The 261,360-nt window shown below is 44.7% G+C and overlaps 2 protein-coding genes across 12 annotated transcripts in view; both read left to right on the top strand.

The window, feature by feature from the left end:
• SYNCRIP (synaptotagmin binding cytoplasmic RNA interacting protein) overlaps positions 1-1,827 on the top strand; it is a 232,325-nt gene extending 230,498 nt beyond the window's left edge. For all 9 annotated transcript variants that reach the window (XM_033937368.1, XM_033937366.1, XM_033937364.1 and 6 more), the window contains one exon: positions 1-1,827. This exon is cut by the window's left edge. The gene's annotated coding sequence lies outside the window, so the exon portion shown is untranslated.
• Positions 1,828-38,251: 36,424 nt separating this feature from the next.
• SNX14 (sorting nexin 14) lies at positions 38,252-250,590 on the top strand. 3 transcript variants are annotated; one of them, XM_033937245.1, is made up of 28 exons: positions 38,252-38,498; positions 41,983-42,103; positions 53,069-53,142; positions 53,310-53,388; positions 63,054-63,097; positions 67,004-67,091; positions 76,423-76,507; positions 79,620-79,776; positions 82,917-82,992; positions 92,497-92,541; positions 97,049-97,129; positions 97,675-97,789; positions 102,087-102,242; positions 110,624-110,748; positions 132,160-132,218; positions 143,996-144,128; positions 145,991-146,195; positions 172,379-172,462; positions 186,717-186,817; positions 189,925-190,036; positions 211,636-211,676; positions 211,792-211,911; positions 225,280-225,403; positions 232,548-232,712; positions 235,690-235,785; positions 238,209-238,300; positions 238,394-238,450; positions 250,414-250,590. In XM_033937245.1, the coding sequence occupies exons 1-28, from the start codon at positions 38,362-38,364 to the stop codon at positions 250,450-250,452; spliced, it is 2,811 nt and encodes a 936-aa protein (XP_033793136.1). In that variant the 5' UTR covers positions 38,252-38,361; the 3' UTR covers positions 250,453-250,590. The 3 variants fall into 3 exon arrangements, with proteins under 3 accessions (XP_033793136.1, XP_033793137.1, XP_033793135.1); XM_033937246.1 differs by having other exon boundaries at positions 53,066-53,142; positions 102,090-102,242; XM_033937244.1 differs by having other exon boundaries at positions 53,066-53,142.
• The last annotated feature ends 10,770 nt before the right edge of the window (positions 250,591-261,360 follow it).

Raw genomic sequence — 261,360 nt, 5'->3', positions numbered from 1 at the left:
GTATAGGAGTATATTCTATGGCAGAAGACCTTCCTGCGAAGATCATGGATTCAAATATGGGACATTTGAGCTAACTATATGGACTTGGATATGAATTTCTTTTACAGTTTTCTGTACAGTACAAGTTGATAAACATAAAGCTATCCTATTTTCCCAGTACATTTGAGGAAATCTTTATAAATTTTAGCATGATAAAATCAAGTTATTCTCTTCAAACAAAAATCTGCTCTGAGTAGATTAATTTTCCCAGTATTTTTCACTCTGGGGTTCCAGTAGCGGTATTCTGATATGTTCTCAATATTTTTAAACATTTGAAATGTTTTGGGAGTTATATGGAGAAATACCATCATTGGTACCCTTCCCTTTAGTTTCTGCTCATGAAGGTTAATCATGATTGTCTATCTTTATAGTAATCACTTGAATTGTGTTCAGATACAGCAGTTTCAGGTGTGATCATCAGAGCTGGTTAGTCAGGCATTCCAGATAGTGGTTCTTTTCAGAACCTTTTTAAAGGGTTGGTTATCTACCTCAGTAGCAGAGGAATGAACTATACCCTGTCTGTACTGTACATAGAAAATCTTTGTAGATAAAAGCAAGGCTTGTTTTAATGTGCCATGAGGATATCTAAAAATATACCAATGTTTCATTCTTAGTTGCCTTTAGTTTTAAAGGCTTGACAGATTTCTTCATGGCTACTATAACAGGCCTTGTTTTTGTCGTAATTTGTGGCTGAAAAAGCAGCCTTGCTTCTTCAGATATTGTAGTTATTTGGATGTATAATAGTTTAGCAAGATGTTACTTTTGTAAGACATCAGATGTTCAAAAAAGTACATCAGCAACTTGTACTAAATACTGCAGTGTCCCTTTTATAAAGGTCAGATTAAAACTGACACTTGTACAGTAGAGCCTGACATTTGGATATTTGAAGTTTTTCATAAATCATAGAAAATAACATGGCTGTAGTTTAGCTTTTTAGACAAAAAGTTATTTCATTTTATGTAAAATGTTTTCATTAGTGCATTTTTTAATGCTGATCATTGTAAAGACATGGATCAGCTTTCCATTTCTCATGCAGATCATGACAACTTGTAGAATAGAGTACAATCATTTGTGATATATTTTTAATTTTCTAAAGCACCTTGATAACAGTGAGTGTTGTGAAACATCCTCTGTTGCGCCCCTCCCCCAAAGGAAAACAAGAAAGGAAAAAAACACAGAAAAATAAACTTGCCTTCTCTCTCCTTCCCAAAGGGATACTGCAGTTAAACTACATCCCAAATAGGCATCACCAAGAAAACCAGATGTAGTATGCCTATGAAGAGGTTTTATATACACTAGTTTCCCCAGTAAATACGTTTTAACCAGAAATATTGTCATATGTTCAAAATGCTCATGACAAACAATCATTTTGCATTCCTGCAAATAAAATTGTTTTATACTGTAAGCTGGAGGCAAGTGTAACTTATTTTTGTAATAAAGTTTTTATTTTTTTTATGTGTCATTAATATAAATGTGTGTTAGCGTAGAAATTGTTTGGTTTAAAAGTATAGAATTAAATACATTTCAGTATGTTTACTTGTACTTGCATAACTCAGAGAATAGTGGTTGCCAATGGCCTGTATGTTTCATATGAATTTTATTTTATTTTATTTTTTTGTTATCCCAATAAATCATTTTAGTATGTTGGATGTTAGTTATTGGGATAGTGAGATATAAAGTGTCACTTAACTACAAAAGTATGTTTTATATGTTCTTGTTTGTTCATTTAGGATCATCAAGAATTATTTGCCAATTAAATTCCTGGTCAAGTTGATCAGTTTTAGGTGATGGTAATTTTCATGTTTTTATGTATTTTACTTTGTCTCGCTGAATACATATGCTGATTAGGCATATTATCCGCTGTTACTGCTCAGTATTATAAACATAAATAATTGGACTCTGAGCACAACTTCCTGTGACTAACAAGAAATTCTGCATTAGTGGTTCATACATGTAACTCATTTCCCCTTATTTGCTTGCTGTATTTTCTCAAGGTAAATGTGAATTCTCAGGTGATATAGTTGGTTATAAATGAGAATTATCTTGATGACCCATGAGTATCCTCTTTTGCCTAACATAGTTGGAAATATTGCCAACTATGTAATTAAGGTTCATAGTTTCAACAGCTACTCTTGCAGGGTTTTTCACCTAAGAGGACTGTAACGCAACCACAAAACAGAAGAGAAAATTCAAATGAACCAGACCCAGGATTGTTATAGTTTACTCTTAGTTAATAGAGGTGATCAACTACTGTATATGAACCTTGAATTTTGATTTCTGATGAATTTTTATTTCAAATAAATATAAGCTCTCCTTTTGATATGAGAGGTGATAAAATTTTAACTCAAGCCTTCTAAAGTGCTTCTTCTACAGCCCCAATAATGATGGAATTTTTTTTAAAGGGAGTGGGGGTTGGAGGGATGTTGACTTGGATTTCCTCTCGCTTATTGTATTTTTATCCATAAAATATGCCCTCTAGGGATTTAAGACAAAGTTAGACAAGTACCTGCTGAACCAGAATGTACGCAGGTAAGGCTAGTCTCAGTTAGGGCACTGGTCTTTGAGCTAAGGGCCGCCGCGGGTGTGGACTGCTGGGTACGATGGACCACTGTTTTGATCCAGCAGCGGCAATTCTTATGTTCTTATGTGAATACGCATATAATGCTAATTGCAAAGTTAATGGATTTCTTTTTAGGAGCTTTATCTTTTAGGTTTTTGGGGAAAAAAAAACCAACCCCCCCCCCCCCAAATCCTAAAAAGAAAAGGCCTTAAGAACTGACATACTATAATAATTTTGCAATTAGTGTATCTTTGTAAAAAAACTCTAAATTTGGCAACCAAAAAAAAAAAAAAAAAAATCACTGAACGGTATTCTATAATGGGCTTTCTGTGATGGGCACCCTTTATAGATTAGCATGTAGCATTGGGGATCCACGTTCAACTTTGGGAATTAGAAGTTATACCAAATAAAACAGGTGTAAATCCCAGTGCGCAAGTTGGGTGCAAATTCACACTATTTGATAACACTGTGCATATCTTAAGGGAAAAGGCCCGACCCACCTTTGTCCCTCCCATCATTACAGCCTTTTTGCAGATCCGTGCGGAAACAAGCATATTTTATATATCACATTCAAATCTATGCTATGAGTGTATCTCAAATCAACAAAATAAGGAATAAAAAATCAATTTGTTCAATAAATTAATATGTCCAATAGTAGAGAACAAACTTATATCAAGTGTATTTAATTACCAGACCTCAAACACCCAAGGCACTTCTTTTTTACTTTTTTGTGCCCTTGCTGGGGTGATGTATTCATCATTGGTCTTGGTAAAGTGACAAATGCTCAATCTTTTTTCATTTTAAATTAATTTCTTCTTTAATCACAGGCTCTCTAGAAAATAAATATACGGTGCTTAAAGTGCTCTAAAAGGAAGGCACTTATCTTTCATGCCTGGCGGCTGCCCAACCATTTCACACTTGGTTTCGTCAGGGGCTATTTTATATATCACATTCATACCTATGCTATGAGTGTATCTTAGACAGGGGAAGGATAAACAACCTTCTAAAGCAATGTGTCTAGTGGTCCTGAACTGTAGGGTCTTACATTTGAACCCGCAAGTTGCTTACAGAAAACTGTCAATCATGTTTTCAACTCCACCTCATTCCCAGGGAGCTGCTCCTGCCCCTCGGTTTGTTTTCTGCAAGCAAATTGCTCAGATGTTTCTGCTCTGTGGTTTTATAATTTATGGGTTTTTTTTCCAGTGTTTGTTTGGAGGCTCAGTGTCCAGAGGTTTCCACTTGTTGGGACCACTTCCTGGGAGAAGACATAGACTTGTGCCACAGAAGTCCACTGCTAGCAGGATAAGCCCCTCGGGGGCATCTAGCTAGCCAGCCTACTGGTATTTTTTTAATAGCTCAGGGACCATCCCCTGCATAGCTGCTCGCATCTTTGATTTAGTTTGGTGCTTGAGTGCAGGCCATTAGGGCTTGTTCTCGGCTCGGCCAAGATTAATGTAGGCTGGCTGTGTGGTCCAACCCCTCCTTTAAGACAAGGTTTTCCAGGGGGAGTGAGGCTTAGTAAAACCTCGGTTCAGTTGGCAGCCAGAAAGCCAGGTTTGTTCAGCAAATCTGTAAGGCAGATCTCTTCTCCATTTGTTCCAGCTGAGTTCCTATACTGAAGCAGGCAGGCACCACAAAGCACAGTGAGTAAGGCTATTATAGCCTATGGGGAAAATTGGGGGTTCTTCTCGATTCTGAGGTTTCTGCAACCAGAGCCCAGGTCTCCCTCCTCTAAAATCCATCAGGGAGGTCTCCACAGACCATTATTGACATGATTGTTCTAGCAGTGGGCATCTTGGATTTTAAATTATATTTTTTTCTAAAACCTCTATTTACCTTAAAATCTTTAATTTTTGCTTAAATTAACAGGGGTGGACCCCGCAGGCCTTTTTACCCCATAACATGCCAGATTTGCAAAAGATGGCCAGCTGAGAAGCATCCACATCCCTTGTGCATCGGAACGAGGGAGGAGCAGGAGCCTCAGGCTTAGCCTCCTTCGAGTCCTCCAAGGCTGAGGATCCACAGGAGGTGCATTCTCAGGGGTGTGTGACTTTTCCTAGAGCTCTCCAAAGGTGCATTGCCCATACACAGAGGAGGACTGGCGGTGGTCCCTACCAGGGTCCTTGAGACACCCCCCACCCCAGTAAAGGCTTCACCCCAGATTTTGTGAACCTCATGTGGAATGCCTATTTAAATGTCCTCAACATCTGCTTACAGTGCACCAGAGGCATTGATTGGTGGGGGGGGGGGGGCTCTCTTCAGCAAGCATCCCAGCCAGTCGAGGAAACAGACTTGGACCTAGGAGGTTCAGTCTGATATAGACTGAGAGGATGGAAAGTCTGATTCTATGCCACTATTGTCCCAGGATGCAATTTCACTGGCAGAGTCTGGCTCAGTGTAGGAGAGCAACTGTCCAGAAGTCCAGAGGGATATTCCCACAGTGCACTGGATTTTCAAACCCTCTGCACTTTCCAGCATTTTGTTCGCCTCACTGAGTGAACTGAAGCTGGAAGTTCTGCAAGTTCATTCGTCTTTCAGGGGTGTCAAATGTCGGTCCTCAAGGGTCGCAATCTAGTCAGGTTTTCCCCAATGAATATGCATGAGATCTATTTGCATGCACTGCTTTCATTGTATGCTAATAGATTTCATGCATATTCATTGGGGAAATCCTGAAAATCCGACTGGTTTAAGTGCTCAATTATGAGCAACTCTGTTAGTGTTTTTCCTTCGCATCCAGACATCACTATGTTGGTCATGGACTTCTTGGAGTCTCCAGAGGGTTCCCTGCGGGTGGCCAACCTTTACCAGATAGCTTTGGATTTTCAGCAGTTATTTTTCAGCCAAAGGTGGAAGGTCACCAAATGCACCTCACTGCCTAGTGAGGGTGTTGTGATGTTAAAGGAATTGATGGAAGCCTATCTCCACCTTCCCATTTTCCCAACCCACAGGAGATGCTTGCAGTTCCATGTACTGGACCAACATTTTCAGTTCTCGGCAACCCTCTTTAGTCTAGTAACAGCACCTCATACCTTTACCAAGGTGATGGTGGTGGTGGAAGCGCACCTCCCTAAGGCTTCGATCTTAGTGCATCCATAATTGGACAATTGGCTCATCAGAGCTTCATCCATGGAGGAAGGTAAACAAGCAATTTCAAGAGTGGTATAAGTCTTCCGAGACTTGGGGTGAATCATCAACTTCAAGAGCCAGCTGGAGTATCTAGGAATCTTATTCAACAAGGCTTTGGGCCAGCTTTTTCTTCCAGAACCATGCAGAATGAAGCTCCAGAAGCAGATTTCAGATATGCTTCAGAGGCTGTCTCCCAGAGCGTAGCATTACCCTCAAGTCGTGGGGTCAGTGGAGCAGCCAAAGAGGTGGTCCATTGGGCAAGAGCACACATGAGACCTCGCCAAGACTCCTCTCTTGCTGGTCTGTCGGACTTGCTTCAGCATCTACTATGGTATTATTTTGTAGTCATGATTTCTGAGGATTGTTTGTATGTTTATTTTATCATGGTTTTATTTTAAAATTATGTAAACCGTTTAGTTTTAAACGGTATAGAAATTTTTAAAATAAATACTTCATGATCTCCCGGGCGGATAAAGGAGGGGCCGTTGTGGTGTGGTCCAAAGAACAATATTTGAAGGAAGCCCATCGTCAGTTGGATGAAGGGAGGTTTTATCAATTGGTACCCGAAGATCCAGCGATGGAATTAAAATGTATTATATCGGCATTGATCTGTAAAGCTTATAAACTGAAAATGATAACCTCCAGAGAAGCTGCCTTCCTCAATCCTAAGTATCATGTGACGCCTGTTATATATTTTCTTCCGAAAGTACATAAAAGCTTATTAAACCCCCCTGGACGTCCTATAGTGTCCATGCGGAACTCTCCTCTTGAACCCTTGTCAAAATTTTTGGATATTTTCTTGAAGCAGAAGGTCTCCTTTATAAGATCGTATATTAAAGACACTACCCACATGCTTCGAATCATTGCGGAGTTGGAAGTTTGCGAACCCCATTGGATATTAGTCACATTGGATGTGACTGCCCTGTACACGATGATACCAGTGGACAGGGCTTTAGCATTGATAGAACGTATTTGTAAGGACCAAACCATAAGACCCCAACTGTCTGTGGAGATTTTGATGGAAATGGCGACTTTAATACTAACTCGAAGTTATTTTTGGTTCCATAACAAATTCTATCTACAGAAACATGGAATAGCCATGGGGGCTTCTCTTGCTCCTTCTCTAGCAGCCCTATATATAGCGGATTTGGAGGAGGACCAGATCTACCATCTGTCTGGCTTCAAACATGTGAAAATTTGGAGAAGATTTCTCGATGATATTTTCTGCATTTGGACCTCTACTGAAAAAGAATTGACTGAGTTTATTGAGGTGTTGAACACCTTGGATAATAATATCAAATTTACTGCTATTATTAAACATCATGAGATTCTGTTTTTGGACATTTTAATACAGAAAGTGGGAGGTACTCGTCTATCCACGTCTTTATATAGAAAAAACACTGACCGTAATAGTCTTTTGCGGTTCCACAGCTTCCACCCGGAGAATTTGAAGAAAAGTTTACTGATCAGCCAATTTTTGAGGCTGAGAAGAATTTGCCATAATATAGATGACTTCCGGGTACAAGCTAGAGCAATGAAAGGAAGATTCTATCAACGCGGATATCCCTATGATATTGTGCGTAATGCATATAAAAGTGCTAAATATGCTCATAGAGAGTGGCTGCTACAGGACACCATTAGGAATGAAGATCCCTTAGACATAGTGACCTTTGTTCAGGAGTTTTCCACTTTGGCTCACCAAATTTCCCAGATAGTTAAAAAACATTGGCATATCCCTAGGTTGGCAATTCCTACCTTGGATGATCACCCGATTTGTTCATACAGAAGGAGAAGAAACCTGGGTGAATATGTTAATCATACCAAATTTCAGGAGAGAAGTTTTGCCCACGGTGGGAATCACCTCCCCTGTGGTCAATGCCAATGGTGTGAATTCACCATATCTGGTGAAACTTGGACTCACCCAAGTACGGGGGAGATATTTAAAACTAAACATAACACCACCTGTAATACTGGGAATGTAATATATGTTATTCAATGTCCCTGCCCCAAGTTATACGTAGGGAGAACGACCCGTTCTATACGGGTCCGTTTAACAGAACATAAATCTAGAGTATATACCCGTAATGAATCTTCCCCACTTGTCCGACATTGGATAAGTTGTAAACACACATTAATGGATTTGAAATGGCGGGTTCTAGATCATATCAATGTAGGGTGGGAGGGTGGGAACACCGCTCGGAAGTTAAACCGATGTGAACTCCGCTGGATGTTTATTTTAGACACAATGTCTCCTAAGGGGCTTAACGAGTCTTCCGATTGGCTAGCCCAATCGGAACTTTAAGTGTGGCAGTCCCTTTAAATTTTGGGTCAGTATGATGTGAGTAGCTCCTCCCCTAAATATGTCGTCATCTCTGGTGGGGGGTTTTTAAGTCCAGAGGGTGAACGCGGCGGCTTGTCTGTTGATAAGCTGAGTAGCGGTATGCAGAGTATATTATCCTTAGTAGGTAAGCTATGATATTGAAACCTTAGTAGGGCTGTTTTTTAAGTAGTGATAACTTTTTAGCGGTTTGCTAATTACGTTATGTTTTGAATTTCAGCTTTCCCCATGTCGCCTTGACAAAGAACTCGAAACGCGTTGGCGTTCAGGGGATTGGTAACAAGGCTGAAAGCTAAGTATTTATTAAATCCAGCTCCAGCAGTTACAATGTTTGTAGAAAAATAAATTATAATGAAAAATAAATTATAATATAAAAAGTATAATAAGAAATTTACTAGAAAAAGCATAAATACGGAGGAGGAGGAACCGCGGGGTATATGAGGAACTTTTCCCTTCAAACTGTATCAGTTTGTAGGGCTGTCTGATACCCCTTGCGAACCTCTAAATAAATTTATTACTCTGGGTTGAGTACTCTGGTGACTCTGTGACATTTGTTGCAAGATTCTTCTAACGAGTAGCAAGAGGAATTGGTGTGTTTATAGTAACCAAGATGGCCAGCTGAGCATGGAGCTCCTCGTGCCCTGATTGATAATCACGCCTCAGCAGCATATACATTTTTCTTACTGTGACCAAGAAAAATATCTAAGAGTGAGTAATGTCCTGGGGGCATTGCATGAGTTTGGATGGCATCAGGGAGCCAGAGATCCTTGAAAGATTTTGCTTATAAACCTGGCGGTCCGGCCTCCTCAAAAATAACGGTGCATGGAATACTGTGATCAACCTCCCAAGGATCAGAAGTTGCCCCTCCTTGGATAACGTGGCTCCACCCGAGGTGGAGCGCATGTTAGACATGAAAGAATTATTACAAAAAATAAGCGCAGATATTAAAATGGTACGTGCAGAACTTTCCACACTAGCGGCAGATTTGTGGAGTGAAATCGAAGAGTTGGGGTACCGGGGTCCGAGGCTGAAGAATGTTTGGAGGAACACCAGGAGCTGTTAATGGATGTGGATGGTAGCGCAAAAGATCTGCTTGCCCAATATACCTATGTCTTAGACAAATTGGAAGACTTAGAAAATTGAGGACGCCGTTCGAATCTGAGGGTGTGTAGTATACCGGAAATGGCAGATTATATCAACTGTGAGTGAGTGGCCCAACAGGTGGCAAGTATGTTGTTATCAACTGAGGTATCATCGGTGTCCCCGGACTCGATCGGAATTGAGCACACACATAGAGTGTTACAGGCTGTCTGTGGCAATCTGCCGAGAGACATTATAGCTTTGTTTTAAAGATTTTCAGATTCAAGTTTTATTAGGATTTTATATACCGCCTATCAAGGTTATCTAAGTGGTTTTACAATCAAGTACTCAAGCATTTTCCCTATCTGTCCTGGTGGGCTCACAATGTATCTAACGTACCTGGGGCTATGGAGGATTAAGTGACTTGCCCAGGATCACAAGGAGCAGCGCGGGGTTTGAACCCACAACCCCAGAGTGCTAAGGCTGTAGCTTCAACCATTGCACCACACACTCCTCTAGATAAAGGAAGCAGTTGAAAGCGGCCAAATCTCAGTCAAATATTATTTGGGACACTTATGAAATAGAAATCTATCAAGATCTGGATGCGGTAATGCTACACAGGTGGGCAGAGTTGAAGCCCCTGCTGATGTACCTAAGGGACAAAAACATCAAATTGCAAATACCGTTGGAGTTATCTCATTGCTTTATTATTTTACTTGGAGGGGAAACTGTGGACTATCTGGTCATTGGATGAGGCAGCTCAGTTATTTAAGCGGGGGATTGTTTCAGCTAAAGTTAACCCGCCACGTACTTCCTCATCTGCCCCACGCCCTTCTGGATCACGTTGGCAAAGAGATGCTCGATCAGGAGGTCTTCTGACAAGGCACTCGCCTCAAAAAACATCCAATGTAAGTCAAAAACTTGTATAGAACAAGTAGATGGTAATAGATGTAAGATGGTAATACAATTAAATCACAATATAAATAACTTATTTATGAGCCCCCAAAATAGTAAGGGTCAATGCTCTTCACTCAAAACTCATAAAACTGTTGGTTTTCAGTTTGATTTGATATTATTAGTTATGTAGTAATCACAGCTTCCCTTTTAAACACTTTGTTTCTACTTAGGAATGAACATATAAAATACTGGATAACAGATCATGGAACCTCTTGTGATTTATATATCATCCTGTATTGTGTTTTTCATAATCATTTATGTTCATTCCTCCTTCCCAAAGGGTGTTTGTTGATGTGGATGTGTATTCTTAAGAGGCAATTAATGTTGGGAATCCCCCGAAGAAGACCTGATATAGATTGAAACGCCCAAATGTAGGAAGGCATCGGGAATTTAAAATTCAAACCAGCGCTGAGAGTGGGAGGATCCACTTAAGATTTAAGTGTTGCCTTACTTCATAGCAATATTGGAACGTGAAGGGAAATAGTTGAGGCATTATTACACACACACAAAGATAAAAAGGAAAATATATATATATTTTTTTTATTGATTTATTGATTTTCATTTAAGTACAAAAATGTGCTTAACAGGAAATTAACAGAAATTAATACATCCAATTTACTGATGGATTTAGAAATTAAATTAAGCCAAAATGGCTGTGAAATAATATACCTTAATACATAGTCCTCAAATTTGGAGAGAGAAGGCAAGAAAGAAATTCTTCCAGGAAAGAAAACAACTTATTAATATTACTAAGGAAATTAGAGTATTAACTTCAGCTTTAATTACAAACTTGAATTACTTTATCCTTCACTGGGGTGCAAAAGAAATCCCTTTCCCTTCTAAAAAGAAACGCAACTGGTCGGGATCATAAAATATATACTTATTATCCTGATACAATAGGAAACATTTGCATGGAAATCTTAACTGAAAAGAAGCACCCAATGAAGTCACTTTATCACGATAACCTAAAAATTCTTTTCTTCTTAATTGTGTCCATTTGGAAACATCAGGATATACAAATATTCTTTCTCCTAAATAGGAAACTTGTTTTAAATTATAATAAAGCCTCAAAGTTGAGTCTTTATCCTGGTGAAAAACCAAAGAAACTATTAATGTAGCCCGTCCTGTTAATTCAATATCTGATGATTCCAATATTGATGAAATTTCTTTATCTGTAGTTACGTGTAGCTCTCTTAGTGCTCTTTTCAAAAAATAAATCTTCTGCAAAGGGGGCAAATGCCCGTCCGGTATTTTCAATGTTGAGGTTAGAAAATCATTAAAAATCTCCCTAGGTGTTTTAAATTTAGGTATAGGAAAATTTAAAATCCTTAGATTCAAACTCCTATTTTGATTTTCCAGATTTTCTATTTTACGCAGAAGAAAAGTTTTATCCAATACTTGCTGTTTGGTTGAAGATTTTATATCCGCCATAGTCTTCTGGATCTCCCCCATCTTCTCTTTTTGATCCTGAATATCAGTCTCGAGTTGTTTAACTTTAGTTGAAACATTAGCCATAAGGGAAATGAAACCGGAACATTCCTATTGTAAATTTTCTATGGCTCCCCACAGTGAGTCCAGAGTAACCACTGCCAGCTTGACAAGAGGCTTGAGCTCTGGCAACTGAGGAAGTTCTTGCTCGGGTGTCCTCCTAACTTCCCGAATCTCTCCTCCCCTGAACTCACCACCAGTTGTCTGCAGTGCTGTCTCCTCCAAAGATGCTCCCCCCCGGAGTTACCGGCAATGGTATCGCCTCCACTCTCAGTTGCTCCTGAGATCCCTCTTCACGGGGGTCAATCACTGATGCCATTACCGGGGGTGGAGGAGGGTCAGGTCCCAAGGGGCTCAGCGATATCTCGCTGTCCATGCTGAGTCGCTCCTGGGGCTCAGCTAAGGAAACGCCCGACGCCGAAGATAATGAGACTGCATAGGATGTAATGGCAGTCTGTCGCGGTGTTGAAGATGCTGACAGAGAAAGAGGGATACTTCTCTGCCTTCCCCTTCTCTTAGGCATGTGTATTATTATTTTTAGCAAAAAGTTTGCTGCCGAAGCGGGAGCTTAAACACGCACGTCTGCTCTGGTCGCCATCTTGTCCCCTAACCAAAGGAAAATATTTTTAATAAAATGAATATTTATGTTAAGGGATGGGAAGGAGGAATGAACATAAATGATTATGAAAAACAATACAGGATTCGGACCTGAAATGATATATAGATCATAAGAGGTCCTATGATCTGTTATCCAGTATTTTATGATATGTTCATTCCTAAGTAGAAACAAAGTGTTTAAAAGGGAAGCTGTGATTACTACATAACTAATAATATCAAATCAAACTGAAAACTAACAGTTTTATGAGTTTTGAGTGAAGAGCATTGACCCTTACTGTTTTGGGGGCTGATAAATAAGTATATTGTGATTTAATTGTATTACCATCTTGTACATTTCCAAGTTGGGGCATTCCAAGGGAAGACGAGAGTTCAGTTGTTGTATTTATTGAGTTGTTGCTGTGGGGCAGAGGGGTATGGTTATTGGTTACTGTTTTCCAGTAAGAGTGTGTGTGATAGGCTGGGGGCCCCCCCGTGTAGCTTTAATTATAGCCCCCCATGTAGCTTTTTAATCATAGCCCCCCTTTGTACCTTTTTAATCATACCCCCCTTGTACCTTTTTTTTTAAACTTACCTTTTTTAATTCTTCCCTCCCTCAACGGACTATTTCCGGGCAGCAAGTACGAGTCAGGAACGCAGAGGTCAGGTGTGAGCTTTCTGTGTTCCCACTTGGCCCCGTGCCATTTTTTTGAAGCTGCCAGCAGTTTTTGCAAGCCATTCAGAAAGTGGTGCGGGCCCAAGCTGGAGCGTGTAAAGCTTGGTCCTGACCGCCGCGCTCCTGACTCGTGCACCTGCTGCCGGGAAATAATACAGAGCCGTCGAGGGAGGGATATATGCTGGACCACCAGGTTTGGAAAAGGGGCGGCGGGGATTTGTTTTAAAAAGGTGGTGGGACTGAAAGGTGGTGCAGGGGAGGTGTTTTCTAATTGTACGGGGGTGGGGGTGGGCGGTATTTAAAAGGTGGTGCGGCTGGTACATGGGGGAGGGTGTTTTGCAGCTGTATGGGGGATTTAAATTTTGCACCTTCGCTTCATAAGACGCACCGAGATTTCCATCCACTTTTGGGTAGAAAAAAGTGTCTTATGAAGCAAAAAATACGGTAATAGATAAAACAAAATTACATATAAAGAGGTCATAAATTTAAATTGATAAAATTAAGGTGTGCAAAGTAGGTGTACAACAAAATGAGTCCTACCATGGAAGGTATAGAGAGGGATCTAATGACAGATTTTACAAATCGTTCAAAGAAAATAAGTATAAAAGAAAGCAAACAATTCACACTGCAACAATATGTATTTATACATAAACTGAACATCCTACACTCCAGGATGACACACCTATCTACTAGAAAAGATATTAGCAAAGTACGAACCTAATCTCTTTTTCTTGCAAATCTGCTGTTTCTGCCCTATTTTGGCACTTTGCATCTGTTAGTATATTTGCAGTATTTTTCGTTCCATAAGATGCACTTTTTCCCCCCAAAAAAGTGAGTGGAAATAAGGGTGCATCTTGTGGAGCGAATACCACAACCTCCCCTCCCGTACCTTTTTGTGCTCCCTCCCCGACAGCCATTCACGCAGCGGCGCGAAAAGCTCACACCTGCCTTGTTCGCCATTCTGTGTCTTGCTGCCACAGCTGTCCAGCAGGGGAAGCGCCGGGAGTACAAAAAGGTCACTGCCGCAGCCGTCCAGAGAGGGAAGCACTTGGAGTACAAAAAGGTACAGGGGGCCCTGCCGGGATTTTAAAAAAGTAAAAATGGTAAAGGGGGAGTATGGGGGAATACAAAAAGGCATGGGAGGGCCCCTGCTGGGATTTTAAAAAAGTAAAAATAGTACATGGGTGGGGGGAGTATGAAGGGGAGTACAAAAAGGTACTGAGGGCCCTGCCGGGATTTTAAAAAGTATAAAAAAGATACGGGGGGCCGCCCCTGCCTGCTTGCCACTAGGCCTGCCTGCATGCCAGCCTGCCTTGTCGAAGCCTACCCTGTCCCTACTTGCCTGCCAGCCACTAGCCCTGCCTGCCCTGTGCCCTGTCCGCTCTGTCTCTTACCTGCCTGCCAGCCACTAGGCCTTTTAGTAGAGCCAAATCAAATTCCAAAGTACATCCAGAAGTGCAACTACTGTCAACTGGATCTTCAGAATACTAGCACCTCATCCACCCTATTGTGAAGGAGTTAAGTTATGGAACTCGGTGGGTCAGATTTGAAATTGCTGTGAAAAGGGCAGGTTTAGAAAACCACTTAAGACCCAGTTATTTGTAGATGCCCTTTTTTTAGCTATTTCTGGTAAAGTTGATGAATTATCCATGATTTTTATTATCTAAACTATGGTATTTTTCTGAGGATTGTTTACATGTTTATTTTATCATATGTCTATTTTATTACGTATTTGTTTTATCATGTGTCTATTTGAAATACTATGTATGTAAGTTATGTAAACCGCTTAGTTTTAAACGGTATATAAATTTTTTAAATAAATATAAATGAAGAAAATGTAATTAATAACAGCAGCAGAATCAATGATGAGCCCAGCCAGCTTGAGCTACTCTGCTTGTATTCTGAAGATCCGGTTAATAGTAGTTGCACTTCTGGATGTACTTTGGAATTAGATTATTTGGTATTGGCAGTATATACAATATTGATGTGGTAAAAAGGCAATGACTAGTAGTAGAGCTGCAGCCTCTGAACCCAGAGGTTGTAAGATCAAATCCCAAGTAACTTTAATTCTCCATTGCCCCAGGTATAAAATAAGTACTTTTATATATGTAAACCGCTTTGAATGTATAATCACAAAAAGGCAGTTTACAAGTCCCATTCCCATTAATGTGTATTCTAATGCAGTAAATGTGTCATTCTGGACAGATGGGTAATATATCAGTGCTTGCAAGCCATATAGAAGGAATCCATTCCAGCTTTTTAATATCTCCTGTTTCACTAGAGGACTCTTTTGCTCTTTTCAATTTTCCCTTCGGCAGATGAGCTAGTAGCAGCCTTTCTAATCTGCTGTTTATTTTTTTGGTCTTTTTCATATTTTGACTGCTTATGGTGATAAGAGCTCCCCTAGTCAAGGGCCCAGTTCTGCCTGCATGGAGGAGGAGCAAACTGAGCTCTGTGGCTGACAGGCCAATCCCTCAGTGGTTCCTGTTGACCAGTTTGCAGGAACCTTTTAGAACTTTAGGTCTGTTCCCCTTGTAGCATTCCCATATTTCCGGACCACAGAAAGTTCCTGAGATTTCATGTCCTGGAAAACCATTATTATCCCAGGATGAGCAGGCAGATATTCTCTACATGTGGGTGACGTCACCGACGGAGCCCCCTAGCGGCCAGAGGAAGACCAGAAACCCGGTCGAAAATATACGAACTGAAAAAAATGAAAATAAAGGAAACTAAAGACGCGAGCACAGTGACTCAATAGAAACTAACCAAACAAGCCGCGGTGCAAGAGGGACGAGATTGCGCGAAGCAAGGGAGCAGTGCTTCTTGCTCCACAGAGTGCTGAGGAGACGCATGCCCTAGGCAGGGCGGGAGGGGCATGCGCGGGCCAATCGCAAGCCTGAAGGTCTTCGAGCAAGACTGCTTGTGAAAATGTCCGCTAGGGGGCTCCGTCAGTGATGTCACCCACATGTAGAGAATATCTGCCTGCTGTCCCTGGATAACACCTGTTACAGTAAGTAATTGTGCTCTAGTTCTCAGACCTTCAGTTGGTGATAGCACTTTGCATGTTCACCAATGTGATGGTTGTGGTAGCTGCCCATCTGCTCAAGATAGGCTTGCAGGTTCATCCATACCTCAACAACTGGCTGATCAGAGATCCATCTTTTACAAAAGGAAACCAAGTAGTAGCTCACATGGTCCAAGTCCTGGGTTGGATAGTGATTTTCCAAAAGAACCAGCTGGTTTCTTCCCAATCCCTGGAATAACTGGGTGTCTTCAACATGGCAGAAGATCGTGTCCAACATTGGAATACTGCGTCCAACATTGGTCTCCCTACCTAAAGAAGGATATAAAACTGCTGGAGAGGGTGCAGAGACGAGCAACAAAACTGGTGAAGGGTATGGAGAAACTGGAATACGAGGACAGACTTATAACACTAGGATTGTTTTCCCTTGAGAAAAGGAGACTGCGTGGGGATATGATCGAGACCTTCAAAATACTGAAAGGAATCGACAAAATAGAGCAGAGAAGATTATTTACATTGTCCAATTTGACACGGACTAGAGGACATGAAATGAAGCTAAGGGGGGACAGGTTCAGGACTAATGTCAGGAAGTTCTGCTTCACTCAGAGAGTGGTTGACACCTGGAATGCCCTCCCAGATGAGATTATTGCGGAATCGACCGTCCTAGGCTTCAAGAGCAAACTAGATGCATATCTCCTTAAGAGAGGCATGTAAGGATATGGTGGACTATAAATTACGACAGGTGTACACCTGCCAGGGCCTCCGCGTGTGCGGATCGCCGGACTTGATGGACCGAAGGTCTGATCCGGAGATGGCATTTCTTATGTTCTTATGTTCTTATGTGTCTGTCTACCAGAGGCGTGCAGACAGAATAGCTTTGCACTGAGATAACGAGCTTGCTGGCCAAAGCCAGCTGTCTACATTACAGTATCTACAAGTGCTAGGCTCCATGGCAGCCATGATAACCGTCCCCTGGACGAGGGCTCGCATGTCCTCTCTAGAACGCGTTACTATTGCGTTGTTCATCTCAATTGGACTCCCTGCAGATGTCTACTGTGGACACCAGAAGCCCAGATCAGTATGGACTGGTTGCTCCACCCACAGGTGTTGTCATGGGGCATGCCCCTCCAAATAGCCCTGTGGATAATTGTGACAATGGATACCAATCTGTTTGGCTGGGGGGCTCACTTCAATGTACACTTGATCCAGGGGTGTTGGTTGGCCTCCCAAAGGAAGTGGTTGATCTACAGATTAGAACTTTGAGTCATTTGTCTGGCTTTCAACTGGCATTGCAGAGAATGCTGAAGAGTCTGTAGGGACAAGCAGTTCAAGACTTCTTGGACAATGTTACAGTGGTATGTGTCAATCGCCAGGGAGACACCAAGAGTGTATAGCTGAGTCTGGAAGTATGCTTACTTTTCAGATGGGCAGAGCTTCATCCATGTGAGCCACTGCTCTCTCAGTGGCACGTGTAGTGGAGTGGGCAATGTACAAGCGGATTTCCTCAAGAGATAGATGTTGGATCCAGGTGAATGTTCTGAAGCAGCCTTCCAAGCCATTGTTCATCGCTGGGGTCACCCAACATTTTGATCTAATGGTGACAAGAAGCAAGAAGGCGGACAGATTCTTCAGTCAAAAGATCTGAGCCCAGAAGCATGAGTCTGGATGCTCTGTTCAGCTGTGGCTGAACTACGAGCTTTTGTGTATATTTCTTCTGGCCCATGATAGGCTGGATTCTCCACAGGAGTGCAAGCCAACGGGGAGCAGTCATTCTCATGACTCCAGGTTGGTCACGCAGACCATAGTATGCAGACCCAGTGCGTCTTCAGACAGGTACAAGTCTGACTGTGAGTACAGCTGGACCTTTCTCAGGACCAGTGATCATAGAAGATCTGGATGGCATGGCTCTTGAGCATGCAGCATTAGTGCACAGGGAGTACTCGGAGGTAATCATTGCTACTCTGCTCAGATCCAAAAAACCTATGACAGTCTCTGCTTATAACTAAGGAATGGGAAACTTTCCAGCACTGGTTCATTAAGGGACATGAGCCTTTCTCTGCGCCGATCTCCATGACAGCCTTCCTCCAGGCTGGCTTTGATAAGGGGCTTAAAGTAGCATCCCTCAGAGTTCAGGTAGTAAGACAGTCTTCTTTCAGGGCTTAAGACCGAAAGACTTCATTGGCTTCTCATCTGGACATAGCTAAAACTCCTTTTCCCTTCATGGAACCTTAATGTGGGTTTGCAGGGCCTCAACTGGGAGTCATATGAGATCCTAAAAGAAGCATCCTTGATGGATCTGTCGTTCAAGATGGTCTTTCTCAGTCAGAAGAGTCTTGGAGCTACAGGCTCTTTCTTGGAGATAGCTTTTCTTCAAATTTACAGAGGCCCAGAGTTTCTTTGCACATACACTGTTCCATCCTTTTTGACGAAGGTTATTTTGGCTTTCTATGTCAATCAAGAAGTCAGATTGCTGGCATTTCTGTCCACAGGTTCTAAGAAGAATGGCAGGATTTGGAAAAAGTTGGATGTGAGAAGAGCACTTCTCCAATATATTGAGATTACCAATAAATTCAGGCTATCTATCCATCTTTTTGTGCTCACTAGTCAGGCTACTCATAGCACACCAGCCTACAATCTCCAGAGGGATATATTTCCTGTTTCCAATCACCAGTCTCCGTAAAGGTGCATTCAAGTAGAAATATAGCTTCATGGACAGAAGCTCTGGTGATCTTCCCCTCCCCCCTTAGAATATTTGTAGGGCAGTGACTTGGTCCACTCTACATACATTTTCCAAGTTTTACAAAGTGGATGTAGCGGCAAGGGAGGATGCCACATTTGGGTGCTCAGTATTATGAGCCGGCACAGTGATCCTGTCCTAGATTTCTGGTACTGCTTTTTACATCCTGTCCATCAAGAATGACACACCTATGGCACTAGAAAAAGAGATTAGGTTCTTACTTGCTAATATTTTATCCCAGGACAAGCAGGCAGCATGTTCAGCTGCTAAAGCGCTTACACTTTAAGAATGTTAGAAAGTTTGTAACTGCGCATGCACGAGTGCCTTCCCGTCCGACATAGGTGCACCGGCTCCTCAGTTTTCTGCGGAGCTACGAAGTCGTGTGTGAAACATAGTAGATGACAGCAGATAAAGACCCAAATGGTCCATCCAGCCTACCCAACCTGATTCAATTTAAATTTTTAAATTTTTTTCTTAGCTATTTCTGGGCAAGAATCCAAAGCTCTACCCGGTACTGTGCTTGGGTTCCAACTGCTGAAATCTCTGTTAAAACCTACTCCAGCCCATCTACACCCTCCCAGCCACTGAATCCCTCCCCAGCCCATCCCCCACCAAACGGCCATACACAGACCATGCAAGTCTGCCCATTACTGGCCTTAGTTCAATATTTAATATTATTTTCTGATTCTATATCCTCTGTTTTCATCCCATCCTTTTTGAACTCAGTCACAGTTTTACTCTCCACCACCTCTCTCGGGAGCACATTCCAGGCATCCACCACCCTCTCTGTAAAGTAGAATTTCTTAACATTGCCTTTGAATCTACCACCCCTCAACCTCAAATTATGTCCTCTGGTTTTACCATTTTCCTTTCTCTGAAAAAGATTTTGTTCTACGTTAATACCCTTCAAGTATTTGAACGTCTGAATCATATCTCCCCTGTCCCTCCTTTCCTCTAGGGTATACATATTCAGGGCTGCCAGTCTCTCCTCATACGTCTTCTGGCGCAAGCCTCCTATCATTTTCGACGCCCTCCTCTGGACCGCTTCAAGTCTTCTTATGTCCTTCGCCAGATACGGTCTCCAAATCTGAACACAATACTCCAAGTGGGGCCTTACCAATGACCTGTACAGGGGCATCAACACCTTCTACTGACTACGCCTCTCTTTATACAGCCCAGCATCCTTCTGGCAGCAGCCACTGCCTTGTCACACTGTGTTTTCTCCGTTTTATTTTGCCTTCCCGCTTGCACATTTACTAATCTTTTTCTTTTTGTATTATTATATATATATATATATATATATATATATATATATATATATATATATATATATATACACTATATAATAAAACCTTACCCGCGCATGAGCTTTTAAAACTGCGTGATTCCTGCCACTGTGATTTCTGATCCGTGGCCGTGTTCCATTTTAGAATGCAACGGCAGGGATCACTCTAGCCACTCCCCTCCTCCCGCCCTCACCAACCGCTGGAGGAAGCGCAGGCAAACTCTCTCCCTGCCGGGATGAGCCAGACCCCTGAGACATTGCCTGCAGGAGGAGGCCCCTGCCGACGCCCACCAACACCTTCCCAGTCTCCTGAGCCGCGTCCTCGCCCCCCCCCCCCCCAATTGCCGACCGCGGTGGCTGCTGAAAAGTGCTGTGTCCCCCGTGCCAAATTCCTTTTTCGAATTCGAACATGGAGAGAGACAGCACAGCTGGCGACTCCCCCCTCCCGCCCTCACTCACCGCCAAAACAGCTACTTTTAAACCTCCACTTCGTCGGCTCACCCGTGTTTAAATTCAGAGGAAAAGCGCTGCACGGCGCTACCGCTGGCCTCGCCGTCTTCTGTCCACTGCGGCCTGCCCTCTGACTACTTCCTGTTTCCGCTAGGGTTGGCCGCAATGGATAGAAGATGTCGAAGCCAGCGGTAGCTCGATGCAGCGCTTTTCTCTGAATTTAAACGCGGCGGCTGGGAAGGGGGCAGCGGGAAATGCTGCTTCTGCACAGGGAAGGCCGGGAAATGCTACTGCTGCACAGGGAAGTGGAGGGGACGGAGAGGGAAAGGGGGCCTGGGAGCAATCTTGGTTTGCTTTGGGGGAGGGGAGACAGAAGGGGGCCATGGAGACACAGAAAGACAGGCAGGCAGGCAGCTTATTAGAACGCAAGACAGACACACAGAAAGACAGCGGGCAGGGAGAGAGACAGAAAGAAAGAAGGACAGACAGTGGGAGGGAAAAAGACAGAAAGAAAGGAAGAGATAGACAGGGGCAAGGAGAGAACAGAAAGAAAGACAGACGGACATATATTCTAGCACCCGTTAATGTATATATACATACACACACACACAAAAAGAATTTACTTTTTTTCTTTATTCACATTCCAGACATTCATCTTCATCTAAGTCTGGCAAACATTCTTTGAAGTCCAGGCATATTTCTCCCAAGCGTTCAGACAAACATAAAAAGTCTGTCTCACTTACTTCATCGGACCGATACCGAGCCAAACGCCAGTACCATTCTCCCTCAATTCCAGTAGATTCAGATCTTCGTCTGGATTTTAACCAGAGTGCATCTCCATCTTCTACAGAAGCTTATGATTTGCAGGCAGAGTATTCTCGCACCACTTCTCATAGAGAGCTGGTCACATTTACTCGATTTATCAGGCAGATGAGTAGAGACATGACGGTGAAATTGGAAGCAGACTCCCAAGTATTCAGCAATTTCTTGAAACTATGGACTACAAACATCCTCCTAAGGAGCTTCTCAAACTTCCTTTACATGGTATCCTGAAAGAAACTCTTCATAAGAATTGGGAGTCCCCTTATTCTGTTCGGGCTGCTCCCAGGAAGCTGGATTCTCAATACAAAATCATTCCCATTCCTGATTTTGATAAGCCTCAACTTTCACATCAATCTCGTGGTTGAATCCACTCTCAAAAAATCTGTTCCTTCTAAAGTCTACACCACAGTGCCTCCAGGCTCATAAGGTTGAACGGTGGACTGATTTAGGAGGTGTCTTTACTAGAATTCCATGCTGGCTAATAGAGTTATCAATTACAATATTTATTTTATTTTACCTTTTATCTTAAATATTTGGTAAAACAAATGCCAAACTATTGCAAGTATCTTCCATCTCACAGGAAGTCACAATTCCAGCACATGTTTAATACTTTCACTCAATTCAAGCAGCATATGGTACAATCTGCATACAATGCTTTTGAGCTGTCTTGATTTTCTGCAATGTCTGTGGCCATGAGGAGGCTTGCATGGCTGAGGATAGCGGATATGGATGCTAACCTCCAGGATTGCTTAGCTAATATTCCCTGTCTTAGAGATTAGCTTTTTGGGGACACTATTGAAAATGCAACTAAAAAACTTTTGGAGCATGAAAAGTGCTTTAATTCACTACTCAGGTCTAAATCCTCTGCCTCCAAATCTTTCAAACCATCAGCTTCATATCAGAGGTGTTATGAACCAAAGTCTACTCTTCCAGGCAGCAGCAGAAAAAACCGCATCAACAGCATCCTCAAAAGCCTTTTTGACTGACTTGAGAGCATAATTTCAATCAAGATAATGCTGCCTCTCCCTCTCCCCATTGGAGGTCATCTAACACATTATCATCGTTGGCAGCTAATCACCTCTGATCTCTGGGTTCTCAATATCATTTGAGAAGGTTATTCTCTTTATCCCAGGACAAGCAGGCAGCATATTCTTAACACATGGGTGACGTCACCGACGGAGCCCTCGGTACGGACCTTTTTAACTAGAAGTTTCTAGTTGGCCGCACCGCGCGTGCGCGAGTGCCTTCCCGCCCGACGGAGGAGTGCGTGGTCCCCAGTTTCTTCGTTTCCGCGGAGCGAAGAAGACGCGTGTGTTTTTTTCAACGGCCGTTGAAACCACTTTTTGCCTTCCCGCTCGCGCTTTTTTCCATATTTTTTCTTCTTTTGCCTTCGGGTTTCTTTTTTCTTTGCTTTGTAAAAAAACAAAAAAAAAAACTTTGCTTTTTTTTCCCTTTTTTCGATTTTGCCCCGGCGGGGCCTGTTGCCATTATACAGGCCTCGGGGTTCGATTTTGCGGAGGCCGTTTTCCCCTTCATGCCCCCGCAGGTCGGTTTTAAAAAGTGCCAGCGGTGTGCACGCCCGATCTCCCTCACTGACCCACACAATTGGTGTTTGCAGTGTTTGGGTCCGGAGCATCGGGCGGACTCCTGCACCCGCTGTGCCACTCTTCAAAAGAGAACCCTTAAAAACCGAAGAATTCAACAAACTCTCCTCTTCGGCACCGGGTCGGCGATGGACTCCTCGACATCGACAGCGGTACCACAGAAATCGGCACCGTCTACTTCGACACCGCCCGACCCCACATCAGCGTCTCTGGCGCCAGGTAAGCCGGCTAAGAAGCCTTCCTCTTCCCTCGAGCGCCCTCCAACTACGGTGGCGACGCCGACCTTACCGGCATCGCACCGGTCCCGCAAGCGCTCCGCCCCGATCTCGGTGAGTGCCTCGTCATCGGCCTCCTCATCGCCGGGGCGTGGAGCGGCATCTAAGGAACCGAAGAAAAAGAAAGCGGTTCCGATGCCACCCCTAGATGACCGTATCTCGGCCATCTTAAAGGTTCAACTCCAGGAACAGTTACAGCAACAACTCGAGCACCTGTTGCCCACTATCCTGGCACCGCTCCTTCCGGTACCAGACCGGCCCGAGCCCCGTACCGAACCCCCGGTATCCACCCCTTCGGTACCTATCAACACCTCCATGCCGATTCTTTCGGCTGAGCAGCTTCATACCCATCCAATGGTTCACTCCCATACCACATCGGATCCTCCTCGGCACCAAGCAGTGCATCATTCTTCCCGGGACCGGGATCGACGCCGGTCTTCCTCTCCTGGTACCGTTTCGGTGCGTTCTGGGAAATCTTTATCCAAGACCCGCCATACCGCACCTTCCACCCCGGTGTCTCGACATGCACCAGAGGTCCGGGACCCTGACTTATGGGAAGAATCCCCTCTCGGTACCGAGGAGGATCCCTCCTCATCTGATGAGGACCCGTCGGCACCCGATGCCACCTCCAAACCGGAGCAGTCCTCATTTTCTAAATTTCTGAGGGAGATGTCTGCAGCCCTGTCCCTTCCTTTAGAATCTGACTCAAAGAAGTCTCAAGCCTTCCTGGAGGCTTTAGATTTCGAACAACCTCCTAAAGAGTTCCTCAAGCTTCCCATGCATGACATCCTACGGGAGACTTTTTACAAAAACTGGGAGAATCCCCTTACGGTACCGGGGGCCCCCCGTAAACTGGACAACCTCTATCGAGTCATCCCTATCCCAGGGTTCAACAAGTCTCAATTGCCCCATGAGTCCCTTCTGGTTGAATCCACCTTGAAAAAGACTCAGGGCTCCAGTGTCTATGCCTCTACCCCTCCTGGCAGAGAGGGTAAGACCATGGACAAGTTTGGCAAGAGGCTCTACCAGAATGCCATGCTGGCCAACAGGGCGAACAACTATTCTTTCCATTTTTCTTTCTATATGAAACATTTGGTCCAACAGCTGTCTGCCCTCCAAAAGTACCTGCCGGAGCGCAAGGTCCCACTGTTCCAGCAGCGCATCTCTGGCCTTCTTCAGTTGCGCAAGTTTATGGTCCGCTCGATATACGACTCATTCGAGCTCACCTCCCGTGCCTCTGCCATGGCCGTAGCCATGCGCCGCTTGGCCTGGCTGAGAGTCTCCGACCTGGACATCAACCACCAGGACCGTCTAGCCAATGCCCCCTGTCTCGGGGATGAACTTTTTGGAGAGTCACTGGATTCCACCACCCAGAAACTCTCCGCCCATGAAACAAGGTGGGACACCCTGATCAAACCAAAAAAGAAGGCTCCGCCTGCCCGACCTTATCGACCTCAGTCATCTTATCAGCGCAGGTTCTCAGCCAGGCCACTCAATCCGCCTCCTCAACAACCTCGGCGGCCCCGTCAACAGCAGCACCATGCCCAGGCTCGTTCTCAGGCCACTCAACCCTCCAAGCCTCTTCAGCCTGCTAAGCAATCCCAGCCCTTTTGACTCTTCTCTCCAGGGCATAGCCAGTCATCCACCCTCGCTACCTCTTCCACAACCAATCGGAGGTCGTCTCACCATATTCTCCAGCCGTTGGGAGGTCATCACATCGGACCAGTGGGTCCTCAACATCATCCGCCACGGCTACTCTCTCAACTTCCAGACTCTTCCACCGGACAACCTTCCCGTAGAGTCTGCTTCACACTCATCTCAAACCCCCCTCCTCCTGAGGGAGGTTCAATCCCTCCTCCTTCTCAATGCCATCGAAGAAGTACCTCCAGATCAAAGGGGTCAGGGATTCTACTCCCGCTACTTCCTGGTACCCAAAAAGACGGGAGACCTCCGTCCCATTCTCGATCTCAGGGACCTCAACAAGTGTCTGGTCAAGGAGAAGTTCAGAATGCTCTCCCTTGCCACGCTCTACCCTCTTCTTTCTCAACACGACTGGCTATGTTCCCTGGACCTCAAAGAGGCCTACACTCACATCTCCATCAATCAGAATTCTCGCCGCTACCTGCGGTTCCAGGTGCTGCACCACCACTATCAGTACAAGGTGCTACCGTTCGGCCTCGCTTCCTCACCCAGGGTCTTCACCAAGTGCCTTATAGTGGTAGCGGCCTTCCTCAGGTCTCACAACCTCCAGGTGTTCCCCTATTTGGACGATTGGTTGGTGAAAGCACCTACGTCTCAACTTGTGCTACAGGCTACTCATCACACCATCTCTCTCCTCCACCTCCTGGGGTTCGAGATCAACTACCCCAAGTCGCATCTGCTTCCCACCCAGCGACTTCAATTCATTGGAGCAGTTCTGGACACCACACTAATGAGGGCTTTTCTCCCCTCCGATCGTCAGCGGACCCTGCTCCACCTCTGTCGTCAGGTGCTCATGCATCCCTCCATTCCTGCCCGACAGATGATGGTCCTCCTGGGTCACATGGCCTCGACGGTGCATGTCCTTCCTCTGGCACGTCTCCACCTTCGCACGCCTCAGTGGACTCTCGCCAACCAATGGTCACAGACTACGGATCTTCTTTCTCATCCCATCTCTGTGACATCATCTCTTCAGCAATCTCTCCAATGGTGGTTGAACTCCTCAAATCTTTCCAGGGGTCTACTTTTTCATCTACCCCCTCACTCTATGATCATCACCACGGATGCGTCCCCCTATGCGTGGGGAGCTCACCTAGGAGATCTACGCACCCAGGGACTTTGGACCCCACAGGAGCGTCGTCATCACATCAATTTCCTGGAACTCAGGGCCATGTTCTACGCCCTCAAGGCTTTCCAACATCTCCTCTGTCCTCAAGTCCTCCTCCTGTGCACAGACAATCAAGTCGCCATGTACTACATAAACAAGCAAGGCGGCACCGGATCTCGCCCCCTTTGTTTGGAGGCTCTGCGCATCTGGACCTGGGCCACGGACTGCAATCTCTTTCTCAGGGCGGTCTATATCCAGGGCGAACAAAACTCCCTGGCCGACAATCTCAGCCGCATCCTTCAACCTCACGAGTGGACGTTGGACCCTCCGACTCTGCTCTCCATCTTTGCTCGATGGGGCACTCCGCAGGTGGACCTCTTTGCAGCACCTCACAATCATCAACTGCCCCTCTTCTGTTCCAGACTCTTCTCTCCTCACCGTCTGGCCCCGGATGCATTCCTGCTCGATTGGAGGGATCGGTTCCTGTATGCCTTCCCTCCACTTCCTCTGATGTTGCGGACCTTGTCCAAACTCCGCAAGGACAACGCCACCATGATTCTCATCGCCCCTCGGTGGCCTCGCCAACACTGGTTCTCCCTCCTGCTCCAACTCAGCTCCAGGGAGCCCATTCCTCTTCCTGTGTTTCCTACTCTACTTACGCAGCAGCATCAGTCTCTACTGCATCCCAATCTGTCTTCGCTCCACCTGACAGCTTGGTTTCTCTCGGGCTGACCTCTCCAGAGAATCTATCTCAGCCGGTCCGCCTCATCTTAGACGCCTCCAGGAAACCGGCCACCCTCCAATGTTACCATCAGAAATGGACCAGATTCTCCTCGTGGTGTCTCCGGCATCATCAGGAACCCACCTCCTTAGCGGTGGAAACTGTATTGGAATATTTGCTCTCGCTGTCCAATGCTGGCCTCAAAACTACCTCCATCCAGAGTCCACCTCAGTGCCATCACTGCGTTTCATGAGCCTATTCTCGGAAAACCCCTCACGGCTCATCCTCTGGTTTCCAGATTTATGAGAGGGCTCTTCAATATCAAGCCGCCTCTCAAGCCTCCTCCTGTCGTCTGGGACCTGAATGTGGTTCTCTCAGCACTCATGAAACCTCCTTTTGAGCCTCTTGCCACAACTTCGCTCAGGCTCCTTACCTGGAAGGTGCTTTTCCTAATTGCCATCACCTCTGCCAGGAGGGTTAGCGAACTGCATGCACTGGTTGCCGACCCTCCGTTCACTGTTTTTCACCATGACAAGGTTGTTCTGCGTACCCACCCTAAATTCCTTCCCAAGGTGGTCTCGGCTTTTCACCTCAACCAGTCCATTGTGCTGCCCGTCTTCTTCCCTAAGCCTCACTCGCACCCTGGGGAACAGGCGTTGCACACGCTGGACTGTAAGCGTGCCCTTGCTTACTACCTTGATCGTACCAGAGCTCACCGTACATCCCCTCAGCTATTTTTGTCTTTCGATCCCAACCGTTTGGGTCGTCCTGTCTCCAAACGGACACTTTCAAATTGGCTTGCTGCCTGTATTGCATTCTGCTATGCTCGGGCCGGTCTCTCACTGGAAGGTGCTGTCACGGCCCACAGAGTCCAAGCTATGGCTGCTTCTGTAGCTTTCCTCCGTTCCACGCCCATCGAGGAAATCTGCAAGGCTGCCACTTGGTCCTCAGTTCACACGTTCACTACTCACTACTGTCTGGATGCCTTTTCCAGACGGGATGGTCACTTCGGCCAATCGGTGTTACAGAATTTATTTTCATGATGGCCAACCATCCCCCCTCCCTCTTTGTTAGCTTGGAGGTCACCCATGTGTTAAGAATATGCTGCCTGCTTGTCCTGGGATAAAGCATAGTTACTTACCGTAACAGGTGTTATCCAGGGACAGCAGGCAGATATTCTTACGTCCCACCCACCTCCCCGGGTTGGCTTCTTAGCTGGCTTATCCTAACTGGGGACCACGCACTCCTCCGTCGGGCGGGAAGGCACTCGCGCACGCGCGGTGCGGCCAACTAGAAACTTCTAGTTAAAAAGGTCCGTACCGAGGGCTCCGTCGGTGACGTCACCCATGTGTTAAGAATATCTGCCTGCTGTCCCTGGATAACACCTGTTACGGTAAGTAACTGTGCTTTATTTCCTTGACATTCCTCCAGATCATCCTCCAAGAGAGTTTCTTTCCAACCCTCTTCTTCTCCAGGAAGTCGAATCTCTGCTCATTTTCAATGCCATTGAGAAGATTCCTTTGGACCAGCAGAGCATGAGGTTTTATTCCCAGTATTTCCTCGTCCTGAAGAACATGGGAGATCTTCACCCGATATTGGACCTCTGAGCTCTCAACAAATTTCTTGTGAAAGAGAAATTTCAGATGTTGTCTCTGGTGTCCCTGTACCACCTACTGGATCAAAACGATCTCAAAGAGGCTTACACTCACATTCCCGTTCACCCAGCCTCTCGCAAGTTTTTCAGATTTCAGGTGGGAAATCATTACCAATAAAAGGTTCTGCCCTTCGTTCTCACATCATCTCCCAGAGTTTTCACCAAGTGCCTGGTGGTGGCAGCAGTCTTGAAAACTCATGGTTTGCAAGTCTTTCCCTATCTAGATGATTGGCTCATCAAAGATCCTTTATCTCAAGGTGTTACTATAGTGACACAACAGACTATATTCTGCAAAATTTGGCATTCAAAATCAGCTTCCCCAAATCTCAATTGCAGCCTTTTCAGACCCTTCAGTACATTGGAGCCCTCCTAGATACTGTTCAACTCAGAGCGGTTTCTTCCTCAACAACATCAAGATGCTTTGATACAGCTTTGCTATCAAGTGACTCTCCTTCCTTCACTCTGTGAGGCACATAATGGTCCTCCTAAGGCACATGGCCTCTACAGTTCACGTGACTCCTTTTGCCATACTGCACCTACGGATCTCTCAGTGTGTTTGCTGGCTTCTCAGTGGTTGCAGGCTCTCAATCCGCTTTCCCAGCACATTACAGTAAACATCTTCTCTACAGCAATCTCTTCAGTGGTGGATGCTCTCTTCCAATCTTTCCAGAGGTTTGCTGTTTCAAAACGCCCCCTCACCAGAGGGTTTTCACAACAGATTTGTCAACCTACGCTTGGAGAGCTCACCTGGATGGTATCTGTACTCAAGGTCTTTGGTCTGCCATAGATCATCGCCTTCACATAAATCTGTTGGAACTCAGCGATTTTCAATACTCTCAAGTCTTTTCAACATCTTCAAGATCAAGTAATTCTCATTTGTACATATAATCAAATAGCGATATACTACGTAAACAAGCAGGGAGGAACAGGGTCTCATTTGCCAGGAAGCTCAGAAGATTTGGGAGTGGGTAATTCTTCACATTTTTCTGAAAGCTGTTTACATTTAAGGATAGAGAAATTCACTGGCGGACAAACTAAACTGCATCCTACGAATGGATGCTGAACTCAGCAGCTCTCCGTCAAATTTATTCTCAGTAGGGAACCCCTCAGATAGTCCTTTTTGCGTCTCCCCACAACATACTGCCTCAGTTCTATTCCAGACTGTACTCTCCTCATCGCCTGGAGGCAGATGCTTTTCTCCTGGACTAGACAAGTTCTTCTATGCGTTCCCTCCATTTCCAATTATTCTCAGGACGCTTGTCAAACTCAAACACGAATCTGCCATCATGATTCTGATAGCTCCTCGGTGGCCCAGATAACCATGGTTCTCCTTTCTACTTCAACTCAGCATCAGGGAGCCTCTTCTGCCAAAGTTTCCTTCTCTTCTTAAACAGAGTCAAGGTTTTCTTTTTCATCTCAACCTGCAGTCTTTACACCTGACAGCTTGGTATCTCGGGCTGACTTCACCTGATCTTCAGTTTTCTCAACCTATCAGATATCTTGAATGCTTCCAGAAAACCTGTCAAAAGACAATGTTATACTCAAAAATAGACTTGGTTTTCTGCTTGGTGCAATTTTCATCAGGAGCCTCAATCCACCTCCTTGTCTTCGATTCTGGATTGTCTTTTCCATTTATCCCAGTCTGGCTTCAAATCCACTTCTATTAGAGTTCATCTTAGTACAATTGCTGCTTTTCATCAACCATTAGATGGAAAACCTCTCTCTGCTCATCCTGTGGTTTCCAAATTTATGAAAGGACTATTCAATGTTAAACGATCTCCAGTGGTTTGAGATCTTAATGTTGTACTTGCTAAAGTAATGAAGCCTCCATTTGAACCAATATCTACAGCTCATCTTAAATATCTCACTTGGAAAGTAGTTTTAACTTCTCTAACGTCTGCTCACAGTCAGTGAAGTTCAAGCCTTGGTAACGGATCCACCATATACACTATTCCATCATGATAAAGTAGCGCACCCATCCGAAGTTCTTACCCAAGTTGTTACTGAGTTTCATCTCAATCAATTGATTGTTCTTCCAGTATTTTTTCCTAAGCCTCATTCTTATCCTGGAGAAACAGCTCTTCATACTCTGGACTGCAAACGAGCATTGGCCAACTATTTGCAAAGGACTAAATCGCATAGATCTTCTCCTCAACTTTTTGTTTCCTTTGATACAAACAAGTTGAGGCATCCTGTTTCCAAGAGGACAATTTCCAACTGGTTGGCTGCTTGCATCTCGGTTTGTTATGCTCGGGCTGGGCTGCAACTGGAGGGTCGTGTCACAGCCCATAAAGTTCGATCCATAGCAGCTTTGGTAGCTTTCCTACGTTCTGTTCTTCTATAGATGAAATATGCAAAGCTGCTACTTGGTCCTCGGTTCACACATAAGAACATAAGAACTGCCATCTCCGGATCAGACCTTCGGTCCATCAAGTCCGGCGATCCGCACACGCGGAGGCCCTGCCAGGTGTACACCTGGCGTAATTTATAGTCCACCATATCTTTATATGCCTCTCTTAAGGAGATATGCATCTAGTTTGCTCTTGAAGCCTAGGACGGTCGATTCCTCAATAATCTCCTCTGGGAGGGCATTCCAGGCGTCAACCACCCTCTGAGTGAAGCAGAACTTCCTGATATTAGTCCTGAACTTGCCCCCCCTTAGCTTCATTACATGTCCTCTAGTCCGTGTCAAATTGGACAGTGTAAATAATCTTCTCTGCTCTATTTTGTCGATTCCTTTCAGTATTTTGAAGGTCTCGATCATATCCCCACGCAGTCTCCTTTTCTCAAGGGAGAACAATCCTAGTGTTATAAGTCTATCCTCATATTCCAGTCTCTCCATACCCTTCACCAGTTTTGTCGCTCGTCTCTGCACCCTCTCCAGCAGTTTTATATCCTTCTTTAGGTAGGGAGACCAATGTTGGACGCAGTATTCCAAGTGTGGTCTGACCATTGCCCTATAAAGCGGCATTATAACTTTCTCCGATCTACTCGAGATTCCTTTCTTTATCATGCCCAACATTCTATTTGCCTTCTTTGCCGCTGCCGCGCATTGTGCCGACGGCTTCAGGGTCCTATCTATCAGTACACCCAGGTCCTTTTCTTGTTCACTCTTCCCCAGAGTTGCACCTGACATTGTATACTCGTATTCCTGACATTGTATACTCGTATACACACTTTCACTTCTCATTACTGTCTGAAATCCTATTCTAGATGGGATGGCCATTTTGGCCAATCAGTATTACAAAATTTATTTTCTTAATGGCCAACTCTCCCACCATCCCATTTTTGATTAGCTTGGAGGTCACCCATATATGAGAATATGTTGCCTGCTTGTCCTGGGATAAAACATAGTTACTTACCTTAACAGGTATTATCCAAGGACATTAGGCAGATATTCTCACAACCCCACCCACCTCCCCTGGTTGGCATCTTAGCTGGCTATCTGAACTGAGGAGCCATGCGCCTACGTCGGGCGTAAAGACACTCACGCGGTGTGGTCAGTCGCAAACTTTCTAAAGTTCTTAAAGTGCAAGAGTGCTTTAGCAGCTGTCCGTACCTGGTCTCTGTTGATGACGTCACCCATATGTGAGAATATCTGCTTGCTGTCCCTGGATAATACCTGTTACATTAAGTAACTGCTTTATAATAGATAGGTGTGTCATTCTGGAGCCTGGCCCTGTCAGTTATTTTCTGTTTCTACCTACTGTCTCATCAGAAAGTTTGAGTCCAAGCTGAAATCTGCATATCAAAAGACCTTAAGGATATGAAGAATCATTTATTGCTATAACAAATTGGATTATTTGAGTTCCATAAATGTTTCTCTTTGGCATGATTGCTTTGATTGTTCAGTGGCAATGTTTAACATGTTTGTTATATTTTCAGAGCAGAACAGAGTTGTAGTTTGGGGTGTTTCCCCGTACCCCTCCTTCACATGTATTTCTCTATGGGGCTATCGCCTGCTTTGGTACAAATTGAAGGGGGCAGCAGAGCCCTTTGGTGAAGAGGGATTCAGAAGCTGGAGTAAATTCCTTCACAGCTCGCAAGCACTGGGATATTACCTGTTCATCCAGATTGACACACCTATGTACTAGAAAAGATATTTGCAAGGTAAGAACCTAATCTTTTTCTTTTGTCTCCTGTCTGTCTTATATCTGTATTGCTGAGGTGCAATTTAGCTTTAACTGGAGTGGCTGGGTATTTCTGCTTTAAAGCCAACAAAAAAGGAAAAAATAAGGCTTGTTTTCTCTAATACAGATACTGATAACTTTTTGGTTTGCTGTTTTCATGCTAGCCAATCATTCTATAGTCTCAATATATTGTGCATGTATAATGGTTCATAGTTTTAGAAATTCAGATTGCTACACTTATATGCCCTTCCTCCTCTACACCCACTTATCCACCCCTAGGTTTGCACTTCTTGTATATATAACCTGCCAATTAGCAATATTTTTCCATCATACCTATTGATTTTGCTAATTCCTAACAATCATAGGACACCTGGTAATACTTCAGCTAATCTCCATGGCTTTCATATAGTGTAATAATTGTGGCTCATTTGTCCTAAAGACAGTCATTTGGTCATTTAACACTTGCTCCATTTGTCTCCATCTCTCTTCTGTGAAAGGGATCAGCAGGTTCAGATAAGAATTGGCTGCAATTAAAAGATCTTTCAGAACTGCATTTCCTGTAGCTAACTTACCACCACTGCTACAAAGAATACAACAGCCCAGGAATACATGGATAACTAGGCTGTGATAGATTACAACCAGTAACCCAGAAGCATTCTCCCTGCCAATTAATGCCTCTACATGATTCTTATGTTATACTAGTCTTTAAGCCCGTTACATTAACGGGTGCTAGAACATATGTGTGTGTGTCTGTCTTTTTTTTCTCTCTCTCTCTCCTTAGCCGCTTTCTTTCTTTCTGCCTTTATTTTTCCTTGGCTGTCCATCACCACCCCTTGCCTGCTCCCCCTGCATTCTGATGCACAGAAAATAGACTGAAGTGAGTTTACAAACAATATAAATTAAAAGATGCCCATAAAGCACTAACAATACTGCAGAATGTAACAAAAAAAAACAAACCCCCATAAAAACCTTGTCCTCTTAGTCTTCTTCAGCTGGAGTCAGGCTTGTTACAGTTTTCTGGGTCTTACCATGTCTTTGTAGGCAGAAGTGACAATTTAGCTAGGGCTTGAGATGAATGAAGCAGGATAGTCCTTTGGCCAACAATTTAAATTTTAGAAGGAAAATCTGTCTGTATCTTTTTCCCAAAGAATGGAAAATTCTCTGGTGCATTTAAAGATGTTCTCTCCAAGCACTGCCAGCTGAGGACCTCCTCCAAAGATGGTCAGAACTCCCTTCTACTAAGTGTAGCAGTTACTGGCAGCATCCTTGAGCCACTGAGGTGGCAGCATCTGTGATTTAGAAATGTTGCAGCTGACTGCCAAGTTTGAAAAAAGAGTATTGACAACCATCAGAGGAAGTCATCAGCAGAAAGCTTTGAGGATCCTCATCAGCTAAAGTTTTTATATTTACATTGAGTGAAATGGTGTGGTGGCTGTTAATAATAATAATAATTTATTTCTTATATACTGCTATACCGTGAAGTTTGAAGCGGTTTACAATAAAGATACATTTGACAGTACATGGGATAGAAACGGTTTGCAATAAAGATACGTTTAGTCAGTACATGGGATGCAAGTGGTTTACATTAAAGATTCATTTTGTCAGTACATGGGATACAAGTGGGTTACAGTAAAGGTATATTTTGTCAGTACATAGGATGCAAGTGGGTTACAATACAAGTGGTTTACTATCAAGGTGCATTTTGTCAGTGTATGGGATACAGGTGGGTTACCATAAAGATACATTTAGTCAGTACATGGGTTACAATAAAGATACGTTTTGTCAGTACATGGGGTGCAGATGGGTTACAATAAAGATACATTATGTCAGTACTTGAGATTCAAGGTGGAAAGTATAATTAGTTTCGGGCCTTGGAATTAGGGGGCGAGGTGGAAGGGTCATGGCGAGGAAGAGTTGGGTATGGGAATTTAGAATTTGTTAAACAGTCGAATTTTCAGGGATTTTCTAAAGTCTGCGTATGTAGTGGCCACTTTTAGTGTTAGTCCACTTTTCAACTTAATAAATAGAAATAATATGGGGAATACAGTAATACCTTTTTATTGGACTAACTTGGTGCATTTTATGATGAGCTTTCAAAGGTAATCCTTTTTCAGATCGGAAATATTTACATTATGGCTGGCAGAGATTCATTTACAAAGTATGTATTCTTCCCAATTAATATTTTCAAATTAGTAGTGTGATTGCTTACTTGTAAAGGGGAAGCAGAAGAGAGGGGGGCAGATGTTGGACTTGGGGGTGTATAGAGGGAGTGCAGAGAGGTGGAAAGATTTTGGACCAGGGAGGGAGGAAGGAAGGAGAGAAGCAGAGACAGATCTGGAAGAAAGAAGAACAAATGCTGGACATGGGGGATTGGGTGGTTGTAAACAGAAGAGAGAGGCCTGGATCAAAGGGGAAAGACAGGAGGCAGATGCTGGATATGGGAGGTGCAGACAAGAGACAGTGGAGGAAAGACCTTGAGGAAGAACAGAGAGATGCAATATCATAACAGAGGAAGGAGAGAGAAGAAGACATGTTGCCAATAGGGGTGGAAGAGAGAGGAAGAAAAGTTGGACTTATGGAGAGACAGAGACATGTTGTTTGGGGAAGGGAATGAGGTCTGGTAGAGAGGAAGCATGCAGAGGCAGAAAAAAAAATTGCTGGATACACAGTCAGAAGGAAGTCCAACCAGAAACTAATTAAATCACCAGACAACAAAGGTAGGAAAAATGATTTTATTTTCAATTTAGTGATTGAAATGAGTCAGTTTTGAGAATTAGCAATCGGCTCTCTAAATTTTGCACTGTATTTGTCTATTTTTCTGTAGTTGTTACTGAGGTGACATTGCATATTTTAAAGTCATCTGCCTTGACCTCTTTGAAAAATAAAACAAATATAAATGATTAACAGTTTCTCTGCATACAGTGTGCTTTGTGTTTTTTTTTAATTTTGTGGTTGCCATTATGAATTCATAAGATTATATTGTGTGTAAATGAATGAAAGAAATTGCATTACAATTAGTACTATTATAATGGGGGTGTGGTCAGGGGCGGAGCTTGGGCTGGGGTACTCGGTTGGTATTTGTTAGACTTAGGGGGGTACTTGGCTTGAAGAAGTTAAACATTGGTCTAGGTGACTATGGAGTTCATTCAGTAAGGGTCCATTTTACAGAGCCACAATAGTGATTCTCCCGTGGCAAATTCACCAAAAGTCCATTTAATTCCTAGGAGCATCAGTGCATTTGCTGTGGCAGAATTTCTATTGCAGTTTTGTCTTTAAAAACAGATGGCCAATGATGCAAAGCATTAACTGATTCAACATGAGTTTGAGGTTGGTTGAATACCACTCTCTCAAGTATGGTAGTTTTGAAAGAAATGGAAGGTTTGATACTGGCCAGTATGAGGATCTGCATTATTTTTTTTCAAGGGTGGCTGAAATGCTACTGGCACACTGCCTAAGTGTCAAATCTTAAAAAAGAAAGTCATATTGAGCATTGTAAAGTAATAATAACTAATAAAAATAGTGCACATTTAATTTTCCCCACCACCAAATTTCCTCATCCTGCCCGGCTGGAAAAAATTTATAGAAAGAACACTAGATTCTGGAAGAGATCAAACTGGCTATGTCACTCAAAACCCAAATGATGAAGTTATAACTGTCATATGGTCATATCAGAAGAGAGAGATCAATGGAAGAAGACATCATATTTGGGAGGATTGAAGGAACCTGGGAAGAGGGCAATGTGCAAATTAGATGTCTGCACATGTTGAAAACAATCATGAGAATAATGCTGGAGGACCTTTCCGGAGTAGCATACAACAGATTTAGTAGATCGCAATTCACCATCAAGTTGCTAGGGCTCGAATATGAGTTGATGGCACCTTACAACATGAATAGGGTCATGTGACCTGTGGTCCAGAATCTCCTTTTTGTTTGGGTTGTTTACTTTGCATTGGGGGGAGGGAGTCAGACCATCTTAATATAAGCCCTAACCCAAAAATAAGCCCTAGTTGAAGCGCTGGCTTCACTGGCAGCAGCGCTTCCCCCTGCTGCACCTCCCCCCCACGGCCACGCAGCCGAATCCCCACTGACCCTTCCAGCTCTCCTTCCCATCTGAACCCTGCCGACTGTGAGACTGACATACCTTCTTCCAAATGGCAGGTCAGTAGCAATCTAAACAGGCTGCTTTGTGGCCTCATGCTGAGGCGTTCCATGTGCTGTGTTGCTGATGATATCAGTGATGCGGCAGAGGAAGGCTGTTTAGATTGCTGCCGATGCTGCCATTTGGAGGAAGATACATTAGTCTCATGGTTGGGGGGTCGGGGGGTCGGATGGGATGGAGAACTAAAAGGGTCAGCGGGGTGGGAGAGAAAATTCAAATGTGTGCAGGGCTGGAGGTAGACTATTTGCACTGTTTCCTGTTCTGTATTATATTGTTCATGACTTGGACCTGCCCTTCTGTAGTTTATTGTGCTTTCTGCTGGCAGTTCGGATGTCTTGTATTATTTGATTATTTTCTTATGAGCTGTTTTGCGTTTTCATTTGTAGTATGCATTTGCACTTTATATTGTACTTGAGTTTGCGATTGGGCATTTGTCCATTATGGTCTCCTTGTTGCTTTGTACCCCGAAAATAAGAACCACTGTTTTTTGTGCTCAAAATTAATATGGCAAGTGTCCTTGCTGACTTTTGAGCATCAACTGGGAACACATTCCTATTTTTGACTCTAGTTCTCATAAGTGTCTTCTGCTTGAAAGGAGCAGCGACTAGCTTACAAGGACGGATTACTTTTTAGGCGTGCGCATGAAGAAGTTTGAAGTAGAGGTCTGCATGGGAATGAGAATCATGGAAATCTCACGGGACCTGCGGTAATCCCCCCAACCCACAGGACTCCCATGGGGATCCCCCTCTGGCCCACGGGACTCCCACAGGGACCCCCCCCTTTAGCCAACGGGACTCCCACGGGGATGGAAGGCTTTGGAAGGAGGGTTCGTCCATATAATATAATGGACACGTCAGCATTCGTAAAAGAGGGGGGTTTATAAGTTAATTACCTTAACAGAAAACAAAAAAGGGTTCCACCAAAGAGATTCCACAAGGAAAACAGCAACGCAAACACAAAAGAAACGGTGGAACTGATGATCCTGTCAGAAGTAATTGCTGCTTTTAATGGGGATGGAGATGATTCCTTGTGGGAATGGAAAGGATCCTGACAGGGATGGGTGGGGACGGAGAGGATCCTGGTGGGGATGGGTGGGATTTCTGTCCCTGTGCAACTCCCTAGGGGTAGGGAACTCCGGTCCTCGAGAACCATATTCCAGTCGGGTTTTCAGGATTTCCCCAATGAATATGCATTGAAAGCAGTGCATGCAAATAGATCTCGTGCATATTCATTGGGGAAATCCTGAAAACCCAAATGGAATACGGCTCTCGAGGACCGGAGTTCCCTACCCCTGCTCTAGTTTGAAGTCTGCCAGTATTCAAATCCAAGCGGAGTCCACTTTCTCGATGCTGCCTTCAACTCCTAACGGGCACACCATCAAATTACCTCTTGTCTATCCAAACCCCCTATGTCCTGACTGTCTAGTATAAGCTCTTCCGAGTACCTTTTCAAAGCTATAAGACACAGGTGTCGAAGTCGGTCCTTGAGGGCCGCAATCCAGTCGGGTTTTCAGAATTTCCCCAATGAATATGCATTGAAAGCAGTGCATGCAAATAGATCTCATTCATATTCATTGGGGAAATCTTGAAAACCCGACTGGATTACGGCCCTCGAGGACCGGAGTTCCCCCACTCCTGCCCTAAGAGGACTAAACCGTCCGCGTCCGCATTCAAAACCTGGCCGGAGGTGACGTCCTAGGGGGGCGGGGCGCTGGTGGTGACGTAGAACGACACTTCCTGTCGGGTGCTGAGGGGCGGGGAGGACTGGAGGCCGCAAGAAGTCGTGGTAAGGGGGGGAGAGGGAAGTGGCGGCCCGCGAGGGTCCCTCTCCTTCCGGCTATGGCGAGGTTCCGGGCGGCCACCGAGAGTCTGAAGCAGAGCCTGCGCGTGGAGTCGGCGCGTGAGGCCTGCCGCCAGTACCCGCTCTTCTGCTGCCTCCTGCTGGTGCTTTTGCTCTGCACGCTGCTGCTCTACAGGTGACAGGCTGGGCGCGGGGGGGTCGCGCCTTCATGCTTACGCCTTCTTTCGTGTGAGGGGATAGTTTGCACTCGCGCCTTCATGCAAGAGAGATGCGCCGGGACAACCCGTACCTGCAGTATTTACTTGCTCAGAGCCATCTGTTTTCTCCCAACCCCCAAAGCCACCTGTTTGGTATTAGCTCTTCAACTAATGAATCATTCTAAGCCTAAAAGTTTGGTGTGCAAGTTGCCTCTCTCAGTGTATTCCAAGCCTCATGCTGGAGTTGTCACACATTTTGACTATAGTCCTAGGGCTAGCCCATTTTAAGTTCTTCCACCCTCCATTGGAATACCATGAAACTATAGAATGACACGGTGACAAAATTCATCACCGTCCCCGTCCCCGCAGATAACCGCAGGAAATAATCCCGTGTCATTTTTTAGTGTCTATTTCAGCCTCAGTCCTTCTACACCAGCATTATTCAAAGCAAAGCTTGCGGGTCAGTGGTTGTGGCCATTCATACTCTGATTCTTATGTGAGCCAAGGATAATGAAGCCATTGTGACATCACTGATGTGATTGGCTCTTAGGCACTGGTGGAATGAGGCATTATGACATCACAATATCTGCTCTGGATACCAGAGACTGTCATTCTGTAGTGTCTGTTTCAACCTCATTCTTCAGAGCAAAGCTTGAGGGTCAGTGGTTGTGGCCATTCATACTCTTATTCTTCCCTCTCTCTTTAAAGAATGACATGAAGATGGTTTCCCATGGTTATCTGCGGGGACGGTGATGAATTTTGTCACCGTGTCATTCTCTACATGAAACAACGTCTGTGGCTGCGGCATTCCCACCATCTCCATTCCCATGCAGCTCTCTAAAACAAACACAAAAATTAAAGGAGGCAGCTTGTGAAGAGTAGCAGAACTGATGGAAGCTGATGGCATCTTCGATACCAGAGATGTCCAACCTGCGGCCCCAGTCAAGGGCGATGCAGTGTTTTTCTCCGCTACTGTTTCCCTCCTCTGTCTTGCTGCAGCGTTTGTGCGACCCCAGAAAAATTTTTTTCAGCCAATGCGGCCCAGGGAAGCCAAAAGGTTGGACACCCCTATTCTACACTAAAGGGCTCATAATTCAAACTTAAATATTTCTAAAAACCTGCTCTAGTCAGCCCTTGGATGATCTAAAACATAGGTCATCCAAGTACTGAAAATCGAAATGGCGTTTTGGACTTATCTAGTGGCATTTTAGGCCTCTGAAGCCCGCTGTGTACCCAGAGCTGTAAGGGGCATTTTTGGAGGAGTGGTTAGGGTGGGATGTGGGCCAACCTAGACAGTTATCCTTCAGGGATACTTGAATGTTTGACGAGACTGCCTAGGCAAAACTTATACGTTGTGAGTTAGACGATGTAAAGATTGGTATAAGTGCCCCAAAGGTATCAAAAGCAGAGACAAAGTAAAGACTCCATTGCACCCACCCCCCTCCCCCCCTGGCATAGGAAAGCCAAGTAGAGCTACACAGAGGTGGCTTAAGTAGTCTGGGGTGGAGGGTGAACCATAGAGAGGAGGACCCAGGTCCATAAGCCACTCTAACCACTACATTCATTTTGAAAAATGTGAGCCCACCCAAAAAAAAAACCCAAACCCTACTGTACTGCCATATAGATGGCACCTGCAACCATAAAGGCTTTTGCAAACTCCAAAAATGAAATTCCTATCTGATGAGAAACTGAAACCTACAGTAATTGCCAGGAAAGTTAAAAAAAATATAGAGGAGTGAAGTTCAATGAATTGATCCCACCCAAAAAAAACTACTTCACTATAAATTGTGTTCACCACCACCTAAAATGTGATGTGAAGCTTCTATTGATGTACAAGTAATATCTGGGAGAATGGGCTATAAAAACCAATGAACCAAATAAATCAATAATTACCCCCGTAGGTCTATGGACCATTCTTTCCCCAGGTTTTTTTCCCGTGCTTTCATGTATGAAGTTTCGATTGCTTTATCTTCATTTATAATTTTATATAGCCAAGAAATACACCCTTTTGCTACTGGTTCCCCTAATCCTTTTTCAAATTCAGATTTCTTTAAAACTCCATTACTCTTCGCCTTGTATATCGATATATAATTTTTTATCTGTAAATAAGGGAAAAGATCTCTCCCCTCTAATTGGTATTGCCCCTGTATATCTGTAAAAGCTTTTACCTCCCCTTCTTCAATTAGTTGAATTAATTGATCTTAGCCCTTTTACCTCCCACTTCTTAAAAATTCCCCCCTCCCTACCTGGTATAAAATCTCGTACAAATAATATGGGGCGCATTTCAATAATTTTAATCGTAAATAAAAAAAACAAAAACATCCAAAAACCATCGTAAGTCAACACTTGGATGTCCAAGTGCTGATTTTTAAAGACATTTTTCTGGACCTCTAGCAAGGCATTTTGCCCACTGTGTGTCCAGAGTTCCAGGGGGCGAGTTAGGAGGTGTGCTCTGGCCGTGCTTAACTTGGACATCTTGTGGCGATAATCGAACCTTTCACAAAACATCCTGGATGGAACTTAGATGTTCTGAGCTAGACTTGTTTTAGAAGAAAGAGATAATGGTTTCTGTGGATGGGCAGACTAGATGGGCCTTTTGGCCTTTATCTGCCATCATATGGACCATTCGGGTCCTTATCTGCTGTCATTTACTGTGTTACAGGCATTCATTGCATTAAGGTGTTTTGCTATAAATGTGATAAAACCAAAAAATGAAGTTCAGACCTGGCTACTGAAAAACTGACTAAACTACAATTCCCTAGTGGAGAATACCTAAACGAAATAACACTAAATAAACCAATTCCCACTTATATGTGGGCAGTTAAGTTTCTTAACTGCGGGCAGTTAAGAAATCTTTCAGTAATGTTTCGGTGAAATGAAATAGTGCAGATGAATCTGAAGAATGCGAATAGCTGTAAACTAGAAGATAAGTCGGAAATTAATAGTAATAAGAAAAGAAAAAAGATTTATAGATTAAAGAAAATATATTAGGAAGTCAAAAAATGATCTAGCTTTTTACAGAAAAGAAATAATGGAGTGAATTTAACCTATTAAGAACTTTTAGAATATTTATTACTCAATAAAATGGGTAGAAATAATTTGCTAAAGTAAGGGGATACAGGTGTGCGGCCGATGATTGGAGCAAGGAGCAGAGTAACTACGCCAATAAATCCAGTCAGTGAATATCACTGTGCCTAGGCTCCATTACTGAGGCCTCACCTTGTATATAAGTAGACTTAAATAGGTAGTATACTGCACTTTTGCATATAAGTGGGAATTGGTTTATTTAGTGTTATACTGAAAAACTGAACCAGAAGTTTCCATCAAAAGGAATATGAATTTTATCAGTAAATCAAGCTGCAGCTCTTGAAGTTTTAAAAAGTTATTATTTTGGTTAAAGCTATTAGTACTGTTGGTAAAATAATAAACTTTGGTAAATATTGCTTTACGTCTTTCCACTAGGTATCTTCACATTCTTATGATCTTCTGGTCATTTGTGGCTGGGGTTGTTACGTTCTATAGTTTGTTGGGACCAGAGTCTCTCTTACCAAATATCTTTTTCAAACGTAAATATAAACCAAAGGTATGTTCATTTCTTTATTTTAGCATGTGTCCTGTGTTTAAATGTCACTCATGCAAAGTTTTTCATGTTCTCAACAGTGTCGAAACTATTGCTACTCGGACAAATTAATTCAAGGTGTGCTGTGCTGAGTCAGGCCATATGTTAGAAAACATGAAGGCAGATAAAGGCCAAATGGCCCATCTAGTCTGCCCGTCCGCAGTAACCATTATCTCTTTCTGTTTCAGATAGCCAATCTATGGCACATATGAATGGGGCTGGGACTTGATATACAGGCAGTCCCCAAATTACAGGCGCCCAGCTTAAGTACAACACATAAGAATAGCCTTGCTGGGTCAGACCAATGGTCCATCAAGCCCAGTAGCCCATTTTCATGGTGGCCAATTCAGGTCCCTAGTACCTGGCCAAAATCCAAGGAGTAGCAACATTCCATGCTACCGATCCAGGGCAAGTAGTGGCTTCCCCATGTCTTTCTCAATAACAGACTGTGGACTTTTCCAAACCTTTCTTAAAACCAGCTACATTATCCGCTCTTACCACAACCTCTGGCAATGCGTTCCAGACCTTAACTATTCTCTGAGTGAAAAAATATTTCCTCTTATTAGTTTTAAAAGTATTTCCCTGTAGCTTCATCGAGTATCCCATAGTCTTTGTAATTTTTGGCTCATTGATGGGTAATAGCTCACCATGACCAGTAGGTAGAGCCTGATACATAAACTTTTGGCTGTAGTATAAATGGGCCGTGCAGTCCTAAGTACACTCAGTCTGCTCTCAATCTCCAGCAGGTGGAGGTGATAAGCCTTGCAGTCTTCCCTGGTTTAGTGTAGGACTGTTGGAATTTATTTAGTGGCCTTCTGGTCCCTGTCTCTGGTGCCGGACTCAGCTTGGAGGGACCTTTCAGGGGTCCGTCCGACCTCATGGGTGTCAAACTCGATGGGTCGAGTCACTTCCCCCATTTCCCCCACCTCTCCAAAATTTTTCTGTAGAGGTACCTCAGCTGTAAACCTCGCCACTGATACCGGCAAGACATATGGCTTAGAGAGCCTACCTTTCACATTTCTGATCTTCCTATTCCCTTTTATATGCTTCCCATTACCACAATTCTACCCTCGTATACTCATTCTACTCGCACAGCTCCTTGACAACTCTCTCACATGGATCCATCATTTCTAGAATTTCCTCTTCTTTTCGCTTAACCCAGCTTTTCGCTTAACCCAGCATTTCTTTCCTTGCTTTCTTTCCTATTTTCTCTCTCCCTCAAAATCCAACATCTCTCCTTCCTGCTCTTCCACTCCTTCCCAAGTCTGCCATCTCTCCCAGCCCCCAGTCCATATCTCCTCTGCCTTTCCCTGTCTATCTCTCCTCTTCCTCCTCTCCCTAAGTCGTCCATCTCTCCCTCCCCCTTCTGCCCCTCCCCTGAATCTCTTGCCCTCTCCACCAAATCTCCCCGTTTTGCCCCTTCCACATCCATTTCTCTCTTTTAGCCCCTTCTGCCATCTCTCCCTGACCCCTCTGTATTCCCTCATGTTCATCTCTCCCTCTGTCCTCCAAATCCATCTCTCATTGTCCCCCTTCTGCTCCCCTCTGCCACTTCTCCCTGTCCTCCTTCTACCCCCTCTGCCATTCCCAAGTCCATCTCTGTGTCCCTCACAAATCTGACATCTTTCCCTCCCTCCCTTTCGCCATTCCTCACATCTCTCCCTCCTACCCGTATTTGAATCCAAAATCTCTTCCTTACCTCGCTCCCCCAGGTTCTATATGCCCCCTCTCCATCTTCTACTCCTCCCCCAAATCTGAAATGTCTCAGGTGGGGCCTTATTTCTAGGGCACTCCAGAGGAAGAGGCATCTTGCTACCGGCCAGAGTACCTGCTGGTTGTCTCTCTCTGTTGCATCCCTTCACTGAAATCTACTCCTTTTCCCCCTCCCCCACCGTTGTCTACCTTTAATATCTTGTAAAAGTACAGTGCTACCCTGCCACCATCCCAGTGTCTTCTCTCCACCGCGACCAGCCCAAGCGGAAACAGACAGTTGTCAGAGGGCGGGCCACAGTGGAGAGAAGACACCGGGGCCAGCAGCAGGGCAGCGCTGTACTTTTACAAGACATTAAAGGTAGACACACGGTGGGGGAGGGAGCAAGGGAAAATGAGTAGATGTCAGTGAAGGGACATGACAGAGAGAGCTGACCAGAGGCATACTGGCAGGTAGCAAGATACCGCACCCAGCCTCGCAAGAAGTGCTTCTTTCCTTGCAGGATCCCCGTCGGGCCCTGTTTCAATACTACTGGCAATTTTTCAGGAGGCCATGGCCCCTGTGCCTCCCTGCCCCACCCCAGTTCTGATGCCTATGTCCAGTGAGTCTCTTTCATTTGAAAGGAAGCTCGGGAATGAGAGGGCATAGGATGAAGTTAAGAAGTGATCGGCTCCGGAATAACCTAAGGAAATACTTTTTTACCGAAAGGGTGGTAGATGTGTGGAACAGTCTCCCGGAAGAGGTGGTAGAAACAGAGACTGTGTCTGATTTCAAGAAAGTCTGGGATAGGCACGTGGGATCTCTTAGAGAGAGGATGAGATAATGGTTACTGCGCATGGGCAGACTGGTTGTGCCATTTGACCTTTATTTGCCATCATGTGTCTGTCCCCAGTGCAGGTCTTTCCTGTGTGCTGAGGCAACTTTTAGCATTACAATAAAATGGTCCCATTTTCCTTTATTCCTATTAATGGCCATGAGCTAATGTCCCCTCTAGTTCAAGGCTGAGCACTTTTCAGACATCTGTTTTCTAGGTGATAAGGGTTCATGCATGAATCGGTTAACATGCAACTTAGCTGTGCTAACCGATTTGTGCAGGACACACCTTTTCTCTGACGAACCCCCCCCCCCCCCCACAAGATATGCCCCAGTGATAAAAAAAAAAAAAGCTCAGGCCAATGATAAAACTACCAGGGGATGCCTAGGCAATCCTCGTGGTAGTGCTTGTGTTCAGGGAAAGGGAGAAGGGATGGGACTTGATATACCGCCTTTCTGTGGTTACAGTCAAAGCAGCGCACATAATATATACTGGTACTTATTTTGTACCTGGGGCAAGGGAGGTTAAGTGACTTGGCCAGAGTCAAAAGAAGCTGTAGTGGGAATCAAACCCAATTCCCCAGTCGCTGCACTAAGCACTAGGCTTCTCCACATGTTGGTGTTTTCTGCAGCTTAGTAAAAGGGCTGATGTACCGTATATACTCGAATATAGGACAAGATTTTTGGGCCCAAAAATGGGGTTCTCGTCCTATATTCGGGTCATCACTCGACCCCCCCCCCCTCCCCGCCAGCCTTTCTTTTTTTTTTATTTTTTAATATCTATTAGCAATTGCAAAGGGAACATACAACCAGTAGGGGGAAGAACAGAGAAAAGCTGAACAGCCAGGGAAATCAACAAGTGAAAAATCATGGCAACAAATAAGGCATATTACAAAAACCCTTTAGTTGGATGTCCAACACAATTGACATTTTGAAGTACCAGAAAATCCCCAGACAAACACACGCAGACCCCAAATACCCAGCCACAAATCACAACAAGCATACACCAAGCACCCCACAATCATACCCCCCAACCAACCAAACACACACACCAGTGCAACCGTTCAAGAGAGCCAAGAAGAAGGAAGCGGCCACCATTCCCAGAGTAATCAGAGGAGTGGGTACTCAGCCTCCGGCCCTGAACCGGAACATAGAGTTAAGGCCCGCCGCCAGAGAGATAGGTAACACCTATGATTGAGGTTCCCAGACTGGGGGGTGCACTGTATTTCATAACGCCCCACCTCAGCTAAACAAGCAATCCACTGCGGAAAAGAGGCCACTGAGTCAGCCACCCAGTGTTGCAACAAGAGCTTTTTTGCCACCAAGACAGCCATGTAAAGAACCCTGCGCTGGGGTGTTGTAAGCCCTCCTTCTAGCAAATCGTGTTGATCACCCAATAGCAGGAAACCATAGTTCCAGGGCACAGCGCGTTGGACAAGGCGCTCCAAAAACGGGAGAACTCGCAGCCATAAAGTGGTGGCGGGACATTCTAAGAAATGGTGAGTGATGGTACCCAAGGATCGACTATATTTAGTGCAGACCCCTCCCTCCCAGAGGCCCATACGAGCCCCCTGCGCCCTAGAAATGTAAGCATGGTACAGAATTTTAAATTGGCATTTCCCGAAAATCCATGGAGCCCCCCAAGGCATGCACGTTGGCAAAAAGATCAAGAAATGTCCTACGGTCAAGTGTAATGTCAAGGTCTAATTGCCACTGTGAGGCCAATAGATCAATAGATCCCAGATCCGAAGCGTTCTTCAAAATATGATACCAGGTGGCTAATTTGTTAAATGCGGGAGGTACCTGAAAAAATTGAACATCCAAGGGACCACAAAGCCAAACAGCCCCCCATTTGCGACCAAGGGACAAGTAGTAATGTCAAGCTTGAATGTAGGCCCAGAAATGAGTCTGGGGTAAATGCCAATGGGATTGCAGTTGGGTAAATGTAGGAAACTAACCACCCCCCATGGTGAGGAGATCCTGAAGTGATCTACACCCCCTCCGCTCCTACTGCTGAAACCAAGTGTGTTCCACACCCGGGGGAAAATCGACATTCCCATACAGCTACAATAAGAGGGAAGCTACCGGAGTTTTCCCCTGCCGACGCCTCCACCACCGCCACAGATTTAATGCAGGCCGGGACAGGAGGGATCCAGCTGGCCGATACTACTAATTTATTTTTACTCTCTCTCCCCCATGTACTAATTTATTTTTACCCCCACATACCTTTTCTATTATCCCATGAGAACTGGCGCCAGCCATTCTACGACCGGCACAGGGCCGGGCGGGAGCTCAAGAAGCTCGCTCCTAAATGCCTGTGTGCTGCGAGCCCCGAACCTGGAAGGAGGTGCACCACTGGACCACCAGGGATAATAGAAAAGGTACGCAGCGGGAGGGTGTAAAAATAAATTTGTAGTATCGGCTGGGCTGGGTGACAGGCGGGATCTCCTGCCCTGACCTACCAATAGACCACCAGAGGTGGAAGAGGAGATGGGACAGGGTGCAGAGCCTGGCAGGGAGGGGGGCTGGGTGCATAGCCTGGTAGGGCAGGGAGTGAAGGGGGCTGGGTGCAGAGAGCCTGGCAGGAGAGGGCATGAGGAATAGGACACTGGGTGCAGATCCTGGCAGGGCATGGTACTTGAATATAAGCCCCCGTCTTATATTTGAGTCAACCATTTTTCCTCCTTTTGGAGGTCTTGACATATATTCGGGTATATACGGTACTAAGAGAGAGAGTGTGGCGCAGTGGTTAAAGCTACAGCCTCAGCACCCTGAGGTTGTGGGTTCAAACCCATGCTGCTCCTTGTGACTCTGGGCAAGTCACTTAATCTCCCCATTGCCCCAGGTATGATAGATAGATTGTGAGTCCATCAGGACAGAGAGGGAAAACTGCTTGAGTACCTGAATAAATGCATGTAAACCATTCTGAGCTCCCCTGGGAGAACGGTATAGAAAATTGAATAAATAAATAAAAAATTTCAATAAATGATAACACTGGATTTCCAGATGTTTGTTAAGAAATACACATTCTGTGCCACCTTTCTTTTGATGTATGCTCAGTGTACAAAATTAACAATTAAGACCTAGTGATCTTAGTATCTGAAGTAGTAATAATAAAATTTGGATGGGTTAGGGAATATTTCCAAACTTCATATGGGAACAGTTTGTGCTAATTTTCTCAAAATGTATTCTGTACTGAGGCCACAGAGGTTAAGATAAACTTTAAAAATAATTTTCCATCTTTTATTTAATCTTTAGGTGATACTTCTTTTATTTTTGATATTTGAATCTTGAGATTCTGTTTTGTCTTGATTTTCTTCTTATCTCTCCCATCACACTTTTTTTTCTCCTATTTACTCTAGTGTAGGGGTAGACAACATTTTTATATGGAGGCCCAAATGAACGATGGCACTACCTTTACAGGGGTGCATACTTAAAATCCACACTAGAAAATGACACGGGGACTGTTTACCGCGGTAAACCGTGGTCACCGCAGTAATTCTACAGGAATGGAGACATTTGCAAATGATTTACCGTGGGAATGGGGACAAGACCTTTCACCATCCCGTGGGAGTGGTGAAAAGTCTTGCTCCTGTGGTAAAAAAATTGTGCCCGTGTCAGACTCGGCATCGCCTATTTTACCTTCAGGAACCAGCCATGCCATGATGAAGACAGAAGGAACTCCAAACCAAAGCCTGAGACCAATGTGATTTGAAGAATAAAATTACCAAACAACAAAAGTTAGAAAAAAATAAATTTGTTTTATATTTTGTGATTAGAATATTTCGTTATGTCATATTTTTAAGATGGAAAGAGCAATAGCGTTACAAAAAGGGAACTATAATAACTTTGCAAAGATTTGGGGGCCATTGGAAAAGTATTGTGATGAATAGATATTAACTCTGATATTTTCCTTTTCTTTTCTTTTTTATAATTATCTAGCACACTCAAGGAGAAGGGTGGATTTGGGGTGAAATTTAAAATGCTATGTTTATAATATATTACATAATATAATATAATATGTTTTCTGGTTGATAATTTGATGAAGGGTGGGTGGGTGGGGTTTTTTTATACTATTAGATTTTATGTGTTAGATATTGCAGTGCTATATTGGAATTAATTTTTTATACTTTTTTGTGCACTTGTTTGATTTAAAAATGAATAAAGATATTATGAAAAAAAAAAAAAGAATATTTCAGATTTGAAATATGTATCCTGCTAAAGCTGGTATTAGACATAACTGGGGACCGCAAAGCCCAGGCTGTGCTTCTTTAGCTTCCAGCTGGCTTAGGGCTCTCTTTCGGACCAGGGGGCAGTTGCCCTAGTTGCTCTCTCCTAACACTACTCCTGCCATGTGTGACTGAAGTATTCTGTTAGTTTGATTTTTCTATGTAGCATTCTGTAGTAATTTGGTTTGTTCAGTTTTCACAATAGTGGGGTTTAAGAAAGGATTGGACAATTTCCTGCTGGAAAAGGGGATAGAAGGGTATAAATAGAGAATTACTGCACAGGTCCTGGACCTGTTGGGCCGCCGCGTGAGCGGACTGCTGGGCATGATGGACCTCAGGTCTGACCCAGCAGAGGCATTGCTTATGTTTTTATGTTCTTATTTGTGAAGGGGGAGGGGGAGACGGGGGTTTTGTTGATCCTTGCTCTGTATTATTTGTGTTTATAAAATTACAGTTGTACAAAATATTGTCTCTTTTTATACTTTAATAAAATAAGTTCAGTATAAAATCATAACTATACGAGGCTTGTGCGAATGGGATATGACAGCTTGCAGAGCAGGGACAGGGAATGAGCTTGCAGGGATGGGGACGAGCTCACGGAGACGGGGTGGGAACGGTGATAAATTTTTTCCCCATGCCATTCTCTAATCCACACACACAATTTTCCCCCAAAGTGGTCTCCTGCATTTCTCTTTTCCTTTCTCTACCCCCATGGTCTCTCTCCTTCATGTCCTCCTCCTCCCCACCTCTTGCAACATGCTGCATATATTTTCCCTCTGCATGGACTTGACTTCCAGGACTAATTTTACATAAACTTTGGGGAAGCCGCTGCTTGCCCAGGATCAGTAGCATGGAATGTTGCTACTGTTTGGGTGTTTGCCAGGTACTGTTGACCTGAATTGGCCACCGTGGAGATGGGCTACTGGGCTGGATGGACTAGTGGTCTGATCCAGTAGGACTAGTCTTATGTTTTTATGTCACAATTTTCTTTGAAAGTAAAAACCGCACTCCTGAGAATTCCCATTCTTTATCCAGTTTTCCTCTCTTCCTTCTCCCTTCCAGTATCCCCCCTTTCTCTGTCTCTCCCCTGCACCTTGCTTTACTGCAAGCTGATCTCCCATTTCTCTTCTTGTCCCACGGGAACAAAGCACCTGGCCCAGCACTGGTGATTAACTTCAGTACTGAGGAGCCTTGTTGTCCACATGCGCAACAGGCTTCTGGTCTCTCTTCCATATGTACTTCAGTTTCTGGTGAGGCCCCATTTAGAGGCCTGTGTACAATTGTGGACACTGCACTTTCAAAAAGGATGGAGTTGGTCCAGAGGGTGGCTACTAAAATGGTCAATTGTCTTCATCAAAAAAATACATAGACCTCAATGTGTATACTTTTAGAAGAAAGATATGAGAGAGGAGATATGATTGAGATATTTAAATAAAAGCTCTTCGTTATTTGCTGTCAATGCCGTGATTAACGTCAATTAATTGCAATTTAAAAAAAATTAAATTGTGATTAATAATGCATGTAGCCCACTTTCTGCCAGCCTTCCTGCCCCCCCCAATATAATAATAATAATAACAGCTTACATACCGCAATACCGTGAAGTTCTATGCGGTTTACAAAGATTAAGCAAAGGTACAAATTGATTGACTTTAAGAGGGGAGGAAGAAAGAGGGTTAATAGGACAGGAAATCCATTTTTGAGGAGAGAGTGGTCAATAGAACAAGTTAATCGCTATAGAGGGGAGAGAGAAGAGAGGATCAGTTGTCTAGATACTTTAGGAACAGGTGTGTTTTTTCAGACGTTTCCTAAATTCCTCATAAGTAGTGGGTGAAAGGAATTGTTCTAGGTCTTTACCCCATGATGCTGCTTGGTGCGAGAGAAGATGTTCATGGTGTTTTTTCAGTTTACAATCTCTCACTGGGGGGGAAACGAAGTTGGAATGTGAGCTTCTCTTGTGTCTGTTGACTGAGAAGATGAAAAGGTCCCACCATGGCTTGACGAACTCCCTCCCTGCACCTGGCTTACCCTTATACCAGGTCTTCTGTTCTGCAGCAAGCCACAGTTACTGAAAGGGCTGCCTGCGGCCTGCACTGGATCGTTCCCTCTGACATGGCCACCTCCCTTCTGAAAACAGGAAGTTATGTTGGAAGGGGGTAGACCACAGGTATCCTTTCAGTAGGCATACCCAATGCATGCATAAACTGAGCATTTTCAGGGAATGCCAGCATCAGTGGCTGGAGACACCCCACTGACTTCCTTTGTCTTTCAATTAACCACGGACAGCAGCAGACGCTGTTCATTCGAGCTGCAGTCAGCAGTACATGTTAGTTCACCAAGGAGCGGTTTACTATAGCATGTGTTGAAAAGTTTGTGGAAATTGCACGAATTGATTTACAAGATGACTCCTGAGGCAGGCCCTTACGGGCCGAAACACGATTGTGTCGAGTCCTTCATAATAAAAGAGACTGAACCCCAATAGGTCACCTTTGTTGTTGTGTTGGCTGTTTCCTGGTCTTAAAGCAGCACAAGGAGGTAGCTTTGGTAAAGGTATGATGCCTAATGTGGGGAGGAGGGAGAGGAAATGTGTAGCCCCCAGCCCCACCTATGCTCCTCCTCCTTGGATTAAATTAGGGCTGCATTTCTATTAAATTTTTTTTTCCACTTCTTTATTATTTTCAATACTTACAATAAGTGTAACCGTAAATATAACATTTTATACTCAAATATCACACTTAATATTCTTATAATATCCATTTCAGAATTAATCCTCCCTCCCCCCCTAAACAGTCACAATGCCCATACATAAAATATCTATAATCATCCATATCAATTATTCAAAATTACATCCCCCTACCTCCCCCCTCCCGGATGTGCATATTTAAAGGAGAAAACACTATTTAAATGTCATAATATTTTGTTAATGGCTCCCAAATCTCCTGAAACCTCTTAAAATTCCCTTTCTGAGAGCAAACTAGAACAACTTATACTGCCTTTTGTAACCTTCAAATATTCAATAAAGAAATTGAACTAAAAAAAAAAAAATTCCCTTTCTGAATGGCCAATGTCTTTTCCATTTTATACATATGACACAGTGAATTCCACCAAAAACTATAATTAAGCCTAGTCCAATTCTTCCAATTGCTCGTAATTTGTTGTATGGCGACTCCTGTCATTATTAACAAAAGCCTGTTGTTCTTAGATGATATTTGGCTTTTAGCCCTCATTGACATACCAAATAATACAGTATCATAAGTCAATGCCACTGGATTTTCCAACAAACAATTAATTTGGCCCCATATTGATTTCCAAAATGCTAAAATAAAAGGACAATAGAACAATAAGTGATCTAAAGTCCCTGCTTCGAGATGACAATGCCAACATCTATTTGACTTAGAGCTATCCAACTTTTGTAAACGAACCGGGGTCCAGAATGCTCTATGTAACAAAAAAAACACGTTTGTCTCATAGATGCTGACATTGTACATTTCATCCTCCGAGTCCAAATTCGTGACCATTGAGACGCAGAAATTTGGTGCTTAATCTCAATACTCCGAATGTCCCTAAGACCAGTTTTTGATTTCTTATTTGCAAATTCAGGTAACAATTTATACCACTGTTGCATAAACGCACAGGAGGCCTGTCTCTTTCAACTGAAAGGAAGCTCTAGAACAGCGGTGTTCAACCTTTTGGCTTCCCTGGGCCGCATTGGCCAAAAAAAAAATGTTTCTGGGGCTGCGCAAACGCTGCAGCAAGACAGAGGAGGAAGACGGAAAACACCTGAGGGCAGCAGAGGAAAACATTGCATCGCCCTTGACCGGGACTGCACAAAATACTTCACGGGGCCACAGGTTGGACACCCCTGGTCTAGAACGAGAGGGCATAAGAAGTTAAAAGGGGATTGGCTCAGAAGTATTCTAAGTAAAGACATCTGTATGGAAAGGGTGGTGGATGTGTGGAACAATCTCCTAATGGAGGTGGGAGAAATGAGGATTGTATTTGAATTCATGGGACAGGCAAGTGGGATCTCGGGGAGAGGAAAAGATGCATGGGCAGAAAAGATGGGCCAGATGGCCTTTTTCTTCCATCATTTTCTGTGTTTGTGTTTTAAAATGCAGTTATTTAATAAAACTGTTAGTCAAGCTTTTCATAGTCCTTATTTTTTTTTTTTCTCAGCAGCTGGAACTGCAAGAATCATTTCCACATAGACAGAGCTGTGCCGTCTGTGGTAAAGTCAAATGCAAAAGGCATAGGCAAGTGGCATATGATACTTTTAGAAACCATCAATACCCGATTCAGACAAGCTTTGGTTCTTACCAGATTATTAATAGGAAACCAAATTTATGTGGATTACATCTGACTTCATTTTCATAGTCTATTGTTACAAAACAAACCATTTTTTTCTTTTTTTGTTTGGCAGGCCTACGTTGCTTCTTGAGAAATATCAGCCATGGTTAGGTCTAAAAGTATCTTCTAAGGTTGATGCATCCCTCTCTGAGGTAATTATTACATACATATTTCCTTATAGTTTTATTTAAAACATTTTTTGTTCCCTGTCCTCCTTCAATCCAATACAGTCCAAGGTAGGTTATGATATTTAAATAAACCTTAAATTAACAAATACAGGCATAAAATAAAAATCAGGGCACAAATAATGAAACCAGAATAACAAATCCTTAAGCTACCAAACCAAGAGCTAGATTTACTAAAGTGCACTACTGTATCAGCAGGTGCTAACAGTTATCACTATTATTAGGAAATTAAACCCACTCTATAGCCTTTTAGAAATCTTAGCCCTAGATGCTGGGCAAATAAGTCTTCAGCTGCTTTTTTGAAGAACAGGTATTGGTAATGGACCTGATAGCTGAGGGCAAATATTTTGAAATGGGATGGGGTTGAGAAAAGAAACGGGGGGGAAAATACTGAGACCCACTAAATCTCCGTTAAGGTGCGCAAAATCAAGGGAATTCTGGTGAGACATCCAGAAATATAAGAACATAAGAATAGCCATACCGGGTCAGACTAATGGTCCATCTAGCCCATATCCTGTTTCCACAGTGATCAATCCAGGTCACAAGTATCTGGCAGAAACCCAAATAGTCGCAAGGAGTAGAATGAGGGAACACATGTAATAGACACAGATAGATAATAGAACCAGAAAATAATCTAATATAATAAAATGATAGGCCGCGCACGCGCACTAAAAAAACGTGTTCCCTGATCCGTCGCGGAAAAACGAGTGCGCATGCGCGCCCCTGGCTCTCGCTGTGCACTATGCTCAAGCTGCCGCCATGGCTCCTCTCTCGAACTCGAACAGGATCGAGAGAGGAGCTGCGGCGGGGGCTTTCAGGACAGAATATGATTACCACGTTTCTTTAGGCAGCCCTGGTTGTTTACTTGGATTCAATGTCAGCATTAGGGTTCGCCGGCCGCCAGCCGTGAGAGCCGGGTGAGGAAGGCCGCCGCAGCCTCGCGGCTAGGTAGGGGGACAACAATCGCGCTTATGCTCAAACCGCCGCCACGACTCCTCTCTCGAACCGCACCAGGATCGAGAGAGGAGCTGCGGCAGGGGCTTGAGCATAAGCACCATTGTTGTCCCCCTACCTAGCCGCGAGGCTGCAGCGGCCTTCCTCACCCGGCTCACATTGAATCCAAGTAAACAACCGGGGCTGCCTAAAGAAACAAACTTTCACAGTGCTTGGCCCACCAAACAATTCCTGCCGTTGCCGAAATTTGCCCCACCGTTCCTTCCCTTCCTCCATCAGGTACAGTTCAGCTCCGCCTATGTTAAAAGGAGCTGCTTTGAAATTGGAGCCCTGCTGCCACCGTAACACGTTCCCTCTGCCGCGGTCCCATATGTCAGAGAAGGGGCGGGACCAAGGCAGAGGGGAAAGTTCTACGGCAGTGGCAGGCCTCCGATTTCGACGCGGCTCCTTTTAACATTGGTGGAGCTGCACTGCACCTGATGGAGGGAGGGAAGGAAAGGTGGTTGTGCGCTGTTGAGCCCCTCTTTGCCCTCAGACCCTCTCCTAACTGCTCCCTCCTGTCTCAGACCACTGGGGGCAGGTGCCTGTCTTCAGCTGCAGGGATGGAGGGAGGGAAGAAGAAAGAAGGGGCCCTGGCAAGCGAGTTATCAAAAGCCAACCATAGCCTGGGACCCCTACATGGTATGAATAATGACCAGACAACAAAAGGTAAGAAAAATAATTTTATTTTCTGTTTTGTGATTACAATATGTCAGATTTGAAATGTGTCTTGAGGGAGGCTGCCGCCGCGGCTTTGGACAGAGGGGTACCATTTTCGTGGGAGCCGGCCTTCGGAGAGGCTTGGGACGCGGGGACGGATGCGGGAGGGGCTGCCGCTGTGAAGGGCTTTGGTGGGGGAGCCAGCCAGACCGTGAGTGTGGGGACGTTGTAAGCGCGGATTGGTCAAGGAGCCGCCGCTGCCAAGGCTTTGAAATTGCTCTCCCACCGTCACTCCCTCCCGCCCCGGCTCTGCCTCTGCCCCTGCCCAGGTTCAAAAGTAGGAGAGGCGGTCATCTAGCACCCGTTAATCTAACGGGCTTAAATATTGAACTAAGGCCAGTACTGGGCAGACTTGCACGGTCTGTGTCTGTATATGGCCGTTTGGTGGAGGATGGGCTGGAGAGGGCTTCAGTGGCTGGGAGGGTTTAGATGGGATGGAGTAGGTTTTAACGGAGATTTCGGCAGTTGGAACCCAAGCACAGTACCAGGTAGAGCTTTGGATTCTTGTCCAGAAATAGCTAAGAAGAAAAAATTTAAATTGAATCAGGTTGGACAGACTGGATGGACCATTCAGGTCTTTATCTGCCGTCATCTACAATGTTATAATAGAAAAAGAGCCATGTGCAATCCAAGATTTACTACAGACCCTACTCTCCTATATTTATTTGCTGAGAGTGTTCTGACAAGATACAACCAGATAAGGACAGTTGAAATAATTCCTTCAGCAGGAAGCTGCCTGACTAAGATGATATTTAACCAGCCATTGACACTACAGAAGACACCTTGAGGTAAACCATGTTCTTTAGCACTCTCCAGACCAGTAGAGGTTAACTTTACGATTGGGTATATATCTAATCATGACCAGCAGGTGGAGACTGAAAACAAAACTTTGGGACAGTATATCCTAGCCCCTCCTCTCTATTTCCCTCAGTCTTCTTTCAGTCTCCAGCAGGTGTTGAGTGATCTGTACCCATCTCCCTTGGTAGGGCTGTTGGAATTTGTTTAGAGGCTTATTGTCCCTGTTTTTAGCCGGACGGAGCTTGGACGGACTCTGTTTGGGGGTTCGTCCGACCTCGGGGGTGTCAAACCCGGCGGGTCACGAGCGGGGTCCCTCCCCCCACTTCCTCCACCTCCCCATATTTTTTTAGAGGAGCCTCAGCAGTAAGCCTTGCCCCCTAAATCAAGCAAGGCATATTGCTTCGAGAGCCTGTGGAGTCTGTTCTGTGTAAAAAAAAAAAAAAAAAAAAAAAAAATCCTGAGGTAGTGCTGGTCTGGAGGGTTGTATCCCTTTAAGAAAACTGTATTTTACTGTATTTTTTCAACTAACCGGCACTTTTTTACAGCTAGGTCGCGTATGGAGCAATGAGCACTTCTAAAGGGAAAAAGTGCTCATTGTGCTCCAGACGCGAGGCACTCGCGGCCGGCCTGTGCAAGCGGTGTTCAGGCCGGTGCGGTGGAGGAGCTCCGTCGGCAGCGGCTGCAGGCGCCCAGAGCTCCCCGCCGATGGTGCCTCGCGAGTCGGCAGGGAACGGTGGAGAAGCCCGGTCTTCTCCGTCCGCCCACGGAGGGATTCCCCGAGCCGCCGACGGTCGGGTTTTAGAGGATTCCCTCTCAGCTGATATTTTGACAGCTGATGCCGGCTTGCCTGTTTTAGCGGCTGAGACTATTCAGGTCTCTCAGCCGCTGCAGGCTATGGAGGGAGCTGTTTTGGCGGGAAAGACGCCATCTTCTCTGTCTGGCCCCTCCATTTTGTCTTCCACCTCAGGTGACCTTCCCCCTGTTTTGGCTAAGCAGGGGCAGGTTTCTGCTGGGTCCCCTGCTGTGGCAGGGAGTCCCTTGGGACCCTCGGGGGGGTTTTCCCCTGATTTTTTCTTTTCATTATGCAAAGCCTATTTTCAGGCGGCTGGGGGTCCCGGTTGCGCCCAGGGGGTCTCGGGGGGTGGGGTTTCCTCCGCGCTCCCTGCGGCTTTGCCTCTCTCGTCTGACGTGACGTCCCCTCCGCCGCCTCTCTTGTCCAAGCGTCCGCGGGTGTCGTGGGACGAGGATTTGTGGTCGGAGGAACGTGTCGGTCTGGAGGAGGACCTGGACCCTTCTGAGGAATTCCAGGACCCTCTGGAGGGGACGGAAGCTGGCGGCGGGTTGTCGGGTTTCCCGTTCTCCAGTGACGAGGCGTCCGTGGTGCGCCTTTTTCAGAGAGATGAGCTGCCTGACCTTATTCAACAGGTTTCTTCGGCTTTGCGTTTTGAGGACGCGCCGCCGGAGACTCCGCGTGTGGGGGACCCTCTGTTACGAGGGATCCGTTCCGTTTCCCGCTCTTTTCCTATGCATCAGGATATTCGGGATATTATTCTTGAGCAGTGGAAAACGCCGGAGACGCCGTTTCGGCTGGCGCGCAGCATGGCTCGCCTGTATCCCATTCCTGAAGGGGATCGGGCTACGTTAGCTTCGCCAGTCGTGGATGCGGTGGTCTCGGCTATTTCCAAGCGGCATACCGTGCCTGTTGAGGGCGGTTCTGCCTTGCGGGACTCTGAGGAGCGCAAATTGGAGACCATCCTTAAGCAAAATTTTCAAGTCTCTGCCTTTGGGGTCCAGGCGGCTATTTGTGGGGGACTGGTCGCTCGCGCCGTGTTTCGGTGGGCGGAGCGGGTCTTGGATCGCGAGTCTGACGACTGGTCTCTGGTGGATCAGGAGGTAGCGAAGATTGAGATGGCTGCCTCATTCCTCTCGGATGCTCTGTATGACTTGGTGCGGATCTCGGCTAAGTCCATGGCTTTTGGCGTGGCCGCAAGGCGTGTGTTGTGGCTGCGCGCTTGGGCGGCGGATGCTGCGTCCAAAGCTAAGCTTACTAAATTTCCCTTTCGGGGGTCGTTTTTATTTGGAGAGGACTTGGATAAGTTGATTCAGACTCTGTCGGACTCGAAAGTTCCCCGTTTGCCGGAGGACCGTGCCCGCCCGGCGTCTCGGGGTGGTGCGGCCCGGGGGCGTTTGCGGGAATTTCGCAAGTATCGCCCTGGGCGTGGGGCTGCTTCTTTCCAGTCTCCGGGGTTTTCCCGGGGTCGGTTCTTCCAGCGCATGCAGCCCTTTCGGGGGGCCCGTCGGGGGGCAGGGAACCCCTCCGCCGGTTCCCCCGCTTCCCGTCCTGCACAATGACGCCTTGCCGGCGCCCCCCTTGGTTCCGGTGGGGGCCCGGCTGCGCGACTTTTTTCCCAAATGGGCCGAGATCACGTCCGATCAGTGGGTCCTGGAGGTGGTGCGGGACGGTTATGCCCTGGAGTTCGCCCGCTCTCTGCCGGATTTTTTCCTCGCTTCTCCGTGTCAGACTCCGGGGAAGACGCAGGCTTTTCGCCAGACCCTTCAGCGCTTGCTAGATCTCAGGGCAGTAGTTCCAGTGCCCCCCCCGGAGTGGGGCACGGGCAGGTACTCCATTTACTTTGTGGTGCCCAAGAAGGAGGGGACTTTTCGGCCCATCCTCGATTTGAAAGGGGTCAACAGGGCTCTCAAGGTTCCCTCTTTCCGTATGGAAACGCTGCGGTCGGTCATTCTGGCGGTTCAGCAGGGGGAGTTTCTCACTTCTCTCGATCTGACGGAGGCCTACTTGCATGTTCCTATTCGGGCCTCTCATCAGCGTTTCCTGCGCTTTGCGATCTTGGGTCGGCACTATCAGTTCTGTGCGCTTCCCTTTGGGCTGGCCACGGCTCCCCGGACGTTCACCAAGGTGATGGTGGTCGTCGCGGCAGCCTTGCGGTCGGAGGGCATCCTGGTACACCCCTACCTGGACGACTGGTTAATTCGGGCCAAGTCGTTGCAGGAAAGCTCCCGGGTTACGGCTCGGGTGGTGGAGTTTCTCCGGTCGCTGGGCTGGGTGGTCAACCTTTCCAAGAGTCGGTTGGTTCCGGCTCAGCGTCTGGAGTACCTCGGGGTGCTGTTCGACACCTCCTTGGGGAAGGTCTTCCTCCCAGAGGCCCGGGTGAGCAAATTGCAGTCTCAGATTCGCCTGCTTTTGGCGTCCCGGTGTCCTCGGGCGCGAGATTTCCTCCAGGTCCTGGGGTCGATGGCGGCGTCCCTGGACGTGGTGAGGTGGGCGCGGGCCCACATGCGTCCTCTCCAGTATGCTCTGCTCCGGAGGTGGTCTCCCCAGAGGCACGGGATGGATGTTCCGGTTCCCCTACGAGGCTTGGCGCGCTGCAGTCTGCGTTGGTGGCTCCGGACCCCTCACCTAGTTCAGGGGGTGGGTCTGGATCTTCCGCAGTGGACGGTGCTCCTTACGGATGCGAGTCTCCTGGGTTGGGGGGCCCAGTGTCTGGGTCACTCAGCTCAGGGAACCTGGTCCACGGAGGAGGCCTCCTGGTCGATCAACGTGTTGGAGACCAGGGCGGTCCGGCTGGCGCTGTTGGCTTTCCACTCCCTTTTGTTGGGCAAGTCGGTCAGAGTCCTGTCGGACAATGCCACGGCGGTGGCTTATGTCAATCGTCAGGGGGGCACCAAGAGCACTCTGGTGGCGCAGGAGGCGGCTCGGCTCATGGTTTGGGCGGAGTCGCATCTTCTGGACCTCTCGGCCTCTCACATTGCCGGGGTAGAAAACGTTCAGGCGGACTTCCTCAGTCGTCACTTCTTGGATCCGGGAGAGTGGTGTCTCGGCGCCGAGGCGTTTCAGTTGCTAGTGCGTGCTTGGGGGCAGCCCCTGATGGATCTGATGGCTACAAGTGGCAACGCCAAAGTACCCCGCTTCTTCAGTCGTCGCAGGGACGGTCTGGCCGAGGGTCTGGATGCTCTGGTCCAACCGTGGCCAACGGAGGGGCTGTTGTATGTGTTCCCTCCTTGGCCATTAGTGGGCAGAGTACTGCTTCGCATTGTTCGCCATCCGGGGCTGGTGGTCTTGGTGGCTCCGGATTGGCCTCGTCGTCCGTGGTATGCGGATCTGGTGAGGCATCTGGTGGCGGATCCTCTTCCTCTGCCTCTCGAGTGCGATCTTCTGACGCAGGGTCCCATTCCCATGTTCGACCCGTCTCCCTTTTGTCTTACGGCTTGGCTCTTGAAAGGGGCCGCCTGAGTAAGAAGGGATATTCCGACAAGGTGATCTCTACACTTTTGGGGTCCCGGAGGCTTTCTACCTCTCGGGCTTATGTACGGGTTTGGCGTCTTTTTGAGGAATGGGGCCGAGCGCGGGGAGTGGTCTCCTTTCGCGCTTCTCTGCCTAACATTCTAGAGTTTTTGCAGGATGGCCTGGATAGGGGCCTGGCCTGGTCTTCTCTTCGGGTTCATCTGGCGGCCCTGTCGGCTTTTCGGGGGCTGGTGACAGGTCAGCGGTTGTCAGCCATTCCTGATGTGATTCGCTTTCTTAGGGCGGCCAAGTTGATCAGGCCTCCCATAAGGCCCTCGATTCCCTCTTGGGATCTCAATCTGGTTCTTTCTGTTCTAGTGCGCCCTCCTTTCGAGCCGTTGGATGGCTGTTCGTTGAAGGACCTTACGCTGAAGTCGGTCTTTTTGGTGGCCATTACTTCCGCTAGACGGGTGTCTGAGCTACAGGCTTTCTCTTGTAGGGCTCCCTTCCTGGAGTTTTCGAAGGAGCGGGTTGTTTTGCGGCCTGTTCCTTCCTTTCTGCCGAAGGTAGTTTCTCCTTTTCATGTCAATCAATCGGTGGTCCTCCCGGTCTTGGGTAGTCGGGAGGGTTTTTCTGAGCAACGACAGCTGCGCAAGTTGGATGTCGGTCGGGTCCTCCATGCTTATGTGCAGCGGACCCGGGATTTTCGGAGCTCCGATCATCTCTTTGTGCTTCTGGCGGGTCCTCGTCGGGGGGCTGGCGCTTCTAAGGCTACTATTGCGCGTTGGATCAAGGAGATGATTGCTTCCGCTTATCTTCTGAGTCAGAAGCCGGTTCCGGAGTTTCTCAAGGCTCATTCCACTAGGGGTCAGGCGGCTTCTTGGGCTGAGTCGTCGCTCGTGCCTCCGGTGGATATTTGTAAGGCTGCGGTTTGGTCCTCCTTGCATTCATTTGTTCGGCATTATCGGGTAGATGTTCAGGCGCGTCGGGACGCGGTGTTCGGTGAGCGTGTTCTGGTATCGGCCCTTCGGGGGTCCCGCCCGTGAGAGGGACTGCTTTGGTACGTCCCAATCGTAAAGTTAACCTCTACTGGTCTGGAGAGTGCTAAAGAAGGAGAAATTAGGTTCTTACCTGCTAATTTACTTTCTTTTAGCTTCTCCAGACCAGTAGAGGTCCCCACCCTGTCTGTTGTTGTTGTTGTTGGGGCTGTTGCGCGGGCAGTTTTTGGTTTTTGCTGCGGGTTCTAGTATTTTTCTAGGGCCGGGGAGAATTGAAGAGCAGCGGCTGTGGCTCGGCTGGCTTAGCTGGCGAGCTGTGGGGACCTTATTCCTTCGGGAATTTCTCCTCTGCATTTTCCAACAGCATTTTTGGGTATGTTATTTGTTACTCCTTTCGGAGTATTGTTTTTTCTCTCTGTTGTTTTCCAGTTCTTGGTTCTGCTTGGCTATTCGGCAGACTGAGGGAAATAGAGAGGAGGGGCTAGGATATACTGTCCCAAAGTTTTGTTTTCAGTCTCCACCTGCTGGTCATGATTAGATATATACCCAATCGTAAAGTTAACCTCTACTGGTCTGGAGAAGCTAAAAGAAAGTAAATTAGCAGGTAAGAACCTAATTTCTCCTTGGTGTTTAAACCCCACAACAACTGATCAACCATAGATTGCACAGGAGCCTTAACCCCAAGGCCCACACACAAACCGTGCTGGTGCTGATCCTGCAAACCAAACCCATCAATGAATTCCTGAAGCTGGGTCAGTATCAATTGCTTAATTTTAGCCAAAAGGGAGGAATTTGAAACTGTGATTTGGTGGACAATAGCCACAGGATCTAAAGTAGGGTTCCCTCCCCCCAAACACTGATCAAACACTAGCTTGCTTTAACAAAAATGAAGAATGTAACATATCCATAAAAGGTCTCTTCAACTGTCTGGCAAAGCCCTAAGAAGGCCTAGCAGTCAAGAAATTAACAACTGTAATGGAGGAACACAACATAAGCACGCTCACGAGAGAAGTTCCCCAGAAGTCAACTGGGGCATATAAACCTTTAATGGAAGCAATATCCAGTAAAGTCTAATGCACTCATGATCTAGTTCCTTGGTCAGAAATACACAAAGACATAACTAGATATCCTGCTTCCTAATAAAATGAATTCTATATCAAGGATAAAATAACTTGCAATATGTTTAAAAGCCAGTTTTCTCAGGGTTTCTGCAGCTGGCATTGTGCTTGTTGCAGGTTTCCAGGACGCACTGCGTTTTGTCACGTAGAAAGACGCAGTGAAACCCAGAAACCTGCAACAAACATATTTAAAAGCCAGTTCCCTTGTAGCTAAATTAATACTCTTCCCCTTCGACCAATCAGACGTGATTAGTGAAATACCTGATTAGTGGTTAGTACTATTGCACCAGTACTAAATCACTCAAAAGAAGCCATGAGAGTGGTAGAAAAGAAACCCAGAGAGTGGTAGAAAAATGGAACGCTCTTCCGGAGTCTGTCATAGGGGAAAACGCCCTCCAGGGATTCAAGGCAAAGTTAGATAAGTTCCTGCTGAACAAGGACGCACGCTGATAGGGCTAGTCTCAGTTAGGGCACTGGTCTTTGACTAGACTGCTGGGCGTGATGGACCACTGATCTGACCCAGCAGCGGCAATTCTTATGTTCCATGATCTCTTAGAATTAGATGGGTAGGCTAAAAGTGCAATAAATAATAACATGAAGGATATTGGTCCAAAGCTCCTACACATCACCAGATGGGTGGGCTTCAGAGAAAAGGTCAGTACTGGAATGGCAGGAGAGTGTTGGGGGAAAAACAAGCACCAGAATGAGGTACAGTCAGACTTCTGACTAGCTGATTTCAATTGTATATTTTGTCTCCTACAGGTCCTTGAATTAGTGTTGGAAAACTTTGTTTATCCATGGTACAGGTAAGTGTGTGTTCAGATTCTAATGACCTATAAAATATATTAAATATAAAAGAGGGTGAAAGTGGGTAAATAAATAACAATAAATAAATTGTTTGGCTGAGAGTATTATCTCAATGGAAGAAAAAGCCTCAGGTTTGTTCTGGCAGAGCATAAATGCTCAAACCTCCTCCACCCACATCATCGGCAGAAAAAACTTCCGTAGAGAATATACAATTGCCACTATGCTAATCTTTAATGTGGGACTGAGATGTTAAATAGCAACATTGACGACTGCGTGGTAGAACTTTACCAAGCTATAGCTGTGTCCTGTGTAGAGAATGACATGGAAGTTGCCTTTTCTCCCTTGCCCCTCACCCAGTTACTAAGGATGAAAACAGGAAAAAAAGAAAGGAAAATGGATCATCATTCAGCTACACTGAGATGAAAAAGGATAGGCTTTCCAGGTCAGCAGTTGAGTGGTTCGAACACACTTAGTGAATTCCTAAAGTAGGACATAAAACCATTCAGCTTTGCAAATAGTTGGTTGCAGAAGAGTGGTTGGGCTGTTACACTCACTCTCCTGTAGATTTCAACCTCTTATCCTACCTCAGTCTTGCTGCGTCTCCTCCTTTGAAGTCCACTCCACCCTTCTATTTGCTTCCCTACCTCTCCGAATGGAGGTCATTCATCCACCCCCTGACAAATCCCTATTTTCCTTTCTCACTGACCTTGACTTCTGGCTCGCTGTCTTTCTTGAACCTTCATCTCCGTCCCTCATTCTTGGTGATTTTAACATTCATGCTAATGACCGCTTTGACTCCTACTTTAAAGCAGAGGTGTCCAACCTGTGGCTCTCGTGAAGTATTTTGTGAAGCCCCGGTCGAGGGCAATGCAGTGTTTTCCTCTGCTGACCCTGGGTGTTTACCATCTTGCCGGCTTCCTCCTCTGTCTTGCTGCAGCGTTTGCGCGGCCCCAGAAATATTTTTTTTGGCCAATGCGGCCCAGGGAAGCCAAAAGGTTGGACACCCCTGCTATAAAGTATCGTGCTCTAATATCCTCATTCAGTCTTCAGCTGTGCTCCACTACCTCCATGTACCATGTGCCTCGATCTCATCCTCTTCTCCAACTACTCAACTGCTCCACCTCAATTCTTCCCCTCTCTGACCATCACCCTTCCCCCCCCAGATATGACCAATCTTCATCAATTCATTCAGGAATTTTTAAGCTATTGACTCTTGCATTCTCTCCAACACTGTCTCCCCCCTCCTCTCAAATACTACTACATTATGTAAATCTTATCAATGAAGCAGTCTGTTCCTATAATACTATTCTCTCCTCTACTCTTGATACCCTTGTTCCTCCCATTTCACATTCTGTAAGGCATGCCAAACCCCAGCCCTGGTCGACCTCTACGATCTGCTACTTGCATTCCAATGCCCAATCTGCGAAGCATCTTTGGCTGAAATCCCACACTCATGGTGACTTTGTGCATTTCAAATTCCTGCTAACCTCTTTCCAATCTGCCCTTTTGCTTTTGATCTAACCCTCTTAGATCTAACCCTCATTGTCTCTGCCACATTCAGCTCTCTACTCAGTGTCCTCACCTCCACCCCCTCCTTTGCTTTCTTCACAGGCTAAGGCTGAGTACTTCTACGACAAGATTCACAAGATTAACTTTGAGTTGTCAAACAAATTGCCTCACCTCTCCCTCCTGCAGTCCTCTCTGCCAACCCCTGCTGCCTTTTTTTCCTTCTCTGAAATAACTGAAGAGGAAACTGCATATTTTCTTTCTTCTTCTAAACTCACTACTTGTTCCTCTGATCCTATCCCCACCCATCTACTGATCACCTTCTCTCCTACTGTCATCCCCTCTATCTACCATGTGCTCAACCTATGGCTCTCCACTTCAACTGTGCCCGACACCCAAGAGGGGACATGATCGAAACATTCAAGATAATGAAGGGAATAGACTTAGTAGATAAAGACAGGTTGTTCACCCTCTCCAAGATAGGAAGAACGAGAGGGCATTCTCTAAAGTTAAAAGGGGACAGATTCTGTACAAATGTAAGGAAGTTCTTCACCCAGAGAGTGGTAAAAAATTGGAACACTCTTCCGGAGGCTGTTATAGGGGAAAACACCCTCCAGGGATTCAAGACAAAGTTAAACAAGTTCCTGCTGACCCAGAACGTACGCAGGTAAGGCTAGACTCGGTTAGGGCACTTTGACCTAAGGGCCGCCGCGGGAGTGGACTGCTGGGCACGATGGACCACTGGTCTGACCCAGCAGCTGCAATTCTTACCTTATGTTCTTATATGCCATAGTTACACCACTCCTCAAAAAACCCTCACTGGACCCTACCTGCCCCTCCAACTATCACCAGCCTTCCCTTCTCCTCTTCTTATCCAAGCTACTTGAATGTGCTATTCACAGCTGTAGTCTTGACTTTTTTTCTTTTCAAATCTCTTCAGTTTGGCTTTTACCCTCTTAATTCTACAGAAACTGTCCTTGCTAGAGTCTCCAGTGACCTGTTCTGGCCAAATCTAAAGGCCTCTACTCTGTCCTTGTCTTCCTTAATCTGTCTGGGTGTTTTGACACTGTAGATCACTCCTAATCATCAATGCGCTGTCCTCGCTTGGGTTTCAGGGCTCTGTTATCTCATGGTTTTCTTCTTACCTTTCTCATCACACTTTAAGCTTTGGAGGATCCTCCTCTTCTGCCATTCCACTACCTGTCACTGTCCTGGGACCTCTTATTTTCTCCATCTATACTTCTTCCCTTGGTACTCTAATCTCCTCGCATGGCTTCCAGTATCACCTCTATGCTGACAACTCGCAAATCTACCTTTCTACACCTGAAAATTCTACAGGAATCCAGGACTGCCTGCCTGACTTTGCTACCTGGATGTCTCACCGCCATCTAAAATTAAACAAGACTGAACTCCTTATTTTTCCTCCTAAACCCACCTCTCTTTGTTTTCTGTTTCTGTGGATAATGCTCTCATCCTTCCTGTCTCATCAGCTCGCAATCTCGGGGGTCATCTTTTTTTTTTTTTTTCTTTTCTTACATCCAACAGACTGCCAGTACCTGTCGGTTCTATTTCTACAATATCGCTAAAATCCGGCTTTCCTTTCCCAGTACACTGCTAAGCCCCTCTCGCCTAGACTACTGCAACTTGCTTCTCGTAGATTTTCCCTTCAATCTGTTCAAAATTCTGCTCCACGCCTCATATTCCACCAGTGTTGTCATGCTCGCATTACCCCTCTCCTCAAGTCACTTCATTGGCTCCCTGTCCATTTCTGCATACAGTTCAAACTCCTCTTATTGACTTAAAAATATGTTCACTCTGCAGCTCTTCAGTATCTCTACTCTCTTATCTCTCCCTGTACTCCACCCCGGAATCTCCATTCATTGGGTAAGTCACTCTTGTCTGCACTCTTCTCCTACAGACAATACCCAGTTCCATCCCTTCTATGATGCACTGTATGCCAGTAACAAACTGCCTGCCTTGGTACATCAGGCTCCGTCTCTGACAATATTCAAATCCATGCTAAAAGCTCATTTTTTTTGAACAGCTTTCAAGTCCTAATGCCAACCCACTTGTAAAGCACCCATATCTGTTTGCCATTCCTTCCTTAGTCTCCTACCCTACCAACCTTATCATTCACTTTGTAATTCTCTACCTCAGCAACATGTATAGATTCACCCTTTGTCCTTTTTGTCTGTCATAATTAGATTGTAAGCTCTATCAAGCAGGAACTTGCGTCTCTTGCGTGTTTAATGTACAGCACTGCATGCGTCTGGTAGTGCTATTGAAATGATATATAATAGTAATAGTAAGATGTCCAGATTTAATTGTGCTTGACGTTCTAAAATTATATATATATGCAAGATCTATTCATGTTTTTTTTTTTTTTTTTCATATTACAGGGTTGTGACCGATGATGAATCGTTTGTGGATGAGCTAAGAATAGCTTTACGTTTTTTTGCATCTGTATTAGTGCACAGGATTCATAAGGTAGGCCTGTATTTAAAAAACACAACAACAAAAAAAAAGCCTTGTCTACTAACATTACATTACATTGGTATCTTCTATCCCGCCAATACCTTTCAGTTCTAGGTGGCTTACAACAAGAGTTGGCCTAGGCATTTCCAGGGAGAATACATGGGTAATAGATGTAGTATGCATCTGGGTCTGTGAAGGGTCAATCAGGTTTAGTTAGATCATTTGATAAATTTCTTGAATAGAAATGTTTTGTAGTTGGGCGTTATAGTCAGCAGATTGGAGAGTGGCAGTCTAGTTTCGCTGCTCTGGTGGCTAATAGTCCATCGTATATCTTTTTGTTTTGTATACCTTTAATTGGGGGGTGCGTAAAGTGTGCATGAGTTCTCCTTGGTCTGGATGTGTTTTTCCTGTTTAGGCGGTTCTCAGATAACTTGGTCCATTTCCATTTAGGGCTTTGAATAGGGTGCAGTAGAATTTGTATTGTATGCGTGCTTGTACTGGGAACCAGTGTGACTCTCGGAAGGTGGACAAGTCGATTTTCACTGTTGGAGTTCAAAAGAAGAGAAGTGAAAAACACTCCCTTGCCAACATTGGTAGTATGGTAAATGGGACTATGGGGAAAAACCCACACAAACAATAAGCAGTGGCACAGCTTAGCAGGGCTATAGGAGCTTACTTGTTGACAGGAATTAGTGCAGTGTATTGGGACATGGGAACATCCTTGTATAGTGTAACAAGGCTGTAAGGAGCACCTTCAAAGATAGGAAGTAGAGAGCTGGAGAGAGGCGTTGAGGAAGACCCAGTCTCGGAAGAGAAGAAGGAGTGCCATGGAACCAGACTGTTGTATTTGCCTGCATTCCTCCTTGTCGAAGAACAGGAGCTACCTCTCAGAAGAGCAGCATGGAATAAGACATGAGCTGTCAATAATCTTGCAGTCCCTGTGTGATCATACAGCTTTGGAATCATAGATTGGCCCCTTAAAAATCTTGGGAATTAGATATAAAAGAGAAGAAAACTCCTTCATGCCCTCTAAATCTGTAAGAACCAGTGTATGCTCTGATTATATACCCTAAGAGCTGAGGGTGATAATCCGGGTACTGCCTATATTTCTATAAAGCAAAGAACATCCTATTTAAGTTGTACTCGTACTTATGAACCAGGATCCTGCCTCTCTCTTCCTGTGCCAATGCTCCCCCTCTTCCTCCCTTCCTATCCAAACATGACCTCTTTCCCCTTCCCTCGCTCTGATCTGTGCCTCAAATTTGTGCCTTCTTCCCTCGTTCCTGCACGTGTTTACCTCCACTGGCTGGCTGCCTCCTCCAAACTGCACTTTGCAAGGTCATGAGCAGCAGCCACTGTACATGGCCTATGGCTGACCCGGAAGCCTTCCCTCCAATGTCAAAGGGAAGGCTTCCAAGTCAACTGAGGGTTGCTGTAGGAACCATGACTGCAGCCTTGTAAAGAGAAGTGCGGCTGGGACGAGGCAGCTGGCCAGTGGAGGTAAACCCTCCCAGGAGGGGAGCACAAATTTGTGACGCAGAACAGAGGGAGGAAAGGGAGGAAGAGGGTCGTGGGACAGGAAGGGAGAAGCAGGGTTGTGTTGGGACACGGAAGGGAGGGAGCACAAACTTGGACAAAGGATGGAAGGAAGAAAGGAGGGAGGGAGCATGAACTTAAAGACACAGAATGGAGAGAGGGAGGAAGGGGAGCATGAACTTGGGACATAGGATGGAAAAATGGAGGGAGGGAAGGAAAGAGGTGGGAAGGGAAACTGTTGGGCATGGGTGTCTGTGGGAAAGAGATGGTTCACATGGGGACATGAAGAAAGAAGTGAATTGTTGGGCATAGGGAGGGAGAGAGAAATACTGGATGTGGTGGAAGAGGCGTGAGGTACAGATGCACGGGGAAGAGAGATGAGAGGGAAAAATGTTGGATGTGGTGGTGGAGAGGGAACAGTGGGACAGATGAAGAACAAAAGTAAATTTAAAAAAAAAAAGATAGGTTTCTGCTTAAACTACAGTACTTTATTTTGAGGACTGTTTCTCTAAATACTCAAAAAATGTTGAACTGTAAAATCAAATAGCCAGACCCTTTAGACTTGGACAAGAGTTCTGGTGCATAGAAGGCTTAATAGTCTGCCAGCGTGTGGTAGGAAAGAATCGATAACATTCACAAAATAGATGAGCAAATTAGGAAAACCGGCTGAAGAACAAATTCTGTTAATCAAAGCAGGGGACAGGAATACCTAAGATGTGATTTTTAACCTAAAGACAATAAATTGATGGTTGTGGCACAGATTGCAGGCAAGACTGTTCATAGCCAGTATAGAAAAAAAACCTGGTAAAACAGACAAGTGCACATGAAATTGCTGACCTGCTGTTGCTAAAATCGTCTGTAGTATTGAAGGTTATGCCAATTTTTAAAAAAGGGCCCGGGAAATTATATGCTGGTAAGTCTCACTTCAGTGCTGGGCAAAATGGTGGAAACAATTATAAAAAATAAAATTGTGGAACATGTAGACAAACATGATTTAATGAGACAGAGTCAGCATAGGGAGATCTTGTCTCACCAATTTGTTTGACTTCTTTGAAGGTGTGAATAAACATGTGGATAAAGGTGAGCCAGTTGATAAAGTGTATCTAGATTTTCAGAAAGCTTTTGACAAAGTTCCTCACGAGAGGCTCCTGAGAAAATTAAAGAGTCATACGATAGGTGACAAAGTTCAGTTGTGGATTAGGAATTGGTTATCGGATAGAAAACAGAGGGGAGGGTTAAATGGTCATTTTTCTCCCCTCCTCCTCTATCAAGTTCGGTCAAAAATTTGTTATATAGATGATAAATTGTTGTAAATCTGCCGTCAACGCGGATCCTAATCTAACTGATGTAAACCGCCTAGAACTCGTCGGGTATGGCGGTATATAAGAATAAAATTATTATTATTATAAAAATTATTATAAATAGTGGAGTACCGCAGGGATCTGTACTGGGACCGCTGCTATGTAACTTATTTATAAATGATGTAATGTAATGTAATTTATTTCTTATATACCGCTAATCCGTTAGGTTCTAAGCGGTTCACAGAAAATATACATTAGGGTGCATTAAAATTATAAGTTAAATAGGTACTTAGAAATTCCCTTACTGTCCCGAAGGCTCACAATCTAACTAAAGCACCTTGAGAGTAATAAAGAAGAGAAAAATAGAGATAGAGGAAAAGATAAGAAAATAAACATTCTGACAGGTTGAAGAGAGGAAAGACAGGAAAAGATGCAGAAGGGAGGAACCGTTGAACAATAGAATTCTGGGGAAATTCAAATGATAAAAATAAAACAAAACAATAAATGAGATTAAAATAATTCATAAACTGGAAAGAAAAATAAAAATAAAATCAAAACATAGTCTTCAATCAATAAATGATCTGGAAATTGGAATGGCGAGTGAAGTGATAAAATTTGCAGATGACACTAAACTGTTCAAAGTTATTAAAACACATGCGGATTGTGAAAAATTGCAGGCAGACCTTAGGAAATTGGAAGACCGGGCGTCCAAGTGGCAGATGAAATTTAGTGTGGACAAATGCAAAGTGATACACATTGGAAAGAATAACCCGAATCAAAGTTACCGGATGCTAGGGTCCACCTTGGGGAGTTAGTGCCCAAGAAAAGGATCTGGGTGTCATCGTAGACAATACAATGAAACCTTCCGCCCAATGTGCAGCGGCGGTGGCCAAAAAATCAAAAAGGATGCTAGGAATTAAGGGATGGTCAACATGACTAAGAATGTTATAGAGCTTTTTGGACCCCTGTTCGTTTACAAAAATTAGATAGCTCTAAGTCTAATAGATGTTGGCACTGTCATCTTGTGGCTGGGACATTAGATCATCTTTTATTCTATTGTCCATTCATATTATTATTTTGGAAATCAATTTGGCCGCAAATAAATAGGATGTTGGATAATCCAGTAGCCTTGACTTATGATACTATTTTATTTGGTACAGCAATGAGGGCAAAGAGTCAAATTTCTTCAAACAATAACAAACTTTTATTTATATTGAATGGGATAGCAGTACAACAAATTACATATAATTGGAAAAATTATGATAGGTTAAATTATAACTTCTGGTGGAATTCCGTATGCCATATATATAAAATGGAGCGTGCATTAGCAACACAGAGAGGTTACTTTGGTAAGTTTCAGAAGATCTGGGGACCATTAGCAGATTTCTGTAATAAATGATATCATTTTCCCATAATAAATTATTTGTTAGGAGGGGAGGTGGGTGGGTATTATTTTATTTTATTTATCCCATAAAATATACAGTGGTGCCTCACACAACGAACTTAATTCGTTCCAGGAGCAAGTTTGTTATGCGAAAAGTTCGTTATGTGAAACGCGTTTTCCCATAACAATACATGTTAAAAAAAATAATTTGTTCTGTAGCATAAAATATGCTAAGATGACATAAAAAAAGATAAATTTTTGGTTATTATTTTTATTTAGATACATCTAAAAACATAATTGTTTTTTAAAACAACACACATTTTTTAAATTTAAAGACAGACTAAGTAGAGTCTAATTTTACAGTGAGAGAGGGCAGAGTCTCAGCGGCAAAAACTGGGACTTAACTGTTCATTTTTTTTTTTTTTCTACCGTGTTTCCCCGATGATAAGGCAGGGCCATCAAATAAGACAGCCCCCCCCTTTTTAGAAAAAAATGTAAAATAAGGCACCCCCCCGCAAATAAGCCACCCACAGATACCTGCGCTTACCCGAATCGGGTGGTACGGTGGGTGACTCCGTGTGGTCCCTGGCACCCCCGACACGATCGGGGCAAGAGGGAGCTCAAGCCCTCTTGCCCCCCTGACACGATCGGGGCAAGAGGGAGCTCAAGCCCTCTTGCCCCCCCGACTCCCCTACACGATCGGGGCAAGAGGGAGCTCAAGCCCTCTTGCCCCCCCGACTCCCCGACACGATCGGGGCAAGAGGGAGCTCAAGCCCTCTTGCCCCCCCCGACACGATCGGGGCAAAAGGGAGCTCAAGCCCTCTTGCCCCCCCGACTCCCCGACACGATCGGGGCAAAAGGGAGCCCAAGCCCTCTTGCCCCGCCGATTCCCCAACTCCCCGACAATATCGGGCCAGGAGGGAGCCCAAGTCCTCCTGGCCACGGCGACCCCCTAACCCCACCCTGCACTACATTACGGGCAGGAGGGATCCCAGGCCCTCCTGCCCTCGACGCAAACCCCCCTTCCCCCCAAGGACCGCCCCCCCCAAGAACCTCCGACCGCCCCCCCAGCCGACCCGCGACCCCCCTGGCCGACCCCCACGACACCCCCAACCCCCTTCCCCGTACCTTTCTGTAGTTGGCCGGACAGACGGGAGCCAAACCCGCCTGTCCGGCAGGCAGCCAACGACGGAATGAGGCCGGATTGGCCCATCCGTCCCAAAGCTCCGCCTACTGGTGGGGCCTAAGGCGCCTGGGCCAATCAGAATAGGCCCGGGAGCCTTAGGTCCCTCCTGGGGGCAGGGCCTGAGGCACATGGTCGGGTTGGGCCCACCAGTAGGCGGAGCTTTGGGACGGATGGGCCAATCCGGCCTCATTCCGTCGTTGGCTGCCTGCCGGACAGGCGGGTTTGGCTCCCGTCTGTCCGGCCAACTACAGAAAGGTACGGGGAAGGGGGTTGGGGGTATGGTGGGGGTCGGCCAGGGGGGTCGCGGGTCGGCTGGGGGGGCGGTCGGAGGTTCTTGGGGGGGGCGGTCGTTGGGGGGAGGGGGGGTTTGCGTCGAGGGCAGGAGGGCCTGGGATCCCTCCTGCCCGTAATGTAGTGCAGGGTGGGGTTAGGGGGTCGCCGTGGCCAGGAGGACTTGGGCTCCCTCCTGGCCCGATATTGTCGGGGAGTTGGGGAATCGGCGGGGCAAGAGGGCTTGGGCTCCCTTTTGCCCCGATCGTGTCGGGGAGTCGGGGGGGCAAGAGGGCTTGAGCTCCCTTTTGCCCCGATCGTGTCGGGGAGTCGGGGGGGCAAGAGGGCTTGAGCTCCCTCTTGCCCCGATCGTGTCGGGGAGTCGGGGGGGCAAGAGGGAGCCAGGCGGAGAGAGGGCAGTTAAGCGCAGTGCCTGCGCGGAAGGATGCAGCTCGGGCGACTTCGTTGTGTGAAACGAAGTTCGTTGTACGAATCAAGACATAAAGTTCGTTGTGCGCAGCGTGCGCTGTGCGAGGCGTCCGTTGTGTGAGGCACCACTGTATGTATTTGTCAATATTTTTATTAAAAGTGTTATTTTATTGATTATGACAGGAGTTGCCATTCAACATATTACTAACAATTGAAAAGATCATAGCAGACTTAACTTTAATTTTTGGTGGAATTCACTATGTCATTTATATAAAAAGGAACGTTCAATAGCGGTACAAAATGGAAATGATAAAAGTTTTATTAGAATATGGGAGCCATTGTTTTGTAATGAATAAACACCATTTTTCTTTTGAAGATAAATTATTAAGGAGGGGTGGGGGAGGGATTGTACAATTGAAGAGAGGGTAAAATGAATAAAGAAGAATAGTGTTGGGAGGGAGGGTGGGTTATGGGTTTATATATATAGATACAATTGTTATTATCTTGATGGATTTATCAAGTGTTGTTTTTGAGCCTATGTATGATTTTTATTGTACACTTGTTGAATTAAAAAGGAATAAAGAATTAAAAAAAAAAAAAAATTAAAAAAAAGTGTTATTTGTATTGGGAAGGGAGGGTTTTAAGTTCTAGTAACAATTGTTATATATATTATGTAATACAAACATTTTTAGTTATTATTGTACATGAATTTAGAATGATATATTGTATTTACAGTGATACATGAAAGAAAATCAAGTGTATATTTTTTGAGTTAGTTTAAATTTCTGTGTTACACTTCTTGTAGTATGAAAAATGAATACAAAATTTAAAACAAAGAATGTTATAATGCCGATGTAACGCTTCATGGTGCGACCTCATCAGTTCTGGTCTCCTTATCTCAAGAAAGATATAGGGCTCCTTTTACGAGGCCGTGTTAGGGCCTGAACGCGCGGAATAGCGTGTGCTAGCCGCTACCGCCTCCTCTTGAGCAGGTGGTAGTTTTTTAGCTAGTGCGCGTGCCAAAAACGCTAGTGCACCTTCGTAAAAGGAGCCCATAGTGGCTCTAGAAAAGGTTCAAAGAAGAGTGACCACGATGATAGAAGGGCTCTTCAGCCTCGAAAAGAGACGGCTGAGGGGGGAGATCTGATTGAAGTCTACAAAATCCTGGGTGGAGTAGAACAGGTACAAGTGGATCAATTTATTTTTTTTTTACTCCGTCAAAAATCACAAAGACTAGCGGACACTCGATGAAATTACAGGGTAATACTTTTAAAACCAGTAGGAAGAAAAAAAATTTTCACTTGGAGAATAGTTAAACTCTTGAACGCATTGCGGAGGTTTTGGTAAGAGCGGATAGCGTAGCTGTTTTTAGGAAAGGTTTGGACAAGTTCCTGGAGGAAAAGTCCATAGTCTGTTATTGAGAAAGACATGGGGGAAGCCACTGCTTGCCCTGGAATATTGCTACTCCTTGGGTTTTGGCCAGATACTAGTGACCTGGATTGGCTGCAGTGAAAACGGGCTACTGGGCTTAATGGACCATTGGTCTGACCCAGTAAGGCTATTCTTATGTTCTTGTGCATTTTGGGCCTGGTTCTTTAAATGGCGTCTAACTGTGGCTAACTTGTAGACACCAGTCAGCACAGTTGTTAATCAACCACTAGGTACCTCTTACAGAATCACGTCTAGCAGTCCTTAGACGTGCTTAGGTGTTGCTAGGTGTCCTTGTGGCAGGCACTGGTATATAAGGCCAGGGTTTTCTTGGCCTAATTTACCACCACCTAACACAGACGACTAGCAGTGCCTAAGTCTCCCACACTTAGTCTTCGCCCCCTAACCATGCCTCTTTTTCAGGTAGGTGGTATTAGGCGCAGTTTGGCATCTCGACAGTGTTCCACGTGCAACCCTAAATAAGGGCTCCTTTTACAAAGCTGCGGGCCGGTGAGGTAAATGCTCTGACGCTCGTAGGCATTCTGTGAGCGTCGGCCCACAGTAGAAACCTCTACCGTGACTTTGTAAAAGACAGCGTAAGTAATTTTAAATTGTATTTTTAATTAGATTTTAATGGCGTATTCAGTTACCGCGCCAATTTAAAATATTTGCATGCAAATTTTAGTTGGGGGTCGCTAAGCATCCGTGATTACGGCGCCATTTATAAAATTTTCCCCTTTGTACGTAACTAGTGACCAAAGGAGAAATGCAATCCGTCAGACTTCATCTAATAATCAGTATTTTGTACATATTTAAGGGAAGACTAAGAAAGAATTGCAGTAATCCCTTCATGAGAAAACCAAAGATTGTGCTATGCTTACTGAACAAATATTATATAAAGTTTTCTATTAAAGCTGTATGTTGCACATTGGCTCTGCAATTGATGATGGCAGAGCTCCTTGAACATGAATGAAAAATGAAGCATAGCAGCGTATGAAGGCTACATTTATTTTGTTCTAAATATTGATAGGGAGATACTAAGTATTCCTCTGTGATGTAACTAAAATGAACTACCAATTACCACAGCTCTTCAATTAATTATAAAATACTATACCATCTTACACTGTAGATAATCAACCACAGAATTTTTTTGTGAAATGCTCAGACCCTACACCCCGTGTTTAGTGATAACTCCAAACTGGGGTTCAAAAGGGGACCATCATGGCATGACGGGGATATCAGCATCATTTTTTATGAATAAAGAAAAGAAGAAGAGAAAAAAGAAAGACAGTGAAGATTTTGAACGGAGAAGTCTTTTTAAAGTGGTCTGGGGTTCATTATCATCATTTACACCACCGTTTCCAGATAAGTCATTGAAAATTTATTCTCACCAGTATTATTGTAAAGTGTTAAGTAATTAGCACCGAACTAAATCTGTTTGGAATGGTAGGTGTAAGGGGACGTTGAATGCCATGATGGTCCCCTTTTGAACCCCAGTTTGGAGTTATCACTAAACACGGGGTGTAGGGTCTGAGCATTTCACAAAAAAATTCTGTGGTTGATTAGATTCTACAGTGTAAGATGGTATAGTATTTTATAATTAATTGAAGAGCTGTGGTAATTGGTAGTACATTTATTTTGTTTCCATATTTATATCCCGCTTAACCACAGATCACAATAAGATCATACAACATCTAGATAATTCAGAAACAGTATGCATCTTAAAATATACATGTTGCTGACTAATCATCTGTAAATTGCTGATTAGGATGGCTGCTTCAATTTTCTTCAATTTTGTGTCTTGTCTAGGTGGATATCTCAACTATTATAACAGGAAAAATGTTAAAAGCTGCCATGAAGCATATTGAAATAATAGCTAAAGCAAGGCAAAAAGGTACGGTATTGAAATGGCAACTCTGAAGAGTCTAAATAAACAGAACGTTGTATTTTGTGAAAAATGGCTCCAAAACCTTTCCTGCTGAAATAAATAATGGCTAACTTTTTTTATCGAGTTTTATTTTTCCATACTTGTGCAACTAAGGATAGTCTGTCCATGTTTTCGATTCCTGTGTATTTTTTGCTTCTACCATCCCCCACCGAATACTGTTTTATTTATCCCCCTTTCATCTTGTGAAGTCAAAAGTACACTTAAGAACATAAGAATTGCCGCTGCTGGGTCAGACCAGTGGTCCATCGTGCCCAGCAGTCCGCTCTCGCGGCGGCCCTTAGGTCAAAGACCAGCGCCCTAACTGAGACTAGCCTTACCTGCGTACGTTCTGGTTCAGCAGGAACTTGTCTAACTTTGTCTTGAATCCCTGGAGGGTGTTTTACCTTATGACTCCGGAAGAGCGTTCCAGTTTTCCACCATTCTCTGGGTGAAGAACTTCCTTACGTTTGTACGGAATCTATCCCCTTTCAATTTGAGAGAGTTCCCTCTCGTTCTCCCTACCTTGGAGAGGGTGAACAACCTGTCTTTATCTACTAAATCTTTTCCCTTCATTATCTTGAACGTTTCGATCATGTCCCCTCTCAGTCTCCTCTTTTCAAGGGAGAAGAGGCCCAGTTTCTCCAATCTCTCACTGTACGGCAACTCCTCCAGCCCCTTAACCAATTTAGCTGCTCTTCTCTGGACCCTTTCGAGTAGTACCGTGTCCTTCTTCATGTACAGCGACCAGTGCTGGATGCAGTACTCCAGGTGAGGGCGCACCATGGCCCAGTACAGCGGCATGATAACCTTTTCAGTTCAGCTTCCAGTAGAAACATTTTTGTAGTGTTTACTAATGTTGAGCTATTTAAATAGATTCAACTGGGTAGATCTTTCATGGTGTCGAATAAGAGTAATGGCTGCAGAGGTAGTAACTTGAAACACTTTGAATAAATGTTTAATAATGTGAAAATACTTTTAAATCAACCTGTGAGGCTAGATTCTGTGGGCAAGCTTGGGTATCTAAGATCATCCGATGCCAATTGCCTTGCCTATTAGATAAGTTATAAATTGCTAATCAGAATAATGCCGCTCTAAATTCAGTTTACAAAGAAAAATCTCACTTCTCTATATTTAATGGGTAAACTAGACTGTGAGCTCTACCATACCAGTATTATTTGTTATATTACATTTAAGGCATTCGTTTTTAGGAGCAGAAGAATTGGGCTTTCACTGCACCAAAAGCCTATCACGGGACTTACTAATCTGTTTTTCACTGCTGTAGGTTAGTGACTGCATGGTACATGAATGAATTAAAATGTTTTTCTTTGTTATTTCCAGGCCATAGACCAGGGCAGCTGTGTCTCTTGTCTTCATTTGATTCCCCCCAAATTTTATTTTTTAAACTTTTTATATTGTAATCTTGTACACCGCTTAGACAGCTATTATACGCGGTATATCAAATTCTAATAAACTTGGAAACTTACCCCCCCTCCTTTACTAACACGTAGCTCGGGTTTTAGCGCCGGCAGCAGCGGTAACTGCTCCGATGCTCGTAGAATTCCTATGAGCGTCGGAACAGTTACCGGCGCTAAAACCCGCACCACGCATTAGTAAAGGAGGGAATTAGAGAGAGACTGGACCATGGGGTGGGTCATTAGTGTGGGCTATGGGATATCTAAGAGGGCAAAATTAGGGGGGTGGGTCATTAGTGTGGGCAGACTTGATGGGCTATGGCCCTTTTCTGCCGTCATTTTTCTATGTTTCTATGGGGGAAGGACCAGGGCTGTGGAGTCAGTAGATAAATGTTCCGACTCCAACTCCTCAGTTTTTTGTACTTCAGACTCCGACTCCAGGTACCCGAAATTTCCTCCGACTCGACTCCGACTCCACAGCCCTGGGAAGGACAGGGGAGATAGGGAGAATGCTTTAGTTCCTGATTGTAAACCACTTAGATAACCTTGATAGGCAGTATATAAACATCAACTAAAAATATAAACCCTGATGCTGTGCGCCTTCCTAGATGGTGTAGGCTGTATATCGCTCTTAGCGAGCCTTCATTTGGTGCATGGTTTGCCATCTACACAAGTCAAGGTAGAGCAGGACATCGGGATTTGTGTAGCTGCATCTCGCTACCAGGCTGAGTTTCCTGGGGTCACTCTCTTCCCATTTAGTCATTGCCTTGCTTACTATTGAAGCTGCACTTTTTATTTGTGGGGGAGGGGGGAGGCAGGGGAAGAGGACATGATTTTGCATCCCTGAAAACAAGTGCAGCTGAAGGGCAGGAAGGACTGTTGAGGTAACTGGGATTCCCGGCTGACCTGGAATGCTTCCCTCCAAAGTCAGCTCTGACATCGGAGGGACGCCTTCCAGGTTGGCTTTGCCGATGAAGTTGGAGGGCAGGAAGGAGGGCATGGGATCCCTGGAGGCAGCAGTGATTGAGGAGAACCGGGGGGGTAGACCTGCGCAGTGCTGCGTACCCCTGGGGGTACATGTACTGCGCATTGAGAAACACTGGGCTAGAGGAAACAGTTTAGAAGATATTTCTGCCAAAAGGTATTAGGAAGTACTGACAAAGATTGTACAAACTTTAGCACCTGCCATATTCAAAATGTTCTTATTTTCAACCTATTAAAAACAGCATTTGAATAGATGTTATATTTCCAGAACAGTAGGGTTATTCTGTTTCAGCTCCTTTCTTCCGGGTCAGTCTGCAGGGAAGTGGAAGGGAAGGATGAGCATGGAGAGGAGTAGAAAAATCACTATGCTCCCTAATCCAGCCCTTTTTTTTTCTTCTGACCTGCCAACACTGCCTTTCCCCCAGCTCTAGTTTTTTTTTATTTTTTTTTTTTAAATCTACAATAAAAATCTGGATAATAGCATTCCCAATTAAAGTGACTTTTTTTAACCTATTACTATGGACCTGCCTTCCATTGGAAAAAAAGATACACCAATTTAAAGATACTATCCTGTTTATCCTGTTATTCAAAGTGGGTTAACTGCGAATATAGAAAACATAAATTTGTTTATCTTCAACTTTGATGCCAATAATGGCATTGTCACATTTTTGTTTTATTTAAAGTTAAAAATTCCGAATATCTACAGCAAGCTTCTATAGAAGAATATGGGCCAGATCTTCACATGGCATTGAGAAGTCGTCGTGATGAGCTCAATTACCTCAGGAAACTTACCGAACTACTTTTCCCTTACATTCTTCCCCCTAAAGCAACAGACTGTAGGTATGATGTTTATCATGTTTTGATGCTCTTATCAAGAATAGGTTGGTTAGATATGTGGTACCAATTTAGACCTCTAGGTGTCTAAAGATAGGTGCCTTTTATAGAATTGGGGCCCTAGTGTGCAGAAAAATTGGGAGTGAAAACAGGACTATATAAAAATAGCCAACAATGGCCAATCCAGATCATAAGTACTTGGCAGAAACTCATATAGTAGTAACATTCCAATGCTATCAGTCCCAGGGAAAGTAGTGGCTTACCCCCTATCTATCTCAATAGCAAACTATAGACATTTTTCTTCCAGGAACTTGTCCAAACTTTTTTTTAAAAAAATTCAGATATACTGACTGCTGTTACCACGTCCTCTTGGCAACAAGCTCCAGAGCCAACTATTTGTTGAGTGAAATGTATTTCCATGTGCAGGCAGTCCCCCAGATTAAAAACGGGTTGCATTTTTTTAAACCGTTCTTAAGTTGAATTTGTATGTAACTTGGATCCTAGTATTCTTCCCACCTTCTCCACCTCTTTGAGGCCCCTCTTGCATCCCTTTCCATCCATCCCACTCTTCCCTTTCCACCACTACATCCAACATTACTCTCTCTTCCCCATTCATCTCTACTTCACTCCTCTCCCACCACCATGTCCAATAATTCTCTCTCCCTCGCTATGACCAACAATTCTCCTCTTTCTTCATCTCCCCAGGTGCACCATCTCTTTCTCTCTCTGACACCCAATTCACCCTTTCTATTCTCTCCCTCACCTCAGCATCTCTTTTCTTCACTCCCTCCATTCTTCCATCCTATGGCTCATGCTCCCCTCCATTCTTCCATCCTATGGCTCATGCTCCCCTCCATTCTTCCATCCTTTGTCCGAAGTTTGTGCTCCCTCCCGAGTCCCAACGCGCCCCTCTCCTTCCCTCTCTCCCAAGTATGTGCCCCCTCCAGCGGATGTTTACCTCCTGGCCAGCTCCCTCCTCCTTCCAACCGCAGTTGTTTCTCTGCATAAAGCCTATGCGCATCCCAAGGCTGAGTCAGAATTCTTCCCTTTGATGTTGGAGGAAGCTCCTCCCACATCAGAGGGAAGGCTTCCGGCTCAGCTGCAGGACGTGTGTAGGAGCTACTGCCCGTGGCTTTGTGCAGATAAATTACAGCGGCTGGAAGGAGGAGGGAGCCAGCCAGAAGGTAAATGCCTGCTGGAGGGAGGCACTTACTTGGGGCACAGAATGGAGAGAGGGAGAGGGGCAGGTTGGGACACCAAAGATAGTAAGTACGAGTCCAACATAAGTCAGATGTTCTTAAAACAGGGAATGGCTGTAACTTCATTGAGTGACCCTGGTCTTTGTACTTTTTGGAAGAGTAAAAAATGTATTCACTTTTACCCGTTCTAAACCACTCAGAATTGTGTAGACCTTAATCATATCTCCCCTCAGCCATCTCTTTTCCAAGTAGAAGAGCCCCAATCTCTTTAGGCCTAACCTCATATGAGAGGAGTTCCATCCCCTTTTATCATTTATTCACTCTTTTTTAAATCGTATCTAATTCTGCTACTTCTTTTTTGAGATATAGTGACCAGAAGTGAACACGCTACTCATGGTGAGGTCATATCATGGAGCAATACAGAGGCAGAGATACATAATACTTTTCTAATAAATCAAACCAAAATCTACTTCAGGTATCAGATTGTATCTATATGTCTGGGAAGAGGATGAATCTCAGGTTTGTCATAAGAGAAAAATATTTCCTCTATGGTGTTGCTTAACATGGGACGTTGAGGCCTTTGCACGTTCTCTCACTAAGCACGCCCACAGCATTTTGAGGGAGAACTCCATAAACTGCCCAATACAAACCTAGAACTCTTGCCCTAGGAAATATTCTGCAGCTTTTACTTTAACAGTTGGTCTTCTCCAAGGAACTTTAGGTGAAACCGAATTGTTGGCTCTGTGCTGAAGTAGAGGGTTAAACTGTAGAGCAGGGATCTCAAAGTCCCTTCTTGAGGGCCGCAATCCAGTCGGGTTTTCAGGATTTCCCCAATGAATATGTATTGAAAGCAGTGCATGCACCTAGATCTCATGCATATTCATTGAGGAAATCCTGAAAACCCGACTGGATTGCAGCCCTCAAGGAGGGATTTTGAGACCCCTGCTGTAGAGAGAAGGATTTGCTAAGGACCGAGTCTTTTAACTTAGTTTACAGTTGGTGTGGATGTTCAATGCAAAGTTCTATAAGGCATGAATGCATTTACTTTTAGTATATTTATAAATGATTTGTGCTCAGCCGGACACCCCTCCCCCCATCCCCCCCAAAGGTAGCCCACCTAGGTGACTGGCCAATCGGAATCTTTAGGCCACTCCCAGCGGATCCCAGAATGCACTGAGAAACGGGTCTAAGATTCCGGTTGGCCCAGATAAGCACCTGGGCCAATCAGGGCCTTAGACATCTCCCCGATCCATCTAAAGGTTAGGTGGGGTCCTGGTGGGGGTGGTCTTGAGGGGTCCAGATGGGCTATCTTTGGGAGAGTGTGGGGTATCCGGCAGGAGGGACTGGGCATCCCTCTTTCTGGTGAACTTTCAGGGGAGGGTGTCTGGCAGGAGGAACTGGGCATCCCTCATGCTGGTGAATTTTCAGGGCTGGGAGCGGTGACGGCAGGAGAGATTGGGGGTATCTCCTGCTGGAGAACTATCTGGGAGTCACGGTGGGTGCTGGGCAGGAGGGACTGGGCTTATCTCCTGCCGCGACTGTTGTAGGAAGGGGGGGGATGTTTCCACGATTCTCTAACCAGAGCTTATGACAGATGCTTTAGGCAAAGGACTGGTCCCTTCCACACCTAAAAGGTCATGTTTTGGGCGTTTGGGACCTGGGTGATTTTTTTTTTTTTTTTTTTCAAGAATAGGGCTTAAAAGTAGACGTAGTGGTGGTCTGCGCGATTAAACGCTTGAACGTACAGGTAGGCCCTTCTCGAAAAAACCCCACATTTTGGACATTTGTTTCGAGAATGGACATTGCCTGCTGCCTACTTTTGGGCGCTTAAAGTCTTAGGCCAAAAAGGGACTTAAGACTTTTTTTTATTATGTCCCTCCACATTATTAAAGTATACTACCTAATTTTTTAAAAAATCTCATGTTGTACTACTGTGCTTCTCTCCAGGTCTCTGACTCTGCTGGTAAGAGAAATTTTATCTGGTTCGATGTTTCTTCCTTCTATGGACTTCCTTGCTGATCCGGTAAGATTTGTGGTCATCGTAAAAAAAAAAAAAAAATGTTGAAATGCATATAGAAGTATAACTTTCCTTTATATCTTATAGCCAAATGTTGACTTACTGTTCTCTGTGTTTTTGAAAAATATCCAGTGGTGATTGTTTGAAATTAATGCACTAATCTGTAAAAACCTAGCAAAGGTATTTTCTTTCTTCCATACTCATAATAATCAGTGGAATGGTTATGCAGCATTGGTGCCTAATGTCTATAGTGCTCGTATTCCATGTCTTCTATTGTTAGAGATTTATGCCTTATAAGCACAGAGCAAAAATACAAAACACTCCATTAAGTACCACCAAGCAACAAATGCCAGAGCAAGCGAAAGAAATGCCTCAAACTAACGGAGAGGTAACATAGTATATGATGGCAGATAAAAACCCAATGGTCCATCCAGTCTGCCCAACCTGATTCAATTTAAATGTTTAGAAACATAGAAATAGACGGCAGATAAGGACCCACGGCCCATCTAGTCTGCCCACCTTAATGTCCCTCCCCTACCTTTGCCCTGTGAAGAGATCCCATGTGCCGATCCCATTTGGCCTTAAAATCAGGCACGCTGCTGGCCTCAATCACCTGTAGTGGAAGACTATTCCAGCGATCAACCACTCTTTCAGTGAAAAAGAATTTCCTGGTGTCACCTCGTAGTTTCCCGCTCCTGATTTTCAACGGATGCCCTCTTGTTGTCGTGGGACCCTTGAAAAAAAGATATCTTCCTCCGCCTCAATGCGGCCCGTAAGATACTTGAACGTCTCGATCATGTCCCCCCTCTCTCTGCGCTCCTCGAGCGAGTATAGCTGTAATTTGTCAAGCCGTTTTTCGTATGGTAGATCCTTGAGTCCTGAGACCATCCGGGTGGCCATTCTTTGCACTGACTCCAGTCTCAGCACATCCTTGCGATAATGCGGCCTCCAGAATTGCACACAGTATTCCAGGTGGGGCCTCACCATGGATCTATACAATGGCATAATGACTTCCGCCTTACGACTGACGAAACCCCTTCGTATGCAGCCCATGATTTGTCTTGCCTTGGACGAAGCCTGCTCCACTTGATTGGCAGACTTCATGTCCTCACTGACGATTACCCCCAAGTCTCGTTCTGCTACCGTTTTTGCTAGGATCTCGCCATTAAGGGTATAAGACTTGCATGGATTCTGGCTGCCCAGGTGCATAACTTTGCATTTTTTGGCATTGAAGTTGAGTTGCCATGTCCTAGACCATCGCTCCAGTAGGAGTAGGTCGTGCATCATGTTGTCGGGCACTGAATCTTCATCTGTTGTGCATTTGCCCACTACATTACTCAGTTTGGCATCATCGGCGAATAATGTTATTTTACCTCGAAGCCCTTCTGCCAAGTCTCTTATAAAGATGTTGAATAGGATTGGGCCCAAGACTGAGCCCTGTGGTACTCCACTAATCACCTCCGTCATTTCGGAGGGGGTGCCGTTCACCACCACCCTTTGGAGCCTACCTCCAAGCCAGCTCCCAACCCATTTCGTCAATGTGTTACCTAATCCTATAGAACTCATCTTGCTCAGTATCCTGCTAAATTTTTTTTGTTCTTAGCTATTTCTGGGCAAGAATGCAAAGCTCTACCCGGTACTGTTCTTGGGTTCCAACTGCCGAAATCTTCGTTAAAACCTACTCCAGCCCATCTACACCCTTCCAGCTATTGAAGCCCTCTCCAGCCCATCCTCCCCCAAATGGCCATATACAGACACAGACCGTGCAAGTCTGCCCAGTACTGGCCTTTGTTCAATATTTAATATTATTTTCTGATTCTAGATCCTCTGTGTTCATCCCACTCTTCTTTGAACTCTGTCACCGTTTTCCTCTCCACCACCTCTCTTGGGAGCGCATTCTAGGCATCCACCACCCTCTCCATAAAGTAGAATTTCCTAACATTGCCTTTGAATCTACCACCCCTCAACCTCAAATTATGTCCTCTGGTTTTACCATTTTCCTTTCTCTGGAAAAGATTTTGTTCAACGTTAATACCCTTCAAGTATTTGAATGTATGAATCATATCTCCCTTGTCCCTCCTTTCCTCTAGGGTATACATATTCAGGGCTTCCAGTCTCTCCTCATACGTCTTTTCTCGCAAACCTCCTATCATTTTCGTCACCCTCCTCTGGACTGCTTCAAGCCTTTTTGTGTCCTTCGCCAGATACGGTCTCCAAAACTGAACACAATACTCCAAGTGGGGCCTTACCAATGACCTGTACAGGGGCATCAACACCTTCTTTCTACTGACTACACCTCTCTTTATACAGCCCAGCTTCCTTCTGGCAGCAGCCACTGCCTTGTCACACTGTTTTTTCACCTTTAGATCTTCAGACACTATCACCCCAAGGTCCCTCTCCCCGTCCATGCATATCAGCTTCTCACCTCCCAGCATATACGGTTCCTTCCTATTATTAATCCCCAAATGCATTACTCTGCATTTCTTTGCATTGAATTTTAGTTGCCAGGCATTAGACCATTCCTCTAACTTTTGCAGATCCTTTTTCATATTTTCCACTCCCTCTTCGGTGTCTACTCTGTTACAAATCTTGGTATCATCTGCAAAAAGGCACACTTTTCCTTCTAACCCTTCAGCAATGTCACTCACATACATATTGAACAGGATTGGCCCCAGCACCGAACCCTGAGGGACTCCACTACTCACCTTTCCTTCCTTCGAGCGACTTCCATTAACCACCACCCTCTGGCATCTGTCCGACAGCCAGTTTCTAACCCAGTTCACCACTTTGGGTCCTAACTTCAGCCCTTCAAGTTTGTTCAACAGCCTCCTATGAGGAACTGTATCAAAGGCTTTGCTGAAATCCAAGTAAATTACATCTAGCATATGTCCTCGATCCAGCTCTCTGGTCACCCAATCCAAAAATTCAATCAGGTTCATTTGGCACAATTTACCTTTTGTAAAGCCATGTTGCCTCGGATCCTGTAACCCATTAGATTCATGGAAGTACACTATCCTTTCTTTCAGCAACACTTCCATTATTTTTCCAACAACCAAAATGAGGCTCACCAGCCTGTAGTTTCCCGCTTCATCCCTGTGACCACTTTTGTGAATAGGGACCACACTCTTCCACCCAAGTATTACAGGATGAAAAACTTTTGAAGAAACTAAAAAATGGCAGGTGGGAGCATGAAAATAGCCAGGGATGTAACCCAAAAGTATAAAACCCACTAGTTAGAAAAAAGGCAGGCCGATGATCGTTTCGTGGCAGAGCCACTGCTTCAGGGCCTTGACACCAAAAAATTCCAGGCTATCGGAACACAGGTCCCAACCGCTGCTTACAACCACTGCAGTTGGAGCACTGCTTGGAGACCCTTGTTTATGTAGTTCTAAAATTTATATACCATCTATTAACTAAGCGGATTATGAAACACATATATATATACAAAAAAAACCCCCAAACTTAAAAATATTATAGTAGAGGAGCATACTCCCACAATATGCCTTAGCAAACAAGGCTTTCAATTTCTTCTTAAACTGCCTAATTCTTGAAGTAGATGCAGTCTTGCCGGCAGTTAATTCTGTTTTATAGGACCAGCATATGACAATGTTGCTTTTATTGTTGAAACAGAACGGATTGGATTCATCAAAGGCGCAATAGTTGTTCTATCATAGCCAATCTCAATTTCAAACCATGATTAGACACATAACCCCCCTTTTTACTAAACTGCGGTAGCGGTTATTAGCACAGGGAGCCAAGCTGAATGCTCCGCGCTGCTCCTTATGCTCACAGAGAACTGACAGCAGCCATTCACAGAGTGGTGTGGGATCAGGCAGGAAGCGAAAAGCTCGCGCTCTTGCCTTATGTGCCGCTTTGCAGCAAGAAAAGAGGCAGCCATCCAGCAGGAGCGCGGAAAGCTCCTGGCGAGACCATGCTGGATCACTGGCATTTAATAAAGGTACTGGGGGCTGGGGGGGAGGTGTTTAAAAAATTGTATTCAGTCCATAAGACACACCCACTTTTCGGGGGGGGGAGTGCGTCTTATGGAGCGCAAAATACGGTATATTTAAGAATTGAGATGTGATGGATCTGAAGACAGACACACAACTTCTGCTGTTCTGTGCCCTTGGAAAGGGGGGGTGCAGTAACTGTCCTAGGAGGTACATAACATAAGAATAGCCTTACTGGGTCAGACCAATGGTCCATCTAGCCCAGTAGCTCTTACTCACGGTGACCAATCCAGGTCACTAGTACCTGGCAAAATCTCAAATAGTAGCAACATTCTTTGCTGGAAGTTACCATATATACTCGAATATAAACCGAGATTTTTGGACCAAACAAATGGCTCAAAAATGGGGGTCTTGGTTTATATAAGGGTCAGCGCTGACCCGCCCCCTTTTAAACCTGTTTGCAGGCATCTGCCGGGCTGGTTCATAGTCAGTTGCGTGCCGACAATGGAGCGCTGACAATTCAGCGCAAGACACCAGTGCGCTGCGGGAAAACTTAATTTTAAAGAGCTCCGAAGCGAGGTGTGAGTGGGGAACCCCCCCCACTTTACTGCATAGTGTTTGCGCTGCTGTTGGGGGGGATTGGGGGGTTGGAACCCTCCATTATAGAGAAAACTGAACTTTTTCTGATTTTTTTCAGGAAAAGTTCCTTTTTCTCTATAATGTGGGGATTGCATCCCCACAACCCCCCAACGGCAGTGTGAACAGTATGCAGTAAAGTGGAGGGGTTCTTTAAAACTAAGTTTTCCCACTGCGCGCTTGTGTCTTGCGCCGAATTGTCAGTGCTCGATTGTCGATGCGCTAGTGTCTGGCACGCAATTGTCCCGTCACCGCCAAGCCTGCCATGAGACCTGGTGGTCCAGCAGTGGTCGGGACAGGAGGGATCCTTCCTGCCTCCTGTCCCAGCACGATTCTAATTATTTTCATCTCCCTCCTGCATCCCCCATGTACCTTAAGTGTCCCTGGTGGTCCAGTGGTGAATCTCGGCAGGAGCAACCTTCCTTTGCTCTTGCCTGTGCAGAACTACTAGCTAATTGGCTGCTGTGAGTTCTCGCAGGACCACACTAACTCGCAGCAGCTAATCAGCTACCGGCTCTGCACAGATAGGAACAAAGGAAGGTCGTTCCTGCCAATGCAGAACCGCTAGCTGATTGGCTGCAGCGAGTTCACGGCTGATCAACAATGGAAATCAAGCAATAGTGAAAAACAAACATTTTATATCCCTTTTGTAGTCCAAGAGCATGGCTTTTGTATATCAGCCTAGCGAGAAGCTCTTTTTTGTTGGGGGGGGGGGCAGTGGTGGGCTTGAAAGAGGGACCCAAGCCTTTTCTTTTAGCTCTTCTCTCCCCTCCCCCTGTTACCCACTACTTGTACTTTTTACTGGCCTGTCCTTAAAGTTGGGAGGGAAGACCCCTTGGGGCATTCTTTGTGTCACTCATAGAAGAGTCTTCTAGAATTTCATTTTTCTCAATAAATAAAATACACACACTCTGCTCCTCCCCGACGCTACAACCCACTGAGCCAGTTGTAAGGTTTAGCAGAACAGTTTGAATTTCTACCTGCTTTTCTCCAGTAGCAGTCAGAAGGACTTCATTGAACGTGGGAGCACACTCCACTTCTCCCTGACACTACAACCCACCAAACCACTCAAAATGTTAACTACACCACAAAAACACACACAAGCTATCTTACTGATTGTCCTGATCCTAGCCAACCAGAAGACAACAGCAAACAACATCTTCCCAATACCAACTATATCAAATACCAATGGAATTCTCCACCCATCCAGACGAATCACAACAGACAGATACACAAACTACCAGACCTACACCTACCACCCCAGCACACAAATAACAAGAAGACCAACTAACCCCTACAAGACCAAAATATACTCTCACGAAAGATCGCTCATCTACCTGAAAACAACTTGCAGCGAACCAACAAACTACACCAATCTCACATGTGCATACCTAAACATAAGAGCCATAGGCCCAAAAACAGGACACACAAAAAACTGGATAGAAAGAAAAAAAAACTAGACTGCCTCTTTCTCACTGAAACCTGGCTTACCTCTGAAACAGACCCCAGAATAACAGAAGTCTGCCCTAAAGGATACAAAATGATAGTGGTCTGCAGAGAAAACAAAAGAGGAGGAGGAATTGCCATCATAGCCAAAAACACCATAGACCTAAAAATACAAGACAAAGTTACTACCCCATACATGGTCTTACTAGCCTGTCAACTCTCAGGCACCTCACTCAAAGGCACCCTAAACTGCATGCTTTGCTACATAACACCAGGAAACTGGAACACAGTAAAACCAAAATTTGAAGACTTTTATCTACCGAAACTCATTAACGACAATTTACAACTTAATCCTAGGAGACCTAAGCCTCCACCTCGAAAACCAATCCTCCAAACAAGTAGAAATCTTACTAGCTTACCTTGAGGCCTTAACATACAAGATATTAGACCCACAAACAACTCATGAAAAAGGCCACCCACTCGACATCACAGCCTACATGACCCAACAACCCACACAACCAGAAATTCACACATCAAATGGAAACTGATATCGCTCCCTCTGGTCAGATCACTATACGTACTCCTTCAACATCAACTGGACCAACAACAAAAACAAACCAAACATACAAAAAATAATCTACATCTCACGTAGGCTTATCAACCCCACCAAATTCTGGACGAAAACAGATGCCATAATCCAAGACTGTAACCCCCCAAAACTTCATCTCACAATGGAGCTAGCTAAGTGCAGCAACCCTAGATGAGCTAGCTCCAGAACAGACCAAAGCCAAAATCCATAGAAAATCTGATAAATGGTTCGACAATGAACTACTCCTACTAAAAAGACAATGCAGACAACTAGAAAGAAAATGGAGGAAACACAGTCAAGACTCCACAAAACAACATGGAGAAAACTAAACCAAGAATACAAAAAAATTAAAATAAAAACAAAAAACATACCACACAAAGCAAATAGGAGAAGAATCCCAAGACACTAAAAAAACTATTCCAACTACTATAAGAACTCAGACACCAAGCCCTACCTAACAAGCAACAACGCCCCCACACCCACAGCCACCCTCTTAGCAATGTTCTTCAATGACAAAATCGCAACATAAGATCCACCTTCAATGGAACACCTATGCACCTAGAAGAGATCATAACACCCTCCACAGAAGAAGAAGCAGTTGCAGAAGATAGAACATGGTCTCACTTCTCACCAATACTATGGACAGACTTCAACAAACTCTGCAACAAATACAGCCACGTAACTTGCGACCTCAACCACTGCCCCCCATACCTATTGAAAGCCTCCAGTACACTATTTCACACCCTACTCTTGCAATGGATATAAACCCTACTAACTGTCGGCCTTTACCCACAAGACCTCAGTGAAATCATCATCACTCCAATCCTCAAAGACCCCAAAGGAGAAACAAACCAACCATCCAGCTATAGACCCATAGCCTCAATACCACTTTATGTCAAATTAATGGAAGGCATCGTAGCCAAAATCCTAAACTCATACCTAGAGAACCACAACATAGTCCACCCAACATAATCAGGCTTCAGAACCAACCACAGCACTGAGACCCTATTAGGCTCACTCATGGACACCGCCAGACAACACCTCAGCACAGGCAAAAAAATGCTAATTATCCAACTAGATCTCTCCGTAGCCTTTGACCTCGTAGACCATAACATCCTTCTACAGATACTAGACTCAATAGGAATCAATGGTAAGGTACTATCATGGTTTAAAATATTCCTATAATCCAGAACATAGAGTTAAAACAAACAAAGAAAAATCCGAGCCATGGTCTAACCCCTGCGGAGTACCCCAAGGGTCACCTCTTTCTCCCACACTCTTCAACCTATACATTGCCTCCCTTGGCTTCTACCTAGACAAACAAGGTCTAACATAGTAACATAGTAGATGACGGCAGATAAAGACCCAAATGGTTCATCCAGTCTGCCCAACCTGATTCAATTTAAATTTTTTAAATTTTTTCTTCTTAGCTATTTCTGGGCAAGAATCCAAAGCTCTACCCAGTACTGTACTTGGGTTCCAACTGCCGAAATCTCTGTTAAAACCTACTCCATCCCATCTAAACCCTCCCAGCCATTGAAGTCCTCTCCAGCCCATCCTCCCCCAAATGGCCATATACAGACACAGACTGTGCAAGTCTGCCAAGTACTGGCCTGAGTTCAATATTTAACATTATTTTCTGATTCTAGATCCTCTGTGTTCATCCCACGCTTCTTTTAACTTAGTCACCGTTTTCCTCTCCACCACCTCTCTCGGGAGCGCATTCCAGGCATCCACCACCCTCTCCGCTATGCAGACGACATCACCATTCTCCTTCCATTCGATCAACCAACACCATCCATGGCAGACACAATACACAAAACACTTGAAACAAAAGCAACATTGATGAAAGACCACAAACTAATACTAAATCAGGACAAAACAAACTTCATCCTACTCGAAAACAACAAAACCCCAAACATAACAAACCTTGTCATAAACTCTACAACATACTACATCCAACCCACTTTAAAACTTCTGGGAGTGCTAATAGACAGAGACTGTACAATGCAGCCACAAATCAACAAAACAATAAAAAAAATCATTGGCAGTGATGAGAAACCTGAGGCAAGTAAGAAAATTCATTGACAGAAATCAATTCCAACTCTTGGTACAATCCCTAATCCTAGGTCTAACAGACTACTGCAACATATTATATCTCCCATGCACAGCAACCATGATAAAACAACTACAAACAATACAAAACACAGCCCTAAGACTGGTCTACTCACTGAAGAAATTCGACCACATCACAGAGGCATACTACGACTCACATTGGCTCCCAATACAAGTGAGAATACACTTCAAATTTTACTGCCTACTATTTAAAGCAATAAACGGAGACAGCCCAGCCTATTGGAACAAATTGACTAGTTCAATCCACCTCAACCAGACATAGGAGAACCCAGGCACCATTAACACACCCTCCAACCAAAAACGTCAAAAGAAAAAAACTGTTTGACAACCTCCTAGTCACTCGAGCTGCAACACTTGGCCCACAACTCTACAACCTATTGACCACGACCACAAACTACAAAACCTTCAAAAAAGAAATAATAACCCTTCTATTCATAAAACACATAAAACCGAACTAACACAATCAGAAATGTCCCAAGCATCACCTGCAACTACTACATATGAACTTCCAATATCATGACAACTCAGATGTAATCCTTAACAACTCAAATAAATGTACAAACTACTCCCTAAATACTTCTAATCTCCGGACAATCCATTTGTAATCTGCCTTGAACAACAAGGTAATGGCGGAATAGAAATCCCTAATGTAATATATATATATATATATATTTATTTATTTTTCCCTCTATATAAGCTTATTATGGTTCTGAGCAGCTGTTGTGGTGGTAATATTTCTTTGTTCTCATGCAGGATACAGTGAATCGTTTGCTGCTTATCTTTATAGATGATACTCCAGTAAGTACTGTTGATGCTATGAGAATTGTATTATTTTTAAATTTGATGTTTTATCAAGTTTATTATTATTAATTATTATTATCAAGTTTATTTTAAAAAAACATTTTTATACCACTCAATCAGACTTCTAAGTAGAGTACAAGTAAGTGCTAATGGGGGACCAAAGACACAGGCTTACATAGATAGAACTTAAGATAAGTTACAAGACAAATATCTCATGACATATAAACGAACGGGTACAAGAGGAAAGAGGGAGGAACTACAATAATCAAGTAAAATTAACATAAAAGGTAGGTACGATAGGAAAGAAAAATGTAAAATAAATAATGATAATTTAAAATTTAAAAGTTTTAGTCCTAATAAGGGCAGTTAGGTGTCAAAAGCATCTTGAAATAGAAAGGTTTTTAGGTTATTTTTAAAATGAGAGAGAGAAACCTCTGTGCTTAGGCACTGCTGGACTCCCGGTGAGTAGAAATCCTTCATCTGATTCCCAGGTTTGGATTTTGCTCTTTGGATTACTAATGGAGATTGAAGTGCAGATGCGCGCTAAGGGTTTTATTATAGCGAATTATACAGGAGATTAGAACAGAAACTATATCTTTTAGGCCAGAATTTTATCTTTTATGACTGATTATTTGAAAAAGAAGGATCATTAGTAAATTTCTGAAATAAATATGTCTTCAGCACTTTACGAAAAATGGGTAGATGAGAAAGAACTCTAGTCAATAATAATAAAACCCTAGCTGCGCATGCGCACTCTGAACTGCGTGCTTCCATGATCTGTAGGTCTGTGGCAGCAGGAGTCTGCATGCGCGCGTGTAAGGATCGGCCAGGTAACAGGCCAGGTAACAGGTAACGCGGCAGAGGAAATTAGGCCCATTGAAACCCCAGTTTATAAATCTTCTGTTAAGCCTCCTTGTTCTTAACTACCAAAGAAATATCAAATGATCTACTCTTTTCCACTCTAGCAAATCAATTGTTCTCCCATTGTAACCCTGTTTATAAATCTTTTGTAAGCCGCCTTGAACTGCAAGGTAATGGCGGAATAGAAATCCCTAATGTAATGTAATATAATGTAATGTAGAAGACCCGAAGCAGCGTGTTTAGTGTGCCTGGGACGCTGCTGGAGCTGCCAGGTTTGTCAGCCGTCTAGCGGTGGGAGGGTTGGCTTGGAAAGTCAACGGGGGTTTCTGTTGTGCCGGGTAGGGTCGGAGGGGGGAGGGGGGAGTCGCGGCGTGTTAGTGGTGTGCCTAAGGTCGGGGGGAGGGGGAAGTTGCGACATGTTAGTGGTGTGCCTAGGGTCAGCGCAGGGGGGGTTAAAAACATGCTGCTCAGGGGGATGGGAGGCAGGCAGGCAGACTGGCATCGGGGGGTGGGGGAGTTTCAGTGGAAGGGGGATGGGAGGCAGGCAGGCTGGCATTGGAGGGGGGTAGGGGAGGTTCAATGGAAGGCAGGCAGGCAGGATGGCATCGGAGGGAGGTTGCCATGGAAACATGTTGCTTAGGGGGGATGGGAGGCAGGCAGGCAGACTGGCATTGGGGGGGTTTCAATGGAAGGGGGATGCAGGCAATGGAGGGGGTAGGGGGTTTCAATGGAAGGCAGGCAGGCTGGCCTCGGAGGGGGGTTGAATGGAGGGGGAATGGGAGGCAGGCAGGCAGGCTGGCATCGGAGGGGGGTGGGTGGGTTTCAATGGCAGGCAGGCAGGCTGGCATCGGGGGGGTTTTCAATGGCAGGTAGGCTGGCATCGGGGGGGTGGGTTGGTTTCCATGGAAACATGCTGCTCGGGGGATGGGAGGCAGGCAGGCTGGCATGGGGGGTTTCAATGGAAGGGGGATGGGAGACAGGCAGGCAAGCTGGCATCGGAGGAGGGGTGAGGGGAGGAAGGAGGCACTGGGGCACTAAGGACATAGAAAGGGGCACTGGGGGGCACTATGGACATAGGAAGGGGCACTAAGGACATAGGAAGGAGGCACTGAGGGCACTAAGGACACAGGGAGATTCACAGACAGAAAAAATGACAGACAGGCAGCGTACAAAGAGAGAGAGACAAAGAAAAAAAATATCCAGACAGACAGACAGACATCTACTCTAGCACCCGTTAATGTAACGGGCTTAAAGACTAGTTATAAAAGGAAGGTCATTCCAAACTTTTACAAATAAAAAAGAAAATGATCGACAAAAATTGGCCATAGTTTTTATTCCTTTGACAGTGGAAAAGCCAAGTTTATATTTCTGAGAGCTCCTAGAATTAGAGATTCCATGTGAATTAAATGAGACAGGAACCAAAGGACAAAAAATACCATAAAGGACTTTGAAAATTACAGTTGCACATTTAATTTGGATTCTCCAGTAAACAGGAAGTCAGTGAAGGGATCTCAGTCAAGGTGTGACATGATCATATTTATGTTTACTGTATATCACAAGCACAATGTCAGCTGCGGAAACCCTGAAAGAACATTGAAAAATCAGTTTTAGAAAGCCAAGAAATAGACGTGTAACTGCAGTACATGCATATGGCAAGGGAGTGACTTTGGCAGGATCAAAAAATGCATGTGTGTTCCCCATTTCCAAAGGAGAATATGTACATCTGTGATCATTGTGATCAGTGTCAGGATTTACAGATGCTCCTGAGCCCATATAGGTTTTATAAAATGGCTTGTTTTCTCCAGTACTCTGCAGGAGGGATTAGGGGAAGTCACCCCTTAATCCCCCCAATGACAGGGAATTTAGAATTTCCAGGCACACAACTTGTACACCTAGTGCTTGTTCACTTTTCCATCCCTGAAGGACTGCATATACAAGAGATTCCTTGATAGAACATTATTATTCCAAGCAGGCAAATGGAATAAATGTTTAACCAACTTTATTTCAAATGCACTTTCCTGTCAAACTTTCAGGCAATCAGTTAATACCTATCTCTTTGATAAATTTCTCCTGACCCCATTCTTGCCTTGATGTATCTTTTAAAAATACCTCCAAATAAATATAATTAATCTTAACATGCTATGTAATTTCAAATATTTTTTTGTAATGTTGCTGTCTGTATACAGCCTCTTCCTCTGTAAACCGCTCTGAACTGTTTGTGGTATTGCGGTATATAAAAATAAAGTTATTATTATTAATGTTGAAAAAAGTGGTAGATGCAAGAGTAACATTAAGAAAAGATAGTGGAGATGATGGGGATAAAACCAGTGATAGAATGAAAAAAAACCGCATTGGATAAAAAGAGGATCCCAATTTAGAAAGAGAATGGAATTAAAGCAAAACTTAAATAACTTTAAACAGGGCACAAATTAGCAGGTAGACTTCTGACTGTCTTGTTGGATAGAATGAATGACCTATACAAGTCTCTATAGTTAGATATTTTCATGGCTATTTCCTTGATTTTCTTTGCTCTTACCTATGGTGTATATATTTTTAATTTCCTAATGGGTTGGAGTATTGAGATTAAGCATCATATTTCTGCTTCTCAATGGCCACGAATTTGGTCTTGGAGAATGAGATGTACAGTGTCAGCATCTATGAGACAAACTTGGTTCTTTTTATTACATAGAGCTTTTTGGACCCCAGTTCGTTTACAAAAGTTGGATAGCTTTAAATCTAATAGATGCTGGCACTGTAATCTAGAAGTGGGGACATTGGATCATCTAATTTTTTATTGCCCCTGCATTAGGAATTTTTGGAATTCAATTTGGTCTCAAATAAATTGCTTATTGGAAAATCATGTGGAAATATCATAAGATACTGTTCTGTTCGGTATGTCTATGAGGAAAAAAAGTCAATTATCAGCACATAACAATAAGCTTTTGATGATAATGACGGGTTATGCCATGCAACATATTACTAACAACTGGAAAAATTATAGTAATCTCAATTATATGTTTTGGTGGAATTCCCTGTGTCATATTTACAAGATGGAAAGAGCAATTGCAAAACAGAAAGGAAGTTATAAAATTTTTTTAAAGATATGGAGACAGATGGTTGATTTTTGTAGTGAATAGGCATCATTTTTCTTTGATAATATACATAGGGGGGTGGGGGATTGGAAGATAAGATGTAGCAAAATTGAAATTTTGAAGGAATATGATAGTTTTAATGATTGTATAGAAAGATGGGAGGGGGGAGGGTTTTTAATTAATTTACATATTAAGAATATAATGTATGATGTTCAAGTGTTATATGATAGTATTTCATGTTGTTCTTTTTGTGCACTTGGTGTAAGTTTGAAAAAGAATAAAGAAATTTAAAAAAAAAATTTCCTAATGGGTTATGCTTTTACTGGTTTCCATGAATTTGTTGGGGGATGTTAGACAAGGTCTTAAAGTAAATAATTGTCTAGCAATAAGAAATAAATTAGGCCGTTCAGCTACAGGCCTCTTCAGGTTCACTGATCCTTCTGCCTACAAGTAGAGGGTAAATAAGATTGCAGTCATACTGAAAGCTGAAGAGATGACCTGGGAAATATTGCTGTATTCTGTATTTAATTTGGTTTTGTTTTATTTCTTAGCCAGAAAAAGCAACTGAGCCAGCCTCTCAATTGGTTCCATTCCTTCAGAAATTTGCGGAGCCTAAAAGTAAAAAGCCATCTGTAAGCAGAATTTGTTATTTTCAATGTTTTTAAATTTGCTGATGAATCTTGATCCATTTTTACCTTGTCAAGAACATAAGAATAGCTTTACTGGGTCAGATCAATGCTCCATTTAGCCCAGTAGCCCGTCTTCACGCTGGCCAGTCCAAGTCACTAGTACCTGGCAAAAACCCATATAGTAGCAACATTGCATGCTACCGATCCAAGACAAGCAGTGGCTTCCCCCATGTCTGTCTCAACATCAAACTATGGACTTTTCCTCCAGGAACTTGTCCAAAACTTTTTTAAAACCAGCTACGTTAACTGCTCTTACCACAGTCTCTGGCAGCGCGTTCCAGAGCTTTAACTATTCTCTGAGTGATAAAATATTTTCCCCTATTACTTTTAAAAGTATTTCCCTGTAACTTCAAGTGTTCCCTATTTCTTGTCATTTTTGATGGAGTAAAAATATCGATCCACCTGAACCCATTCTGCTCCACTCAGGATTTTGTAGACTTCAGTCGCGTCTCCCTCAGCTGGCTAAGGGGTTCCTTTCACCTCTGCAGGTACTGAAGCTGGAGCTGAAGGAAATCAGAGCCCAGCAGGACCTTCTGTTCCGATTCATGAATTTTCTGAAACAGGAGGGAGCTGTGCACTTATTGCAGTTTTGTCTGTCAGTCGGTAAGATAGAATGGTTATCAGTGTTTTTATTAAATGCAGTAGCTGCAGTGTACACAATTGTGTGCAACTATAATTCACATTGTTAAAGTATACTAAACTAAACTAAACTAAACCTTAAGTTTATATACCACATCATCTCCACAGAAGTGGAGCTCGACATGGTTTACAGGAATTAATATAGAAAGGAACTCCAATGTAAAGGAGAAGGGCTTAGTAAAAAGAAAGAAAGAGGGGACTTAGTATAATGGAGAGGGAGGGAGTAGTTACATTTTAGCAAAAATGTCTGAGCATCTAGTCTTAGTTTCAGCGCAGGGATGTTTGATGTGTTGCTGAAATCTCGAAATGGGTAGTTGGAAGTAGAGCTGAAATATTTGGCAGATTTCACAGGCAGGGTTACCAGATTTTAAATTAGTAAAATCTGGACCCCCCCTAGACCCACCCCCAGGTCTGCCCTGTTACACCCTAGTCCCGCCCCGATCCTGCCCTATCCCTGACCCAGCGCCCTGCCCCCCTCCCCCTTCCTGTCCCGATTTTGACTGAAGCTTTTCAAAACCCGGACAAAGTGCCAGGTTTTGAAAAGCCATCTGGAGGTCAGTGCTCTAATAAGAACATAAGAATTGCCGCTGCTGGGTCAGACCAGTGGGCCATCGTGCCCAGCAGTCCGCTCCCGCAGCGGCCCTTAGGTCAAAGACCATGCCCTAACTGAGACTAGCCTTACCTGCGTATGTTCTGGTTCAGCAGGAACTTGTCTAACTTTGTCTTGAATCCCCGGAGGGTGTTTTCCCCTATGACAGCCTCCGGAAGAGCGTTCCAGTTTTCTACCACTCTCTGGGTGAAGAAGAACTTCCTTATGCTTGTACGGAATCTATCCCCTTTCAACTTTAGAGAGTGCCCTCTCGTTCTCCCTACCTTGGAGAGGGTGAACAACCTGTCCTTATCTACTAAGTCTATTCCCTTCAGTATCTTGAACATTTCAATCATGACCCTCTCAATCTCCTCTGTTCTAGGGAGAAAAGGCCCTGTTTCTCTAATCTTTCGCTGTACGGCAACTCCTCCAACCCCTTAACCATCTTAGTCGCTCTTCTCTGGACCCTTTCAAGTAGTACTATGTCCTTCTTCATGTACGGTGACCAGTGCTGGACGCAGTACTCCAGGTGAGGGCACACCATGGCTCGGTACAGCGGCATGATAACCTTCTCTGATCTGTTCATGATCCCTTTCTTAATTATTCCTAGCATTCTGTTCGTCCTTTTTGCCGCAGCCGCACATTGCGCGGACGGCTTCATCGACCTGCCGGCCAGCACTCCCAAGTCTCTTTCCTGGGGGGGGTCTTTCCAAGTACCGCACCAGACATCCTGTATTCGTCTATAAGATTTTTGTTACCGACATGCATCACCTTACACTTATCCACGTTGAACCTCATTTGCCATGTCGCGGCCCATTTCTCAAGCGTGTTTATGTCATGTTGCAGAAGTTCGTAATCCTCCTGCGTCTTTACTACTCTGAATAACTTAGTATCGTCTGCAAATTTAATCACCTCACTCATCGTACCAATTTCCAGATCGTTTATAAATATGTTGAAGAGCACGGATCCAAGCACCAAACCCTGCGGCACTCCACTGGTGACGCTTTTCAGGTCCTAGTATTGTCCATTTACCCCCACTCTCTTTCCTTGTGGTACACTAAGAGTTTCATGGTAGTGAGCTTGCCTGTCCCTCACTATTGAAAATGTGCTAGTGTGGCAGCACCACCTACTGGCAGGATTGTAGGTGGAGGGCTCCCACTCAGTTCAGAGAAGGGGTTCTTCACGCAGTCCCCAGGATACACCAAGCCAGTCTGGTTTCTGAGGTATCCACAATGAATATGTGGTAGTGAAGGCCCATTTTGTATAGAACGTAGAGATTGAAATTGAAATGTCCAGGACATGTCTGTCTGTCTGTCCAAATTAGATTGTAAGCTCTACTGAGCAGGGACTGTCGATTGCTTGTTAAACGTACAGTGCTGTGTATACCTTTCAGCGCTATAGAAATTATAAATAGCAGTAGTAATATTTAAATGCACTTTAGACCAGGGTGTGCTAGGTGCAGCCCACCTGGCCTTAGGATGGGGGCCCTATTGAGATTTTTAGCAAAACAAACAAAATTTCCCCTCTTTAGAACACAAGATTTTGAAGCTTTGGTGGATATAAAATCAAAATGTTAAGAGGTGCGCATTTATTTTATTTATTTACACCCACCTCCCCCACTTTATGAAACCATAGTGCAGTTTTTAGCACCAGCCAGGTTGGTAACAGCTCCAACACTCATAGGAATTCTATGAATGTCGGAGCTGTTGCCATCATGACCAGCACTAAAATGCTAGCACGGTTTGTAAAGGGGGTGGGGGGAGTTATTTATTTATTTATAAAAAATAAATAAATAAATAAATAAATAAATATATATATATATATATATATATATATATATATATATATATATATATATATATATCCCGTCCTCTCCAAAGAGCTCAGAGTGGGCTAAAAGGTAACATACATAATAATTAAACGTGATACAGACAATTTTATGAGTTTAAATCATGCTATAATAGGCTAAAATATTCATACCTGGATTTGTGATTGTGACCTGTTGTTGGATACTAAGGATCTGATTCTATAAAGGGCGCCTAAGTCATGCCTAAAGTTAGGCGTACTTTAGGTTTCCAATCTAAGTGGTTAATGAGACAATTAAGGGTCTTAACAAGTGATAATTGGTACTTAGGCATCCAAAGGATGTAGACACCATTTTGTAGATGCAGCCACAATTTCACGGACATCCATGTTTAAAACTCGGGCCTAACTCAATAGGCGTGGGCATGGAATGGGCATGGTTTGGGCAATGATTCAATTTGGGCATCCTTCAATTCATTTACATAACACTGAGCGGCATAGGGCATCCATAGCATGCCTGTATTGTAGGCGACTGAAAACCAGGGGCTAGATTCACAAAACAAACGATAGTGTACCGATCGGTTTGCGACCCCCTTTACGACCAGATTTCCCTCCGGCCCGATTCACTAACCGCTCCTGCGATCCGCTTCCAATCCGTGCATGCAAATGAGGGGAAACATATGCAAAGTAGACAGGGACGTGATTCACCAATGACATTTTTAAAACCAACTGGGCTGGCCGATCAACCCAAGAAGCGACTGCTGGGTTCCAGTCGCAAACGACTTTCCGACTCTCCATTTCCATTGAAGCCCTGCTCTTCCCCGGATCTCTCCTGCCTGCTCTGCCCCGAATCACCGCCCCCGGATCTCTCCTGCCCTTCCCCGCCCTGCGAGCCCGTGGTTTTAACCCATGGGTTTAAAGCGGGTTAAAACCACAGGCTCATTGGGCTAAAAAGTAAAGTTTAAAAAAAAAAAAAAAAAAAAGTCACTACTCAGATGGGCATGCGCAGATTATGTACAGATGCTGTGCGCATGCGTCGGGATCCCACACCAGCAATCCATGCCGGTAGATGCGGGTGTTCCTCCGATCGCCCCATCTGCATATTGGAGTTTGAAGAATCCATCGGACCTGTCCGGATCGGAACGGACACGGATGGATCAGTCCCAATTGGGCAGGTTTGTGAATCTGGCACCAGGTCTTTTTACCTTAGTTTGGGCTTCAAATAGATCCGAGTTCTATGGACAGAACTTAGGCACTCTTTGGACATTCTTAATGCAATCTGCTAAATAGCTCTCTGGGATGTATTTTTGCTTTAAGCTCAAAATACATTAAATAAGGAACAATATAAACAGGGCACATCAAAACAGATATATTGCATGCATTTTCTGGGCAAACAGCAATGTTATTTGCTAATTAGAGGAAAAGGTCCATTAACTGAAGCACAGCACATGAAAAACATAGCTTTAGTTTTCTTGCTAAAAAGCTACCCTTTTTTTCTGACTAAACAGTGCTCCAGTCAGCTCATTCTTGAAAGCAAATAAAGCATATAACAAAAATATATAGATTACATACGTAACTTCATTTGCAAAAGGTTAAAAACAGAAAAAAACAAATACAGACCTTAGCATGGCTTTTACTTCATTGCAAATGGAGGTTTGTAGCTGCACAATGGTGACCTCATTGTGAGATCATCAAGGTGCACCTGCAAGGTAGAATGCCACAATTAAAATATGTGCTGGGGTGCTGGAAGATGAGCACAGGGCTTTTACTTATTGAGCAAAAGCAGCTTCCAGGCAGGTGTCTCTGACTGCCCTGTGATATGATAGCTTAGAGATCTGCTAACATTCTTTCCTTTCCTTCCCTTCCCAGAAGAGTTCAATGATAGAATTTTGCAGCCAGAATTGACGGAGGAAGAAATGATACCTCTCCACAAAGAAGTAAAGAAAATTTTCCATACTTATTGTCTAGATGAAAGCATTGACAAAATACGATTTGATCCTTTCATTGTGGAAGAGATTGAAAGAAGTAAGTATCTGGTTTAAAAAATAACATTTTGATAATGGATTAGGATACTTTTTTTCATTAGGTAGTCTTAAAAAGAAAATTGAAAGTGGTCATAAATGTTCAGTGAACAATATTGTTTGATATCAGACTTCCTTGTAACGGATCAACCGATGTACAGTTTGAGAGTGCTCTCTATGTAAGTAGCAATATAAGAAAATATTTTAAAGGATTTGATGGTCTACATTTTGGGTGATGGGAGGAATTATAGGCCAGGATGGCACTGCAGATAAAACACAGTTTCAGGAAGCTGCAAAATTGTACAGCTAGTTCCAGGTCACTCCTGTTGATAATGCAACAGACATTGGAGGCTTTGGGAGTCTGAATGGTTGAAGAGAGGGTTGTGGCCTTGCCAGGGTCAGTGCAATTTCCGCAAACTAAAATATGGATGAGGTGTCGGTCAGTCCTTTGCAGGAGAGTCAATGTGCTGACTCTGGTTGCCATTGAGTACCATCACTGAAGGGGTTCTACTACAGCATTCTCCCCATGGGAATTGGAAGATTTGTAAGATGGATTACAGCATCAAGCTGATAATTTGAATGAAGAGCCAGAGAAGAGAGAAGATGCTCCAGTCTTCTTATCAATCTGATAAGAAAATAGGAGGTTGTGACTATGGAATCACTTTGGGAAGCCATGAAAGTTTTGGACTCTTGCTATTTGCCTGGTAGTTAAGAAAAGCTTGGATACTTCAGCTGGGTCAGCAGTCTTTAAGAGTGGACCATTCACAGGTACATAAGAATTGCCGTTGCTGGGTCAGACCAGTGGTCCATTGTGCACAGCAGTCCGCTCACACAGCGGCCCTCTGGTCAAAGACCAGCGCCCTAACTGAGACTAGCCCTACCTGCGCACGTTCCGGTTCAGCAGGAACTTGTCTAACTTTGTCTTGAATCCCTGGAGGGTGTTTTCCCCTATGACACTCCGGAAGAGCGTTCCAGTTTTCCACCACTCTGGGTGAAAAAGAACTTCCTTACGTTCGTACAGAATCTATCCCCTTTCAACTTTAGAGAGTGCCCTCTCATTCTCCCACCTTGGAGAGGGTGAACAACCTGTCCTTATCTACTAAGTCTATACCCTTCAGTACCTTGAATGTTTTGATCATGTTCCCTCTCAATCTCCTCTGCTCGAGGGAGACGAGGCTCAGTTTCTCTAGTCTTTCGCTGTACGGCAACTCCCCCAGCTCCTTAACCATCTTAGTTGCTCTTCTTTGGACCCTTTTGAGTAGTACCGTGTCCTTCTTCATGTACGGTGACCACTGCTGGACGCAGTACTCCAGGTGAGGACGCACCATGGCCCGTTACAGCGGCATGATAACCTTGTCCGATCTGTTCGTGATCCCCTTCTTTATCATTCCTAGTATTCTGTTCGCCCTTTTCGCCACCGCCGCACATTGCGTGGACGGCTTCATCGACTTATCGATCAGAACTCCCAAGTCTCTTTCCTAGGAGGTCTTTCCAAGTACCGCCCCGGACATCCTGTATTCGTGCTTGAGATTTTTGTTACCGACATGCATCACTTTTCACTTATCCATGTTGAACCTCATCTGCCATGTCGATGCTCATTCCTCGAGCTTGATTATGTCACGTTGTAGATCTTCGCAATCCCCCTGCGTCTTCACTACTCTGAATAACTTTGTATCATCCGCAAATTTAATCACCTCGCTCGTCGTACCTATGTCCAGATCGTTTATAAAGATGTTGAAGAGCACGGGTCCAAGCACCGAGCCCTGCGACACCCCACTTGTGACGCTCTTGCAGTCCGAGTAATGTCCATTTATCTCCACTCTCTGTTTCCTATTCTCCAGCCAGTTTTTTATCTACGTGAATATTTCACCCTCGATTCCATGACTCGCAATTTTCCGAGTAGTCGTTTATGCGGAACCTTGTCGAACACCTTCTGAAAATCCAGATATACAATGTCGACCGGGTTGCCTTTGTCTATCTGCTTGTTTACTCCCTCAAAGAAATGCAGCAAGTTTATCAAACAAGATCTGCCTTTGCTGAAACCGTACTGGCTGGCCCTCATCAGACCGTGCCCATCAAGGTGATTAATGATGCGGTCTTTTATCATTGCCTCTACCATTTTTCCTGGTACCGATGTCAGACTTACCGGTCTGTAGTTTCCCGGGTCTCCCCTCAAACCTTTTTTGAAGATCGGCGTAACATTCGCCACCTTCCAGTCCCCTGGAATCTTTCCCGATTTGATGGACAGATTGGCTATTAGCTGAAGCAGTTCAGCTATAGTCCCTTTCAGTTCCTTGATGACCCTCGGATGGATACCATCTGGTCCCGGGGGATTTATCGCTCTTAAGCCTATCAATCTGCCTGCATACCTCTTCTAGACTGACTGTTAACCCTGTTAGTTTCCCATTTTCGCTTCCAGCATATAGCCTGATGGGTTCCGGTATGTTGTATATATTCTCTTCAGTAAATACAGACACAAAAAATGTGTTCAGTCTGTTGGCGATTGCTTTGTCCTCCTTTAGCACTTCCTTTATTCCTTGGTCATCCAACGGTCCCACCGCTTCCTTCGCAGGTTGTTTCCCTTTAATATATCGAAAGTATAAAATCATTGCTATGTAATTAATTCACAGTATGTTCTAAAGCTCTTCACACTTGTACATTTTTTTCATTCTGTCTGAATAACAGTTCAAAATACTTTATTTTTTATGTTTTATATTATAAATTTTCAAATACATTCAAGATAATTCTTGATAGACAGAAATATTGTTCCTTGCTGAGAAAACTAAATACATATCAAGCTAAACAAGTAAATTACTAATAGCAGGGATCAATATACCACAAAGAAGAGCAAGAAAAGAAATTGTAACCAGTAAGTGAGAGATTTTTTTTAAACTAGTACAAATAAGGAAAATTAAGGCAAGCAGAGGTACTGAACCAAACTTCTCAAATAGACATTATTTTGCCAAAATTATGTTACAGGAATTTTATGGATGTTAGGTTCTTGCCCAGCAATAGCTAAGAAGGAAAATTTAAATTGGTAATTTAAAGAGTGGGTAGGTTGGGCAGATTGGATGGACCATTCAGGTCTTTATATGCTGTCATCTACTATGTTACTATGTTTGGGAGCCATTGGCTAATTTTTGTAAGGAATGATAACTGATTTTATTTCATTGACCTGTAAACGTACACATCCAGGGTGGGTGGGAGGGAGGGGGAAGGGAGTTGTACTGGAATTTGATTAAAGGAATTTATGAATAGTTTCTTGAAGGTTTTTATTTTATTTGAATTTTAGGTGGGAGGGTGGGGGTAAATATAATTGTACATTAATGTATGAAAAGTTTATTGTGCTTTTCTTGTAATATTATATGTATATGAATTACTTGTTGCACAATTGTAGTTTAAAATTCAATAAAGATATTAAAAAAAAAAGATGGAGTAGAAGCTGTCACAACTCTAGGAGATTTTCTCACTTCTAGAAAATTCTTAAACTGTTCTGGGTCTAGGAGAACATATGATTTCGACTCAAGTTTAACAAAACATTTACATGGAACCTGAAGGACAAATGTCCCTCCTAAGGCCAACATCTCAGATTTTAAAGGAGTGGAGTGGCTCTACAGAGGTCAGGAAATATCTGCACCTTTTTGTACGATAAATTCTACATCTTTTAAAATACAGTCACAAGAGCCAATTTATCTCTGGCTTTAAGACAAAGGAGGTAATCAAAGTGACTCTGGTCACCACTGGGCTAGATCCTTCTAGAAAACCAGAGAAATCAAAACTATCCATTGAGCTCCTTTTTTTTTTTTTTTTTTTTTTTGCGACCTTAAGAGACTTCCCTCTCCAGTCAACATAATAAATCCATGTGATAGGTGGTAAAGACTCTTTAGGTACCTGTAATATTTCCATTATATATTTCTTTAGCACAAAACCTAAGAAGATTACACTAATCACATTCACAAATCCAGAATAAAACAACAATAGTACATCTTTACCATTACATTACATTAGGGATTTCTATTCCACCATTACCTCACGGTTTAAGGCGAATTACAAAAGAGTTATAGAAGGTGGATTACAGAAGATTCACTACTGGAAATAAATGGTAACCAGTCCCTTAACCACAGAAAGTCACAGAAAAACACGGACTGGAATATACTTGGTCATGGAATGAAGCCCTCAGTAACCTGTAATTGCTAAAAAAACAGCAATCTGATACAGGTAGGCACTTTTTCATTCATTGGGCTTCAAACCGTATTTTTTGAATATTTTTCAATGCTTTTAAAACTTATTGGTTTGCTATTAGTATATATGCAAACTCTTATCTAGCGACACTTATCTTTTCCGATGTGTCGCTTATCAGCTGTGCTCGAACTATCGGCCCGACGGGACCCGTTTCGCCACTCTGGCTTCTTCTGGGGTCAATGTAGATGACGCCATCTTTTTGATCTGTAAAGCCAGGTTACGCTGTGAGCGCTCGACTACATTGACCCCAGAAGAAGCCAGAGTGGCGAAACGGGTCCCATCGGGCCGATAGTTCGAGCACAGCTGATAAGCGACACATCGGAAAAGATAAGTGTCGCTAGATAAGAGTTTGCATATATACTAATAGCAAACCAATAAGTTTTAAAAGCATTGAAAAATATTCAAAAAAATACGGTTTGAAGCCCAATGAATGAAAAAGTGCCTACCTGTATCAGATTGCTGTTTTTTTAGCAATTACAGGTTACTGAGGGCTTCATTCCATGACCAAGTATATTCCAGTCCGTGTTTTTCTGTGACTTTCTGTGGATTACAGAAGATGTCTGGTCATTTACAGGGAGAATAAAGAGTAGTGTAGGTTGTTTCTGGGGGTTGGGGAGTTAGTGGGGGGAGAGAAGGAGACTTGTGGTGTTAGGTCTTTTTCATGAATTTCTTCAACAAGTTTTGTAGGGGTCGCTATCAGTAGATTGGAGATTTGGTTGTCAAGTTTTGCTGCTTGAGTGGCCTGGCAGAAAACTAAAATAAACATCCTCTAGTCCAGTGGTTCCCAACCCTGTCCTGGAGGACCACTAGGCCAATCGGGTTTTCAGGCTAGCTCTAATGAATATGCATGAAGCAGATTTGCATGCCTTCCACTTCCATTATATGCAAATCTCTCTCATGCATATTCATTAGGGCTAGCCTGAAAACTCGATTGGCCTAGTGGTCCTCCAGGACAGGGTTGGGAACCACTGCTCTAGTCTAAAAGAATGTTCTAACAAATAAATATATTTTCAGAGAACCATTCAGGGCATTCCATAACCGAGGATCAGCCACAGAAATCGCTGCCATCCATGTTTTGTATTTTTTTTAAAATACTGTACCTCATGTGTATGCTCAAGCGATAACCTCATTGTTGATTGTGAGCACAAGGAACGATTTGGTAAATATTTCCTTAAAACTTCCATTAGATATGGTGCTTCTCCATATATCACATGATATATAACTGTCAAAATTTTGTATTCAATACGAAACATAACAGCAACCAGTGTAGCTGTTTCAACACTGGAGGCAGATGATAATAACGAGAAGCACCAGTTAGAGAATGACATGGTGGCTGTTACCCGTGGCTAGCCGTGGGTAACCTGCCGAAACGATGAGGGAAGGTTTTGGGGAAGATTTGGGGGGCTTGCCATATAGTGTTCAGGAGTTATGGTTGGATGTGTACCTGTCACTTTTAATGTGAAGTTCACAGCAGTGCCCCACTGCTCTGCTGGCAGGTCTGTGTGACCAATCCATTATAAATGCTGGCCCCTCCTATAAATGGCTTGTTTTGGATGTTTTTAATTCGGATGTTCTTTTTTGATAATGGCAAAATAAAATTAGACATCTAGCTGGGCCATTTTTGGAAAAAAAAAAGATGTTTCTGGGTTTGAAAATGTACATTCCAAGTTGATTAAAAAATTTGGATAAAATGCTAATCATAACTTCTAAGTGTTTTACATTAAAAATGGGGGAAACCATCAAGAGACAAACTAAAACAATGCAAATAAAAACAAACTATATAACAAACCAAACATGTCATGTTCTCAGCATCAAAATGCCTAGATTATATAAAGAAAACAGAATTTTAATGGATACATGGAAAACATTACAATATGTCAACAATTTAACACCCATCCCAATACATAAATCAACAAATCAGACTATATGGCTTAACTCCAAGATTCAAATTGGCGGATTTAAGGTCATCTGGAAGCATTGGATGATAGCAGGAATACGTAGAGGATGTTATAACTAATGGTAAGCTGCTTGATTTTTCACAGTTGCAGCATAAATTTGGACTTAACAATTCACAAAGTTTTAGATGGCTGCAACTAAAGCAGGCCATTCAGGTGGGGTTCCCTGAATGGAAAAATTTAAATAATCAGTATGGCTTGGAATTCATGTTTTCAAGTGGACTTCCTGGGATACCAGGCCACACAATGGTATAAATTGTTAGCTGAATTTGCAAATAAGAAACCAAAAATTGGTCTTAGGGACATCTGGAGTATTGAGATTAAGCACCAAATTTCTGCGTCTCAATGGCCACGAATTTGGACTTGGAGGATGAGATGTACAATGTCGGCATCTATGAGACAAACATGTTTTTTTCTGTTACACAGAGTATTCTGGACCCCTATTCATTTACAAAAGTTGGATAGCTCTAAGTCAAATAGATGTTGGCATTGTCATCTCAAAGTAGGGACATTAGATCATTTATTGTTCTACTGTCCTTTTATTATGGCATTTTGGAAATCAATATGGGGCCAAATTAATTGTTTGTTGGAAAATCCAGTGGCATTGTCCTATGATACTATATTATTTGGCATGATTATGAGGGCTAAAAGCCAAATATCATCTAAGAACAACAGGCTTTTGTTAATAATGACAGGAGTCGCCATACAACAAATTACAAGCAATTGGAAGAATTGTAAAAGGTTTAACTATAGCTTTTGGTGGAATTCACTGTGTCATATGTATAAAATGGAAAAGACATTGGCCATTCAGAAAGGGAATTTTTTTTTTTTTAAGTTCAATTTCTTTATTGAATATTTGAAGGTTACAAAAGGCAGTATAAGTTGTTCTAGTTTGCTCTCAGAAAGGGAATTTTAAGAGGTTTCAGGAAATTTGAGAGCCATTAGCAAAATATTGTGACGTTTAAATAGTGTTTTCCCCTTAAAATTTGCACATCCGGGTGGGGGGAGGCGGGGGGGATGCAATTTTGAATAACTGATATGGGGTGATAATAGATATTTTATGTATGGACATTGTGATTGATTAGGGGGGAGGAGGATTTAATTCTGAAATGGATATTACAATAATATTAAGCATAAAATGTATTTATTGTTACACTTATTGTAAGTATTGAAATTAATAAAGAATTGGGAAAAAAACCCCAAATCAAACAGACACGACGTATAATGAAACAAAAGGAAAAAGGGGAGAATTGCAATATTTAGAGAAAAGAAGACATTAAAGGTAAGAGCCGAGGGGGTGGGGGAGAACAGAATGCTAAGTGGACCAGATCAGCTTTCGTAAGCGTCTTTAAAAAGAAAGCATTTTAAATTTCCTTTGAATTTTTCTAGATTACTTTCTGCCCATTGTCTCCACCTGATTTTTGTATATTTTCAAAATATCCAAAGTCAGACCAAATTCCCATTTTATCAAACCGCTTTGGGGTTTTTATCGCCGGCTGCTGGGGTAAAGGCGCCAACGCTCATAGGAATTCTATGAGCATTGGAGCTTTTACCATAGTGGCTGGCGATAAAAATTAACCCTAACATGGCTTGCGAAAAGGGGGCCCAAATTAGGAGAGTAATAGAAAACATGGCATTTTACTGTATAATTATGTTTTTGAATGTTTGGTTTTTTTGTAACATTTTCTGTAAAAAGCTTTGTCTCTCTGATCTCGAGCCGTCTGGATTCTCATGGTCTGGATTTCTGCCATCTTGATTTTCAGACTTATTCGGGGAAATCCGTATCTCTGGTTTCCCTAGGTTTTTGCATCCATCTAATGTTTTTTTTTAATGCGCACTCCCATGTTGACAAGTTAGGGTTTTTTTTAAGTCAAGGTCAATGCCTTTTATTGAGTACAGGTATTGGTAGTTCATTTAATCAACCATCCAGTGTCTTCCAAAAGCATTCAGGTAGAAAAATGAAAGAAACTTTGAGTTCCTCCGAACAGGAGCTTGAGAGAGAAAAATGGACAGAAACTAGGATCGGTCACATTTTTACATTTTATCTTGCTTCTGCAATATGTGGTTAAAAATTGGCATGTACCCATTTTGTTGACTTTATTTAAACTTCTGTTTATATATAGATAGTTGATAAAGCTACAGTTGCAGATGCCATGACCTAGCTGACAAATTCCCTTCTCTTGTATAGTTGCAGAAGGTCCATACAGTGATGTGATAAAACTTCAGACCATGCGGTGCCTGTTTGAAGCGTATGAATATGTCCTCTCTCTCCTGGAGAACGTATTCACTCCTATGTTTTCTCACAGTGATGAGGTGAGTTGTCGGAGAAAACGGGATAAAAGGGTTGTGGCCACCTTGAATAAAATGGCAAAAACCTTTTAATTGACTTTTTAAACATTTTGTTCAGAAGGTGGCAATGATTTATCTGCTATAAGAAGTGCCCAAGTTGAGTTGAATGGAACATCTGCGAAGTATAATCTTGCACAGTGGAGTTCACAGATGCTTGTTTGTTCTACTTCTTATAGGGGAACCTCTCTTTAATTGGCTCGGTTGTTTTTCCTGCTCCATACCTCAAATCTGCACCATGATACAGTATTTCATTTACTACTACCTCATGATTATTCCTTCCAGCTAACTTAATTCGGTTATTGTAGTGACAATACTCAGAGCTTTCAGGCGCTGGGTATGTCACCACTGTGGGTAGCCCCCCCAAAATAAAAAATAAAATGCCTCTGTGAGGATCAGCTTGAACACTGATATAACCTAAGATTTTGTAATGCACTGGGTGCGGAAGAAAGTTAATAGCTGATCATTGTGCAGATTTTGTCTTTTATTACATAAGTTATACGAGGACACACGACATATAATATGTTCATATAATGATTCAAAATGTTATGTGATCGTGGCACTGAGGTACCCCCCTCTTCAAACCCAGCATACACCCAAAAAGAAGGAGAAAAAGCCTCAGACTAATGTAGCAGAATAGGACCAAAAAGCACAAATCAAAACGACTTTCAATACTTTTACTGGCAGAAAAACTCCCTCGGAACAGCTCAGGTTTAGAAAAGGGCAAATTCACCCGGAGGCACGTTCAAGGACTTAGCTGACAAAAGACGACTTGAGCTCTAATGCTGTTATGTCTTCTCCAATCTTCGGCTCATCAGGGGAACAAACAATACAGCCTTGAAAAATGCAGCCACGCTGAGACCAGCCCCAGAACAAAGGAAACGGACAAGAGCACTTAAAGCCCTCCCTCCAACACAGACCTCACTTCTGGTCCGAATCAACCAATCAGCACTCAGCTCAGCTCTTATCAAATACAACTGATTGGAGAAAATCAAAACATCAAAAAAGAAAAAGCAACAATGTAAATGATTTCCACCTTAAAAAAAAATGCTTGCCACTCCACCCTCTGATTAAGACCCAATGGCCACACTGTTTGTAAAGAAAATATCAAACGTTGTTCAGTTTGGTAAAGTTTTTTCTTCATGTCTCCCCTGCACAACGGAGGAACCAAGGAGTCTATCACTGCACATTTAAAATCTTCAAATCTTTCTTGCTTGCAATGCTTTAAGACATCCACTACATTTTAATGAGAAATGTTGTGCTTGTGTTCCGAAAGCCAAGTTTCAAAGGCTCTAGATTTGGCCAATGTAGCATAGCTGACAGGGGCATATCAAAATATACACCACCCATCCAGAGGCACATGTGGTGGATCTCTTCAATGTATCTTTCCTTTGGTAAGGAATTTCAATCACCATCCCTTCAACATCACATCACACACTGATTGCATTTATAGTGACCCGCAGGCCCCCTGTATCAGTCCATATATCAGCTTTGCACAATTTGTCAATCAGGTTCCAGTCCCTGCTATAAGCCACCATGCACGGTACATCTTTCAATTTGTGGTGCTTTTGTATAATTGGCTAATATTTCTTAACACTCTGGTTAATAACCAAGGACATCTGAGAAAAACGAAGCACACAAACCACAGACTGTTCCTGCTCCTGTTGTCTCCTGTATGTCAACAACTGTTCCCTGCGGTTATAGCGAGCTCTTTTCTCCGCTTTCTTCACAATTCTTCTGTGATAACCCCGCTCCATGAACCTGCATGTCAATATTTTTGCTTGCATGTTATACTCTTGAACAGTATTACAAATTCTTCTGTAACGAAAAACAGCCACAGGAAGGCTATTTTTCAAAGCCCCCGGGTGCATGCTGGAATAATGGAGCAAAGAATTACGGTCTGGTATTTTTTATTTTTTTTTTTTTTTGTGAAAACTGTAATGCAAAAACCTTGATCTCACCAATTGATTTTCACATCCAAGAAATGCAGTTCAGTAGCATGGTAAGTAATGTCAAATTTAATTGAAAAATGGCAAGTGTTCAAAAAATTCACAAAGTCCAAAAGGCTATGTTCAGTGTCATCCCAAATGAAAAAAATGTCATCTATAAACCTGCACCACTTTCGCATTTTTGAATCCTGGGACAGTATATATCCATTTCTGTTCAAAGCTAGCCATGAACAGATTGGCTATGGTGCGAATGCAGCCCCCATAGCCACTCCTCCTCGTTGCTGGTAAAATTTACCATCAAAAATAAAGTAATTCCACTTCATGGCAATCTCTGTTAAATCAAGCAAAAATGAAGTGGGTACCAGCATAGGACGTTCCCTGGATTCCAAATACTCCTGTAACACCTCCAAGGCTTCATCCTGCGGGATACAAGTATACAGTGGTTTGACATGTAAGGACATTAAAAAGCCTGTGGGCCTTTCGGCAGTACATGTAGATAACATCCACAGAAAATGTGTAGTGTCCTCCAGATAAGAAGGAATGGAGAGAAGGAAGGGTTTGAGGAAGGTGTCTTTTATTACATAAAAAATCAAAAAAAGAAACGTACTGTATGTTGGTTTAACAGAAGAACCTCATTCACACCCAATCATAACTCCACAGACGAAAAAGTTCAAATAATAAAAGTCGTTTATGCGATTCAATGCCCATGTGACCTTTTATATATGGGCTTTAACAGTCAGACTTACCGAACATAAAAGTTGCTTAAATACCCGCAAAACATCGGCCCCTATAATAATAATAATTTATTGTTTATATACCGCCAAAGTAGTTCGATGCGGTTTACAATAAAGAAGAGCTGGACATTCAGCAAAAAAACCCAAAGTCTTTGAGTACATGAATATTTGTACAGAATAAGGTTACATTGTAGGGGCGGGTTTACAATAAGAAGTGGGTCGAGGCGGTTTACAGTAAGAAGGGCTGGTCATACAGCGTGGGGTAAGCAGTGAAGACTTTAGGAATCCTTGGTCACAAATCGGTTGACCAAGGATTCCTAAAGTCTTCACTGCTTACCCCACGCTGTATGACCAGCCCTTCTTACTGTAAACCGCCTCGACCCACTTCTTATTGTAAACCCGCCCCTACAATGATAGCTCATTATATAGAACAATAGCATATTTTTTCCAATTTAAGTGGTTGGGTGATTGAAAAGTTAACACCGTCATTAAGAAGAGGTGATATTAGAAAAATGTTATGGCGAAAAGAACAACGGTGGATTAATCGCCTGCAAACTTTAGACCCGTTGAGTCTTAACACTGTCTATGAATGGCAACCGTTGTATTAAGCTTAAAGATCGAGCTCTCCACATTCCTCACCTCTTGATAATGGATATTTGTAAGTACAGATTTTCTATGATATCCTCTGTGCGGAAATCTGTTTCATTTTTTAAGGAAGCTGTCTAGTTTGTTTGACAGCTTGTATCTAGCATGTCACGTTACGTGATGACGTTATGATGCCCAGCTCCTTCCCTTTTTTTTTTTTTTAGAACGAGTTGGGCGCGTCTCGGTCTCGCAGCCATTTTATAGAAGGCCATCGCTGCTGGAGGAGATTCTTGAACATTTTGAGGAAAGCAATGCTGGACTAATTATAGTGATTTTTTTCCCCCTGATGCAGCCCTGCTTGGGGCGAAACAGAAGTACTTTCTGTCATTGTGCCCGATCCCATCTGATCTCTAAAGCCAACCAGGATAGGGCCTGCTTAGTACCTGGATGGGTGACCACCTGGGAACACCAGGTGAAAGGGATCATTAGGGAACGCATCCTTTTGCTTTAAGGCATCAGATGAGAAGCTTACCTGAATGAAGAGAAATGTTCCTAGAGATAAGTTTTGCTCTATCCTACACAGGTTTCACATGCTTTGAATTTGAATTTATGAACTAATGTTTCACCTCTAGTTGTAGCCATTACAATTTTGTTTTACACAAAATTTACCTCTTTATTTACATGAAAGTGATATATATTCAACAGAAGAAGAAGAATTTATGAAAGTAATTTAAATAATTGATAAAATGAAAGATTGATTATAAGAAAATATATTTATGTAGAGTTTTTTTTCGGACCAGTGATGAAACGAGAGGCTTAGGGTACTGTGTAGTCCCGGCCAGTCGTGGATGAGGTCCGTTTTTCATATTCACTATTATTATTTGAACTTTTTTGTCTGTGGAGTTATGATTGGGTGTGAATGAAGTTCTTCTGTTAAACCAACATACAGTACGTTTCTTTTTTTGATTTTTTTAGCTAATACGACTGTAACCTTTTTATTTGGTCTTTTATTACATACCATTTGTGCTCAAGGAGTGCTGCAATCTAGATTAACAAATATAGATTAAAGTAACAGAAAAGAATCCCTAAACAGCTTGGACCCTCTTAACATATCCCGAAAAACGGGTTAGATATAAAATCATTAAGTTACTGGGAGATAGGGTTAGACTTGTATACATGTAGTTGTGGAATATGTAGATCGACACACATGTGATTTAAAAAAATAGTCCTGTGAGGATTCCTTTCTTCTCTCTTTGCTTTTATTAAGATCCTCAAGGACCTCATATCTCTGGAAACTTTCATGAGGATCAGATAGAAAATAGATGTACAGCAGTATTGTTAGGGACAACAAGTCTGCATGTTTTTTAATAACATTTGAATACTGAAAAAAATTCCGTTTTGTGATCGGCTCAAACTTGTTCATTTAATTAAAAAAAAATTTTTGTCAATTGGACTTTTAGATTTTAATGATGTCCCAAATAAAATCAAATCATATGACAGTGGAATAGAGACACCTAAAACAAAATTAATTTTACCCCAAATTGATTTCCATAAATTAAGTATCAAGATGACAGTGCCAGCCATCTATTCGATTTTTGTGTTATCCAGTTTTTGCAGTCTGATTAGAGTCCAAAATATTCTATATAATAGAAAAACAAGGATAAAGATAGACTTCTTCTTATAATGACTGGGGTGGCCATACAACTAATCACAAGAAATTTGAAAAATTGGGATAGACTGAATTTTACTTTATCCCAGGACAAGCAGGCAGGTATTCTCACTAGTGGGTGATGTCATCCGACAGAGCCCCGATACGGACATCTTGCAAGCATGTCTTGCTTGAAGAAACTCAGAAGTTTCGAGATGCCCGCACCGCGCATGCGCCAGTGCCTTCCCGCCTGATGGTCCGGGCGTGTCTCCTCAGTTCTTTTTCTTCCGCGGAGCTGAGAAGTCTATCTTCAATTTGCGCCCATTTAATCTCTTTTTTTGCCTTCTATTTTGCCGCGGGTTGAGTTCTTTTGGCTCTCCTGTGCATTTATTTCTTTCTTTGATTTCTTTTTTCAAAAAAAAAAAAAATTTTCCTTCCGATACCGGGTCGGCCGCGTGGCTGGGGCCCCGCGCCTTCGACCTTGCGGCGGAGCTTTTCCGGCCTATGTCCCGGCCGATTACTGGTTTCAAAAAGTGTAGCAAGTGCCAGCGCGCGATTTCGTTCACGGACCCTTATCGACGCTGCTTACAGTGTCTGGGACCGGATCACTTCCCGAAATCGTGCCGGCCTTGCTCCACTCTGACGGCGCGAGCGTTTAAGCGCCGCTGTCTATTATGGGAGTCCATGTTCAAGATGGAAGCTTCATCGGATCCTGCAGCTTCGACATCGACGGGTGCTTCGACTCCTTCAGCGAAGCCCTCTGCCTCCCCGGCTGCTTCGGGCCTCCTGAAACCGGCATCGTTCACACCGGTTTCGGCCCCGGCTTCGGCGCCGGAGCCTTCCTCCGTCTCCTCGGAGCAGGTATCGACCCCTACAGTTCCACCGGTGGTGCTCAAGGTGCCGAAGACTGGCAAGCAGAAGCACGCAGCACCGAAGGAGCGCGGAGACTGTGCGGAAGGGCCCCCTTTTGGTGCGGATCCCTCCATATCGGCTTCGTTGCGGTCCCTTCTGGAGGCTCAGTTCGTGGAGCTCATGCAGACCATGGGGCCTCGACTGATTGCCACCATCCAGGGTGACCTCCCAGCTTCGGCTTCGAGGGGCGGACCGCCCCCTCCTCCTCGCCGCACGACCTCGTTGCTCGGCGAGGAGGAGCGGCGAGCGGTGTCCGGGTCCTCGAGGAGGTCCTCCGTTAGTGCTGTGCCTCCTTTGGAACCGATTCCCTCGAGGAGGGCCTCCCTTAGTGATATGCCTCCCTTGGAGCTCATCCCCTCGAGGAAAGCCTCGTTTAGTGACTTGCCTCCCTTGGAACCGATTACTCCGCCCCATGACTCAGTGTCACCTTCGGGGCCACCCAGTCCTGGGCATAGCAGGAAGCAGGACGAGTTCTTCCGAACCCCCTATCAAGCCTGGGCGGCGTCAGGGGAGGCACCGACTCTTCCGCCTCTGCGATCGACGGCATCGAGTCCGATCTGCTCCTTGGAGGCGTCTGACCCAGTTTCTCACAGACGGGCTCGATCCCCTTCCAGGCATCGATCCAGACATTCTTCGAAGCATTCCTCTCGGCACTCGACCGTCTCGCCTCAGAAGAAATTGCCTCGGTTGGGGTATGCTGCTTCAACTGGGTCTCCTCCTCCGGACCCGCAGTCGAAGGACCCCGAGGTTTTCTACTCGTCCTGTTGCTCGCAGGCCTCTCTGGAGCTTGAAGCCTCTTCTTCTTCTAGTCCGTCTCGCAGACCGGCGACGGCGGACCAACTGTCCTTTTCATCGTTCCTCAGGCAGATGGCAGATGACATGGACATTACTCTCGATGCTGGGTCTCGATATTCCAAGGAGTACCTCGATACCATGCACTTGCCTCGTCCTCCGGCAGAGTCCTTGCAGCTTCCCCTGCACAAGCTCCTCGACCAGACCTTCATGCGATACTTCGCGTCTCCTTACTCTATCCCTGCGGTCCCTAGCAAATTGGATGCGCGGTACCGCATGGTGCATCATAAAGGCTTCGAGGGTCCTCAGCTTTCTCACCAGTCCCTCCTGGTCGAATCCTCGCTCAAGCGGTCTCATCCTGGCCAGGTCTATGCTTCAGTGCCTCCGGGCCGCGAGGGCAGAACCATGGATAAGTTTGGTCGACGCATCTATCAGAATTCGATGATGGCGTCTCGAGTCCTGAATTACAATTTCCACTTTGCAGCCTACTTGGAATTTTTTCTACCTGTGCTTCGGAAGTTCACACCATACATCGAGTCCCAGGCTAGGTTTGAGTTTGAGGAAGTGGTTGCTTCGCTGTCCCAACTTCGGCTTCAGTTAATGCAATCTGCCTATGATGCGTTCGAGCTCTCAGCCCGAGCGGCGGCCTGCTCGGTGGCGATGCGCCGGTTGGCCTGGTTGCGAACCATTGATATGGACCCGAATCTTCAGGACCGCCTGGCGAACGTCCCGTGTGCTGGGGCGGATCTTTTTGACGAATCCATCGAGACTGTCACGAAGAAGTTGTCTGACCACGAAAAGTCCTTCCAATCTATCCTTCGGCCGAAGCCTAAGCCTCAGCAGTCTCGACCTTCTTGTCCGCCGTTGATTTATCAGAGGCGTTATCAGTCGAGGCAAACTCCACCTGCGAGGCAACCGGCGAAGCGTCAGCCTCCCCAGAAGGGTCAGCCTAAGTCTCAGTCGCCTGCTGTCCCTAAGACCACTCAGCCTTTTTGACTGTCTCGTTGAGGGCATAACCAACCTCGTTCTGCCTCCCCCCTGTTTTTCCCATCGGAGGGTGCCTCCATCATTTTTATCATCGCTGGGAGGCCATAACAACCGACCTCTGGGTCCTTACTATCATCAAGGAAGGATACTCTCTTCATTTCCATCGGGTCCCTCCGGACCACCCTCCAAGAGAGTATCCTTCCAACTTGACTCAGACCGCCCTTCTTCTTCAGGAAGCTCAGGCTGTGCTCCGGCTTCGTGCCGTGGAGCCGGTTCCGACGGACCAACTGAACCAGGGGTCTTACTCCCGGTACTTCCTTGTTCCGAAGAAGACGGGCGACCTGCGACCCATTTTGGACCTCAGGGTCCTCAACAAATTCCTAGTCAAAGAGAGGTTTTGCATGCTGACACTTGCTTCTCTCTACCCCCTCCTCGAGCAGAACGACTGGTTATGCTCTCTGGATCTCAAGGAGGCCTACACTCATATTCCCATTCATCCGGCCTCTCGCAAGTTCCTCAGATTTCGGGTGGGACATCTCCATCTGCAGTATCGAGTGCTTCCATTCAGCCTGTCTTCGTCCCCCAGAGTCTTCACCAAATGTCTGGTGGTGGTGGCCGCGGCCCTCCGGAACCAAGGTCTTCAGGTATTCCCCTACCTCGACGACTGGCTGATCAAGGCTCCCTCGGCCTCAGGGGTCCTCTCAGCGACCCTGTCAACGATTTTGTTCCTGCAGAGTTTGGGATTCGAGATCAACTTTCCCAAGTCTCATCTACAGCCGACCCAGTCTCTTCCCTTCATCGGGGCTGTCCTGGATACCGTACGTCTCAGAGCATTCCTTCCTTCTCAGCGCATGGATGCTCTTCTTCATCTCTGCCAGTCTGTGTCTTCTCGCCAGACCATCTCAGCGAGACACATGATGGTCCTCCTGGGCCACATGGCCTCTACAGTTCATGTGACGCCGTTTGCCAGACTCCACCTCAGAATTCCTCAGTGGACCCTGGCATCTCAGTGGACTCAGGTGTCGGATCCGTTGACTCGACACATCACAGTCACTCCTGCTCTTCGGCAGTCTCTGCTCTGGTGGATGACCTCTTCGAATCTATCCAGAGGTTTGCTGTTTCATTCTCCTCCCCACCAGAAGGTTCTCACAACCGATTCCTCGACCTATGCCTGGGGAGCGCATCTGGATGGGCTTCGCACTCAGGGATTCTGGACCTGTGCGGACCGACTCCCATCAAATCAATCTTCTGGAGCTCAGAGCCATCTTCAATGCTCTTCAAGCTTTTCAACATCTGCTTCACGACATGGTGGTCCTCATTCGCACCGACAATCAGGTCGCCATGTATTATGTCAACAAGCAAGGGGGCACGGGCTCGGCCTCCCTCTGCCAGGAAGCTCTCAGAGTCTGGGATTGGGCGGTTCGCCACAATACCTTCCTCAAAGCTGTCTACATTCAGGGGAGGGACAATGTCTTGGCGGACAAACTGAGTCGTCTTCTCAAGCCTCACGAATGGACACTCCACTCCAAGCCCCTTCATCAGATCTTTGCTCAGTGGGGAACGCCTCAGATAGACCTCTTTGCGGCTCCCCACAATTTCAAGCTGCCTCAGTTTTGCTCCAGGATCTACGCTCCTCATCGCCTCGAGGCAGATGCTTTTCTGCTGGATTGGGGGAATCGCTTTCTGTATGCGTTTCCGCCATTCCCTCTCATTCAAAAGACGCTAGTCAAACTGAAGTCCGAACATGCCACCATGATTCTGATAGCTCCTCAGTGGCCCAGGCAACCTTGGTTCTCCCTTCTACTTCAACTCAGCAGCAGGGAACCGTACCTACTTCCAGTGTTTCCTTCACTGCTTACTCAGCATCAGGGGTCTCTGCTTCATCCCAACCTGCAGTCTCTCCACCTGACAGCTTGGTTCTTCTCAACGTAACTCCGCACCAGTTTTCCCAGGCGGTGAGGGATGTCTTGGAGGCTTCCAGGAAGCCTGCTACTCGTCAAAGCTACTCCCAAAAATGGACTAGATTTTCTTCATGGTGTATTTCCAATTCTAAGGAGCCTCAGCGATCCTCCCTATCTTTTACATCTGTCTCAATCTGGTCTCAAGTCGACATCTATACGAGTCCACCTGGGTGCTATTGCGGCTTTCCATCAGCCTCTACAAGGGAAACCTCTCTCTTCTCATCCTGTGGTTTCCAGATTTATGAAAGGACTTTTTCATGTCAATCCTCCTCTCAAACCGCCTCCAGTGGTTTGGGATCTAAATGTTGTCCTTTCTCAGCTTATGAAACCTCCTTTTGAGCCTCTGAGCAAGGCTCCACTAAAGTTTCTCACTTGGAAAGTGGTTTTTCTGGTGGCCCTCACATCTGCTCGCAGGGTCAGTGAGCTTCAGGCCTTGGTGGCAGACCCACCTTTCACAATATTCCATCATGACAAGGTGGTCCTCCGCACTCACCCGAAATTCCTGCCTAAAGTGGTCTCTGAATTTCACCTCAACCAATCCATTGTGCTTCCAGTGTTCTTTCCAAAGCCTCATTCTCATCCTGGAGAATCAGCTCTTCACACTCTGGACTGTAAACGTGCTTTGGCTTTCTACTTGGATCGCACCAAACCACACAGAACTGCTCCTCAACTTTTCGTCTCCTTTGATCCAAACAAGTTGGGACGACCTGTATCGAAGCGCACCATCTCCAACTGGATGGCGGCTTGTATCTCTTTCTGCTATGCCCAGGCTGGATTACCCCTTCCCTGTAAGGTCACAGCACATAGGGTCAGAGCAATGGCAGCCTCTGTAGCCTTCCTCAGATCGACACCGATTGAGGAGATTTGTAGGGCTGCCACTTGGTCCTCGGTTCATACGTTCACCTCTCATTATTGTCTGGATACTTTCTCCAGACGCGATGGGCAGTTTGGCCAAACTGTGTTACAAAATTTGTTCTCCTAAGTTGCCAACTCTCCCTCCATCCCATTGAGGTTAGCTTGGAGGTCACCCACTAGTGAGAATACCTGCCTGCTTGTCCTGGGATAAAGCAGTGTTACTTACCGTAACAGTTGTTATCCAGGGACAGCAGGCAACTATTCTCACGTCCCACCCACCTCCCCTGGGTTGGCTTCTCTGCTAGCTACCTGAACTGAGGAGACACGCCCGGACCATCAGGCGGGAAGGCGCATGCGCGGTGCAGGCATCTCGAAACTTCTGAGTTTCTTCAATCAAGACATGCTTGCAAGATGTCCGTATCGGGGCTCTGTCGGATGACATCACCCACTAGTGAGAATAGCTGCCTGCTGTCCCTGGATAACAACTGTTACGGTAAGTAACATTGCTTTTTGGTGGGAAACACTTTGTTTATACTACCATTATGAAAGAATGTTAGCAGAGCAATCTGGGCAAATTAAGAAATTCAATGAAATTTGGAGTCCATTGGAGTCATTTGTTAAACATCTTAATGATAAAGTTTTCACCTACCAGATTTGATTTTGGTTCCATGCACATCCAGGAAGGGAGGAGGGGAAGGGATGGGTAAAATCTTACAGTAAATTGCAAGTATGTAAGTGCTGTTTTTTTGAATTATTGAATGTATATGTGTTACGCTATTTATATGTTTAATAAAATCAATAAAGATTTTTTAAAAATAATAATAAAATTTTTTTTAATATTCCTCCTTATCCTAGGACAAGCAGGCAGTATATTTTCACATGTGGGTGGTGATGTCCATGGAGCCCGGTGCAGACAGTGCAAAAGTATACTGTCACTTTAAACTTTTTCAAGCCTTGAGACTGTCCATACTGCGTGTGCACCGGTGCCTTATCACCTGACGTCAGCTCACAGGACCATCTGTTTTCAGTTTTCTGCTGAGCTGAGAAGCTGTGTTTTTTTTGGAGTCAGTCAAAAAATATGTCAAATTTGGGTTTTTTTGTGCTTTCCCAGTATTGTTTTTGTCATATTTTAACTTTCTTTTCATTTTTTTTTTTTCTTTCCTGGTATAAAAAATTTTGTTTTGGGGCCTCTGCCCTGACCAAGCCTATTTTCAGGACGGGAGCATTGATTCTTTTTCAGGTATGAACTTTCTCAATCTCCCTGATCCATTGAGTCCTTCGATCTTGAGTCGGTGGTCTTTCCTTTCATGTCTAAGCCTTCAAGTGATTTAAAGCGGTGCACTCGGTGCAGCAGGACCATTTTAGTCACTGACACACATAATTGGTATCTTCAATGTCTTTGCTCTGCTTTCCATCCAGATTCTTGTAAGCACTGTGTGACACTCCAGAAAAGATCACTAAAGGTTAGACAGCTCCAATTTTAAAGACTTTTTCCACCCACATTGGAAGCATCGACAAAAGCAACATCGAGGATGTCTGCTACCTCCGATGGAGATGCCCAAAGACCATCTCCAGTGTCACAGCCGGCACTGACATCGACAGGCCAGTCAATGTCGGCATCCTCATTGGTACCATCAGAGACATCCAGAAAAAAAAAGCTAAGAAGAATAAGCATGCCTCAGCGTCGCAAGTGTCCACACCATCCAAATCTAGTCTTGGGCAATACCATGCAACATTTTCCCGAAAGCAGTCTATCTTACAGGGAAAAACAGATTATCTTAGCAGACAAGTTGAGCAGAATCCTACACTTTCACGAGTGGTCGCTCAATTCAACTGTGCTATGATGCATATTCAATAACTGGGGAACCCCAGAAGTGGATCTTTATGCTTCCCCCCCTACAATCGCAAACTTCGGGTCTTCTGTTCCAGAATCTACACTCCCAATCACCTTGAGTCCAATGCCTTGCTCCTTGACTGACATCACAGATTTCTGTATGCATTTCTACCAATCCCTCTAATCGAAAAGGCTCTCTATTCAAACTATGCCAAGAGCTAGCTACCATAATTCTCATAGTGTCTCGTTGGCTACCATGGGTCCCTGTCCTTCAGCTCAGCGCATGGAATTCCATCGAACTTCAAAGCTTTCCAACACTACTGACTCAGAATGAGGGATCTCTTCTCCATTCTAATCTATGCTTGTTAGCTTAGCTTTCACAGCCAGGGATCTCTCTCCCAATCAGTGAATGTTTTTACTTTACACTAGTTTCAGCTATTCTTGAAGCCTCAAGAAAGCCCTCCACACAATGCTTTAAGTGGACTCTCTTCACCGTTAGGTGTAATCTTCACTCACTGGATCTAATCACTTGTCCTCTCCCACAGGTCCTGGACTACCTTTTACACCTGTCTAACTTTGGACTCAAAACTACTTCTATCAGAGTTCATCTCAGCACTATTACAGCTTTTCATACACTTTTGGATAAGAAACCGTTATCCGTGCATTCTTTAGTTTCCAGATTCATGAAAGGCCTGATCCATACTAAGCCACAAATCAAGACTCCTCCAATTGCTTGGCATCTTAATGTTATTCTTCCCACTCTAATGAAGCCTCCCTTTGAACCACTGGTGACTTCCTATCTCAAACATCTCACATGGAAGTAATATTCCTCATCTGCATTACATTCGCACGAAGACTCTGAACTTTAAGCACTGGTGTCAGATCCACCTTATATAACCTTTTACCATGACAGTAAACACACCTGAAGTTCCTCCAAAAAGTAGTTTCAAAATTTCATCTCAACCTGTCTATAGTTCTCCTTGTTTTCTTCCCAAGACCACATTCTCACACCGATGAAGCAGCATTCTGCACATTGGCCTATAAATGTGCTCTTGTTTACTACATGGATTGGACCAAGCCTCACAGAACTCTGCAACGACACATATTCAACAACTGATCCTGTCATTTGATCCAAACAAACTTGGCACTCCTGTTACCAAGAAAACTATCACTACATGACTGGCACACTATAACTCTTTTTAGCTATACTCAGGCTCGGCTGTCCCTGGACAGTTTTGTCACTGTACATAAAGTTCGAGCAATGGTAACTTCTGTAGCTCATCTTTGTTTCGCCCCCTTTGAGGACATCTGTAAAGCAGCTACATGGTCCTCAGTTCATCCCACTACTGTTTGGAGAATCATTCCAGACGAGCTAGTCAGTTTGGCCAAGCAATTCTACAGAATTTATTCTCTACTTAAATGTCAAATTCCCTCCAACCCATGTACTGATAGCTAGGGAGTCCCACATCAAGTTTCAAGTTTATTAGTTTCTTGAAATACCGTCAATCAAACATATATCTAAACGGTTTATTTATTTATTTTTTAAATTAAAGGGTATTCACAGACATAGTAACATAGTAGATGACGGCAGATAAAGACCCGAATGGTCCATCCAGTCTGCCCAACCTGATTCAATTTAAATTTTTTTTAATTTAATTTTTTTTTTTTTTTTTTTTATTTTATTTTATTTTTTATTTTATTTTTTTTCTTCTTAGCTATTTCTGGGCGAGAATCCAAAGCTTTACCCGGTACTATGCTTGGGTTCCAACTGCCGAAATCTCTGTTAAGACTTAGCTATTTCTGGGCGAGAATCCAAAGCTTTACCCGGTACTATGCTTGGGTTCCAACTGCCGAAATCTCTGTTAAGACTTACTCCAGCCCATCTACACCCTCCCAGCCATTGAAGCCCTCCCCTGCCCATCCTCCACCAAACAGCCATACACAGACACAGACCGTGCAAGTCTGCCCAGTAACTGGCCTTGTTCAATATTTTTTTTTTTTTTGAAAAGTATGTTTTATTAAATTTTCAATAAGAAAAAAAAAACCAAGCACTCAAGTGCACATGGTGTACAACAAATGTCATGAATACCAAAATTCTGCTCAAATTCACCAACACAATCTTGAGCCCTCCCCCCCATCCCACCCACTCCCACCCCCCTCCCATAACCCAAACAAACAAATCAGAACAAAGGTCCACTCTAGTACAGTCCAAATTCTATGGTCAAACATTTAACAAATGATTTCGAGCTCTAGATGTTAAAGTATCCCAGAAGGGAGCCCAACAATGACAGAACAATCTGCCCTGTGCAGAGTCCAGACTAGCAAAACAAAGGCGCTCCATAGAGGCGTGCTGTATCATCAATGTCCGCCAGCGCGAAAGCGTCGGAGATGCAGATGAAATCCAATTAAGTAGAATAGTCTTCTTCCCCAATAGTATAGAGCGGGCAAGAAAGCTTCTAAACCCCTTTGGAGCTGACAGAGGCACAGAGTCAAGGGTAAACAGCATCTGTTGATCTAAAGAAAAGTTGTAATTCCACATGTTTTGAATATGCACACACAGCTGTTGCCAAAAAGCGTGAATCCGAGGACACATCCAGAACTGATGTCCCAAAGTGGACGGAGAATGAGAACATTTAAGGCAACCATCAGACAGGCACATCTTCGCACGATATTGATATGAAGTAGATCTATACAAACGATGGAAAAATTTATAATTCATTTCAAACAGAGTGACACTGTGCGAAATTCGAGCCGTTCGAAAGACCCCCCTGCGGATCATAGTAGCTGTTATCTCACAGGAAAGATCATGTGACCATTTTAAAGCATAAGAGTCATAGGAAGGCTCGCCCAGACATTCCTGTAGATGACGATGATGAAATCGCAAAGGAATCGGTACCTGAGCAGATAAGCTCAGCGCTTCAGATAGAAGTTCCATACAACGGTCCGCTATAGAGTCCCGTGGCAAGGAGGCAATGTAAGAGGAAAGTTGAAGGTAAGAGAACCAATCAGTAGGCCTCCAGCCATGGTCTCGCTGAAGTTCTTCAAATGATTTCAAGGCGCCAGTGGAGTGCACCAATTGAAAAATATATTGATTAGTAGGCAATGTCCACACTTGAGAAGAAACTGGGTCCATACCCGCTGTAAAGTCACCATTACCCCGCAATGGTAAGTAAGGAGTAACCTGAGAGGTAAGCTTGAGCTGATTACAAAGTACTTTCCAAAGACGCCGCAAAGGCAGTAGAAATAAGTCTCGTGCTGAGGAGGTCTTCCTTGGCAAGTGAGAAGTGTGTAGCAGGTAACTGAAATGATATGGAGCACAGAGCAACAATTCCTGTGTGGAAGCCGAAAAATGTGTAGTCCCCCGGTACCAATCGTTCAAATGTCTCATCTGGCACGCCCAGGACAATAATCGAAGACTCCGAAGACCAAATCCTCCGCGATCCCTAGGGCGCGCCAGATGAGCCAAAGACATACGAGCCCTCCTCCCACCCCATAGGAACTTTTGCAAACATTTCCCCAGAATGTTATCATGACGTGCGGAGAATAATACAGGTATCATTTGAAACACATAGAGCCACTGGGGCACAATTATCATATTATACAACGCTATTCTACCCATTAAAGAAAGCGGGTAACTCCTCCAATTCTCCAATTTTTGAGTTGTGGAAAGAACTAGAGGGTCCACATTGAGAGCATAAAGTTGGGAAGGATCAGGGGAGACAACCACACCCAAATAAGTAAGATGACCCGGTGCCCATGATAGAAGAAAAGGTCCCCTCCACTGTGTCTGCACTTCCGTGGTCAAGGGCAAAACTGAAGACTTTGATTTGTTTAGTACCAAACCCGAGTACATACTAAACTCATCCAGCAACTCTAAAGCTCTAGTAAGAGAAAGTTCGGGAGATCCCAAAGTTAACAAGAGATCATCAGCATAAGCTAAAACCCTCAGTTGGGAGTTACCCTCTGGTAGACCCTGGATAATGTCATCTCGCATTATAGTGCGCAGGAGAGGGTCTAAGTAGAGTAAGAAAAGGAGAGGTGAAAGGGGGCTACCCTGTCGCGTCCCACGCGCTATCGAAAAAACAGGTGTGTAAGTACCATTGACCGAAATGCAGGCCGTAGGATCGGTGTAAAGCAAGTGTATCATGTCCAGGAACCACCCCTCAAAACCCATGTATGTGAGCACTTGGAATAAATATCCCCAATTTACCTGATCGAAAGCCTTTGCTGCATCTAGCCCCACCAGTATGCCTGGAAGATCAGAATCCCTTGAGCGCTGTAGAGCAGTGAGTAGTCTACGAACATTTAGCACCGAGTGGCGGTGTTGAACAAAACCCACCTGTTCCTGTACTATCAAAGTGGGCAATAAGGTGGCCAATCTATTAGCCAATATTTTGTCCAATATTTTGATGTCCACATTAATTAGTGATATAGGTCTATAAGATTCAATGTCCGTATCAAGTTTGCCCGGTTTAGGTATTAGGGTGATGATTGCCTGGTTAGCCCCCCGCGGGAAGGACCCTCCCTCAAGCGCTGCCGTATAATATGCCTCCAATGGACCACAGAGGGAAGGAAAAAGAAGTTTATAGAACTCAGGAGTAAATCCATCGGGGCCTGGTGACGTACCTCCCTTAAGCTGCTTAACCGCCCCCTGAAGTTCTTTACCCTGTATAGGACGATTTAAGTAGTTACGATCAAGTGAGGTCAAGCGGGGTACCCCCGCATCCATTAAATAATCCTCCGCATTCGGTCCCCCCTGCCCTTCCCTGGAGGCATAAAACTCCGTATAATGTTTGAGAAAGCCAGCAGATATTGCAGGAGTGGTTGTGAGCTCCTCCCCCGATCGCAGCAAAATACGGGAAATATGACGATTAGGACGGTGAGGTTTAGTCAAGTTAGCCAAAAGCCGTCCCGCTCTATTCCCAAACCTATAGAATTTAAACTTCCAATAATGAAAGTAATGTTGTGTGCGTTCATGTAATAAGGTGTTCAATGCGTTCTGCGCCGCTACCATGGCCTCCTGAGATTGAGGGGAAGGATGTGAAAGGTGAGCTCGCTTCAGACGTTTACATTCACTCTCTAAATGAAGAAGGCCCCTGGAAAGGCGGGCTCTATGGGCACTGACATAGGAAATGATATCCCCCCGCAGTACAGATTTGGCTGCCTCCCAAAAGAGCACGGGCGTATTCCTATGCTGTGCATTGAAAACCTCATAGTCATTCCATTTCTGTGTGAGATATTTTTGAAAATTCAAATTTTTAAATAGGTAGGAAGGAAATTTCCATGCCCCCCCAGGCATATTGTCCGTACCACTTAAGATGTCTATCCAGATAGGACAATGATCGGACACAGAAATAGGACCCACTTCGGATGCTCCTATCATAGGCAAATAAGCAGTGGACGTCAGTATGTAGTCTATACGGGAAAATGTGTGATGCGCTCGGGACTGATGGGTGTAATCCCGTTCCGTGGTATGAAGTACACGCCACGGGTCTATAAGATCTAAAGTGTCGCATAAGTATGGAATACCTTTCGTGGGGCCATGATTTTGTGAGGAGCCCGGTCCCGTTCTGTCCATACTAGGGTCCAGGACTTGGTTAAAATCTCCCAACACTATCAAAGGATTAGTAGGATCTCGGACTCCCAATCCCATGATAGAAGTGAAAAAGGAGTGCTCATATTGATTGGGGGCATACAGCATTAACAGATTGATAACCTTCCCTGACATAATAACCTTACACATTAAAATCCTTCCCAAAGTATCCCGGTAAAGTTGTTCCACCCTGCCCGGAAATCCCCTGCGCACCAGGAGCACCACCCCTGCCTTCTTATTAGAGGAAGAAGAGCAAAAAATCTGCCCCACCCATCCTCTAAGGAGTTTAGCGTGTTCAGCATCAGAAAGTCTTGTCTCCTGCAAACAAGCCAAATCTGCCTTATGATGCTGCAGACGCTGAAGAATCTTACTTCTCTTAACAGGAGAGGTTATGCCGCATACATTCCAGGATAATAGTCGAATAGTTTGGGAAGTCATGGAATAGGAAAGGTACAGACACGCGCCCAGTTCCACTTACAGAGTCTCCCCGGCTCCCAGCCAAACCAGGGAGAATAGAAAACAAGTCTGTCCGTTGGTGTCACCAAGAAAAGCACAGTATTTGGGATTATCAGAAACTGTATCAGAATGGACAATGCAAACAAGAGTGTTATGATCAAATGCACAAAACTCAATCCCCTCTCCCACCTACCCCTACCCAAACCCAACCTACCCCCTAACCCCCCCTTCCAATCTATCCCTACCATCCCCCCACTTACTCCAAGATAAGGCTACCCTCAAACCCTCCCGGGCTTAAGATAGCAAATCACGTGTGTGAGGCTATCCGATCCCCACCATCCTCCTCAGAAAGTGAAATACACTGCACCTACAACATTTAAACAACCAGCAGTAATTTGTGAAACCCCCCAATACCAGCATTGCAATAAAGACAGAATGTTATGCTCATGTAGTTCCTGCCGTGGACTCTGCACGATTAATGAACTCCCCTGCTAAGTCTGCAGAGTCAAACACGTGCCATTTCCCATTTTGGTGTATTTTCAGCACTGCAGGATAAAGAAACATAAAACGCCTCTTTTGTTCCACCAGCTTAGCGCATAGGGGGTGAAAGACTTTGCGCCGGTCAGTCAGCGCAGCAGAGTAATCTTGACCAATGCGCACCGGTAAAGTTTCATAAGTCAGAGGTTCTCGTCGGGCACGGTAGGCTCTCAGCAGTTCCACTTTATGACGATAATTGTGTAATTTTCCAATGATAACTCTGGGTCTCTGGTCCGAGCCCCCTTTAGGACCCACTCTATGTACCCTCTCAAAGCGGGCTGGGCCCAGTGAGGATGGCATGGGGAGCTCACTAGCCAGCCACGACTCCACCACAGATAATAACGCTGTATCAGAGATGGTTTCTGGGAGTCCGATAAAGCGCAGGTTCCCACGGCGAGAACGGTTCTCTAAGTCCTCAAGCTTGTCTTGACAAGAGTGTAGCTGCTTGGTGAGGGAGGCCACTGTGGATTCCATTGCCGTGGCCCCATCTTCCACCGCCGAGACCCTCGTCTCCAGTTCAGTCACCCTCGTCGAGTTGTCCTCCAGCAGAGACTCCAGTTTGGTTAATTGGCTGGAAATAAGCTCCATCCTCGGCCCCAGCGCCTGTATAACCACATTGTGGAGCTCTGTGAGCATCTCCGGGGTAAATGCCGCTGTCGCCGCTGTCGCCGCCGCCGCCTCAGCACGAGGCGCGGCCGCCATTTTATCCTCCCCGGACCGCGTCTTGTCTCGCTCTTTTTTCCCCGATTTCGCCGCCATTCGTGCCCCCGGAGAGCTTAAAAACTTGTCCATGCAGTACTGACCCGTTGCTGGCAAAAGGGGGAGCAGAATCGCTAATGCGAGGTGCGGTTTTTATGCCGGATGAGGGGCAGGGATCCGGAGCCGATCGAACTCACAGCCGACCAGCTCACAGCATCACGTGATTTTCCTTGTTCAATATTTAATATTATTTTCTGATTCTAAATCTTCTGTGTTCATCCCATGCTTCTTTGAACTCAGTCACAGTTTTACTCTCCACCACCTCTCTCGGGAGTGCATTCCAGGCATCCACCACCCTCTCCGTAAAGTAGAATTTCCTAACATTGCCCCTGAATCTACCACCCCTCAACCTCAAATTATGTCCTCTGGTTTTACCATTTTCCTTTCTCTGGAAAAGATTTTGTTCTACGTTAATACCCTTTAAGTATTTTAACGTCTGAATCATATCTCCCCTGTCTCTCCTTTCCTCTAGGGTATATATATTCAGGGCTTAACTAACATGAATCCAAGTGGATGAGGGGGAAGGGACTGCATCGTTACATTAAGAAAAAATAAAAAGAGGAAAGGGAAAAAGGGGAAACACAATAGTTTGGGTATCCTCAAGTGAAGTATTAATTCTCAAGTGCTGAATGCATCCTTGAATAGAAATGTTTTAAGTTTAGATTTGAATTTTGGCAAGGAAGATTCTTGTCTGAGGTCTTGTGACATTGCATTACAAAGTGAAGGAGCCATGACTGAAAAGATAATTTTACGTGCTGTCATATACAATCTGGCGGATAGAGGGGATTACTAATAGATATTGGGAGTTTGATCTAAGTGTTCTTGATGGAGTATATAGCATAAGGAGAATATACTGCCTGCTTGTCCTAGGATAAAGCACAGTTATTTACCTGTAACAGATGTTAACCGAGGACAGCAGACAGATATGCTTACAACTCTTCCTCCTCCCCTAGTTAACTTCTTATCTTTTTTCACTGAACTGATAGACCCACGAGCCAATGTCAGGTGGGAAGACACCAGCGCCTGCGCAGTACAGGCAGTCTTGAGGCTTGAAAAGGTTTAAAGTGACAATACACTTTTGCACTGTCCGTACCGAGCTCTATAGATGACAACACCATGTGAGGATATCTGCCTGCTGTCCTCAGGTAACACCCGTTACAGGTAAGTTAACTATTGGTTTTTTTTCTCTTGAGTACAAAGCAGATTACAGACATAGATGTCATATTTGATCTTCTAAGGGAGTTTGTTCTGTAGCCCAAGGAATAACAAGATTCAAGACTGAGATGAACCTTTCATGTCTATGGGGGCCTTTTTACTGAAGCTTAGTGTTGAGTCCCTGGGAAACAGTGATCGTATCTTGGATTGGCTGCTGTGGAAATAGGATACTGGGCTAGATGGACCATTGGTTTGACCCAGTAAGGCTATTCTTATGTTCTTACGTGAGCCAAGTATAGGACAGTTAAGCCATTGCGACATCACTGCTGAGGTTGGCTCTGAGGCATTATGACATCACAATCTCAGCTCTGGAATGTTGCTCTCACTGGGGTTCCGGAATCTTGCTATTCTTTGAGATGTTGCTCCTCTTTGGGTTTTTGCCAGGTACTAGTGACTTGAATTGGCCACCGTGAGAATGGGCTACTGGGCTTGATGGACCATTGGTCTGACCTAGTATGGCTATTATGTTCTTATGTCATATCCCCTCTTGATATGTCCTGAAAATTTGGTGTAGTGAAGACTTCAGTGGATACATGTTAATGCAAACCTGTTTTCCTTTAGTATTTCAGGCAACTGTTAAGAGGTGCTGAATCTCCAACAAGAAGCTCAAAATTTAACAGGTATGTTCTTTGGACAACTTCACAATTGCGTACGTGGCATCGGTTTTAACCTTATAGATTGCAGACTTTGATATCTTTGTGAGGGATATTGGCTTTGGTGTTAGAATGGTGAGGTTTTGTATTCCAGTGGGAACATAGGAGTTGGTCAGAAAGAAGCAAGTGGCCAGTAAAGATCTGTGACTACAAACACCACGCCCTTCACTTTTACAAAACACATCCCTCTGTCTCTTTACCCAAAGCGGTTGCTGGACAAAACTTCTGCCCTTTCTTTTGAGTTTGTCAGGCTGTGAGCCTGCAAGTTCGACTCTGAGGGTAGCATGATGTTTTCAAGGGGGTGGGGGTGGGGGTTCTGCTTACCCTGCTCTTGCATCCCTGTTTTTATCTTTCTTTAATTGTGGTAGTAGGGTGTGTATGCCAGTCTTTGTAGACTTCAAACAGGTTTGGTGTCTATTCAAATCAGTCTATATTGTTAGAGACTAAATATAGTCAAATATTTCTTGCATAGATAGTGTACGTTATTAAAACTGTTAATGTTTGAGATGCATAAAGACTAGAGATAAAAGTTCTGCTATTTATCAAGACTAGTCTTGTCATCATTACAAAGCATTAATGTCTGTTTCATGATCTGAAAATGGAGATTGAAGTGACTTGCAATTAACCGTAACATTCGCTACTGATCATTTTGGAATTGGCGCTTAACTGTCAGTTTGGGGACCTCTGGAGTTGCAAGTGAATTGGCAAGAAGTCTTTTGTCCTTTGTCCTTTGATTATGAAAGAAGTGGATTGCGTGGCCTACGCTCTTTATGACATTGTCAGAGTCATGAGCAAAGTATCAGCTTACTCTGTTTCTGCCCACTGGATGCTCTAGATTAGGCTCTGGGTGGGTGATTTCAGCCTCCAAGGCTACTTATAGCAGATTGCCCTTTAAGAGGCAGATGCTTTTTGGAAATAGCTTGGATGACCTTATGGCCAGTGTGGCAGATCGCCATCCCAAATCTCTACCAGACAGCAGACTCTGACATTCAACTGGGGGCGTCGGAGGCAATTTTTGTTCCCCTCGGTGATCCCGCCTGATGGTGACCCTTCCAAGGATCTAGACAGAGTTTTAGCAATTTCCGATGCTCTGGGTCGCTTGGTGGCTCAGCCACCAAAAAGCAGCAATGCCATTAGGTCGACTGCCATTCTTCCCCCCCCCCCCCCACCACATTGACAGGAGACTGTCGGCTTTCTGGAAGGAATGGAAACAGATCTCATCAGACTGCTGGGTCCTGGACATTATTTATGAGGGGCACAAGATAGAGTTTTCTCACCCCCCTCCAGATATATTCCTTGAATCCCCAGCTGGAAGACCAGAATCCAAGTGACTGTTCAACGTCTCTTGGACATTCATGCCATATAACCATTTCCTGAAGATGAATCGGGCTTCATCAGATACTTCATATACTACATAGTGCCCAGAAAAGGCACAGAAGATTGTAGGCCTATCCTGGACCTAATTCCATAAACAAGGCACTGAGAGTTCCACACTTCTGTATGGAGATGGTCCTCTCGGTCATTGCAGCAGTGGCTCCAAGGGAATTCTTAGCCTCATTGGATTTAACGGAGGGATATCTTCACATTCCCATTTTTCTGGACCACAGAAAATATCCGAGAGGCACTTCCAGTTTGTGGCATGCCTTTCAGATTGGCCTTGACTGCACACCTTCATCAGGGTGTGATGGTGGTGGTAGTGGCTCACCTTCGCAGGATAAGCATACAGGTGCATCCATACCTGGACAATTGGCTAATCAGAGCTCTCTCAAAGCAGGATGGCAAGCATATAGTGCAGCAGGTTGTAGATCTCCTGTAGGGACTCACTTGAATAGTCAACTTCAAGAAGAGTCAGCTACAGCCGACTCAGTGCTTGTAATATCTGGGAGTCTGCTTCAACACAGCGAAAGGCCATGTCTTCCTTCCCAAGACACATAAAAACAGAAGCTCGGGAAGCAGATCACAGAGATCTTGGCTTTAGCAAGTCCCCCAAGGTCTGGCATTACCTTCAGGTGCTAGGCTTGATGGTGGCCTCTCTGGATGTTGTTCCCTGGGCAAGAGCACATTTGTGTCCACTCCAGGATTCCCTTCTCTCCAGGTGGTCCCCACAAAGGCATTCTCTACAGATGCAACACCCACGGTCTCGGGAGGCGCGACATGGCTTACGCTGGAGGCTCCAGGGGGATGTCTTATCGAAGGGCGTGCCTCTCAGAATCTCCTCATAGGTGACACAACTGATGCCAGCCTGAGCGGCCCATTCCAAGGCAAGTGGTCCATAAATCTGGAGCTGAGAGCCATTTCATTTGGCATGGAAAGCATTGGAGACTTTACTGACAGGAAAGGTGGTCAGGGTATCTCTAACAGTGCCACCATGGTAGCTTATGTGAACAGACAAAGAGGCAACAGAAGTGCTCCATTGCACCTGGAGGTGCAATGGTGTTCAAATGGACAGAAGCACACTTAACAGGCACTCTCAGCAGCCCACATGGCAGGCGTAGAGAATGTTCAGGCTGAATCATTAAGCAGACAGACTCTGGATCCAGGGGAGTGGTTTCTATCTCAGAGAGCATTCGGCCTCATTATACAATTCTGGGGAAAACTGGAAATGGATCTCATGGCCTCGGCCAAGAACGCAAAAGCAGATTGCTTGTACAGTTGGAGAGCTGAACCAGGAAGTGCAAGGCTGGACACCCTGGTTCAGCCCTGGCCCACAGAGAGAGTCTGATTCTGATAGCCCCAGACAGGCCTAGCCAGCCTTGGTATATGGATCTGGTGTGACTACAACAAGAGAGGTGTCTCAAGCTGCTAGTTCATTCGGGGCTTCTCAGTCAGAGCCCAATTCCCACGGAGAATCCAGAGTGCTTTTGGCTCTTGAACGCACAGCCCTAACCCATAAGGGTTATTCGAAGGTAGTCATTGCAACTCTCCTTAGAGCCAAGAAATCGTTGACATTTGTGGTTTATGCTAAAACCTGGAAGACTTTCCAGCTATGATGCATCAAGGAGCAGGTAGAGTCTTGTCAGGCACCATTTCCGGTGATTCTAGCATTTTTGCAAGCCAGACTAGAAAAAGGCATATCGGTTGCATTCCTCAAAATACAGGTTGCAGGCTTGAGGAGGTAAGCAGTCACTAAAGTTTCATCCAGACGTCTCTTGCTTCTTGAGGAGGGCACTCAGATTACATCCTCCTTTTTGTCGGCCTTTCTCTTCATGGGACCTTAATGTCATTCTGAAGGACCTCTCTGCAAGAAGCATCCCTTTTGGACCTTACAGTCAAGACGGTTTTTCTAGTGGCCATAATATCAGCAAGGTGAATCTCAGAATTGCAGACTCTTCTTTTTCCTGCAGGCAACCTTTCCTCAGGATTACGGAATCTGGTGTTTCTCTTCGAATAGTACCTTCTTCATTGTTTTTGTTCCCTTCTGTGAAAGGATGTAAATACAAGAAATTTCAGGAACGATTACTATCTTTCCAGGCAGCCTCATGGACTAGAGATTTAACTCGTATATTCACACTCCCAACTTCATATCAACAATTTTGACGTGCCTTAAAAACGTATCTTTTCAGGGAATACTTCGGAAGTTAGAAATCGGATGTCTATTCATTTGTATTATTAGTCTTTGTGAACCGCATAGAACTTAATGGTATTTGTGGTATACAAGTGAGTTTTATGTTATGTTATGTCTCGGCCTTTCACGGCAATCAATAAATTTGTTTGCCCGCTTTTCACCCTATGGGTTCAGCTAAACAGAGCAGGATTTTGTAGAGGCTAGATGTGCGAAGAATCCTCCTTCACTAACTGGAGAGGACCAGTGATTGCCATCTCTCCGGCCATCTTTTTTTGCTAACCAGCCAATCAAGATGTGGCAGACCAGCCTCTAAGGCTTTGCTTGCCAGAGAGATTTCCATGGCATTTTCCTCCTCTTATATTGCCTGTGGAAAAATGCCGCCTATTTCTATTATGATACTATATCTTCACTCTAAATTAGTAATTTCTTCAATTCAATTCCATTCTTGATATTCTTTAATACAGTCTTCATACTTTCATAACCTGTAGACCTTAGAAGCAGTACTCCACTGCCCTATATGTAATTTCTGTCAGTGGGGAGAATTATATGTTAAATCCTCACAGGTCTAGGTTAATACTGCCATTTTTTACACAATTTACATATAAATTTACTTATCTCAATGGTTCTTAGTCTTTTAGTGCTTCTTAGCAGAATGAGTGGCACTATATATCCCTATCAGTGGAGGTTGTCTAAGTGGTTTACATTCAGGTACTGAAGCATTTTCCCCCTATCTGTTCTGACAGGCTCACATCCTATCTAATGTACCTGGGGCAATGGAGGATTAAGTGACTTGCTCAAGGTCACAAAGAGCAGCATGGGACTTGAACCCAGAACCTCAGGCTGCTGAGGCTATAGCTCTAACCACTAGGCCACTCCTTCTCAGATGCACAGTTCTTGAGTGATTGATAATTTTACATATGTGGTACAATATTGAAGTACTATATGGAGGTGTGCCAGCAGTGTCTAGGCCAGGGGTAGGGAACTCCGGTCCTCGAGAGCCATATTCCAGTCGGGTTTTCAGCATTTCCCCAATGAATATGCAGTGAAAGCAGTGCGTGCAAATAGATCTCCTGCATGTTCATTGGGGAAATCCTGAAAACCCGACTGGAATACGGCTCTCGAGGATCGGAGTCCCCTACCCCTGGTCTAGGCTAAGAATAAAGCTTCTAATCTGCTGCTGGGAGAGTGTAGATGGGCTGGAGTGAGATTTGACGGAGACTTCGGCAGTTGGAACCCAAGCACAGTACTGGGTAGAGCTTTGGATTCTTGCCCAGAAATAACTAAGACGCACTAGTAAAAGGACCCCTACGTGTTAGGTTTTGAGTTAAAAAAAATTAATGCATCCAACTGTAAAAGCATTTTAATATTTTTGAAAGTAACGTGAAACATTTTTTCCAGGCTCTCTTTTTTTTTCTTTTTTTTTTTTTAAAGAAAAACAGATGTTAGAAGTTGAGTTAGTCTTCTTCCTTCATCTTCCTACTATTTATGCCAAAGACCTCAGAAAACACCCTCCTCCGTCCCATACAGGCAATCTCTTTAAACGGGGAGAATCATGTGTACCCTCCTCATCGGTCTAGGCTCTTTTTTCAATTTGATTTTTGAAACTTCTATGTTTAAAGCACCTTTTTTGAAAAACTCTATAGTGCTGTACTTAACTTAATGTGTGCTTAAGCGGTTGGACCCCTATATGGGACGGAGGAGGGTGTTTTCTGAGGTCTTTGGCATAAATAGTAGGAAGATGAAGGAAGCAGATTAAAGGTGAAACAAGATTAGAACAATAGGACTTGGAACGAGTTTTATAGATGAGTGTTTGATCTATGGTTCCAAGTTATTAATTTTTGCGTTCACTTAGTGTATAGCACAGAAGTTGAGTTAGTGGCACCAACTTACTGAAATTTAAATGAAAACCATCTAAACCAGTGGTTCTTAATCTGGGTTCGACCGAAACCCAAGGGTTCGGTGAGTCAGTCTCGCGGGTTCGGCGGAGGTCAAAACACACCTCCGACTCATATAGCGCGTCGGTCACGTTCAATTATCTATCAGTTATTCAGTGATTTTGATCAAGACTGATCGTGTACTCGGTTTCTTGATCTATCAATCTGTAACTAATGCCTTATATACATCAATCAATTCCTGATCAAAATTTGTGATTTAACTGATAGATGATTGAACGTGACCGAAGCGCTTATGATTCTTGTAAAAGGAGGGGGTAAACCATTTAAAATGTGCTAATTTTGGATATGCTAAAACAATAGGCATGATAAAATTAAGGCACATCCCTAATATTGATAATACATTTTGTCACCATTGTGATACAATTTATATACTGGAGGTTTTTTCCTTTGTTCTTTCATGGAGCAGTAGAAATACAGGTATGTGTTAAAAAGGGTATTTGTCCTAAAATATGTAATCTTTTAATGGGGTGGGTGGGGTGGTTTCTTTTATTGTTTTGAACCAACGAAAGAAAATGAGACAGCCCCTTGGTAGGAATTATCTTGGGAACAGCCCCAATTCTATAGAGAAATTTCACAATCATGGATGAGTCTCCAAATCTGTAGGAAGGTGTGTACAGTGTCTAGTCCTGACCACTGTATTCAGTGATTTCTTGTATAAGTGGCAAATAGAAAATAAATTCCTGCTAAGAGAAATATTGCCCACTTTGCCTATTTACTAACTTCTTACCAGGCTTCCTATAATTTAAGAATTCCTAATGGAACAAAAACCAAGATTTCAAAAAGTCTGACTTATACCTCAAAACACACAGGAAACCTTCTAGCTGACCTGTTGGCCTAAGAATAATTAAATAGCCATATACAGCCTTTGTGGCAGATGAAAGACTACACTTCTTCCTCCGTATTCGCTGTGATAGGGGATTAACAGACCCGCAAATACAGAAAAACCGCAAATAACTTTTTCATATGTTATTTGCTGATTTCTATTAAAAACCATTGTGAATATGGTGAAACTACGAATAACATGGTGGGAGACCTGGCCTGTTCCTGAAGTAGAGGCAAAACACGGTGAAGAAAGTGCTGGGAATCAGCGATTTTTCTCTGCAAGCTGATGCAATTTGGGGGGAGGAGCCAGCAAGCTAAAAACCGCAAATCAAAACCGCGAATGCTGAAACCACGAATACGGAGGGAGAAGTGTAGTTCATTCTCAGGAGTTCTCTGCGGCAAGGCAGCTGAATCTATTCTTAAAACAGAGGCTGTAGCCACCTAATCCTTCCTGGGCCAAGCCAAGCATGTGGCATAAAGAGGGATAAGTAAACAAAGCCCCATGTTCAGAAAAGTCTATAGGCTGGATTCTCAAAACTTAACTGTGCTTTTAATGATGGTCGCAAAACCGGTTCCAGCCCTTTTAGTGTGCCAGTATTTTACCGCTCAGTTATCAGAGCGGCTCACCATTGTCTTTTCCGAGCTTCCTAGCAGCCTCCGACTCTGCCATGCAAATATAGTACAATGAGGTCATGAGTAGTAAAATGGGCTCATTAATTTTTAAATGAGTATTTCGGGCGATTCTCTCTCATTGCCGGGTTATTTTAATGACACAGATTTGCTGGCTGGTCTGCGCGGCTCATGATAAAAATGAATAAAAACACACAAATCCCTAAATTATAAATCTCCTGGACTCGTCCAGTTATCTTTTTTTTTTCTTTTGCAATTCAAAATTCCTAAATTGTATTCTCCTGGAAATGTCCAGCTAGATTCTTTTGTAAACCGTCTAGAACTGCAAGGTGCGGACGGAATAGAAGTCATTAATGAAATGTAATGTAACTATTCACATAAATTATAGTAATATAGTGATGGTGAAAAAATCTCAAAAGCACACATCTCGACTACATGTATTAGAGGACTTCAGCACTAATCTTCAGGTTTCTCTGCATCAGAGCTGTTGCCACAAATTCAGTTATAAATCTCAGCCTGCTTATCTGACATCACTGCATGGGATACCTTACTGTTACCTCAAACTCAACGTGGCGTGAACAGAATTTATTCTGCCCTCTGAAACACCTTCTCTAGCCCCTCTTTCTTAATCGCAGTAAAATAACATTACTGTGCTTGCCATCCCCTCAGCTCTAACCTGAGAATTGTCTGTGCCTCTTTCCTTCTTTGCCCACATCTATGGCATCACGTTTATTCTGCAGCTTTGTATTCCTTCTTCTGTCTCATTTCTTCTCAAAATAAACTACTCTTTCCTATATCCTTTTTTACCTCTTACCAGATGCTTGCAACAGTCTTACTAAGCATGTGCACCAAGTTCCCCCTCTCATCAAATTCACTCGATTGAATTGGGCTGCAGGGAGAGAGAGATAAGGGGGCCGGATATTTGATGGAATTGGGTTGGAGGGAGAGAAAGAGAGCAAGGGGGCAGATGATGGAAGTGGAGTGAAGGGAGGGAGAGAGAGAAGAAGGCAGACATTAGATGTCAGTTGGGAGGGGAGGGGAGGGGGAATCAAATGCTGAATGGAAGTGGAGAAAGAGAACACTTACTGGATGGAAGGAGGGAATAAAAAAAGGGCATATGCTGGATGGGGGAAGAGGATAGAGTTAGTGAGATACTGAAGCCCCCCCAATATCTCTCTTCACTTATCGCCCCCTATGCTCCTCCCCGTGATCTCCGTTCATCGAGCAAGCCCCTCTTATCTCTACCTTTCTCCTCCACTGCCAACTCCAGACTCCATCCCTTCTTTCTTGCAGCACCATATGCCTGGAATAGGTTGCCTGAATCAATACGTTGTGCTCCATCCCTAGCAGTATTCAAATCTAAGCTAAAAGCCCATTTTTTTAAAACTGCTTTCAACTCTTAACTCCCACTCACTGCTGTCAGATACCTAGACCCACTGTATCATTTCCTCTACCATAGTCTCCCCAACCCTAAATGTCCTGTCTAAATTAGATTGTAAGCTCTTCTGAGCAGGGACTGTCTATTGTATGTTAAAATGTACAGCACTGCATACGCCTTTCAATGCTATAGAAATAATAAATAGTAGCTGTTGTAGTAGGGGGGTGAAGGAAAAGGGAGGCAAGCTGTGGGTATACACAGTGAAAAGAGGGGAACAGAGGACTGGATAATAAGAGAGAATTTAATTTAGACAGAGACAGAAAATAGAGAAGGAAGACCAGGGATGAAAGGGAAGAGAGAGGAGAGAGAGATGCCAGAGCATGATGGGAACAGAGGGAATAAGATGGATGCTAGACCAATGTGGGAGGTGAGGGGGGCAAGAGGAGAGATGGAAGGGAGAGGCAGTTTCTGGAAGGGGCAGACTGGATGGCAGGAAGAGAATGCAAGAAGATGAGGAAAGCAGAAACCAGACAAGGTAGAAGAAATAATCTATTTTATTTATTTTTTGCTTTAGGATAAAGTAGTACACTTCTCCCTCGGTATTCGCAGGGGTTAGATGCAGAACCGGACCGCGAAGTGTGAAAAATCGCAAATAACTTCTCGGCCGGCTCTGACCCACCCCTGCCTCCCTCCTGCATCCCCGGAACCTTACCTGGTGGTCTAGCAGTGAAGCGGGGCAGGAGCAATCTTCCTATGCTCCTGCCCCATGCAGAGCCGTCATCAGAATGGCTGCCAGGAGTTCACGTTGTAGTCTCGAGACTACAATGGGAACTCCTGGCAGCCATTCTGATGGTTGCTCTGCATGGGGCAGGAGCATAGGACGATCGCTCCTGCCCCGCTTCACCACTAGACCACCAGGTAAGGTTCCAGGGAGGCTTGGACGGCTTAAAAATAGGCAAAAAATGGAGATAGGTTGTTTGTAAAAAAAAATCGCGAATGATCGAATCCGCAGATACTGAAACCGCAGATTCGGAGGGAGAAGTGTATTGTAGCTGTGTTGATAAATGTTTATAAATTGAAAATGGAAATAAGGTGATCCTTTTATTGGACTAATTTTTATACATTTTTGACTAACTTTCAGAGACCAAATTCTCTTTCCTCGGGTCAGGACAGGATACTGTAACAGCAGGATACTTTACTGACCTGAGGAAAGAGGTTTTGACCTCAGATGCCACAAGCCCCTCCCAAGGGATAGGGCCTGAGGCGTCTGAGCAAATCAGGGCCTTCCAGATATCCAGTTATGGCAGATTCAGTCACAGGGTGCAATTGACGGGGTGCTGTTGCCATGCGCGCACTTGCCCGTGCACATAATTCTCGGAGTGCATTTGTTGGAGCTCAGTTGTCGTGCGCAGATTTGTCGGTGTACCATGTGGAACAGCCTCCCAGTGGAGGTAGTAGAGACAAGGACTTTATCCAAATTCAAGAAAGCATGTGTCAAGCACGGATTATGACAGTTAATAGTTGGTAAGGATGAGCAGACTGGATAGTCCATATGGTCTTTACCTGCTATCACATTCCATGTTTCTATGTCCCTCTGTACGCTAATTAAAAAATATATTAGTCCAATAAAATGGTATTATCTTTTCCATTTTTTGTTTTATTTTTGTTCATTTGTAAAGTGATTTATTTCTCTTTTTTTAAATTTATATCTACTGTCTATATATTTTGTACAGTATTAGAGAACATGCACCACTGTTTCTGTGGTGTTGCATTGTATGCAGAGTCTGGCTTCTTTATGGTTCAGTTTTTCTTTACATATTTTTACCTCCCCCCCTTTTTTACAAAAGAGCAGAAGCGGTTTGTAGCTCCGGCCAGTGCGCTGAATGCTCTGCACCAGTCCGATAGTAATAAAGCTCATATGAGCTTCGGAACAGCACAGAACATTCAACGCACCAGCTAGCACTAAAAACTTCTTCTGTGCTTTTGTAAAAAATAAAAAAAGGGGGGGGGGTAGTTTGCGATTACTTATTCCATACCGGGCAAGGGTGTTTCTGTGTTGTGTGTATGAAAGACATGGTTTTCTGTTAGCATTGCCCAGCCTTGTTTGGCGAAATACTTCGAGCATGGTTCTTGGGAGCACCTTGAATAAACCTTATTTGAATTTCTTATTGTCTGCCGAACTTTTTTTCCACATTGGATTCTTTGGTGGCCTGCTTCCCTTGTTTCGTTACAAGTTAACATAAATGGATTGAACATAAGAATTGCCGCTGCTGGGTCAGACCAGTGGTCCATCGTGCCCAGCACTCTGCTCACGCGGCGGCCCTTAGGTCAAAGACCAGTGCCCTAACTGAGACTAGCCTTTCCTGCGTATGTTCTGCTTCAGCAGGAACTTGTCTAACTTTGTCTTGAATCCCTGGAAGGTGTTTTCCCCTGTGACAGACTCCGGAAGAGCGTTCCAGTTTTCTACCACTCTCTGGGTGAAGAAGAACTTCCTTATATTCATACAGAATCTACCCCCTTTCAATTTTAGAGAGTGCCCTCTCGTTCTCTCTACCTTGGAGAGGGTGAACAACCTGCCTTTATCTACTAAGTCTATTCCCTTCATTATCTTGAATGTTTTGATCATGTCCCCTCTCATTCTCCTCTTTTTAAGGGAGAAGAGGCCCAGTTTCTCTAATCTCTCACTGTGAATGTAGTAGAGGAGTTACAGATTTGGTTGTTTATACATACATATTGGTTACAGTTGGACGACAGAGTCAGGCAGTTGAGAGGAGTTGCAGACTTGCAGACTTATATTTATGTTTCAAATAGTATCACTGCTTTACAGTACATTTGAGCAATGTGAAAAATTCTAGTTATAGACCTGATTGATGTCCAGAATGAGTTTGACATGTAAGTTGGGGGGGTGGGGGGACAGGGTGCCCAGTGTGTGCCTAGGGGCCCTTGAAGAATTAATCCTGCCCTGGAGCTCACTATCTAATGTACCTGGGGCAGTGGAGGATTACTTGGCTTGCTCAGGGCCACAATGCAAGCAGAGCAGGCACAGTACAGTTGAAAGCAGGCAAACAAGTCAGCTTTATGTTGAAACAAATCATCAATTTTTTGTGTGCCACTTGCCACTCTTTTATTCATCTCTTGAGCTCGTGTTGGTTTCAAAGAGCCAAGGTAAACTTGTATTGAACTTAGCACGTCCCTTTAATGTTTATAATTAGTGCGTTTAAATGTTTTCATCTTCAAATAGTAGTCTTTGCATGCCAGTTAAAATGAATGAAAAAAAATGATTATATGAAATTGAATTCAGATGTGTTTTGGTGGATCTTTAGGTAAAAGCAGCTGCTTTCTGAATTGTGTTGCATTGTGTGCTCTGTTTTTGTTTTTTTTTTATAACACTTAGAAGTACCCAGAAAAGAGGAGAATCCTTTGGAATCAGCAGGATAGGCAGCAAAATTAAAGGTGTGTTCAAGAGTACTACAATGGAAGGTGCCATGCTGCCCAACTATGGTTTAACAGAAGGAGAAGACGACATGGTGAGTGGAATGGTGGTCTATTATCTCTTTTTTTCATGACAAAAGAATGCAGGTAGACAAAAACTATTGCGACAGAGTAGATGGTGGTAGGTAAAGACCAGTGGGTCTGTCAATTCTGCCCATTTTTTTCTGCTCGACATGAAGGAGATATCTCAACTGCCGTTTGTAGACGGTGCTAGCATACCTGCTGAATGATATTCACCACCTGTTTAGCAGAGATCAGGGTGCTCTTGTTACGCAGTGTGACCTGAGCAGTGCCTTCGACCTAGTTGACCGTACTATTCTCCTGTCCTACCTAGATCCATAGGAGTAAAAAGTTATAGCTTTACAGATGGCATCACAGTCCTCCTTCCAATCTCCTCTGTACCTTCAAAGAAGACTAGACGAGTTGACAAGATTATCACTTTAGTGGAAGATTGGATGACGGATCATAAACTGAAATTGAACTCTGAAGAAACTAAACTTTTCGCAAATTCCTCAACCTCAAATGAAAACAGCATCACTATTAGGGGCAGACCCTTGGGCATTTCAGTCAGCCATTAAGATCCTGGGAGTGATCAGAAACTTACCATGAAAGCCCAAGAAGATGCTGTCATACATAAAGGCTTTGCCACACTCGAGACAGTGAGCTATTCGCCCTTATTTTGATGTTCTCCCTTTCCAGATCCTTTCTCAGTCACTGATCCTTAGCATCCTACTGTAACATTGTATATTCTTTTGCCCTCAGAAGCATTATAATAAACTTTGAACATCTCATCTTTGAACTGAAGAAATGGGACCATGTTTCACCCTAATATAAACAGCTTCACTGGCTCCCCATCAAGGCCTGCTCACTGTCCAAATTTGGCTGCTCCATATACAAGTCTCTCCACAACTTTCTACCAAACTACATGAGGGAAGTGTTTGAAATTGCTACTCTCACCTGCTCTTTGCACAACAAATCTATCTTTTCCTTTCCCTCCCTACAAGGAAAATTGCAAATATCATTTGCTAGGCTGCACTCTGATTTCATCACACAGTATTTTGAAAGCTTTTTAGCATTTTTATCTTTTATGGTTCAACCAATACGGACCCCAGAAGAAGGTTGTTTTATACTGAAACACGGACCGTGTTGGGTCCATTCTAGAGAATGACACGGTGACAAAATTCATCACTGTTCGGTCCCCACGGATAACCGCGGGAAACCATCTTCATGTCATTCTTTAAGGAGAGAGGGAAGAATCCGAGTATAATTGGGCACAACCACTGACCCATAAGCTTTGCTTTGAAGAATGCTGGTGTAGAAGGACTGAGGTTGAAATAGACATGGGATTATTTCCCGCGGTTATCCACGGGGACAGGGACGGTGATGAATTTTGTCACCGTGTCATTCTCTACTCCATACCACATTATTTGGATGTGACAAGTAAATGCATTGCTTTTACTTGTGAAGATTTTTAATAATAAACTGGTTATCAAGATCATCGCCTCCACAGTTCCATTTTGCTTTTGGTCATCTCCTTCCGACTGTGGAAACATTTGGTGAATTCTCCTCATTTATCCTTTCAGGCAGCCCATTCAAGCCGGGAGATGCTTCCCATTATGCTGTCCTCCTCTTCGTACATACACTTCAGACGTAACTCGAAAACCCATTTGTTCAACAAGTTTTTGCTAGAGCATTAATCTATGTACCCGTACATTTTGCCTACTCTGCTTGGCCTTTAAGATCACTGTACGTGGACTAGGTGCTCGGCCTTTAGAGATATCTGATGACCACATCGAACTACCAGGCGTATAATGGTATATAAATAAAATTGTGTGTTATAATGAAATTACATCTTTGATATATGAAGAAGCATTTGTAATGAAATTCTTCGCTGCAGATTGAAGAAGGGATTGTGGTGGTAGAAGATGATTCTCCTGAGGAGGCAGCTGTTAGCACACCCAGCACACCGCGCAACCTCTCGGCGTGGAAAATCAGCATCCCATATGTGGACTTGTTTGACGAAACATCACTGGAAAGAAAGGACAGGAAAGAGAGAGTTCCCGTCTTCTGCATTGATGTGGAAAGGAATGATCGGAGGGCAGGTAGGTGACTGTAGATAACGTGCCCTTAACTAAAGTGCGCAAGAACATCATTTCTGTTCCTATTTAGTACTTTTAGCAGGTATACATTAAGGGAAACCTATCTCTGACGGTTTCCCTTTATACAAATATCTGTTTAGTTGTACTTTAAATTCTGATTATATTTTCCAGAAGTGTATAAGCTGCCCAGGTGTCATATGGTCATGTTGCTGTTACTTCACTGGTATCTTCAGAAGCTGTTCTGGGTCATCCCCCCAAAACAGAGGCTGACCGATGTTTCGGTTCTGGTGATGTAAACAGCCTGACATCCAAGTTTCAGCTGAAAATACTAGTGTATTTCAGCTGAATCCAAAACTGTGCTGTGTCCCATAGCTCTCCCCTGAGCAGGGGCAGCCCCCTCCACCCTCAGGCCTACCTTCCAATCGCCAATAGCTTAGAGATGTAGTTTGGGCAGGAATGACCCCCAGTCACTCTTGCCCATGCTGTCAAAATGACTGCCATGACCTTCAAACTCAGTTGACCTTCATCAAAGTGTGCCTTGTTTTTCTGATACTATCATAAGGGATCTTTTCCATTTCATGCAAACATAGCCAGCACCAGATTTTTATATTATATACAAGTTGGTCTGATTTTGAGAATGTAGATTTACAGTAGACTCTCAGTTAACCGGCACCCATGATAGATGCCAGATAAATGTAGTTTCTGGTTGCTTGAGAATTGCTATTAAAAATAGGCCTAACTAATTCTGTACCCTATACTATGCCATAACATAAACTGTTCCAGACAAACTACCGAACATGTGGGAGGCAAACTGTGAGTGTACTCAGGAGTGGCGTGCCAAGTTTACACTTGAATTTCCACCAGAAATTGATTTTATTTTCATTTTTATTTAAAGTATTACAGTAGAACTGTTACAGATTGAAAGAAAACTTTGCATCATGCATTGTATTTCAGGCACACACATTGCAAGTTGTAATACTCATGTTGTAGTAATTTAAAAATTATAGCTCTATAAATTGCTTTCTGCAATTCACATCCATTCCTAAGAATGCTGGTGTTGGTAAGAAAGCTCAAATTATCCTATGTTTTGTGGGTCTGATTGGTTAATATTGACTTTGATGTTACAAATTAATGTTAATATGATGTTTTCTTTTTTTTAATATCTTTATTAAATTTTCCAACTACAGTTGTGCATACAAATAATTCATGTACATATAATATTACAAGAAAAGCATAATAAACTTATATATAGTAATAATAAGCAATTATTTTTCCCCATCCTCCCACCTATTAATCAAGAAAATAAATACCCACAAGAAACTATTTAACCCTTTCAGGACCATAAGGATCGTAGGCCAATTTTTCTGGTTTTGACGACATTTTTACGGTAAAAAGGGCTTGCAGATGCCTAAAAATTGATTTTTTTTGTGAAATATCATTATTTTTTTTTAAAAAAAATCACACTTCTGGCTTATGGACAGTGTGGCAAGTGAATCTTCTCGTCAATCTGGCAACGACGCTAATGAATGAATGTCGGAACCAGTTTGTTTACATAAAGGCAGTATCATATGGAATCCGTACATATCAAATTTAGAACTGTAGACGATCCCAATCAAAATTTATAGGATTTTAAAGTTATGGGACAAATAGGTCCCTTGGTCCTGAAAGGGTTAAAAATGCCCCAAAACAATTCCAGTACAAACCCCTCCCCCCTCCCTCCCACCCTGGATGTGTATGTTTAAAGGTCAGTAAAATAAAGTCAGTTATCATTCCTTACAAAATTTATGATACGATATGATGTTTTCTTGTTGGTCCATGTATATTAGACGTTTTCCTCATACACAGAAAGTTGGTAAAAACCTTTGCTATATCCGGCCTTGTGCGAGATTGTAATTCAGTTCAAAATATGGTGGTTCCCAGTTGTTGGGGAAGGGGACAAAAACTTAGGGCCTCGTCTAGCAGTTTGTAGTGCAGTGAGCCGCGCTGAATGGCCCGCTCTAGTCCCGACGCTTATAGAGTTCCTATGAGCATCGGGAGCAGCGCGGCTCTCTGTGCTAAAAACTGCTATCGTAGTTTGATAGGAGAGACCCTTAAATGGTAAACTGGTTGTTGTTGTATGGCAGCTTGAAAGAGCACATTCTATAACTCTGAACTTCATGTCTTGTAGTTGCTAATAGAAGTGTGCAGGCCAAACATTTTTCTTTTGTTTAGTTTACCATGTTTAGGAGAATTTTTAAGTGTTGTTTTTTTTCTCATTTTGGGAGCAATATGGTGAGTAACATAGTAGATGATGGCAGATAAAGACCCGCATGGTCCATCCAGTCTTCCCAACCTGATTCAATCTAAAAATTTGTTGTTATTTTCTTCTTCTTAGCTATTTCTGGGAAAGAATCAAAAGCTCCGCCCGGTACTGTTCTTAGGTTCCAACTACTAAAGTCTCCATTAAAACTCACTCCAGTCCATCTACACCAGGGATTTCAAAGTCCCTCCTTGAGGATTTCCCCAATGAATATGCATTGAAAGCAGTGCATGCACATAGATCTCATGCATATTCATTGGGGAAATCCTGAAAACCCGACTGGATTGCGGCCCTCAAGGAGAGACTTTGAGACCCCTGATCTACACCCTCCCAGCCATTGATGCCCTTCTTAGCCCATCCTCCCCCAAACAGCCATATACAGACACAGATCGTGCAAGTCTGCCCAGTACTGGCCTTAGTTCTTCATTATTTTCTGATTCTAGATCCTCTGTGTTCATCCCACGCTTCTTTGAACTCAGTCACCGTTTTCCTCTCCACCACCTCTCTCGGGAGCACATTCCAGACATCCACCACCCTCTCCGTAAAGAAACCAGCTACGCTATCTGCTCTTAGCACAACCTCTGGCATTGCGTTCCAGAGCTTAACTATTCTCTGAGTGAAAAAAATTTCCTCCTATTGGTTTTAAAAGTATTTCCCTGTAACTCCATCAAGTGTCCCCTAATCTTTGTAAATTTTGACGGAGTGAAAAATCGATCCACTGGTACCTGTTCTACACTACTCAGGATTTTGGAGACGTCGATCATATCTCCCCTCAGGCACTGGACTGATTTGGTTTTTGTCCAAATTCTTTTTTAAATTCAATCTTTTTATTGTTTTAATAAAAAAATACAACATAACTTAAATTACACACCATTCTACCCCCCCCCCCCCAAATCCCAGGGCACAGTTAACAAGAACACTGGGAATACCATAAAAATAATACGTTCCCAATCTGACAGAAAACATCAAAAGGTGCCCAGCCTTTCTTAAAGAAAGGAAAACATCACCTCTTAGTGGCAAGAACTTACACGTATTTCCTAACCAGACAAACCACATTCCACCATGTACTCATCCTTGCAGCCAGACAGTATGGATTGAATAGCCGCACCCGTAAGCATATCGGACAACTTAGCCATTTCTGTATGCAGCAAATGGAGTAGTGCTTGCTTTCTGAAATTTATATTTTATTGGCATTTCAGGAAGAACATTGTAATGCAGAGATGCATAAAACTTCCTTAATAAAGGCTGCGGAAATCAAAAGGTATATTAGCTTAAAAAAGACACAATAAAATGAGTGTTCTCACGTTATTTGGCCTTTATGCATTCCCAAAATAGTGATTTGCGACTTTTGTCAATTTTATAAAAAGTTTTCAGCATGCAAAGCCCGTTTCTCACTCAGAAAAGGCGTTTTCTTGCTGTGCGTACTTTTTGTACATGTATTGCTGTACAATTTTCTAAGACAGCATGCGCTTATACATGTCTACCACATATAGAAGTTCTCAGGGGTATATTTGCAGTGGAACAGAGGCAGAGATTCAATGTACATTTATATTATATTTTATTTTACAAAATACATGGAGTTCACCAGGACATTTACACTTCTCCCTCCGTATTTGCGGTAATTAGGGGATTGACTAACCCGCGAATACGGAAAAACCACGAATAACAGCTAGCAGGCTCCAGAGCAGGGGTCTCCAAAGTCCTTCCTCGAGGGCCGAATCCAGTCAGGTTTTCGGGATTTCCCCAATGAATATGCATGAGATCTATTTGCCTGCACTGCTTTCAATGCATATTCATTGGGGAAATCCCGAAAACCTCGAGGAGGGACTTTGGAGACCCCTGCTTCAGAGGGCAGAAAGGCTCACACAGAGTGCCGGGAAGTGCTGAAAGGGAGAAGTGGGCAGATCGGAAGCAGCTGCAGGCTCGCACTTGAAAGCCTTACCTGCTGCATGCTGAGGCTCACTCCTGGAGGCGCCGGCTCTAAGCAGTGCTCCTGTTGCACCACGCTGACAAGCCCTCCCTCTTTCCACATACGGGTTGCTGCGGCCACTTTAAATTCCCAGCGATGAGAGGAGCCCGACTTTCTGTCTCATCGTAATCCGCACTCCGGCGGTGCTGCCATTAAACTGCTACACCAAGGCGCATACAGCCTGACCCGCAACCTAAACCCCAGACCCGCAGCGCCCACCCGTGTGCTGCATCCCAGCGCTCCCATTGGCCGGATGGGATTTTTGGAAACCCTCTGCCTCTCCCATTGGGCGAGGGCCCCGACTGTCAAACTGGCTTTGGTGCTTCCGTTTCTCAAGCTGTCTGTACGTGGGTTTGGGGTTTGCAAAATTTTTTATATCGGTGATTGGATGATGTAATTTGAGCCAGCTGACGAAAAATAGCGAATAAGCGAAACTGCGAGTGCTGGATCCGCGAATATGGAGGGAGAAGTGTATACAAACTTCAGAGTAGATATAAATGGGATGCATCAGCATTTACATGCTTATTGGGCTGCTTCTGGATGCCTACTTTATACAAACAATAAGATAAGCTTCTCATAAAATATAGTGCAAGCTATTAGAGTAGAATCACACATTTAAACAGATAAAACCTAGAAATCTTTTGTGTATAGGTGCATATCGCCATTTACAGCATATGCATTACTGTACATCTAAACACAGAAGAGACAGTCCCTGTGCTCAAAAGAGCTTACAATCTAGTCTGGACAAGAAGGTGCAACTTTTTCTGCCTGGGTGGACTACCGGGGGTGGGGGGGGGGGGGGATGCAGGCAGCTCTTCCAAATTGCTGCCGCATCCAGCAGTTCCCTGCAACAAAAATGGATTTGTCAGCGAGACCAAAGGTGAGAGCAATTTCAAACCAGTGCAGATAGAAGGGGGAAAACAAGACGGGCCACAGGAGGCCCCTCAGAGCCTTGGAACCCAAGGTAGTTGCCCTGTTTCCCCCCCTCCCTGCATATCACACAGGTGTCCACAGTCCAATATATGTTTGCCAGAATCCTCAGTATCACAAAACAAAACCATAACACGGATACAGTCAATCTTGTCCTTTTCCCGCTTTGAATAAAACAGGAGCAGCATAGGAATTGTTAACAGCATTTCTAAGATAAATACTTACTAATATTTTACTACCCAGCCTCATAATGGGAAGGAAAAAGGACTCCTGTTGCTTCAGAAAGTAGAGCCCTTCTCTCTTCTTTAGTTTTTCTGCAAAGAAGTCTATTTAGCGAGATGGAATTGTCAGCTGAGAATGAGAAGCGCCTCCATTCTCCTCTAGTAGCAGGTATATCTGGGGATCTTTGTTTTATATGATTCTCACAGATGTCTGTTATCCAAAAATAGAAAAAAGCTGAGGTTTCTGCAAAAAGTAAACTTTGGTATCCACAGCCCTGCAATGCACCCCATTTTTCTACATTTGTTTCTCTTACACACCCTGCAGACACAGTAGCTGAGGGAATGTAATTGAGACTATGTGCTTCAGAGGAGAAGCTAAATCATGGTGGTATTTGCATCAGATGTTTGTTTTTCCCATTGACTCTTGTGCTGTTTTGGTAACAGTGGTTTCTATGACAGGCTGCTTTGGAAGACTTTAGGAATCAAGGGTGTTGACGCAAGAGTCTTATTGGCTCAGCAAAAGCATTTTCTTGATTTCTGGTCAGCACGCCAATGCCTCTGGCAGGGAGGGTAGGGCATCCTGTTTATGAGCTTGCTGTGGTTGCATCTTGGCCTGTGCACCAAATGACAGCGTCCTGTGGATCTTGTCTTACAAATCACAAAACAGTAACTCAGGTGCTTAGAGATTTGGAGTTTCTTTGACTTGTAAATTTGGACACTAGGACCATGACTCTTAAATGTCATGTTTGTTCTAAGACTGCACATTTTTATAACTTTTAATTTGTATTAATTTTTTAATTTAATTGATTATATATAATATTATGTATAATGTATGTATTAGAAATGTTATTTCTTTTCTTTTCTATTTAAATGGAGTTCTTTTCATAATTTTGATTGAATTATATTGTAAACCACTTTGATCCTTTTTTGGCTGTATATGCGGTATATAAAGATTTTAATAAACATAATTAATTGTGGTTAGTCACAATTAGATTTTTCTAATTGCATGCAGTCCACTTTCTGCCTCCTCCCGCGCCCCCCTCTCTCTCCCTCCCCTCCCAGACACGGCTCACCATTTCCCTCCCCCCTCCCCCCCGCATGCCTTCAAAGTTTGAAGGCAGTCTTAGCCCTGCCACACCAGCAGGTCCTAATGTCCAAATTTACAAGTCAAAGAAACTCCAAATCTCTAAGCACATTAGTTACTGTTTTGTGATTTGTAAGACGAAAAAGATACACCAAAAAATAAGAAACAAAGGAACAGAAAAGATACACCAAAAAATAAGGAAGAAGGGAACAGAAATGAGGGACCGACAGCCCAAATAGGGAATGGTATGGGGAGCAAAACACATGTAAAACCAGCAGAGAAAAGAAAAGACCAGGACTTAAATTGCTTGTACGCTAATGCAAGGAGCCTAAAGTCCAAAATGGGAGAATTAGAAGCCATAGCCATAAAAGAAAACCTAGACATCATTGGAATCACGGAAACATGGTGGAACGAGGATAACCAATGGGACGTAGTGCTGCCAGGGTACAAACTCTATAGAAGAGACAGGACCAACAAGAAGGGTGGAGGAATAGCACTATGCATAAAAGACACCATTCCCTCGACCGGAGTGGATATAGAACCAAAGGCGGAAGGACTGGAGTCATTATGGGTCAAATTACCAGGAAAAGGTGGCCTTGACATAAGATTGGGTCTATACTATCGTCCACCTGGACAAACGGAAGCAAACGACAAAGATCTGGCGGCAGAATTGAGGCGGGAAGGCAACAACAGGAATGTGACAGTAATGGGAGATTTCAACTACCCCGGGATAAACTGGAGTATTGGAAACTCAAACTGTGCGAGGGAAACAGAATTCTTAGAGGCTGTGAGCGACTGCTTTATGGATCAGCTTGTCAAGGAACCAACAAGAGGAGATGCCACTCTTGACCTAATCCTCAACGGATTAGGGGGACCTGCAAAAGAAGTGGAAGTAGTAGGGCCAATAGGAAACAGTGATCACAACATGATCCAGTACAAATTAGGAGTAAGTACAACAAAAGGGAAAAGAACCACAGTGACAACGCTCAACTTCAAGAAAGGGAACTATGATGCTATGAGAGCAATGGTAAGAAAAAAACTTAGAAACAGCTCAAGGAAAACAGAAACTGTAGAGCAAGCCTGGTCTCTATTCAAGGGCACAGTGCAAGAAGCACAACATATGTACATCCCCATATTTAGAAAAGGGTGCAAAAAAAACCGAACAAAAGATCCCGCATGGATAAACAATGAGGTGAAGAAAGCGATAGGAGACAAAAAAAAATCATTCCGGAAATGGAAAAAGGACCAGACTGGGGAAAACTGGGATGAACACAGGAAAGGCCAAAGAGAATGTCACCAAGTGGTTAGGAGAGCGAAAAGAGAATACGAAGAGAGACTGGCCAGGGAGGCAAAAAACTTCAAAGCATTCTTCAGATATGTTAAGGGGAAGAAACCAGCGAGGGAGGAAGTAGGACCGTTGGATGATGGAGATAAAAAGGGAGTGATAAAGGAGCAAAAAGAGGTAGCTGACAGGTTAAACAAATTCTTCTCGTCAGTCTTCACAAGCGAGGACACATCCAATGTACTGGAACCCGACGTGATCTTCCATGGTGATCAAGAAGAAAAACTGTCGGCAATAGAGGTGAGCCATGAGGATGTCCTCCAACAGATAGATAGATTGAAAAGCGACAAATCACCAGGCCCAGACGGAATCCACCCTAGGGTACTAAAAGAACTAAGAAATGAGATAGCGGAAATACTCCAACGAGTTTGCAACCTATCCTTGAAAACTGGAGAGATACCGGAGGACTGGAAGATAGCAAATGTTACACCTATCTTTAAAAAGGGGTCAAGAGGAGACCCGGGAAACTATAGGCCGGTAAGTTTGACATCGGTTCCAGGCAAGATGGTAGAAGCACTGATAAAGGACAGCATCTGTGAGCACATCGAAAAAAATGGGCTGATGAAAGCGAGCCAACATGGCTTCTGCAAGGGAAGATCGTGCCAAACAAACTTACTGCACTTCTTCGAGGGGGTAAACAGCCATTTGGACAAAGGGGAACCTGTAGACATCATCTACCTTGACTTCCAAAAGGCCTTTGACAAGGTACCCCATGAGCGGTTACTTAGGAAGCTGTGGAACCACGGGGTGGAAGGGGACGTACACAGATGGGTCAAACACTGGTTGGCAGGCAGGAGACAGAGGGTTGGAGTGAAGGGTCACTACTCGGGCTGGAGAAAAGTCACGAGTGGAGTTCCGCAGGGGTCTGTACTTGGACCGCTGCTGTTCAATGTATTTATTAATGACCTGGAAACGGGGATGAAATGTGAAGTTATAAAATTTGCGGATGACACTAAACTCTGTAGAAGGGTCAGAACTACGGAAGAGTGTGAGGACCTACAAAGGGACCTAAGCAAACTGGAGGAGTGGGCGAATAAATGGCAGATGAAATTCAATGTAGGGAAATGCAAGGTCATGCATATAGGGAGAAAGAACCCGATGTTCAGCTACCAAATGGGGGGATTAGTATTAGAGGGAAGTAACCTTGAAAGAGATTTGGGTGTACTGGTGGATACAACAATGAAGTCAACGGCGCAATGCGTAGCAGCCGCGAAGAAGGCGAACAGAATGTTGGGTATTATTAAAAATGGTATTACGACCAGAACGAAAGAAGTCATCCTGCCGTTGTATCGGGCAATGGTGCGCCCGCACCTGGAGTACTGTGTTCAGTATTGGTCACCGCATCTTAAGAAGGATATGGCAATACTTGAGAGGGTCCAGAGGAGAGCGACACGAATGATTAAGGGCATGGAAAACCTTTCATACACTGAAAGATTGGAGAAGCTGGAGCTCTTCTCCCTGGAAAAGCGGAGACTCAGAGGAGACATGATAGAGACCTACAAGATCATGAAGGGCATAGAGAAAGTGGAGAGAGACAGATTCTTCAAACTTTCAAAACATAAAAGAACAAGAGGGCATTCGGAAAAATTAGAAGGGGATAGATTCAAAACAAATGCTAGGAAGTTTTTCTTTACTCAGCGGGTGGTGGACACCTGGAATGCGCTTCCAGAGGATGTAATAGGGCAGAGTACGGTACTGAGGTTTAAGAAAGGATTGGACAATTTCCTGTTGGAAAAGGGGATAGAGGGGTATAGATAGAGGATTATTACGCAGGTTCTGGACCTGTTGGGCCGCCGCGTGAGCGGACTGCTGGGCACGATGGACCTCAGGTCTGACCCGGCAGAGGCATTGCTTATGTGCTTATATAAGACAAGATCCACAGGACCCTGTCATTTGGTGCACAGGCCAAGTCATACAGAAAAGCTGCTTGTGGCCACACGCTAACTGATACTGGGAGACCAAGCTGAAGCTCTTCTGACCATGGAACAAGGTATACAGGACTAGAAGCAAAATCTTTTATATTTAATGGACAAGATAGAAGATTTAGAAAATTGGGGAAGATGCCATAACTTGCGCTTCTGGTGGGTACCAGAGGCTCCTGAATTATCTTAATGTGGAAGCAGTGTTTCAGAAAATAGCATAGAAGAACTCAAAAAATACAAGATATAGTGAGAGAATTGCCCAGGAGCATATTCAACATAAGTTACATAAGAAGCGCCATCTCTGGATCAGACCTTCGGTCCATCAAGTCCGGCAAAACACACACGCGGAGGCCCAGCCAGGTGTACACCTGGCGTAATTTTAGTCACTTAAATTGCCTCTCGTAAGGAAATGTGCATCTAGTTTGCTTTTGAAACCTAGGACGGTGGATTCTGCAATAACTTCCTCTGGGAGAGCATTCCAGGTGTCCACCACTTGTTGCATGAAGCAGAACTTCCTGATATTTGTCCTGGACTTGTCCCCCCTTAGCTTCAGTCCATGTCCTCTTGTCCGTGTCACATTGGACATTGTAAATAATTTTTTTCCTGCTCTATTTTGTCGATTTCTTTCAATAGCCTGTTCTCACAGTAGTCAATCCCGGTCACTAGTACCAGGCAGAAACCCAGAGTAGCAACATTCTAGAGCTGAGATTGTGATGTCATAATGCTTCATTCCACCAGTGCCTAAGAGCCAGCCTCAGCAGTGATGTCACAATGGCTTGATTGTCCCAAGTACCTAGCTAGATCCCAAGTAGTAAAACATAAGAACATAAGAACTGCCATCTCCGGATCAGACCTTCGGTCCATCAAGTCCGGCGATCCGCACACGCAGAGCCCAGCCAGGGGTGTGCACCTGGCGTAATTTTAGTCACCCATATCCCTCTATGCCTCTCGTAAGGAGATGTGCATCTAGTTTGCTTTTTAAATCCTAGAATGGTGGATTCCGCAATAACCTCCTCTGGGAGAGCATTCCAGGTGTTCATCACTCATTGCGTGAAACAGAACTTCCTGATATTTGTCCTGAAATTGTCCCCCCTTAGCTTCATTCCATGTCCTCTTGTTCGTGTCGAATTGTACAATGTAAATAATTTTTTCTGCTCTATTTTGTCGATTCCTTTCAGTATTTTGAAGGTCTCGATCATATCCCCTCGCAGTCTCCTTTTCTCAAGGGAGAACAATCTCAGTCTCTTAAGTTGATCCTCGTATTCCAGTTTCTCCCTACCTATTACTAGCTTCGTTGCTCGTCTCTGCACCCTCTCCAGCAGTTTTATATCCTTCTTTAGGTTGGGAGACCAATGTTGGACGCAGTATTTCAAGTGGGGTCTGACCATTGCTCTATAAAGCGGCATTATGACCCTCTCCGATCTACTTGTGATTCCCTTCTTTATCATGCCTAACATTCTTTATCCCAGGACAAGCAGGCAGCATATTCTTAACGCATGGGTGACGTCACCGACGGAGCCCCGGTACATACACTTTTAACTAGAAAGTTCTAGTTGGCCGCACCGCGCATGCGCGAGTGCCTTCCCGCCCGACGGAGGAGTACGTGGTCCCCAGTTTCTTTGTTTCCGCGGAGCGAAGAAGACGCATGTGTTTTCAACGGCTGTTGAAAAATCTGATTTTTGCCTTCCCGCTCGCGAAATTTTCTTCTTTTTTGTTCTTTTCCCTTCGGGTTTCTTTTCCGTTCTAAAAAAAAAAAATAAAAACTTCGCTTTTTCTTTTTTCTTTATTTTTCAGGCCGGCCCCGGCGGGGCCTGTTGCCACCATACAGGCCTCCGGTTTTGATTTTGCGGAGGCCGTGTTTCCCTTCATGCTCCCTCAGACGGGCTTTAAGAAGTGCCAGCGGTGTGCACGGCCGATCTCTCTCACTGACCCGCACAATTGGTGCCTACAGTGCCTGGGTCCAGAGCATCGGGCTGACACCTGCACCCGCTGTGCTACTCTTAAAAAACGTACATTAAAAAATAGACAGATCCAACAGAATATCCTTTTCGGTACCGGATCTGCCATGGAATCGGCTGCGCCGTCGACGGCACCGCAAAAGTTGGCACCGACTACTTCGACGACGCCTGATCCTTCCTCGGGATCGCTGGCACCAGGTAAGCCGGCTAAGAAGCCTTCCACTTCCCTTGAGCGCCCTCCTGCCACAACGGCGACGCCGGTCCTCCCGGCATCACGCCGACCCCGAAAACGCTCTGCCCAAATTTCGGTGAGTGCCTCGTCATCGGCCTCCTCATCACCGGGGCATGGAGCGGCACCTATGGTACCGAAAAAGAAAAAAGCAGTACCGGTGCCTCCTCTGGACGACCGCATTGCGGCCATACTCCAAAGCCAATTGCAGTTGCAACTACAGCAACAACTTCAACACTTGTTGCCAGCAATGTTGGCCCCACTCCTTCCGGTACCGGACCGGCCCGAGCCTCGCACCATACCACCGGTGTCGACACCATCGGTACCGTTGAACACGTCCATGCCGGTGCTTGCGGCTGAACCACTCAATCCCACCGTGCAACCAAGCTCTGACGCCGACCCTCCCAGACGTCAAGACCGACACTGGTCCCCCCGAGACCAGGACCGGCACCGGTCTTCCTCCCCCGGTACCGATGATGAGGCTTCATCAACGGACGAGGAACCCTCGATGGTCGATACCAGTTCCAAACCTGAACAGTCCTCATTCACTAAATTTCTAAGGGAAATGTCGGCGGCTCTTTCTATCCCGTTGGAATCCGACTCTAAGAAGTCCCAGGCTTTTCTTGACGTCTTAGACTTCGAACAACCCCCCAAAGAATTTTTGAAGTTACCCGTCCACGACATCTTAAGGGAAACTTTTTACAAAAATTGGGAAAACCCTCTCACGGTACCGGGAGCCCCTCGAAAACTGGATAGTTTATACAGGGTCATTCCTATCCCGGGGTTCGACAAACCTCAACTGTCCCATGAATCCCTTCTAGTGGAGTCCATCTTAAAGAAAACCCAGGGCTCCAGTGTTTATGCCTCCACCCCTCCTGGCAGAGAGGGCAGAACGATGGATAAATTTGGCAAGCGCCTTTATCAGAATTCCATGCTTGCCAACAGGGCTAATAATTACACCTTCCACTTCTTCTTCTACATGAAGCATTTGGTGCAACAACTCTCCTCCTTACAAAAGTACATCCCTGAGCGTAAGGTCCCTGTTTTTCAACAACAAATTTCCAGTTTACTCCAACTCTGGAAATTCATGGTGCGCTCCATTTATGACTCTTTTGAGCTGACCTCTCGAGCATCTGCCATGGCTGTTGCCATGAGGCGCCTGGCCTGGCTGAGAGTTTCTGACTTCGACATTAATCACCAAGACCGCCTGGCTAACGCACCTTGTCTTGGTGATGAACTCTTCGGGGAGTCCCTGGATTCAACCACCCAGAATCTCTCGGCACACAAGACCAGGTGGGATACTCTGATAAAACCTAAGAAGAAGACTCCACCTGCTCGCCCCTACAGACAGCAGTCTTCCTACCAACACAGGTTCTCGGCCAGACCTCTCAACCCGCCTCAACAACAGCCTCGCCAACCTCGTCAACAGCATCAAACTCAGGCTCGCTCACAGTCTCACCAACCTGCCAAGCCTCTCCCTCCGTCAAAACCATCTCAGCCCTTTTGACTCTTTTCTCCAGGGCATAGCCAGTCTCCCACCATCATTGCTTCTTCCTCAGCCGATCGGAGGACGCCTTCAACTCTTTCTCAGCCGTTGGGAAGTTATCACATCAGACCTGTGGGTCCTCAACATCATTCGCCACGGCTACTCTCTCAACTTCCAGACTCTTCCACCAGACAATCCTCCCATAGAGTCTGTTTCTCACTCCTCCCAATCCCTTCTCCTCCTGAGGGAGGTCCAATCCCTCCTTCTTCTCAATGCCATCGAAGAGGTACCCCCAGACCAAAGGGGTCAGGGATTCTACTCCCGCTACTTCCTGGTTCCCAAGAAGACAGGAGACCTCTGTCCCATCCTCGATCTCCGGGACCTCAACAAGTGTCTGGTCAAGGAAAAGTTCAGAATGCTCTCCCTTGCCACGCTTTACCCTCTTCTCTCTCAACATGACTGGCTATGTTCCCTAGACCTCAAGGAGGCCTACACTCACATTCCAATCCATCTGACTTCACGTCGCTACCTCCGATTTCAGGTACAGCACCGTCACTATCAGTACAAAGTGCTACCCTTTGGCCTCGCATCATCGCCCAGGGTGTTCACCAAGTGCCTCATTGTGGTGGCGGCCTTTCTCAGGTCCCACAACCTCCAGGTGTTCCCCTACTTGGACGATTGGTTAGTGAAAGCACCTACGTCTCCTCTTGTGCTACAAGCCACTCAGCACACCATCTCCTTCCTCCACCTCCTAGGGTTCGAGATCAACTACCCCAAGTCGCATCTGCTTCCCACACAGCGACTTCAGTTTATTGGAGCCGTCCTCGACACCACTCTGATGAGGGCGTTTCTCCCCTCAGACCGACAACGGACCCTGCTCCACCTCTGCCGTCAGGTGCTCCTTCGTCGCTCCATTCCAGCTCGGCAAATGATGGTCCTTCTGGGCCACATGGCCTCGACGGTCCATGTGCTTCCTCTGGTGCGACTCCACCTCAGGACACCTCAATGGACTCTGGCCAACCAATGGTCACAGACCACGGATCCTCTTTCTCATCCCATCTCTGTGACATCGTCTCTTCAGCAATCTCTTCAATGGTGGTTGAACTCCTCCAATCTTTCCAGGGGTCTACTCTTTCATCTACCCCCTCACTCCATGATCATAACCACGGATGCCTCCCCTTAAGCATGGGGAGCTCACCTGGGAGATCTTCGCACCCAGGGACTCTGGACCCATCAGGAGCGTCAACATCACATCAATTTCCTGGAACTCAGGGCCATGTTCTATGCTCTCAAGGCCTTCCAGCACCTTCTCTACCCTCAGGTTCTTCTCCTGTGCACAGACAACCAAGTCGCCATGCACTACATAAACAAGCAAGGCGGCACCGGATCTCCCCTCCTCTGTCAGGAGGCCATCCACATCTGGACCTGGGCCACGGCCCACAGTCTCTTCCTCAAGGCTGTCTATATCCAGGGCGAACAGAACTCCCTGGCCGACAATCTCAGCCGCATCCTTCAACCTCACGAGTTGACTCTGGATCCTCCCACACTCCGCTCCATCTTTGCTCGGTGGGGCACTCCTCAGGTGGACCTCTTTGCAGCTCCTCACAACCATCAGCTGCCCCAGTTCTGCTCCAGACTCTTCTCTCCTCATCGTCTGGCCCCGGATGCATTCCTGCTCGACTGAACGGATCGGTTCCTCTATGCCTTCCCTCCACTGCCTCTGATGTTGCGGACGTTATTCAAACTCCGCAGGGACAGAGCCACCATGATTTTCATTGCCCCTCGGTGGCCTCGCCAACACTGGTTCTCCCTCCTGCTCCAGCTCAGCTCCAGAGAACCCATTCCTCTTCCTGTGTTTCCTACTCTACTTACACAGCAGCATCAGTCTCTACTACATCCCAATCTGTCCTCGCTCCACCTGACAGCTTGGTTTCTCTCGGGCTGACCTCTCCAGAGAATCTGTCTCAGCCTGTCCGTCGCATTTTGGATGCCTCCCGGAAACCGGCCACCCTCCAATGTTACCATCAGAAGTGGACCAGGTTCTCCTCTTGGTGTCTACTGCATCACCACGATCCCACCTCGCTGGCGGTGGAAACTGTACTGGACTATTTGCTCTCTCTGTCCGACGCTGGCCTCAAGTCTACCTCAATCAGAGTCCACCTCAGTGCCATCACTAAGTTTCATGAGCCTATCCTCGGAAAACCGCTCACGGCTCATCCCCTGGTTTCCCGGTTCATGAGAGGCCTCTTCAATGTCAAACCACCTCTGAAGCCTCCTCCAGTCGTCTGGGACCTGAATGTGGTTTTATCAGCCCTCATGAAACCTCCGTTTGAGCCTCTTGCCACTACTTCACTCAAATTTCTGACGTGGAAGGTGCTTTTCCTCATTGCCATCACCTCTGCCAGGAGGGTTAGTGAGCTGCATGCACTGGTTGCCGACCCACCTTTCACTGTTTTTCACCATGACAAGGTGGTTCTGCGTACCCATCCTAAATTCCTTCCCAAGGTGGTCTCGGACTTCCACCTCAACCAATCCATTGTGTTGCCTGTCTTTTTCCCTAAGCCCCATTCTCATCCTGGGGAACAGGCGTTACACATGCTGGACTGTAAGCGTGCCCTTGCATACTACCTTGACCGTACCAGGGCTCACCTCTCGTCTCCTCAGCTCTTTTTGTCCTTCGACCCTAACCGTCTAGGTCGCCCTGTCTCTAAACGGACGCTTTCTAACTGGCTTGCTGCCTACATTGCGTTCTGTTATGCTCGGGCCGGTCTCTCACTGGAAGATGCTGTCACGGCCCACAGGGTCAGAGCTATGGCTGCTTCTGTGGCTTTCCTCCGTTCCACACCCATCGAGGAAATCTGCAAGGTTGCCACTTGGTCCTCAGTTCACACGTTCACTACTCACTACTGTCTGGATACCTTCTCCAGACGGGATGGACACTTCGGCCAATCTGTGTTATATAATTTATTTTCTTAATGGCCAACCATCCCTCCTCCCTCTCTGTTAGCTTAGAGGTCACCCATGCGTTAAGAATATGCTGCCTGCTTGTCCTGGGATAAAGCACAGTTACTTACTGTAACAGGTGTTATCCAGGGGCAGCAGGCAGATATTCTTATGTCCCACCCACCTCCCCGGGTTGGCTTCTTAGCTGGCTTATCTTAACTGGGGACCACGCACTCCTCCGTCGGGCGGGAAGGCACTCGCACATGCGCGGTGCGGCCAACTAGAACTTTCTAGTTAAAAGTGTCCGTACCGGGGCTCCGTCGGTGACGTCACCCATGCATTAAGAATATCTGCCTGCTGTCCCTGGATAACACCTGTTACGGTAAGTAACTGTGCTATTTGCTTTCTTTGCTGCCGCCGCGCATTGTACTGACAGTTTCAGGGTCCTGTCTATCAGTACACCCAAGTCCTTTTCATCTTAAGAAATGGTGCCACATCAAATAAAGCAGAGAAAAAAGACCTTTTTGATGTTGCTATCTGATGCATTAGTCTGCATTGACACTGCACTTGCAATGAAGGAGGATAGAAAGAGAGCGCAAGAAGAATGATTTAGTAAAGTTTATATCCAAAGTAGAGGCAGAAAATGTTATTGTCAGTAGTTCAAAACAAAGAAGACTATGGAGACAGATGTTCCTGATGCAGACTTTATTTTAGTCTATAAGAAGTGCAGTAAGATAATCCACATATATGAATGATGGAGGGGACCCAACGTGGTCCGTGGTCCTATGGATGTGAATATGACTGTGTACATGAAAAATTGAAATATCATTAGATCTGCTGAAGGGGGGTGATACTGTGAGTGAAACGATGATAATACCGTATATAAGCCTGGATTTTTGGGCCAAAAAAATTGGCCCAACCATGGGGGTCCCAGTTTATATTCGGGCCAGCGCCCCCCTCCTAGAATTATTGTAGGCTGCCGCCAGGCTCTGCATCCTGCCCTCCCCTCCCTGCCCTGTCTGTCCTACCTCTTCTGCCGATCCCTGGTGGTCCAGAGGTGCAGCGGGCAGGAGCGAGCTTTCCGTTCTCCTACCCCGCTGCTAACCCGGTCGGTAGTTGCCATCGGGTTTCTTTAGCCGCTGAGCGGCACTGAACAGGAGCGTGCTTTGGCATTGCTGCTCAGCGCTGAGCAGCTTCCTGATTGGCTCCCGTGAATCTGGCACAGTTAACAGTGGCCAGACATAGAACAAAAACAGACTTGTAGAGATCATGTCCCAAGAATTTAATTTCTTTGGACCACCCTATTGGACATGCTAGTCGCCACTGCGGGATTATAGAGGATAAAAGAATTCCTCACTATAGATGACCATCAATGGATCATTGCAATCAGGATAAGTGACAACGTTATATTTGGTGATGGGTGTTTTGACTTTTGGTTCATGTGCTACTTTTCAGCGGTCACTATGGATGGCTCAGGGGTGTGTGGGAGAGGGGCCTTCCTCTAATTATAGTGTGTTTCCTACCGGGTTGCTGGAGCTTTGTGTATCCTTCTCTAAGCTTCCAAAATTGCATATTTATGCCTGCTGTGTGTAGGTATCCAAGGCATCGTCAGACACCCAGTTTCAGGTGGGTCTGAGCCCAAAGTGGGTGGGCCTAACCACTTCCACCTCTCTCCTATGTGATTGGGTATCTCTCAGTTCCATTCCCCTAACCTCCCCCCATTACCTTTTAAAGGCTTTGGTTCTTTGCCGGCAGCGAGCAGCAACTCTTACCCACTGCTTAGACCAGCCTCGAGCTTTCCTATGTGGAAACAGGAAGTTGCATCAGAAAGAAGGCTCACTGCCGGCACTAGCAGGGGTTACTTATTGCCAGTGAAGAACTAAATGCTTTAAAAGGTACTGGGGGTTGGGGAAGTGTCTAGAAACACCCGATCACCTGAAGATGAAGGGAAGGAGAGTTTCTGGGAGTCTTCATCCTCAGCACATACCTAACCAATACAATATTAGTCATAGAAAGACCACCTTATTATTCTAAAAGACTTTCAGAAGCAGCTCCACACACAGAACCAACATTCAGCCTGTGCTGATATCAACCGCTAGCTTCCTCATTGGTCCCGTCAAATCTTTCATAGCTTAATCTTCTTTGAACTATGCTAAGGGTGTCTTTTATATACCACTATATCTTGTACACAAAGCCTTGTTGTTATACATATAGTGAACCACTGCCGACTTGTATGTTTTGACTGCAACAGGGCATGTACGGTGTTTCCCCGAAAATAAGCCCTAGTCGCTGGCAGTAGCGTGACCCCCGCCCACCCTTCCATCTCTCCCTCCCATCCAAACCCCAACCGCGAGCCGAAATACCTGGAAACACATGCCAGCATTGGCAGCACAGTCTGCATCGTGGCTTGCCCTTCTCACATGCCTGGCCAATCCGTGCTGTATTGCTGATGATATCATCAGTGATGCGGCAGAGGAACACCTGGACGTAAGAAGGGCAGGCCGCGATACATCCTGTGCTGCCATTTGTTTCCAGATATTTCGGCTCGTGGTCGGGGTTCGGATGGGAGGGAGAGATGAAAGGATCTTGGTGGGAGTGCGGAGTGCACAGCAGGAGGGGATGCGAGGGATAGAAAGATTCTGCACAGGAGGAAGGGAGGGATAGAAGCTTCGAGGGTTCTGCTGCACAGGAGGTTGGGAGGGAGGGATAGAAAGATATTACACAAGGGGATGGGCGAGAGGGGAGGAAAGATGCTGCACATGTAGGGGAGAGAAAGGAAATAGGAAGAATTGGGGTGGAGGAGAGGAAGGGAGAGATGATCATTGTACATGAAATAAATATGACCTACCCGAAAATAAGACCTAGTGCCTTTTTTGGGCCCAAAATTTATATAAGACAGTGTCTTATTTTCGGGGAAACACGGTATCAAAAAATAGAAATGGCAGCATAAGTATATTAAATCCATAAAAGCAAAATCAGCAGCCACAGAAATAACCTTACCAAGCAGCTTTAGTATCGCATTTTCTCAAATAATTACAACCTTATTCAAAATGGCTCCTGTTGAACACTCCACCTTATCGGGATTGACCAATCAAGCCAGAGCCCAGAAAAAAATCTTCAGATCAGAGACATCCAGTCAAGTTTGGCATTCAGTGTTTGTAAGTCAAAAATCCAACATTGCTTTTTGAAATTTAGGCCCAAATTCACTAAGCAAATCGATCGGTTTGCGAGCCCTTTGCGACCCAATTTCTCCCCAACACGATTCACTAACCTGTGTAGCGACCCTCTTCCGATCCGTGCATGTAAATGAGGGGGAACTGCATGCAAAATAGGCAGGGACGCGATTCACTAACCATTTTTTCAAATCCAACTGGGCTCAGAAAAAAAGCTACTGCTGGGGACCAGTCGCAAACATCTTTCCAACTCTTCTGCTCCATAACAGCCCTGCTCTCTGCTGCCCCGATGTTCTTCCCCGCCGCCCCGATGTTCTTCCCCGATCTCTCCTGCCTGCACTACCCTGAATCGCCACCCTGCTCGTCACCAGATTTCTCCAGCTTGCCACCCTGAATTTCTCCTGGCCTTCCCTGCACTTGCAAGCCCGTGGTTTTAACCTTCGGGTTAAAACCACGGGCTCCCTTGCCTACAAAAGTTGTTTGTTTGTTTTTTTTAAGTCACGGCCTAGACTCATTTCCCCCCCCCCTCCCCGCACTGCCCACCCCCGTCGATGCCCCACAAAAGGCAGGAGGGGTGCCAACTTCCTCCTGCCATGTGAAACCCCATCCCGGCCCACCTCCCTCCCTGCCTGCCTGTAGCTCTACCTAAGCGGGCCAGGCCACCCGCTCCCCCCCTACCTTTAATAATGTTGGGAGCAGGAGGGATTCTCAGTCCCTCCTGCTCCACGCCTCCTCCGCTGACGAGTGCGGCCTTAGGCCACGCCCCGATGCATCATCTGATTCTCGGGAACTGGTCTAAGGCCCTGATTGACTGAGGCACTCGTCGGCGGAGGAGGCGTAGAGCAGGAGGGACTGAGAATCCCTCCTGCTCCCAACATATTAAGGTACGGGGAGGGCGTGGGCCTTGCCTGGTCATCCTGCTGGCCTCGGAGGAGGCCTGGAGTAGGAAGGAATGAGTATCCCTCCTGCTCCCAACATTCTTAAAGTGAGGGGGGAGCAGGCGGGCCCCGCCCCGCCCCACCTAGGTAGAGCTACAGGGAGGGAGGGAGGTGGGCCAGCTGGCTGGCCAGATCTCCAGAGTTGCATCCTTCCTGCCTTTTGTGAGGCATCGGTGGGGCCGCGTTTGGTGGGGGGCATTTTGTAGGGGTTTGGGGAGGGAGGAAGCAGTTCCGTGGGGGGGCTTTATTTTTTTTAACCGAGCATATATTTTGTGTGTGTAAAACATGCAAAATATCTGCTCGATTTAAAAAAAAAAAAATTACAAGCCCTGACAGCAGTGACAGGAGGCTGCTTCTCCTGTCACTACTGTCAAGGGCTGCGCATGAGTGGGATCGGACATTTGCTTCCTTCGATCGACCCATTTGAATATGACTGATTTGTATCAGTCGGACCTGCCCAAATCAAAAACGGATTGTTCCGATTCGGGCAGGTTAGTGAATATAGTTCCTTAGTAACACTTAGGGGTGCGACTCATCATGTGGGGGTCTGACTTTAAATGGAGAATTTTAGAACAAATTACACTTGGATGGGAGGGAGGCAATTTTGAATCATTTTGTGTTTACTAAATTTCAAAAAAGCCACTCCTGAGTGTGACCCAGGAGAGCTTCTGATTCTGACCTGAAGAAGGTAGAAATAAGCCTGTGAATAACGTTCCAGTGTCTGCACTGACACCCCTCCACCAGTAGATGGTGCAAATGCTGCATCAACTTACTGTATGTATGGTAATATACTGTGTGTGTGTGTGTGTTTATATGTACAGTAGACTCTCTGTTAACTGGAACTCAAGCAACCAGAAAGAAAATCAAAGATATATACAGACAAACCTCGGTTTGCGAGTAACCCGGTTTGCGAGTGTTTTACAAGACGAGCAAAATACTCAGCAAACTTTTGACTCGCAAACCGAGTGTTGACTCGATTTGCGAGCACCCCCCCCCACGATAACCGGCATCGCTTCCCCCCCCCGCTCGCAAAGGCCCCCCTCGCTCCAACCGGCAACCCCCCTGCGCAAACTTGCCTCCCCCCCCGAACAACTTAAACTTACCCCCTCCCCCTGTCTGGCACCGACACGCATGCACAGATCGTGCTGGTGCCTAGAAGATCTTCCGGCTTCTGCCTGCCTTGAGCATGCATCTGCGCATGCTCAAGGATTTCTAATTCTCCCTCTCGCTGAGATTCTCGATATATATACTGTATTCTCAAAGCTTTGTACAGACAAAAAGATTAGCATTGCAAAAGAGCTGGAAACTTATAGGACCTTCTTTTTTGTTTAAAAAGTCTTATACCACAAAATTAATCAAAAATCCATTCACTCAAAGTATATAAAATTTTAGGTGCCAACACCATCTTGATCGACTCCAACCTCCCCCACCATGAAAGATTCAGAGGGTTCCATTTGAGGGTTTGAACTTTTATGTTATTCAATAGATGAGATGAGCAATTCTCAATGGTGAGGTCCAGGGTCTTGCCAAATGGGATACCCAGATACGTCAATGAGGATTCAGACCAACGAAAGCCATATTGAGTAATGGAGTGTTGGTGCACGTAAGAATTTAGAGGTATGATTTCCGTCTTGCTATTGTTGAGTTTGTATCCGGAAACAGCCGCATATTCATCTATAAGAGAAAGCAAGGAAGGAATGGAATCAGGTGTGAGATACAGAAGGACATCGTCTGCATATGCTGAGAACTTTATTTCAGAATCCATACATCTTATGGAATGCAAAAAGGGCTCCAGAGCTAGGTTGAATAGAAGCGGCGAAAGCGGACACCCTTGTCTCGTACCTCTGGTGGGTTTGAATTGAGCTGATGTGAGGCCATTGATTCTTACATTTGTTGTAGGAGCTGAATAAAGAACTTTGATCATTTGTATGGATGAGTCATCGAAGCCGAACCATCGAAGGGCCATAAAAAGATAGTCCCACTCCACTCTATCGAATGCCTTTTCATCTCCTGTCATACGAGATCATATACTACTATCCATGGTTCAAGTTTTTAAGCGACTAGAATCGTCACTTAACATTAAATGGCTGGACACACTTTATGCACCCATCTGGCGTAACAATACCATTCGAATACAAAACAATGTTGTTGACTGGAAATTGTGGCAATCTTCTGGAGTACATCAGTTAAATCAGCTGTATGACGGTTGTGTATGGAAGACCTTTGACCAGTTGCGTGCTGCTAGTGATCTGCCAAACACTCAATATTTCCGCTGGTTACAGCTTAAACATGCTCTCTCCACACAACATAAACACCAACTGTTCATCGCAGCTACTCCTGATATATTACCGCTCTGTGTTTCCATGACTAATCGCAGAAAAGAAGCATCTGGATGGTATAAATACTCTCGCTTACAAAAGATGTTACGTCCTTCTGAAACAGAACATAAGTGGTCCCTAGATCTTCAAACTGATATAGATGAAGAAAAATGGGAATATTTGTGGTCCCGTACCCATGCCATTTGCAAATCGGCATCATTTCTCCAAACTTCTTTATTTCTTACACACAGAGCTTATTGGACTCCTAGTCGTCTGGCCCGTTTCCATCATGGAGTATCGGACAAATGCTGGTCTTGTGGTGCAGCACAGGGTAATCTTAGACATATATTATTTGAATGTTCATTACTTCAACCCTTTTGGTCCAAAATCATAGCTGATATTAATAACTTATTCCAAACGTTCATACCACTGTCATATAGATCCATTATCTTGGGTAGTATTGAATTACTGGAAAGCTGCACCAAAGATGAAGATTGCCTCATTCATATACTTCTTCTTATAGCGATCAAAACCATACTCTCAAACTGGAAAAATCTTGAATCTGTGAGTTATGATTCTTGGTGGAACACTGTTTGCTTGATAGTTAAATATGAGAAAATTGTGGCGGAAAGATCAAATTCATTGTCTAAATTTAACAGGCTCTGGGGTCCACTGCTTCAATATGCTGATTCACCATTTGTTAACTGATCTGTGACTTCACACTTTGCGATAGTTATACATCATTACCCCCTTTGACATTATCACTTACAACTTATTGCTGACAATTCTATCTTTAGTTCTTCCTAGTGGTGGTTATTATACACGGATGTGGTATATTCTTTTTGATTGATTGTATACAGATGTCACATCATTACTATTGTATTAGCATCATGATCTGTTTATTTCTCCCTTTTCTTTTTTCCCCTCCCCTTTTACTGATATGGAATGTTGAGTTATCACTGCCTAGTTCTTGGGCGTGGGCTCGTGTATTTACTGTTTTCCAGAACAAGTATTATTGTCAAGATTTCCTGTTACATATTTGTATTGTTTTATTCTTTTGTTATGCAAAACTTTCAATAAAACATACTGAACTTAAAAAAAAAAAATCCATTCACTGAGGTTTATAATAATTGTAACAAAAATAGAATAAAAGATTTTACACCAGTGGTTCCGAGACTGGATTGGGAACTTGTGACCACTCCCTTTCCCTGGACTTCCATAGTGGCAGTCAGTATGGGACCTGTGGGACAGTGAGCATTCACAATGCTTGTTTCTTTTTCCTCCTGTAAGGACTCGCTATCAGATTGGCATTGGAGTCTGAGCTCCCCTGAAAAGTCCTATACGCACTGTTTTGCTTCTGTTGCCTGCATGCTTTGGATGAGTGAGGGGGGAGGAGTGGATGAGAGATGGAAGGGGTCTGGAGAACTGATTTTGTTTTACATCATCATTTGGGATCACACGAATTTGATTGTGGTCTAAGGTGAATGTGTAAAATGAATTATAGTTATTACATTTGATATAATGTTTAACTTTATACGAGTATAAAATCACAGCAGTGTACTAATTTTTTTTTTTTTTTTTAAACATACAAGAAAAAAGAATTATGGGAAAGTGCAACTCCCCCACACTGATTGTTTTTGAAATTTTATAAATAGAAAATTGTGCATACATTGGAGATACATTTCTTTATACTCTATCTCATACTATAGCTTTGATAATGAAAATTTGCTTCAGGGTCAACATGGCTGCATAAGCATTTTTGTAAAAATAATCATAGTGATATGCATGTATACTTGATTCATTCATTAACAAACTGAGCATACTAAAATCATAGTTTCATTTTCCTGGTGATTTAACTGCCGTTTTCATATGAGATCTGTGAAGACTGTGTATCATCTCACTGTGCTAAAATTTGTCCTTAGTGTGCCCTTATGTAGGTCTTTCCTACCTGCTAAGACCATTTTTTACTGCAGCTGTAAAAATGCCCTTTTTTTTGTACTTTCTGCATTAAGGACAGTACGTTAATGCTGCCATTGGTTCATGAAATAACAAATTAGAAGGTGATTCGATATAGATCACCCCCCCATATTCTCACACTTGCAACAACGGTTTTAATGATGACAGACCCTCAGAGGTACCACCAAGATACATTAAGTTTTTTCATTGTATCTGGCTTTATGTACCAATTCCTCACCGGGTCTTACTTAATTCATCTTAAATATCAAACTTTTATCGTTAGAATTAATGAAGATGTTGAAATATTTAACTTAGTTTATGTTAGTGGTCTAACTCTTGGGGACTATCGTGCCAACATGTTTTACCCGAAGGGTTTTCTCAAAGCTAATATCCCTTCATTTAGCTTTCCGCCGTATTAACCAACCACCAAGTATTGTAAACAAGATTTATTGAACGGATTCTCCCACAAGAAATTTTTGCATATTCGCCTATAGTGCTGTTTATTAATTAAACCATTGGTTCATGGCCATTTTTTTAATAGATTACCACAGCGGCACTTGCCACCTTCTATTTTGTAGACTGTAAGGCCTCCTGTGTTATTCATGTGAGTAATGTGGAATGGGATGACTTCCCTATGAGGAAAGGCTAAAGCGGCTAGGGCTTGTCAGCTTGGAGAAGAGACGGCTCAGGGGTGATATGATAGAGGTCTATAAAATACTGAGTGGAGTGGAAAGGGTAGATGTGAATCACTTGTTCATTTAAAACAAACCATAGAAAATATTTCTTCACACAACGTATAATTAAACTCTGGAATTTGTTGGCTGAGAATGTGGTAAAAATCAATTAGCTTAGCAGGGTTTAAAAAAACAAAAACCAAAAAAGGTTTGGCTAATTTCCTAAAAGAGAAGTCCATAGGCCATTATTAAGATGGCTTGAGAAAATCCATTGCTTATTCCTAGGATAAGCAGCATAAAATCAGTTTTACTACTTGGGATCTAGCTAGGTACTTGGTACCTGGGTTGGCCACTGTTGGAAACAGGATACTGGGCTTGATGGACCCTCAGTCTGTCCTAGTATAGCAATTCTTATATTCTTATGAATACCCATTCTCCAGCCTAATAACACCTGTAAAAAAAAAAAAAAAATTTAGGGTATATTTTAAAATTATCATGTGATGTATTGTGTCCTATGATATTCCATTTTTTCCTATGTTAGGCACGTGTTAGTGTTAGTTAAAGGCCCCCTAATGTACTGTTGGTTGTCTCAGCATGATCTGTAATGTAGTCGTAGGGCCTATGGGTAACTCTGTGAAGAGCTAAGTTTGTTGTTTATCTTTTTACTGTGTACTTGGGCTTATTTTGCAGCGCCCCAGGCTTGAAAGGTGAAAAGAAATTAATCTATCCTTTTTCTCTTTTTAGATGGACTTGAAGCTGAACACTGGTCTGTCTATAGAAGATATCTCGAATTCTATGTTCTCGAATCAAAACTAACTGAATTTCATGGTAAGCAATTGGAAATAAAAGGACCAGTAATGTAGAATACTACGAGGGGCCACTGAAAAGTTCTCAGCCCAACCAAGAAGAGAATGATGTGGAGCCATGAAACTTACAAGTTGTTCCACACTTTTCTTGATACTTTTCGTTTCAATGATGCAAATGCATCTAGTAAATAGGCACAAGTATAGGGAGACCAAGCCATTGTGATATCACAGATGAAGTTGGATCTTAGACATTGGTGGAATGAGGCATTATGACATCACAATAGGAGGGGCAGCTGAAAAGTTCTCAGCCCAACCAAGAAGAGAATGATGTGGAGCCATGAAACTTACAAGTCATTCCACGCTTTTTTATTTTTTTTACACTTTTTGTTTCATTTCATATCATTGAAACAAAAAGTGTCGAGAAAAGCATGGAATAACTTGTAAGTTTCATGGCTCCACATCATTTTCTTCTTGGTTGGGCAGACAAATTTTCATCAACTGTTCTCTTTAAAATATGGCTCAGCTGACATTTCTTTGCTGTTTATTTTTACCCCCTTTTGAGATCTTACATCTTTTGCTCCTACAACTTACCATATACTTACGGCACAAACACACTTTCCTGGGTGGGTCTTGACAGCAGGAAGTGGTTGAGTCTGTTACCTCATAGTTTATAAATGAAATGAGAAGTTAGAAGTAGAAAGTATTTTGATGGTTCTCGTTAATCTGACACACATTTCATCTGCAATACGTTAATATGGTGTCTGATCTAGTGGTCCAATGAACAACATTTAATCAAAATATATAACTTCATATGTGATCAGTACTGTTCCTTATTGATTTACTCCAAGACAGATTTAACAGTATTTCAATTTTTGTTACTTGAATTCAATTTCATTTAAAGGGAAAAAAGCCTCAGAATAAAGAGCCTCCTGCACAGTTGATCCATTTCACATAATTCAACAGACATGCCGATTTTGGCTCATACATACAGTCATTGAAAAAAACCCTTTTTGTTTTTTTCTTTTTTTTATTATTCATTTTGGCTCATACATACAGTCATTGAAAAAAAACCTTTTTGTTTTTTTCTTTTTTTTATTATTCATTTTGGCTCATACATACAGTCGTTGAAAAAAAACCTTTTTGTTTTTTTCTTTTTTTTATTATTCATTTTGGCTCATACATACAGTCGTTGAAAAAAAACCTTTTTGTTTTTTTCTTTTTTTTATTATTCATTTTGGCTCATACATACAGTCGTTGAAAAAAAAACCTTTTTGTTTTTTTTCTCTTTTTTATTATTCATTTTGGCTCATACATACAGTCGTTGAAAAAAACCCTTTTTGTTTTTTTCTTTTTTTTATTATTCATTTTGGCTCATACATACAGTCGTTGAAAAAAAAACCTTTTTGTTTTTTTCTTTTTTTTATTATTCATTTTGGCTCATACATACAGTCGTTGAAAAAAAACCTTTTTGTTTTTTTTCTCTTTTTTATTATTCATTTTGGCTCATACATACAGTCGTTGAAAAAAAACCTTTTTGTTTTGTTCTTTTTTTTATTATTCATTTTGGCTCATACATACAGTCATTGAAAAAAAACCTTTTTGTTTTTTTCTCTTTTTTATTATTCATTTTGGCTCATACATACAGTCGTTGAAAAAAACCCTTTTTGTTTTTTTCTTTTTTTTATTATTCATTTTGGCTCATACATACAGTCGTTGAAAAAAACCCTTTTTGTTTTTTTCTTTTTTTTATTATTCATTTTGGCTCATACATACAGTCATTGAAAAAAACCCTTTTTGTTTTTTTCTTTTTTTTATTATTCATTTTGGCTCATACATACAGTCATTGGAAAAAACCCTTTTTGTTTTTTCTTTTTTTTATTATTCATTTTGGCTCATACATACAGTCATTGGAAAAAAACCTTTTTGTTTTTTTCTTTTTTTTATTATTCATTTTGGCTCATACATACAGTCGTTGAAAAAAAACCTTTTTGTTTTTTTCTTTTTTTTATTATTCATTTTGGCTCATACATACAGTCGTTGAAAAAAAACCTTTTTGTTTTTTTCTTTTTTTTATTATTCATTTTGGCTCATACATACAGTCGTTGAAAAAAAACCTTTTTGTTTTTTTTCTCTTTTTTATTATTCATTTTGGCTCATACATACAGTCGTTGAAAAAAAAACCTTTTTGTTTTTTTCTTTTTTTTATTATTCATTTTGGCTCATACATACAGTCGTTGAAAAAAACCCTTTTTGTTTTTTTCTTTTTTTTATTATTCATTTTGGCTCATACATACAGTCGTTGAAAAAAAACCTTTTTGTTTTTTTTCTCTTTTTTATTATTCATTTTGGCTCATACATACAGTAGTTGAAAAAAAACCTTTTTGTTTTTTTCTTTTTTTTATTATTCATTTTGGCTCATACATACAGTCGTTGAAAAAAAACCTTTTTGTTTTTTTGTTTTATTCATTTTTTTCTGAAATACTTGTTAATCTCCTATTCTTACTTATATTTCTTTAAAAAATTATTTTTTATTTTCTCAATAATACTCTTAATCCAGAAGTACAGACCCTTCTTTCTCAAAACTAACAGCTACATTGTAACAATTCATGCAACAGTTCATCCAGCAGTTGCAACAAAGTAACTTATCTTCATATTTGATTCTCCGGTCACTCCGTTTAACCACAGACGTTTTCCACTTGCAGCATATTTCTTCGTGTGTCTTCTTCAAAATTTTCAAGTTTAAATCGGGGACCGAGAGACTGTCTGTGCCGCTGAAAACCGCTGAAAACTAAGCCGATACAGCCAGCGTTTCACAGATCACTTCTTCCCTCTGCTGCTTCAGGGCAACTTACATTTGGCACGTTTTATTTCTCACCTCCGTTCTGATTGCTGGAGTATTCAGACAGTGGCAAAATGGCGACAGCATATTTTTCAGCGTTTCTATAATGACGTCATCATTACAGATAATGGCATCATCCTAACAGATAATGACATCATCATAATAGATAATGACGTTGTACTAGAAATGCTGAAAAATATGCTGTCGCCGTTTTGCCACTGTCTGAATACTTCAGCGATCAGAATGGAGGTGAGAAATAAAATGTACCACATCCTCTGGCAACGCTAAAACTGCTCCTAAAGAGTCTGATTTAAAACAGAATTTCACTGTAGTAGCATTTCTGATGTAAGCTCAGTTTGAATAGAAATTTCTCACCTCTGCCCCTCTTCCTGGCAACACATCCTTCTCCATGGAACATCTTTCTGGTCCCTCTGCTTTGATGGAAGCCATCAATTCTGACTCTCACTCCTAGTCGGCTCTCTCATTCTCGCTAATGTACAGGAAATCCATTGTTATGTAGGTTTTGTCTCTGTAGCCATCAATGGTAAGTCCTGTGATTGGCTGTTGACAGGCTAACATAGAAGTAATGGAGCTTGGCAATTCATGATGGGTCCACTTTAAAGAGGATTGTTACGGGAACTGTTCCAATGATTTAAAGGCCTTGTCATATTAGGCATACACAATACCCATTCTCTCATAGGCCCATAAAAAGGGAATCTCAGCAAACTTGCGGGTGGACATAACTGTTCCAGATCATCATGACCTAAATGGGCTACCAGCACAGTTCTTCTGTCCCATGATCTCACCTAGAATAAACAATCCAGCTTCACATTGCAATGTTTTTCAGTATATCAGCTTGGATCAATAATGCCAACAGCTTAATTCTCTTAAAAAAAAATACAGTTCACCCCAAGACTAATGTTAACATCTATAAGGGTAGGCTTGTCTTGGGAAAGGCTGGGGGAATCCAGTCATAGAGTTCAAAGGCTGCATAATCCCAATCTAGTTCCATGTGGCTCACAAAAGAATTATTATACCAAAAATCATAAAAAGTTAAAACGGATCAAAAGTCATCATCTAACTACATTTAAATCAGGAGTCTCAAAGTCCCTCCGTGAGGACCGCAAACCAGTCGGGTTTTCAGGATTTCCCCAATGAATATGCATTGAAAGCAGTGATCTCATGCATATTCATTGGGGAAATCCTGAAAACCCGACTGGATTGTGGCCCTCAAGGAGGGACTTTGAGACCCCTGAGTTAAATGCTTGCGAATCAAAGTATGTGTCAGTAGTCTGACATTTTTGAGAAGCTACCACTCTGTGATATGCATCAGTACTACGGCAGAACGAGACTTAGGAGTAATCATCAGTGCCGACATGAAGGCTGCTACTCAAGTGGAGAAGGCTTCATCTAAAGCACGGCAGATGATAGGTTGTATCAAGAGAAGCTTTGTCAACAGGAAGCCTGAAGTCATGATGCCATTGTACAGAGCCATGGTGAGACCTCATCTGGAGTACTGTGTGCAGTTCTGGAGGCCACATTACCGTAAAGATGTGCTCAGAATTGAATCGGTTCAGCGGATGGCCACCAGGATGGTCTCGGGGCTAAAGGGTCTCCCGTACGAAGAAAGACTGAGCAAACTGCAGCTCTACAGTCTTGAGGAGCGTAGGGAGAGGGGAGACATGATTGAGACATTTAAGTACATCACGGGATGGGTCGAGGTGGAAGATGATATCTTTCTTCTTAGGGGGCCCTCGACTACAAGAGGACATCCGCTCAAACTCAGGGGAGGGAAGTTTCGTGGAGACGCCAGGAAGTACTTCTTCACGGACAGAGTGATTGAGCATTGGAACAAGCTTCCAGTGCAGGTGATTGAGGCACGCAGCATCCCAGACTTCAAGAACAAATGGGATACCTATGTGGGATCCCTACGAGGGTCATGCCAAGGGATAGGGTCACTAGGGTATAGACTTGAAAGAGAGGATCAGTAGAGTGGCAGTATAATTACAATTATACTTAAGAGGGTCAGTAGACTTAAAAGGGTGGGTCAATAGTGTGGGCAGACTTGATGGGCTGTAGCCCTTATCTGCCGTCATCTTTCTATGTTTCTACATAATGTGTTCATTCAAAATAGGACTCTTGAGGGAAGGCGCTGTCTTGCAGAAACCTTGGTCTTAGGTCACACCATTGTCATCCACATTTGAGATTTGACTTTATAATAAATTGTTGTATCATGATGCTGTGGCATTGTTTCCACCTCATTTCTTTCTCTTGGGCTCTTTGGGCTTTTTTATTGCCGCTAACAAATATTGGAATCATCTTCAAATGATGAATTGCTAGATAAGGAAAAAACTATTTAACACTTTCTTAAATGTTGGGAAACCCAATGTAACGGCACCTTTTTGAGCGTAATTTCTTCTTCCCTGTCCAAAAGGAGAACAAATGTATCTATAAAGTAGACTTTCTATTAAGAATCGTAACAGAGGAACAGGATACTCTAAAGTTAAAAGGGGATAGATTCCGTACAAATGTAAGGAAATTCTTCTTCACCCAGAGAGTGGTAGACAACTGGAACGCTCTTCCAGAGTCTGTTATAGGGGAAAACACCCTCCAGGGTCTCAAGTTTCAAGTTTTATTAATTCCTGATGAATCGCCTATTTAATTTCCTAAGCGATGTACAATACAAATTTAAAAAAATAACAAGTAATTCAGTAATAAATAAATAACAAACTACAAAAAAGACAATACACGAATAGGGAGGAAAGAAGGGAGAAGTTACAATTTCATTTCAAGAGTTAAGGAACATATAAAGGAAAAATAACATAAGGGAAATAGGATTTTAAAATAGCAAGTTAAAAATAAGTTTTGGTTAAGAAAATCATAGATTAAAAGCATCTTTGAAGAGATAAGTTTTTAGGGACTTTTTAAAAGAGATAAGATCTTTATCATGTCTCAAGACAAAGTTGGACAAGTTCATGATAAACTGGTGAGACTGGACTCATTTGGAGCACTGGTCTTGACCTTGGGGCCGCCGTGTGAGCGGACTGCTGGGCAGGATGGACCATTAGTCTGACCCAGCAGCGGCAATTCTTATGTTCTTATTAAAAACTATCCGTGCTTCTGCTGGCAATCTTTGCAGCTTTACAAACATAGGGGTGACATGGTTAAACCTATGCAATCTAACAATCAATAGAACAGCTGTATTCTGAAGAAGCTAGATTTTCCTCATTTTTTACTGAGCTCCTAGAGTTAAGAGTAGTCCAGTTGGGTTAAGATTGAACAAGAAGGCAAACATGTGCCTCACTACAGCCTAAGCTTAAGAAATACTTTGTTATAAGATTTTTATTTTTTTTAACTGTGGCTCCATAGGTCAAGCTGAATCCAAAATCTCTCCCTTGACCCTCGATGTTCAATCAACTGAAATAAATTTACTTGATACTATCAATATTTTTTTCAGGACTGTCCTCATAATAATAATAACTTTATTCTTCTATACCTGCCTGCCCGGAGCAAGAGTGAAGGATGTGGCTGGCAGGATCATCAGGATCATAGACAGCGCAGAAGGGAAGGACACTGCGGTACTTATCCACGTGGGAACCAACGACGTGAGCGGACGGAAGTACGATAGGGAGGAAATGAAGAACCAGCTCCGCTCACTTGGAAGAAAACTGAAGGTCAGGGAGGTGACAGTGGCATTTTCTGAGATCCTCCCGGTACCGAGAGCAGATGCGAAGAGGCAAGATGAGCTGCGAGAAATCAACGCCTGGATGAGACGATGGTGCGAGGAAGAAGGGTTTGACTTCGTGCGCAACTGGACGACGTTCTGGGGAAGGAGCAGGTACTATAGGAAGGACGGATTACACCTCACCAAAGAAGGGGCGAGAATATTGGCTGGAAACATGAAGAAGATCATTGAGAAGACTTTAAACTGAAGATCAGGGGAGAGCGGACAGTCGACAACCAGTTGATGGCCCGGACAGCAGGTAATAAAGTAATAAGGACATCCGCTCAGATGAAGAGGAAGAACTTGACGCAAATGAGGGAGACAACAATGGAGCGCAAATAGATGCAGTAAAAGATACAATAAGGCCTGTGAAGCCCAGAAAATCTAAGAAGGCAACACAAAGGGAGCTTAAATGTATGTACACGAATGCCAGAAGCCTGAGAAACAAAATGGGGGAGTTGGAAACACTAGCTAGATGCGAAGAAATAGATATCATTGGCATAACAGAAACATGGTGGGACGAGGAAAATGAATGGGATACAGTACTACAGGGATACAAGCTTTACAGAAGAGACAGAACAGGGCAGAAAGGGGGAGGCATTGCCCTATATGTCCAGGAAGGAGTAGAATCTACTGGAGAAGGGAAGGCGGAAGAGAAAACGAAACTGGAGTCCCTCTGGGTAAAGATCCCCAGACAAAACGGAGCAGACATAAAAATAGGTCTCTACTATCGACCTCCAGGTCAGACGGAGGAAACAGACTCGGATATGATAGATGAAATAAGACATGAATGTAGGACGGGCAATGTAACTATCATGGGAGACTTCAATTTCCCAGGAATAGACTGGAACCTAGTAACCTCAAGCTGCGGGAAAGAAATAAAGTTCCTGGAAATGATGGGAGACTGTTTCCTAGAACAAATGGTAGGAGAACCGACAAGAGGAAACGCCACCTTGGACTTAGTCCTAGATGGCATAACTGGGCAAACCAAAGATGTAGAAGTCACGGTCCCGCTAGGAACGAGCGACCACAGTATGATCTACTTTAAACTCGACATCGGGAAGGGGAAGCGAACTAAGACCCTAACCAAGACCTTCAACTTTAAAAAAGGAAGATACGATAGCATGAGAGCCATGGTAAGAAAACGGATCAAGAAAAGGATATCCAAAATCGAAACGGTAGAACAAGCATGGTCCTTACTAAAAAAAACTATCACCGAAGCACAGAATCTATACATCCCGCAGATAGCCAAAGGAAGGAAAACTAAAGCCAAAAGAGAACCAGCTTGGCTAACCAAAGAGGTGAAGGATGCAGTTAGGGAAAAGAAAGACTCGTTAAAAAAATGGAAGCGCGAGAAAACAACTGAGGCTTGGAACAGTCATAAAGACGACCAGAAGAAGTGCCACAAGGCTGTGAGAGAAGCCAAAAGGGCCTATGAGGAAAAGATAGCCCAAGAGGCCAAAAACTTCAAACCATTTTTTAGATATGTTAAAGGGAAAAACCTGCAAAGGAGACAGTGGGCCCTCTCGGCGACCAAGGAAGAAAAGGATACATCAAAGAGGACAAACAGATTGCAGACAGATTAAATTCCTTCTTTGCTTCTGTCTTTACCAAGGAAGACACCACATCGATACCCGAAACAGTGAAAGTATTCAAGGGGGAAATAGAGGAGAGCCTCACCACAGTGAAGGTGGATCTGGACCAGGTATACTATCAGATTGACAAACTAAAAAGTGACAAATCCCCTGGCCCAGACGGAATTCACCCGAGAGTATTAAAAGAACTAAAGGTGGAAATCGGAGAACTACTGCAAACCCTCGCTAACTTGTCAGTTATAATCAGACAGATACCAGAAGACTGGAAGATAGCGAACGTAATACCAATCTTCAAAAAAGGATCAAGGGGAGAACCGGGAAACTATAGACCAGTGAGTCTCACATCGGTCCCTGGGAAAATGGTTGAGGCTTTGATTAAAGACAGCATTGTACAGCACCTGGATAACCATGACCTGCTGAGAGGTAGTCAGCATGGCTTCAGGAAAGGGAAGTCATGCTTGACAAACTTACTTCAGTTTTTCAAGGGAGTGAACAAACAAGTCGATAGCGGAGAACCGGTTGACATAATATACTTGGACTTCCAGAAAGCGTTCGACAAAGTACCTCATGCGAGACTTCTCAAGAAACTACAAAGTCATGGAATAGAAGGGGATATACTGAGATGGATAGGAAAATGGCTAGAAAACAGAAGACAAAGAGTGGGCATAAATGGGAAGTACTCGGACTGGAAGAAAGTAACTAGCGGTGTGCCTCAGGGCTCAGTTCTTGGGCCTATCTTATTCAATATCTTCGTAAATGACCTGGAAGAAGAAACGACCAGTGCTATCATCAAGTTTGCAGATGACACAAAACTATGCCGAGCAATCAGGTCACAAAAAGACAGCGAAGAACTCCAGAGAGATTTGAAGCAACTTGAGAGATGGGCAGAAAATTGGCAGATGAGTTTTAATGTAGAAAAATGCAAAGTGATGCACCTGGGCAGTAAAAACAATGAGCATGGGTACAAACTGTTAGGTATAACATTGGGGAAGAGCGATCAAGAAAAAGACCTGGGAGTACTGATAGATAGAACCCTGAAGCCATCGGCTCAATGTGCAGCGGCGGCAAAGAAAGCTAACAGGATGTTAGGCATGATAAAGAAAGGAATCACGAGTAGATCAAGGGAGGTCATAATGCCGCTTTATAGAGCAATGGTCAGACCACACCTGGAATACTGTGTCCAACACTGGTCTCCATACCTGAAGAAGGATATAACACTACTGGAGAGGGTGCAGAGGAGAGCGACGAAGCTAGTAAAAGGTATGGAGAACTTGAGCTACAAAGATCGCCTCAGAAAACTGGGACTATTCACCCTTGAGAAGAGAAGACTGAGAGGGGATCTGATAGAGACTTTTAAATTGCTAAAAGGAATTGACATAATGGAGCAAGCTCACTCACCAACAGGGGGAAAGGATGGTGAGCAAGAAACAGCGTTATTCACATTGGCAAATGTAACCCAGTCTCGGACCAGAGGTCATGGCCTGAAGCTGAGAGGGGACACGGCCAAGACAAACGTCAGAAAGTTCTGCTTCACACAGCGAGTGGTGAACGCCTGGAACTCTCTCCCGAAAGAGCTGGTGGAGGAAACCACCGTTCTAGGATTTAAGGGAAAATTGGACGCACATCTTCTTGCAGAAAACATTGAGGGATACGAGTGACATTGTATTCGCCAGAGTGTGCCTGGCTGGGCCTCCGCGTGCGCGGAACGCCGGACTAGATGGACCCCGGGTCTGATCCGGTGCAGGCATTTCTTATGTTCTTATGTACCGCCACAAGCTTGCGACTTCTAGGCGGTTTACAATCAAGAGAGTTGGACATTCAGCGAAATACAATAAGTAGATATTCAGAGGAAATACAGAGATCAGAGACCTCAGGAGGCAATAGTATAGAAATACAATTTGCTGAGTGAAAATGTAATATGTACATTTTAGTAGGTAATGTCCGACAGGACCTGTTGGGGATAAATAGCAACGTAAAGTTACGATAAGATGAAGATAACAGATTATATTTATAACAGTGCTGTAAGTTCAGGTGGAATAGTGAGGGGGGAGGGAGAGGGAGAGCGGGTCAATTGTTTAGATATTTTTGGAACAGGTATGTTTTTAGGCGTTTCCTGAATTCCCCGTATGTAGTGGGCGAAAGCAGTTGGTCTAGGTCTTTGCCCCATGGGACTGCTTGGTGAGAGAGAAGGTGTTCGTGGTGTTTTTTCATTTTGCAGCCTCTAACTGGAGGGGAAATAGGTGTAACACCTTTGCTTTTGTAGTATTTAATTTCAACAACTGAGTCAGCCCAAGCTTAGAACTTCTAGATACAATTTGCAATCTTTTTGTCAAATCTGATTTATATTGGGCAAACTTGGAACTAAAACAAAGATGTCATCAGCATATGTAAACATCAGTTTGTCAATGTCCAATTGAAAAGAGCCCAATGAATCATGAAAATATTGAACAGCATCGGTGAAATAAGTGATCCCTGAGGGACTCTGGATGGCGATTTCCGTGCTCTAGAAAGAATGCAATTTTGCTTTATTTTTATTTATTTTAGGAATTTTACCGTATATACTGCCTATCAAAGTTATCCAGTCTTCTTTGGTGTAAACCACCTAGAAATCAGTCAGTTATGGCAGTATAGAAGAATAAAGTTATGTTATGTTATCTAAGTGGTTAATCGGGTACTCAAGCATTTCCCCTACCTGTCTTGTTGGGCGCTCAATCTATCTAACATACCCGGGGCGATGGAGGATTGAATGACATGCCACACAGGATTTGAACCCACAGGCTGAGGTTGTAGCTCTAACCACTAAGCCACTAGGGGTACACTAAGGAGCAGGACATGCCCCTTTAGTGTACCCCATCAACAGCGCGCTTCTGTCTTTTCAACTTGCAACAAGCAGGAAATAAGTTGGTGGTGTCAAGCTGTACCACCAGATCGATTCAGGACCAATTTGCAACTTCTATTCCTCAGAAACCCTGAAATCTATTTATAAACCAGCTCAGAGAAGTCCAACGCGCTTAGTCTGCTCATCAAAAGGCTGCGATCAACTGAATCAAATGCTGCAGATATGTCAGACTGTAACAAGATGGACCTGATTGCTGTAACTCAAAATCTTCCATAGCCTTCTGAAACCAGCCTGGTGCTTAAAATTGTGCTCATAAATTTGGGTGGGCACTCGATTTGCGTGCATAGTTTTAGTAATGAGCCAATTCGCATCAATAAGTAAGCCCTAACAATCCCTGATTGGCGCTAATTGGCAAAGATTTGGATTTTCTGCACATCTCGCTAAATGTTATTCGATAAAGATCAGCATAGATCATTTAGTACACAACTGAAAATGGGGCATGGGGGGGAGGAGGAATCCTCACCTAATTTACGAGGATTTACACAAAGTTTCATTTGCTGTGAATCCTTGTGCTCAAAGTTGGGAATGGATCCAGCACTGCATGCTTGGTGACAACAGTTTTGGAAGATCGGCTGAACAAGCTACAGTTGGCAGTAGAAGGAATCAATGAATCAACCAAACATATATTGGAAAAAACTCTTATAAAGTAACGTGAAGTCCCCTTCTTTTCTTCCTACTTGTGGGCAATGTTTTATATGATAACCAATTGGACATAATTCATCTAACAGGGCACTAACTGAGACAGTTAAGACTAATCAGACCTTACTTTCACCAATACCACTTTGCCTTAATCGTACAACTGATGATCCTACCACAACTGGACTACTGTAACTCCATTTACATGGGAATCAACACTGCTCTAATTCACAAACTGCAACTCATCCAAAACACTGCCGTAAGACTTATCTTCAACCTGAGAAAATACGACTCAGTCACAACCTTCATCAAACAAATGCACTAGCTACCCATCCCATCACAAATAGCATTCAAAATATCTTGCATCATTCACTGCATACTTTATGGAAACTCTGCAGCCCCACTCACCAACTCTTCTCAATAGCATGGTCTACTTCCTGCAGATCCCTCAACCTGATGTTACTAAATCTCCCATCCACTAAAGATCTTCACTATAGTATAAACAAGTTTTCCACTCCACGCTCACCTTTCTAGGAGTCAAAACTTGGAATGGCCTTACAGAAAGGACCAGAACTGAACCTTGCCACATCATCTTCCAAAGAAAACTGAAAACCCATCTGTTCGATACTTAATCTCCTTTCCCCTTCCTCCTCTCTCCCCTTCCCCTCCCTCCTATTTATCCACCTCCTCTCTCTCCCTCCTCTTTCTGTCCCCTCTCTTTACAGTCGCCTTGAGCCTGTATAAGTATGAGCGACGCACAAATAGAAGATTAGATTAGATTAGACTAGACTATATCTGGAAGCCAGGTTTCAGCTATGAAAGCAAACTCAACATCTACTTCTCCTGTAAAACCTTTCAACTAGAAAGTTTTGTTACAGACTGACCATGTGTCAAAATAAACACTTGGAACAAGAGTGGAAGATACATTTTCAGAAATTAAAGGGTTAACCTGAACTTTCCTAAGATAAGGTGAGGTATATTTCGATTTTGAAGGATTACAAAAATTATGTTGTGGTCTATAACCATAAATCACTTCAATCCTATTTGTTGCTTATAATTGACAATCTATTTTCTGATTTGATGTTTATAATGTGTTACTTGATTGATGACTATGTCATAGTTTCTTATTGTATTTTTCACTATTGAAATATTATACTGCCTTTCTGTGCGCTTTGTATTATCTCTGGAATGTCCAGTCCTCCTTATTCTGTGAACTGCCTAGAACGTTTTGGGTGTTGGCGGTATAGAAAAATAAAGTTATTATTATTATAAACCTGGGAACATCCAGTTCATCTACTCCACTCTTTCCTGCAGCCATTTTATTTATTTAAAAGATTTGCAACTTATACCATTTACAGCTAATGAAACATTGTAAAAGCAAAATTATGAAGCTCATAAAACATGAATAATGAGGACTTATGTCTAAAAATGATAAACAAATACATTCTTAATGTATTTGTAATTTCAAGGTTTAAGCCATTACAAAGAAGTTAATTAAAAGGACTGCAGTAAAGTCATACATAAGAATTCAAAGCCATTGCCTGTATCTGAAAAGTGCAAACTCTTGTCTGAGGAGTAGCCTAGTGGTTAGAGCAGCTGTCTCGATACTCTGAGGTTGTGAGTTCAATTCCCACCACAGCTCCTTGTGACTCTGGGCAAGTTACTTAACATTGCCCCTGTCTAAAATATGTAAACCGTTTTGATTGTGTAAACCACACAGAAAAAGCAGTATATCAAGTCACATCCCCTTTACCTTTTTCTGTGTGAGGTAGATCCGGTGGCAGCATGCCTACACTGATGCAACAGCCACTTTTTCAGATCTGGAGAAGCAGCGGCTCAACACAGGAGCAGGAGACCAGTTAATAGCCATTTGTGTTGTTATAAACATTAAATATTTAACTTGGAACATGAGGATATTACTGGCCAGACTTTGCGGTAGATATCCTGCGAACAACAGGATGGGTGGATAAGCTGGAGTGAGCTTAGATGGCAACTTCAGTAGTTGGACCCTTGGACAATACCAGACTTTACAGTCTATGGCCCAGAAAGATCAAAGAAGAGACAAGTTAATCTAATGTATTTATTAATGGGTATAATTTATGGGCAGACTGGATGGATTGTTCAGGTCTTTATCTGCCGTCATTTACTATGTTACCCCCATCCCTCTTTTACAAAACCATAGTGCAGTTTTTAGCGCCGGCCACGGTAATAACAGCTCGGACACTCATAAATAAAAAAAATCCATGCTACAGATTTGTAAATGGGGGGGGGGGATGGGGTTAGTGCGTTAATTGCATTGCTAAATCTGTAACCCTAGTAAGGAAAGATCTGTTCATTGCATGGGGAGGGTGAAGGAGAGCAATGGCAGGTTAACACGGATTTGGGGGGATAAGCAATTATTGTTAAAAGTTGAATGTTAGACTCAAATGATAGGGTTTTCCGGCCTTGAATGGGTGGTGGGGAAGCGATTATTAAAGAGAATGTGGTAACTCATTTTGAGCTAACAATTAAAGTGCAAACGAAATCCAAAATAAAAATAAATTTTGAACACCCAATGATTAACATCTCCTGCTTCAATATTAGGTACGTTCCCTGATGCTCAACTTCCATCGAAGAGAATCATTGGCCCAAAGAACTATGAATTCCTAAAGTCTAAGAGGGAGGAATTTCAAGAATATCTGCAGGTATAACTGGTGTTCAACAATGTCACTAAGTAATACTTTCAAACCTCGGTTTAAGAGTGCTGCGGTTTGCGAGTGTTTTGCAAGACGAGCAAAATATTCTCGCAAATCGTGACTCGCAAACTGAACATTGACTCGATTTATGAGTCCCCGCCCATGAACCGGCATCACCCCCCCACCCGCAAATGCCCCCCCCTCACGAACCAGCATCCTCTGCCCGCCCAAACTGAATGCTTACCTCCAATGTGGCACCGGCACACAGCACCAACTCACAGGAGGTGCCGCTGCCCGAAGATCCTGCCTCTCCCTCGACTGCGTATGCTCAAGGCCTTCTGGCTCCCGCCTCTCTCCGAGATTCTCAGAGAGAACGAGAGCCAGAAGGCCTTGAGTATGTGCAGATGCTCAAGGCCCAGTCGGGGGAGAGGCACGATCTTCGGGCACTGGCACCTCCTGTGGGTTGGTGCTGCGTGCCAGTGCCACATTGGGGGGGGGGGTAAGCATTCAGTTTGGGTGGGTGGGGAATGCCAGTTCATGCGGGGGGAGGCGTTTGCAGGCGGGGGTGATGAAGGTTTGGGGGGGGGGGATGTAGAAGCGCACCAGTGGCCTCGGGGGTGAGGGGGTCTTTTGGGGATGTGGGGTGGAGCAGCGCCAGTGGCCGGGGGGGAAGGGGAGGTGGAACGAATCAAGCGAGTTTCCCTTACTTTCTATGGGGGAACTCGCTTTGATATATGAGTAAATTGGTTTACGAGCATGCTTCTGGAATGAATTATGCTCGTAAACCAAGGTTCCACTGTATATGCTTTTAGGAATGTGGCAGTCCCTACAATAGACTTTATTTTCCGGGTTAGTACTCATCTTTGCTTTTTGAACAGACTGAGATTTAGAGCAGGGTGGGGAACGAGAGCCGCAATCCAGTTGTGTTTTCAAGATTTCTCCAATGAATATGCATGAGATCTATTTGCATACAGTGGAGGCAGTACATGCAAAATAGATCTTATGCATATTCATTGGGGAAATCCTGAAAACCCAACTGGATTGCGGCCCTCGTTCCCCACCCTCGATTTAGAGCAACTGAGACAACTCTCATATTCCTGAGAATGACCTCGGGCGTCTGATTTGGTAGAACCATTAACACAAGGTAAAAATTGTTTAGGGCTTTGAGGGGGGGCAGTCTTAAGGTTATTATCAAGAGTTGTGACTTTAATCTTCATGAATGGATGGACGAAATGGAAGCAGTTGGTCTCATGCCACTCTGGATTGACTAGATTTTGCAAAACATAACAGAAAATAGTTAAGTTATTGCGACCGTAATGTGAGATTATTCTAGAGAAAACTGTAAGAGGAAAGCTTGTATTGTTCTTTTTATAGCTGTAGCTTGGTTTATGTCATTTGTATAATTTATACTACTACTACTATTATTTCTATAGTGCTGAAAGGTGTATGCAGCACTGTACATTCAACATGTAATAGATGGTCCCTGCTCAGAGGAGCTTACAATCTAATTTGGACAGACAGGGCAGATAGGGGTTGGGGAGTCTCTTGCCAAGAGAATGATGGGATGGACACAGGTATCCACTTCAAATGTGCATGCCTAGCTTTCAAGATCCTACATGGCATCCTTCCTGCCGTTATTCCTCTATCCTGGAACTCCGCAATTCCTACCTCCTCCAGATCCTCCCAAACTCTTAAATTATCTTTCCCTTCCACAAAAGGTATTTTGCATGCAGGCAAACTAGGGTCATCCCTCCCCTTTAGAATCACTGAGCTCTGGAATAACCTTACCTCCCCGCTCCGAACCTTAAGCTCCCTCCAACTTTTCCGCAAACACCTAAAAACCTGGCTATTCTCAAAACTGTAATACTTCCACCCTCTTTGGCCTCTCCTGCCCATCCACACCCTCTCACACTTAATCCTTAAACCCTCCACTGGAGTTCCTTCTCATCCTAAATCCTGTAAACCGTGCCGAGCTCTGCGTCTATGGGGATGGTGTGGTATATAAACCTAAGGTTTAGTTTAATTTAGGTATCTTATGGTGAGTGGAAGTTAGAAGTTGAAAGCAGCCTTGAAAAAATGGGGCCTTAGCTAAGATTTGAGTACTGCTAGAGATGAATCTTGACATATTAATTCAGGCAGTCAGTGCAGCAAGATAGAAGGGACGGAGTCTGGCGCTGGCAGTAGATGAGAAGGGTACAGATAAGAGGGATTTATTAGGTAAGTCCCTCTAATCCAGTGGTCTCAAACTCGCGGCCTGGGGGCCATGTGCGGCCCGCCAGATACTATTTTGAGGCCCTTGGTACATTTATCATAATCACAAAAGTAAAATAAAACAGTTTCTTGATCATATGTCTCTTTAGCTATAAATTACAATATTATTATTAAGACTTAGCCAAAAGGAAAGATGTATAAACTATAAAGAATTGTACCTCATGCAAAATTGTCATTTCTTTAATAAGACATTAACTATTTTTTTCTGAGGCCCTCCAAGTACCTACAAATCCCAAATGTGGCCCTGCAAAGGGTTTGAGTTTGAGCCCACTGCTCTAATCCGTACCCTTCTCCTCCACTGCCAACTCCACACTCCGCCCCTTCCATCTTGTTGCACCATATGCCTGGAACAGACTGCCTGAGTCAATAGGTCAAGCCCCATCTCTAGCAGTATTCAAATCCAAGTTAAATGCTGACTTTTTTGAGTCTGCTTTCAACTTCTAACTCCCACTCACCATAAGATATCTGTGTCCCATCCTATCATTCTCTTGGCAAGAAACTCCCCAACCCCTATCTGTCCAAATTAGATTGTAAGCTCTTCTGAGCAGGAACTGTCTATTACATGTTAAAAGTACAGAGCTGCGTACGCCTTTCAGTGCTATAGCAATGAAAAATAGTAGTATAAATTTATGATATAAATGTGTTTTTATAGAAATAAAGGTTGACAGTACGTTTTTAAGAGTGATGACCTTTTCATCGTACAACACTTACACATTTCTTGGCTAAACATTCCCTTCCCTGGGTGAGAATCGAATGATCAAAATATAAATGAATCATCATGCAACCACTCCGCTCTATCTAGTTATTTTCACTAATCCAGTTAATCCTTTTCTTTTTCCTCAAAGAAACTTCTGCAACATCCAGAGCTGAGCAACAGTCAGCTTTTGGCAGATTTTCTGTCTCCCAACAGTTTGGAGAACCAGTTTCACGATAAGATTCTGCCAGATGTGAATCTTGGTATGTAACATTTTGATATTTGACTCCTATTGGGTTTTGTTCTGTTATTTTGGAGTTTTTATCTTGGGATTGATTTTTTTTTTTTATTTCTCTGTAATCCACTTAGGTATAAGCGAGTCTTTTTAAATAAATAAAAAATAAATCACTGGATAGAGATGAAGCACCATGTTAAACAGAGAAATTGAGTTTAGTCATGGTTAGAGTATCAGGTCAAGGTAAGAGTGTTGAAAAAGGTAGCGTAATTAGGGGGCAGTTTAAATCGTTGATGCTTATTTTTGAAACTTGGACTGGTATGGCTCCAGAGTAATTTAAGCAAACGCTGAAACTTTACGATCCAGCCACTCCCTGAGATCAGCAGGGACAAGGGCGATTGGTACGTCAGCACTGGCACCAGCTGAAGGGGGCATAACTGGTTTTGAATATGCAGCGGCCTGAGAACCCAGGGAGTCAGGTTTGATTTCCACTGCGGCTCCTTCTGACCCTGGGCAACCAACTCACTTAACCCTTTCATTGCCCCAAGTACCAAATAAGTACCTGCGTGTCATTTATAAACTGCTTTGATTGAAACCACAGAAAGGCAGTACAATGGTACCTCGGTTTACAAATGCACCAGTTTGCGAGTGTTTTGCAAGATGAGCAAAATATTCGCAAACTTGGTGCCTCGTAAACCGAGCTTGCCTCGCTGTACGAGCGCCCTCCCCTCCCCCCCGGCGATCCGGCATCCCCCCCGCTCGCATTGCCCCCCTTCACCGCGATCCTACTTCCCCCCCCCCCCCGAGCAGTCAATGACACCCTTTACCCGACTTGGCACCAGTGCCGGTGCCCGAAAATCCTCCCTCTTCTGGTGCGGCCTGGGCTGGGCGGTGCGTTGGAGATCTTCCTTCTTCTGGTCTGGGCTGGGCTGGACTGGCTTTGAGCATTTGCACATGCTCAAAGCCAGTCCAGCCCAGAAGAAGGAGGATCTCCGACGCACCGCCCAGCCGCGCCAGAAGAGGGAGGATCTTCGGGCACCGGCACTGGTGCCAAGTCGGGTAAAGGGTGTCATTGACTGCTCGGGAGGGGGGAAAGTAGGATCGCGGTGGAGGGGGGTCAACGCGAGCGGGGGGGGATGCTGGTTCGTAGGGGGGAAGCTGGATCGCGGGGAGGGGTTTGGAACAGCGTCGGATTCCTCAAGGGGGGGAGAATGGAGCAGCGCCGGTAGCCTCGTGGAGGGGGGGGGGGGAGGAGGTGGAACCAATCAAAGCAGTTTCCCTTACTTCCTATGGGGAAACTTGCTTTGATATATGAGCAATTTGGTTTACGAGCATGCTTCTGGAACGAATTATGCTCGTAAACCAAGGTTCCACCGTATATCAAGTCCCGTTCCCATTTCTATATGCACTTTTTAGACACATGTAATAGGCCCTGCTTTTTTTTTTAAATTATAACTTTGAATACTTACAATATCCAATAACTCAAAGGGAATCTCATAAACAATACATAATCAATCATACATAATTCCTTTTAAGCCCACATTATGGGGAGACATGATAACAATTACAACAACAAATTTTAAGAAAAGATAAAGAAATAATTCTCAGTTCATCCTAAAGAACCTTGAATCATTCCTTACTTAATAGGGATTCTTATTTTCTCCTCTTTTTCTCAGCAATGAATCTTAAAAGAAAATTAAACTAATTTCTGTTCTCTAGCAACTAAAAATTGTTGTAATTGAATGGGATCCCCAAAAACATATTTGGGGCTCTGCTTTTTAAAGCTTACAATGTAGTGAGACAGGCATGAAATCAAAACCAGACAAATCACCTTTACGTTGAAAAAGAAGGACCACCTGCTACCTTTTGTTGTTAAGTCCGTTGTTATTCCAAAGGACTTAAAGAGCGAATAGAATGATCAGAGGGCTTTTTTTGTATCTATTTGAAAGGAAAAAGTTGATTGGATGTTAACCAGAGGTGGAACTTTGACTCAACAGGAAGTTAGTTAACTTTGGTGTCTGTAAGCCCTCCTGCCATGTCGAACCGTGAACCCCCCCCCCCCCGACAACATTGGGGCAAGAGGGAGCCCAAGTCCTTTTGCCCCGACTCCCCGACGATATCGGGGCAAGAGGGAGCCCAAGCCCTCTTGCCCCGGCGCAACTCGATATGGCCAGGAGGGAGCCCAAGCCCTCCTGGCCCCGGCAATGCCCCCTCCAATACAATGGGCCAGGAGGGAGCCCAAGCCCTCCTGGCCCAGGTGACCCCCTAACCCCACCCCCCACTACATTAGGGGCAGGAGGGATCCCAGGCCCTCCTGCCCTCGACGCAACCCCCCCTCCCCCCAACGACCGCCCCCCCCAGAACCCCTGATCGCCCCCACAGCCCACAGGAGGGGCCTAAGGCTCCTGGGCCTATTCTGATTGGCCCAGGCGCCTTAGGCCCCACCTGTGGGCGGGACTTTGGGACGGCTGGGCCAATCTGGCCCCATTCTGCCGTCTGCTGCCTGCCGGACAGGCGGGTTTGGCACCCGTCTGTCCGGCCAACTTGGAAAAAGGTACGGGGAAGGGGGTGGGAGTGGGGGGGTCGTGGGGTCAGCCGGGGGATCGCGGGTCAGCTGGGGGGGGCGATCGGGGGTTCTGGTTGGGCAGTCGTTGGGGGGAGGGGGGGTGCGTCGAGGGCAGGAGGGCCTGGGATCCCTCCTGCCCGTAATGTAGTGGGGGGTGGGGGTAGGGGGTCGCCTGGGCCAGGAAGGCTTGGGCTCCCTCCTGGCCCGAACGAGTCGGGGGTCGCCGCGGGCCAGGAGAGTTTGGGCTCTCCTGGCCTGATGTTAATTGCGAGGGGGGGTGTGATGGATCGCAGCAGGAGAGATGTCTCATCTCCCCTACCGCGATGCCATCACTCCTCTACCGGAACTGCCGCGACCCACAGCAGGAGAGATAGGGCATCTCTCCTGCCGCGGGTCACGGCAGTTCGGGTAGAGGAGTGATGGCATCGCGGTAGGGGAGATGAGGCATCTCTCCTGCCGCGATGGTTGCGGTGGATAGGTTGCCGGGCTGCTGAACTGATGGCGCCAGCGGCCATCAGCTCAGTGGCCCCTTTTCGGCACTTAGACCTGGTTTGACTACGTCTAAGTCAAAAAGGTCTAAGTGCTGACTAGGCAACCTGTAAATGTTTTGGTTATACCTTTTGTACGCCTAGGTGTAGGTCGGCCCACCTCCCGCCCACTGCCCGCCCTTTCCCCTCCTCTAAACACACCTCTTTTCTCTCTGTGCGTCTAGAGGCAGGGGAAAGGCCTAAGCTGTTTTTAGATACGTCTAAAAACCAGCTTTGGTTATGGGTACTTGGACGATCAGGCTTTTTGATCATCCAAGTAGCCATTTAGGACACTTTTTAGACGGTTTTTTTAAATTACTATTACCTCCATACTGTTTTTAAATTGACAATATAATTCATCAATTGAAGATTCTAAATTGCAAGAAAAATTAAAAACAAAGTTTGACAACAGTTTATTAATGCAAATATCAGTTGTTAGCTTTTAAATCAAGCGAGTTTCCCTTACTTCCTATGGGGAAACTCGCTTTGATATATGAGCAGTTTGGTTTACGAGCATGCTTCTGGAACGAATTATGCTCGTAAACCAAGGTTTCACGTATGCATATTCACTAGTGTTATCCTGAAAACCCGACTGGCTGGTGGTCCTGCAGGACAGGGTTGGGAACCACTGCTTTAAATGACTGTACAGTAAAAACGTTACCAAACATCCGTTTTTAGAATCCTCTTAAGAACTCCTAATTAACTGAAAAATAAACCCTTAAATTTCCATCTCCTAAGCACTTAATACCAGAAGTCCTGATTCTTGTGCAATCAAGATGATGCAGTACTCTTTAAAACAAAATTGAGTTTGTTAGTTTTTCAGCTAGTATAGTGTTTGAAATATTTTGTTCATTTGGTGTCTAAATAAAGGAAATGTCTGAGGGGTTTTGTATCTTTCCACTCTGGAGAAAGAAGAAATGTCAGTGTGGTGACGCACCCTTTGCCACAGCTGAGCACATGTCTGTTTCTCCACCGCAAATTGAGGTTTTGCATAAAGCCTGTTTCATTTGACTTTCTTTTTAAGGCAGTATATTAACTCCCTCCTAGTCAGTATTTTTGTACAGCAGAGAAATGCAAAGAATTGGTTCTCCTGTGCTTCTTGACTCAATCTACCTCGTGAATGAAAAACCGGCAACTAGAAAATAGGAAAAACCCCACTTCTGATACAGCAGAAAAACATCCACTGCTGTAGAGAAGATTACAACATAAACCAGGGACTTACGGTAAACTGTTTCCCAGTGGATTACTGGATTCTGAGCATTGAGATGAAGTGATGAGTGCACTTTGGTGATTGAGAGCTTAGCTGGTTTATGTTGTAATCTTCTCTACAGCAATGGATATTTTTCTTCTATATCACAAGTTGGCGGTTTTTCATTCACTAGTTACAGTATTGCGTTTGACATGATTAAGCTCCTTTGGGGGTTTGCTGGAATATAAAGGAGCTGAGTTTTGGGTGTGTTGGTTTTTTTTTTTTAACCATATGAATTTTTTTTCTCTACTCCTTTACTATTGTCATTTTTCCTTGTGGAGGTGACTGATAGGAGCTCTTCGATTCGCTTTTTAGTTTGGAGCAGGCTATATTTTAGTGTGTGGTTTGTGTGCTCCACCCAAAACAATTATTGTACTTGAAATCACTCATTATTATATTGTTGCTCAATTTGCCAGCATTCCTAATCTCTGAAAACATTTCTTCATCTGTCTTCTTATTTTGTCCTGGGGCGTACCTAGCATATGTTATAGCTGAAAAACCCAGATATCTTGAAAACTCAATGTATGATAAGAAAAACACTTTCAAAAGGAGTATGGTAAAGTCCAATAAAGTAAATCAAACAAGCACAGCATAGACCAGAATGCTACATAATGAAGGAAAAAGCCTCAGAAAAAGCCCTCCCACCTCACCAAAACGGCTTAAAGAGGTGGTCGAGCGGTCACCTCACTGGCAAAAAACCTTCAATTTAAATGCACGTCTTATGCTGTGCTGTATAATGCCAATAAACATTCAAGATAGAGGAATAAAGTCCACTTATCCTGCTGATTGGAACACCAACGGTGGCCATCGTTTCACATTCTCATGCTGCCTCAGGGTGTATCCCGACCGATCAGACTCTATTCAAAACGAACGTCTCCACGTCTCAGTGTGAAATGACAGTTACAGTAGACAATGCAACACCACAACACCACAAAAACAGTAACCAACTCTCGCCACCCGACGTCAATTATATCGTTGGAGAGGACATTCCGGGCCAGCCAGGCAGCGATTGGCTGGCCCAGAACGTCCTCTCCGATGTCAGAATTGACATCGGGTGGTGAGAGTTGGTCGGCCCCAAGGGGAAGAAAAGCAGGGAGGGGGAACTCAGCTCCGGCTTGTTCCCGATGGCGGCAGTGGCAGCCTACTCCCCGGTGGGTGGCCAGTTGTGCACCCCCTTGGGGCGTGTACCCGGGGCGGACCATTGCCCCCTGCCCCCCCCCCCCTTGGTACGCCATTGAGGGACGGTAGTATAACCTTAACTTTATATTCCTTTATATGGATTTTCTATCCACATGGATTTCACACTATCTTTGTCATGCAGAATGTTTATTCTATTTGATTCAATTCCCTCTTTAACATACAGCCCAACCCCCCTCCAATTTGATCTACTCTATCCTTGCAATATAATTTGTCCCATTGATTGTTCTCCTTCCACCAGGTCTCTTGAGATGCCTATTACATCTACCTCGTCATTCAGTGCTATATACTCTAACTACACTTCTCCCTTCGTATTCGCTGTGATAGGGGATTAACAGAACCGCAAATACAGAAAAACCGCAAATAACTTTTTCATATGTTATTCGCTGTTTTCTATTAAAAACCATCGTGAATATAATAAAACCACGAATAACATGTTGGGAGACCTGGCCTGTTCCTGAAGGAGAGGCAAAACACGGTGAAGAAAGTGCTGGGAATTAGCGACTTCTCTATGGAAGCTCATGTCATTTGGAGGAAGGAGCCATCAAGCTAAAAACTGTGAATATGGAGGGAGAAGTGTATCATATTTTATTTTTTAACTTATAGCTTTTATTTTGCCAATTCAAATTAGAACATCCATAATCACAGATCTCAAAGTCCCTCCTTGAGGGCCGCAATCTAGTCGGGTTTTCAGGATTTCCCCAATGAATATTCATTGAAAGCAGTGCATGCACATAGATCTCATGCATATTTATTGGGGAAATCCTGAAAACCCGACTAGATTGCGGCCCTCAAGGAGGGACTTTGAGACCCTTGTAGTAGAACATCCACAATTCATATTAATAATAAGAGCAATATGACTGAAAGGTATCATAGGCAGAATGTCCATCAATAAACAAAATACAGCCAACAGTATTAATTCCCCCTCCCTTCCCCCCCCGAATCCCACAAAACTGAACATGATCACTGTACAGTTTTCTTCCACTCCTCATAGCATTGCCATTTCCTAATAAAGCTCCCCATCCTATGATACTTCAAGGCCGTCAACCTATACAAGAATGCTAATCATCCAATTTATTCAGCACCAATTGTATATCTGGGGTGGCAGGTAGTTTCCAACTGGAGACCAGCACAAAGCGAGCCGCCGTCAGAAACAGTTTAGCAGAACAAACTTCCCTCCTCATCCCAAGTAGTGTCATAGTGATGCAGAAATAGTAATCCAAAAACAGAAGACAAAACGAGAATTACAGAAATCCAACCCCCCCCCCCCTCCCGGGGCTATTCCACAGTCCCCCCACAAATGTAAGTAGCCCACATCCCCGCCAACACTTTCCATCTCCCCCTCCAGACAGCTTTGCCAACAAAACAGGGATGTAGTACCAGTGTAACAAAGCTTTATACCCATTTTCCACCATCACAGTGGTCAGGCCAAGAGTGGCGGTATGCTTCCAATACATTTCCCATTCCTCAGGAGTGATGCCCCGGTCTAGTTATACTTCCCAGGCAGACATATATTTCAGGGACACATCAGACCTACTATTTTTTAAATTTTTTTTATTTATAACTTTCAAATAAAATTCACAAGAATACATCTTGCTGCATGAAATACAGAAAAGGAAAATTATTCAAAAAGGAAAAAAAAGAAAATTTCTTATAATATAACCAAATCTTAATCCCCTTTCTTAGACCACAGTAACAGTAGGGGTAGTCAACATATATTACAAGGAGAAATTAAATGCATGTCATTTAAGGAAAAAGCTTAATGTGAATGAACAACTAAATTATTTTTTTTTTAAAGTCCCTTTTTCAATCATTCCTTGACAGTCTTCTTAATATCTAGGAACTGCTTCAGATGTTCTGGAGAAAAAAAATGTATATTTGACACCCATGTACCTAACCAGGCACTTACAGGGATACGCAAGAAGAAATGTAGCATCTAACTTAATTGTCTCTTGACGTAAGGAAAGGAAATCCTTTCTTCGTTCCTAGGTGGTTTTAGAAACATCAGGGTATAACCATATTTTCTGACCCCATGAGTTCTTAAAATATAATTTCAAAATCATATTAGCGTCCTGTTCAAAAACAAAAGACACCAAGAGAGTAGCTCTTTCCGTGTCAGCTGTTTGATTGATTTTTGGTTTAAAAACGAACGACCATATTAGTCCATATTATCATTTACTTCATTGGCTGCCTTTGGAAGCAAGAGTCTTATTCAAATTTTCCTGCATCTGCTTTAAGCTGATACGGGATTGCCTCCAGCTTACCTTTTTCCTCATTTTGTGTTGCATAGACCATCAAGAGAAACTAGAAACTTCTATTTATTTGTTTATCCAAAAATTAATGGGTGTAGATATAAGTCCTTCTTAGATAGGACCCTGGCATTTCAAGCTGGTAGGCAACAATCTTGGTTAGGTAAATGTATTTAGCAAGCTATGTTATCCTATTGCAGTTTTCGGAAATTAATTAAGACCTCTTTGTTCGATAAATTTATTACTTAGTGAGTTTTATTATTGAAATGCTATTTTACAAATATTTGTATTTTTTACTATATTATTGTATTTCGTTGATTGTCCAGCTCTTTTTAGTGTAAACTGAAAGGGTTTTGGTCCCAATTACTGCCTCACACACTCTGTCATTGGTAAGTCAGATGCATCTGGGGACAATATCTTAGAGACAACAGACGCCTATTATCTCCCAAATATGTCCAGTTTATTGTCAGCTTTACAACCCTTTTTATATCATTTTACATGGTTCAGTGTCGTCAGCATATGACGTAAATACAAACCATATATGGTGACAGGTCACATGAAACTTTAAAAGAATTAACAAGTATCTTACTATCTAAAGGCCAAAGTTTAAAGGTACTTTGGTTAGCAGAGCCTTTCTTTATCTAAAACTTCTTACAAATACAGCTACGAAAGACAATTGAATTCACTTCACAACATGATAAGAAAACACATCTCTCAAACATAAAATGGCCTTGTAGGATATCAGCAAAAGAAGGAAAAATAAACAGGGTCTGGTTTTTACAGCTTCAAACACAGTTGAAAGAAAAACTGCAAGACACATGAAAAGTATCCCTTCATAAACCACCTAGAACTTTTGGTTATGGCGGTATAAAAGAGTAAAGTTATTATTATTAAAGTTTGTTCAAGAAGTACAGACACATTTTCAAAATAAATCTGAGTCTCTTGACCATTCTTTTTTTCTGATTCCTTTTGTGAAGCCTTTCTATTTGGCAAATAATAAATTTTATTAATTGGAGGAATATTATTTAGGGGAATTCTTAAGTTTTCAGATAAGTATCTTTTAAGAAAATCAGTAGGTGAAACACCTGGGGGGCCGAAGGAAAATTCAGGGAACAAAGATTTAATCACCAATTATAATTTTCTATCTTCAAGTTTTCTATGAATTAAGGTATTATCCTTAATTGTAGCTGCTTCAAACTGCTGTAAATGTAGTATCTCTTCCTGTGTTTGCCTGGTCAGACCTACTATTGAGGCAGGCATATATATATAACTAGAAATCATGCCTTTTTTCACTTCGGGGCCCAACAGCTTTTCAAATTCATTTTTCCCCCTAAGGAGTTCTCTCAGGATCCTAGCCCACTGGATATAGTCCTTCACCTGGAGGTAGGGAAACAAGTCTCTAGAATCCAGGCCGTACCTCTCCTGGAGGTCTCCAAAGGGTCGCACCTTTTGCCCTTCCATATCAACAAATTGCCCCACACAGTCCAACCCCTTATGTTCCTACTGATGAAAGACCCCCCCCCCACCCTATCATCAGGAACAAATTTGAGATTAAACTGAAGTGGGGTATACCACAACTTCCAGATCCCCCCCACCCCTGTATACTTCCTGCCACCAGAGAGCCAAGGCAAATGTAGCAAGGGGATCAAGTCATCTCTGCCCTGTTCGATATCCACCCAGAGCTTGCAGGTTTAAACCTGCCACTCCAGAAGCATCCTCAGTTGAGCTGACTGATAGTATTTCAGAAAGAGATGGCACAGCCAGGCCACCCAGCTGTTCACAAAGACACAATACCCTCCCACTAATCCTCGGGCCCACACAGAGTCAAAAAGCCACTGTTGCATAGCCTCAAGCACCTTTTTATTCACCCAAATCGGGAGTGTTTGAAAGAGAAATAGAAGTTGGGGTAAAATCATCACCTTGACCACGTCGATCCTACCAAGCCAGGAAGAGCAAAGCTTTTTCCAAGTATTCAATTCTTCCCTAATTTTACAAAAAGTCAGTATGTAATTTAAGTCATAGAGGCGAAGGGAAGGAGGGCATAGATGAATTCCCAAATAACGCATAGTACCTTTCACCCCACAGAAAGGAAATAGATGATGCAGGGCCCTCTCTTGGTCAAAGCAAAAGCCAATCAGGGACTTCCTAAGGCTCAGCCCTAAGGAAGTCCCTGATTGGCTCAGGCGCCCCAGGCCCCTCTCAAGGCGGGAGCCTGAGCCAATCAGGGCCTTAGGCTCCTCCCCGTGCATCAGATGATGAAACGGAGCGGGGCCTAAGGCCTCAGAGTCGTCGCTGGAGTCATTGGAGCAGGAGGGGTTGAGCATCCCTCCTGCTCCGTTAAAGGTACGGGGCGGAGGGTGAAAAGGAGCTTGGAATGGGTAGGGGGTGCCCGGGGGGGGGGGTGGCAGGAGGGAGTTGGCATCCCTCCTGCAGTTTGTTTATGGGTGGGCCCGGCCTGGTGGCTTGACTAGATTTTGAAATAGTGAAGGAGGTGGGCCGGGCCTGACCAGACCAGGAGGGTAACATGGCAAGAGGGAGTTGGCAACATTCCTGCGTTTTGTGGGGCATCGGCGCGTGGGGTGGGCATCGCAACCTTTTTTAAAAACTTTTTTTTTTTAACTTTTTTGTCGGACAGGGAGCCCGTGGTTTTAGCCCGCTTTAATCAGCGGGTTAAAACTACAGACTCCCAGTGCGGGAAGGGCAGGAGAGATTCAGGGCGAGTGCGGGAGAGTCGGGGCAGGCAGATTCGGGGCACAGCTTCGGGGCAGCAGAGAGCAGGCTGCGGTGCCCGATCTCTCTTCCCTGCTTGCCGGACTCTCCTGCTCTCTGCCGCTGTTCCCCGCAGTGCAGGCCCACTTTAAAACCACGGGCTTGCACTGCAGGGAATGGCAGCAGAGAGCAGGAGAGTCCGGGAGCAGGCAAGAGAGATCTGGGCTGGGCTGGGCTGAGCAGTGACAGGAGGCTGCTACTACTGTCAGGGTGTGCGCATGAGCAGGGATCGCTCTGGCCATGGGTAGGGGGACGTGTTAACGATCGTCCCCATGTGTATGCAGGCCTTTACTAAATTGGTCAGCTGGCATGCAAACGGAATCGTACACGGTTTGGAGGTTTAGTGAATCTAGGCCGTAGTAGTAACCTTTTTTAGGTGTATTAGAAGCAAGAAGCATCAAAGGTGAAAAGAACCAAAACGACAGCACTCAACTTCAGAAAGGGAAACTACAAGGACATGAGGAAAATGGTAGGAAAAAAGCTCAGCAGCAACTCAGGAAAGGTGAAGACCGTAAAGGAAGCCTGGACACTGCTTAAAGGCATAGTGCTCGAGGCACAAGACCTGTGCGTCCCAAGGTTTAGGAAAGGGTGCAAAAAAAAATCGAACTAGAAACCCAGCATGGATAACATCTGCGGTTAAAAAGGCGATAAGTGACAAGAAATCATCCTTCAAGAAATGGAAAAAGGATCCAACAAAAGAAAACCAGGAAGAGCACAAAAGACACCAGAAAGAATGTCATCGAGAGGTCAGGAAGGCAAAGAGAGAATATGAGGAAAGACTGGCAGGAGAAGCAAGAAACTTCAAACCCTTCTTCAGGTATGTGAAAGGGAAACAACCAGCCAGAGAGGAAGTGGGACCACTGGACGACGGAGACAGGAAAGGAGCGACAAAGGAGGAAAAAGAGATAGCTGAAAGGTTAAACAAATTCTTCTCGTCGGTCTTCACCAGAGAGGACACATCCAATATCCCAGAACCCGAGGTGATTATAAACGGAGAACACAACGAAAGGCTGGTACAACTAGAAGTAAGCAAAGAGGATGTCCTCAGACAGATAGACAGACTAAAGAGCGACAAATCACCAGGCCCGGACAGCATCCACCTAAGGGTACTAAAAGAACTGAGAAACGAAATAGCAGAGACACTTCGCCAAATATGTAACCTCTCCCTAAAAACTGGGGAGATCCCAGAGGACTGGAAAATAGCAAATGTCACGCCCATCTTTAAGAAGGGATCAAGGGGTGACCCGGGAAACTACAGGCCTGTGAGCTTGACCTCGGTTCCTGGAAAGATGATGGAAGCAATGGTAAAGGACACAATCTGCGAACACATAGAAAACAATGGACAACTGAAGGCGAGCCAGCATGGCTTCTGCAAGGGAAGGTCGTGCCTCACGAACTTGCTGTACTTCTTTGAGGGAATAAACAGTCAGATGGATAAGGGTGAATCCATAGACATCATTTACCTTGACTTCCAAAAAGCCTTCGACAAGGTATCTCACGAACGGCTACTTAAAAAACTGTGGAACCACGGGGTGCAAGGGGATATCTACCGATGGATCAAACACTGGCTAGCGGGCAGGAAACAGAGGGTTGGAGTCAAGGGCCAATACTCATATTGGCAATGGGTCACGAGCGGAGTTCCGCAGGGGTCGGTGCTGGGACCTCTACTATTCAATATATTTATTAACGATCTGGAGACGGGGACAAAATGTGAGGTTATCAAATTTGCTGATGACACCAAACTCTGCAGCAGGGTTAGAAACACGGAAGACTGCGAAGACCTACAAAGGGACCTAACGAGACTGGAAGACTGGGCAAAAAAGTGGCAAATGAGTTTTAACGTAGAGAAATGCAAGGTCATGCATGTAGGGAAAAAGAACCCGATGTTCAACTACAAAATGGGGGGAACACTGCTAGGGGTGAGTAACCTGGAAAGGGACCTGGGGGTGATGGTCGACTCATCACTGAAACCATCGGCGCAATGTGCGACAGCCTCAAAGAAAGCAAACAGAATGCTGGGCATCATCAAAAAGGGTATCACAACCCGGACGAAGGAAGTCATCATGCCGCTGTATCGCGCAATGGTGCGCCCGCACCTGGAGTACTGTGTTCAATACTGGTCGCCGTACCTCAAGAAGGACATGGCGGTACTCGAGGGAGTGCAGAGGAGGGCGACTAAGCTGATAAAAGGTATGGAAAATTTTCCATACGCTGACAGGTTAAAAATGCTGGGGCTGTTCTCCCTGGAGAAGAGGAGACTTAGAGGGGACATGATAGAAACCTTCAAAATCCTTAAGGGCATAGAGAGAGTAAATAAGGACAGATTCTTCAAACTGAGAGGAGCCACAAGCACTAGGGGTCACTCAGAGAAATTGAAAGGGGACAGGTTTAGAACAAATGCTAGAAAATTATTTTTTACGCAGAGGGTGGTAGACACATGGAACGCGCTTCCGGAGGAAGTGATAGGCCAGAACTCTGTACAGGGATTCAAGAAGGGTTTGGATAGGTTCCTGGAGGATAAAGGGATAGAGGGGTACAGATAGAACTTGAGGTAGGTTATAGAAGTGGTCAGAAACCACTTCACAGGTCGCAGACCTGATGGGCTGCTGCGGGAGCGGACCGCTGGGCGAGATGGACCTCGGTCTGACCCAGTGGAGGCAACTTATGTTCTTATGTTAAGCCAGTAAAAGAATCGATTGGGCCTCTAGATCAGTGGTTCCCAACCTTATCCTGGCGGACCACCAGCCAATCGGGTTTTCAGGATAGCCTTAATGAATAGGCACGAGAAAGATTTGCATATAATGGAGGTGACAGGCATGAAAATCTGCCCCATGCATATTCAGTAGGGCTGTCCTGAAAACCTGACTGGCTAATTGTTCTCCAGGACAGGGTTGGGGACCACTGCTCTAGATGATCGAGGGGCAAAGGGGGAACTCAGGGAAGACAAGTTCATAGTGGAGAGACTAAACAAATTCTTTTCTCTTCACCGTGGAAGATTTGAGGGAGATGGGATACCAGTGCCAGAAATGGTACTCAGTGCTAAGGAGTCTCTGTAAACCTAGAAGATGTAATGGGACAATTAGAGACATTAAAAAGTAGCAAATCTACAACTTAAAAGTGCTGATAGAATTGAAAAATAAACTTGCAGTTATTGTTAGTAATATGTGATTTATCTTTAAAATCAAGCATGGTAATGGTACTGGAAGATTGAAGGGTGGCCAATGTAATGCCAATTTTTAAAAGGGGTTCCAGAAGTGATCCTGGAAATTATACATTGGTGAGGCTGACATTGATGCTGGGCAAAATGGTAGAGACTATTAAAAAAAAAAAAGACCGAGCATATACATAGGTGTGGATTAATGAGACCAAACCAACATGGATTTAATAAAGGGAAGTCTTGCCTCACCAGTCTACTACATTTTTTCACAGGGAAGAATAAACATGTGGATAAAGGTGAGCCAGTCCGTATAGTGTATCTAGATTTTCAAAAGGCATTTGACAAAGTACTTCGTCAACAACGCCTGAGGAAATCAGAAAGTCATGGGAAAGGAGGTAGTGTTCTATTATGGATTAAGAACTGGTTAAAAAATAGAAAACAGAATAAGATTAAATGGCCAGTATTCCCAATGGAGAATGGTAGATAGTGGGATTCCCTGTAGGGGGGTGCGCTGGGACTGCTGCATTTTAACTAATTTATAAACGATCTAGAGATGGGAACAACTAGTGAGCTAATAAAATTTTCTGATGAGACAGTTATTCTAAGTCAGGGGTGTCCAACCTGCAGCCCAAGGGCCACATGTGCCCCCGTGAAGTATTTTGTGCGGCCCCAATCAAGGGCGATGCAGTGTTTTCCTCTGCTTCCCCCAAGTGTTTACCGTCTTGCCGGCTCCCTCCTCTGTCTTGCTGCAGTGTTTGTGCGGCCCCAGAAACATTTTTTCGGCCAATGCGGCCCAGGGAAGTCAAAAGGTTGGACACCCTTGTTCTTAGTTAAATTGCGAGAGGATTGTGAACAATTGCAAAAGGATCTTATGAGACTGGGCATCCAAATGGCAGATGACATTTAATGTGAGCAAAATGATATATGGAGGAAAGAGGAACCCGAACGTGATGCAAGGTTCCATACACTAGGATTCACTGCTCAGGAAAAAGGCCTGTGTGTCATTGATGATACTTTGAAACCCCTCTGCTCTGTGTGCAGTGGCAGCTAACAAAGCAAATAGAATGTTAAGCAAAAAATGGAAAACTAAACAGAATATTATAATAGCTTTGTATCACTCCATGGTACAACCGCACCTTAAATATTTTGTGCAATTCTGGTCACCACATCTCAAAGATATAGTGGAAATAGAAAAAGTACAGAGAATGAAAATGATAAAAGCTAAAGAGGCTAAGGCTCTTCAACTTGGAGAAGAGACGGTATGATAGAAGTCCGTAAAATACTGCGTGAAATGGATAGATGAGAATCCTTGTTTACTCTTTCCCAAAATACAAGGGCTAGGGGGCATGCAATGATGCTTCTAAGCAGAAAATTTAAAACAAACAGGAAAAAATGTTTCGTCACTCAACATGTAATTAAACTCTGCAATTCACTGGCAGAGAATGTAATAAAAGCAGTTGGCTTAGCAGGGTTTAAAAAAGTTTGGATACTTTCCTAAAGGAAAATGCCAGAGAAAATTCACTGCTTCTTTCTAAAATAAGCAACATAATATCTGCTTTTCTTGTTTGGGATCTTGCCAGCCACTGATGGAAACAGGATACTGGATTGATGAATCTTTGGTCTGTTCCATTATGGCAACGTTTATGTTCTTATGTTAACAATAGGAGCAACGGTCCTGTAGCATGAGAGGATGCCTGAAGAATCAGATTAATGTTTCCCTTGCTGGAAAGTCAATACATGATGTCACCTTCAGCCACCAGTCACAAAGAGGACCTATTCCCAATCCTTTTACACCAGCATCGTACAAAATCTACATCCTACATGGCATCCTTCCTGCCGTTATTCCCCTTTCCTGGAACTCCGCAACTCCTACCTCCTCCAGATCCTCCCAAACTCTTAAACTATCTTTCCCTTCCACAAAAGGCATCTCGCATGCAGGCAAACTAGGGTCATCCCTCCCCTTTAGAATCACTGAGCTCTGGAATAACCTTACCTCCCCGCTCCGAACCTCAAGCTCCCTCCAACTCTTCCGTAAACACCTAAAAACCTGGCTATTCTTAGGCAAATAGTACACTCTTGACAATGGTGGCAATGAACTCTCAGGAATTTTTAAATTTTCCAGAAAGTAACGTTTTATCATTTCTCCTAGAGGAATTGACAAGACCTTTGGAAAATTAATCAAACGACTATTATTAAACCGACTATTATTTTCAAGTACTTCTAATTTTCTTCTCATAATAAGATTATCTTTCACAATTAAATCTTGGTTACTCTTAAACATTTTTAAGTCCTTCTTTTCTTCTTGAATCTCAGTTTTTATGACTACAATGTCCTGTTTCACAATTTTAATTTCTTCTCTCTGGAATTCTAATTCTTTTTCCAAGTTCTTTATCTGAGGATTGAGGGAATTACCCAAACTAGAAACCAAATCCCATAATGAATCCAGTGTGACCTCTGGGGGTCGAATAGGGGCAAAGTTAGTTGTGCAATGTTAGTTGGTTCATCTGAGTGCTTTACCTCCCCTGTGCCTTGTTGTCCCTTAAGCACAGTTGTCCCGGTCGCTGGTTCTTTTACAAGGAGAAATTCCCCTTGTGATGTTCCCTGCAGCGAGCTCTCTTTCAGCACAGATGACGTGTTTTGGTTTAATTTGTTATTGTACTATATTTACTCCTATTTCCTTAATCTTGGATCCATTGTTGAGGACTAGTGTGCAATTAAGTTGGATTTCTTACCTTTTATGTAATTTTGGTTTATTTTCAAGTTTGAGAATAATCAATGATATGTTTTCTTGATTGCACTTTTCTATACAAGATTGTATGCTTGTTAAAATTTGAAAAATTTATAAATAAATAAAAAAACCAAAAAAAAAAAACCTGGCTATTCTCAAAACTGTAGCACTTCCCTCTCTTTGGCCTCTTACACCTAATCCTTAAACCCTCCACTGGAGTTCCTTTCTCATCCTAAATCCTGTAAACCGTGCCGAGCTCTGTGTCCACGGAGATGGTGCGGTATATAAACCTAAGGTTTAGTTTAGTTTAGTTTAATCTTACTATATCCGTTAATGCATAGCTTTTGGCATCACCAGCTCTCATTTCACCCCTTTCTTTTGCTACCTTTGACTCTGGTTAATATATGTACTTTATTAACAATGTCATCAAATGCAGTGCTATCAAATAAGCAATTTGGCATATTTGTATGCGTGCGCAGAATTCCTCCCATGAATAAGGCCTAACTGGTCCCTCGGCTGCTTCTTTCCCTAGCATATCACTTGTTAGCTTCCACCCTCCTCCACACTTTTTTGCCCAAAATTTAGCCTTCAGACCTTCACTAGCAGCTTTTCTCTCCCTTCACCAAAGTGGACACCACCTACCTTTCTCTCTTCTGTCCTCCCTACCCCTACTCTTTCTGTCCTTGCCTTCTGTATTCATCTCCCCACCCCTCATCCTGTTCCCATGCTCTGGATCTCGGCACATAGCCAAGAAACACAGCCACAATGTGCTCTGCACCCCTTCAACCCACAGCAGTCATCCCCAATTTGTTCACAACCCCATTCCATTCCCCACAAGAGATTTTCTGCAGGTTGCACAGGAGCCCCATGTGCATGGCACACAGCCAGGCCCCTCAACTTCCATTGTCATGCTGTCCTAACTTGCCCTGGGCACCCGTTAATAACATACATTCTCCAACCTGCTCTCTCTCTTTTCCCTCTAGCACACCTCTCCACCTGTGGTACAAAGTGTTTGCTCTGACCTTTTCGGTTCATAGACAAACCCGCGAAAGACAAAGGCGCACGCCGACAACTGAGCACAAGACGGAGGCGCGCGCCGAAGAAAATGACAGTTTTTAGGGGCTCCGACGGGGGGTTTTGTTGGGGAGCCTCCCCAGTTTACTTAATAGAGATTGCGCCGGCGTTGTGGGGGGTTTGGGGGGGTTGTAACCCTCCACATTTTACTGTAAACTTAACTTTTTCCCTAAAAACAGGGAAAAAGTGAAGTTTTCAGTAAAATGTGGGGGGTTACAACCAGTGTTCCCTCTAAGCGGGCGGGTGTTGTGAGCAAACTTTTTTCACTGTGAGCTAAAAATATCGGGCGCCAGCAAGTTATGAGCCAAATAAATATGTTGCTTTCTACCACAGAACTTCCTTACGTTTGTATGGAATCTATCCCCTTTCAACTTTAGAGAGTGCCCTCTCGTTCTCCCTGCCTTAGCTACTAAGTCTATTCCCTTCAGTACCTTGAATGTTTCTATCATGTCCCCTCTCAATCTCCTCTGCTCAAGGGAGAAGAGGCCCAGTTTCTCTAATCTTTCGCTGTACGGCAACTCCTCCAGCCCCTTAACCATTTTAGTTGCTCTTCTCTGGATCCTTTCGAGTAGTACCGTGTCCTTCTTAAAGTACCAGTGCTGGACGCAGTACTCCAGGTGAGGGCGTACCATGGCCCGGTACAGCAGCATGATAACCTTCTCTGTCTCTTCAGTCCAGCATCTGCCCCTTCCATTCACTGTCTGTCTTTCCCTGCCATCTCTCCTCCTGCCCCCCCCCCCACCCCCCAATTTGGTCTAGCATCCATCATCTTCCTTCTGTTCCCCTCATGGTCTGGCATCTCTATCCTTCCCTCCCCCCTGTGGTTTTTAGCATATCTCTCTTCTCATTTCCTCCACTCAGATCTGATCATTCTCTGCTCTCTCTTCCCTTTTCTTCTCTGGTCTTCCTTCTCTATTTTCTGCCTCCATCTAAATTAAATTCTTTCTTACTATTTAGTCCCGTTTCCCTCTTTTCACTGTGTCTACACACAACTTGTCACCCCTTTCCCTCACCCCTCCATTATCTTACTATTTTCTTCCCCCTTTATTTATCTCCTCCTTCCATCCAGTATGTGTTCTTTCCCCACTTCCATTCAGCATCTGCTCTCCCTTCTCAACTGACATCCATCTGCCTTCTGCTCTCTCTCCCTTCTTCTCACTTCCATCATCTGTCCCCTTCTCTCTCTCTCTCATCTCCTCCATTCCATCATCTGCCCCTTCTCTCTCTCTCTCTCTCTCCCCCCCCCCAACTTCCATCATCTGCCCCCCTTCCCCTCACCTTTGTGGGTCACTTTCTTTCCCCTGAGGGTGGCTCATGTCACAGGGGAAGCTTTGGCCGAGCAGAACCGCTTGATTGACAGTGGAACTTACTTGATTGATGTCGATGCTGGGGCCCGTTGCCGTTTGAAGGAAAAAAAAAAAGGTGGAAAAAAGGAACCTGTAAAGGCGAGAGGAAGGGAAACCTCCAGGACAGCTGCTTTTTGCCCTCCTTCAGCGGCCCAAGAGTTCAGACCAGCAGCGGCAGCTCTGTATGCTTTTAACTTCGGCACAGAGCTGCCCCTAATCAATAGTTTAGCGCGGTTTCATGAGGCAGCCTCGGGGCCTTTGATAGCCGGCCTGCTTCGATGATGCGATGTGGGCCGGCCTAGCAAAGGCCCCGAGGCTGCCTTATGAAACCGCGCTAAACTATTGATTAGGGGCAGCTCTGTGCCGAAGTTAAAAGCATACACAGCTGCCGCTGCTGGTCTGGAGGTGCGGAGACAAGGCAGGAGGCAAACGCGATGGAAGGCAGGAGTCCCGGCGAAGGCAGGAGTCCCGGCACAGCGACTGCAACAGGAAGTTGCAAGTCAGCTGACGCCGGCCTTTCGTTGCGGCGGGGACCGAATCCTTCGCGGACCGGCAAGATTTTGTTTGCGGACCGGCGGTTGAAGAACTGTGCTCTACACTGTGTGCGCTGTGACGAGAAACTTGTGCGCTGCGAGGTAATATTTTGTGCGCCAGCGCACCCCAGCGCAGCTTAGCGGGAACACTGGGTTACAACCCCCCAAACCCCCCACAATGCGGCGCGATCTATATTAAGTCTCTCCCACGCCCCCCCCCCCCCGTCGGAGCCCTAAAAACAGTAATTTTCTGCGGCGCGCACCTCCGCGCTGCGCTCAATTGTCTGCGCGCACCTTTGTCCCAGCGCGCTTTTGACCTGACACCGACCTTTTCCTCCCACCCCCTTTCTACCCACGACACATAGAACCTCCAACTTATTCTGTCCTCGTCATCCCAATAATGTGGCAAGAGTAGGAAGCAAACGGCCTACACATCGCGCTGTGTCCTCCTTTGCTAGTCTGGACCTGATTGGCCCATCCGTATGGCATCGCTTTCGGATCAGATAAGCAGTGGGACCAGGCCGACAGAAGAAGAGGAGGAGGAGCATGCAATTCATGGTACAGCTCCTTGCTTGCTTCCTCTCGCCCTGTGATCGGGCAAGAGGGTATAGAAGGCCCTAAGCAAGCTATTGTGTGTGCCAGGGGAGGGGTGGTATTGAGGCAGGATTGGGGAATTTGAGCAAATTCTGCTTTGTACAGTTGTGCTGAATTTCCCCAGGAGTGAAAAGAGCAATCCTTAGTTGCTCCTGCGCTGGCCTGCACCATCATACAAAACGGCACTTGTGACCCTTGAGGATATACACTAGGGATTGCTGGCCTTGATTTTGGATGACCAGCTTCAGTAAGGGCAGGAGCAACTGGGGATGTCGCGTGTCTGTTCCATTGCTGATCCCTTTAACATGCAGCCTTATTTCTTATTCCCTTTCAATTGAAAGGAAACTCCAGATACTGATTCACCATTTTTGTCCAGTGTGTGTCATAATTAGATCATAAGCTCTATTGAGCAGGGACCATCTCTTGCGTGTCTAATGTACAGCACTGTGTGTGTCTGGAAGTGCTTTAGCAGTAGTAAATTAAGAGGTGATAGGCTCACGAGTAATCTAAGGAAATATGTTTTTACAGAAAGGGTGGTGGAGACAAAACTCTGAATTCAAGAAAGGGTGGGACAGACGTGGGATCTCTTAGGGAGAAAAGGAGATAGTGGATGCTTTAGACTGGATGGGCCATTTGGCCTTTATCTGTCGTCTTGTTTCTATATTTTTCTGAAACTGCCTTTTCATGAAGAGATTCACCCAAAGCGGTGTAAATATCCCGGCAGGCTCACAACTTTGTGGTACCTGGGACATTGGAGGGCTACGTGACATGTCCAAGGTCACAAGGAGCAGCGGTGGGATTAAACTCGCAACCTCAGGGTGCTGAGACAGCAGCTCTAAGCACTGGTGTCAGGTCAAAAGCGCGCCGGGACAAAGGCGCGCCCAGACAATTGAGCGCAGCGCAGAGGTGCGCGCCGCAGAAAATTACTGTTTTTAGAGCTCTGATGGGGGGGCGTGGGGGGAGAACCCCCCCACTTTACTTAATAGAGATCGCGCCACGTTGTGGGGGCGTTGTGGGGGGTTTGGGGGGTTGTAACCCCCCACATTTTACTGAAAACTTCACTTTTTCCCTGTTTTTAGGGAAAAAGTTAAGTTTACAGTAAAATGTGGACGGTTACAAACCCCCATAACGCCGGCGCGATCTCTATTAAGTAAACTGGGGGGGCTCCCCAACAAAACCCCCCGTCGGATCCCCTAAAAACTGTAATTTTCTTTGGCGCGCGCCTCCGTCTTGTGCTCAGTTGTCGGCGCGCGCCTTTGTCTTTCGCGGGCTTGTCTATGAACCCTAAGCACTAGGCCACTCCTCTAAGCATGGGGCCATGTCTTGGTGGTGGTAAAGCTGGGATATTTTGCCAGCTATAAAGTGGCTTGTGTGCACCTGGTGCTCACTGCAACTGTATGAAAAAGTATTTACATAGTAAAGAACTGCTTTATATGCATTTGTGTGTTTTTCATGTCATTATTGTGTAAAACAGGGTAATCTATATAATGCTGTGCTAGGGCTCTGCAATGGCATTATATAGGGGCAAAGAACAGAGATCAGTGCCCTAATATGGTTTGATACCTACACCCCTAAATAGCGGAAAAGGGCAAACATTTTCTGTACCCTAAACTCATTTCTTTCTTTTCTAAATTACAGGCAAAATCATAAAGTCTGTTCCTGGGAAACTAATTAAAGAGGTAAGACGGTTATATTTTTGGGATACTTTTTTTTTTTTGCATTTAGTCATCTTCTTTTAGAGGAAGTGGTCCTTGCATGCTGCTGACTAATTTTTTCTCATCTACTTCATTGCAGAAAGGACAGCATTTGGAGCTCTTTATCATGAATTTCATTAACTCTTGTGAATCTCCAAAGCCGAAGCCCAGTAGACCAGAATTGACAATTCTAAGCCCCACATCAGAAAACAGTAAGAAGGTATCTCCTCAGCCTGCTATGAAAAAAGAAGTGACTAGAGCTGGCACTTACTACTTTTACACAAACACACAGGGTGGAATCGGTCCTCGGAGCCAAGAGATTTTGATGAAAGATTCTGATGAAAATAAACTGACACTGGAATCTGGACCCAGCACGGGCCACGTTTCGGCGATGTAAGCCTTCCTCAGGGATCCTGTACTGCTCATCAAAACACACAAGGTCCCATAGGCAGTAAAGATGTAACAAACAAGCCCCAGCAAGCATTTTTACTGCCTATGGGACTTTGTGTATTTTGATGACCAGTACAGGACCGAAGCGCAGCCCGTGTTGAGTCCAGGTTCCAGTGTCAGTTTATTTGCATCAGTATAATACAGAATCTTTCATCCAAATCTCTTGGCTCTAAGGACTGATTCCACCTTGTGCGTTTGTGGACACTCCTGTTCTTTTGTGAAATCCTGGTCTCTTGCCTCTTGTCTTTGGGCTCACTGTTGTACAGCGCACCCTCTCAGTGGCTTTGTGGATTGTACTTATATGCCACAGTCAAAACAGAACATTTCTGTTGCGTCCTCCAGCCTTTTCCTCTTGTGCTGTCAGCTGGAGATTAGTTCACTTTTCAATGTATGTTTATACAGTAAAGCTCGACTTGACAGTAAGCCCAGATAAACGGAGTGACATATATATTCCATGTTGTTAGCTGAGGAAATATGGAAAATCTTTGAAATGCCAGAAGGTTGATTCAAGTGCAGGAGGTATCAAATGCCTTAACACCGGACTGTTTGATGCCTGTACCTGATTTGCTCTACTCTGTAAAGCAAGACATAACATGCTGGGATATATTAGTCAGTCTGATTCTTCATCTGCAAAGTAAATTTTTTCTTTCCTGTTGTGAGCTTAAATTACTCTGTGGATTTTTGATGTTTTTCCTTTTTATGAACAGGAGGAATCCATGTAAAATAACTTACTACAGTTATAATTTATTGAGAGGCTATATAGATTTGATTCAGTCTATGTAAAGACATTTAAGTTATAGCAAAGACAAATAGAGGAGATCCCTAAAATTTGGCTAAGCTCATGTATTGCGGGAAATATTAAACAACTTACCGTATTTTCACGCATATAACGCGCGCGTTATACGTGTTTTTACAAACCGTGCATACCCTTGCGCGGTATATGCGTGAGCGCGTTGTACAAAATTTTTTTTACATAGTTCCCCCCCCCCCCCCGACGTCCGATTCACCCCCCGCAGGACCGCTCGCACACACCCGCACCCCCACCCCGAAGGACCGCCGACTCCCTGAAACGATCGGGGCAAGAGGGAGCTCAAGCCCTCTTGCCCCAGCCAACCTTGGCACCCCCGACACGATCGGGGCAAGAGGGAGCTCAAGCCCTCTTGCCCCCCCAACTCCCCGACACGATCGGGGCAAAAAGGAGCCCAAGCCCTCTTGCCCCGCCGATTCCCCAACTCCCCAAAAATATCGGGCCAGGAGGGAGCCCAAGTCCTCCTGGCCCTGACGACCCCCCCCCTAGTTGTTCGGGCCAGGAGGGAGCCTAAATCCTCCTGGCCACGGCGACCCCCTAACCCCACCCCGCACTACATTACGGGCAGGAGGGATCCCAGGCCCTCCTGCCCTCGATGCAAACCCCCCTCCCCCCAACGACCGTCCCCCCCAAGAACCTCCGACCGCCCCCCCAGCCGACCCGCGACCCCCCTGGCCGACCCCCACGACACCCCCAACCCCCTTCCCCGTACCTTTTTGTAGTTGGCCGGACAGACGGGAGCCAAACCCGCCTGTCCGGCAGGCAGCCAACGATGGAATGAGGCCGGATTGGCCAATCCGTCCCAAAGCTCCGCCTACTGGTGGGGCCTAAGGCGCCTGGGCCAATCAGAATAGGCCCAGGAGCCTTAGGTCCCTCCTGGGGGCGGGGCCTGAGGCACATGGGCCCAACCCGACCATGTGCCTCAGGCCCTGCCCCCAGGAGGGACCTAAGGCTCCCGGGCCTATTCTGATTGGCCCAGGCGCCTTAGGCCCCACCAGTAGGCGGAGCTTTGGGACGGATGGGCCAATCCGGCCTCATTCCGTCGTTGGCTGCCTGCCGGACAGGCGGGTTTGGCTCCCGTCTGTCCGGCCAACTACAGAAAGGTACGGGGAAGGGGGGTGGGGGTGTCGTGGGGGTCGGCCAGGGGGGTCGGGTCGGCTGGGGGGGCGATCGAAGGTTCTTGGGGGGGGCGGTCGTTGGGGGGAGAGGGGTTTGCGTCGAGGGCAGGAGGGCCTGGGATCCCTCCTGCCCGTAATGTAGTGCGGGGTGGGGTTAGGGGGTCGCCGTGGCCAGGAGGATTTAGGCTCCCTCCTGTCCTGAACAACTAGGGGGGGGTCGCCAGGGCCAGGAGGACTTGGGCTCCCTCCTGGCCCGATATTGTCGGGGAGTTGGGGAGTCGGCGGGGCAAGAGGGCTTGGGCTCCCTTTTGCCCCGATCGTTTCGGGGAGTCGGGGGGGGCAAGAGGGCTTGAGCTCCCTCTTGCCCCGATCATGTCGGCGGTGCCAAGGTTGGCTGGGGCAAGAGGGCTTGAGCTCCCTCTTGCCCCGATCGTGTCGGGGAGTCGGCGGGGCAAGAGGGGAAGCAGCAGGACACCGGTAGGAGCTTCTACATGATGGGGGGGGTCGGGAGGCTGTGGGGGTGCGAGCGGTTCTTCAGGGTGGGGGTGCGTGTGAGCGGTCCTTCGGGGTGGGGGTGCGAGCGGTCCTGCGGGGGGGGGGGATGAATCGGACGTCGGGGGGGGGCATCAGGCTTTCAGGGTGGGGACAGGACTTCAAGGGGGAGAGGAGAGTCGGGGCGGGCGAAAGAAGAGTCGGGGTGGCCAGAGGAGAGTCGGGGCGGGCGACTGGAGAGTCGGGCAGCATGCGCGGTATACGGGTGGGCGCGGTATACAAAAATTTCTGTACATAAATTTGTGTTTTCCGCACGCTATACCCGTGTGCGCGTTTTACACGGGTGCGCGTTATCTACGTGAAAATACGGTAGATTCATGCTAAACATTGAAGGCTTCAGTACAGTTCAAAAGACAACCTGTTCTGCCTTTTAAAAGCAGAAACAATCTTTTAGCCTCTCTTCCTCTTGATATGGTGGGAGCTGCTTTCTTAGTGCTAGGCACTGTTAGAAGTTTCAACTGACCTGGAAAATACTCACAATGTACTCTCTGAAAACATGGATGGCAGCAATTTCCAAGGTCCAAGGCTGTGGAATGCGGTACATGGGTCACATTAAAGACCCATCTATTCGTAAGAGCTTTTTTATAAAGAAAAATAGGTTAATACTTCTGCAGCGCTGCACAGAGTCACAAAGAGTAAGAAAACAGTCCCTGCTCCAAAGAGCTTACAATCTAAACAGCCAAGACAGACAAACAGGATGTCATGGACACAGTTAAGAGGAACGGTTAATCTGCTGGCTGGGTTGGAGGGGAGAGGGGAGTGCAGGACAATCAAGTCATTGTGACATCACTGATGAAGTTGGCTCTTATTGGTGGAATAAGGTATTATCCCAGGACAAGCAGGCAGCATATTCCCACACATGGATGACGTCACCGACGGAGCCCTGCAGCGGACAGCCTCGAAAGCAAACTTGCTTGAAGATCTCGATCTTTCGAGTGCTGTAGCGCGCATGCGCGCGTGCCTTCCCGCCCGAACTAGGGGGCGCATCTCCTGTGAGGATCCTCAGTTTGTTTAACCCTTTCAGGACCATAAGGATCGTAGGCCTATTTTTGTGGTTTTGACGACATTTTTATGGTAAAAAGGGCTTGCAGATGCCAAAAAATTGATTTTTTTTGTGAAATATCATTATTTTTATTTAAAAAAATCACACTTCTGGCTTATGGACAGTGTGGCAAGTGAATCTTCTCGTTAATCTAGAAACGACGCTAATGAATGAATGTCGGAACCAGTTTGTTTACATAAAGGCAGTATCATATGGAATCCGTACATATCAAATTTAGAACTGTAGACTATCCCAATCAAAATTTATAGGATTTTAAAGTTATGGGACAAATATGTCCCTTGGTCCTGAAAGGGTTAATTCCGCGGAGACAAGAAGACACGTTTTTCTTCATCTCTGCAGCAAATTGCCTTCTATTCACTGCGGCTGTTTCTTTTTTTCGGATTAGTTCGGTCGCTGTGCTCTTCAATTTCTCCTTTTCTTTTTAAAAAAAACAACAAATTTTTTGTTTCTTTTCTTTCTTATCCGGCCGGTGAGCCTTGGGCCTAGGCCCAATTGCTCCTTCCGTTCGACACAGACTTTATTTTTTCTATGTCCCGGCCCCTTACCGGGTTTAAACGTTGTCGTCAGTGCAATCGTGTGATTTCGGTCACCGATCCCCACTGCCGCTGTCTTCAGTGCCTGGGTCCTTCCCATTCCCCAGAAGACTGTCACCGTTGCTTCACTCTCACTCCACAGGCCTTTCGACGACGGTGTGCCCAATTTTTTCAACTTTTTGGAGACATGGAGCAATCTTCGGATCCGGCCTCGACCGCGGCAGCTGCCCCGGTCTCGAAGGCTTCGACTCCGTCCACATCGACTCCCACAGTCTCGAAGGCTTCGACCCTGGTTCCGGCTGGAGCCTCGGTCTCGAAAGCCTCGACCATGCCTCCTTCGGTTCCCTCGAAGACAGTGACCTCGGTGAAATCTTCCATAGGGGGTAAGTCTCCTGGTTCTATTTCAGGTGCCGTACATAAGAAGCCACCCGAGTCCTCTTCACGCCCATCTTCCAAGCGTACCTCCAAGATAAGGGAATACTCACCTTCGAGGTCGCCCTCTTCGGAGCGTACTGCTGCACCTACGAGACCGGAATCTTCTGTCTCGGTGCCGATGCTGGAGGACATGCTAAAGTCTATCTTGACCACTCAGATTTCCTCATTGGTGGCTCAATTGGTTCCGTCCTCGACCTTGCCTCGGGTGGATCAGCCTGTCACCCAGCCACAGCTTCCAGTGTCTCGAGGCCGATCCCGGACTCTGAAGAGGACACCTTCTTCGGATTCTTCTCCGGAATCACCTCCTCCGAAGCATCGCTCGAAGCATTCGAAACATCTTACTTCCAAGCATCGAGGGGAGTCTTCTGCTTTTGACACCGAGACTTCATTGCCTCATTCTTCGAAATCGAAGCAGGGCTCTCGACACCACAGAGCATCGAATCGAAGCCCTTCTCGACCGAGGACTCCACCGTCGAAGACCACTCGTCGAGACACTTCTCCTCAAACTTCGACCCACTCAGTACCACGTACACCTGGTACTTCTCCATCCAGGAGTCTTAAGAGAAAACATTCTCTTACTCCACCACACAGTACACCTTCTTCTGTGACTCTACGTCTTGAATCAGAACCACTCTCACCATACTCTAGAGAAGCTTCTCCTTCATACTCAGCACTTCCTAAATCTCGCAGTGTGTCACCTGAGGAAGCATCTGATTCAAAATCCATTTCATTTGCCAAATTTATTTTCGATATGGGACAAGCTCTCAAACTAGATCTCCATTCAGATTCAAAATACACTCCTGAATATTTAGCAGATATGGAGCTTCCTCATCCACCTAAAGAGTCACTACGGTTACCAATGACTCCTGTTCTCAAACAAACCTTTGTTCGTAACATGGAGACTCCTTATTCCATCACTGCCATTCCATCTAAATTGGAATCTCGTTATCGAACAGTTCCATGTAAAGGTTATGAAAAATCTCAACTTTCCCATCAATCCCTGGTAGTGGAATCATCTTTGAAGAAAGCGCATCCCTCAAAAATTTACGCTTCAGTTCCTCCAGGCAGAGAAGGTCGTACCATGGATAAGTTAGGTCGCCGATTATACCAGAACTCTATGATGGCAAATAGAGTTCTTAATTATAGCTACATATTTACATCTTACTTCAACCACTTTCTGAAGATCTTACCATCTTTTTACCCGGATATCTCCACAACTCGTCTGTCTGAATTCAAACTTATTCTTAAGACTCTTTCTCAATTGAGACTCTTCATGCTTCCTATGATGCCTTTGAACTATCTTCTCGTGTCACTGCTTTTGCTGTAGCTATGCGCCGTTTGGCATGGTTACGCATTGTTGACATGGATCCCAATCTTCAAGATCGATTGGCGATCTTGTCAGAAGAACGAATTGTTTGATGATTCTATTGAAGCAGCTACTAAGCGTCTTTCAGAACATGAACGCTCTTTTGCTTCTCTCATCAGACAAAAACCTAAACCTACACCAACTAGAGGTTTTAAACAGACTCCACGTCGTTATCCTCAGAAAACGACTCCTGCTTTTTCCAGGCCTCCTCCTCGTCGTCCTCCGCAACAACAGCACCAGCAAAAGTCTCAGACTCCCGCTGCCACCAAACCAGCTCAGTCTTTTTGACAGTCTCAGCCTGAGCATTCAAATTTCTCTGTTTCCAAATTCTCCCCTCCCCATAGGGGGTCGCATTTCCCAGTTTTATCACCAGTGGGAGCTCATTACATCAGATCTCTGGGTGCTTACCATCCTACGAGAGGGATAATCTCTTCGGTTCCTTCAGGTACCTCCAGATCGCCATCCAAGAGTGTGTCCTTCCGATCTGTCGCACCTTCCCCTTCTTCTTCAGGAAGCTCGGGCCCTTCTTCGCCTGCGAGCTGTGGAGGAGGTTCCTCTTCCACAAAGGAACTTGGGATTCTACTCCCGTTATTTTCTAATTCTCAAAAAGACGGGGGATTTACGACCGATCCTAGATCTCAGAGCTCTCAACAAATGTCTAGTCAAAGAGAAATTTCGAATGCTCACTCTGCAAACTTTATATTCCTTAATGGATCAAGGGGATTGGATGTGCTCCCTCGATCTCAAAGAGGCGTATACTCATATCCCTATTCATCCAGCATTTCGCAAGTACCTCAGATTTCAAGTAGGAAGCCTTCATCTGCAGTACCGAGTTCTCCCCTTCGGGTTGGCTTCTTCTCCCAGAGTGTTCACAAAATGTCTGGTGGTGGTGGCTGCAGCTCTTCGCAACCAGGGTCTCCAAGTATTTCCATACCTCGACGACTGGCTCATAAAAGCTCCCTCTTTTTCAGGGGTTATTGCAGCGACCCAACAGACTATTCTTTTTCTACAAAGTTTGGGATTTCACATCAACTTTCCCAAATCTCAGTTGACTCCTTCTCAGTCTCTCCAGTTCATAGGAGCAACTCTGGACACTATCAATATGAGAGCCTACCTTCCAAAACTGCGTCAGGACGCCCTTCTTCAGATTTCTCAACAAGTCTTCCACCTTTCATCTGTTCCAGCACGAAAGATGATGGTTCTACTAGGTCACATGGCTTCTACAGTTCATGTGATTCCTTTTGCCAGACTTCACCTTCGTATTCCTCAATGGACACTTGCATCCCAATGGAGCAAACCGTGGATCCACCATCTCGACTAATTTCCATAACTCCTTCATTGCGGAAGTCTCTCCGTTGGTGGATGCTCTCTTTGAATCTTTCAAGAGGCTTGCTGTTCCACCCTCTTCCTCATCAGAAAGTCCTCACCACCGACTCGTCAACGTATGCATGGGGAGCACATGTGGACGGGCTTCGCACTCAAGGTCTATGGACTCCAGCAGACCGTCGGTGTCATATCAATCTGTTGGAACTCAGAGCAATCTTCTATGCTCTCAAAGCCTTTCAACATCTCCTTCACGACATGGTGATTCTGGTACGTACAGACAACCAAGTAGCCATGTATTATGTCAACAAACAGGGAGGGACGGGATCTCACTCCCTCTGTCAAGAAGCTCTGAAATTGTGGAATTGGGCAATTCTTCACAACATCTACCTCAGAGCTGTTTATATTCAGGGTCAACACAATTATTTGGCGGAAAAATTGAGTCGTCTTCTACAGCCTCACGAATGGACACTCAATTCTCCAACTCTTCGCCAAATCTTTGCTCGTTGGGGAACTCCGCAGATAAATCTGTTTGCATCACCTCTCAACTTCAAACTGCCTTAATTTTGCTCCCGCATCTATACTCCTCAACGTCTCGAAGCGGATGCATTTCTACTGGACTGGAGGAATCTGTTCCTTTATGCTTTTCCTCCGTTTCCTCTGATTCTCAAGACTCTATTCAAACTGAAGTCAGAACATGCCACCATGATTCTGATAGCTCCTCGGTGGCCCAGACAACCTTGGTTCTCCCTTCTACTTCAACCCAGCACCAGGGAGCCTCTTCTTCTACCAGTATTTCCCTCTCTACTCACGCAGAGCCACGGTTCCTTGCTTCATTCCCAATCTGCAGTCTCTACACTTAACAGCTTGGTACCTTTCTGTATAACAGAATTTTCTCAATTTTCTCCATCTGTTCAAGATATTTTACTTGCTTCCAGAAAGCCATCAACTAGACAATGTTATGGCCAGAAGTGGACTAGATTCTCTGCTTGGTGTTCTACACATCACTTATCACCCAGATCTTCCTCCTTGACATCTGTTCTGGACTACTTACTTCATTTGTCACAGTCTGGACTTCAAATTGCATCTATTCGAGTCCATCTTATCGCTATAACTGCTTTTCATCAACCTCTAGATGGGAAACCTCTTTCTGCACATCCTATGGTTTCTCGCTTCATGAAAGGACTTCTTAATCTTCATCCACCACTTAAACCACCTCCAGTGGTCTGGGATCTCAATGTTGTTCTAGCTCAACTGATGAAGCCTCCTTTTGAACCACTTGACAAAGCCCACCTCAAGTATCTCACTTGGAAGGTTGTGTTTCTCATCGCCCTCACATCTGCTCGAAGAGTCAGTGAGTTACAAGCTTTGGTTGCAGATCCACCCTTCACAGTTTTTCACCATGACAAGGTGGTCCTCCGTACTCATCCTAAATTTTTACCTAAAGTTGTGTCAGAATTTCACATCAACCAGTCTATTATTCTACCTGTGTTTTTTCCAAAGCCTCACTCTCATCCTGGAGAAGCGGCTCTTCATACCTTGGACTGTAAACGTGCATTAGCGTTCTACCTCCAACGCACTCAACTTCACAGAACATCTTCTCAACTTTTCATCTCATTTGACCCGAACAGGTTGGGTCGTCCTATCTCAAAACGCACCATCTCCAACTGGATGGCTGCTTGCATTTCTTTCTGCTATGCTCAGGCTGGTCTTCCTCTGCAAGGTCGAGTGACGGGCCACAAAGTCAGAGCTATGGCGGCATCTGTAGCTTTTCTTCGATCAACACCTATTGAGGAAATCTGTAAGGCTGCCACTTGGTCCTCGGTTCATACTTTCACTTCTCATTACTGTCTGGATACTTTATCCAGGAGGGATGGCCAATCTGTTTTGCAAAATCTTTTTTCGTAATTTGCCAACTTCCCTCCATCCCTTTCTACTTAGCTTGGAGGTCACCCATGTGTGGGAATATGCTGCCTGCTTGTCCTGGGATAAAGCACAGTTACTTACCGTAACAGTTGTTATCCAGGGACAACAGGCAGATATTCCCACAACCCTCCCACCTCCCCGGGTTGGCTTCTTAGCTAGGTACCTGAACTGAGGATCCTCACAGGAGATGCGCCCCCTAGTTCGGGCGGGAAGGCACGCGCGCATGCGCGCTACAGCACTCGAAAGATCGAGATCTTCAAGAAAGTTTGCTTTCGAGGCTGTCCGCTGCGGGGCTCCGTCGGTGACGTCACCCATGTGTGGGAATATCTGCCTGCTGTCCCTGGATAACAACTGTTACGGTAAGTAACTGTGCTTTATGACATCACAATCTCAGCACTGCTTCCCAAAGACTGAAACTCTTCACATTACTACTATGAATTATTTCTACAGCGCTACCAGACACCCGTAGCGCTGCACAGAGTCATAAGGAAGAAGAAGACAGTCCCTGCTCGAAAGAGTTTATAATCTAAACAGCCAAGACAGCCAAACAGGATGTCATGGATACAGTCAAGGGGAATGGTTAATCAGAGCTGGGTTGAAGGGCAGAGGAGTAGGGTTAAGGATTGAAAGCTATATCAAAAAGATGGGTTTTCTGTCTGCTTTTAAACAAGGGAAGGGGCTTGACGGACAAACGGGTAATTTATTCTAGGCATAGGAGGCAGCTAGATGAAAGGAATTGGCAGTGGAGGAGAAGGGTACAGCTAAGAGCGGCTTATCTGAGGAATGGAGTTCTCTGGGAGGCGTATAAGGAGAGAGAAGCCAAGAATTGGTCTATGGGAGGATGAGAATTGCGTTGTGTGAAAATACAAAGGTTGAGTGTGTTTGAGTGTTTACTGGAATAGGATTTTAGATTTTGTATTAAAAGTTTTGGGCCATAAAATACAGTGGTCTTATACCATATTACTCTTGGGGTCTATGATGGAGCTACAGGACCAAATGCTCTCTTCGGACTAGTGCAAATTTGTCTATGTGGCTCTCTTGCTGGTCAAAAGGGGCGTACTGAAACAATCGATGAATTGAAATGCTGGCCGAGCAGTATGAAGGAAATTGCACAGGGGTAAAGAGCCTTGACTGAAGATTGAATTTGAAACGACAGTGATGTGTTTAATGTTTTGTGACTTTGTTTGATTTGTTGCATTGTAAATTTTACAAATTTGCTGGTTTTTTCTTATTTATGAATGTGGATATTGTAACCCGCTTAGTATATAAGCGGGATAGAATTTTTTTAAAATAAATAACACATAATATTGACATCAAAGCAGTTGAGAACGTCAAGTGATGTCTGAATAGCATGAAACAACAAAAACAAACCAACAAAACCTAGCAAAGACACAAAATGTAAAAAGGGACGGGAATGAGCAGAACAGTAGTGAGATCAGAAAGCGACAGAGCATAGAACACTCATGATTGGGAACTCTACCTAATCAAGTCAGAAGCCCAGTAGGGTAAGAGCAATGGAAGAGCCAGATCTTAATACCTTCCTTAAATTTACTCAATGACTCTTCAGCCCAAATATTAACAGGCAGTGGGTTCCAAGACAGCTAAGTGACCAATCCAACCTCAGCTTCCTAAAAGATGGAGTAACCGGGAGATTGACCTGAGAATATCTCAAAGGATGTCATGGGCAATAAGGGAAGAGGAGAGAATGAAAATATAAAGGATGGCCAGTGTAACATGCCCAAGAGTAACATTTTCAACTTTATCTTTCTGGTTACTGGTAGCCAGTGCTGTTCAGCTAAAAGTGTGCAATGTCCGAACATTTGACAATATACAATACCTTTATTGCAGTGTTTTGTAACCACTGGATGCATTTCAGATTATATAAAAGGGACATTGGCTAAAGAGAATAGCTGTAACCTTTCTGGGTTAGTATCAAGGTGTGGATCAGGGTCTTTAACAGCTCTGGTATCCAGATGAAGTACGGGCAGAGTCTTTCTCCAAAAACCACATCACCTCTGATTTCTGAGGGCTTAAGATTAGTTTACGCAACTGAATTCATAATGCTACAATTTCTAGAAAGCAATTAAGACTGTGGAAATGTTGCAGATACAGTGCATGGTTCTACTAGCTCTCAGGAGAGAGGTCAAGCCATTGTGTACTGGCCTGTAAGTTTATAGCCCCTAGTTATCGTCCAGTTGAGGAAGTGAAAAAGGAAAGTTCATGGCAGTTGACTTTCAGAAAAGCAGCACTGAGTTTAAAACTAAAAGTAGCAGGATGAGGCTGCCCGATTCAGGGAAAAAAATTTTGATTTGATTCGATTTGGCATATTGATTTTTCAATTCCATTCACTTTTCTCACCCAATCAGGAGGTTTTGTTGTTTTTTGTTTTTTTTTCAAATGGCCTGACAGCTTTATTTTTGTAGCCTCTTCACCCACCCCTCCCTCCTTTGCCCTCTCCAACCCCACGCCGGTGCTGTGGTGTAAACAAAAAAAGACTTTTCCTCTCTCTGTTAGGTCCTAGCTTAAGCTCACTGTCTAACAGCAGCTCTGCAGGGATACACATTTCAAATCTGACATTTTGTAATCACAAAACAGAAAATAAAATTATTTTTTTCTACCTTTTGTTGTCTGGTCATTTTATTATTCAAAACATGTTGGTCCCAGCCTCTGGTTTCTGTTTGGCTACTGTTAACTCGCTCACCAGGGCCTCCTAACCTTTTGATGTTTTCTTTTTTCTCCGTACTCACCATTCATCTTCCATCTCTGTACCTTCCCTTTCACTTCCTTGTGCCCTGGGTTAAACCTCTCTATTCCCCTGCAGCATCTCTCCCTTCCTCCCCTCCATTATGTGCAACATTTCTTTCCATCTCATGCACCATCTCACCTTATCCTCCATCCTATGTCCAACATTTTTCTCTCTCTCTCTTTTCTCCATGCATGTCTCCCTCCCCTCCACTATATGCAGGATTTCTCCCTCTCACCCTTTTCTACCTCTTTGTTGCATCTCTTCCTTCATCTCCTCCACCCTATGTTCAACAATTCTTCCTTTCTCCTTTTCCCTCATGTGGAGCAAATTTCCATCCCTCCCTCCCATCCCTTGATGCAATAGCCTTCCATCCCTCCTATCCTCCTATGCAGCACTTCTCAATTGTCCAACTGTGAATCTATATCTGTAGTTTGAATCCCACTGCCATAGTGGGACTTTGGCAGTGGGATTCAAACTCACAATGACACAGACCACTCTTTCCTCTAGGGCAGGGGTGTCCAACCTTTTGTCTTCCCTGGGCCATATTGGCTGAAAAATCATTTTCCGGGGCTGCACACACACACAAACGCTGCAGCAAAACAGAGGAGGGAGCCTGCAAGATGGTAAACACCCGGGGCAGCAGAGGAAAACACTGCATCGCCCTCGACCGAGGCCGTACAAAATACTTCACGGGGCTGCATGAGGCCCTTGGGCCGCAGGTTGGACATCCCTGCTCTAGGGCGTTTGAATCTCTTGGAAGCCATGTGATCCGAAGCACAGGGAGCGCATGGAGGTTGTTGTCTGCACGACCTGCACATGTGGTGCAGCAGTGGCAGAGGTCGGTGGGCAGGAACAGGCAGTGAACAGGCTTCTCGTGGCCTGCTCGCCAGGGCTTCCCTCTGCCGCATCATCAGTGATGCGGCAGAGGGAAGGCCCCAGCAGGGCAGGCCAAGAGCAACCTGTGTCTTTGCCCACCGGCCTCCGCTGCTGCTGCTGCAGCTTTAGGAGACCCAAACGTGTTGGGAGACTCAGGACTCACTAAATCGGCGAGTCTGATTTTTTTTTTTTTTGGGGGGGGGGGGAAAGTGAGTCAATTTGAATCGATTCACTGAAGTGCATCGGTGAATCAGGCAGCACTACTGGGCATATGCTCACAAACTGTGCATATACAATTCCTAATCAATAATGATTTTACTTTTGGTTAATCTTTTCTTTATGTATGCTTGCCTGTTTCTGGTTTTCAAGATGCATCTTGTTGATATTTTTAGCTCTTCAATGATGTGTTCAAGAATAATGCAAATCGCTCTGAAAATGTGGAGAGGAAGCACAATCAGAACTATTTCATGGAGATGATGACAGTAGAGGGAGTCTATGACTACTTAATGTATGTGGGTAAGAAATTCTGCTTTTTATTTCATATGCAGAGTTAACAAATCGATGAATAGTAAGTACCACATTTCTTAATAACAGCACCTCATTCTTTGGCTAATTCAATGTATGTATGAGCTTACTAGGTGAAAGAAGCGTGTGGTCTGAGGCATCATAACCCTCAATCACCCTTTCACCTCTTAGTTTTGTAATGTAGTCTAAACGAGGCCTCTTGGTGCTTTTTAAGCCACAGCAACTGCTGCGCTTCTTAATCTTTAAGAAAACCTCAGGAAATGAGTTCATGAGCTCTGACTCACTTGTTCGTTCCTCGTACAAGCAGTTGGCTGCTATTTTCCAGACCTGCCGATCAGACTGGCCACATTTTTTTTTTTTTTCTCCACTCTGCCCTACCCCCAACCAATATGCTCCATTTTTTCTAGCCTTTGCCCTTCCTCCACAAGTTCAGCCTCTGTGCTGTTCTGAAGGGATTTTCCCTCTCTAGCAATAGCCAGGCCCCTGCTATTTTAATACCTAACCCTACATAGAGCTGCTGCTTTCTTCAATCCTACTGCTTGCAATGCCAACAGGAACTGTTGCCATACTGGGACAGACTAGAAGTCTATCAAGCCCGGAATCCTTTTTCCAACAGTGGCCGACCCAGGTCACAAGGAGTAAAACAGATTTTATGCTGCTTATCCTAGGAATAAGTAGTGGATTTCACCAAGTCCATCTTAATAATGGCTGTCTGCATGGCAGGGAACTAAGCCCATCAGTGAGAGCAGGATAAATAACTCCAAATTCTATCCTTTCTGCAATGAAATAAATAGCTAATATGTAATGAACTAAAAACTGAATGATTAAATAATATCACTCATAAGAACATAAGAATTGCCGCTGCTGGGTCAGACCGGTGGTCCATCGTGCCCAGCAGTCCGCTCACGCAGCGGCCCTCTGCTCAAAGTCCAGCGCCCTAACTGAGACTAGCCTTACCTGCGTACATTCTGGTTCAGCAGGAACTTGTCTAACTTTGTCTTGAATCTCTGGAGGGTGTTTTCCCCCTATAACAGCCTCCGGAAGATTGTTCTAGTTTTCTACCACTCTCTGGGTGAAGAAGAACTTCCTTACGTTTGTACGGAATCTATCCCCTTTTAACTTTAGAGAGTGCTCTCTCGTTCTCCCTACCTTGGAGAGGGTGAACAACCTGCCCTTATCTACTAAGTCTCAATGAAAAAAGGGAATAGCTAAGAGTTTTAAGAGCTGGAGAAGGGTAAAAAAGCAAGAGAGGGAGCATAATGGGGAGGGACCAAGGAGTGGATGGAGCCAAGGGTAAATGGATGGAGAACAAGGGGAAGCATGATGGCAGATAAGGGCCAAATGGTCCAACAGTCTGATGTTTAGCATATTCATGATGAATATGTACGAGGGGTGCTCAATAATTTATCTACCCGAGTATGAAAGAAAGCAGCGAGCATGGTGAAACAAGGTTACTCATGCACAGTTGCGGCTCAGTGCAAGACACAGGATGCCGGGAGAGTCCTCATGCGAATCACCGTTCAGTGATAAAATGTCTCGCAAAAGAAGGGAAAAAGTCAAAGGAGATCTGTGAACATATGACTGCAGTTTAGGGTGAGTCCTACAAAGTAAAATTTTGGAGCAAGCAATTTAAGTGGGGTAGAGAGTCCATGGATGATGACATTCTGTGGAAGCAACTTCGATAGAAACGTAAAACAAAGTCGAGGATTTAATTTTGTCAGACAGATGAATTGCCTCCACCTCCAAACCTCTGTTCACTTTCTACTCTATGATGGAGCACTGCAGATGGGCAGACTGGATGAGCCATTTGCCCTTTATCTGCCATCATGATTCTTTTTTTTTTTTCCTTTGGTTTTATATTCCATTCTCTAAGGAGCGCTCAGAACAGGTTACATACATAATAAAGTGTATACAAAGTGATGGCAAACATCTGACAAAGATGGTATAATATAGTTGAAGCATGGTAAAAACATGAGACTGCAAAAACATAACATGACGAGCATAGGATGGCGAACTTAGTATTACTAATGTGGCTAACCAAGTATGACACTATAATATAAGTTGCACACAGACATAGACAATTTAGAGAATGACACGGTGACAAAATTCATCACCGTTCCCGTCCCCGTGTGTAACCGCGGGAAACCATCTTCATGTCATTCTTTAAAGAGAGAGGGAAGAATCAGAGTATGAATGGCCACAACCACTGACCCGCAAGCTTTGCGTTGAAGAATGAGGTTGAAACAGACACTACAGAATGACAGTCTCTGGTATCCAGAGCAGATATTGTGATGTCATAATGCCTCATTCCACCAGTGCCTAAGAGCCAATCACATCAGTGATGTCACAATGGCTTCATTATCCTTGGCTCACATAAGAATCAGAGTATGAATGGCCACAACCACTGACCCGCAAGCTTTGCTTTGAAGAATGCTGGTGTAGAAGGACCGAGGTTGAAACAGACACTACAGAATGACAATCTCTGGTATCCAGAGCAGATATTGTGATGTCATAATGCCTCATTCCACCAGTGCCTAAGAGCCAATCACATCAGTGATGTCACAATGGCTTCATTATCCTTGGCTCACATAAGAATCAGAGTATGAATGGCCACAACCACTGACCCGCAAGCTTTGCTTTGAAGAATGCTGGTGTAGAAGGACCGAGGTTGAAATAGACTCTAGAAAATGACATGGGTTTATTTTCCGCGGGGACGGGAACGGTGATGAATTTTGTCACCGTGTCATTCTCTAGACATCCTTAAACAAGTTACCCCTACTGCAGGTAAAATTTAAAATGATCTTCCCTGCAATTCCTGCATCCTTCCTATTATCCCCTCCCACCTCCTCGTTGGCACCTATCCAGCCCCCTTCCTCACTTCCAGTATGTAACATTTATGTAGTCAGTATTGGGGTAATTGAAGTCATAGACTCGATAAGAATAGACTTAATAAGAATGTGCTAGCACCGGTTTGGGAAGGCCGGCTCTCCTCAGCGCTGCTAACCGTACACAGTGGACGTAGAAAAAGCCTTCCCCTTAAGGGTTGTGTAGGGTTAGCAGCGCTGAGGAGAGCCGGCCTTCCCAAACCGGTGCTAGAACATTCTTATTAACCGAGTACAGTAAAACCTTGGATTGCGAGTGTTTTGCAAGACAAGCAAAACATTTTCTTAAATTTTAACTTGATGAACAAGCAATGTAATGTAATGTAATTTATTTCTTATATACCGCTACATCCGTTAGGTTCTAAGCGGTTTACAGAAAATATACATTAAGATTAGAAATAAGAAAGGTACTTGAAAAATTCCCTTACTGTCCCGAAGGCTCACAATGTCTTGCAATATGAGTACATACAGTATACACGCGTCACATCATCACAACTGAGCCGATGGTTCTTTTCTCTCTGACGCTGCGGGAGTGTAGTGACTGTTCTAAACGAGCGAGATCTTGCAATACGAGTACGTATAGTATTTTGGATTAAAGTTTTCGGGTTGTGGAATGAATTGTCTGAGTTGCTATTATTTCTTATGGGGAAATTCGCTTTGATATACGAGTGCTTTGGATTACAAGCATGTTTTCAGAATGAATTATGCTCGCAAACCAAGGTTTTACTGTATATGATTCTAAAAATGTGTTACCTTTATAGTGCAAGTAATTGAAGTCACCCTTTCTTATACAGTGGTACCTCGGTTTACAAGTGCATCGGTTTGCAAGTGTTTCTGTAGCCTCCGCAGCGGCACCGGCACCAGCATGTCCTGTGCGTGGTGCAGGTGCCTGAAGATCTGCTTCCTGTGCAGATCACGTTGAACGTGAACTCTCACGTCGAACGTGAACTCTCAAGGCCCAGCACAGGAAGCAGATCTTCAGGCACCGGCACCACGCACAGGACATGCTGGTGCCGGTGCCGCTGCGGAGGCTACAGAAAAGTAAGAAGAGGGTTCGGGTGGGTTGGGGGGACCTCAGGTCGCGGCGGGGGGGGTGCCCGATGGCGGCGGGGGGGGGTGTGCTGGATTGCGGGGGGGTGCCGGATTGCGGGGGGGGGGAGGATGCCGGTTCCCGGGGGGGCCTTCGGGGAGAGCAATGCCGGTTCTCGTGGGGGGGGAGTAGCGCTGCTGGCCTCAGGGGGGGAAGGTGGGGGGTGGAAACATATCAAAGCAAGTTTCCCTTACTTCCTATGGGGAAACTTGCTTTGATATACGAGCATTTTGGATTACGAGCATGCTCCTGGAACGGATTTTGCTCGTAATCCAAGGTACCACTGTACTTCTCTTCCACACGCACTGTCGTTGCTTGTATTCCCCCCCCCCCCCACCACCACACAAACGTGTTGTCACTAGCCTCAATCATAGCTATAGCAGGATGTTAGAATAACATATTGTGAGCTCAGTAAGGACAGAGAAATGACATGCTTAGAATCTGGCAGAAAGGTGATCTATCAAGTCCATGACCCTCGACCCTTCTATTTTCACATCTTTTATTTCTTGATATTCTTCTTTACTTTTTTTTCTTGTTTCCATTTGTGTAGCCCTTCCCTAGCAATTCAGTTTATCTTTCCACACACTTCCTCACCCCCTTGATTGCTGTGTGTTTTGTTTTTTCTGGCTCATTTTATTTGCTTGGCATTTCCTCTAGATTTTTCCATCTTGTTGAGTCTTTTGTCTTTATAGGTCTCATTTTTTATGTTTTCCCTTTATGGTTTTCTTTATCCAGCTATGCGATTCCATTCTCCTCTTATGTACAACCCTTGCTACATAATTCCCTCATTTCACCTCTTTCTTGCATCTTCTGCTCCACACCATCTTCATCTTTCTCTCCACTTCTTCCCTTCTCACCTCTTGTTTTCACCATTCTCAGAACCCGTCTTGCTCTCTCTTACTTCTTTTATCTCTCCTCCTCAAACCTTTCCCTCTTCTCTCTCCTTTCTCCTATTTATCATCATATCTTCCCTTCCTTTCTCCCACATTTCTTTATTTCTGTCCATCTTCCTGGCACGGACTTTCACTCTATTTCTCCCAAAACTTACTGATGGTCCACCTAGCTCTCTCTCTCGGCACACGCTCACCCCCTCCCCAAGTCCAGTCTCTCCTTCCTGCCCACAGGTCCAATACTGTTCTCTCTCTTTATTACTCCCCTTTCTAACTAGTAACAGCATATTTCTCTCATCTCCACCCACCAGTCTAGAATCTCCTTCTCCCACTGTCTAGCATCTCTTCCTTTCCTACTTCATTGCTGCTGGTTTCTGAAACAGCAAATGTAAAAACAGTAGCCATCCTCGTGGAGTTCTGCCCTCATGTGCACTGAAGGCCCTGCCATCCTGCTCCCTTTAGCATGCACTTTTTGTTGCAATATGGGGGCAGGATGGCAGGACCTTTAATGGCACGTGAGGGCAGAACTCCACGAGGATGGCTACTGTTTTTACATTTGCTGTTTCTGTGTTTGCAGCAGGGCCAGATTTTCCTATAGGCTAACTAGGCTTCAGCCTAGGGCCTCAAGATCAAGAGGGGCCTACATTCAAATTGCTAGCAAAATTAAAATTACACTATTCTAAAAACAGTGAACACTAAAACACTGAACCGAAAATAAGGAGAAATTCTATGCTTCGGGATTGGAACCGGCTCCGGCCGCAACGGGGCGCTGACTCGGCTTCTCCCTTTCTTTTTCTCGCCCTGGGAGGAGGATCGGGGAGGGAAAGGCATCAGTCCGGAAACAGCTGGGCAAAGCCCAGCCCCTCGGGGAGAGAGGCAAAACGTGGATCCGTCAGGACAGGGCGGCCCAGACTGGCATCGGGGGGGGGGGTTTCAGTGGAAGGGGGATGGGAGGCAGGCAGGCTGGCATCGGAGGGGGGGTTTAATGGAAGGCAGGCAGGCAGGATGGCTTGGGGGGGTGTTCAATGGAAGGGGGATGGGAGGCAGGCGGGCATTGGAGGGGGGGTGAGGTGGGGAAGGACGCACTGGGGGCACTATGGACATAGGAAGGGGCAATGTTGTGTGTTATGTTTGATTAGTTATTGTTACAAGTACTATATATGGTGCTGAGAATAAATGTCCAAATAAGTGTTCTCGACTTTTTTTTATTTATTATCCGTGTCACATTTTTTATAAAAGTTAGTACCAATAACAACATGTTTCATTTAACATATTGATATATATCACAGTAATGATGTATTTTATTATCTCTCATGTAATTTACAAACTTAAAAATGGGAAGTGAAAGGGCCTCATAAGTGGAATAGCCTAGGGCCTCTTTTCATCTAAATCCGGCCCTGTTTTGCAGGAAAGGAAAGAGGCAGTTGGGCGCCTAGGGCAGTGGTGCCCCCTTTCCCCATACCTTTTTAACTTCTTCAGCATGAGCAGTATGCTACCCACATCGATGTCGGCTCGCCCTTTGACGTCACTTCCTAGATGCGGGTCTGGAAGTGACATCGGAGAGAGTGCTGTTGTGGGTAGCTCCCCTTTACTACGCCACTGGAGGGAGGAAAGAATAGAAAATGGAACAGCCACAGTAGCAAAATTTTCGACTGGCTCATAATTCATGGATGTACGTTGGGTTGGGGGGGCAGTGTCTGTCCCCCCCCAAAAAAAAAAATGCTTCAGGCTGGTGTTAGAAAATGGAGTGCCAAATACTAGCTTTGAAGCATTGGGGAGAGCAATTCTCTTACCATTTCACTCAAATTATGCTCATGAATTATACCAAAGGTAAAGAAGTCCACCAGTACAGAAATTTAAAATGAAGGAACTTTCGAAATGACTGGCGAGCTGGCTTTATTTCTTAGTGCGCTCTCCAAGGACAAGCAGAATAGCAACCCTCACAGATCCTGCTGTCCTCAGTGAACTCCTCCTACAGGGGCAGAATTCTGCTTGTAGGTCCCCTTAAATCATTCAGTGTTTGGTGTGCCGTATTTGTGAATTTTCAGGAGTCTGCAGACATCAACATCGCAGAATATAAAAGTAGAATCAGTTGCTTAGTTCATTGTAAAACTTTAGGGACAAAATTCTAAATAATAAAAAAAAAAAACCAAAACAAAACCCCTAAGGTATTACTGCCAGATCAGTTACCACTTGACAGCTACAAAAGACCAGATGTAATTGCAAGCTGTGTAAAACTGAATGAAAAACTAGCATTTGGGGGATTTTTGCAGGCCGAGTGGTTTTCCGAATTCCTGACTGGCTCCATCACCTCCTGATGGGCGGACGAATCCTGTTCAAAAACACGCTGGAGGAGTACACAGACTACTACCTACAGAAAAAGTTACAGCAGCTGGTTCAGGAGCACCGTTTGGTTTCACTTATAACACTCTTGAGAGGTTGGTCTAAAAGTATTTTGCTCTTATTATTCTGAGATGAAGAACTAATGTCAAAGTATAATGCCTTGTGCTTTTGAAAGAGCCTTGCAAAATCCAACTGAATGTTCTGTCATTAGTGGGAAAAAGTTAACATCCCTCAGCAGCATTGTTTGCTAGTTCAGTGTTCTTCTATCTTTTTACACTTATGGACCGGCAGAATTAAAAGAATTATTTTGTGGTCCGGCACCGGTCCGTGGACCGGCGGTTGAAGAGAACTGGGATAAGTCGTGGGCCAGACCCTGCCCATCTCAGCCCCCTAATTGTATTAAGAACACACAATGGTTAACCACAAAATTAAACCACACAAAGCACACTGTATGCTTCTCAACATTCATTCCTACCAGAACACAGAATATCCCCTATGCAAATAAGGGACCAAAAACTAAAATATATACAAAGGAAACCCTAAGATTCAAGACCCTGCGATGCAGTACAACCCCAGAGAAAAAGAAACAAATACATTTCTTCCTGAACAGTGCAAAATATAGACAGCAGATGAATTCTCAAAATTGACACAATTCAATGACTAAATTGAAAATAAAATCATTCTCCCTACCTTTGTTGTCTCCCTCCCTCCATGTGCCATCCCTTCATCACGGCAGTTGGATGAGGCTGGGTGTCCTGCCCTCTCTTGTTTACTAACAACGCCTTGAGAAAGCCAGCTGTCTCTCTTGTCTTCCTCCCCCTCTGCAAGAAACATGCCAGCGCTCCCACCCGTGGTGGCTCCCTCTTCCTTACTTCCCCTCATCACTGCTGGTCTGCGGCAGGAACACACCTCGGGCCTGAGGAGATCAGTGCACAAAGCCACATGTGGCGGCTCCTCACACGTCCCGCGCATCATCCAGAAGCTTTTCCTCTGCGACGTCAGAGAGAAGGCTGCCAGTTCAGGCGCAGGATGTGCGTAGGAGCCGCCGCCGCCCGCAGCTTTGCGCACTGATCTCAGGCCCGTGGCACGTTCTAACCGCAGACCGGCAGGAATTTCTGCGGTCCAGCGGTTGAAGGACACTCTGCTAGTTGAAGCACTTGTAAAATAGTACTAGGTGCTCCTAAATAGAGGACGTTACAGTCTGTGGAGTAGCAAGGGAACTAAGCTCCCGCCCCCTGCCACCTTCTCACCTCTCTTCCCACCCCTGTACCTGTTTAAATCTTCACCAGCGTGAGCAGCTTCTCCAGACTTCTGCTCACGCTGGCGTTGGCTTTCCCTCTGATGTCAATTCCTGGCCCCATGACCCGGAAGTGATTGTAGAGGGAGTCAGGCCGGCGCAAGCAGCAGGCTAGAGTAGCTGCTCGTGCTGGTGAGGATTTTAAAGAGGTACGGGTGGCGGGGAAGGGAGGGCACGAGCGTGGCATGGATGAGGGGGAGAGGTGACACCGCCCAGGGCAGTCCGCCACCCTCCCTTACTTTGCCACTGATTGCAGTAGTATTAGGGCACCAGACTGTGTGAAACTGTACGAAAATCATCCAAACTTATTGAGTGATCCCAATTGCCTCAATAGCTTTTGCCTTAGAAAGCCTTCTTGTGAGAAAACTGAGAATAGTGCAGAATGCGGCTGTTCGCCTGATATTTGGGCTGAAGAAAAGCGATCATATCAGCCCCTATTATCGATTATTACACTGGCTGCCAGTGGAAGCACGAGTAATGTTCAAATTCGCATGTCTTTGTTTCAAGTTGGTTTGGGGATTGGCCCCTACCTGTACCTGTTATCTCATTTTGTGCTATATAATCTCATGAGGGTAACCAGGAATTTGCATACCCGAAGATTTTAGGCTGTAAAGTTAGGTCTTTTTTAGACAGGATACTTGCATTTCAAGCAAGTAACTATATTAGCGGAGCCAGGTTATCTTACGGCACCTTCCGAAAAGAAATTAAGGCAGTATTATTTGATAAATTTATCTCTTAATTCGATGTTTTTATTCTTAATATAATAATTTTACTGCTTTTACTTAAACTTTTATTGTCTTTTTAGTTAATATACTGTATTCTCGTTTTAGTATTGTACTTCGCTGATTGTCCAGTCTTTCTCTCTTGTGTAAACCGCCTAGAATTATTTTGATTGTGGTGGTATACAAAAATAAAGTTATGTTCTTATAAAGGCCAGGGTCTACAGACTCCTAGCCAGTACACAATGGCTTGATCTCTCTCCTGGGGGCTAGTGGAACTGTGCACGGTATCTACAGAGTCTTAATTGCTTCCTAGAAATTGTAGCAGCATGAATTCATTTGCATAAACTAAGCTTAAGCCCCCAGAAATCAGAGGCAATGTGATTTTGGAGAAAAACTCTGCCTGGGCCTTACCTGGATTCTAGGGCTGTTAACATGAGAATAGCCTTACTGGGTCAGACCAGTGGTCCATCAAGCCCAGTAGCCCGTTCTCATGGTGGCCAATCCAGGTCAAAACCCAAGGAGTAGCAATATTCCAGCATCTCAAAGAATAGCAAGATTCCGGAACCCCAGAGAGTAAGAAGATTCTAGAACCCCCAAGGAGTAGCAACATTCCATGCTACCGATCCAGGGCAAGAAGTGGCTTCCCCCATGTCTTTATCAATAACAGACTATGGACTTTTCCTCCAGGAAATTGTCCAAACTTTTCTTAAAATCTTGCCTTCATATTAACATAAACTGATTACATCAATTCCTTTGTAGCCAATGTCCCTTTTATCAAAGTTGAAATGCATCCATTTGTTACAAAACACTGCATTGAAACCATTATGTAATGCCAAATGCAGAGTTGTCAAAAGGGCTGACCCGGTCAAAAAAGTGCAGTATCCATGTAGGTTTAATGTGATGACTTATTATATTAATTTTATTTATTAAAAATATCTGACTTACACTATTCACTGTTCTAGGATCAAGGAGAAGTTCTCCTTTGCGTAGATTGCCATGTTAGTATCTAGAATTTGTAAAGGCTAATGACCTGGAAAAGCCTGGTTCTTTCAGATGCTGTATTCTGTGAGAACAGTGAACCACGCTCGCTTCAAGATAAACAGAGACGTGCAAAGCAGACCTTTGAAGAAATGATGAATTACATTCCAGGTAAGATGCTTGCACAGGTTTGCTAAAGTCAGTCAGTGAAAATATATATAAACCTCCTCTCTACACAAGCTGTCAAATCTGCTAGAAATTATTCTATATTTTTGATATGTCAAATTCCTAAATCTATGTGAACCACTGTAGGGCGTTTCAAAAGAGAAAAACATCCAAAGAGTGACATCAAGGAGCAGATGGATGTTTTTCTTTCCAAATCCTTCCTAGTGTATGAGATGCAAAAATATCTCATTCATATTTATTGTGGATATCCTGAAAACCTGACCTGCCTGTGGCTCTCAAGAACCGGAATTGCCTACCCCTGGTCTAGTGTTAAGGAAGGACTGTGGCTCGATGGTTGAGCTGCTGCCTCTGGACCCAGAGGTTGCGAGATCAAATCCCAGTGCTGCTCCTTGTAACCCTGGGTAAGTCACTTAATCCTCCAGTGCCCACCCTTTGAATGCCAAAGCCACAAAAAGGTGGTATACAAGTCCCCATTCCCTTTCCCTAGTGTTAGAGTGGTAATTAGCATGTGCTGCCTCCTATTTAAGAAGCGCTAATGTTCCTGCATTAACTGCATGTTAGCTAGTTAGGTTGCAGTAAGTATAGTGTTCTAGCTGGCTGTCCATTTTAGTAATGCACGTTTAACATGTGGAAACAGGCAAATTACCACAAAACCCCTTAACATGGTCATGTGATGGCCTATTTTTGCATGTGTTTAATGCACTTCAGTAAAAGAGCCCCCCCCCCCAGTCTTTCCTTCCAAGTCAGTTGAAAGATTAAAATAATTGATGGTGGAATAGCTCTTCTGGTACCTGCTGGAAGGTAGTTTTGAAATTCTGGTATAGCCACCTCAGCCTTTTACCCTTCTTAAGGAAATGAGTTCCAGTTGGAAGCAGATGATCAGACTCGTAGAAACTGTCTTGTAAGAATCCCTTTGGTAAGAACATTGCAAAACTGTATTTTATGCAGTACTGGAGTTTTGTGGTAGATGGCAGTATGAATTCTTCGGAACTGCTGGCATGGAATGAAATATAGTAGTACTATGTTTAAGCCTGTTACATTAACGGATGCTAGAGTAGATGTCTGTTTGGTTTTTTTTCTTTGTCTCTCTCTCCTTTGATGCTGTCTGTCTGTGTCTCTCCCTGGCCGTCTGTCTGTCTGTCTGTTTTTGTCTCCCTGTCCCCCTGCCTGCCTGTATTTCTCTGTTGCACCATGCCTGCCTGTCTCTCCGTGGCCCTCTTCCTATGTCCATAGTGTCCCATCCTATGTCCATAGTGACCCCAGTGCCTCCTTCCCGTGTCCTTAGTGCCCCAAGTGCCTCTGTCTTGTGCCCTTAGTGCCTCCTTCCTATGTCCCCCTCACTGCTTCCAGACTTTGTCCCACCCCCCCCTGAAGCCAGCCTGCCTGCTTCCCTCCCTCCCCCTGTGCAGTAGAACCCTTGAGCAGCATCTTTCCATTTGTACACCCCCCATCCCCCCGTACAGTAGAACCCGGCATTTTTCTATCCCTCCCTCCCATCCCCCTGTGCAGTAGAACCGTTGTGTAGCATGTTTCCATCCCCCCTCCGCCATTACCGCCGCCATACAGCAGACCCCACTGGCCCATCCAACCCTCCCACCGCAAGACGACCTACAAACCTCCCAGCTCCAGCAGCATCCGCAGCACTCTAAACATGCTGCTTCGTGGCCTTCTACTGCCCATGATTTCTTCTGCCGTATCTCTGTCTCGATGTCATCAGGGACGCGGCAGAGGAAATCAGGGCTGTAGAAGACCGCGAAGCAGCGTGTTTAGAATACTGCGGACGCTGCTGGAGCCGGGAGGTTTGTGGTTGTCTTGCAGTGGGAGGGTCAATGGGGGTTCGGGTGCGCAGAGGCATGGAATGTTGTTGCTCTTTGGGTTTTGGCCAAGTACTAGGGACTTGGATTGGTCACCGTGAGAACGGGCTACTGGGCTTGATGGACCATTGGTCTGACCCAGTATAGCTATTCCTTTGTTCGGTGCAAAAAGAGGACAAATATCTTCTTCCCCCTCCCTACAGCAATTCTTTCCCACTCCAGAGTCAGAACTGTCCCAATGAACTTCCAGCATCATTCCCGCCAGAATTTTAAAATCGTGATCAATGAACTTTCCTGCTAAAAATTCAACTTTGTTTACCACTGAAATTCAAATTTGTGGCCAACTGACTATCCAACCTCAGTTTCCTGCTGAAATCACCTCAAACCTCAGCCAATCAGATTTGATGACTGAATCATGGGTCTACTTATTATGCCTGGACAACTCCAACAATTAAAGAATGATATTTATATGGAAAGCTGACTACTAGTATCTAAGCACTGATGATAAGAAGAATTCACTGATAACTGATTCAGATTGACTTATCAATCAGTTTATTATAATGCCTGACTGATTTTTAATTGATTGCTCTGTAGAGTTGATAGGAAAATGCATTGGCGATGAAGCAAAATATGAAGGTATACGACTATTGTTCGATGGTCTACAGCAGCCAGTTCTCAATAAACAGGTATTGCAAATATCAGAACTTGTTGTTGTTCCCGTGTGTTTTCATTATGGATGCAAGTTCAGGTTGTTTGGATTTTTTTCTGTTTCCTTTTAGTTGACTTATGTCCTGCTGGATATTGTGATAGGAGAACTTTTCCCAGAACTCAATAAGGTATGTGATAGCAAAACCAAGTTATTGTTTTGGGAGATTTGTTTACTTTCCTTAAATATTTACTGACAACAACAGCTCTAATGGGCCCATTTATATTATTTCCATGTTGCCTTTCTATCAGGAAAAATGCCCCCCCCCCTTTTTTTTTTTTTTTTTTTTTATTAAAGGTAACGTAGCTAGGAATTCCTGTGGGTGAAGACTATTTATACTACTGTGTTCAGAAAAATCAGAGCCGTTTATTTATAAGAGGTGTTAATGAAGACCAGAGGCCTACCCTGATTTCAGTTAATTATGGTTCCAAAATTGGTCTATAATCCTTTTTCTGCCTGGTTTCAGTTTTGGTCAAAAAGGCTATGGCCATGGTTTCGGAAGAAATTGACTGTTTTTTTTGGTGGAAGCCAAAAATTTGTCCTATTTATCTCCCTCCCTTCCCCTACCCTCTGAACAGGAGTTTCCTTCCCCCATTCCTACCTGTAGGTGTCCCCCTCAGGTCTATTTTATGGGTGTACTCATGAGGGCTGAGCTACCAGACCGCCACACATCGCTGCCTGGACCGCTAGGGCAGTGACATAAAAATTCTGCTTAAGAAGAGACTCCAACCTACGCTTCTGAGTCCCTCAAAGCTGAGCCGCCCTCAGCCAGTTAACAATAAAAAATCAATTACAGACAATTGAAGGCTCTCTTCAGACCGGCACTGCCTCTTGATTTTTTTTTTTTTTCCTTCTGTCAGAACGGACTCCACTGGCTCTCTAAGCCATATGCCTTGCCAGTATCGGTAGCAAGGCTTACAGCTGAGGCACCTCTAGAAAAATTTGGGAAGGTGGAAGAAATGGGGGGAAGGACTCAACTCGTGACTCAACTCGTGACCCATCGAGTGTGACACCCCCGAGGTCAGACAGACCCCTGAAAGGGTCTCCCCAATCTCAGTCCGGCACCAGATGGGGACAAGAAGGCCACTGAACAATTTCTAACAGGCCTACACTAATCAAGAGAAGACTGGCAACATCTTACCACATTTGCTGAGACAGAACAGACTGGTTTTGTTAAGGGGAAGCACAGCTACTTGTATTACAGCCAAAAGGTTTTGTCTCAGTCCCCCCACCTGCTGGTCATGGTGAACTATTACCCATCAGTGAACTGTACCGGTCTGGAGAGGTGCTAAAGAATTTAGGGTTCCCTTTGCAAAAGCTGCAAACAGTAATTATATATTAACATTTGTAGAAAGAGGCCCTGTTTAACTTTGCCTCAGTTTCTACAGTTAGACCAAATGGTGATAAACATTTGCACATTCAATGATGTCTTCAAGGCCAACAAATTTAGACTGACAATTTATCTTTTAAATACACAAGAACTCAAAATCCACATTTAACTCCAAAGTATAAAGCACTACAAGCAGTGGTGCTTCTATCAACAATGCAGCACAGCTCTATCAATTGGACTAATGAAATGGGGAACTTGGGAAAATAGTTTCTTGAATACATAGCTTCTCTTTTGCTTTTGTTTGCCCCAGTTCTCTTTGCCCTTCAGATATAGTATGAGAAGGGAAACCTAAATTTCATTTCAGAGTTTTACCAATCAGATTTTTCAGAAAGGCAGGCAGAAGTTGGGGGAGGGTACGGGCACAAATTACCTACCTGGTGTGCTAAACTGTCAATACTATTTTGAGGCTGAGATGAGTAGTATAAACACTTTCGAGTCTAGGGAAGGTTCACATTATAATTCTGGGTCACATTGTAATTCTGGATCTAGGAGGAGTACACATTGCAATTCTTGGTTAGGGGAGTGTACACACTGTAATTCCAGAACTAAGGGCAGTACACATTGCAAGACTGGGTCCAGCGGGGGTATACACATTGCAAATAGTGTGGAAGGAGTTCAAGTAGCCCATGCGGGAACTCCCCCACAGGATACACACATTTCCGTATTTGGGATAGGTACACACTGCTCTGGGTCTGGGGAGTCCGGGTCAGGTACAAGATATAGCTCTGGGTCTAGGGAGAATACAAAGTATGTGAATAATGCTAAAAGCGTCCAAGTAATTCAAACAGGAATATCCCCACTAAGACATAATAAAAACATAACATGGAAAGCTATGTACGTTAACGCACATAGCTTGGGAAACAAGATACTGGATCTGGAAATAGAAATAAGGAATGCCGACCTGGATGTAGCGGTAATATCTGAGACCTGGCTCACAGACTCTCATGGATGGGACATGGTCATACCAGGTTACAACCTGCTTCGCCGGGACAGGGAGGGCAGATTGGGAGGAGGTGTAGCATTATATACAAAGGATGACATTAAGGTCACAAGAATCACAGATGTCCAATACACTGGGGAATCCCTTTGGGTTAATTTGGCCAGAGGGAAGGACAAATGCCTGTATCTTGGCGTTATTTACAGACCCCCAAAACAACAGGATGACCTGGATATGGAATTGATTGGAGATATAGACAATATCACCTTGCGTGGGGACACAGTATTGTTAGGTGACTTCAACATGCCTGATGTTGATTGGGGCACACTTACCATTGCTTCCGGCAGCAGCAGGAGGTTATTAAACTCCTTGAAGGGAGCACATCTCAGACAATTGATGTTGGAACCAACAAGGGATCAGGCAATACTGGACCTGTTACTTACCAATGGTGAAAGTGTCACAGAAGTCTCGGTGGGAGACATATTGGCCTCCAGCGACCACAACATGATATGGTTCAATCTTGGGAAAGGCTTCAATAAATCTACAACACTAACCAAGGTCCTCAAATTCAAGGACACAAACTTCCAAGAGATGGGTGACTTTGTTCACCAGATGCTTCAAAGCCAAGCAGAAACCGATAGTGTGGAAGAAATGTGGTCGACTTTGAAAGCCACCATACAGGAAGCGACGAACCGTTATGTTAAGCTGGTAAGTAAACGCCGTAGAAACAATAAATCACAGTGGTTCACTGCAGAGATCTCAGACCTCATCAAAGAAAAGAAAAAAGCATTCATCTCTTACAAACAATCAAGGGAACAGGACTCCAGAGCAGAATACCTGACCAAGTCAAAAGCCGTCAAAACAGCAGTCAGGGAAGCTAAATTCAACATGGAGGAATCTCTAGCAAAGAACATCCAGAAGGGAGATAAATCATTCTTCAGGTATATCAGTGACAGAAGTAAAAACTCAGGGGGAATAGTACGTCTAAGAAAACCAGACGGAGACTATGTGGAAAGGGACTCAGAAAAAGCCCAACTGTTAAATGAATACTTCTGCTCTGTCTTCACCCGAGAAGCGCCGGGGCATGGACCTCAGCTACAGACAAGGGCTGACTCAATAGACCCATTTAGCGATTTCAAATTCACGGCCAACAGTGTCTACATGGAGCTGTCAAAGCTCAAGGTCTACAAGGCGATGGGACCGGACAATCTGCACCCCAGGGTGCTCAGGGAGTTAAGTGATGTCTTGGCGGAGCCGCTGTCAGCGCTCTTCAACCTTTCCCTTAGTTCAGGTAGCGTCCCGTTGGACTGGAAGAAGGCTAACGTTATTCCACTCCACAAGAAAGGCTCCAAGACAGAAGCGGCAAACTACAGACCAGTGAGTCTCACATCAATAGTGAGCAAACTAATGGAAACTCTTATCAAACACCAATTGGATACAATCCTGAATGAAGAGAATCTACGGGATCCCCGTCAACATGGATTTACTAAGGGGAGATCCTGCCAATCCAACCTGATCAGCTTCTTTGACTGGGTGACGGGGAAGTTAGATGTTGGAGAGTCCCTGGACATCGTATACCTGGACTTTAGCAAGGCATTCGATAGCGTACCTCATCGCAGGTTGCTAAGCAAGATGAGTTCCATAGGATTGGGCGACACATTGACGAAGTGGGTTGGGAACTGGCTTGGAGGCAGGGTTCAAAGGGTGATGGTGAACGGCACCCCCTCTGCAATGGCGGAGGTGATCAGTGGGGTGCCCCAGGGCTCTGTCTTAGGCCCGATACTATTCAATATCTTTATAAGGGACTTGGCAGAAGGGCTCCGAGGTAAGATAACATTATTTGCCGATGATGCCAAACTAAGCAATGTAGTAGGCAAAAGTAAAATAGGAAAAAAATCAATGCCCGACAACATGATGCACGATCTACTCTTACTAGAGACCTGGTCTAAGACATGGCAGCTCAGCTTCAATGCCAAAAAATGCAAAGTTATGCACCTGGGTACCCAAAATCCATGCAGGACTTATACCCTTAATGGCGAGATCCTAACAAGAACGGTAGCAGAACGGGACTTAGGTGTGATCGTCAGTGAGGACATGAAGGCTGCCAATCAAGTGGAGCAAGCTTCTTCCAAGGCAAGACAAATCATAGGTTGCATACGCAGGGGCTTCGTCAGCCGTAAGCCTGAAGTCATTATGCCTCTGTATAGATCCATGGTGAGACCCCACCTGGAATACTGTGTACAATTCTGGAGGCCGCATTACCGTAAGGATGTGCTGAGGCTGGAGTCGGTCCAGAGAATGGCCACCCGGATGGTCTCGGGACTGAAGGATCTCCCGTACGAAGAACGGTTAGATAAATTACAGCTATACTCGCTCGAGGAGCGCAGAGAGAGGGGAGACATGATCGAGACTTTCAAGTATCTCACGGGCTGCATTGATGCAGAGGAGGATATCTTCTTTTTCAGGGGTCCCACGGCAACAAGAGGACATCTGTGGAAAATCAGAGGCGGGAAACTGCGTGGTGACACCAGGAAATTCTTTTTCACCGAAAGGGTGGTTGATCGCTGGAATAGTCTTCCACTTCAGGTGATTGAGGCCAGCAGCGTGCCTGATTTTAAGGCCAAATGGGATTGACACGTGGGATCCATTCGCAGAATAAAGGCAGGGGAGGGTCAGTAGGGTGGGCAGACTGGATGGGCCGTGGCCCTTATCTGCCGTCAATTTCTATGTTTCTATGAAGTCCTTCAGAGAAGTTAATCCCATGACAGATATTTTCTTAATGTTTTAGTTGTCTGAAAAGTTTTGTAATTACTCAGTTCAAAAGACAATACAGTACAAGATCTTTTATCTGAAATACTGAAAAGCTGTGAACCAGAAGTAGTTAATTTCCCCAACGTGACATATGCTAAAACCAACCTATCATTGCACAATTCAAGTCCGAGGGCTAGAAAGTGACTGGAAAGTGGAGAGCCGCAGATTCCTGGGTGGCAGAAGCAGAAAAGGTCACAGGGCTGGAAAATGGCAGAGAGAAATGACTTAACATTATCATTCCTAAAACCAAAATATGCATGGTCCCAGTTCTCCTGTAGCAAATGCACCAAAGCTTTGCAGGGGAATTGCTATTGTGTGTTTGTAAAAGGGGGCCCTTATTTTATCCAGTTTTACCATACAGTATTCAATGATTTTATAAACCTGTACTAGGTTGAGATTCTTGAAATTGTAAATATAGGGTTTTTTTTGTTGATTATTGTGTACAATTCTGGAGACCATATCTTCAAAAAGATATCAAAAGGATGGAGTCATTCCAGAGGAAGGCTATTAAAATGGTTGGTGGTCTTCGTCATAAGGCATATGGGAACAGACATAAAGATCTCAATATGTATATGGTGGGAAAAGGGAGATATGATAGAGACATTTAAATACCTGCGTGGCATAAAAGCGCATGAGGCAAGTCTCTTCCATTTGAAAGGAAGCTCCATAATGAGAGGAGTAATCTAAGGAAATATTTTATTTTATTATTTTTTTTTTTTTTACTGAAAGGGTGGTTAATGCATGGAATAGGCTTTCGGTAGAGATGGTGGACACAAAGACTGTGCCTGAGTTCAAAATGGTGTGGGACATGCACCTGGGATCGCTTACAGAGAAGAGGAGATAATGGATGCTGAGGATGGGCAGACTGGATGGGTCATTTAGCCTTTCTTTAGCACTCTCCAGACCAGTAGAGGTTAACTTTACGATTGGGTATATATCTAATCATGACCAGCAGGTGGAGACTGAAAACAAAACTTTGGGACAGTATATCCTAGCCCCTCCTCTCTATTTCCCTCAGTCTTCTTTCAGTCTCCAGCAGGTGTTGAGTGATCTGTACCCATCTCCCTTGGTAGGGCTGTTGGAATTTGTTTAGAGGTTTATTGTCCCTGTTTTTAGCCGGACGGAGCTTGGACGGACTCTGTTTGGGGGTTCGTCCGACCTCGGGGGTGTCAAACCCGGCGGGTCACGAGCGGGGTCCCTCCCCCCACTTCCTCCACCTCCCCATATTTTTTTAGAGGAGCCTCAGCAGTAAGCCTTGCCCCCTAAATCAAGCAAGGCATATTGCTTCGAGAGCCTGTGGAGTCTGTTCTGTAAAAAAAAAAAAAAAAAAAAATCCTGAGGTAGTGCTGGTCTGGAGGGTTGTATCCCTTTAAGAAAACTGTATTTTACTGTATTTTTTCAACTAACCGGCACTTTTTTACAGCTAGGTCGCGTATGGAGCAATGAGCACTTCTAAAGGGAAAAAGTGCTCATTGTGCTCCAGACGCGAGGCACTCGCGGCCGGCCTGTGCAAGCGGTGTTCAGGCCGGTGCGGTGGAGGAGCTCCGTCGGCAGCGGCTGCAGGCGCCCAGAGCTCCCCGCCGATGGTGCCTCGCGAGTCGGCAGGGAACGGTGGAGAAGCCCGGTCTTCTCCGTCCGCCCACGGAGGGATTCCCCGAGCCGCCGACGGTCGGGTTTTAGAGGATTCCCTCTCAGCTGATATTTTGACAGCTGATGCCGGCTTGCCTGTTTTAGCGGCTGAGACTATTCAGGTCTCTCAGCCGCTGCAGGCTATGGAGGGAGCTGTTTTGGCGGGAAAGACGCCATCTTCTCTGTCTGGCCCCTCCATTTTGTCTTCCACCTCAGGTGACCTTCCCCCTGTTTTGGCTAAGCAGGGGCAGGTTTCTGCTGGGTCCCCTGCTGTGGCAGGGAGTCCCTTGGGACCCTCGGGGGGTTTTTCCCCTGATTTTTTCTTTTCATTATGCAAAGCCTATTTTCAGGCGGCTGGGGGTCCCGGTTGCGCCCAGGGGGTCTCGGGGGGTGGGGTTTCCTCCGCGCTCCCTGCGGCTTTGTCTCTCTCGTCTGACGTGACGTCCCCTCCGCCGCCTCTCTTGTCCAAGCGTCCGCGGGTGTCGTGGGACGAGGATTTGTGGTCGGAGGAACGTGTCGGTCTGGAGGAGGACCTGGACCCTTCTGAGGAATTCCAGGACCCTCTGGAGGGGACGGAAGCTGGCGGCGGGTTGTCGGGTTTCCCGTTCTCCAGTGACGAGGCGTCCGTGGTGCGCCTTTTTCAGAGAGATGAGCTGCCTGACCTTATTCAACAGGTTTCTTCGGCTTTGCGTTTTGAGGACGCGCCGCCGGAGACTCCGCGTGTGGGGGACCCTCTGTTACGAGGGATCCGTTCCGTTTCCCGCTCTTTTCCTATGCATCAGGATATTCGGGATATTATTCTTGAGCAGTGGAAAACGCCGGAGACGCCGTTTCGGCTGGCGCGCAGCATGGCTCGCCTGTATCCCATTCCTGAAGGGGATCGGGCTACGTTAGCTTCGCCAGTCGTGGATGCGGTGGTCTCGGCTATTTCCAAGCGGCATACCGTGCCTGTTGAGGGCGGTTCTGCCTTGCGGGACTCTGAGGAGCGCAAATTGGAGACCATCCTTAAGCAAAATTTTCAAGTCTCTGCCTTTGGGGTCCAGGCGGCTATTTGTGGGGGACTGGTCGCTCGCGCCGTGTTTCGGTGGGTGGAGCGGGTCTTGGATCGAGAGTCTGACGACTGGTCTCTGGTGGATCAGGAGGTAGCGAAGATTGAGATGGCTGCCTCATTCCTCTCGGATGCTCTGTATGACTTGGTGCGGATCTCGGCTAAGTCCATGGCTTTTGGCGTGGCCGCAAGGCGTGTGTTGTGGCTGCGCGCTTGGGCGGCGGATGCTGCGTCCAAAGCTAAGCTTACTAAATTTCCCTTTCGGGGGTCGTTTTTATTTGGAGAGGACTTGGATAAGTTGATTCAGACTCTGTCGGACTCGAAAGTTCCCCGTTTGCCGGAGGACCATGCCCGCCCGGCGTCTCGGGGTGGTGCGGCCCGGGGGCGTTTGCGGGAATTTCGCAAGTATCGCCCTGGGCGTGGGGCTGCTTCTTTCCAGTCTCCGGGGTTTTCCCGGGGTCGGTTCTTCCAGCGCATGCAGCCCTTTCGGGGGGCCCGTCGGGGGGCAGGGAATCCCTCCGCCGGTTCCCCCGCTTCCCGTCCTGCACAATGACGCCTTGCCGGCGCCCCCCTTGGTTCCGGTGGGGGCCCGGCTGCGCGACTTTTTTCCCAAATGGGCCGAGATCACGTCCGATCAGTGGGTCCTGGAGGTGGTGCGGGACGGTTATGCTCTGGAGTTCGCCCGCTCTCTGCCGGATTTTTTCCTCGCTTCTCCGTGTCAGACTCCTGGGAAGACGCTGGCGTTTCGCCAGACCCTTCAGCGCTTGCTAGATCTCAGGGCAGTAGTTCCAGTGCCCCCCCCGGAGTGGGGCACGGGCAGGTACTCCATTTACTTTGTGGTGCCCAAGAAGGAGGGGACTTTTCGGCCCATCCTCGATTTGAAAGGGGTCAACAGGGCTCTCAAGGTTCCCTCTTTCCGTATGGAAACGCTGCGGTCGGTCATTCTGGCGGTTCAGCCGGGGGAGTTTCTCACTTCTCTCGATCTGACGGAGGCCTACTTGCATGTTCCTATTCGGACCTCTCATCAGCGTTTCCTGCGCTTTGCGATCTTGGGTCGGCACTATCAGTTCTGTGCGCTTCCCTTTGGCCTGGCCACGGCTCCCCGGACGTTCACCAAGGTGATGGTGGTCGTCGCGGCAGCCTTGCGGTCGGAGGGCATCCTGGTACACCCCTACCTGGACGACTGGTTAATTCGGGCCAAGTCGTTGCAGGAAAGCTCCCGGGTTACGGCTCGGGTGGTGGAGTTTCTCCGGTCGCTGGGCTGGGTGGTCAACCTTTCCAAGAGTCGGTTGGTTCCGGCTCAGCGTCTGGAGTACCTCGGGGTGCTGTTCGACACCTCCTTGGGGAAGGTCTTCCTCCCAGAGGCCCGGGTGAGCAAATTGCAGTCTCAGATTCGCCTGCTTTTGGCGTCCCGGTGTCCTCGGGCGCGAGATTTCCTCCAGGTCCTGGGGTCGATGGCGGCGTCCCTGGACGTGGTGAGGTGGGCGCGGGCCCACATGCGTCCTCTCCAGTATGCTCTGCTCCGGAGGTGGTCTCCCCAGAGGCACGGGATGGATGTTCCGGTTCCCCTGCGAGGCTTGGCGCGCTGCAGTCTGCGTTGGTGGCTCCGGACCCCTCACCTAGTTCAGGGGGTGGGTCTGGATCTTCCGCAGTGGACGGTGCTCCTTACGGATGCGAGTCTCCTGGGTTGGGGGGCCCAGTGTCTGGGTCACTCAGCTCAGGGAACCTGGTCCACGGAGGAGGCCTCCTGGTCGATCAACGTGTTGGAGACCAGGGCGGTCCGGCTGGCGCTGTTGGCTTTCCACTCCCTTTTGTTGGGCAAGTCGGTCAGAGTCCTGTCGGACAATGCCACGGCGGTGGCTTATGTCAATCGTCAGGGGGGCACCAAGAGCACTCTGGTGGCGCAGGAGGCGGCTCGGCTCATGGTTTGGGCGGAGTCGCATCTTCTGGACCTCTCGGCCTCTCACATTGCCGGGGTAGAAAACGTTCAGGCGGACTTCCTCAGTCGTCACTTCTTGGATCCGGGAGAGTGGAGTCTCGGCGCCGAGGCGTTTCAGTTGCTAGTGCGTGCTTGGGGGCAGCCCCTGATGGATCTGATGGCTACAAGTGGCAACGCCAAAGTACCCCGCTTCTTCAGTCGTCGCAGGGACGGTCTGGCCGAGGGTCTGGATGCTCTGGTCCAACCGTGGCCAACGGAGGGGCTGTTGTATGTGTTCCCTCCTTGGCCATTAGTAGGCAGAGTACTGCTTCGCATTGTTCGCCATCCGGGGCTGGTGGTCTTGGTGGCTCCGGATTGGCCTCGTCGTCCGTGGTATGCGGATCTGGTGAGGCATCTGGTGGCGGATCCTCTTCCTCTGCCTCTCGAGTGCGATCTTCTGACGCAGGGTCCCATTCCCATGTTCGACCCGTCTCCCTTTTGTCTTACGGCTTGGCTCTTGAAAGGGGCCGCCTGAGTAAGAAGGGATATTCCGACAAGGTGATCTCTACACTTTTGGGGTCCCGGAGGCTTTCTACCTCTCGGGCTTATGTACGGGTTTGGCGTCTTTTTGAGGAATGGTGCCGAGCGCGGGGAGTAGTCTCCTTTCGCGCTTCTCTGCCTAACATTCTAGAGTTTTTGCAGGATGGCCTGGATAGGGGCCTGGCCTGGTCTTCTCTTCGGGTTCATCTGGCGGCCCTGTCGGCTTTTCGAGGGCTGGTGACAGGTCAGCGTTTGTCAGCCATTCCTGATGTGATTCGCTTTCTTAGGGCGGCCAAGTTGATCAGGCCTCCCATAAGGCCCTCGATTCCCTCTTGGGATCTCAATCTGGTTCTCTCTGTTCTAGTGCGCCCTCCTTTCGAGCCGTTGGATGGCTGTTCGTTGAAGGACCTTACGCTGAAGTCGGTCTTTTTGGTGGCCATTACTTCCGCTAGACGGGTGTCTGAGCTACAGGCTTTCTCTTGTAGGGCTCCCTTCCTGGAGTTTTCGAAGGAGCGGGTTGTTTTGCGGCCTGTTCCTTCCTTTCTGCCGAAGGTAGTTTCTCCTTTTCATGTCAATCAATCGGTGGTCCTCCCGGTCTTGGGTAGTCGGGAGGGTTCTTCTGAGCAACGACAGCTGCGCAAGTTGGATGTCGGTCGGGTCCTCCATGCTTATGTGCAGCGGACCCGGGATTTTCGGAGCTCCGATCATCTCTTTGTGCTTCTGGCGGGTCCTCGTCGGGGGGCTGGCGCTTCTAAGGCTACTATTGCGCGTTGGATCAAGGAGATGATTGCTTCCGCTTATCTTCTGAGTCAGAAGCCGGTTCCGGAGTTTCTCAAGGCTCATTCCACTAGGGGTCAGGCGGCTTCTTGGGCTGAGTCGTCGCTCGTGCCTCCGGTGGATATTTGTAAGGCTGCGGTTTGGTCCTCCTTGCATTCATTTGTTCGACATTATCGGGTAGATGTTCAGGCGCGTCGGGACGCGGTGTTCGGTGAGCGTGTTCTGGTATCGGCCCTTCGGGGGTCCCGCCCGTGAGAGGGACTGCTTTGGTACGTCCCAATCGTAAAGTTAACCTCTACTGGTCTGGAGAGTGCTAAAGAAGGAGAAATTAGGTTCTTACCTGCTAATTTACTTTCTTTTAGCTTCTCCAGACCAGTAGAGGTCCCCACCCTGTCTGTTGTTGTTGTTGTTGGGGCTGTTGCGCGGGCAGTTTTTGGTTTTTGCGGCGGGTTCTAGTATTTTTCTAGGGCCGGGGAGAATTGAAGAACAGCGGCTGTGGCTCGGCTGGCTTAGCTGGCGAGCTGTGGGGACCTTCTTCCTTCGGGAATTTCTCCTCTGCATTTTCCAACAGCATTTTTGGGTATGTTATTTGTTACTCCTTTCGGAGTATTGTTTTTTCTCTCTGTTGTTTTCCAGTTCTTGGTTCTGCTTGGCTATTCGGCAGACTGAGGGAAATAGAGAGGAGGGGCTAGGATATACTGTCCCAAAGTTTTGTTTTCAGTCTCCACCTGCTGGTCATGATTAGATATATACCCAATCGTAAAGTTAACCTCTACTGGTCTGGAGAAGCTAAAAGAAAGTAAATTAGCAGGTAAGAACCTAATTTCTCCTTATCTGCCATCATGTGTCTTTGTTTGCTAGTATAGTAAATATTCTGAATATAATTAACAAATTAGCTAGGTGGGCATACTTTTCTGATGTTATTTTAAGGTTGCATAAATTACTATAGCAAACTAATTCAGTTCAGTTGTTAATACTGATATAGTTAGGATGTTTGTATATTTAAGCAATGTATGATTATGGATTTTCTCATTTTTTGATAGGTGCAAAAAGAGGCAGCCACAGTGCCACCTTGGATTTAAAGGGGGGATAAGATGAGATTAACATTTAAGTAAAATGTGCTGTATATCAATGTATTGGATGTGTTCCATGCTGCTTTTTATTGTATATTTTCTTGTAAATATTCTTGTAAATTAATAAAAGCATTTGCTGTTTCAATACAAGTGTTTGCTCTGAATAGCTACAAGAACAGGTTTCATACCCCTCTGCCCTTGCTTCCATCTCTGAAGGAGTCCAAGGAAATAATGACCAGACACAGAAATTGGGAGTTCTTGGCATCCTACTAACAGGTAGGATACCAACCAAGAATCTCCCCAATCAAGTGGGATGCAACAGAGGATTTCTAATCAGAAAATAATGGGTATATATTGAAAGAACTATGCAGGCTTGCACGGTTTGTGTCCCATATATGGACATTCAGTTGAGGACAGGCTGGGGAGGGCTTCGATGGTTAAAATGGGCCGGAGTGAACTTTGACGGAGACTCCAGTAGATAGAACCTAAGCAGCCTACAGGGCAGGGCTCTAAAGAACCATTTAAATTAAATGATTAATTTATGGAGCATGTATGGTTGGGCAGACTAGATGGACCATCTGCTGTCATTTACTATGTTAAGACATCACTTAAATTCATTGGTAAACATATATAGTTGGTGCATCTTCCAATTGAATTACAATTGCTTCATTAAGATTCAATGATAAATTGCATACTCCAACAATGTTCTTTTGACTACTTTTGATCCCATGATTTCTTTCATTAGTAATTTTCCCTAGCAACATTGACTTAGGGCTCCTTTTACGAAGGTAGCGGTTTAATGCGCATAATACCGCACGCTAAACCGCCGGCTGCGCTAGCCGCTACTGCCTCCTCTTGAGCAGGTAGGTGGTAGTTTTTAGGCCAGCATGGGAGTTAGCACATGATGAAAAGTCACGCGCGTTAAATCCGCTAGCGCGGCTTAGTAAAAGGAGCTCTTAGTTATTACATTACATTAGTGATTTCTATTCTGCCATTACCTTGCGGTTCAAGGCGGATTTCATAAGATTTACCAGGAGGTTACAAGAATTGTAGCTTTACATGAGAATTGTCATAGGGATTACATATGAATTACCTAAGAGATTGTTGGGATCTTGAGGTGATATATGTTGGGTAGTTAAAAACTTTTTAGATTTGAAAGGGGTTAGAGAGTGTGGTGGTGGAGTTTGGGAAGGAACTGGTCTTGTTATATAGGTTTTATGTATTTTTGAAGAGTAGGGTTTAGTTTCTTTCTTGAAGGTTTTGTAGTCTGTGATCAAAGATAGCAGATTGGTGATTTGTCTGTCTAGTTTCATCAGCCAAGTTCGGCTAAAGTTGTTGTAAATCCAATAAACTGTGGTAATTCGGCCTGTTCGGCCCTTCCCCCCCCCTCTATTGACCGCTTTCCTCCTTCTCTCCTTCCCACTTCCGCTTCTTCAGCCATGTTCGGCTGAAGGTGTTGTAAATCCAATACATTGTTTGTAAATCGGCATGTCAATGCGGATCCTAATGTAATTGTTGTGAACCGCCTAGAACTCGATGGGCATGGCGGTATATAAGAATAAAATTATTATTATTATTATTAGTTTTGCTGCTTTGGTGGCTATTAGATTGTGTCATATAGTTTTCTTCGTTTGACATTTTTGGTTGGTGGGTGTGTGAATAGTGAGTGGGTTCTCCTGTGTCTGGTTGAGGTGGATTGAGTTAGTTGGTTGTTCCAGTAGGATGGACTTTCTCCATTAATAGCTTTGACTAGTAGGCAGTAGAATTTGAAGTGTACTCTTGCTTGAATTGGTAGCCAGTGTGTGTTGTGGTATGCTTCTGTTATGTGGTCATATTTTTTTAATGAGTAGATGGTATCACATGCTATTGGTTTTGCTCCTGTCAGCTTAGCTTAGGTCAAAGTGACGTTAGGCACATCCTCTATTCTTTTAATAGAACAGGATGTAGCTGGGTCAAACATCTAACCAAATAATATTCTTTTTACTGTAACTCTGAAGCATTTCTACATCCTTCAACTTTATCTTTTATTTATTTATATATATATATATATATATATATATATATATATATATATAATATCTTTTATTTATTTATATATATATATAATATATATTTATATAATAATAATTTATATATATATAATAATAATAATCCTCTAAGCGTGCATGCGCACTTAGGAGGATGTGGGGACCTGATGTGTGCTATGGCCGCGGCTTGAGGCGCATGCGCCAGTTTCGCACATCGGGCGACACGGAGCAGCGCTGGCGGCGGATGGCGGGAGGAGGGCTCATGGTCCTGCCGCCGCTGCCGCTCCTGTTCACAGCGGCCTGCACATCGCCGACTCCCACCCTCCCGCACCAACCGCTGCCGCTCCTGTTCAAAGCAGCCTGCTGAGATTCCTGGCCGGCTGTAGCGAACCTCACAGGCCGCTCTCCACATGGTAGCATGTTCCCTCTGACGTGATCACATCAGAGGGAACATGCTACTGAAGTGGACAGCGGCCTGCGAGGTTCGCTACAGCTGGCCACAAACCTCAGCAGGCCGCTTTAAACAGGAGTGTCAGCGGCGGCAGGAACCATGAATGGAGGAAGGGGAAGAACGGGAGGGGAAGAGGAAAAAGAAGGGCCATGGAGCAGGCAGGAAAGGGGGCTGTTTTGGTGGGAGGGTTGTGCTGAGTGCAGACAGCAATCATGGGGGGGGAACAGAAAGGGGCCCCGAACAGGTAGGCATTGTAGAACAGGGGGAGAGGGAAAGGGGGCTGCTTTGGGTGGAGGGGTGTGCTGGGGCAGACAGCAATCAGGTGGGGGAGGAACAGAAGGGGGCCACAGAGCAGGTAGGCATTGCAGAACAGGGGGAGAAGGAAAGGGGGCTGCTTTGGCAAGCAGGGGGGCCAGAGAGACAGATAGATAGAAAGAAAGACGGACAGACAGGGGACCAGGGAGAGACACAGACACAAAGAATGACAGACAAACAGCGTCCAAGGAGAGAGAGACAAATAAAAAAAACAAAAACAGACATACAGACATCTACTCTGGGCGGCGGGAGGAAGGCAGTGCTGAGCGCTGCTGGAAGTGGCTGCCGGGAGGAGGGCTTCGAGCCGCAGAAGACTGTCCCCAAAGCCCCTGCGGAGAGTCGGGCCAACCTCTCCTTCCTCACCGATGCCGAAGAAGCTGCAGCTGGGGCAGTCGGGGCTTCCCCCGCTGCACCCATTACACCCAGGCCCCACTCCCTCTCGCGCTCTGAGCATTCACGATTGGCTGAAGGTTGTCATGCCGGTGCTGCAGGTACAGGGGGCTACTTTTGTTGGAGAGGTGTGCTGGGGGGAAGACAGCTTTGCTCTGCGGGGGAAGACAGAAGGGGGCCATGGAGAGATAGTCAGGGAGAGGGAAAGGGGGCTGCTTTGGGGGAAGGGGTATGCTGGGGGCAGACAGCTTTGCTCGGGGGGGGGGGGGGGTGGAATGACACAAGGACACAGACACGAAGAATGACACACAGGGGGCCAGAGAAACAGACAGAAAGGAAGACAGACAGACAGCCAGCGTCCAAAGAGAGAGAAACAAGTAAACATAGACAGACAGCGGCCAAGGGGAGAGAGAGAAAGAAAGAATGTCAGACACTCACATCTATTCTAGCACCCGTTAATGTGGTATCTCTTCAGGTTTCCCAGGCAAGGGGTGTCTAATACATATTGGGTTATGGGCCCCTCTTATATCCTGCTTAATACTATTATTGCCATCAATCCCCTTCTCTTTGATTCTGGAAGGAATCACTGATTTTCCCCAAGCTATATTATAAGAATAGCCTTACTGGGTCAAACCAATGATCCATCAAGCCCAATAGCCCGTTCTCATGGTGGCCAATCCAGGTCCCTAGTACCTAGTACCATTCAATTGTTGAAGAATGTTGCTAACGGTGTGGGTGTGTTGTTGCTTGTCAGGTAGGTGTTTGGTGTCTGAGTTCTTTTAGTAGTTGGAATAGGTTTTTTGTGTCTTGGGCTTCTTCTCCTATTTGCTTTTTGTAGTATGTTTTTCATTTTTCTTTTAATTTTTCTTTGTATTTTTGGTTCAGTTTTCTCCATGTTGTTTTTGTGGAGTCTTCATAGTTTTTCCTCCATTTTCTTTCTAGTTGTCTGCATTGTCTTTTTAGTAGGAGTAGTTCATTGTCGAACCATTTATCAGATTTTCTGTGGATTTTGGCTTTGGTCTGTTCTGGAGCTAGCTCATCTAGGGTTGCTGCACTTAGCTGGCTCCATTGTGAGATGAAGATTTTGGGGTTAAAGTCTTAGATTATGGCGTCTGTTTTCATCCAGAATTTGGTGGGGTCGATGTGCTTAAGTGGGTTATTTTTGTGTGTTTGGTTTGTTTTTGTTATTGGTCCGGTTGATATTGAAGGAGTAGGTATAGTGATCTGACGAGAGGGAGCGATACCAGTTTCCATTTGATGTGTGAATTTCTGGTTGTGTGGGTTGTTGGGTGATGTAGGCTGCGATGTCGAGTTGGTGACCTTTTTCATGAGAATTTTGAGGGTCTAATATCTTGTATGTTAAGGCCTCAAGGTAAGATAGTAAGTAAATATATATATACATCTGCTGTCCTTGGAGAATACCTCCTTTTTATTTGCTTTTACCCCATATTCAATTAGGTCAAGTCTGTAGGTCAAAATGCCCAAAGGTCCAGACAGCTGGTGATTTCTGCCCTTCTAGACTGCTGGAAATAAGCCCCTTCTACAAGGACCTGAGCTCTCCCATTGGGATCCATGCCTCTACTGCAAGGACTAAAGCTCTGCTGCTAGGTCTGTGTCCTTTCTAGTCTTCTGAAAGTCTTGCAGTGGCTCCTGATGGAAGAGCTTACTGCTTGAAAGCTAATCACAGATGTATTGAGGATCTCATCTCAAATTTGTCAAACCCTAGCTGTTTAAAATTAATTTTTGAATGTTTTTTGCTTTTCTCTAGCATTTTAGTATGCAAAGCCCCAGTACCCATTAGAGCTCATGAAACTCAACCCAATGCTTAAGAGTTACCTGACCAATTTGTTTTTTTGATTTTAACACATTTTAAAATAAATGCAGATTTGAAAAGACACTGCTAACAAGAATAACAGTAGCACAGTGTTCTTCAACCTTTTTACACCTATGGTCCGGCGGAAATAAGACTTATTTTGTGGACAGACAAACTACTACGACTGAAATTTTAAAAACCCGTTTCCACCCCGTCTCCACAAGCTCAGTCCCCACAAACGATCTGATCCCTTCTGCACAAGCCTCAGTTATGATATTATATGGAACGTATTTTAGTAAAGTATAAAAAGAAACAATATTCTGTACAATTGTCATTTTATAAATACAAATAATACAGAGCAAGGATCAACAAAACCCCCATCTCCCCTCCCCTTCACATATATCCCCTCTACTATCATGAAAACTGAATAAGCCAAACTATTACAGACTGCTACACAGAAAAGTCATGCTAACAGAATACCACAGTCACACATGACACGAATAGTGTTAGGGGAGTGCAACTAGGGCAACTGCCCCCTGGTCAGAGAGAGCCCTAAGCCAGCTGGAAGCTAAAGAAGCACAGTCTGGGCTTTGCAGTCCCCAGTTATGTCTAACACCAGCTCTAGCAGGATACGTATTTCAAATCTGATATATTCTAATCCAAAAATAGAAATAAAATTATTTTTTTTTCTAAGTTATGTTGTCTCGGCTTTCATCTTATTTTCACTCTCTTCCTTCCAGCATCTGCCCCTTCCATCCACTGTCTGCCCTCTCCCCCTTCCATATGGTATCTGCCTTCTTTCTATGTCCCTTTCCATCCAGCCTGCGCCCCCTCTCCTTTTTACATGATTCATTCTGCTCTCTTCATTTTTATTGCTCCTACACTAGATTTAGAATCTTTGTCCCTCTCTCCTTATTTCTCTGCTGACCCCCTTCCCAGCATCAATCTCTCTACTTATTCCTCTGTCTCTCCCCTTTCCCTCATCTGATCTCTCCATTCCACCCTAACCCCTTCCGCTCCTCTAATCTTGCCAGCTGTTTCCTTCCTTTTTTCCTCCTCCCCTGTCCAGTAGTAACTCCATTCCCTTCTCCCCTCCCAGCAGCATCTCTCTTTCTCCCTCCAGGTCAAATAATAGCTCTCCCTTTATTTTCCCTTGTCCAGCAGCTTCCCAGCCTCCAACAATGGCTTCCTCCCCTCCTCTCAGCTCTCAGTACTTGCCCACAGCAGCACAGTGATTCACTTAGGCAGCCTTGGGTCCTTTGATGGATCGCGCCGCCTCTGAGAAAAGAGGAAGTTGCATCATCAGAAGCGGGCCGTAACTCAGCAAAAGCCCCAAGGCTACTGAAGTGAATCGCTGCGCTGCTGAAGGCAAGTACTGAATCGGGTCCCCCTGATCTCATCTGCCCTGCATAGACCGGCAGGAAATTTCAGCGCGTCGATCTTACCGGCCCTGCGCAGACCGGCAGGAATTGTCTGCGGACCGGCGGTTGAAGAATATTGCAGTAGCACATAAGCTTAAAATAGTACCTCAGAGATGTGACTATTAATATATAATAATAATGTTGAAAAGTATCTATGACACACACCTTCAATTCCCTAAAAGAAATAATTTTTTTTAAAAATCCTAATATTAGCATTGGCCATTTAAACAAAAATAACCCTCCTCTTACCCCAATCTCCCCACCTCCCTACACAAACAACATCTCTAAATGGTTCCAAATTCTGTTACAAATACACAAGAAGTGTAAAATTATTGAGAGAAATACTACCATTATTAAATGTCCCATATGGTGGAAGAAAGGGGCCTATTCACATCAAAAATGATCCAGGACTTCATATGTTACTTGCTTCTTATTCTCAACTCCCCATACTTTATGAAACCATTCTGTTATGGAGTCAGCCTTTTCCAATATCTCGCAATTACACTTCTTGCTGTCAATAAATACCAGAAATCAGTCTTTTATACTTCTGGAGTTATTATTCACTCAGAATCTTCTCTCAACAGCACTCCTAAACTAAACTAAACCTTAGGTTTGTATACCGCATCATCTCCACATTCGTAGAGCTCGGCAGAATTAGCTATGGGTATATTAGAAATCGTTGGTGTGCCAAAGTCTGGTGCGCTTTTGACGGTGTACCTTCATTGTGCTATACTGTGAGGACAGGGACAGTTTAACGCCACATAGAAACATTACTGAGTTCATTATGTAGCAGTGGCTTTTGAGCTCTACCCTATCTTTTAGCTAATGAGGATCCCCAAGCTCTGTCAGCTGAAGAATTTCCCCAGGTGACCAGAACTTTCTTTTACTAAGCTTTGCAGGCAGTAGCAATGTCCCTAAGTTACTGATGCCGGCATCCCATGCACACTTCGTTGTTGGTGGCTCAAAGATATTGTTACAGACTGCAGAGCTTGGTAGAGGGGCGTTCTGGCCATCTTTGGACAAGGTCCTCCGCTGAGGATGCTTAGGGATCCACACTATACAGGAAGGATCAGGACCAGTGTTTGACCTGCTAGGGCCCAGGTCAGAAAATAAAGGAGGACCTCCCTGCCTCCCCTCCAGTTTCCCCACCTGCCATTACTATCACACCAACAGACCCTCACCAAATACAGAACAAGGAATCACAAATTAGAAATAAAGAGCCCCTTTTACAAAGCTACGGTAGCAATTCTCCTGCAGAAGCCTGTCGGAACTGAATGGACTTTGGTGCATTTGCCACAGGAAAATCACTACCGTAGCTTTGTAAAAGGGGCCCAAAAATATTTACACAAAATTAAAAAGGGAACCCCAAGAAGTTAAACTTAGCACATACTGCAAAACTGGAGACAAACCCAGAAATGCATTTCCTTTTCTACATTTCCCAAAGCTAACATATTCCATTTAAAACATTTTTTAAAATGCTATTTTTCTACCTATGGACATTTTAATTTTTAATTTTGTTGTTTCCAGATTCTCTTTTCTTCGATCCGGTCTGCTAATTCTACTTCAACCAGACGCTATTTATCTTTTCTCCTTTCTCTTGTCTATTCCCTCACTACTCCTGCCTCTGACATATTGATCATTCCTTTTTAGCTCCCTTCTGCCTTTATCACCTTTTTCTTCCTTTTTACTTTTCAGCTACATAGTAACATAGTAGATGACGGCAGATAAAGACCCGAATGGTCCATCCAGTCTGCCCAACCTGATTCAATTTAAATTTTTTATTTTTTTATTTTTTTCTTCTTAGCTATTTCTGGGCGAGAATCCAAAGCTGCTATCAAATTTCCATCTTCTCTCCCTTCGCCATCTCACTCCTTCCTCAGCCCTCCATTCCCTTTTTATCTTTAATCTACTCCCCATTACCCTCTGTAATAGCCATCCTGCCATTCGTTTCTTTGCCACCACTTTCCTCTCCCTCCTGACTTCTCCAATAGGATTCTACCATCCCAGCATCTTACTCCCTCTACTCTTCTAGTCCAACATCGGCTCCCTTTTCCTCCCCTCCCCGCCTTCATAGCCTGACATCTCCCTGTCACTTTTCTCTTCCGCCTGCTCTCTCCTCCATGGTCCAGCATTTTTCCTTCTCTTATCTCACTCCCATTTTCCAGCATCTCTCCATTATTCCCTTCTTCTGGATCCAATATCTCCCTCTTTCTCCCCTCCCCACCTCATATGTATGTATCCTTCCATCCTTTTTATCCACCATCATGACTAACATCTCTTCCACTCTTCAAGTTTATTTAAATATTTTTATACCACCTAATCAGACTTCTAGGCAGCATACATAAATAAAAATAATGTATAGGTGCATTAAGTTAGAAATAAGAGTAAAATAATTGAATTAGTAGGTAAAACATTACTAGGGTAGATTAGTATACAAAAACAAACTGAGGAGACGTAGTCACAGGAGGAAAGGGGGGTCCAACATGTCTCTCCCCCTCCCCATGCAGCATTCTCTCCCTTCCACTGCCATGTCCAACATTTCTGCCTTTCTCCACTGTCCTCCATCTTTCTACCCCTCCCTTGTGCCCTGGGTCAAGCATCTCTTCTTTCTCCCTTCCACCATGATGCATAACATCTATCCCTCCCCTCTACCCCTAAATCAATTTCTTTCTTCCCATGTACATCTCTCCCTCCCCTCCATCCCTATGTCCCAACATCTCCCCCTGCTCTTCATCCCCTCCATTTCTCTCTCCCTATGCACATTGCTCCATCCCCTCCACCCTTATTTACCAACATTTCTCCCCCTCTCATCCACCTCTCTCCATACATCTCTCTCTCCCTTCCTGTCCAGCAATTCTCCCTCTCTCCTCATGTACAGCATCTTTCCTTCCATCCCACTCCCATCTCTTACTGAAATGGGGCAGCGACTCCCACATGCTGTCCTGCGGCTAATCTAGCTCAGGTAGAAATAGGAAATTGTGAAGGGGGTGGGATACAGCAGTGTGTGGGAACCAAAGCTGCCGGGGGACATTTTAGGAAGAAAGATGCAGGATTGCAGGAGCCAAGCCTACTCCTCCCATGCTGCTGGGTGGACCTGAGCCCAAACTGAGTAGACCCAGGTCAACCTGTGACTATGCCCCTGCTACGTAGGTAAGGTTTATATGGTGGTGTTTGTTTCAGGATATGGCATCATGTATGGGTTTATGAAGGGGTAAGTGGGTTGTTTGGGCAAAAGGATTTTTTTGGATTTTGGTCGTGTCTTTCCTCAGCTGGTACAAGACAAGTTACATTCACATACAGGTATTTAGGTTATAAGCTTATGGAGAATGAAAGGCATGTGTATCTGATGGGAATGATGTGATTGTAAAGAAGCATGAGGCCGGGTGCAGGCTGAATGGACGTGGGGGTTTGCTAGTATACTTCTTAGTGCTAGCCTTTCCTTATTTAGAATAAATAAATGGTTATTTGATTTAAGTGCTGCGAGAGCTATAATTTAAGACAAAAAAAAGCACCTTGCAGTACAATAGCTAATGGTTATATTCATTTATGTAAATCATTACCAAAGCCTTTGAATTCTCCATTCTGAGCTGTCGTCCTTCAATGAAAACTACTCTGCTTATTGATTTTCACAGAACAAAGTGCAACTAATAAGAGTTGTTTTTTTTTATCATGTTAAACACCTTGGCCATAAAGATTGACTCATTCAGTTATGAAGGCGTGTTGCTGTAGAAATGAAAAATTACCACAGGAAGGAGTTTAGTCTGGAGAGAAATCATATGCATAATTAAACCATATGTGCTTAAAATAATTTTAGGTTATTTGTGGTCTTATATCCCACCAAATCTTCTGAAGTGGAGTTCAAGGTGGGTTACAACAGCAATACAAACATAAATATACAGTGCAGGATAAAGTCCAGTTGTACTGCTAACATAGACTTCTGCTACAGAGAGCTACAGGTAGTATATTTGCTTCGCAATGTGTGACTCCCCAAAGAATGCATCTGCTATAGAGCAGGAGCGTCACTCAGTTTGTGTGTGTGTGGGAGGAGTTGGAGGCCCCTAACCCGCATGGGAGAGGGGAATAGTATAAAAGGTTTCTGCATAGGGAGAGGCAGGGCTTTTGCTCATCTTGATTCTCCCACCAGAGCCCTAGTACTAAGGGAGACTCCTGAAAGCTACTGACAGCTTGTGGAAGGAAAGTCTGTGAGGGTTTGCTACTATTTGGGTTTTTGCCAGGTACTAGTGACCTGGACTGGCTAATGTGAAAATGGGCTACTGGGCTAGATGGACCATTGGTCTTAAGAGCAGACAGCAGAGTGTGAGGAGTGAGAGTGGGACTTGGAGATATGTTTCTATCAAGGAAAACAATTGGGACTTTGCTCTTCCAAGGGTGTCATCTGGCGAGAACAGGACAAGGATTGTAGGGAGACCCATCTCAAAGGGCTAACTGTGAGTGAGAGACCCTGATTACAGCAGAGCTGGTGTAGTGTTTCAGCTTGGC

Source organism: Geotrypetes seraphini, chromosome 3 (assembly GCF_902459505.1).
Source record: "Geotrypetes seraphini chromosome 3, aGeoSer1.1, whole genome shotgun sequence".
NCBI classification, from domain to species: Eukaryota; Metazoa; Chordata; class Amphibia; order Gymnophiona; family Dermophiidae; genus Geotrypetes; species Geotrypetes seraphini.
Note: the sequence above shows the minus strand (reverse complement) of the source record. Positions and strands in the feature narration are given on the sequence as shown.

Bases quoted from the DNA above. Each gene is read 5' to 3' on its own strand.
- SNX14 (XM_033937244.1), top strand. From the start codon at position 38,362: ATGGCGAGGTTCCGGGCGGCCACCGAGAGTCTGAAGCAGAGCCTGCGC. The intron at 92,542-97,048 runs GTAAGTACTGTT...TTTATTTCTTAG, and splicing joins TCTTTATAGATGATACTCCA to CCAGAAAAAGCAACTGAGCC. The intron at 146,196-172,378 runs GTAGGTGACTGT...TTCTCTTTTTAG, and splicing joins AAGGAATGATCGGAGGGCAG to ATGGACTTGAAGCTGAACAC.